Below are 244,367 nucleotides of genomic sequence, written 5' to 3'. Positions count from 1 at the left end.
CATTGGAAGACTGTGAGCTGTGAGAGGGCAACTGTTAAGGCATATGATATTCAAGTGAGGGAAAGCAACTACGAAGAGTAACGAATTAAATGCAGTTAGAAAAAGTTATTATGTTAAAAAAAATTGCATTTTAAAAATATACATATATGTATATATGCAAAATTGTATTTAAGCTTTATTTTTTTAAGAACAACAAAAACGAATTTTTTCAAAAAGAGAAAAAAAAAAATAAAATAATTTAAAATAAAACCATGTTTATATATTTCAAAGGCACTATCTTGCATATGCGTCACTCCCAGCTCAAAACACATGTTTTATAGTACACTCTACAGCTGCTAGTGTACTGCTAGTACTGCACCTGCTAGTGGCGCATGCGCCCGCCTAAACATATATTGACATTCTTCGTGAACAACACCCATAATTCAGCACACGCACAAAGAGCGCAGCGCTATGCTGAAAACAACAGCCATGCTCTTAAGATAAGCCATGAAGAGAAAGCATTCATAGATGAGCGTCAAAGCGGCACAAGAGAGTACGAAATGCCTAATTGATAGTGCGGCTATAGGCGCAGACAAGACTTGTATTGCCCTGCTGTGCTCGTACTTGCGTTGACTGCCTCAAAGCAGTGCCAGCAAGCGCAACTAAAGGCATACACTGCGTGACTGCCAAATGTTGTACCGCATATTTTTATAGCGCACTTTTAGGCGTTTTCACTAGCATCGCAGCATTTACGACATATCTGCCGCTCTCACAGCCTAATTATGTCATAGACCATAGCGCTGTAATTGCTCTTAGCACACAATTTGTCGAAAACACGCATGAGCTGGCAACGCTTCCAACAACTGCGCTCGCTCTCATTATAGCTGGTTCGCGCTGAAATTTCTCCGATTTGTAGGCTAATACATATTAACAGCCGTGTGTATATGCAAATGTTTATATGGGTATTTGCGAAAATGACTCTCTTCAGCCGTCGTCGCATTAGCAATAACAACAAAATAAAGCTAGGCATTGAGCAAGGATATCAAACAATCACAACAAAATCTGCAATTACAACAAAGTTTGCCAGCAAACTCTTCGTCGCCTGCGCTCGGCTGATTTTTTATGTTAGCGTGCTGTGACTTTTTCCTTGCTGTGCCGTATTGTTCCCGCTACGCGTGTGCAGGTTCGTGTGTGTGTATGAGTGTGTGTGAATTTTTCCAGGCCTCCGTCGTAGTCTTCGGCGTGTTGACGGAGTTGGTTAACGCTTTACAGCAGCAGCAGCAGATACCAGTCGCATTACCAATGTCGTCGCCGTTCGTACATGTTGTGCCCGCGTCCGTATTCGTGTCTGTGCTGTGAGCGCGTAGCCACCGTGTTCGTCATAAACGCTGTTTACACACGTTTTTGCCCATCGTAGCTGACGTAGCTGTAGTCACGGCACATGTCGCGTTGTGCCGCACATTTTTGCGTGAATAATTTATTACAACACAAAGGAAATATTAACACACGTGTGACGGAAGTGCCACGAGTTTAGTGCAAGCGCCTGGGCGCCTATGTGACAGAAAGTGCCCGCGCACCGTTAACTAATTAGCCAACGCCGTCAATCGTCGCAGACATTTCGTGGTGCGTTGAAGCGTGTGTCTATTGTTTGAGCGGAAAATAGGAATATTGAAGAAAGTTGGCGCCGGTGGTCATTTGCTATTTGGCGTGCGTAATCAGTCTGACAAACACCTCTGTGACGCACAAACACATACTCACGTGCATATATGTATATGTGTGAAATTCTTAAAGCATTTCAGTGCTGGCGCTCAGTCAGTCAGCAGTGAAACAGTGTTACTGTGCTGTGGTGAGCTGAGGCATGTCACAACATTGAGACAACCGACATATACGCTTATACACACACACACACACATACATACATACGTTGAGTGAAGCAGTGGAGCGTGCATGTGCTTTACGGTCGAAGTGATTTAATTGATTCCATGCCATTCAATTCGGTGCCATACAATGCTACAAGATAATTCGTTTGCAATTCAATTTATTTCTGTCTGTGGTGAAAATTGTTGTTGCGCTGCGGATGAGCAATAAATTGACAAAAAGCGAAAGTTGAAATTGTCTGCATACAAAGCACACATACAAACACAGTGGTGTGCAAAACGCCAAAGAGTGATATGTGTTTCAAGCATGTAAGTGTGTGCTCCAGCGTTGTGGTACATATGGAATATAAATAATATACAAACATACATACTGTGTGTGTGCAATGGACAGTGCTGGTGTTTGGCTTAGTTTGGAGCATAAAATCTGAAGCATATTTAAGCGCCACAAGCCGATCCATTTCATTTATCCATATGCATTTAATTGGTACTGTCTACAGTTTGGCTATCAAAGGGTTGCGAGCTGCTAAAATGCGACGCCCAAGCGCTGCCTGAGTGGATTCTGCGAAATTGTACAACGATTTAAAATAAAAAAAACTTTGCTGGCAACGCAAAGTGTTTAAAAAGCGCAAGGATAACTAAAAAAACATAGTGATGTTTAGTGAAAAAGCTTAAGTTAAAAAAAGGAAACGAATAAAGCAACTCTTGGTGTGCTGCACAGATTTCTTAGTATCGACTTATGCTGTTTTGAAATTGAAGCAGGTAATTGAGTAATAAAAGCTTTGCTTTCTCGATTTTTAGTTGAAATAAAGTTTTTTTTTATCCAACATTTGGTGGATAATGCCGTTGAATATAGCAGCCTTGTCTCATGGCAATGATATTTTTGCGCATTTAAGCATCGCTTAGTTGCAAAGTAGATTCTTATTCAGTATTTACGTCTTTTTTGAACTAAACAATTTTTAATTAAATTTTCAATTTGTTCAAAAAACATGCGTTTTGAAATCGTATACTTTCAGATTGCATTTCTTTCCTTCTTTGATACCCGTGAGAGGAATGCCATGAAACTTGCAATATCCGAAACACTTTGGTGAAGTAATACTCAAAGATTTTATATAGTAAATATATAAAAGATCAGTCGAACTGAGTTGATTTAACCTTGCTCGTCTATATTCGCGATTTTCCAAGATATCTTCTTGAAAGTTGGCCTGAATTATTGATCAAGGTAACACTACGAGCTGCAAACAAAGTGTTTAGATCAGAAGCATACATGTAGTTACCATACAATCGGATCGATCAAAATCAAGTTTTTGAGATGAAATCCGGATGAATGTCTGTCTGTCCATCCGTCTATCCGTGCAAGCTGTAACTTGAATAAAAATTAAACTATCTTGATGAAACTTTGGTGGGCATGTCCTTGGCACCGTAGGAAGTTCAGTTTAGTTTTGTGTAGGGCGTAATCGAACCATGCCCATAAAACGGCATCAATATAAAACGTATAACTAAGCCGCAAAATTAAGGTATAAGACTATAATTTGGCACAACGAATCACAATAAAGAAGAGCACCAATAAAGCTATATCACCCGAATTTGCACGAGACACATTTTTTAAACCTATGCTATACGATATCGGATGATAGCCGAAATTCCATCTGATTCTTTTGCATCCGGATACAAATGACGAAGGTATTAATATAGCGGGATAAACTTTACGCGAATATTGCCTTTGAGGTGTGTCACCTTATGGGGAAAAATTGTCCAAATCGATTCGAAACCATTCAAACCCCCAAATAGCGGAAATGTGGACCTGTTGTTGTTGCTGTTGTAGCGGCAGAATTCTGTAGCGGCCGGATAAAAATCCGGGTCCGTTCCGATTACGTAGACCCGAGTGTCGTGGGAACGGGAAATGTGGACCCTCACAGCCTATGGTTGACTTTTTGTCGAAAATATCGGCCAATGTGTGAGACATACTTATATAATTGAGATTTGGAGAGTATCTTTTCCTCATAATTATTATTATGTATGAATGCCTAAAATTGGTTGTATTGGGTCAATACTTTCGTGAGCCCCTAGATACCTGATATAAATATTTACGAACTTCCTGGTGGCTCTATGCTGCATATATCGGCAAATATGTGAGTTACCTCAATGAAAATGAGACATTTTTTTCTACTAATAAAAGGTTACCTTTGAGAACTGATCAAATCGACGGCTTGATCTTGCCGCTATATAACTAATATTACTATTTTCGAACATTGGGTTGACTTTGCTTTGTATAGATTGGTGATGGTTTGTGAGGTACCTGAACGAAACTCAGAGAGTATTGCGTATTGAGTTAGAATGTGGCATGTTAATGGTATGTGCTGTTGGCTAAAATGTGTTGAGCATGATTTAAGGCTAGAGAAACAATGAGACGTCGTCGCTGCCCTCAGAATGACAAATGTCTATCGATGGGAGCACTGTAGGAATAGTGAAATTACATATACTATATATTATTATTGTGTCCCTAGTATCAACCGAAAATACTGAATTGAGATATTTGTTGTTGTAATAACACTCTTTTTTATCAACAACAGCTTGAAGCTATGAATAAGCACTGCAGTCAGAAGCCCATTTTTTGATAAGCATTCGTGGATTAATGTAATGCCACATAAATAAATTAAGCTTTGAATTTTTGAATTTTATCAGAATCTGAGGATTTATAGCTTCTGAAGCGTCAAAATATATTACTGTCATCTGCAAGTTTCGCTTTGAAGTTTAACATTATTTTATTTCATGTTGAGATGTATTTTCAGGCTTTTTATGGCAAAATGAGGATTTTCGCACTTTCACTAGAAATTAAAATTAAAAGTGTTTCGCAGAATAGGAATTGGGTTTTTTGAATTTTCTGTTGCCTTATACCCTTAGAATTAATGTAGCAACCCACTTTACCATTGGAAGGTTTCGAAAAAGGCTCAAAAATCATAATACCGCTCGACATGCGGAGAGCTCCGAGTGCACCCCTCAAACTTTAAACGCGGACATGATTCCGGTCGAACTACTCAACCGATTTGCTTAAGTTTTAAATGTTCACAAAACGCCAGGCTATCGTCCCCACTAGATTCAAAATTTTTAATTTCGTATTGACAATGTTATGACAAAGTTTATGTAAAAAACATGTGGAAAAATTAAAAAAAAGCGTTACTTACTTTTATTTATTAACATTTTTTCATGATTCTAGTAGGGACGATAACCATTCACGGCTTTTTAAGCATAAATTAGGTTCTTGTATTTCAGATGATCCAAGCATGGGAAATCGTGTCCGCCAGTGAAAAAACGCATCTCATTCACCCAGTCATTTCTCTCGAGGGATGTCATCACATCAAAAAATTCCGAAAAAATTTGTTTCTACATTCCACGATATACCTCATCTATGTGAAAAAAGTTCTGTTAGAATAAAAATTTCTATGAAAAAAAAATGTCAAAAAGCAGGCCAGATTACCCTACTGACCCCTTAAGCAGTTTCAGTGTTTCACACATGAATCCTGACAGAAAATCAAAATAATAATTAAATTTAGTAAATACACACACTCAAAAACATTGTTGTAATTCGTTTACATATGTATATTTATCTCTAATGCAAAATGTTGCGTATACGACATGTCGCACAGTAATTGCTAAGCAGGTTGCGAATTTAAAAGCACTAATTAATGAAAACATATAATTTCAGCGGCAATAACGTGTATTTTAGAAACCAATAAATATTTTATTAAAGAAATATTGTTATATTTTGCATTTCGAGCAAATTTTGGTTTGACTTTTGCGAACTTTTTTCGACTTGGTGTAACATGTTAGTGTGTGTTAGTAAACTAATTGCTAAAGCTCACAAAACAATATTTGACTGACCAAATTGTTTATTTTTGTCAAATGTGCATTTTTAACTTTTTGTTGGTGTACGTGTGTGTGCTATGTCATATGCGGTATGCGACAGAATATGACATTAGCAAATGCATCAGCAAATATTGTTGCATATTTAATGGCCAACATTTTAGTCATAAATATGGCGGCTTAATTAAATTGATGAGCACTTTTCAAATAAATGCGTATTAGTAATTTGTCAGCGATGTAAGTGCTCGATTTGTGAATAATTGATGTTTCAGTTGCTAAAAGGGCATATATATTCGTATACATATATATTTACTTATATCGTATACATACATATATATTTATAAGCATGTATTATGTTTACGAGTTTATTATGAATGGCATTTGCTGTACAAATATTTGCACTAATTAATCGTGTTTGGCTTTGAGACGCTGTGCATAAAAAGGTTATGCCACGTGCTTAGAAATTCACATATGCAACTAACTGTTGTTTGCGGATTTGTTAACTTGCAAATAATCATATATTTATGCTTGCGTGTGTATGCGCATTTTACATTAGCTTTAATTTCCTAATGACTAACAAATTTGCCTTCAAGAAATTACATATTGCTGGTGCTGCCAGTTAGCAGTTGAAATAACTGCTCTGGCCATGAAATTGAAACAAACACACAAAAATTGCGGTAATAAATTGTAGCAATTGTTTTCATTCACCTGAAAACAGTAGTTAAATACATATTTTTCTACTGGAAAAAATGTATATTATTTTATAGCAAAATTTACTAGCCAAAATTAACTAATATTTCTATGACTGAAGTGACTAATAAATATAATGTACATATGTATGTATGAAAAACCGCAAATATGAAGCTGTTTAAATTATATTAAAAAAAAAAAATTCTCAAGTAACTCAATACAGTGCGATCGAACAGTTGACATCTGTGTCGTCACCCTATTCAACGCGATGTGGGTCGCCTTCTTTCGCTTCACGCCGCGTAATATGAGCGTCACTCGGTAACTATTTTGCTTGACACAGTCTTACACACACACACACCCGACATGACTGCAAGAGTCATGAGGGCGCATCACTTCAAACGGTTATTTATTCATAAGCGTGCATATGGAAATGCATGTGTACTCGTATTTATGCGCGCACAGCGACCTTGTGTGCAGCTGCGTGGGTGTCTGTGTGTGTGGGTGCGCGCAAATTGACTTCAATTAAAATCAAACGAAGTCAAGAACTTTAACCGTCAAAGTCAATGAAGTGCGAATGTGAGTGAATTATGTAGGAAACGGCGGTGAATTATGATTGTCGAGTGACATTTGATAAATGCTATTTACAGATTATGCACCGTTGCTGTGAATATGAATTGTGAAATATGTAAGTTGTGGCGTGATAAATGCCATATATGCGCTTGCAACATGTTGCATAAGATCGAGCTGTAATTTCAAGTTTTAAAAGTTGGAGTTTTGTGAAAACCAATTTTGAAACACTTGTCTCCAGAAAAAGAAATCAATATTAAAGAGATTTCAAATATTTTATCTATAGGATTGTGTACTTGGATATTAGCAAGAAGCGAATGATTTTTCTTTTCATCTTGTTCTCTGAAAAATTGGTTGCTGGACAGCTCTAGAAAGACTGTCCAAGTATGAGTTCTTATTTGTAACGGTTTTCTATTCTTTTTGTAATTATAAGATAGAAAAAATCAACTAAATGAAAATTATGAGTAACAGAAATCTCGATTTGGCAGCTTACAGGCTTTAGGTATTTATTGCTTATTAATTTATATGCAATGCAAATTTGACAGCATTGAGTCAGCATATTTTCAAGCGAATTTTTGAACGAAGGGTATCAAAAATGTTTAATAAAGGTATGTAATTAAGTTAGTTGACAAAATTACGAGGATACCTTGTAGAGGTTGTATTCGTTACAGTAGAAATGATTCGTTGCATAATAGAAGCAATATTAGAAAAAATATTATATTTTGTTGCACAGTGTAAAACTGAATTTTGTTTGAATTTTTGTATTTAATACAGTACAAATGATTTGTTGCATAATAGTAAGCAATATTCGAAAAATTATTATAATTTATTGCACAGTGTAAAACTGAATTTTGTTTGAATTTTTGTATTTAATTCAGTACAAATGATTTGTTGCATAATAGAAGCAATATTCGAAAAAATATTATATTTTGTTGCACAGTGTAAAACTGAATTTTGTTTGAATTTTTGTATTTAATACAGTACAAATGATTTGTTGCATAATAGTAAGCAATATTCGAAAAATTATTATAATTTATTGCACAGTGTAAAACTGAATTTTGTTTGAATTTTTGTATTTAATTCAGTACAAATGATTTGTTGCATAATAGAAGCAATATTCGAAAAAATATTATATTTTGTTGCACAGTGTAAAACTGAATTTTGTTTGAATTTTTGTATTTAATACAGTACAAATGATTTGTTGCATAATAGAAAGCAATATTCGAGAAATTATAATATTTTGTTGCACGGTGTAAAACTGAATTTTGTTTGATTTTTTGTATTTAATACAGTACAAGTGATTTGTTGCATAATAGAAAGCAATATTCGAAAAATTATTATATTTTGTTGCACAGTGTTAAACTGAATTTTGTTTGAATTTATGAAAGAGGTTATTAAATGAAAAAAGGAATAACTATGAGTGTTTTTTGCATACAGTTTAATTCTGATTGATGTTCAAAACGAAAAAAATATGAATAGTAAAGATTTCTGTTGCACAGTGTAAATCTGAAATCTGTGCTCTGTTTGGGTTTAGAATATTGCTACGGTATATTATTGAACTAAGCAACCTCTAGTCTCAGTTGGCACATACCGCATAAAAATTGGTAAATTTGTGGTGTTTAAACCGAATAAGGAATGATTCTCAGACATAAAATCATCATTAAACTATTGGCCCACAGGCAGACACTGACTGACTCCTTTAAATATAAATTAACCAAAAACAAATTTCTCATCTCTTTAATAGCCCCTTTTGCAATACCACCAATTCTCAAAAAAAGGCCTACATAGGCTTAAAAATACTTGACATTTTTGGCGCTCAATTGAAATTTCCTGCAGTGCGATGCTATAATATGGAATACTTGCCAAATCGTGAAAAAATATGTCACCTCAGCACCTATCAAAATTCTCTATACATTCTTAACCTCGCACAAGCAGAAAAAATACGGCAACGTCGCCGCACAACCACACCTTTTATTGCAAATTTTTGTGAAAATATTTTTTTGGTGCGAAATTTATATGCATTCCCATGTCGATGCGTCCGTATGGGAGGTTGACACACACACGCAAACATATGCATGTATAGAGAGTGCGCGAGTGAGCCAATGAGCCAAATATAAAAAGTGTGGAATTTGAAATTGCCATGCATGTTGGTATTTTCGTATACATATACATATGTATGCACACCAAACCACAACACAATCAATTTTATGCAAACGGCGCGCCTGTCCCACACCAACACATACACACACACAGAGGCACACAAATGTTTGCATTAGCTGCATATTTATTTGCGTGTGCGTACACTTGTTCGCGCGCTCAGTCCATTTGATATTAATAATTTAGTTGTCACGGGTAGTACGGTGGCCCCCAGAGTCAATTGCGGTGCCACCGTCCAAGCGGAGGACAAAACTAATAAAAAAAGTATTATTTATGTTGATACACTACTCGGGCTTTGTGCAGAGTTTTGTGTTAGTTGTGTTGCTGACATTTTTGTTCCGTTGTTGTTGTTGTGGTTGTTGTTGGCTTTTGTCAACCACAGTTATGCAGATCCCGCAAGAGCGACTTACGGGGTTCGCGAGTATTGCGTTATTGCATTTTTATTGTCTGTTTATGGATATTTCATCTGCGGTCAAAAGCTGTGCCACCAGCGAAAAAACGCTGCAAAAAATGGTGACGTATAACAAATATGTGTTGTATTGTAGTTTTTGCTGGAGTTGTTGCGACGGCTTGCGGTTAATGAATAAATGATTGAATAAGCACGCGCGTGTCAGCGAAACTCTTTAACGAAATTATAAAAAAAAAGTGTGAGGTAATCAAGTTAACGAATACACCTGTTGAATACTATATAAATATATGAGAGAAAGTGTTAAAGAGATAACTAAAGTTATTTGTATTAAATTTCATATATCCAGAAGGAAACGTTGGAGATGCTCTAAAATATGTATAATATATGGGTAGTCGAAAAAGTCTTTTCGTATTTTGTCAATAGATGTCGTTGCAGTCGTATATCTCCAGTACACCAGTACATATGTATAGTGTTGGAAAGTTGAGATTTCAAGCTTCATTTAAACAAAAAAAAAAATATTTAATTTAGGGAAGTTGAAAAAAAGTTACAGCTGTTCAAAATTGAGTGAAAATAATTGAGAATTTCGCTAAAATTTTTATATAAAAAAGGAAAGAATGTCACGCTAGCCGCCAATGAAATTTGCGAAGTTTACGGAGATGATGATGTATTAGTTCGTGTGCACAACAATAGTTCGCTCGCTTTCATTCTGGAAATTTCGATTTAAACTGATGGAATAATGTCTTCGCTTGGTACTAAGAAAATCTCTCGAAGTATGAGCTCTTAACTGTAACGAAAAGATAACCTGACTTACAGTTTTCTTTTTTTTTTACTATCAGATAGAAAAATTAAAATCTCGCTTCCAACCACTATCTAATATCTTGTTTCATAGAGTTTGTGGGAAATTGAATGCTCTAGAAACCGATCTGTTATGAGATTTTCGTAAACCCAACCATATAAAAAATCATTTTAAATTGCAAAACTAGTAGTTGTTTTTAGAAAATAATTGCAAACTAGTAGTTGATTTTAGAAAATTTATTTCACCAAAATCGTTCCTTATTTTTTTGTTTTCATTGATATTTAACGATGGATATCTCGTAAAAGCTTAACTTAGTCGAAATGTCGAAATAAATTGCTCAGATCATATCACTGTAGAATTTAGCTGCCATACGTAAGCCACACATAGACTAGTTTTGGTCCTTTGCGGTAACAGGTGGAGTTTAGTTGTTAAGTCCAAGAAGAGTAGGCATCGTTTAGAATGCCTGCGTTTGATGCGAATTTTAACAGACTCTGGGGCCTCACTATCGATACCTTCTTCAGTGTATCATACCGTGGGACCCCAGATACTTTCAGCGTAGTCTTGGCATTTCACTGGTGCTTTGCGCCAGCTGTCATACAAACTGACCGAACACATTTTATCAGCAGCTTCTAATTAAAGTAGTTATGATTCACAAAAAGGTAAATGTGAAAAATGCATAAAGTAAAGACATTCTCAGATCGGCACTAGTTTCGGTGACAATAAAAAGCCAAATATGTTTTACATGAAAGAAAAAAAATTGAGCGAAATGTAATTACTCTGACCTATATACTCAGAATCTTGCTCCAAAAATATAGCATTCAAAATTTGCTATAAGTTGTGTAAATGGGTTAGTATTTACTCTACTAGTATAATTCAGAGAGAGTTTACTTCAGAGTTCGATTATAAAATACACAGTGGAACCGCTGGTAACTGCAAAGTCGATGAGCTAGCCAGAGAAGGCACGAGTTAGATATTTATTGGCATATTGCGTTATAGCACTGAATCAATTGAAATGTTATTTTGGACTAGAGTTGACTGCAGGGGATCCACTAAACTACTTGCTTTTAGAAAAATGCCGCAATCGTAGCAGTTCTTTCTAAACATTATCTGAAAAACAGTAAGGCTAAAAGGTTTGTCGGCAGCTAGTTGCCAAAATTGTATGGCGAATGGCAACTTCACCAAACTTTTCGAAACTGATTTTGAAACATTTCGGCAGTCTTACCCTCGGCGAAGCAGGAGAATTAGCTGAACCTGTCATTAGCCGTCTCAACAAATTAGTGTTAAGCTCAAAAGGCTTTGTCGATTTGTAAAGGTCTTGTGATGAATTATATTGGAGTTTAAGGTACGACAACGGACGGCGCTCTTAGCTGTCCAAATGAGATCCCTGTTACGCTCGACCTCTCACTTAACCTAACCTTGAGTAGAAAACAGAAGAGAGCAGAGAAATATCTGAATAGCAACTGCCTATTTAAGAAATAGAGCTTTATAATGAGTCGCGACTTTATGTCGCTCTATGTCACATCTCAGATATGAAGAGAAGTGATAGTATATCGATTCTCTAAATGTATTTGGGTTATATTTGGAATATCTGTACTTGAAAGATATTGTGCGAAAAATGTCTTAAATATTTGGTCTCTGTTCCACTATTATACGTACTCTGATCGAAGGTAGGAATCCACTTAGTACAGATTAGAGATTTAAAATAACTCACGAGGGAAAACGCTTTATCTATGCAAACAAACATATAGCAATTTATAATTATTAAAACTTTACAGAGAATGGCACGAGCTGACTAAAACAAACCTCACTTTTATATGCACAACAAATATCGCATTTCCTAATACAACCGATTGTCATTGTATAAGTGAACGCAAATGGCAAAGTGCACAGCTTTCGGTTACGGCATTGATAACTTGTGTAAATAATGGAAAATTATTTGTGTATAAACAATTATTTACAAAAATATTGCATAAAATTGCATTAAATGCGCACAAAACATGCGTAGCCTTGAGCGCTGTATACACACACACGCACATACACGTATTGTTGACTTAAATGTGCGTGTGTTCGTAACAAATGGGGATGATAACAACGGCGGCAAAACAATAAAGGATAACAACAGGCACAATAACACTGTGTAGGTAAACAAATTACCATATTAAACATACAAAACGCAAACCGAGCGCTTTCATACAAATGCAAATAAGAGTATAATGGAGAGAAAAAAATGCATAAATATGAAATAAGAGTTTACAAAAATTGCAAATAGCTAGGTGTATAAGTATATGTGGTTGCGTTATTGTTGTGTATGTGCGCCGGCATGCCTTGTAGGAAAAGTAGAAAAGTAGTAGTGTTGATGAATTTGGTTTTTGCTGAATTTAACTTTTAATTTTTTATTTTATTTGAGAAAATGTGATTACATAAAAGTTGTTATGGGGTCTGATTTATTATTCATAATGAAAATAAACATTTTGAATAATGAAAAAAATTAACAATTTTAGTTTTGCTTTATAAAACTCGCAATTCATATTCAAAAACTTTTATTAAAAAAAGTTAAAAATTCATATTTACTTTGATTAAGCTTATTATATTGACAATTTAAAGTTTTTTTAAACCACATGGCGCGAAGTATATTTCGTAGGGGGTATATAGCTACCGATGCACATAAATACTGCACTTAAAATGGTCAATGTTGAGTGGATTTGGCGAAAACAATGAGACTTTATGGTTTTGATGGCGAAGTTGTGTAGTATTGTGACTATTTGTTGTTGTTTTTTTGCTGGTTTTGCTTATTTTTTGAAAGTCGTACAAAGCATTTTAAATGAAATTGCGCTTTTGTGCCATAAAGTTAAACTACAAAGTTGTCTAAATAAAATATACATTGAGAGATATTGATAAAAATATTCGAAATACTTTACCGTTTAAAAAAATTGCTAGTATTTGCCATACAGTGAGCAAAAGTATTATATTCTATAACAGATGTCGCTGTTATTGTTTTGTAAGCGAAAAAAAATATATTTTTCCGATTTTTTTATAGTCAAGGCATTTGCTATAATTTTTGGTAAAAAAACTGTAGTGAATAAAAGCTGCTAGATATAAGACAGAGTATTAAATTCTGGTTAACAGTTAGTTTATGTATTTTTTTGTTTTTAGTCTTTCTGCGCAGCCGCTGCCTTCAATGCAAGCATCAAAGTGGAAAGAAATTTTATTTTTAAAAACTATTAAATAATTTTTATAACCATATATTATATATATTTCCTACTAGTTTGGCACAAAAACCAAGACATCCACCAACATTTGTGTATTTACATTAATAATATAATACGCTTTCACGATTTTCTAGTATTTTTATGTAGAACATTGTATTGTCCATGAGTTAAGGTGAAAAAAATAAAAGTTTTGCAACCCAAAAGTTGCTACTTCGGTCTATGTTTCATTTAATACTAACCTTAAGCGTCATATGAAAATCGGTGAATGTTTGATGGGCCAATCCACCAGCAGAAAAAGCAAACTAAGTTTAGAAATAACCCTTAGAAACCCCTAAACAAACCAGTAGTGGTAGTTTACAGCTTCGCCAACAGCTGTGTAAATAGTAACGTCGCGATTGTACATCAACCTATGTAAACACACACACACACACATATGTATATTATACAAGTATGGGTCGCCACCTGGCGATGTACGTGAGTGACTAAGCCGACATTAACACACACATGCACGCGAAAATGTGCGGTTTTTCGTGTTTGCTTAGTGTTTATTTTGTATTTGTATTTTGTTTGCACTTTTACTCAGCGATTACATTAGTAATGTAAATTAATTGAATTTGGTTTGTTTTCACTTATTTGCTTAAAATAATCATAGCAAGACGCTGCGGTTGCAAATATGTACTTATGCGCTTGTGTATATTGAAAATTTTAAAAATATAATTGCGGTGTTTAGAGAAATTATATGTGTCTGAATATGATAATACTCCAAAAGGTGGAAGCCGTTAATTTTAAATGTCGCTAAACTTAGTGAACCTATTACGAGCTTAAATTATTATTTTGTCACAATTTATAAAGTATTACATTATTAATAAATAGCTTAAAAATTGAGAGTGTTATAATTAAAACCTACGAAATAATGAATTTAAATATGTGAGAATTTAATGGATGCACGCTACAATAAATTGGTGGGAGTTTTCCAATTGTTCCCGAATCTGTGTACATTAAATTATCTGCCGAAAAAATCAATAAATATGTAAGGAACTTAAAAATATAATTTCCTATATCATTTCGACATAAAATGCAAAAAAGTCTAAATGCATTAAGCGCATAAATTGATTTCACTTGACTGCCGTGCACCAGTGCGTATACGTTACATATGCTGTAAATGATTCTTTATATCATCAAAGTAGTTTTTACTTGATTTTGTGTCTGAAATTAACTTATACTCACCATTTTGATCCGAAATGAGCTCATGTTCACCATAAAACTAGGTTTTGATCTACGTTGTCAAAATATATGGTAGATGGAAGTAAGTGTGGTTGAACAGAAGCCAACAGAATGAGAAAAACTTAATTTCATCTTACAGCAGCTTAAAACTGGCTGGTAGTAAGGAAGAGTCTTACCGCATATAACCTAGAAACCAAAATCTTATTTCGCCTTAGTATTGATATATCAGCCTTAGATTCGAAATTAATTATACCCTGAACAGGGTATATTAAGTTTGACACGAAGTTTGTAACACCCAGAAGGAAGCGTCGGAGACCCTATAAAGTATATATAAAAGATCATTATGTTGAGCTGAGTCGATTTAGCCATGTCCGTCTGTCTGCCTGTGCGTCCGTCTGTCCGCCTGTCTATATATATACGAACTAGTTCCTCATTTTTTAAGATATCGTTATGAAATTTTGTAAACATCATTTTCTTTTCAAAAAGCTGCTCATTTGTCGGAACTGACGATATCGGACCACTATAACATATAGCTGCCATACAAACTGAACTATCGGAATCAAGGGCTTGTATGGAAAACATTCACATTTGACAATGTATCTTCACAAAAGTTGGCACAGGTTATTTTCTAAGATAATAACGTAATATACGAAGAAATTCTTCAGATCGGCTTACTATAGGAAATAGCTTCCATACAAACTGTACACATAGTTACTAAAAGAATGCACCTGTGAATGGTATATTAGCTTCGGTGCAGCCGAAGTTAACGTTTTTTCTTGTTTTTAAATAATTTTATTACTATCCGATGAAGCAACATAGGCTTCCTGAAACAATGATCCGAAAGGCGATGCAGCTGACTGCAGCTACTGAAATTTAATATATTTCTATACCAGTTGTGTGAGAGTTTATATTAAATTAAGCGCAAGAAAAATGTATGCCATTTTATACCAGTTGTATGAGAGTTTTATACCAGTTCTAAAACACAATTATCTTATACAATTCACAAAGTTCTTGTATAAAAAAATATTTTGAAAATACCAGTAATGGTGGGCGAAAGTCAACAGAACGGCCAGCTATTGCAGTTTGGAAAAAACTTGGGCCCTGCAAATATAGGAAAGAAAGGTCGACCAAATAGTAATAGAGTATGGTATGAGGTATTTTCGAAACATTACGGGAATTTTGAAATTTTTTTCTATTATATTGATATACATGCTCCTGCAATACTATAAAATTTACAGCTGTATTCATAATCCGTGGTGTTATGAGCTTGGTGATTTCCATTTATTAAAAGCAATGAATAAAATAGTGATGACTGAGCTTTAGTTTCGACGTCATATGCTTAAATCCGTGTTTCATCATCTATTATAACATGTTTCAGTAATTTTCCGTTATTTAATGATTGATAAGCAAATTCTATTCACCACTGTTTTTGTTAAAAATTCAGCAATTTCGGAACGAGTTTTGCGGCCACGCGCTTCATAATCAAGACTCACGTTTGGCATGAGCCAAACGCTATGTCAACATCATCAGGGACTTCTCTGATTGTGATTTGGTGTTTATTCATAGTCACTGCTTTCACTTCTTCCAAGTTCTCATCGGTTGTTTATGCGCTGTGGCATCCGAGGCGCTCCTCATCCTAAACGTCTTCACAGTCATCGTAGAAAAGCATTGTATAGCACTCATAAACTCTTATTTTTCTCATAGCAGACATACCATTTCACACACTTTGTTACACTTATTTCCTTTTCTAAGCAAAATTTGACACAAATGCTTTGATCCACCGCCTCTTATGACTATAGGGTACAAATGGAGAGGGAGAGAGAGAGAAAAGGAGATATAGTGGTTAACCATGGCGCGCATATTTCCAAATAATTGAGACTAATTAAGTTTAAATTAAGTGCAAAAATTTGAACTATGTTTTTTGCAACTGTGTTACATTTAGTTTGCAAAACACATCTAAGCTTGAAAGCACGATATGATTTGAGTATACATACATATACTCGTACATAGTACTACATAATGGACCAGCTATATATTTTTATAACAAATACCAAGCTTGCCAGTGTTGTGTATTTACTTTAAAAAACCGTTAACATGACACTTACATGCATTCAACGTCCAACATGTTGCTGAGCGGCTTAAAATTGTTGTAACTGCCATTAATTAAGCTTGGTATAAGTAGGCATACATGCGATTATTTACTTCTATAATACATACATAAATATATACATACTACTGTGGGCAGAAAATAGTAAAACCTTTTAATTTAAATTTTGAGCGAATTATATTTTTTTTGTAGGTTGTTATGACTGCCAGTAACTTCTGTGCCAAATGTCACATCAAAATAATCATTAGTGTTTAGTATATACTTACTTGCGTTTCTGAAGAACATAAGCAGCATGCAACCAAAAATTTCATTAAATTTTGTGTGTGGAATCAAATCTCTGATACCGAAACATTCAGAATGTTGGAAAGGTTTATAAAATTTTATGATTCCTCGCTGTTAATTTGTTGTCGCGAGCAAGTGTTTTTGATTGGTACAAATTATTCAAAGAAGGTCGCTTTGATGACGAACCACGTCCAGGACAGTCATCAACATCTACTGATGATCAATACGTCAATGAAATAAAATAATTGGTGTCTCAGAATCGACGATTAATAGTCAGAGATCTTACTAGCATCGTTGCAATATCGGAGGGATCTGTGTAAACCATTTTGAAATATCTCTTGGGCCTAAGAAAAGTGAAAGCACGATTAGTTCCAAAATCATTTACATGTGTGGCCATGTATACATGGGTACCCACAATTTAGGTAAAAATGAGGACGGACAATGAAGCAATTGAAATCACTCCAATTTTACATATTTTTGTAAACAAATGTGAGCGCATTTACATATATTGCAGTATGTGTAACAGTATGAACTGGTGTCATTTAAAAATGTCAAATAATTATCTTACATTTTCGTCCTTCGACCGCAGACAAAACACTGCGAACTTGGCTTTGGCTCGGTCGGTTTGTTGGTTAGCGCGGTCTACTTGAACATTTGTAGAAATTTAAATTAAGTATCTAAGTGCATTACTTAGCTTGTATTTGTGTGTATTGCTGAAAAGCTCTCATGCAAATAAACCGAATTGAGATTTTTCAACTGCCTGACTCACACCGAAACTGCCGCAAATGATGGATGGCAGCCGAGGCAAGCGACCTTGTTGAGGTCACACAGCAAAGCAAAGGCTAAGCGCTCTTAATGGCATTAAGCTAACAGACTGGTAAAGTAGCGCGAAAAGTCGTGAGGTTTGTGGGGGAAAAAAACTAGAATGGTGCTGATAGTCAACATTTCCGTTACATCTTACTTTCAATTTCACTGCTTTAAGGGCATACCAAACTTTCGTTTTCCCTCACTCGCCGCGCTTTTGAAGGTGAAGTGCGTCACGTTGGAGGTAAACAAATAAATGGGAGCTCGGGTGTAGTTGTACATATGTGTCAAGTGCAACCGTGGCAGTAGATGTGGAAGGAAGTATTGAAAAGGTAGAGAAAATAGTTGAGTTGTGTAGGATGAGGTTGAAAACGAAGCAAGCGCTGTAAATTAAGAAGTGTATGTGCGGCTGACAGAATTTTACTCGTCGTTAAAAGCACATATGTGCCTATATGGATTTGCATATTTGTAAATGTGTCAAGTCCAGCTTAACGGTTTTGGTGGTAGAGTGAAATGTGGAGAAACGAATTCAAAGAAATCACTTATTAACAAACTGTGTTCTCTTGAAGATGCCAAACGTGGACATATGAAAAGACAAAACGAGTTGTTAACAGAAATTTGTGGAACTTTAGTTACTTCCACAAAGATGAATTGCGGTTTCGAAAATTGTACCCTGAAGAGGGAGACGCAAAATTAATTTACGCCTTTGGATAAGTCACGTATTGCGTTCTCAGATATAAATAAGGTCAGATATATAAGATTATAGTTGAAAAATAGTTTTTATACCAATTTATACCAAATTTTAATTCATTTATACCAGTTTAATATACGTATTTTTCAAGTTTTTGACCAGCTCCACATAATCTATTAGATATAATCTTATGGAAGTAACGGCGAACGCGATTATTGATCTTAGCAGGAATCGCCTGAAGAGTGAACAAAACGTCTGGTACCGCTGCGTATGTAAACAAGGTCTTAAATTCAAACCTTTAATTGTTTCTCCTTTATTATTAGATAGCTGAATTATATAGTTGAATTAGATAGCTGAAAGCTTACTGCCAAAGGCTATTAGAAATATTTTCTCACTAATTGCGCAAAAAAAGCAAAGGTGCTAATCTCTCTTTGGTGATTTGCCGAATTTGGTTTATAAAAAAGCATAGGCTACATGTATATTAATAGGAAATATTGATTATCGAGAAAAATTGCTATTGAGCCTTAACAAACGCAAACTAGGGCAAGGTGTAGATGAAGTCATTACTCACAACACTAAGATTGTCAAAATGAAAATCGCCCAAAAACCAAACAAAAGCACTAAATTACGTCATAGCGTGTTCAGGCGCTCAGTTATAACTAAATGTAGTACATAAAACGCGACTGAAAAGATGGCAGACAATGGCCACCACAATTGTTCTGTCCTCGTACACAACCATTTCATCATATTTTATGCCCAAAGAGACGCAACAAAAGGCTTAGTAAACAAAGGCGCAAAAAGACAACAACAACAACAGCAATAATTATGAGGCTGAAATTACACAGACAATTCGCAAACGTAAAAAGGATAACGACAAGGACTAACATTCGAAAACAATGGCATGAAATGCAAATAAAATAGGGGACAAAACGTGTGCGAAGCAAAAAAGCGAGCAAAGCAGAACAAACAAAAGTAGTTATCTTAAAGAAAAATAAAAATTAGTGAAGGAAGCGGGCATTGCTCAATGAAGTTTCTGCAGTTAGCAAATAAAGCACCCTTTTAAATTGTTATGATTTTTTCATTTTTTTGAAAGTTCTGTGTTTGGTATTGTTGTATGGAAACCTTCTTTTTATCTTGAAATCATAAAATTCGCTAAGCTTTTGTGTTTAAATTCTTTATGCGCTTATGGAGTTTAAGCGAGTTTTTTTATTTATTAGTTGAAATCACTTTAGCTTATGTTTTTGTTGTACTCGTTATGCAATTATATAATTGCTTAGTGTTTGCGCGAAAAATTAATCTTGAAATAAAACATTTAAAAACAATTTTGAAGGAACATTTTTCTTACTGGACGCCAGCTGCAGAAGCTGTATGGAAGAAGACGATTTGGAAAGATCTCACCACAGCCTTTTTCATTGACCCACGCCGTGCAATTTTGTATTGGCCACTAAGCGCTTTGCTAATGTAAGATCGAACGTAGAGATTCAACGCAGTCCTAATACGATCTCTGGATCAGCCATCTAACATAATACGTCAATAGATGTCATTGCAGTTGTACCAGTCAATTTGTGTCATACCGTATATGTACATAGTGTTGGAAGAGTGAGATTCATTTAATTTCATTTGAGCTGCATTTAACCAAAATTAATTAAATTAGGGGAAGTTGGAAAAAAGTTACAGCTGTTTAAGGGGGTACTCCCTTTACCACTTTTTAGGAAGATTTTTTTTTATGCGACAACAAAATTCAATTATTTTAATTTTTTAATATATTTTTATTTGTATTTTGAAATGTACAAAAAAAAAATTTTTCGTTTTTTACATTTTTAATATATTTTTTTTAAATCAAAGTAGTCACCAACAAAAAAATATAGTTCACTGGTCATGGTGATAGCGGCTGTTCATGTTGTCTGAAATAAAAAAATCGAATGGGTTATTTTTCATTAGTTCTGCGGCTATCGTCCCTACCAAATATAATCAATTTCATTAAAACAAGAAAATGTCGAATTTCAAAAAAAAATTACGTAAATCTTGTTTTTCCGTTAAAAATCGTTTTAAAAAAATATGAAAATATTTTCGAAAATAAACAATTCTGGTAGGGACGATAACTATAAACGAGTAAAAGAACATATGTAAATTTTAAAGCAATCGGTTGAATACTTTTTTTAGGACCATGACAATTTCAGAAACTTGTCAGACTTGTAATGGCGCCTGCTAGAAAGTCGCTTACGACTCGTCGGTGACTATGAGCTGTAACTTATTAAATACTATGAATTTCGGTCTGCATTTTTCACAGAATGTTTTCAATAGGTTTTACTGTCAAAAGTAAAAACCGATTTTTCGAAGTTTTTACATGAGAATACCCCCTTAAAAATGTGTGAAAATAATGAGGAAATTCGCTATATTTTCAAATTTTTGTATAAAATTGCAACGCAAGTCACCAATAATATTTGTGAAGTGACGGAAGTTGGTTCGCTCGCTTCCGTTCTGGAAATTTCGATTTACACTGATGAAATAATATCTCTAGCCCAAAAACGGCAAAAATGGTGTCCCAAAATGATACATATTTGTTTATCTACTTATTATTATAAATATAAAAAATAAATTAAAATTTGATTAGAAATACGAAAAGATTTTTTAAACTACCCAATACATTCTTTGTCGCTTGTTTATCAAAAGGAAGTGAGTTTCGATATTATATAACTCGAAATTGAATGGAAATCCCTCACGTCATTCCATTTGAACTCGATGACTTAAATGAAATTTAAATAACAAATGTGTATTTTAAAACAAGGAATTTATTAAACGCCATGCCATCATGGCACAAAATTCATTTCACATTCGCAGACAAGTGTCAACCGTGGTTTGGCATTAGACACACGCTCCTTGTTGTATGAATATTTCATTATTTTAAATTATCTGTGTGCTGTCGGCAAAAAACGAAAACAGAAAACCACAGCTGTGTGCCTATATACTAGCACAAATTTGACCTTTTCATCACGCAGTGTTTATTTTTATTTTTATAATTTATTTTCATTTACTTTTTTTTTTGATTTTTGCTTTGTGCCTTAACACATTGTCGTATTTGGTTTTATTTTTCGTACTTTTGAGGCCAAAAGCTAGACAAAATGCGTTTGTCATTTTGTTGTGTCGGCAATTTCACTTTGCTTGAATGATAGAAACGAAATCGAAGCTGGTGACATTTACAAAGCAGCAACTTTACATTTTGTCATTCGCACGAACAAAGGTCAAAGATACATCATAGTGTGTGTGCGTGTGTGTGTGTAATAACAAAAGTACTGTGAGTTGGAGGTGGAGGCGAATTGGGCCGTGCTGCTTGAGTTTACTTTTTATGTATATGTATATGTATATATATAGATGTATGTGTATACGTATGTTCAATATATGTGCAGGAGTGATTGCATGTGTGTGTGTGTGTATTTATTTATGTTTATCTGTTTATAAGTTTCGCCACTCAATGCCTTAGTTTGTTGTTATTGATGTGCTTTGTGCATGTGACAGCTGCCATTTCCACTGATTATATTGACCTCTAAAATTGCGTCTTTGACCCTTGTCGGGAAACTTTTCAATATAAATATACAAATATACACCCTCATAAACAGTACTTAATTATCAGGAGACTAGCAAATGAAATTACTTCGATGAGCTTGAATGCTGTTAATTACTCGGTTGCCTTCATTGCTTATATTATGGTGAATATAGACAAATATATTTAGTATATATGTATATATATGTGTATATAATTTATTTGGTACTATTTTTGAACTTTTTATAGACACTGTTAGACATTTATAGATATTCTTATGTATGCATATATACAAATTTTTATAAGTGAAACATTTTTTTTCAGACAAAATGCTCTTATTGTTTTCATACAATTTATACTACACATTTACACCTAATGTAACCTTCACTCACTCATACTTGATTACTTGTCTTACAAGCACTGCACTAGCATCGCAGCCACTTTTCCGAGGCATGTATGTAAGTATATAAAACACCCGGCCTGCAAGTGAATTCTGATCTCGCTCTTAAATCAATGCTTTCTACACTTTTTATTTACTTTATTTAAGACTGGATGAAATTCAGAATTCAATTTAGATAAAAATATCATGTGCGTATTTAAGTGAATTAGGGTGGCCTTTAAAGCATTGAATTCTGGATTGAATTTTTGAAAAAATATAATTTGCGTATTTGTGTGCATTAGGGAGGTCTTTGAATTCTCAAGTGGTGTCATAACAGCGATAACAATATTGTCCATGTCAAATTTCGTGAATATACCACGTCAAATGCGAAAGCTATATGCTATAGTGAGCCGATCTGAACAATTTCTTCGGAGATTACAATGTTGCTTTAGAAAATAACCTGTGCCAACTTTCGTGAATATATCTTGTCAAATGAGGAAGTTTCCCATGCAAGCCCTTGACTCTGATCGTTCGGTTTGTATGGAAGCTATATGCTATAGTGAGCCGATCTGAACAATTTCTTCGGAGATTACATTGTTGCTTTAGAAAATAATCTGTGCCAACTTTTGTGAAGATACATTATCAAATGTGAAAGTTTTCCATAAAAGAACTTGATTCCGTTCGTTCAGTTTGTATGGCAGCTATATGTTATAGTGGTCCGATATCGGCAGTTCCGACAAATGAGCAGCTTCTTCCAGGGAAAATGATGTTTGCAAAACTTCATCTTAATATCTTAATCTATCTTAAAAACTGAGGAACTAGTTCGTATATATACAGACAGACGGATAGACAGACGGGTAGACAGACAGACGGACATGACTAAATTGACTCAGTTCAACATACTCATAATTTACGTGTATACTTTATAGGGTCTCCTACGCTTCCTTCTGGGTGTTACAAACTTCGTGACAAACTTAATATACCTTCTTCTTCTTCTTAATTGGCGTAGACACCGCTTACGCGATTATAGCCTAGTTAACAACAGCGCGCAAGTCGTTTCTTCTTTTCGCTACTTGGCGCCAATTGGATATTCCAAGCGAAGCCAGGTCCTTCTCCACTTGGTCCTTCCAACGGAGTGGAAGTCTTCCCCTTCCTCTGCTTCCCCCGGCGGGTACTGCGTCGAATACTTTCAGAGCTGGAGTGTTTTCATCCATCCGGACAACATGACCTAGCCAGCGTAGCCGCTGTCTTTTAATTCGCTGAACTATGTCAATGTCGTCGTATATTTCGTACAGCTCATCGTTTCATCGAATGCGATATTCGCCGTGGCCAATACGCAAAGGACCATAAGTCTTTCGCAGAATTTTTCTCTCGAAAACTCGTAATATACCTTGTTCAGGGTATAATTATGCTATATGAAAAGTAGACGTGGTGGTTGTCCAATTTCTTCCATTTTCACACTGTGACGTAGAACCGTGACAAAAATATCATGTATCATTTGATTGAAATCGGTGATAGGCGATTTTACATAAAAGTCTGCGGTGCCACGCCCATCGTCCAATTTTTATACCGTCTTTCACAAAGCTTTCTCATATCATCTCGGGTATAGGTGTATTTGTCGCATTTTATTATTGATTTATATCAATAGTTTTCAACAGTACCGTTATTTGTGAAGTTGACGGTATTATCTCTCAATTTCAACCTATAGTGTCGGCAGAGATGCTTAACGGCTTTATCCTGAATGAATTTGGTTATTGTGGCTTTAGTGCTCTAAGAGAAATGTTCATTAAATTTACTAGAGGGCGGAGTCATGCGCGTTTTTTTTAATTTTTAGCTCTTAGAGGCCCTTAGCTACTGCGATACTTTGTGCCAAATTGGAGTTGTATGTCTTATTATAGTTCTTAGTTATGGAACTTTATACGTTTTTAGTAAATAAGGTTTTGTGGCCGTGGCAATGGTCCAATTACGCCTATTAACGAACTCCGCCTTACTTCTTGCCCAGGCACATGTGTACCAAGTTTTATCAAGATATCTCGAATTTTACTCAAGTTACAGCTTGCACGGACGGACAGACAGACAGTCACTCGGATTTCAACTTTTCTGGTCATTCTGATCATTTATATATATATATCCCTATATCTAAGTGATACATACAAGAGTATAATGAAACATTCTCTTTCAACACATATTTTATGGGCCATATAAATTTAGTCACTGCCAGGAAAAGTGTTCAAGGTGCGTTCCAAAGTAAGCAGGACTTTTTGAATCTGGCGGCCCCTGGTGGCGACCGGTGCGTTAGGCTGCTATCTATTTATCGATTGTCCAGTGAGAATTTCATGACATTTCATTGATTGGAAGTGAAGTTATTGCGAAAACCAAAAAATCGCGCATGGAGAAGTCAAAAGTGAAGACAATGCTGATTTGTGTTTATGATTCGAAGGGAAGTGATTTGTCTACAAAGAATTTGTTCCACCCGGCCAAAACGTTAATGCGGTATTCTACCTTGGAGTTTTGAAGCGTTTGGTGTGCCGTATTCGACGTGTTCGGCGCGAATATCGCGAACATGAAAGGACCATATTTTGCTTCCGAAAACAACAGATATTATTTTACGAATTACTTATATAGTATAGCATCCACATATAAATTTTGATTATTATAATAAACTAAAATATATACCTGAGTGTATTTTTTTTGCAAATAAATAATATTTTTCAATTATCATAACATTAGCATTTAAAGCGCAACAAAAATTCACATCGGTATGAAATCGTATGAAGCAATTTCAGGCAACTAAAATATTTTTTAAGGAAAGTGTAAAATTACAGAGATTATTTTGAAATTTTTGAGAGAAAGTTGAAAAGAAAAAGTAAATTTTTGGCAAAAATATTTGCACATGTGTAAAATATATGCCAACTTTATGATTTTTAAATGTAGTTATGAACATCTCTTATGTAAATTTATTAAGAAAAAAATTATCTTCAAAAATAACATACTTTAAAATTTCAATCGATATACAATATATAAAGTTTTTGAGTTACAAATTTGAAAAATATAGCCACTATGGTCAAGAAGCTACATTAGCTTATCTTTTTTTTCAAATTTGCTGCGGTGATTACTCGGAGATAAATAATAAAATCTCTTTATTTTTCTGCATGTTCTGCAGATAGTCTTCTATGCAATGGCTTATCAGTTTTTTGGTCTGATCAAAAATCGAATTTTTGCAGACCAAAAACGACAAAATTGTTTTATTTTTTTAAAATGCAACATTTTTTTAAATTTTTACATAAATTTGTTTTTCAACCATAAATGATTATACAGAAAATATGTTCTAGTCAGAATTTGAAACTAGTTTACATTCACGGCGAATACCGAAATCACTGCAGCAGTGGGAGATACTTTCAAAGCGCCCCGTGAGATCGCGTGTACCTCGTATAAAATTTTTTTTGAAAATTTGCAAAAAAAAAAAATATTAAAAAAATTTAGAAAAGTAAATTATTTGATTCAATATGTGCTTTTTTAATTCCCAAAAATCGCCGTTTTTTGGTTGTCGTACTAGGTGCCTCCCATAGAACTACACTTCTTTAAATGTAGGCCACAGACATTAAACCATCTAAGTTATTCGTCAGAAAGACAATGGCTATTAGCATCTGCCCATCTACGCTTACAAAAAGTAACCCTGGGAATTCCTGCCATTCCACAGCTATTCTGACTCGTCGCCTCACCACGATGATTGTTTGAAGTCATAATTGTAAAATAGTTATGTCCACAATAATGTAAAATTATCTCAATAGTGGCTAATTAACAATATTCTCAATACTAAATTCCTACAAGCTAGATTCGTAAAATTCTTAAAAATAATAAAATTTTATTTAGTTTAAGTGCGATAAAATGAATTTGAGTTTCAAAGACATTTTTAATGCCGAAAACAAGTTTGTGCAAAATACTTCAATTAATTAACTTGTCATGAGTCGTCGATCCGATAATGCAGGCACAGCTTTACGAACGAACAGCAATTTCATACTTATTTATAAAAGCTTAAGCACTACCAATAACACTATACATATAATAGCAATAGCAACAGCGGTGCTATGTCAGCGCCAAAGCTAGCCGTATTCCCAATTTTTACGCGTTCGTTGTTTCTACGGGTGTCGGTGTGTGCGTGTGCATGCTTGTGTTGGTGCAAGCGCGCACATTGACACAGATAAATACAGACGCTAATACTGGTGTACTTAAAAAGCAGCAGCGGGAATAACAGACAAAGCGAATTCCAATTTGTGAAAAAATTCAATTCCAGCACACGCTCGCACAAACAAGCGAACAGCGAAACGGCGGAGCACTATGCCAAATAAGGAGGATACAAAAAAGCATATACATACATATCTACTTATATAAACATGTATACGATTACATATATTTATATACATACATATATTAAATATGGTATGATCCAAAGTGAACTTAACTTTCGTGCTCGTTTTCCGGGGCGCGTCTATTTATGTGTAAACACAGCGCTACAACTCATTGTTTTTCAGCCAGGCTTGACTTTGCTGGAGCCAATGTGTGCGTGCGCCAATGTGTACGTTTCATTTATTATTTTTTGCAGAAATATTTTGCAGAAATATTTTGCGTCAAAAATTTACGTTCAGCGAATGTTTTGTTTGTGTTTTGTTTAGAAGTAAATATATGTTGGTTATATTAATTTTTGTTTCAGAATTTTTATAAACGCGGCGTCTGTGCTTATTCTATATAATGGGAAATGTGCTATATACGTACATGTTATGTACTTACATATATATACATATGTATGAGCGTGTAATGTGTAACTTACGTACATATATATGTAACACGGCCGACTTTTTAACTAAAAGTTAGAAAATTAATTTTATCTACTAGACAGTGTTAGACTGAAAAATTAAAAGAAGAAGACAAGAGGCCTTACATACATATATGTATACTTAGCTATGTAATTATTCATAGATGAGTAGATATACTCTCTGAAGAAAATGACATTTTTGTCTGCCTCCTTATTGACCTAGAAGATGTAGCTTTGACCTTCATCTAGATTTTCCAAATGTGCGCGGTATGATGAATGAATAGAATATTGCTACGGTTCATCACCTCCAGTTTTGCGTTTGCCCACAGGTTCGGAAGCATTCTGACAGCTTCCAACAACCATGTCGGCGATGGATCAGCCTTGTGCATATAAGAATTTTGACTCTGCTAAGCCATCCTGCTCCATCAAATAACGGAATAAGTGCTTTTGACTGGGAGTCCATCTTCGAGAAGAGGGCTTTCAATAGCTTCATCTCCACTATTTTCCATCGCTCCTGTGATATCTGTATCAGCGGAATAGTGCGGTCTTTGAGTGTCACGAAAAAATTTTGTTTAGCAAACTCATTGGCTGCCGCCGTTACCTTTAATGTTGTCGACTCGTCATCCTCGTGCTTGACGTGGTATGCTCGGTTCGCTCTCCACCGAACGCTGCCTCTTCTCAGCGATTCACTCATCCATGCTATTCTCAAACGCGGGATCCAAGGTGCTGCATCACGTGCGTGTGGCAAAATGAGTCTGGCCATTTTTTACCGCCTCTCGCGATCAATCCAACCGTTTCCCCTCCCCTTCCTTTAGTTTGGATTTGCCCTAGAGTCGGCCACATACCCCAATCACCTTGTATCACGCTTTTGCTTTCCGCTCCTATTTGCTTGACTTTTTTCGGGGCCCTTTCTTTTTGCTCCAGTTGAAGCCCTCGGTAACTTACTCAGGAGAGCGCAGAAACTCCACTTATTTTTCTTTATTAAAGCTTACAGCTTTTTCTTGATCCGAATTTTCAAGGACTGTGACACTTATGCATCGTAGAGCTGGCTCGGCGGTAGTACTACAATCACCGCAATTTTTTCCCGTTGCAATGGAGATGTGGTCACTGGTGATACAGCTTGCTGACTCGACGAGCTTACTCAGTGGTCATTTTTCAACGACGTTCGGACCGATATACCAGCCAGCTTCACCTGGTTGGTTTCCAAACTAAAAGATGAATTCGGCGGTCTCTATTTCTGGATTTTTAAACCTATCGCCAGGCACCTCGTTACCAGTAGATATGGTGTTAACCCATTAACTCCCGTCTGTGGTTGCTTATAAAGTAGTCCACCATTGAGGGTGAATTGGGAAATACACCAGTGTGACGCCTTTCTGTAATGTCATGACTCAGCCAATTCAGTGGAAGCCTGAAACCACGACATTGCAAGCAACGAAATCCATTTCCCAGTCGACAACCGCGTGGAGGATACAGCTAAAAGGAGTTACCGACCATGATGGTTAAATGTGGATAGTTCTGAGGACGGGCGAACAATTCCTGAATATTTTATGTAATTTTTTGTCCAAGCTGTGTACTCTGGAAATATGCTCTGGAATTTCAGCCAGAAAGATGTGTAAAATACAAAAGAATCATTCCTGGCGCTCAGAGAACTTTCTCACTTGCGTGGATGCATTTTTGAATTTTTTATGCGTTTGTTGTATCTTGGGCGGCACCAAGCTCATTCTATAAAAGTTTAACCTAGAAATTTTTTTAGGAACTATCTGGTTTTTCTGATTTTTACATACATCGAAAGTTACACCGTTGCTAAACTTCAAACAAATCTCATTACATTAATACTAAGTTGCAGTTATAACAAATTCTTTAACCAACCTTCCAGTTTCTCATCATTTTGCTTATTTCAAAAATATGTGCTGCTCAAGACTTTTCAGCATAAAGACATTGTCTGCACTGCTTTTGCATAGCTTTCAAACCATTTCTGTCATTTCTGTTATGCAATCTGCATTATTGCCCTGACTTGTAATCATAAATATATTGGATTTTATTTGCATTGCTATTGTTGCGGCAGTCGTTAGAAAGATTACATCACAGGCGCTAAAAATCTGTCAAAGAAAAAAGAAAAAAAAATGAAAGGCCAAGAAAAGCATGCGAAGATGAATTCAAGAAACATACAAAAAATATATAAAGAAAACACTGGACTTTGCATTATACGCAAACATAGAAATTGCGTTCCGTGTTTGTTGCTCGTCGCCAATACATATTTATATAAATAGACTTTTGTTGTATTTACGCTCGGTTGTGGCATTGTTACTTTCGTAGTGCAATAAAAATAAGAAAAGCAAATGAGTATTACGAACGCGGTCGTTGTTACAGTTTCGGTACAGCTTTCAGCTTCATTTGTGGTGGCACAGAAAATGCTTTCAGCAACATTCGCCTGCTCCCCACGCTCCTGTACGAGACGCTCACTATATGTATAGGCCTACATATGTACATAGAAGGTTGCTGTATTCGGGTGGCGCGTGTCGGTGTAGTTTTATTGATGGTTGTGTTTGTGTTTGTGGTAGAACAGCGAAATGACATCATCATTATCACAATTATTATTACTCTTATTACAGTTATCGTCAGTTTCAGCATCATTGACACCATTTTTCGCCTGTTTTCTGCGTGCGGAAGGGCGAAAATGTAAAAAGATTTCAACCAAATATGTAAATGCATGAAAAAGGAAATATCAAAAACACGCACAATGCAAAGTGGTATTTAAATATATACAGAAATACAATTTTAAGTACAGTTGTATGCTTATAAAAAAGTAAGTAAATGAGAAAACGAAAATACTTAGACTTTGGAGGCATACTTTAAGGCGAAACACAGCTTATTTCTACTTGGAGCAACAAATGCGAGCATATAATGTAAGTATAAGCAAATATGTGTGCCACGGCTATTTATAGCGGTATGTCTGCAACTCACTTTCACTTTGCACACAGTGCTACCATTTTTCGACCCACAGCCAGCACTTGTGTGCTACCTCACCTCCGCCAAGTAGTCTCATTTGCGCTACCTTTTACGGTTTCGTACCAACTTTGACTTCTTTGCTTTGCCACACACCGTAATTATTATCGCTGTTATCTTTGTTGTTGTTTCCATTGTCGCTTGGCGGTGGTGGTGGTAGTGTTTGAAAATGTGCGCTCAAGCACACTTAAGCGGCTTCACCTACATTACCATATTCTCTTAACTTGGCCAAGTCTTGAAACTGATTTCCTTACTTACATTTTTGCCGTAACAATGACTTTAATGCTTTCGTCATTTTACGTATATGAGTGATATAAATATGGGTTATGTATATGCTAGGGTGAACCAATTTGTTGTCAGTAAAACATGATGCATGTGTTTAGGTTCTAAACGGAGCTATTTTTTTTAAAGAAATATACAAAAAAAATATGAAATATACGATTTATACGGAGCAAAAAAATTGAAAAATACGAGAAATGCTTCTTGGATTATAGTTATATATGTATACATACTATAATCCGTGAAGTATTTCTCGTATTTTTCCATTTTTTTGACTCCGTGTAAATCGACCCGCTCTAACGCATATTTGCATATACCTGTAGAACCATTTCAACGTTTGACGCCACATTCACTTCCCTAACTGTTTCGAGCAGTTCTAAGTGCCACCGTTTCTCACGTACTGCCCCATTGCGCATATGTGTGCGTTGTGTTTATATCTGCAAGCAATTTTCGCGGCCCTATCTCACATGTTTCTCGCTCACGCTGCGTGCGTAAGTCGGTGCAAATTATGTTGAATAATTTTCGCATTTTCCCTAAAACGATGTCTGCATATATACATATATACATATACATATAGTATATATATAGTATATATATATATATATATATATATATATATATATATATATATGCGAGTGTAACACAACTGGTTCGAAATACCACAAAATTCTACGAATACGACCCACCAAAACAAAAATGTTAGCAAAGTTCGAACCAACAAATACTTGTAAATGAGCACACTTTCACTGCGGGAATTCCACAAATCGATGAGGTAAATGCTTTGCTCAGACGCGCGCTCCACAGCCACAGCGAACCGGGTTGCCATTTATAAGTAAACACAAACAGTGTGGGTTTAAATTTGATAGACAAGCGTGTAATTCGCTGCTGACTAGTATTTGCAGAAAATGGCAAAAAATGGCAGGAGAGTGGGCAGGTTTAACAGCATAAAAAATTATTAAGGTCTTGAGACATTCTTTTTCATTGTGTGGGTGTTGCAGTAGCGTAAAGCCTTATGATGATTTTTTAAGACCACTACGTTTATTTAAAATAAAAAATAAAAATTTTCCGCCGAAAAATATTTTTAAATCCACAGTAATAGTAACTACAGTATCAGTCCAGCTTAGCTCAGCAAAATCAGCCGCAGATGTCAGCTGAAATCACAAGTACTGTCTATTATTTATACGTAACTAAAACACTGTTAAACTCCCTTTAAATTACTTAGTTCCTATTTCATAATTTTTTTTGTAATTTTACTGTTATATACGCTAGCTTGGTTAGTCGAAAAAGACTTTTCGTATTTTGTCAATAGATGTCGTTGCAGTCGTATATCTCCAGTGCCACCAATCACATTGTGTCACATCGTATAATGTAGAAAATATGAGATTTTAAGCTTCATTTAACCAAAAAAAAAATAAATAAATAAGACTTTTTCGACTACCATCTATCGTCACTTAAAATGGCGTAACATCACTTATCATAAGTTTACAGGCGAAGGAAAAACGACATAATAGAAAACACTCATATTGGAACAAAACTTTGAGTTTTGGTTATAAAATGGTTATTTCTCACAGCGGCAGCTGAAAATTTTATGCCACATAAATACGTGTAATATGATGTAGTGAATCGTAAGCAATAAAAAACTCAATTTCGATTTTTTAAAGATACGTTATTTTGCATTTTAGGTGATGATATATTTACAGGTATGCATGTTCAACCAGGCTCATCTGAGTATTTGTTAGCAACAAAATAATGCCAAGTCTAATGGAAATGGCATTTGTCTGTCTGTAGCCATGCCATGATTTATTTGCTATTTCACTATTAATTTTTTAGATTTCGAAACCCTCGCAAATTATTGAATATTTCTATGAATGCGTAACCACGTCCTAACCGCAGGAGGGTACCTAGAAACTAACACAAATATATACATATATGAGCATACCAACATTCCGCACTGATCAAGCAGTACGAGTATTATGCATAGCTTTGAGTAGAGGACCTTTTGGGGTATGCATAAATGGATATGCCAATATTTATATGCATATATGTGGTAGGAATAATTTTGCCAGCGTTATTTATTTTTTGTTGTGCCACATTTGTGTTGCGATCTCTTTTAACGAAAGTTGAAAGCAAAGAAAAAGTTAAGAAATAAATTCAATAGACATGAAGGGTGTACAATAAAACTTAATTAAAACAAAAATATTATACTCTCCAGTGTAGCAACGTGTTGTAAGAGTGTAATGACTAAATCCCTACATTTTCATAGCTAAGTAATTATGCCAGTCTATTTACACCAGTCGTTTGTTCGTTTCGGCACTCTCCAAAGTTTGTCGAATCGAGAACAGCTAGCCAGGTTTGCGGAACTCTATTGAAGTTGTCCGATTCGGTACTCTCCAAGATTGACAGCTAGTGTTTGTTGAACCCTATTGATGACATAGACTTTTTTTTTTTAATTTTTTGTTTTATATTTTTATAGGGTTTTTGTGTTTATTTATGCCAGTTGTTCGTTCTATTCGCTAATTTTCGAAGTCAAAGAGAGTAAGAGTTTAAAGAAACCCTTTTGAAGTGGTGTAACTTCTTATCTTCCCTCAGAAACATGCCAGTTGTTTGTTCGATTCAACACTCAAATTTATACTACAATAATATGGAACCACAAGAAAGCAGTGAACAATTGAAAATTAAATTGATATTTTCGCTAAAAAAATACAAAAAAATTAAGTTAGTAATATCTCTTAAAGCAATGGAGTCATACTACGTTCTAGGCGTTTGCTTTCCTACTGGCTATGTATACATTATTCAAAGCCGTCCATGAAATGCTATGAATTATCAATAAAACGGATGTACAACATGCAAACTGAAAAATAAAAGCGCAGAAAAATACTCGCAAAATAATGTTGGTCGCACAAAAACGTTGCTCCATTAAGTTAACGGAATTTCAGGAATTCCGTAATTGCTGGTTTAAAACTATGGGTCAGCAGTGGGGTTGTGAACAGCACTACTAAGTACGCAGTGTAGGCGATATGTTGGGCATCACGCCAGTTGGTTTGAATACGAGCTGTAACGGATAAACTACCGTTATTTTGCAGTGAGTACATGCATACTGGCACAGACATACATATATACCATATACATACATATATGCATGTATGTATGTATGTACATACCATACATATATGGTATACCATATTTGCTTGTGTCGCTTTCACTATGAACCAGTATTTATGTTTTAATATGTGAAGGCAGCAAAGTGCCATGTCAAGCACGGCATGTGAAGGCCAACTGACCAATATAATATGAACTAATGCTACGTTGAACCCACACACATACACGCACACGCACACTCATGCATTTTGCGGCAACACAAACAAGCGGCAAATGTGTAAATAGTGAAGTGCTTGGCAAAATGAACGCAAGAATGTTTGACATTTGCATAAAAATGGCGCAGCCACGAATGGACGCTGCAAATTTATGCTTTAACGGTAATATGACCGTTAGTGGATATGCGTATCACTGCATTTACATGTGTGTATACCTGTGTGTGTAGTAGTAATGATGCAGATAACGTGCGCCAAATTGGCTGGATTAACTAAATTGAAAGCGAATAGCGAAAATATGCAGCGCGCGCTTCAAATTCATACAATTATATACATGTATGTATGTTACTATATGTATACAAATATATATAAAAGCAAGTGCGTTTGCGCGTAAGCTATGCGCCATTCAACAACTGCCAGCCACTAAAATGACTAAGTCAATGACTCACTAATGATTGAAAGGCTTAAGGGGGCGACTGAAGTAGTGTGGGCGTAAATGCCACACTCACTGCGGTGAACTGTGAAAATATACTCGTATAACGGAAGCGCGGAAATTATTATTTGTGCAAGAACTGTGCAAAAATGTCGAAAGCGCGGCTCGTGCATTCAAATACACACATGCAAGTATGGCACAATTATTAAAAATAAACATTAGAAACGCCGGTGGCAACGGCAAATAAACAATGCTGCAAAAATGTAGCGCAACAACTGAATAAGCGCCATTAAATAAATAAATATACACACACACACACCCACCTGCAAGTTTGTGTGCATGTATGCGTGCCCTTGCGGTGGCGGAAGAGGACGCGCGCCTATTAAGCTTTGCGTTGCTGCTGAAATTATTCACTGCCGCATGCAAATTGGCAATTAAGAATTCAACCGTTCGTCGTTTCGTTTAGTGCGCTTTTTGTCTGTGTCTGTGGCGGCGTGAAATGCCCTGCGCCCACTGGAAATTAGGTTGTTTTTGCACATTCGAGCCTAGTTGTATTTATTTTCGGCATTCGCCTGCTATGCGCGCGCTTTAGTTTATCCGCTGCATCTACATTTCTATTTACAAGTCTATTTATTTGCATGCATGTAGGTGTGTGTGTGTGCCTGTGTGTGTGACTGCGCGAATATTTGGCATATTTTGATTATTTTGTTGGGTTGCGCGCTTGAGTGGTGCGAGTGGTCATAATTTTTGCTATGGCAATTAAAATGCTAGTTGTACAGTTATTTTTATCTCAAGTGCTGGTGAACCTTTAATTACAATCCACTGTTATGAGCTCTTTGCTATGCGGCTGTGCAGTGCATGTAAAACAGTTGTTTACAATATTTTGCGAGTAATTTTAAGAAAATTATAGGCATGCATGGCTTTGTGTGCATGGTGAGAGTGGCACTATATCGCAGTTCAAAATTTTTTTCCAAATCCACAGTGTTCTTTTGGGGAAAAATGCTGAACTTTAGAGTCAATTTCAGAAAATAAGAAGAAATCGAATTATTCATCATACCCACCCATTGGGAACGCCTATATCCACGCTTTATTCCAAAATTTTCTCCACAACTTGTTGTTTTTATTATTACTGTTTTTGAAATGTAATTTCGTTGCCTTCGATTAAAATTATCATGGTGTTTACATTCTACGCTATACAATACTATAAATAGAGTCGGTTAGATATGGCGTAGTCGAAAAAGTCTTTTCGTAATTTTAATCAAAATTCTGCTAGTGACATTATTCCATCAGTGTGAAACTTTTCTCCTTTATCGGCAAAAAACTGCGACCAGTACTTTTCACAGGGCTCTCTTGAAGCAAACTACACTCCATTAAGGGAGTTTTGCGTTTACCGAAGCAAATAGTAGTCCGATGGGGCAAGGTCAGGACTATATGGTGCTCTTAGTGGATGATTCCTTTCCAATCCCACCAAACACTCAGCATAACCTTTCGAGGCGTCAATCCTGGCCTTGCGACCATTTGTTGAGCTTTACCACACTTCGATCATGATCTGCTTTCGCACATTATTGACGTATTTGATCCACTTTTCGTTTACTGTTTCCGTTCGTTTCAGAAATGGTTCGATTTCATTTCGTTTCAGCAAAGAATCGCAGACTTTTTCGACTATCCAATATTCAGCGGAAGCTTGCAGAAAAATATTGAATCTAAGGAAGCTGCTAATATTTTACAGAAGACCTGGTTTCGAAATTTAAAGTCGAATTCTTCGATTATGGAGGCTAAGTTCGAAAATAAGAGAAAACACTTTTTCACTTAGAAATTAAACTATCGAAAAAACTTGATTAAGTCCAATACCCAAAAAAACCTTTTTCCGCATTTTGCACTTACAGTAAATATTGCATAACAGTGTTAAGATTCTTCACACACGAGTGTCTCCATATGCAGATATTTCTCAAATATCAATTTCTCTTTAAGACATTCACGAGTAAAATGTAGATCGAGCATGAGCTCCGCCAAATTCGAATCTTCGGCATACAGAGTTAATCATAAAACAGCGAACTGCTAATAAAGCAGCTTGCATAAAAATCGCAATCAAAAGATGCTTGCAGAATTTCCATCATCAAAGAATTGAACTCTGTACTTGTATCATTACACGGACAACGTCGAACTATGTTCATCATAAAATACCACAAAGTAATTCGAATAAATCCAAACAGCACTACGAAATCCACAAACAGCAGTCGTAAGTACTATAATAGTAAGAAAGTTAGATGGAAATAAAAAAACATGAAGAAAGAATAAAGAAATGAATGAAATTGTTGCCTGTAAGCCAAGGCGGATGCCGCTAATAGAAAAAGGAAGCAGTAAACGGCTTGCGATAAAAGGACTAAGAGGACTACTAAGAGAGAGATTTGACTGGAAGTGGAGGCAAAGCGGAGATGCGAGAGCGGATTTAGCGCGCAACGGACAAGCTAAAAGGCGACGAAAAGGGGTAAATTTGATGAACATGTCTGATGCATATAAAAAATTGGTTGGCGACCTAAATAACAGCGACGCACATACGAAGGCGGCGCAATAACAAAATGTGCGCACAGACACGCAGAATGGACGCAGACGAACGGAAGGATGGAAACTAGCTTAGCTAAGTACATTTCGTTGTCTGATTGACATTTACTGACTGCGGATTGAACCGAACTGAATTAACTTTATTTTTATTTCACCGCAGCAGTACATTTTATGATCCCTTTCGGAGCATAACAGCAAACAACGAGCATTTAGTCGAGTTAAACAATGGAGCAAAACAAAGAAACGAAACGAGAATAAGCATTATAACAACAACGTTGCTGTAAGGGGATGCGAAATGTTAGATCAAATGTCCGTGGCCACGTTTAAAAGGATAACTGAAGCCAATCTTCATGCAACAACGACGGAAGGAATCAAGCCGAGCGACAGAGTGGCGGAGAAAAGCTGATGTGTTGGATAAAATTGAACTTGGCAAACAGACATGCACGCACACATAAATATATACATATATACCTATACATTGACGTGGGAGCGGTCAATATGTAGCGGATAAGTAGCGTCGAGATTGTACAACCTTTTTTCCGCTTCGTTGGATTTATCCCGTGGAAAAGCAGAATAATGTAACTGGTGGGTAGTGAAATGTGCCAGATGAAAGGGAGTTGTATTTGAGAGGCTGCAGCTATAATCAAATTTCAAAGCGCCGTCAAACCGGTTGACTTGCCACGAAGACTGTGGCATTGGCAGTATACAACACCATATATACAAACGCCAGTATGTATGTTAAATAAAGCTCCAATGCATTGCCAACACTTCGGTTTATGAGCAACAAGTTATGGATGCATTGAGCAAAAATTAAAAATCACAAATAAACAAGGTAACAAAAACGTAACGACACCGAGCAGCCTTGTGGACAGCAGGGCGCCTCAATGAAATCAATACTTTTTAAAGGGCACTCACTCAAGCGGCAAAGTGTATATGAAGCGTCGAAGCGGCAGCAGTCAAGGAGAAAGTGGCTAACAGAAAAAGAGAAGTGAAAAATATAGAGGCTGTTACAAAAGTGGCACACAAACGACTTGCACGGCAGCTGCAGCAGCAAACTGTTGCCGGATATTGTTGGCCAATTGCCTGCCTGCTTGCCTGTCAAGGCACCGTTTGTCAACCTTTTAACGCTGCTTGGCAACTTGAGCCTTTGTTTCGTTTACATAAACTTTTTGTTCAATTTTATTTAATTTTTCCACCGTTTTCGTACTCATATATTCTACCTGCTGCACACTTCTTCTGCATCGATTCGTGGGGCACACGCCTGTGATACATCATGCGAGGAAAGCAGCTCTCCCTTTGCCTCACACTTTCTGGTTTTTCTGTTTGCTCTCGTTCAGATGTATATATTTTCACCTGTAAGTGAAAGTCAAGCAAATCCCAGTGAAATGAAATCCTACGCATGACTTGAGCTTTCTTCTTATGTACACGTACATGGCAAGGACTCCTACGTTTTTACATATCGTCTGTGTCCTTCGCCATAGCTATTAACAAATGTTATTGTTGGTAGGTATATTGTATACGCTTGTGTTTACATACAATTTACTCTTACCCGTTCGATTTTTTTCTAATGCATTGCCTCTGACAAAGCCACCTGGAGCTTTTACGGAGCTTTGACAGTGATTGTCTACTTGATCTACTACTAACGCACTGCTCTTGAGCCCTCTCATAGTGTGAGTAGCTACTCACTAGACAATCTGACACTTACATTGTGACTGTTGAAGTTTTTAGAGGCTTTTATTGGGCCAATCAGATTATATCACGTGTGACGGGTGAAGTTTTTCTTATGTATTGAGAGATACTAAATTCAGTTCGGTAAATGCATTCTATAACAGTAATTATACTTTATTTTGCCAAGCTCCTGGCTTAAAAATTCATATCTGTGTCTGTATATTTATCTTTATCTTTCTTTTTATCTTTGTCTTTATCTTTACCTTTATCTTTATCTTTAATTTTATCTTTATCTTTGTTTTTGTCTTTATCTTTATCTTTATTTTAATATTCACCTTAATTTTAATTGTCTTGATTATTTATATATATGTACATATGTACATATGTTTCTCTAGCTCAATCTCCGTTCGATATCGTCTAAACGGTTTCGGGTAGCCTTTAATGTTTTTAACTAATATAAAAAGTTTATGAAGTTTTTCTTTTGTATTTTATTGGGTAGCCGATACTTCTCTCATATGCCCCGAAAAGTATACAAAAATTCCACAATAAAATGGCTCAACTTAATTTATATGACGGCGTGTACGCCATTTATTTTTCACAAAGGTCTTAATTCCCTTTTGAACAGTTAATAATTAACTCCGCTAAATTAGCGCTGTAACAGTCCTGCCTATCAGCAGAAGCTCTATGCACTTGCTACTTTAAACATTTCATGGCGCAGCGAAAATATTAACTGTGCATATTATTTTCAGCTTAATTTTCGCAAAAAGTTGTGGTTGTAATTTAATTAATTTCAATTACCGTTGCAATTGCGCTTTTTGCTCTCGTTTTTTACTCTTGCATAATTACACCACTTTTGCGCTGATGAACAGCGGCTGGCATTATGAAGCGCACAACCGACTGGCCAACCAGTAAACCAGTAAAGTAGAAAAGGCGAAAACAATGCTACCAACTATTACAACAATAACAACTAACCGAATGTTACAAAGTCATTAACATGGCAATTATTTGCATTAGCAGACATGCAAAACGGCAGGTAAATACAGTTAAATACATGGCTGATTCGTTTGTTATGTGTGGGTGTGAGTGTGTGTGTGGGAGGGAAGTGGAAAATGCGCATGAAGAGAATGCGTTGAAAGAGCAAATTAATTGTACTTCATTTGTGGGCAGCATGTCCTGGTACAGCGAGTATTTAGCGCATGCAAGCGTCGAGATCACAAAGTAAGAAAAGCCAGATTAAACAACATGACCATTACATGCTAATACATACACATTTACCAATACAATTGCATTGCATGTGTGCGATGACTGCATTATACACAGAAAGCGCTTACAAAGGTATGCGGAATACGGAATTAAATGGAAATGTCATTGGGAATGCGCCACCAATATTAAGCTGTTAATGAAATGTTTAGTGGTGTTGTTGTTTGGAGGTGTTACGCATTTAGTGTTAATGACGCGCACTAGTTTTGACTTTTAATGAGTCTAGATACTTATATGGAAACCATCAGTAGCTAATAATATATAGCGGGTATTAGTGAGTTGATAGAAGCAGAAGTGCCATTAATTGGCTACACACATGCATACATATAAAGAGTGGAGTTAGTACCATATATAACGGTATATGTACTTCTTAGTATTTGCTTATAAAACTTTGGCTTGTGTTGCATGGAAAATTCAACCAGTTTTCATTCTAAATTTATTCAGATCTTCAGCTAGAGCTTTTTTGGCAAGTAATATCAATCTAAATTGTTAACAAAGGAACATGGTAGACTGGGCTATAATCGTTTTTATATTCAACCGTTGATTGTCAATTAAGTCATCAATATTTCTAACACCAATTGGTACTTGTCTCTACAAAAACAACAAACAAAAAGCCATTCAACTGCCTCTTTTATAGACATATTGATCATTGTCTCGATAAATCTAATAAATCTTGAAGCAACAGCAGAGCGATGAATCGGACCTTGTTTATTGTTTTTCAAGTTTGATTTGATGAGCAAAATAGTTTAATTTTTGTAAAAAGAATTGGCCGTAGTGTAAAATGTGTTTGGAACAAGAAAAAACGTAAACTTGGGCTGCACCGAAGCTAATCTACTCTTCAAAGGTGCATTTCTTTTAGTAACTATGTGTTCAGTTTGTATGGAAGCTATATGCTATAGTAATCCGATCTAAACAAATTCTTCTGATATTAGATTATTTCTATAAACAACTCATACCAAATTTCGTGAAGATATATCGTCAGATGAGGAAGTTTCTCAGCAAGCATTTGATTCCGATCATTCAGTTTGTATGGCAGCTATAGCTATATTGAGCCGATCTGAACAATTCCTCGTATATTACATTATTATTTTAGAAAATAACTTGTGCCAACTTTCGTGAATAGATATTGTCAAATGCGAAAGTTTTCCATACACGAACTTGATTCCGATTGTTCAGTTTGTATGGCAGCTATATGTTATAGTGATCCAATATGCTCAGTTCCGACAAATGAGCAGCTTCTTGAGGAGAGAATGACGTTTGCCAAATTTCAAAACGATATCTTAAAAACTGAGGGACTAGCTCGTACATGGCTGAATTGACTCAGCTCAACATACTGATCATTTAAATATATACTTTATAGGGTCTCCGACGCTTTCTTCTGGGTGTTACAAACCTCATAGCAAACTTATTATACCCTGTTCAGGGTATAAAAAGGGTTATATTGGTGTCGAATAAGTTTTTTCGTATTCCCAATAAAATTTTATTGGTTTTTTTTTTTTATTTATAATAATAAAAAATATAACAAATTCCTGCATTATTTTCACTCATTTTTGAAAAGCTGTAACTATTTATTCAGCTTCCCCCAATTTATTTATTTTTTGGTTAAATGAAGCTTAAAGTCTCATCTTTACATTATACGATATGATACAATGTGATTGGTAGCACCGGAAATATACGACTGCAACGACATTTATTGACAAAATACGAAAAGACTTTTTCGACTACCCAATAATACCATAAACAGCAAAGAGATGAGTTTAAGAACTTTAACTGTAAATGCCAAATATCTAAAAGTTTTCGATAAACACGAGTTTTTTAGTCAAAATTTAGGGTTAACATATAGAAAATATGTTATAGAGCACTGATATTGGTGGGAGCGCGGCGTAATGTCCGCGAAATTGAGTACAGAAATATTTATCTTCATAGTATGTTGTGGGATCGACAAGTTTTAGTAAAAATAGTTATTTATCATAACTCGTTACCAGTTGAAAGACATATTTGAACTTGTGGAAAACATCGCTTCTATTAAAGCACCTAAAAGGCGGCTTTAAAAACCACATTTTGCTTATGATTTGTCACTTTTGCAGATTTTAATTTCTCTTTCCCTTTAAATGTATACATACAATTTATATATAAATAAAAAATAAGAAATAATAAAAATAGTTTACTCATTGGGAAATAAGTCAATACTTCTATATTTGAGACGCTTTCACATTTTAAATACCTTCCATTGTAATAGATTTGGCTGCACAAAGTCCGAACTAAATATTTCTTCTAACATTTCTACTAAAAACTGGAAAAATACTAACAGCAATTCTAGCACTCAGCAACAAAGAGGCAATTAAAAACTTCAACTCATTTTCTAGTACGACTTAAGAGTCTGCTTTCAAGAGACTAATTCCTCTCTCACGACCTCTCACAAACGTCGTAACGTAGGCAAGCATTTGTAGTGAAAAGTAAACATCCGGTAATTAAATGCGAATAGCGGAAACTGAAACTCGGCACGTCGCCGGTATTCGCTATAAAGTGTGCTGTAATTAAGCTGAAGGCTAAAGTCAAGCAATTCCAGAGTATTATACATCATACTCATGTAACATGTACGCCTGTACGTCTGTATGCCTGTGCAATTGTGGCCATATGAAAATTGCTTACATTAGGATTAGTGCGTTCTCAGGCGAGTATAAGGTAGGTTCGTCAGGAAAAAAGGGGTTTGGAGGAAAATTTTAAATAAAATGTTTAAAATTTAGTGTTTTCCTCAAAGAAATATTTTTTAAATCAGCTTATTAACCATTTGAATAAATTTATTCATATGGAATATGATTCTTCATCAAAATAGCTTCACCCTAATGTGTCCATTCACACCCATCGCAGTTAGTTACCAGTTTCTGAATAAAAAAATAAATGCAAAACTATTTATAAAAGTCCAAAATAGTCATGAATTATGAGCACAACCAAGCAAAAGGCAAAACAAATGCGACAACTTAATTTCGTGCTAACTACAATGTTGCAATCAAAGGACATAAGCGTATAAAAATGTAGCAGAACAACTTTAGCACATAACAACTTTTTGCGCTTTGCCCCATCGACGCGTAGAAAGAGCGAAAAATTGGACAAGTTGAAAAAACTCAAAGTAATAATATGTGAAACGTGATGCATTTAGTTGTTTGCCACAAAATTTCGCACACACACACACACGCATTTGCGCTTATACATGCGTCAACACAGACGTTTTTTACTGTGTGTGTGCATTTGAACCGCAACGGCCTACAATACCACGAAGATCACGTACTTTTGACATAAAGTCAACGGATTTGATATGGGCCGATATGGAATTGGGGTTGAGCAGTCACTCGGGCGATAACGACCTTAACCTTTTCTGTGTGCGCGCGCGCACGAACGCCTGCATTGATACGTCACGTTGGCTTGTCAGTGCATAAATATGTATGTATGTAGTCGCTTTGATCATATATATTGATATATAAGTAGCTCGATTCAGTGTGTACTAAACTACATTATAAGTACTTTGCTTGAACATTCACTTTCCCAAACATATTTACGGGTGAGCTGTGCGGTTGGGCTTGCCACACAGTTGACTTAATAATTTAGCCGCGCTTTGGCTGCCTAACTAATACACTTTGCTCATTTTCATCTACATTATCGTCAGCGGCATCATTGTTTGTTGATGCTTTTGTCCAGCAACGCTATTCATTTCTTGTTGTTATTACTGTGGTAGTTGGTTGCCATCGTGCTTTGTTGTTATTGTGCGACTTTCGCCGATTTCACGCGTGTTTTTATGTGCATGTCTTGCCACCCACTTTGCGGTGTGCGAAGCGCTCGCTGCTTTGCTGTCACCAGCGACGTCATTTCGCAATTTGTTCGTCCCGTTTTTTGCTCATCTTCGTTATTGCTTTTTGTTTTTCCATTAGATTTTTACACTTGAGTTGTCTTTCCATTTAAGATAAACATCATGTGCAGCTATTAGATTGTTTTCGATTGACGTGACATGATAATGAATGAGCGTAGGGGCCAGTGCAAGCGTCGTGCTGAAAGCACCGCTATATAAAGCGCCATCTTGCTTTTCTTTCCGTTTCCTTTCACTTTCATCTCCACCACATCGCCGTCGCATTCATGTTCCTTTTGTTTGCGCTTCTGTTGACTTTTGATTCATTTCCATTGTTTACCTTTCAAATTGCACATTTATGTGGCCTACATGGCGTATGAGTGATATCATATCGGCCCACTTAATAACAACAATCATGACACACAAAGGAGCGAGAAATCTGATTAACAAAATTAAAAACAGCAATTTATTCGGCACTACCCAGCGCGCACACGCACTTCTTATTTTATATTATTGTTATTATTTTCTTCTGTTCTTGCTAATTTCAGCGCCAGCATTATTACGTAGATGCATGTGTAAGCGTGATTTATTTGGATGGTGTATTGGCCTTTGCTGCTGCTCCATCATAAGTACAAAAACTGTAATTAACGCGCTCGCCTAATTGAAATATACACGCAACGGCCTTGCAGGTGGCATTCAAATGTGTGTGTGTGTGTGAATATGAATTGTAAGCGTGGCTAAAAAGAAAATAAGTTGACTCAAGCAGCATTTAGTGCTCTTGAATTTCATTTCTTAATGCTATTTTTTAGGCTTACGCTTTTATTTTCGCGTTATGTTTTGTGTAATTAGGTTTACGGTATAATTAACTTGCTAATGTAATTGAAAACGTTTGCAGCGTGTTGTTTGTATTTAGTGGATTTTGAGTGGCTCTTTGAGGTCTCAATTAAAGGTCAGCTCAGCTAGAAGTGCTTTCTGAAAAATTCATTAAATAAAAGCTAATGAATCATTTATATGAGGGTAGAATTATAGGGTTTCCGATTTGTGTGCAGACGTAATTCAAAAAACTTTATTAAAAATATATTTTTGAAATCAGTAATGCTCCAGCTGAACCATTATGGGGGGGACTTTTTCAAAGTCCGTATTCACTGTCATTTCAAAACCACTTGGTCGATTCATTTCAAGCTTTGACATTTTTAACGTATAAAATACAGCCCCCAACGATTATTACATCATTTTTTTTTCATTAAGGGTGTTTTCCTCCCACAAAATGGCGGAATTTTTAGTGGAAAATAACAGTTTACACTTTAGGTGGCCGCCAAAAATTTTTGAATGCACAATAAATGATGAGAAAACTTTGGGGGGAAGATTTAATTATAGTTTAACTAATTTTTCTTTAGTTTTTATTTTCGGATGATTTTCAGCCGAGTTATGGTGAACACCGCAAAGTCTTTTTTTCTCAAGTCGTTATAGGAGAAGCTTTGTTACCGGCTTATGCTTCAATATTTCTACATGAAAAAATTACCCTAGATTGTCCAAAGTGTGCTTTAAAATGTACAAAAGGTCTGAATAAAATTACTCAATCCAGATTTAAGAGATAAATTCACAAACAAAAGTATTTTTTTTACCTTAAAAACCCTACCCCCCTTATTGAATATGTGGGAGAATTTTTCGTTGAATGCAGAGGTAACCGCAGAAACTGAGGCCTATTTTGAAACAAATGACAAATCGTAATATAAAAATGATATCGACAAATGAGAGAGTCATGTTGAATAAAAAAAAAACAATTTTTTCAAACACTTGTGTTTTACTATAGTATACTGGGGTTTGTTTAACTGACCTTTTGCGAGTAATTTTTTTTATTATTTTAGCGTTCCAGTACAGCTTAATCTAAAAGCTTAGAATATTTTAAGCAAACACCAAATGGATTCCCCTCTATCAGTCACAACAAAGTTTGACCTTTCAGCTGCATTTTCATCCTTACATCGTTGAGTCAATCGAAGATATCGGTTTCAATATTGGCCTTAAGCTGGTCAAAGCTCTTCAAACTGAAAATGTTCTTAAAAATCTATGTTGATTGTGGGGATGAACTGCAAGTGAACCTCCTAAGCTTCACACAAGAATTTTGGAAAAAAATGTAAATATTGGGTAGTCGAAAAAGTGTTTTCGTATTTTGTCAATAGATGTCGTTGCAGTCGTATATCTCTGGTGCTACCAATCACAATGTTTCATACCATATAGCGTTGGAAAAATGAGATTTTAGGCTTCATTTAAACAAAACGAAAAATAAAAAAAAATAATAAATTCGAGGAAGTTGAAAACCAGTTACAGCTATTCAAAAATGAGTGAAAATAATGAAGAAATTCGCTATATTTTGAAATTTTTGTGTAAAAAAGGGAAAAATGCGCAAGCCACAAATGAAATTTGTTAAGATGACGATTCTGTATCAGTTCGTGTAGAACAACAATGGTTCGCTCGTTTCCGTTCTGGAAACTTCGATGAAAAATTCGATGGAAAAGATTGACCAGGACCGTCACATAAGCAGCCATCAAACGGTCTTGGACTATTTAAAAAAACTGGCTACAAAAAGAAGCTCGATGTTTGGGTACCACATGAATTGTCTGTGAAAAATTTAATGGACTGAATTAACATCTGCGATTCTTTACTGACACGAAGTGAAATCGAACCATTTCTGAAGAGAAAAATGGATCAAATACGACAATAATGTGCGAAAAAGGTCATGGTCCAAGCGTGATGAAGCTCAAAATATGGTCGCAAAGCCAGCATTGACGCTTCGAAAGGTAGCGCTAAGTGTTTTGTGGGATTGGAAAGGAATCATCTACTATGAGCTGCTCCAACCTGGTCGACCAACTGACTCTAAATTTAACTGTCAACAACTGATGAGCAATCGAAAAAAAACGGCCAGAACTGATCAACAAAAAGGGCTCCGCCCGTCAGGACAACGCTAGACAACACACATCTTTGCTGACTCGGCAAAAACTGGGAGGGCTTGGATTGGAAGTTTTGATGCATCGGCCATATAGCCCTGACTTTGCCCCATCGGACTACTATTTGCTTCGGTAAACGCAGAACTCCCTTAATGGAGTGGAGTTGACTTCAAGAGAAGCCTGTGAAAAGTACTTGTCGCGAGAAAAGTTTTATACTGATGGAATAATGTCTCTAGCAGAAAAATGGCAAAAAGTAGTCGACCAAAATAGTATATAATTATTTGGTTGATTAAAGTTCATTATAAATATAAAATAAATAATATTAAAATAAGTTGAAATTTGATTGGAAATACGAAATTCTATTTGTATTTAAATTTTTTACTTCAAAGTTACCTTATAATCTCATGAAGGATTAAATTAACGACTGGTATCCATCTAAGAAATTTTAAATCTTTGAAATAAACTCTTCTTTTATGAAATTGTTATGGTGGAAGCTGTAATGCCTTTCACAAATGCAAAAGACTCCTTACAAAAACTGTGATTGGCCAGTTTGTTTGTCAGCAGTATTGATCCGATCTAAATAATTTCGTCGCAGACTGCAGCATTATCTTCGACAATAATCCGGCTACCTTGCTTGAAGATATCTGTTCTTATGAAAAAGTTTTCCATTCAAGCACTTTATTCCGATCATTCAGTTTGTATGCTGCTTCTTGGGGAGCAAAATACGTGTGCAAATTTTCAAAACTTAGGAACTAGTTCGTGTATATGCAGACAGACAGCTGGACTTAACTAAATTGACTCAGCTTCTCATACTGATCATATACATATATTGATATATATTTCACAAGGTTCTCCAACGATTCTTTCTGGGTGCTACAAAGTTTGGAGCAAACTTAAGGGGTTATACCAGTGTGACGCATGAAAAATTAAGCGATTTTCGTGAATATTTTTAAAAGAAAGTAATAGATTGAATATTTCGACGTTCTATGGACGTAATACAATATATTTTTAGCTATATGAAAAAATTTTTTGTTAAAAAAATATTGAAAAATAACGGAGTTATGTGCTGTCTGCGGAAGTGCCGAAAAAAAAGTGCCTCAACTGCTGGCATGATTCCGGTCGAATGAGTAGCTGAATCAAAAAAATTCAAAATGTTTATTAAACTTAAATATATTTTCTATACAATGAACTACGATCTTTGAAAAATATCAAAAATTAAGAAAATGGCGTAATTTTGAAAAAAAAAATCGTTTTTTTACGAAAAAAATGGTGGTTTTTTTAATACCAAATTGACAATTTTCAACCAATCAAAAATATCGTAGTCTATTGTATAGCAAAAGTATTCAACTATATCCAGTTTTAATTTGAAGTCGATCGGTCAATTTTTCGTTGAGGTACAATGTCAGCAATTTTGAAAACTGTCGTTTCGAGAAAAACGCGTTTAAAGTTTCACTTATACATATATGTTTGCACCTTTGAGCGGTCGCTATTTAGAACGCTGCCTTTCAAAAACTATTAAAGATACGACCTCGCCGATTTGACAGGATATTTTTGAATATATAAACTATCGAAAAGAAAAAGTAAAATTTTTTGAAAGTGTCACACTGGTATAGCCCCTTAATATAAACTGTTCTGGGTATAAATATGTGAGTAGACTTGGTTCAGTCAGATATTAGTAGTCAAAAAATAGAATTAAAAATTATTCCGTGAGTTTTAAAAAATTATAATTATTTATTATTATAATTATTGCTCGACTATCCGATATAACCCAACTTACGCTTGATTTTTTTCTGATTCCTTTCAGGTACATACCACTACATGAGTTCATTGCTAAATTATGCAAACATATCTACGTAAGTAACAAAAATAATATGTACACATGTAAACCGAGCATGTCTGTCTGACAGTTTAATGTCAGAAGCCAACAGCTGCAAGGCTTCGGCGTTGCGTGCGAAGAGTGAATGAAATCAATACCAACTTTTCCAAAAGTAGTTAAATCAGATTGCATATCAAATACACAAATACACTAATTACGAAAAAAACAGCAACACAACAACATGCTCGTACAACAAAAAGGAAAAACATGATATCGGAATAAAAGCTTATAGACATGCATGCAAGGAGGCAAAGAAATGCTATATAATCATACACTGGCTTTACAGTGGCATGTGGCAACTCTAATCAACACACGCCAACGTATGGAATGTGAAGAAATGTGGGTGTAAAGTGCTAATTAACGAAATGGCATGTTACAGGTACAGCCAGCATAAAAGTGGCCTATGAAAGAAGTGTTGAGAAAGGATAACAGAAATGTAAGGAGAGGCGGTAAAAGTAGTTACAAACCTCTACACTTTAATATTTGTATATGCTTCTAATGCGACTAGCGGCAGCAATAAGCCGAGATACAAATTTTTGAAACATAAAAACTGGAATTTTCGCCAGTGCGAGAGTTGTACGAAGCAACTAAATCGAGTTAACGAAGCAGCGGCTAAGCCATTCAAGCAGCCAATCAATACAAAGGTCCATAGTTTGGCCATACGAGCCAAGTACTACAAATTCCGAGTCATAACTACATGCAACAATGAAACATATACGTGTTCGTGTTGCTGATACCACGGCTGATAGCGCACAAGCGGCAAATTATCATTGTGGTTATAGTTCTTCTAAATATAGCCTTTGTGTTGGTTGTTTTGTGTTGGACAAAGTTCCAGTGTTTTCGGCTTGCAACATATACATATACATTGATTGCTTCGGATTTTTGGCTGCTCGCTGCAGCAAGTTTGTTGTTGTTTACGGTTACTCTTAACAACACACGTACGCGCAATAGAAGAGTACAATAGTAGAAGTAGTTCTAGCTACAATAATGGCGAACAGGAGCGGACGGAATGGGGGAACAGGGGGTTTGACGAGAGGCTGAATGCTAAAGTTGACTTTCTTTTTAATTTATTTCATTTTAGTTTACTTTTATTTGTTTTTTTTTATTTTAGTTTTTTTATTTTATTTTAGTTTTTTTATTTTATTTTAATTTATTTTACTTAGAGAGCTACCTACCGCTATATTGGAAAAGGATAATTTTTTATGCTGTTCCTCTTCTTGATATTAAACTTCCACTGCCACATGTACGTTGTAGTTGTCCTTTAGATCACATCGAATGTGTGAAGCTCCTTGCTTCTATGATCTACCCATGATTCTCAAAGGAGCTTTTTGGAGCATCATCTTAACTGTATTCACTTAACTACATTCATGTTGTCATAGAACTCACACAATTCGTGGTTCCTTCATTTCGATACTCATCGCTGACCCGGATGGTTACAAACACTTTGCGGAGAACACTTTTCCCGAGTGCTCAAAGCGCTTTCTAGCAACTCTGTTCGTCAACTTACATTCTTAATAAGACGGGATTGATAATAGATTTATAAAACGTAATTTTTGTTTTCTGAGAGAGAGCTGCTTCTCAAATGTCTACCAAGATCAAAGTGGCACCAGTTGACAAGAGTTATTCTGCACTTGATCTTCGGGTTCGGCTTATGTGTGATATTTATGCTACCTCAGAGGTAGACAAATTTCTTCACTTTTTGAAATTTATAGCTGCCATTAGTAACGTATTTCCCAAGATGCGAGGAATCTTTGTGTGTGGCATCGTGGCTACTTTGTCTTGTACTCGTCCACCACGAGATGTCTTTTGCCACTTTTTCTGCGCCGGGGAAGACTGTGTGTTCTGTTGTTAAGGCTTATGATGTTAAAGTTATTTTGCTAATCCAAGTAGCATTCTCATTTTAGAGTAGTTGGTATCAATAAACTATTTTTGTCGATTCGGCACACCTATTCTGGAAGCCTTTAATTGTATGTTAAAAGACATTTGTTAATTACTGAATTTGAAATAAAAGTAAAATTTAATTTTCCATGAAATTCTGTCACTTACTTATTGAGTAAATTTTGAAAGTATATACATACATACATACACATACATATGTCACATTTACTGTTCAACAACTCATGCTGACAAGGGTTAACTGCAAATTCGACTACGCCAGTGCTTCAAGAAACACAAACTCATACTTATCTATATACTTTAGTTTGTGGCATTAACTCGACTTTTCACATTACACGAAAGCCAATGAATTTTTATATCCCACAAAGCAGCGTTGAGCTGAGCTGAGTTGAGTTCAGGTCTCGAAAGTACGTAACGAGCACGTAAAACCTCAGTAATGCGGAGGATGATTATAAGCCGGCCAAAGTGCAGGAAGCACCGAGGTAATAATAGTAAGGTAATACAGGTAGTAGTTATATGGACGCCAACAGCAGTGTGGCACGAATATGCTCTCACATATGTATACTTATAAACTTATCTCCAGCCAAGTGGAGTGAAATTAGCGTGCAGCTACTTCAAGTATTGGTACGTCGGAATAAGCGGAACACTGCAAGCAAATCGCAATGCTTGCACTTGATACTCTGCCACCAATAGCACAAATGCATGTCCGCAACAACAACAAAGGCAACGACTTAGTCAAAGCTAAGACTCGCCGAAGCCAAGTAGAGCTCATAAGGTTTCGAAGTAATGCTGCTGACAGGCGGCCACTATCCTTTCGTTGCCCCTGCCCTGCAGTTGTGTTGAGTGCGGCCAATAACTAACTACGCCGCGCCCACAATACAGATCACATCCACTGGACTTTCATGGCCTGCAGCGTCTTAACGAGCACTACTATCTTAATAGCAGTTGTTATGGCTTGCCAACGTTGCGAAATGGCTGGACGACACGTGGAACATTTAATAAGATTCAGCCGCATTTAGTTGCGTCCTTTGCCGTGTTCGCTGCCGCAGCGGTCATCCATTCAAGTGATGATAATTTAATGACACCACGTGCTTTTGTCACGCGTGATCTGCGCACTACCTCTCGCTCTCCCCAACTTATTCCTCTCCGCTCTCTTCTTCCTTACGTTTATCTGTATTGATTGCTTTGCTCTACCGCCCCCCTCTGCTGAGGACACTTTGGCCATGCTCTATTATCATATAATTGCTTATAATTTTTACTGTTCGCTTACACACACACATTCAGAAATAGACACACACTTCCATATACGCTCTAATAGCGCTAAATAAATTTCAGCAAACACACACACATTTATTTACGTGCATGTTTGCGCCATTCGGAATCTTATTACTTTTGCATTGTGTGACTTCGTAGTTTTTGTTGTCAACAACAACACATTCATTATGCCATTCGTTTAATGTGTTAATGCGTAAAGGATATTAAAGTTCTTGGTTGTCCTTGGGAATTTTGCTGTCGCACGTGGACTCACCAAATGAGTTGACATTAAAATTATATATTTATATCTGCTTATAATGGCAGCACTCATGGACGTTAGCTCCGCACGAATATTATGTTTTGTGGCACAATTTTATTATGTTTGTTCGAGTTTGAGTTTTAGAGCGCCTACTAGTTTTAGCACTTCCCTTAATGCGCAAAACTTAAACAATCTCGCAGGTTTCTTTGGTCTAATTTCATTTACTTCATAGCAAGTCTTCCAATGAGTAGCTTTACAACTCTTTAATTAAGTGAGAGATTTCATGATTAGATCGTAAACGACGCGTTTACAACCCTTACAGCTTTGGGACCATTGAATCATATGTAAGTGACGAACTTATACTTACAAAAAAGTACCCGGAAATTCCCATTTTTCGGTGAACAGCAAAGGCGCACACCACAAATAGTTAGCTGTGACACGCACCTAGAAATTATTTAAAGAAAAATTCAACGCGGCAAGGATCTACATCCAATAGTTACGTCGTTAGTATTAAAAGTATGAACTAAATATCTCAAAATAAAATATAGATTGTTGATACTACATTACAATGAGGTCGACGGTGTTAGTTGACAATATGAAAATCTCAAAGGAACGTGTTTAACATATCATAAGTATTTGGGTATACGAAAACTCTGTGAAACTTGGAGGCCTCGCCATCTATGTTATATTATAAAATGGAAGAAAGAATATGGGATTGTAGTACACACATGCCTGTTCTTGATTGTGGTGCGTGCTTTCATGTTCTCCCGCGGTTTTTGTAATTTTTTTTAAGTCCAGTAATAGGCTCGGCTGTGAAGTTTGCTGAAAGAGGTTCCCGAAGTGTTCAATTAGATTATTTGTAACACCAGGAAACTCTTAGATGAAGAGGATAGACCGAAAAGTTATTAAAATATATATTTCTGCATCGCATTGAAATAAAAATACATAGTCTAATCACAGTACGAACATATTTATGTAGAAAGTCTTCTTTAAAGGACTCGCCTTTCTTGCAGGAAAGCCATCAAAAGATTACTCTACTCAACAAATCTGAAGAAAAAATTTGCGACTGATATGCTAAGAGTTTATAGAGTATTTGAGGAGTCCTGCTTACGAATTTGAGTTAAGCAAGTAAGGAAGGTCTAAATTCGGGTGCAACCCAACATTTTATACTCTCGCAACTTGCAAGAATCAAAGCCAGGGAAATACAGTAAAGTGCAAAACGTCATTCAGAAAATCGAAATCCAAGTAATTATATATATATATTTACATATAACTCATACGGTGACCGAAATATTTGACATAAAGTTTGTTATGTAGCCTTTGGGTATTGGGGAAGGATTGATCCAGGTTTATCTATTTTTCCCAACACTACATACCACTAACATGCAACATACTAATAAACTGTTCCTTGAGATTCATTAAGGCGTCTCACATAACATCAATAATTAGATGGTGTAAAGTCACCCGGAGGCTAGGTCAAGTCTTCGCACAATTTTATCCATTTTAGACACAAAGGTACAGTAAAACACGCTTTCTAATTTTCATTGAGATAACTCACTTGTTGGCCAATATTAGCAGTATAAAGACAGCCGGAAGTTCGAAAATCTTTACATATGGGGCTCAGGAAGTATTAAGCTGATTCAACCCATTTTTGATACACAAAGTTATTATTTTTAGGAAAGGCTTTGCTCTGAATTTCTATTAATATATCACATATTGACCGATATTTTCAATTAAAAGTCACATATTCGATACCTGGAGGCTTCAACAGTTTTGTTGGATTTGAACAATTTTTGGTCACAAAATGGCATACATGCAAGGTTTATCCAGTTATATTAATTGCTTCTTAGTTTGTGCACTGGAAAGTAAATAGTCAGATGGAATTTAGAATTTGTGCTATGTGGAAATAGGCGTGGTTGCAGCCCAATTGTCGCACTGTTTCATAGAAATGTGAGAATAATGTCACACACCAAATTTTGTTGAAATCGGTCAGGCGACTCCTGAGATATGTGATTTCACCTAAAAGTGAGCTGTACCACGCCTATAGTCCAAATTTTACCATCATATTAAGCCTTCTTATACCATCTCGAGTGTGAAATTTAATATCTCTGGCGTATTTAGTTATTGATTCATTGCGGTTTTAGTATTTCTAATCAGTACTATTATGTAGGGAGTGAATGATTTTCCGATTTCATTCATTTTCACACTGTCGGTAGAAGTCCTTATAATATTTAATCCTAAGAGGCTTGGGAGATATCAACAATTAACCAATAGGAAGCTCCACGCCCACTTTTTTAAATTTCTAGCCCGCATATGTGCCTTGTTATTACGAGCCTATCTACCAAATTACAGTTCTATATCTAAATCAGTGCTTAGTTATGGCTTTTTATACATTTCCTGATAATGGCGTTTGTGGGCGTGGCAGTGTCCAATTATGTCCATCCGCAATTCCAGCATGCCGAGAATCATCTGTACCAAGCTTCATTAAGATGTGTAAATTTTTACTACTCAGCGTACAGCTTGCCCAGCTAAACGGGTATTCATTGCGGAGTAATTGATATACGAAATTTCATTATAGTGAGTTTAAAAACCAGTCAATTACATCAGATCTTCCAACAGCTAACAATGTATTAACTTCAACTTTTGCTGTTGAGACAGCTTTAGCAAGCCTTAAACACTGCCACACTTTAGCATCAAGAATATTAGCGGAACATTTAAGTTCTGTCGAAGAGTGGCTAGCGAACTGGCGTATAACTGTGAATGAACGGAAGTGTAAGCATGTTACTTTTTCGCTAAGACCAAAAATGTGGCCGGCAGTAAAAATAAACAATATTTTAGTACCCCAAGCGAACGAAGTAACATATCTTGGTATTCACCTAGATAGAAGACTTACGTGGAGAAAACATATATCTCGTAAAATAACTTGCATGAAGATTAGAGCCGCAAATTTAAATTGGCTATTAAATAAAAACTCCAAACTTAGCCTAGACAACAAAGTGCTTTTATATAATGCAGTCATTAAGCCGATTTGGATGTATGGCATTCAACTGTGGGGTACGACCTGTGCAACTAATTTTGATATAATACAAAGGTTCCAATCGAAAATGCTTAGAACAATTACGTGTTCATCGTGGTACATGCGTAACGAAAATATCCATAAAGACCTTGGTGTTCCTATGGTAAAGAAATAAGTAGAAGATAGCAGAATTAAATATATATCTAAACTCCGAGATCACACAAACCCTTTGGCTAATGCTTTGGTACATTCCTGCGATTAAATACGCCTGAAAAGAAGAGATATGCCCGCGTACTAAGGAGCAACGTATCACCAAAACAGCTCAATCACTTGCTTGACTTGTCTAGTTTTTAAATAGATTTAAAATTTTAAAACTTATTGTTAGGCTTTTCAAACAAAAAACAGATCCAATAAATAAAATAATATTGAACAAAAGAAAATTACATATCTTGAAGTATCAAATTCGTCTGTTATGCGCGCTGTTGAGCAAATCTCTCTCTTTGAGTAAATTGCTAGTCTAAATATCAGATGTAAGTTTTTGGATACCCTGATGGAAATTAGTTTAGTTAGCAAATGTGATGCGCACATTACTCTAGTTATCCATAACAAACACTGCTCTAGGCTAAGAAATATACACCATCGTTCAAAAGCTTACTTTTACTAAACACCTCTTGTTAAACACACTTATAAACAAGCATAAATATTATAGCAAGATACCTTCATGTTGCTACAAGCAACTTTTGTGGGCGTTTCATTGTACAACTTCTGATATAAAAATTTGTTAAATTTTCTATGAAACAAGTTGGCAACAGATACTAATACTTTTCACCATAAATCGCCAGCACACAAGACATAAACTGGTCAGTTGAGTGTTTAATAGGCCATTAAAAAATGCTGCGGCAATTTATATGTGTGCACTGTGGCGAAAGTTGCTCATACGCCGCGTGTAAGCGTCGAAAATTTTTAAGAATGTTTAAAGTTTTTAATTTCTTTAGAATTCGTTTTTACAGCGCGGCCTTTCACTTCGGCTTATGCTTTCATAATGCTGTATTAACAGCGCAACGCATTCATAAAAACGCCGAGAACACGATTTCGCTATTGTTGTTGTACGCTGTGTTGCTGTTTGTTCATTAAATTCTTTATGAAACACCTTACTCAACCTTTTTACGGCCACACAAGATGTTGTTAACACAAAGTGCACAACAATAACAATAGCAAAAGCTAAAAGGTGAATCATAATTTTGCGGTAGGCGGAAAAGGGGTGTGGCGCTTGGTTAAATATGAGCGCGCATACTTGCGTTAAAAATTAAGTATATATTACTTTTTGTTGTTGCTGCCCGTTTTTCGATAAGTCAAAGCAGTGTTATTATTGCTGTTGCTGGCAACACGTTTATTATTACCGCTACGTTTAATACGCGTTTACCTTTTATGTTACATTTACGCAAGGGCGCGCCAGCCGCGAAGCAACGGAGCGTCAACGTTCTGTTAATATCAATACCACTTAAAAAACCATTAAATGCGCGCTTCTTTGCGCTCTGCGCGCTCACCTGCCCGCTGACGCGCTTTCCACACATTTCGCTGCTACGCTTTTGCGCATTTACACTTTCGCACGCGTTTTTATTTCAATTTTAATTTTTTATTTACTTTCTCGTCTTTCTTTTGCCTGCGCTTTGCTTCGTGCGCGGCGGCAAACGGAAGTGCAGCGGCAACTGCAAGTGACTTACAGACCAGCAGCGCGCGATCAGAAGGAAGTAAATTGTGAGCGCTGGTTGTTAGCATTGTTGGTTTTCCAACGCTTTTCAGCAAAAATACACACAAAAACACTATTACTCACAAGCCAGCCTTAACGACTTGGAGCATTTTGAATTTAATACAAAAAAAGCAAACACGCAGCGGAAAGAAGGTAAGTTGAAAAGCAGCAAATAATAAAAAGTGGTTTGTGTAAATTGCGAAAAATTAAAAACGGTCATGTAAGCCGCTTTGTTGTGTGCTGTATGGGCGCGGAAAGTGAAAACGCCGCGTTGGCGCAGCGGCAGGCGTCGGCTGTGTGAGTTTTAGCGGAGTCTCAGAAAATATTGAATTAAAATAGCGCGTGATAAATGATATTTTGTGCGGCGCACACATTCTCACCACAAATACCTAAGAAGGTCTTTTCAATTTCATTTCCAACCCCTCTGACCTCGCAATTTTCTGTTTCCCAAATGCGCTAGCACGTGGAAAAACAAAAAAGATTATGTTAGAAGGAAAAGTTTTCATTTTTACGTTTTTTATTTAAATTCTTTTTTCAAGAAGCATTTAAGTAAATGTTGCCAGGTCGAGGAAGAATTGTAAATTGTAAATGTGCGCGTGTGTTTTTCTGCAGCTTGCGGTTGAACGCAAAAGTAATTAAGACTGTGTGCACTTAGGCGCTGGATGTGAAGGCGGACGACTGTGCGCTGTTGTGGAGTGGAGGCGCTCTTGCGCGAATTGTTATTGTTGTATTGCGATTTTTCATTTTTATGCCGCATTAAACGGCTGCAAGTAAACATCAGCCATAAAGATTTATATTCTCATGTAAGTTGCTTTATTGTGTTCGTAAATATACATAAATTTGTAAAATCGTTAAATTTTTTTCAAAATTCGTTATAAATTACACTTTTTAGTTGTTGAAATAATAACAAGTTAAGATGGTTGTTGGCAAAATTTCTTATCGAAAAAATTGAAAAAAAAAAACATATAAAGTGTATTACATTTGTATCAGACAAACTATAGGCATTCAAAGGTTTGTGGGCGATTTCAACAAAGCCTAGTCCTTTGCAAATAAATAATAAGAGAAAATGAAACAAAAAAAATATTTGTTAAACGTTTGGCCCAAGCAAAATATGTATCTGCTATCATCACGGTTGGGTAAGCGAGGAAGAAGCAGCATATAAGTAACAAGCTGCGCAATCAGTCAGCTGTTGACTTTGACTTTCATAAGCCTGTATGAGTTGGTTGATGATACAAGGTAAAGAAATTAAAAAAATGTCAGCTTGTCTGACGCGATTCGTTGACTAGTTGCCAAGTCAAGTTACATTCTACTAAGTAAGGGTTGGAGTAGAATTTTAAATTAATAAAGGATGATCCATTTCGAGTTTCCCTACTTTTTTTTTAAATCACAGAAAATTCAAATTTAATTAGAAATATTTATTAGCATTCGAAAGAACATACTTTAGAATTTATTCTTTGAATATGAACTATTCCAAATATTATCCGCGGCTAGGCCACTGATGGTTCAACCGTTGAGTCCAATTTTCAATTACTTTTTTGAGCATTTCGATTGGTAGCTGGCGAATGATAAGCATGATGTTTTTCTTCAAGACTGAATGAAAGCGGAATTGTCCTCATAGATCTAAGATTTTACATATCCCCATAGGTAAAGGTCTAACGGTATGAGATCACACAATCTTAATGGCCAATCGATCGGCCCAAAACGTAAAATTTTCTGCGCACCTAAGTGTTCTCTCAATCGATTGATTGATGCGATGTGTGGCAAGTGGCGCCGTCTTGTTGAAACCAAATGTCACCAAGATCACGAGCTTCAATTTCAGGCAAACAATAGTCGGTTATCATGGTGCGATAACGATCGCCATTGACGTTTTCACCGGTATAATTTTTGTAGAAATATGGACCGATGATTTCCCCGACCCACAAATCACACCAAACCGTGTTTTTTTCTGTATTAAATGGCAGTTCTTGAGCCTCTTCAGGTTGCTCTTCGTTTTCAATGCGTAAATTTCGATTTTTTACATACCCATTGAGCCAGAAATGGGCCTCATCGCTGAACAAAATTTGAACGAAAATGTCTGATCGTCTTGGAACTTTTCAAAAGCACACAGAGCGAAGCGACCTCGCTTTAGAAGATCAAGCGGCTTCAGTTCTTGCTAAAGCTGTATATGTAAATGAATAAGCAAACGTAATAAACGCATACCCATATACAACAAAAATATTTGTCAACTTGGTTTATGCGTCCAGTTTATATGGAGCAGTCCGGGTCAAATGTGATCTTGGGTTTAAATTGAAAAAGTCCTCCTTTTATAAATAATTCCATAACTCGCTTGCCAGAAAATACCCAGTACACTAAAATTAATGTATAACGTCTAAAAAATTTTTGAGAACGAGTAGGGAAAGTAGACACTCAAAGAAAACTGGCGAAGCTTAAAAAAAAAACTAAAAATTAAAAAAATATTTCACGAAGCTGGTCGCCAGCAATATATTTCTGTTCTGCTTCTGTTCTCTTCTGTTTCTGTCTCTTCTGTTTCTGTTCTATTCTAAGATCTGCAGAGAATTTTTGATGGATAAAAACTGACGGGACTTAGGCTCCTTGCAAAGCAAAAGACAATCGTGCTTCAAAATTTGTCTCGAAAAGTTACTGAGAATGTTTTACTTGCTATATAACGGCAGTTGGCATATTTGGCCAACACAAAAAATAATTTTCTAAGCCTTTCAGTTTGACTAGTAAGCTATCAAAACGCTTTAGGCATAACCGTATTGGCATGACGCTGCAATGCTTACATAAATTGCTAGAGTACATCACATAATTCCTGTTTCCTCTCTTAAATATTTATCTATCAAATCTACGGAGAAATAAGAAATACGCTTGTTTTATTTACTTTGCTGCTGGCAAAACTTTGCCTCGTTTATTTGTGCGCGAGTTTATAAGATTAATAAGCTAATAAAATGCACACACATATCACTCTACTGTCAAGACACATATGGAAACTTGTGGCAAACATGCAACTGCGCACAGAACCCACCACAGACACCGGCCTCTACAGAAACTTTGTGAACACCACACACCCTCCTCTTGCACCACAACAGAACGCCGTGTTATTCCCTTGTGATCGCGTGCTAAGCCAATAATAATTAAAACCAATGCAGAGTACGCTTCGCAACTTCGCCAAGTTTGTAGCCGTGCATATACATTGGTGATTGTGTGTGTGTGTGGGCGAACTTGTAATTTGAGCATTATTTTTATTGTAGTCGGCGGTTGGCGGTCGGCAAATCTGCGTTGTGGGCGCGCTAAAATTGAAATGAATTAGAAACACTTCTGGCGAACGTTTGCCACCAAAGCTCTTGTCAGCAATCGTCCGCGCGCACCAAAAAGTAAATTGCCAGCAATCAAGCGCAATCATCGTCATCGCCATTATCATCACCAGCAATCGCAGCGACCGGCCGCCACCAGTGCGGTCTGCACAATTGCAATCATCATCATTATCATCACCATCAGCTACAGTAACAACAGCAACAACAGCAATAACAAGAGCAATGTACAATAACACTATTATGAACTGCAGCAACAACAAGAGCGACAGCACCATCAACACTCCAGCTGGTTTTTGTGAGTTATTGAAGGCGATGGAGTGCCGGGTCACTTGTTCGAACAAAATCTAACTTCAACGCGCTCCCCTCATACACGTAGTGGTGTGTGTATGTGTGTGTGTAGAGTGAAAAATGTTAGTGCATGGCAGTAAACTTTGGTGCGAAAGTAAATTTCGTGATATTTTTGCAGAAATTTTTTTCGATGCGCTGTCATTGTTCTTGTTCGTGTTGTATTTTTTTTGTGACTCGCCGGACGTGATATTTACTCAGCGAACAATTTCATACAGCGCCGAGAAAGTTTGTGCTGCAAGTCGAGCCACATGTGGCTCAAATGCCTTCAGATCTGGGGTTTTGAAAGGTTGTTTTTGCTTTTACGTAAAAATGTGCAAGTCTCGTTAGTGCAGAATGATGAAGTAGCAGGGTGTAGGTTTAGTCGTGACGAATAGATACGGAAAGGCGAGCGGGATAATTAGATATTGCTTTGCGATAATTAGGCAGATAATAGAGTTAAAGGTATTTGTGTATTTATGTACATATATTCGTTGAATTTTTTTTAGATTTATTAAATTTATAAGCAAGAATTTTTGATAACAGTTTGCGTTCTTAAACTTCCAGCTAAACTTTTTTACTTTTTTGCACTCCCTGGATATTAAAATTATCTGGTTTTGCCATTAGTTTACATTGCATTGCCGGTAGCATCAAAACCTTCTCTATTCCTGCCGTTATATTCGTGTTTCTCTCTTATATAGGCTGTGTCTTTTAGAGTGATATCGCTTTTTTTGTAATATATAAGGTGTTTTTTAAGAGTGCTACAATTTTTATTTCGAACAAGTCACAAAAAACTAAATTTATTATTAAGTTTTTTATACAGGGTTTGTTTTTAGAGGTAGCAATTAAAAAAAAAACAACAAATTAGAAATTAGTTCTCACCTACTTTGGCTTTATTAGTGTTTAAATTTTTCACACTTTTGAATAGAACTTTCAACAAAAGGCAAACGTGGTTGCGAAAATAATTTTGCTCCTGCATTTTTCTGCCAGCTTAACTGTACTATTTGCAAATAATAAGAGACACTATATTAATCATATATGTGGCTTGAGAGATACACCTTTAGGAATTTTTACTCCTCTAAACAAAATATGCTATATGAGGACAGCGAGGTAAAGAGATTTATGAAATTTCCCCTCATCCAAAAGGCTCATAATTTCATTGTTCTCATAATGCTCCCACTAGCTCATTAAAACCTTAACACTTCCTCAGAGTTCTTCGGTCTGAGCGAGCTACCATTATTATAGTCTTATTTGCGTGCAGCCCGAAAGTATGCAATGAAATCACATCAAAGTTTGACGTGTCCTTTAACGTATAATGATTATCAACGGCATTTAATTATTTTGATATACAAAGCATCAGAACACAACTAAGCACACTAGAAAAAATAATTGTAAGAACCAAGCCATCAGTATAATATTAGCAAAGCCATTGCGCCTAAATGTAAACTAATCTGCTTAAGAACTAAGATTGATACTAAACTCAAAAAAAAAAAAAAAAACAAAATGGAACAGGGATGCATTTCAAGAATTTTACGTCTTCGGAATTTTTCGGAATTTTTCCAAAGAGAGAACTGGTGATATATGAAAAATATATAATTTTTTTTTAGAATAAATTCACTTTAACAGCCTTTCATATCATATACAAATTCCTCATTTATTAAAATTAATTTAATCTATATATAATAACTGTTCTTGTGACGCATATGTATAGTTGTGCCTTGTCATACGTGAATGTATATAGTAATTCATACAAATGCCTGCCCTGTCACGAAAGTGCACGTAATTCCCAAAGCAGGCAAATTGATTAATGAAAGCGGATTTCCACCAACGCTTTGTAGATATTCGCAAATACATTTTTATTTGTACATTCAGGCAGTGTTATGTATATTTATAGCTTTCCTAATGAATGTGGATGAGTGCGCAAGTTGTAATGACAAAAGCGGTGTGCCACTAGCTGACAAAGCGCCCAGCTTCAACGCCACATTTAGAGCCAAAAACGCTTGATACAAGTGAGCTGTTTGTTAGCTTTGATAGCTCACGCTTTTATAGGCGACCGAGGCACGCGAAATTGCCGCTGTTTGTTCATGTGCACTGCTTTACGAATGCCTGCGGAGGCGTGCGCTAAGCTGCCTATGCATAAATCCATATTATCGTTACTGCCCGGAGTTGTTTTGCTCGTGGCACGAAAGCGACAACACAATTCATTCACCTTTAAAACTTAATTACGGCTTCTGCTCAAAGCTTTTGGTATGCAAACAGCAACATATTTATTTAAAATATCACCTGCCAGACGGCAGTCTGCTCATCTGCTTTGAGTATTTCTTTTTTAAATAAAATTTATGTGCAAATGCCCGCCGGAAAAGGCCACAATAAATAAAATATAAGCCGAGGCATAGACAAAAGCAAGACTACTGTTCATAACTCTATATCTGTATAAATAAATATATAACTGTATGCGTTGTATGTATATATAAGAGTACATATATACTGAGTCGAATAAGAAACCGTGGACGACAAAGCTGTCTTACTTTTGGCCCAAGGTGCGATTGCAAAAGTGCCGGTCTGACTGAAGCTTTCGCCATAGACACAATGACAACACGTGGGATAGGGAGCTAAGAGTAGGCAAAGACTATTATGCTTATTAGGGTGGCACTTATATCTGTGAGCTTTTCGCTAAGATTTTTTAAATCTCAATACCCACCTCGATACTACCCAAGAAGAAAAAGTTAATAAAAAATTTTGGTCTGCATTAGGTGCTTAAATGGTTATGAAACCTGAAAAAGAACTACTATAAAAGAACATATACTAAGTGTTCTCAGAAAATAACAAGACTTTTAGAACTCAAAATTTCGCGGGTTTGAAGGGTCCAATTGCGCATTTTTTATTACTTTAGCAAACATATCAATGAAGTACGATCTGTTCTTTATTCTATACATTATACTTTGTTTGTAGCACCCGGTAAGGTCAGAGTTTCCATGAGCTTGGCGATTTTCGTCACACTCACACTTCGTTGCTTCTTCGTGAGTTCTTGGTAAAAAAAAATGCGGTAACAATGTTCCAGCCCCCATATTCACCAGACATGGCGCCGTGTGAATAGTTCCTATTCCATAGATCACATTAAAAGCGACTGAAAAAGTTAAAGGTTATCCAGTTGAAAGAAACATGGAGAAAATTACATAATATCGAATTGGTGTCCGTTGTGAAGGCGAATGCGTAAATATTGTTTTCAAAAACCGAAAATTCTCGTTATTTTTCGAGCACGCCTCATATAGACAAATATCCGTCTAGGTTGGGTATACTCGGCAACAGTGGGTAAAAAAGTGAGCGATTAGCTTGACCGTCATTTTATAGATCGAAAGATCGCGTGAGTTCAGTAAAATGCGTCACTTTAATTTTATGGATCACCCTAATAAATTTACATAAATGCATGCATATGCATGTCTGTACTTCGAGTCGAGCGGCCTATTTCACCGCTATCTTGAGTATGCGAGTGGGAGGAGTACTAAAAAACCCTAAGTTGTAAATTATAAATGTCCAGCTGTAAGCGCGCACGCCGCCAAAAGCACTCAACGGCCAAAACACTAGAAATACTTTCAGTTAGTTTGAGTCACATGATACAAAGAAACCTCTGCTTCGGCTTTGACAGCACTGGCTTAGTATATGTCACACCGACGGCATGGTGGTTGAGCATCTAAGGATACTCTTGGGATGTTTCGCTCTCTCTTTCTTCGCTGCTTCTATCAATGCTACTTTCACTTTGGTTTCGGTGAAACCGAAGCCAGTCAACGATGTCATTCATAATGGGTCACCTGTGCAAACTGAAGCATTTGGTGGTTGGGGGAAAAGTTGCCTCAAGCATTGGTTTTGTGGTCACATTTATTATTATTATTATTGTTATTGTTGTTGTGCTAAGACAGCTTTTTATGTTGCAATGTAACACGTGTAGAAACAGATCTAAAGTATTTCGTACCTTTTTCAGTTGTTGTTTGTTATTAAATAACTTTTTGTGGTTAGCGGTTTCGTTGAATTCATTTAACAAAACGAGCTTATTGTTTTAAACTCAGTAATGCGGTTTTGGTCATGAGAGCGCTCATATTGTGGAGCCATGCTTTTAGTATGCTGAACTTAGATTGGCTTGAGTACACGTCCTTTTCAGTTTAGGATTAATATGTCGTTGACCGCACATGTTTGCTGGTGGCTTTTCGGTTATTACTCTCACCACGGAAATGGCATCTTTTAGTCCGTCCGAATACAGCTTTTGGAATAATTCGTAAGGAAGCTCGACGAAAATGTGCCTGATTTGAGGATAGCTGTGACATCCTGGAGCTCTTGCTTACCAGAGATCGGGAGTAATATAATTAAACGTGTAGTCGTTAGAAGTTATGGTAGATAGTGTAAAAGTATCTAGAAGTATAATTCTCCAAAACGAATCTAACTGTGAGCGGTCTTTAAGATATGTGAAGAAGTATTCACCGTTTTATAGTATATAGTGTTTTTCACTTGGCAACTCTAGCATATTATTATGGTATTGCCATTTCGAGCTATTACCTCTGTTTAGCTGTTTTTAGCGGACTATAAGTCTGAGTTTAGACGTGAACATTTTTGTTACTCATTATTGGCAACTTCTCCTTCGTTTTCATTCATTGCATTTGCACTCGCAGAGGAGTTTGGAGAGTTTTTATTATTTATGTTACATCGTTCTTTCCTGATCTTTGTGATTTCAGCATTTATTCAGCTTCATAAAAGCGCTGAATGCCAAACCTTACCAAATAACCGAAAAAGTCTAATTTTATTTGGCGAACACTTTACCAGTGTTTTATAAGCTCTCCCTAACACTTTAAAAGCTTTATACTACGGATGGCTTATTTTTGTTGCCTAAAGTTAGAAACGAATTTTTGCGAGCTTTTCGAATTTAACACTTATTCAGCTTGATAAAATGATAGCTGAATAAAGCGCTGAATACCAAACCTTACAAAAAGCTCCTCACGACTCTAGTTCAACTTGGTAAAATAAAAGCAGCTCTTTATTTTAACTAGTATTAAAAAATGTAAATTGTCTCTAATGCAAATATTATACTTAACGCCCTATACCTGATGCTGAAACTCCAAATCAAGCTTTTCTTACATTATTCAGCTTGACAAAATGATAGCTGAATAATGCGCTGAATTCCTAATCTTACAAAAGCACTAGAAAAACTTTGTTGGGCTGAAGAAAATAACTGCTGAATAATAGTTGGAGTTACAGTTTATGTTTCCATCACTCAAAATTATTTTTGTAGGTATTTTATCGATGTTTTTTAACCTGAAGCTTGTTGTGAGTATCATCTAGCAAAGTGCGTCAAAACTTGTTCTGATAAAATTTTGTTTTCTTCAATACAAGTATAGCTTGCTTGTTTTCAGTGGTCTTAAAAAAACTAACATACGATTTTTTCCTTTAGAATTTTTTATACGGACGGACATACAACATTTTTTTACAACGCTTAAACTCAATGAGTTTTTTTATTTCTTGAAAATATTGTTTAAGGGATTTAGATATTCTTTATTGTAACTTTAATAAGAAAATTTAGCAGCTTTGTGGCATTTTTTCTTTTTTTCGTGTTTCTTCTTTCTATCTTCTATTTTCTTCTTTAACATTTCTTAATTCTTAAAATTTATTTTTAATGAATCTGAGCTGTTACAATTAATATTTGGATAATGAAAATATGATAAATAATACTAAGCTCTTTTTGCCTCGAATTATCTACCTTATTTCAGTACATAAAACGATTAATTCATTACATACGTATTACTTAGTTTTTGTTTTTGGTTTTTATTGTTACTTAAATTTATGTTTTTCGGTGCTTGTTTCTTATCTATCATCAAAGGCTTGGTAAAAAATGTTATGCACAAATTACTTATGTACATTTTTCTGATTCGTTTTCAAGTCCTCGTTTTAGTCCTCATCGGTATAACTAACAGTGCTTTCATATACAATCTGGACGCTATCAATTCCTGTCTAATGTCTTCATATGCTTTCTGTCCCATAAATATTAAACGGTATACAAATATATCCTTTATTAGTATGCTGTTATTTCTAATTCTTCTCGCAGACATACTACATATTCTTTCCAACCGTGCAATTTCTCTCTTCGATTTTCGGCGTGTTTTCTTTGATATATTCTCAGCGGCCCTCATGCTAAACTATTCACAAGTGAGTACTAATACTAATTAGGTACAATTAGATGCCGCAAAATAAAGGTAAACATAAAATTATTAAAATTTTCGATGAGAAGTAGACAAGCACTCAACGTTTATGTTAAAACTTCAAAAGATTTTTTCGTTAATTTTGTTATTTGCGTTTATTTATAACATATAATATTTATACTAACATTTTTATTTTAAGCCAATATACTTATTTGTATATCGGTGCTGAATTTTTTTTAAATAGAAATCGTTAATTCCTAAATATATTCCCTACTATATATAATGTCAATGGATATGCTTATAATAAGTAATCAAACATAACATGAAATGAATTCTTTTTAATAAAATTTAATAATTTTTTCACAAAAAAATAACTTGTTTTACAATATTAAATGAATTTTAAGTTAAATTTTTTTATAATGTTTTTAATAAAAATTTATTAAAATTGTTTAATTATTTTAAGACATTTCGAACAAGTTATAAAATAAATTTTATATTATTTATTTTAACAATTTTTGAAAATTTCATTTAGTCTAAGTCTTTGCTCTTTTTAGACAAATTATTGCGAATTACTTTTTACATTTACGTAAAATAACTTAAATACAAGATTTATTTAGTGCTTAAAGTGTGTATATTATTTTCGATTCTTAACTCCAATCCTCGTGTCTGTATTTAAGGCAGAATTTTTGCTGTTGCGAATGCACCGCGGGCAAAACCAGCTTAAGACCTGCAGTGGCGGCAACTAAAGCGAGAAAGCTAATGTGCACGGTATTTATATGCTTGGAGCGGCACCAAAGCACCAAACTTACGTACATACATATGTGCATGATTTTACAGTTATGTCATACTTCTCTTTGTGAATTTAAATTTTTTTTTATTATTAAAGTGTTTTTTGAATTTTATATTTTATATGTTGGTATTTTGTTATTGCTTTTATGTTCTTTAGAAGGAAAGTTCTGAACCCATATTTCTACTGACATATATAGTGGAAGGTCTAGGTTCCAAAGTACTTACCGAAATCCAGATTTATATCTCTTCTAAGAGGCGCACTTACACTTAGAAATCTTTCTAGCTAGTTAAATCTGACTAGAACATCGACTTTTAACTATAAAAAAACTATATCCCCAGTGTTTTAGGGACTTATGTTAGCTCCATAAACGAAAACGTCGAGAATTTCTCATAGAAAAAACAAACTAAGACGTACACAAGACCAACCAGTAAATGGAGTCCTATCATATTCTTTATTAGCGTAGATACCGCCGGTTATAGACGAATTGTAAAAGCGAACCAGTCGTTCTTTTTTTCACTGTTTTGACGTCAATTGGAGATTCGAAATGTAGCCAGGTCTTTCTCCACAAGGTCTTTTCAACTGAGTGGAGATCTTCCTCTTCCTCTATTTCTCCCGGCGGGTACTACGTCGAATACTCTCAGAGCTGAAGTGTTCTCATCCGAAACGCCGACTTATCAGATGATGTCATCGTCCTGACTCTCAACCATTTATCAGGACGGGGATGATGAGTAAATTGTAGAATTTGCTATTTATTCGTCGAGAGAATCCTTTACTTCTCAATTGCCTAATCAGTCCGAAGTACCACATATTGGCAAGAGTTATTCTGCGTTGGATTTCGAGGCTGATATTGTATATGGTATGAATGCTTATTCCAAAATAGATGAAACTATCTTTGGTGGCGCCATGTAGCCATAATTATTATTATTATATTATAACAGTTATTCCGCTCTTTAGATAGCTGCCAGAAACTGAGTGATGAGATATTTTCGTCTCTCCCAAAGACTTCAGAAATTAGTGTTTTTCTACATGAATATTCTTCAGTTCTGAGAAACAAAATAAAAAACACTAAAACCTTTTTCAATCTGTTAACAGAAAAAAATACTATAGCCTTAGCGATTCATTGATTTCGTGAAGAGTCCACACAACAAGAACGGAAAATTGGAAATCTGAAATGTGGAATATAAGTTTCGTGCATTTTGATAGTTCTAAGTATCTTCATTATAAAGACAAATAAAGAGCGATAAAAATGTTTGGTATTCTAAGTGAAGGAACTCGAAGAAAGTCCATATTTCCAGGCAAGGGCATCTATACTTGTATAAAAACCCGAAGAATCTTTCGAGTCGTACAAAATAGGGTCTCATCCTTGGCACAAAAACAAAATATTCATATCAAAATAGCACAAAAATTTCTAGAAGTCTGTTAAAAATTTTTCAAGAAATAGAAGTCAACAATACTCAGCGAAAAACAAAATAAAAAAAAAAATATGAAAAATTAAAAAATTATAAATAAAATATCAATCATTCTAAAACTATGCCATATTTTTCATTGTGAAAAATATAATAAAATAAAAACAAATTATAAAAAATATGAAAATATTAAAAAATTATAATTAAAATATCAATCATCGTGTAAGTATGCCATATTAACTTTAATGCGGTAAAAATATGCAAGCTTTTTTAAATCGAAAAAGTAGAAAAATTAAAACTTAAAGGAAAATAAAATTATATCGTCGCAGCACCATTAATTGTTTAAATTTTCTTTAAGCTTGTGCTGTTGCTAATGAATTATATTTTATTATTTATTTTACAATTTATGAGTAGCAGCTCAAAAAAGATCCAAAGATTGCTTCTGAAGAAGGAGAATGCAGTATTCCAACCCTTACTTCAAGTTTTAATGCCTATTGCATAATTTTAGGCGATTATTTTAAATTTTATATTTGAAAAGCATACCTTTAGGCGAACCGATAATTTTTTCATCTAAGTTTTAACGATTGCATATACTTTTTAAATAATTATAGTTAAAATTTTAGAAATATAATTCCAAGTAAAACCTAGGAACTATTTTGATTATGGAAAACCCGGACTCAGCCATTCGGGTTCAGTCTGGTACCCATATTTCACAACAATAATTTAAGCAAGGGAAACATTATTATTATGCAACAGCTTTACTCGTTTTATTTAAATTAAAACCTGTACATGCACAGTTATTTCCAGTTGCAAATATGTACGAATGTATCTATGAACCCCCACTCGCTGGTACACATTTAATCTCTGACCAAAAACTGTGATTCATTCATTGTAGTACAACAACAATTTTTTTGTGTGATATGTAGCAATTTGATACGAAGAAATAGTGCTTACCAACACTCAAGTAAATGCAAAGGAGGCTTGACTGTGCAAACACGAACACACAGGCCAAGGCGCGTGTGTTGTGCCTTATGTGTGTGCTTAAGGTTTGTGGGCTGCTTCAGTGTGGTTTTGTCATTAAGTAGTTTTCGTTGAATAGTTTAATGGTTTCGAAAGCGCTCAAAGTGTTCTACGCTCTGTTTGCGTTGCAACGCCCAGCAAACAAACGTTCGCCTGTCAGTAAGTGTGTGTATGTGCGGGTGCATGTGTGGGTGTGCCTACTTTGCGGCCACATGTTTGCTTTCAACACTTTTGCTGTTAGTGTAATTATTTTCTTAGCTACTGTTGCTGTTGTTGTTGTTGTACTGGCGCTTGTTTTCCGAAAATTGAATAACATTTGTGGTAAACAAGTTTGCCTTGTTTACGTGCTGAAGATGGTGGCGGCGGCGGCGCTTGACGCACTTCAGCTCTTTCTATGAGACATATGTACACGGCATAGCTGTATTATATATACATGTACATACGCACATATGTTGCCAATTTGGACGCCTGAACGAATTGTTTGCATACATTAGTTCGTATCGACAATTTGGGGCGCCTAAAAGCATGCGTCTATTTATAAATTTATTTATTTTTGCAGGCAACGATGTAGGTGTATTTCTGTATGCTTATATATTTGTATCGCTTTGCGGTCGCTACGCTTGTGTGCTGCAGGGTTAGTGTGTCTATTAATTTATGAAATTGAATTTAATTTGAAACTTTTAAATGTAAATCTTTTAAAGGGTTGCTGAATTCGTAGGCGTTTAAAGGATGTCCTTTGAATTTTGGACAGTTGTTGGCAATGCGTTAGTGCCACTGATTGTTGGTTGAGTTTTGGGTTCTTAGGTATGTGCTATTTTCAACCGACTATTTATTTACAATGCAATTACTTAAAAGTTTTGACATAATTGTAATTGATTGAAATCGTTTAACTTTGTATATAAAACGTAGATAAAAGGCCTTAAATACCTAATTGGAGTGGTGTTAATTAATGGATGACATGAGTTTAGATATCATGCGTCGAAGGTCACTAACTTCGTACCTTAATTTTGTGTTTGGAATTATTTTTCACAGTGTCATCAATCAATATGTAATATACCCTTCACAGATGCATTTCTTTTAGTAACTATGTGTTCAGTTTGTATGGAAGCTATATGCTATAGTTAACCGATCTGAATATATCTTGCCAAATGTGAAAATTTTCCATACAAGAACTTGATTCCGATCGTTCAGTTTGTATGGCAGCTATATGTTATAGTGGACCGATATCGACAGTTCCATCAAATGAGCACCTTCTTGAAGAGAAAATGACGTTTGTAAAATTTCAAAACAATATCTTAAAAACTGAAGGACTAGTTCGTATATATACAGACAGACAGACGGACGGACAGACAGACGGACATGGCTAAATCGACTCAGCTCAACATACTGATCATTTATATATATACTTTATAGGGTCTCCGATCCTTCTTGCTGGGTGTTACAAACTTCGTGACTAACTTAATGTACATTGTTCAGGGTATAAAAATGGAGTGCAATAGAAACTGAGAAATTGTGGTATCATTGATAAAAACAGTTTCGAGAAATATGCGTTTAAATTTTTAGTTCCGGCCAAACCAGTTTGGATGCGGGGTCGGCAAAAACATATATCCTATAATTCGAGTTTTGAAAAAGTTTGATCTAGGCATATTTTTGAATAGTTAAACTTTGAAAGTATAAAAAATGGATTTTTATTTATTTTATAGACAAGAAAAAAGCTAGAAAAAAGATCGCTTCACTTTTTATTTCTAGACTAGAATATCTGTTTTATGTATTGAATTATAAGGCTCTCAACTGGATTAAAGACCAGGTAACTGAAAGAATTCCAAGAGGTTATTTAATAAGAAGATACAGACTGCTCTTCTACAGTAATAGTTCTCAAACATAAAAATTCCTTACAATAACTATGAATGGAAAGTTTATATAGCAGACGTATGCTGTAGAGATCCGATTCAAGCAATTTATTTGGAGATTTCACTGTTGACTTGGACAATAACCAATGTCAAAGTTGATGCAGTCAGCTTGTCAAACGACAAAGTTTTCTATAAAAGCACTTTATTCCGATCGTTCAGTATAGCTATTTGCTATGCATAGTAGTCCAATATCTGCTGTTCCAACAAATGAGCAACTTTTTGGTGAACAAAAATATCTGCTCAATTTCAGGATAAAAATATTCAACAAAGAATTAGTCTTAAATGTTGTATTTCTAACCAAATTCGTTTGCAGAATTGTTGCGAATATTGAAAAAGACCTACGAGTACAAAGCCTTCAAAGAAGATCAAGAGATCATTGAAGATATGCCTCGTTCGAGACGACCTCTGACATCTTCAGCTGATAAAAATATTAAAGAAGTGAAGGCTTGAAAATCTTGAGGCACGTGTTCCCTCATAATGAAAGAGAGCTGGACATCTCTCGCGAGTCCGTTCGAATGATTTTGAGGGATATTTTTGGTATGAAACGCGTTCTTGCGCGACTCGTCCCGATAAAGCTGAATTTTCTTCAAAAAAAGTACCATAAATCGGTCTCTGGATATGCTTGATCGTGTGAATTCTGATCCCACAGTCATGGCGAACATAATAACTGCCGATGAGACATAGTTTTATGAGTTTTAAATGCAAACAAGTCAACAAACATCGGAATGGAGGGGAAAAACGAGCCGAAACCCAAAAAACTACGCCGAAACCGCTTAAAAATTAATATGACGATTATTGTTTTGTTTGATATTCGCCGTTTGGTGCATCATGAATTTGTTCCCGATGGGCAGACAGTCAACGAGGAGCTCTATTTGGCCATATTGAGGCGTTTGAGTGCGAATACTCGTCGAAAAAAGCTGGAATTATGGTAGAACACTTCAAGAATTTTACACGATAATAATGCACCACCGCATCGAGTCACGCTTGTTACCGACTTAAAAGCCAACACGCAATGAATACTATCGATCAACCATCGTATTTACTAGATTTTTCTCCGTATGATTTTTTTTTGTTCACCAAACTGAAATTGTTGCTCCATTTTCAGTCGATTGAGGAAATAAAACAAAATTCGCTGAATGAGCTGAAGAAAATCCCAAGAAGTGCTTATGAAAAGTGTTTTGAGGACTGGAAAAGCTGTTGTCATAAGTGTGTTACATACTTTTGGTGGGGATTATTTCTCATGATGTGCTATATATACACTTTAAAGGGTCTCTAACGTTTCTTTTTGGGTGATACAAACATCTTGGCAAACTTAATGTACTCTCTTTTTGGCATAATAATCGAGGATTTATTTAGTTAGTATTTAATTATAACGCTATTCGTAGCCCTCGAAAAAGTCTTTTCGTATTTATAATCAAACTTTAACTTATTTTAAATAAATAAACAAATACGTGCCATTGTGCTCGGCCCCTATTTGTCATGTTTCCGCTAGAGACATTATTCCATCTGTGTAAATCAAAATTTCGACATTCCAGAACGGAAGCGAGCGAACCATTCTTGTGCTACACGAATTGATACAGCATTGTCTACGTAAACTTCACAAATTTCATTGGTGGCTTGCGTGGAATTCTTCCCTTTTTATACAAAACTATCAAAATATAGCAAATTTCTTCATTATTTTCATTGATTTTCGAATAGCTGTAACTTTTTTTTCAACTTCCCGAATATAATTTTTATTGGTCAAATGAAGCTTAAAATCTCACCTTTCCAACAATATATGGTATGATACAATGTGATTGGTAGCACTGGAAATATACGAAAAGACTTTTCCGACTACCCAATATTTATTCCTGAACACAAAATGTGTATAGGATAAGCTAAAAAATATTATTTTCTATTTCGGAATTATTCATCTTCTATAAAAGCGGATGATTGCTTTTCTTATGATACAAAAGTCTAACTATGTTTTCTTCATGACTAGTGCATTGCTATACGCAAAGTTGTGAATTTGTGATATTCGAAAAAGATTTTACATATTTGTATACACGTATATAGATATTGTCCTACACTTGCATACATAAAGGAATATTGGACTTTTCTGTTAATTCTATAAATCCTATTGCCATCTGCTTTGTTATTCAATCTTCGTTAAAAATTTTATGTTTGCATTGAAATTTCAATACATAATCCACTTTATCTAACATGAGTCTTACAAAATGTAGTTTCAAATGCATTTCTGAGTATTTACTAATAGTAAAATAAAATTTGTAAATACTGTCGAAGGTCAAAATTTGTGTTTTCTGCAATATTTAGTTACATGTCTAGCTTTTGAATAACGAAAAGAGCTTTGAGAATTTGTTCAACTGCAAGGACGCAAATTAATATTGTTGCTTTACTTTTTCGTTTGATTATTAATTGTTATTTTTAGTGTCAATTTATTGCGATCTCAATTTAAATGCCATTTTCATTAATTTTAGAAAATTCCACTCCATTTTTGTTTTTGTGTCATCAATACACTTCAGTTTACTTAAAGGCAGACTGTTTGAATTCGAATAGCGGCGGAGCTGCCTTAAATATCACCAACAGTTTACACTTAGCTTACGCTTTAACCTACAAGCAAAAAATATAGAAATATACCCTTTTCGAACCTCCCACATACACAAAATTTGCATAATCTCCAAGGTTGCGGCACAAGTTTGAAGGCTGCCACGTTGTGAGCGGTCATGCACTGAAGTGAAGGAGCAATGTGTATGGAAACCCCTAAATTGGAAGCCTCACTGCAAGACTGGACATTGCCACCGGTGCGGTGGTGCGTGCATAATTTTACGGCCGATAAAAAATTTACATCTTTCTACTTTTTTACGCTTGTCTCAGAACGCTCTATTGGCCGCATCAAAAGCTTTGCTTGCATAAACTGAAGAGTTTAGTTGAAATCCCGCATGTGCGCTCACATACTTTCTCGACATCTGCCAGCTTTGCTTTGGGTTCATAATCGATGCGGCGAGCGCTATGAAAAACGCATGAAGTGTGACGCAACTACAAGGAAAGCCAACACTGAAAAAAGGCACAGATAGACAGTGCGCAGATATTCACTCGCAAGCTTCAGTTTATAAAGTGCCAAGTCAGTCAGTCAGTCGGTTGAATCGGTAAAACGAGTAAAAAACAACCTGCCACATTCTTGTGTGTATAAAAGTTTAACGCAGACACACACACATGTATATGTACACATACACATAACAGAAACTAAGCAAATTAAAATGCACCTAAGTTCACGCATAAGCACACGATTGCGTTTCCTGTCAGAGAGTGTACGGGCAACAACAAAAACTATGCACTTGCTCACATAAGAGCACAAACAAAGCTTGTGTTGGTATGTATGGCTTAGTAGCCTTCCATGCACAGAAATAAATATGTTTCTGGGCATACTCGGGTTTTTTTCAATTCTGTTTTGTATTCTAGGTATTCTGTTTTGATCACTACTTTCCGTAGCTCATCTCATAGCTCATGAAGAGTTTAGTTCAGCTATTTATTCCTTAACTTTTGAGCATAGAGCTTTGTTGTAGTTTTATTTTTTCGGTAAGCCATCCTTAAAATTCTTTCACAGTTTTTAATTACCATTCTGTTGTATAACATATGCTCGCTTGAAGCACAAGTTTATATTTTAAGAATGGACGAACATTCCTAATTGAAAGAAAAATACCAATGATAGAGTATTCCATGATATATTGAAGTTATGTAGAACCATTTTTGGCTTACAATTGCTTTACAATATTTTTAGTGACGTCAACATTTAGTCAGATTTTAAGTCACACTCGCCTTTCAATTTCATAAACTTTCTGGTAATATTTATATATATGTATATATATTTTTTTTCATAAAGGATTTCAACTGACTTCAGTAAAGCTCTTTTATACAATTTTTTCATATTAATGGCGTTCAGGTTTTCTGTGAGGCATCTCAAAACCTTCGAATCTATAAGCAGAGAAGCAATCCATAAAAATTCACCTTGGGGGGGAGCTCAACACTTCTTTGAATAAAAGTTTGTACTTTTCACAGACATTCTTCTTCTTCTTAATTGGCGTAGACATCGCTTACGCGATTTTAGCCGAGTTAACAACAGCGTGCCAGTCGTTTATTGTTAACTCAAATATTAACTATTGGTAACTGTAAATATTACATTGCTTCAATTACAGTTGATGTTTTCCTGCCCCTAATGCAACTCTTTTTCAATGTTTGCTTTTGAAAGTGTGGGTTTGATTACAAACCCTTGAGCACCCCTTACGACACTGTAAAAATATTATATGCAACTGAAACTTTTCGAGCTCCTAAGTACCGAAGATTTTGACCCCAGTACTTATAGTTGACTTTTTACCGAAAATATCGGTCACTGTATGGGATACACAATTGAAACTCAGGGAAAATCTTTTCCTGTTGATAGAGTCTCTTTGTGTCAAAAATTGGATGAATGTAGTTAATAACTTCCCCTTACCTAACATAAAGAATCGCAAACTTCCGTGTGATTTTATACTGGATATATCGGCTAATATGTGAGTTTTCTAAATGAAAATGAGATAGCGTACTTTTTTCTAAATGGATACAGTCATGTGAAAACTTGACCTAACATCAGGATTTTCGAACATCCAGCTGACTTTACTCCATATGATTGGTGATGATATGGGAGGAGCCTTGGTGAATCTGGGGGAATATTTTCTTAGTATACTTCATTTTATTGATAGGTGGCAGCGACAAAAATAGATTAAATCGGGTCAATACTACCCCCCATAACTGACCAAATATTCATTAAATGCCAAATCTTGGAAAAAACCCGTGGAAAGAGAGTTTACACATACCACCACTTCGTCGATTTCAAAGCTTTTTTTGACAGCACGAAAAGAAGCTGCCTCAATGTCGCTTGGTCTGAATTTGGTATAACCGAAAACGAAAACGGCTGTATAAACTGACGTGGAGCAATACCTAAAGATCCCTCAGAGTCGGGCCGTTCGACACCAAACAAGGTTTAAGACAAGGTGACTCCCTTTCGTGTGAGTTCTTGAAGGAAATTATTAGAGCTGCAGAACTAAAAAGAGGGAGTACCATATTATACAAAAGTGTTAAACTCCTAACGTACGCCGATGATATTGATATCATTGACATCAACAACCGCGCCGTTAGTCCTATCTTCTTCTGACTTTATAAGGAAGCGAAGCAATTGAGTTTTTGTAGTGACGAGGGCAAGACGAAATGTCTCCTGTCAACAAACAAACAGTCGTTACACTAGCGACTTGGCTCCCAAATCACTGTTGACAGTCCTAACTTCGAAGTCGTAGATAATTTCGTCTATCTTGGAACCAGCATTAACACCAACAAACACGTCAGCCTCGAAATCCAAAGCAGGATAACTCTTGCCAACAGGCGCTATTTGGATTGAGTGGGAAAAGGAGAAGTAAAGTCCTCTCTCGTCGAACAGAAAATAAATTCAAATCACTCATAATACCCGTCGTGCTGGTGCAGAGCCATGGACGATGACAACATCTGATTAGTTGTCGTTACGATATTGAATAGTTCCTTGATTAGTTCAGCGACTCAAGACACAGTGCCTGCGTTGGCTAGGTTATGTTGATCGGATGGGGAACACTGCAGCTTTGAAGGTTTTCGATTCAGTAACCGCCGATTGAAGCAGATGAAGAGAAAGACCTTCACTCCCTTTGAGTTTCTTATTTTGTTGCGAAAAAAATACCACGAATTGTTCGCGCAATAGAAAAACGTTTGTTCCAACACACTGCAAGTTAAATTCTTAAAATAAAAAAAAATAAATTTAAACAGCTGATCAAGTCTATATTTGCTGCTACAAAGCAATGCTGCACTCAACCAGCGGAAAATATTTATGCTTTCTGAGTGATAACTCGAAATCCTTTGTGGTCTTCAAACGAAAAATGCAAACTTGTTTGCGAAAGCAAAACAAATTTCAAAACAAAAAATATATTTGAAAGTTCATGCATAAAAGTAAAAATTGTTTTATGTCCCACACACGCCAGCTTGATTCCTCACATGCATTATTCATTTTCACACTTTCGCACGTATCAAGTTTATTAATGGTGTTGTGTGTATGCGTCTGTGTGTATATATGGGCACTTTTGAGAATGTGGCCACACTGGCTTATAGAAAACCATGTTACCGTTTTGAACTCTGCTTGCGTTCGACATGACGACACACGCGCAAAAACACATATATGCACTGGTGCGTGTGTTTGTGTGTGTCGCTGGGTTCATATTTGTTTTCACTCATGCAAAGTGTTGAAAACTTTTCGCTTTCGGGCGCAACGCGCACGGAAACATTTGACATCGAAAAAAAACCGAATCACATATCACTCATGCTGGGCGCATATGTTTACAGGCGTTGTGCATGTATGAGCATGCCAACCTGCGCATATTTGTATATGTGTGAGTATGTGTTTGTCTTACGCGGTGGCGCATGTATGTAAATGTGTGCAGCGGAAAGTACGGCGAAAGTACGTGTGGGAAAGGAAAATTCTAAAGTGAAATGCCGTGAAACTTTCGTCGTCGTCGTCGTTGTCGTCAGCTGAAATAGGCAATTCGGGTATTTGTGCGCACTTTGTCAGCGCCGCAGCCGGAAGGATGCTACAACGGAAAGTTGCACTTTGACGAGCAGTTGTTGGCTAAATGCGCTCTCGAAATGAATTCGAAAATGCTCACTTCTGCGGCGGGTTATTTCAAAGTTTTCACTTCGTTGTTTATGTTTTCGTACGCTCAAAGCACAAAACTTGTGCAATTTCCAGCATTCTCGCGCAAAATCGCAATTGCCAACAGCCAAGCTAATCTTGACTCGAATGTTGTATACATTTTTGCGACTTGCCATTTCATGGCGTTTTGTTTGCATGCAAGTTGTTTAGTTTTTTTGTTGTTGTTATACCATTGAAAACACTGTGCAGTGTTGCTTGAAAGACTGAAAACACAATTAGTCAGGCTCGAACGCACTAACGAAGACGTTCAAAGCGAAAGGTGCAAATTTCGGCTGTAAAGAAGCGAGCAATTTAGCTGCTCGGCGTTAAGTAACAGAAGTGAAACTTTATGAATCTAAAATGCAGTTGTAACTGTGCTGAGAGTGTGTAAGATAGACGACATAAATTAAGTTTTTATTGTCAGTACAAATAAGAGATTAGACTCCGCTGAAGCAACACGTCTGCAATGCAGTTGAAGGAAGCTGTTTATTAAGAATAATAGCTGATTTATTTTGATACGAGATACATACATACTATGTTGAGATTAATATTTTTTTAATTCCTTATTGTATTTAAATATTAAAATTTTGAAAACAGTCAAGCCATTGGGAGAGAAGGAAGAGGAAGGAGCTGCGCGCCTCTACCAAAAATCGAAGAATTGCGGTGAAAGGAAATAATTGTTCCACACCGACACCTATGTCATATTTTGCGATCAGAAAACGCACTCACAAGTCAAGCCACGTCACTGAGTGAACCATATGTAGCTGTTTTGGGTATTAAAACCAATCTTTGTTCCACATTGTTTAAAATAAAGAGACAAAGTTGACAAATAGTCTGGGTATGATACTCAACTAAACATTCTTATCACCACTTATTTCACCTACAAAGCATATTATATAACTGTTAGTTGCGGCATTAGTGCAAAGTTTTTTTAATCAAATAGTGCAGAAAGAATCATTAGTTCATATTTCTACAAAAATTACAAACAATGGAGCACTCTATACAGCCATGATGAATGGACCTGTTCGTGCCTAAATTGTAGAATGTTGATGTGGACGAACTGTGCTTCAAAGAATATGACATTACTTGCCACACAGTCAACGTAATAATCAATTAATTTATTGGAGAAAACATTTGATGAGCGCATTAACTCGCGTCGTGGGCCTCCAATTTTACCCCTCCGTTATAACACCCCTCCACTACTTTTGACTGGGGCTATGTGAAGTCGTTTGTCTTTGCAGATAAGCGAGAGACGATTAACGCATTGTAAACGGATATTCAGCGCATTAACACCGACATATTGCAACCTCCGCACTAATTGCTATAAAAGTGGTAAAAAACTGGAATTTAATAGAGTCAATTGCGGCGATTACTTGTGCGAAATCATTATGGCAAGGCAATTAACTTTATAATAAAGCAAAGCAGCTAATTATATGCGTTTTATTTCTTCTTCGAAGCCACATCTCTAAAAAATACTCTTTATTTTCACTTCGAAACCACATGAACAAAAAACCACCCTTTATACTTGTAGTATGATACGTACAAGCAAAGTAAACTGAGATACTCAGATATTGATATAATTTGGTTTTTATAATTCGAAATTGTTTGGTTTCATTTTCGGAACTTAGAAGTTGTTATTGTAAGTAAACAACTGTGAGGTTGGGCATCGAGAATTGTTCGCTAAGGAAGATCGTGTTATTATTGCGCATTATTATCTACTTACATATATGTGTAAGCCTCAACTTGTACAACAATCATGGCAGTTATATGAAATCTTTTTGTATTGCTTGTTTTAACCACAGACGCATATACATTGCAAAATTAATTAAGAACCCCAGCAAGTTTGTTGCTAATGTCGAAACGAAGGAAGAATCCAAAAAGGAGGAGTCGAAGTCCGAGGAACACGACGATATGGGGTTCGGTCTCTTCGACGAAACAGCTCAACACTAAAGCGCATACTACTACTTTGAGCAAATAATAGTAAGACTTTCTAATTTAAATTTCGCGCCAAAAACCCATTCGCTGAAATTTTTTTTTTCAAGTTTGGCATGACTGTCAGTGAAATCTGTGCCAAATGCAACATCAAAATAATCATTGGTCTTGGTCATGAAGAACATAAAGTTCATTACGATTTTTACGATGAGTCAAATTATTCAAAAAAGAAGTTCCATTAAATTTTGTGTGTGGAATCAAATTTCTGGTGCTGAAACGTTCAGAATGTTGGAAAAGGCCTTCGGTGATAAAATTTAAACAAGTGCAATTGTCCTGATTGGTATAAATTATTCAAAGAGGGTCGATAATGCGTTGACGACGAACCACATATAAACCGCCATCAACATCAACTGATGATCAACACGTCACTAAAATGATAGAATTTCTGTTGAGAATCGATGATTAATAGTCAGAGGACTTACTTGCGTCGTTGGAGTAGCGGAAGAATCTGTGAAAATCATTTGAAAAATCATGCTGGCTTAAGAAAAGTGGAAATACGATTGGTTCCAAATTAACTAAATTTTTCCGAAAAAGGTATCACGTTTATGTCTGCGAAACAAAGCTTTCCGACTACCTGTATGTCATGAAAGGTTGGCGACGCGTCTTAGATCTAGGCTTACGACTCAGAAATAGACTATCAATCGGTCGAATATCGTGGAAAAGGTGAGCGGAAGCCCAAAAAGCCACGTCAAAGCAGATCAAAAATCAAAGTTACACATTTGTTCACAGTTTTCTTCGATTTTCGTGGTGTGGTGCATTCTGAATGCCTTCCGACGGACCAAACTGCCAACAAGGAATTAGACTAACTCTTTGAGTGTTATGTGTCATTTGCGTGAAGCTATTTGTAAATTGAGGCCGACAACTCTTGGATTTTGCACCAAGACAATACATGGCCGCATACTGCATTGATTATTCGTCAGTTTATCGCCAAATTTTCAACCAATATCATGCCGCAACCACCGTATTCGCCTGATTTAGCTCCGTGTAATTTCAGACTACTCAGCAAACTCAAACAACTGCTCCGAGGATACCATTTTAAGTCAATTAGAGACATTAAACGTGAATCGCTGCACGCATTGAATGATATTTTGGAAATTGACTTTAACTACTGTTTCGAGGATTGGAAAAAACGTTGGCACAAGTTTATTAAGACCAAGAGACATTACTTTTGTGACATAGATTTTGAAGAATGACTTAGAAATTTTAAAACAAAGTCTTGCTATTTTTTGCTCATAGTAGTATAATGCATATGAAGTTGGTAACCAAAGAGACACCTGCAGCTGCTCAAGGCTTATGGCAGACGCACGACTAACGGTAAATGGCACCAGCGCACCGCAAGAGGCAGCAAAGCAAGGGAAGGACTCTTTAAAGCATGCCAGCCAATTAGACAGCATTAAAGTGCCGAATGCAGCAAAGGCGAACGAGGTGCTGCTGGGTTGGTATGTGTCGTGGGGCTAGTAAGAGCTGGTATAGCTCCAGCTATGCGCTTGTATGCACAATAGAAATATAACACACTGCCAGCAAAAACAAAAAAATCGAATTACTACAACACCACTAAAGCAGCTTCCTGATGACAGTACCGTTAGTGGTTGTAGTACAACTTGTTGTTGCGGGCTTGTGCATGTTGCTCGCTTTTGTGCTTTTTTTTTGGTTAGTTGCGTTTGTGTGTTTTGTATTTCGGCCAAGGAGCCCGACAGTGTAGTAGCGATAATTGCTATTGGATACTCACATCTACTTCACAACAGGCATGTGTACTGCTGGGAATGAACAATGACTGTCACGCCTGAAAGTGTCCGAGAATTTGCTATTGCCTCCTGCATACCCGCTTTACACAGCCACACACCTTCACTTGCACTTGAAATGAGGTTGGCGTGCTGAGTGCGTGTCTCTTGTGGAATATGCAAGCGTTCTTGCTGTTGGCATATATGAAGAAGCTAATTGGATGCTCTTTTCGAAACTCGCTTCCGCACTCAGGCAATAATCTATGCGGAAATGTAAAACTTGCACCGGTCCTTGCTGCTTATTGGCATTTGGCTTACTCACCGAAGAGGTTTTCAGTTTTTAGAAGTGCCCAATCCTTCTTCTGCACTGCAGCCAGTTGTGAGGGCTGCCATGCTGCTTATGCGTTTAATTGCTTCAGGGAATTTCATTGTGATATTTCAATTTATGAGTACTTTACTTCAACTCAACTCTCCCTTTCTACTACCCTTTCGCCATATTAACGCTATTAAAGATTAGAATCGTGTGTCGGTCGTTTAAGAAGATTTGCTTGTATGTTGGTATGAGAATAAAGAAAAATTAAAACTCACAGCGCCAAGGAATGTCAAAAATTGTGTATGTAAAATTGAAGGATCCCACGAAAATTTTAAAGTTTTTAAGCACTATAGTCTGGGCAAATCGGGAAATAGAGCCTTCTTTTAGTCAGGCATACATAATTGATATTCCGAAAAACGTGTTTAACTATAGAAAGAAAAAAATAAATATCAAATTTTTTCAAATGTTAAAAATGTTCATCGTGAAAGTGGCACTGCTCACTTTACACTGAAAATGTATAACTCCAAAATCGACTTAAGAATTTTCAATGAGCGTATGTCGCTAATCAGGGAGTGAAAGTAGAGACCATGTATATGTACTTCATAAATAAAATCATTTTGAATTTAAGCAGTTCGTAAGGGAGAAGTCTAGCATTAAGAATGCTAAAAAATATTGGTTATAACTTTTCGCCAAATTAATGTGGTGCTTAAAGATATTAATTGAGAAACCAGTTGTTGCATTTGGCAACTTTCGATCAACCATAGGCTCGTTTAACGATCAGCTGTTATACTGGCTTGTTTTCATTACTTTCTAGTTTTTTCAATGATTAAAATTCATCAGCTGATTGCCATTTTAGCGATGGACACAATCAAATTTATAGTCTGGACACCAACCGGCAGAGTTAAACTCAGCTATATTTACAGTGCAGACAACAACCCACAGGGTTGAATTCCAGTTTCAATTGACTCCTTTACGAAAAGGCTTTACTGAATTTCCTTAATATTTGGAAAGTTTCAGCACCGGTTCTCATAAATTCTTGTATATACCCTCAGCTGACGAATACGCCGCCTCAAGTTCGAACTGGTTAACTTTTCAAATGGCTCTGACTCAGGAAGCGACTTTTTCACTTGAGCGCCAAAATATATGCAATGATTTTATGCAGTAGCTTCTTTTTTGTAACGAATATTCTATACGTGCCTATTTCGTACAATTTATAATGGGTTTTTCGAATACTCGGTGGGCAATACTTATAGCAGTTAATATTGTGTAATATAAAGACATATTTATTTTAAATGAAAAACGAGAATTTTGATAATTCTCCATATATCGACTATAACAATTTATGTAAAAGTATTTAATATATGGTTTCAACTGAACGTATACTTGAGATTGAGGCTTTTAATAACCCTACAATCGGTCTATCGCCAATGAGATCAAACATTTTTCAAAGATATAGTTTTGCTAAATCGATACCAAATCGTCCAATACAAACTTTATACTATATCGATTATTTAATTACATTTGCCGATGGTTTTCTTATGTTCTTAGATATAGCTCAGATTCAAGCTAAATGAGTTTGCCATGCAGAAGGCACTGCAGGCATACGCTCAACACAAGATTTCTCAAAGAAAATGAAGCAAAGCCATAGATGCCGAAATAAAAAGCTTTCGTGCTATTTAATTAGTATCTTCATGTTTCATTAATAAAACTATCGAGTGTCTATGCAATTTTAATGAGCAGAATACGCCTTTAATAGCCTCACAATTAAGCAACCCAGTTTCTCATAGACAATAAATTGCTTCATGCCTAAATAGAGAGAGTAATTGGATTCGAATGGCCCAAAGTGTGAGCAAGGAGAAAAAGCTCCGCAATTATAATAGAAAAAATAGGAGAAACAAAATGGAAGACAATAAACGCACAAGCTTACGCACAAGCTTACGCACACATGTGTGAGCATGTAAGAACTTAGCAACGTAACTCAATTATTTTCTACTTTCCCCTGTAAGCACTAAAGCTTAACTGACTCACACACACTCACACATTGTGTGACTTTAAATTGCTTAAAAGCTGAAGCAAAGCAAAATCTGCTTAATTGAAATGATAAACGGGCACACTAGTAACGGCACATGCAAACACATGCATATTTGCTAGAAAGTAACCATATTGGGGGTGAAAGTGGAAGGAGAGGGATTTTGCAAGACAGCACTGTCTCTTCCCGTTGCTGAACTCAATATGAAGTGAATTTAAATATTTTTAACTTATTTAAAGCAAGCAGTGCCAGTGAAAGTAATTTTTATAATACGCACTTCGTTTTCATCTATGCGTTCACCTTCACTTGCGCATAAGCTCTGGCATTTACATTCACCAATATGCACAGAGGAGCACGAGCGCGAGTATAAATGTGTGTATATGTGCCGTTGCTTTGACGTTGTACATTTTGTGCGATTTTTTTTATTTTATGCTCGCTAATTTTCCACCGCTACGCTTTTCATTTCGCGTATTTTTCAATCACATCTTCGGTGTACAGTGGCATAAACAGCGTAAAATATTGCTTAAATAATTTCTAAACTGAAAACTCTTTACTTTTGCACTGGAGAAGCATTTGAAACTCGTATTTGAATCCGGTATTCTCTCTAAATAAAAATAAAAATTTTATTTGAAAATTTTCAAATTGAAATAAGGTTTCGTACTTCATATTTTAAATAAAAAAAATCGATATATTTGGAACTATGAAGGCATATGAAGTTTTCACCAAATTTTGTGAAAGAAAAAAAGTTTTGGATAGTTTTGTATAAATAGTAAAAAACCCAAAAACTTATTTATTTGAATTTTTGATAAAAACTTGTGGGTTATGCGAAAAACATGAAAAAGATTTATAAAAAAGAGTTCTACATTTTGCCTACCTACAATAATGCCATACAACTTTTTATGTAAGACTTGTAGTTTTGCCTACAATCGAGACAAACTGTTTGTAACCATTAAAAATTCAACCACGCTCGTCCCCCTAATTTTCCCGATTGGAAATTAGTCGTAAATAACTTTTCCCATAATTTTTGCTATTTATTTTATTTCCAATGGGTTTCATCCTATCATAATTTTTTTTTTGTTTTTGGTTTTCACAAATTTTTTACCTTAATATATTATACTGGAAATGCAGCTTTAATTCTTTCACTGTTCTAGTCAAATACGCATTGAGAATGTTTTTATTTTTAAACTCAACCACTGCGTAGGATTTGCATTGCTTGTTGTTGTTGTTGTAAAAACAGGAAACATTTCGAAAATAGTTTTGTGAAGTATTCTCGCGCTTACTGCGGTCGCATGGTCTAGCAGTGCTCTCCATTTTGACATTTGGAGTACGTGGAAACCCAAGAAGCTTAGGCGCACTCTTTTATAAGACTAAAAATAAAAAGAAAAAATTTTAAATTTGTTTTGGATAAATAATTTATTTTATAGTTTAACAAGGAATAGTGCTAAAATAATTTTGAGATTATCTTCCGCGCTTACAGTGTTCGTTGGGTTATCAACTGGGCCCCTTGCTGTAATATAAAACGACTTTTTTGCGACTCAATACTACAGTGGTATTTTTTTGGTTGTATATTATGTTGAAAATCATTTTTATAAGAATATTGGCTTAATGTTAAACTAAAGTCATTTGCCCTTTATTACTAGTGGACACCTATATATCCCAATTAAAACTCCAATAAAGTGGCTGACTGAACATTTTTAAAAGGAAGCCATATTTTTCGTCTTCCCAGCTTTCCCCTCGCAGAAAATAATTTTTTGGTTTCCAAATTCAGTGATTCGTGGTAACTCAAAACTGTTATTCGAAAACAAAATTTCATGGCATATCTTATATACTCATATACATATGACCAATTACTGTATTTATAAATAAAATGTTCCGAATATATGTTTACACATATGTATCTTATAAATGCTCTCAGATTTTTAAATTTCACATTACCCCTTCTTTTTATATGAATAATGAATATGAGGCAAATGTTACTCATACGCCCCAACACACAGTACGCTAACTTTCACATTTTAGCATCACATGAAAATGTTAAATTTACATATCTTTTCCAGCACTTGCAGTTTGAAGAAAATTGCAATGCGAATTTTACCCAACTCCGGCCACTGTCGCCCGGTGTCGCCTTTGTCATCACTTCTACTGTTGCGCATTTCATAAATTTTGCATATGCTTGCATTATCTTGACAGCGGTGAATGTCAACTGCATAAATTCAGGCGCATTAATGTCACCGCCACTGAAACCAGTGGCCTAGTTTCCAGCCGCACCGCCAACGTGCTGGAGCGTAGAAGCCATTTAGGCGAGCTAGTGAAAGCGAGGCAACTGTTTTGCATACACTATGCCCCGTACGCCATATCAATATGCTGCCACCAAGTAATGTAGCGATGAATACATATATATACTATATGAGTGTGGGTGAGCGAACCAGCTTTTATAGAAATATCTTCGTGAGTATGTGTGTTCGGGCAACTTATTTGCCGTACCGTGACATTTCTGCCAACATCACAGCGCAGCATAGAAGATATAGCTGCCATTGCCCTGATTTCAGCGCTGAGCGCAAACGTAAATATGAACGCAAACACACAAGCAGACTGAGGAATTATTTAATATGTATGTGTGTGTGTGCATGTATGTGCGCGCTTAGAGGAAGAGCAACGCGTCCAAATCACATTAAATATGAATCTGTTCGCAGAGCTGCTAGCATGAGATTGCTGCGCTGCCGCTGTGGCAAATGCATTGTTGGCGCTTCACTTTTTCATTCGTTCGCTCAATCACAGCTCAACTAACTAACTGTCTGTCTGCCCGGCTGCCTTTTGGCGCTGGATGTCGACTGCTGTGACTGTTGCAACAACCAAGCGACCGTTGCTCAGAAATCAAAGAATATAGAACCTTTGTTGTTGTTCCCGTTATTTTCACGCTTGTTATGGCGGAGATGGCACCACCAGCTCGTGATGCATAAGGTGGAGCTTTAAATTGGCGCTTCGCCTCTGCTCAAATGTAATCAAGCGTATATTGTTATTCTGACCCACAAATTTTGAATGAGTAATTCTCTGCTGAATAAATAATAAAGTCATTGTGTGCCGCTATACATATATGTATGTATATATAAGTCAAAATATGTAGGTGTGTATATGTATGTGCACGTTTGTTGTGATGCGAGACTAAATCTTGTTAAGCGTATATTCAAAATTTCCGCTTATATATGCTAATGTTAACTAAATGTCGCATATATTTGCTTATTTTACACTGGCGGGTGGTTTGCACTAAAATTAGCTTTTGAACCTGTTTATGCATATTTAAATGCAAATTAATTCGTTTGACATTTCAGCGTTTGTCTGCATAAGTTTGCTTAGTTAAAGCAGGAAAATCATAATTTAAGCACTAATGTGATGTTAAAAAAAGATTTTCTCCATAGGAAGAAGTTCAGCAGAATTTCACCTGGTAGTTTCTATATTTTGTAGTTTCTGCTTTGTTTTACGTTTAAAAATATTTCGTAATTTGTGGTTAAGAACAAACATTCCGACGATCTCAGTTAGCTGTAGCACTAAATTTAACTTGTTTTTATTAATAATTGAACAATTATTATAATTCTTGTTGCTTCAGCCGAAATCTTCGCAAGTGCGAGTATGTTTACATGCTCATATTGTTCCTTACTTAAGTAATTCAGCGTTTTATAAATTCAATCAAAAACTTTTTCTCCATAAATTATACCAATTCGGGCTGTAATTTTCAAAAATATGCTTCGAATCCTAAAGATATGCTTAGGCATACATTATAATCACTTTCAGGCTTTTCAGTTTCAAATTATTCCTTCTTTTTGTATGTATAATTAATTGGAGCCAAATGTTACTCATACGCTCCGGCACACTGTTGGGTAGCTTACATATTCTGGTATCACAACGTGCACGTTGGCATCTTATATCGCTACATTATTGCATAAATGAACAAAACTTTTAAAGTTAAATTTTTTTACCAGTATTCTGTATCAGTTTGGACTCAAACAAAACCAAAAGAATTTTTTTCGCCACAAAATGCAAGTCTTGGCAAACCGAAATAATCGTAAATAATATTTTATATGATACTAGAGTATATTGAAACCCTCCACATATAATACAGACATATGTATATATACATACATATATATTTCTGTTCAACCAAAATGTCCTACAATGCGTATGAGTAACATGTTATAGTTATAATAAAGATTATATTAACGTCAAATCTAGGCTATAGCAGTACATTTGGGAATGTAATTTCATTAAAAAATTGAAAGTTAGAAATTAGAATAAGAAATTATTTAACTATAGAGGAAGAAAATAACACCAATACATATGAGCAGCTGACGCTTTCTGCATAGACATAGATTTTGACGAACAAACTAAAAATTTTAAATAATGCACTAAGTCTTAATATTTTTTGCTCATAGTAGTACAATAATTAAAGTTTCACATTTCAATGATATCCTTTCATTTTTATTTTTAAAGCAGTTTTAGGCTTCGACGAGCATGAGCAAACAAAGCAGTTAACTGTTCTATAAATAAACTAAAAGGCACATAAAATATTTACTTAAAAAGTAAAAAAGTACTTAAAAATGCGCCAAGAACCCACAACCGCAGACCATTGAACACGTTACCATGAAAATGTTGCCCTCCTGCCAAACTTCCGTTTACGCTACTGCCAACTTCCGTGGTTGTGTTATGTTCTAGAAGAATTTTAACACAGCTATTTGTGTTTCAACGCTTTGACACTTCCGCCTTGAAGCACATGCATACACATACAGTAACATAATTTAGAAAGCAAATATAATATTTGCGAAGCCACATGAGCCGAAGAAATTGGTAGATAGATTCCGAGTCAACTAGGGTTTAGTTAACCAGATTATAGGGAACTCATTTGGACAGCTGTGCTAGCCAGTTATGTTACCTGTAACTCTTACATAATAGATCGTAAAACCTTTCTAAGTCGACATTAGCGCTTTGAAGTATCTTAGATTAGTTTAGACGACTAAAGACAATTTCGGCAATGTCCACTGGTTCACCGTGGATGTTTCAAGAAAGTGCTTGCATGTTTCCTTCACTCCCTATTCAATACAACTGTGATAATTTGCGTCCGATAAGAGTTTTTGCCTTGAACTGATAGACATTTATGCCGTCTATTGAACAGTGACCAGTCAGGATCACTACGATTGCAACAAGGTGAACCCTGCTAAAGGTAAATAGTTCAGAAGACTTCCTATGTTCTCCTCTAGGCCAAAGGGAGCTTGCAATCAGCCAGAAGCGCATCTGCGGTCCATTGGTCAAATTCGAGAACGCTAGATGCCAATGGAGATCCAACTCGGTGGCATTCGAATGTCAGTGAACCTTACTCCAAAAACCCAAACTTAAAATAATATTGCGCAGCTTGACTTTGACCCTGAACAGGGTATATTAAGTTTGCCACGAAGCTTGTAACACCCAGAAAGATGCGTCGGAGACCCTATAAGGTATATATATAAATGATCGGTATGTTGAGCTGTGTCGATTTAGTCATATCCGTCTATCTGCCTGTCCGTCTGTCTGTATATATACGAGCTAGTCCCTCAGTTTTTAAGATATCGTTTTGAAATTTTGCAAACGTCATTTTCTTCTACAAGAAGCTGTCCGGAATCAAGTTCTTGTATGAATAACTTTCACATTTGATAATGTATCTTCACAAAAGTTGGCACAGGTTATTTTCTAAAGCAACAATGCAATCTCCGAAGAAATTATTCAGATCGGCTTACTATAGCATATAGCTGCCATATAAACCAAACGATCGGAATCAAGGGCTTGTATAGAAAACTTTCGCATTTGACGTGGTATCTTCACGAAATTTTACATGGATTACTGCTTAAGGTAATAATATAATCCCCGAAAAAATTATTCAGATCGGATTACTGTAGCATATAGCTTCCATACAAACTGAACACATAGTTACTAAAAGAAATGCACCTGTGAAGGGTATATTAGCTTCGCTGCAGCCGATTTTTAACAAAATCGCATTTAACTGAAATAGCTTTAGCCTATCTTACCCGCGCTACTGGCTCACTGGGTACGTATGAAACTACTAATTTACTTCAAAATTCAAGCTTCAAAATTCTAACCTTCACTTTTCTCTACACGCCCGCGTTACTCTTCCAAGCCATTTGAATTTTTACAGTTATTTAATTAAAACATTCGAAAACACACATAAATTCAAGTGACATCCGTACGTGTGCAAGCGTTTATGCGAGACTTTTGGCAAAGTATCTGCACAACAATGTTAAATATGAAGTACCGCCACACACACACACCCACAAATACACAGGCTGAAAACTTTCATTTTACTACACACTTCACTATACACAAAATATAAATATTTTCATGGCGTGCGCGCGTGTGTGTGTGTGAGCTAAAAAGCGATAAAATTGCCTGTGCTTGTTTTCGATTATCACTAGCTTTCGGTCTGAGTGATACTTATTTACACTCACGCCATCCCCTGATACCTACCAGCGGCACATCGCTGCGTATACCCAGAGCGTAAAGTGTTGACATCCTTTTGTCGTCTTACACTGCCGCTGTTGTTGCTGTAGTTTATGTTTGCGAAGCCTACGCTCGGTAAATATACACATTGGAGCCTATGGAGTTAGGGACGAATGCTTTTGAAATCCCACATTTTCCCTAGAGCAATATGTGTACACGTTTATATGTGTATGTGTGCAGTATATTCGGCCGCTCGCACCGCTGCCTTGCTTTGTTCGTCGACTTCCCCGGGGAAATTTATCTTAATGTTATTTCAAAACTTTCACTTGTAGAATTATTTCGTCTTTACTTAAACGAAAGTTGACACAACTAAAGACATTACACAACAGATTACGTGTCCGTATGAATAAGCGCAATTTCCAACTCACACATCTGTGTGTGCTGAGTTGCTATGTTTGCGTGTGTGCCGCGTGCATCGTCTGTCGGCAAACGTGGCCTCCGGTTGCGAAAATTTGTTTTAGTACAAAGTAAAGCAAATTGTTATTACGTAGTTCATGTTTGTTTTGATTCTTGTTGTTTTTGTGATATTTCGATTTCGGTTTTTTTGCTGGAAAATGCACTAGAAAATGGGATAGGAGAGTATATCTTGCAACATGCACGGATTCAAGCCAGGGAGGTACCATCAGGAACAAAAGAACTGTTAGTTAAATCAAGTCTAGGGAGAGTTTTCAACACAGTTTATTCATTCTAAGCACATATATGCACCAGTATAGGAAAAATATATTCTCTCAATTTTATTAGGATAATTCATATTATATGCTTTTTATACGCTAGGCGAACTTCGTTTTTCTCTAGCTTTAGTGGTCAAGGAGATATGTATATTAAACATATTAGAGGGCGGGTCCTGAAAATTGTTCGTCAAGGAACGCGCATACTAAGTTGCATCAAGATATCTCTACTTTACTCAAGTTACAGCAGGATGGACAAACAGTTACCCAGATTTCAACACGTCTCGTCATCTTGATCATTTTATAACTCTATATCTAGGTCGATTAGTTTTAGGCGATACATAGGTTAACAAAACTATTATACTAGGTTGCTCAATAAGTTTTGTCGTTCGATAAGAGAGGAGCTTGCTACTAGCCCAATTTTTTTTTGTTTTGTTGGTACACTCATCAACTTATGTGAAGTTTCATTTCAATTTGTCAATTTATTCATTGTTTACAAGTCATTTAGTGGCGCCGTGTCACAGTATTTTTTTACAATGGAAAAGATTGGATATCGTGCAGTGATAAAATTCCCATTTTTGGAAGGTGTAGCACCAAAAGAAGTTTGCGAACGATTGTCAAAAGTGTATAATGATTGTTCACCTACAATTAGAACATTAGAAAAATGGGTTGTTGAATTTAAACGTGGCTATACAAGCCTTGAAGACGTTACACGTGAAGGACGTCCAAAAAGCGCATCAACACCAGAAGTCATAGCCAAAATACCGGATACGGTTTTGAAAGATCGTCGTTTGACTGCGAGAGATTTAGTAGAGGCTCTACACATTTCATTCGGCAGTGTGAGTCATATTTCAAGTGAAATTTTGGGTTTTAGCTGTGTGTATAATGGGTGCAGCAGTCGCTAACAATGGAAAAAAAAACACATACGAATGCGACTTTCACAGCAACATTTGGAGCATTTTAAAAAAGATAAATTGAATTTTGTGCGTTGATTGTTCACTATCGATAAGACTTGGGTATATTATCATGCTACCGAATGCAAACAAGAGAGTAAAGAGTGGTGTGAACCTGGTTGTTCGTTGTCCGGAAATCGGCCAAGCAGGTTATGGCATCAGTTTTTTCAGATCAAAACTGGTAAAACAATTAATTCTGAATATTATTGCAACTTTTTGGAACAGTTGAAGGACAAAATCGTGAAAAAAGACCCGGTTTGTAGAAGAAAAAAATACTTTTTCATCAGGACAATGCACTGTGTCACAAGTGCATTTCGACAATGGCTAAAATCCATGAATTAAAGTTCGAATTGTTGGAGCATCGTGGCGCACATCATGGTTTACAGATTTGTCAGTTTCTTCAAGTAGGTTTGTCATTTTATTCATGTTTCAGTGTGGTAAAACCTTTGGAAATTGTAGAAGAATATTAAGCAAATTCACGAACTTCGAAAAATTCACAAATTTATCCAAAAGTAATATAGCCGGAAGTTTAGCCGAAATGCGACACCGAATCAGCAAAGATTGGGGTATATATAGTATATATATTTATATGGATCCAAGGGCCTTATACATGTGTCTACAGATTGTTGCGCAATCTAGAATCAGATGTTCTGTAGTTCTCGATGCCGCGTCGCACTATCGGCAGCTTACACATGAAGCTGCAGCGCACAGTGTGAATTGATATTGAGAATATCTTAGGGAAATATTAATTATTACCAATAATACAACTATCTTATAGTTTTACAGTTTACTTCATCGCTAAGTTAGCTAAATATTTGTTCTCAATCAATTGGTGGGCAGAATTTTTGCAAAAAGCCACGCATATGTGTGTTGCAAGTTTCCTTCGGCCTTCCATTTCCTAATTTTTCGCACTTTCCATTTGACAAAATTATTGAAAGAAGAATCTCCGCACAGAAACCATGTAATATTTTAATGATACCCTTAGCGAGTGAATGCGAAGAGTAAATAATTCATGCAGATTTATTGCCAAGCACTTTAATATTTTAAATATGTCCCAGTAGAGCAAATATTTGCACAACGAAAATTCTCCCAACCAGCTGCATTTTGTACGCTTAATATGATCCAAATACTTACCACTTGAATAGCTTTAACAATAAATCACAAAAAATAGAGACAAAAAAGCATAAACAAACAATATTCATGATTTACATAGATCGGCAAAGCCAGGGCTTAATCAATCATAGGAATCCTTAAGGACCGCCAAGTAAATAGGCAAGGAAATCCGGTTTGCTTAGCGCAACAAAAGCACAACCATTTATTATTAAACAAACACTTATTGTTTATTCTTACCTTTCCGCCGAACTGAAGCTAACATTTCGTTTTTTTTCCTTTCTTTTCACGCTCACAATTTCTTTGCAGATAAACTCGGCGGGCAAATAAGCAAATGAACCATAACAATAAATCGCAAGTCCTTTGAGAGAATGCTAACACGATAAAACGGCAGCATAGTGCCATTGTAGTGGTGCGAAAGCGAACGGGAAGAGTGGACAGCGGAGGCAGCTGCGCAAATACAAATAAGAGACGCAAACGTAACGGTAATGCAGCCAAGCGGCAAAAAAGGCGCAGGCAGTGTTGGATGACCAAACAATTCAAAAGTAGAAAAGTGGTGTGGCCGTGTGAAGTGCACAAATATATAAATAAATTGTGAAGTGAGTACACACAGACACACGAACATATACATAAATACATATACATGTGTAAGCATGCAGCGACAGGCTAATCCGCCAGGACCAAGAAAAATTTATCGATAATCGCGGCAAGAACTCCTACATTAGCTACGCAAATGAACTGAAAAGGCCAAAGTGTGCAATGAAAATACCGAAAAACAATAAGTAACAACTACAATAACAACAACGAAAACATGAACTGAACTAAGAACTAAAACAAAAGTAAAACGGAGTGCGCAAGAAAAGCGGACCATCGAATAAAAGTAGTGCAAATACAGCAAGCGACCAGCAACAAAGTATAAACACACAGCAACAACACTTGAACGCACCAACGAACACGAAGGCCATAAAAGTGCCGAAGTGGCAAAGTGGCAGTCAAACTATGAGCAGTGCGCAATAAAACTTGAAGTCAGTTTATTTGTGCGCCTATCGGCGCAATCGACAACGGCGCGGGGGTGTGTGTAGAAGTTGAAGTGACGCTTGCAAGCTGTCGCACACACACACACGAACATTGCTCAAAAGCAAAGTGAGTCAAGCGCACTGAAGTGCCACTGAAAATTCGTAAAACATAAAACAATCGCAAAGCAGGCCGTCTACAAGCGGCGCGCAGGTCTTACGGCCCATTCATTCGGTTCAATAAAACTGTGCAATATAATTTTATACAAATATCTTGTTATTGTTTCAGTTTTTATGGCATATTATTTATGTTCTGTAGATTTGGCATTTTCAAAAAGGAAGTGACACAAATAGACTGTGCAGAAAGAAAATGAACTAAAACAAAATAAAATACATACACACGCACACACATTCAAATAAGTAAAACACAACAAAACGGCATTGTGCCGACGTGAAAAATATTGAAACTGACAGTGGCAGCATGATAGTCATAAGAAAGGCTGACGGCTCTCACAATAATTACTTTCACACCAGCAACAATAACAATAATAATAATAACAGCGACAACAACAGCAATAGTAGCAGTAGCAAAAGTAACTACAACAACTGTAATTTTAATAAGAATCACAACAACAAATCGCTGTTAACCCCACTGCCGGCAGTGCTTGGAATTTGCGGCAGCTATTGTTGCAACAGCAGCCTGGTCTGGCAGTTGGTGGCACACAGTTGGTGAGCAGCAGCGCAGTGCAATGAACTGAGGTGCGGGGGAATTGACGCCGTTTCCGTGTGAATAGACAAGAATTTAGTGCATAAATCCGCAATGCGAATACAGTCAGTCCCACCAACAACAACAACAACGACAACTATGTCCATTACACAAACACAACTGAGTGAGTGCAATAGTGGCGTCAAGTAGAAAGACGAAGTAAGCCAAAAGAGACACATACACATACCAATACATATATACAAGTTATTCAAAGGTGCCAAGCAACGTCATAGCAGAGCGTTAGCTGCGCGGCAGCGTCCATTATAAAAAAAAAAGTTTGTGAAATTGTGAATCCCGTGAATCGCGTTTATTCCTAGGCGCCACAGCAGCGTCAATATCAGCAGCAGCAACCACCGCACTTACTAACATACATACATACACAAGCACCGGTAGAGCGACAGACAGCATGCATTCGCGGCAGCCAGACGTGCGCGCGCCAATGTGGCAACAGCTGCTACCAGCTGTCATTTTCTCGCTGCTTAGCATAGGTAAGTGAAAAGTGCATGTTGAATACATTAATAAATACATAATTTGCAGAACTAAGGCGGAATGAAATAAACTTTTAGCGCCAGCGCAACTTGAATGACATTTAAATTACTTGCAGCCTCAAACACCCAACCACACACACGCACACAAGTGTGGCAAATTGCCAACGTTGTTGCTGAAATGATGACGGCGAACTGCGCCTGCTATTTATCTTCTGTTGTAGAAGTGAAAAAAGTCCATAAATTAGCGCATACTTTCGTAGCGCTCATATATATTTATGTGTGTGCAATGAAGCTGTCAGTTTAGCTAGCTGAAAGAGCACCTGATTTTTTAGACAACTGCTCTTGGTATTGCAACAAACTCACGCGCTGTTCACATTGTATTGTGAACTATGCGCAGCGCCTGTCATTGGCTGGCGAATTAATTAAAATCTGACTGCAAGGGATATCTAAAAATATCTCTTAAAAATGTTATTATAATATGGGTAAACAAAAATTTCAAGGCAAATAAGTTTGTTCAACATATATTCCAATAAGCCAACTACTTGAAAGGTTTTAAAAATTAGTTTTGATATTGACAGCGAGTACCGAAGCGCAATTCACAGCAAGCAGTCGCTTGAATGACTAGTATCAGCTGTACTTCGGAGTAAGCTGATGCAGTCACATTTCATTGATAGTCACATACAGTTATAGATGGAAAATTTCAGCTTAAATACAATTAACGCGATCTAAGTACTGTTCAGAGTTATTAATTAACATTGCGAAGCGCTTTAGCAGTCACAAATATTTATGAACGACACACCTCTCATATTCCTTTGATATTCTTAAAATATCAGCAATAACAGTCAATCACATTTCACGGTCATCCAAATCATTGTTGAATTTTTTCTTGCTTTCGCCCGTGACGGCTTCATTTGAACGTACATTGGGTTCGTCACCATTGGTGCTCATACAGCTTCTACGCAAATTTGCAAAATATTTACGAAGACACTGAATTACGATAACTGCACAAAATCCGGACAAGCTCTTCATGCTTATGTGTGGTATGTAGAGCAATCCAGCTAAGTTAAAAGAACAAAAGGTTAAGTGAAGGCTGAAGTTCGCATAAACACTTATTAAATAGTTATATTTTATATTTCTTCCAGTTTAAGTATTCATAGAGATGCCCGAAACTAGAAATCAATAAAGAGCAAATATTCCAAATGAAAGGGTGAACACTTCGGTGACTTTTCTTCCAAAGCCTAATTAGTGGTGCTAAGGATCACTTTGGGCTGACAAAATCAAATTAGTTGCTGTTAATCATAGACGTAATATACTTTATTTGTAGCACATTTAATTTCCCATAAGAACTATGAAACAAAATATTAGGTTGTCAAATATCTCCCTTCCGCCTTTTTGTCTTTTGACATATTTGAAAGATCTTGACATTACCTACAAAACGACGCTATGCGTGATTAGTTTGGATAATGCGTTCAACAGTTATAGACGTGTAAGCACTAATGCCGAAATTCGCGCTATTTAAAAGTTTTCCTTTCTTAAAGGCAAATCCGCTAGAGAAAGGTTTCGTGAGATTAACGGTGTTTTGGGGGATGGTACTCTATCACTTCGAGTTGCGTTGGAATGGTTTCGACGATTCACAAACAACACCATGGATAAGCTAGCTGGTGGAAAACCTGTGACGACGAATATCGATCAAATCATGGAAAAAATCGAGTTAGACCGGCATGTGACATCTCGTGACATCGCCCAGAAGATGAGAGTTAGTCACCAAACCATTTTAAACCATATTTATAAGGCCGGATACACAAAAAAGTTTGATGTTTGGGTGCCGCATGATTTCACGCAAAATAACCTTCTGGAACGAATGAACGCTTGCGACATGCTGCTGAAACGGAACGAACTCGATCCATTTTCGTATTGGATGTTGACTGGCGACGAAATGGATCACATATGACAATATTAATTGAAAACGTCGTGGTTGAAGGCCGGTGAATCGTCCCAAACACTGGCCAAGCCGGGATTAACGGCCAGGAAGGTTCTGCTGTGTATTTGGTGGGTTTGGAAGGGAGTCATACACTATAAGCTGTTCCCATATGGCCAGACGCTTAATTTTACCATCTACTGCGAACAACTGGACCGCTTGAAGCATGCGATCGACCAGAAGCGTCCAGAATTGGCCAACAGGAAGGGTGTAGTGTTCCAGCAGGACAACGTCAGACCTCCGAGACCGAGTTCCTCGCAAATAAAGAGGGGGCTTCTACGAAGGGGGTATTATAAAGTTGTCGACTAGATGGAAACAGATTATCGAACGAAACGGCGCATATTTGAACTAAATCCGATCACTGTAACACTTTTTATAAAGCATTGAATAAAGAGCAAAAAAAGCGGAAGGGAGATATTTTACAATCTTTTGTGATTTCAAGCAGCGCAAAGCCAGATTTGAATTGTTCCGTTTGAGTTAAGACAAAAATAGAAGACTTTATGGTGGTGCACCTTTGCGTTATTCATAATTGGAGATACTTTCTCAGAGGTGTCGAAAAACCTACTACATTTTTCGGAATACTAGGCGAACAAAAAATTTACGTGTTTTCGGACCCACCCTAATAATATACATACATATATATTTTCTATTGAAATCTGAGAGCTAGCACTGATATTTTTCTAACACAAATTCTAAATATTTTTAAAACTTTTAATCTGTATTTATATAGTACATATTTTAAGCAGACGCAGCATATTTGAAGAAAGAAATTACTTTTCAAAATTGCACTCTATCGAAAAAAAGGGTTTCCACTGCTTTCTCCGTGGATAAAACCTAAAACTATCTTTATGAAAAGATATTGTTCGGACAATTACATGTGATCGAAAAGCAAATTAATAATGGACAAAACGACGGCGTTGAAATTTAAACAAATTTTTGGCATGTAGTAGTCTGATTTTCGATAAACTCAAAAAGTTGGAGGGATTGGTGGACTTTATAAAAAATATACAGAAATAATAGTGAACGAATCCGAATACATATATTATATATGATCAGGTGACATATACATATATATATGTTCCAGAAAACTATTATAGCTGATTGAGCTGAGTGGGTACCACTTAGAAAGCTCAATCTCAAAACTTATTTTTTTCATAGGCAAATGCATTTTTCCGAAAAGGAAGAAGTCGCACGGTACCAGGACAAAACCCTTGGAATCATAAAAAAAAATCAGCATTGTCTTCACTTTTGACTCCTACATGCGCGATATTTTGGGTTTCGGCTAGTCCGCCTATTCCATTCAACACTCTGGCGTTTCGATTCGGGATCATATTGGAAACACCACGTTTCATCACCAGTCAAAATATTGTAAAGGAAGTTTTCGTTTTTTTTTACCTCTTTAATGATGTCCTTCGAATGTTGGATTCTGAGCAATTTTGGGTCGTCAGTCAATTTGTGCGGAACAAACCGTGCACACACCTTTCGCAAGCCCTAATGTTCAGTCAAAATGCGATAAATCGATGTTTTGGAGATATTCAACTCCATTTCCATGAATTTAAATTATGATTTCGGCTAATTTTTGATGAATTCAACCACAGTTTCGATGGAATTTCCGGTGATCACGGATTTTGATTAGCCTACATGTTGGTCGTCATTTATGTCCTCACGAACACTTTGAAAACGTCGAACCATCTCCACTGCACTCTGCTACGGGATAGGCAATCATCGCCATAAGCTTGTTTCATCAATTGAAACGTTTCAGTGAAAGTTTTACCAATTTTAAAACAAAACTTAATGTTGGCTCTTTGTTCGAAGCTCATTTTCGCACCGATAACACAAACATACTGACACGTAAAACGCAATGACTTCACTTCCAATCAATCAAAGTCATGAAATTCTCACTGAACAATCGATAAAGATAGCAAATGCTAACGCATCAGTCGACATATAGATTGAAAAAGTCCTGTTTACTTTAGAAAACTCCTTGTATTTAAGTTTACAAATTTTAAATCAGACACTTTCTTTATTTTTCGTCAAGTTTAAAATGCCTGAGCTCAAAACAAATAAATAAAAGAATTCAAAATCTGTGAAAAATTAGTTATTGAATTTATTATGCATTTATAGCCTGCCGGTTTGAAAGAAAAACAAAAGTATTTCATTGTTAAGAAAAATGAGTGCAGTTTGTGTGCCCTTTATGGCAATTTAAGCCACTTGTAGCAATAAAATAAATTTTCACTGACTAATATTAACTTTAAACGACTATTTATAACTGCAATAAATATTGATTTAGTGCGTAAGAAAATGAAGGGATGTCTGAAGTAAAATTTGTTTTATTAGCGCAACAAAGCATATTAAAATGCATAAATTACGGCAGCGTAAGCCCGGCGTGCATTTGTAGCTACAAATTGGGCAAATATCAAATGTGCACCCAAATGTCTATTTATGATAATTGCCGCAAATAGCAGCGAACGCCGCTTTCAGCTCTACGAACTTCACTTCATCTGCATGTGAGTGTGTGCTGGTATGTGTTGGTAACAATGGCTACACTTCAATTGACTCCAATTTATGCATACCGGAACCGATGTGTGTACACATTGCCAACAATACTGTTACATTTTGCCATGAATGTAGACTCAAATAGACGTATGCGCACATATATGCAGAAATTATTGCTGTCTCCGCTAGGCGCTGGAACAAAAAACACCTAATAGCGCACGGTAATGGACTGTGTGGCACTAATTGCGTTGCTTCGATGGCCTAAACGTTTGCACACACACACAAACACATACAAATGCATGCAAGCAACATAACGCATAGTGGAAAGTGTATGCCCAAATGCTTGTTTTACAACAAGTGACGCATTGTGAAATGCTAAATTGTGCACATTGTCGAGATTTATTGCGCCGGACAAGCGAAAGCCGAGCTGAGCTAAGCGGAGGGCAGGCGCGTGCTGAGTGCGGTGCATGCAAGTGCTGCTAGCGTCAACAACAAAGACCGGAAATGCTGTGCACACATAACCTTTGACATGCCAACGTTTTTCACAATACATAGCGTTTTCTTTTCAAACTGTTTTATGGCCTGTGAAGTGTCGCAAACGTGAGTTGGGCGCGTGGGGCGTCAGTGGTAGGGGGGGCGGCGGGTTGGATGGCGAAAAACGGAATGTGACATAAAACTTTTATGAATGTTGTTGCTAAGCCGACCGTTGCAACGCCGTGAACGGTATATTAGAAGTCAGTTTTACTTTTCACATTCATTTAAAAGTCACTCATACGCCCCGTTGGGCCAATATTTCATTTTATTAAAGTGCTGTGCATTTGGCGGCGTGTTTGGCCTAAGTTAGCGGTGAAATTTATTGAAGAAGTTGGAGCACATAAATTTTTTTTTATTTCTTTTAACTAATACTATTAAAATTCATATTTATAGCTAATTACATATTTATAATACCAGCAAGATTTGCTTAAATTTGAAGAAATGTGATTTTCGGCATGTTTTTCAAACGAAACACTGTTTACTTTTCAAGTAGAAATAATTGACAATAAAATTTTGGTTTTCGTAATCTCACTTTATATTTGCTTTATATATTACAAAGTAAAAATTGCCGGCACTAAAGGCTTTTGCATAAGTTTCCAGCTGGAAAAAAGCCTTAGATAAGAATGAAGTCTTCAAAGATGCTTAGTTAAAGTTCCAGGCATAGCAGCTGCACACCGCAAGTGACTACAATAAAGGTCAAAAGCGACTTTGTATTAGTATATCTGAAATTAATTACACGAATTTGTTATGGAAATACATTAAAGAACTTACAACTAAAAATGTTAAAGCAGACAGAGCATATGTCTGCATCTAAAAATAAACACAAATATGCTCAGGATATACAGTAAGAAATCCAGCCAAATTTTGCCTTCAACTGAAATATATCACTCACAATAAGCTTGAAGATGTAAGCAGCTTTTTATAATGGGTGAATGCTTGGAAACGTAAAATTGCAAGTAAGCTCAGGCTCAAGTTTAATGCTGCCACTTTTCCACTGAATTTTTTTTTTTTTTTAATATATGGCATAGCAAAATTATGAAATACTAATAAAACAATGAAATCTATAATATATTAATCGAAAATATATCAAAAACTCCTTTTAAAAAGGCCCTTTATGAATATAATAGGTCCTTCTGTACAAAACACATGAGTTTCTCTTCCAGAAACATGATTTTCAAAGTAAAATCGTACGCCATGGCATAGCCTCGGAATGGTTTCTGATCGCAACGACAGCAACATATGTATATTGATGGCACAATAGCCCTTATATCGCTGTGCAATCCTCATCTATTTATCTTAACATATATTGATACAACTTTACATAAGCATGCATGAATGTTCAAGTATCCAATTTATTGGGTACCGCCAGCAGCCTGCTGCCTGTGTTGTGTTTTTGAAATATGCTTTATACTTTCTGTTGTATTGAGTATTGACTCACCATTATCTGGCTTTTCGGGCTGGCTTTCGAAATTGCATGCAAAATTGATTTATTTGTGTAAACTCGTTTGCTTTTCTACTTCAATTTCATATTCGACTTGCTTTCTTCCGCACTTCCTTTCGTTCTCATTTTTACCAAGCTGCAATAGCTTTGCGAGTTTATATGCGAGCTTTTGCGCCATTTTATGTGCTGCAAGTAATATTTTAAACGGTAAGCGCTTGCAGAAGTACCAGCTTCAAATACAGTTCACCGGTTTGCTTAATTGAAATAAATTGCAACTAATTGTACGAGCTTAAGCTGAATCGCTGATTTATGTGGCTAAAGCTGTCAACATTGGGATTGAAGTGAAACAATTTGCAATATTTCGTTATTTTATTTGTTGGCTGAGGTGTTTTGGTGGTTTAAACTCATAACATTTTGAATTCTTGCACTTTTATATAATTACTTTTCTATATTGAAGGAAACTAAGTGTAAAATTGTTGAATATTTGCCAATCTTTTAACATTTTTTCAGAAAGAGATTCGCAATATTGGTAATAAGTTTCGCTTAGCAAATTACTTTTTATTTTCAAGGCTAAGGGCTTAAGTGGAATTTGAAATTTAATATAATTTTTTTTATATATTTTTTAATTCATGATATGTTTGGTATATTTTCACGAAGTTTCAAAGCAATCGCTATGAAAGTGTAAGCGATGGAACCTTTGGGAGAGCCCCTGTCTTCAATCTTTGATCGTGTTTTTCTCGAAACATCGTTCTCAAAGTCGTCGGTCACGATTTTCCAGAAACTAGTGAAGCGATCTCATTGAACTTTTTTTACAGTTATTCTAAGTAAAATGACCTCATAAGTCATGAAGTTATATTTTTTTCTCTTACAATTACTTTTTTAAAGACAATTAGCGGTAAAAATTTTAACTCAAATTGTGTCAAAATTTATTTTTTGTTTGAAATCTTTCGATTCGTGACAACCTATATTCATCTACTAACCGATGAACTAAGATTTTTGGATTTTAAATAAATCCATCGCCTGTTAAGCCGGCCACTGCGGATAATCTTGGGTGGTGCTTTCGGAAACCAGCTGCCTGTGGCTGAATTTCCAAAATTTAAAGAAAAAAGATGCACTATATATTATTCAAACATTGCCCAAAAATTGTAATAAATTTATTTTTTTATTTTTTTATGTACAAAAAAAAAATATTTCAATCACTTACATGTATGCTTTTAAATATCTTAACCGGCAAGTTCTAAGTGAATTTTTGAATATTTTTCTACGTTTACATCTCAAATTATATTATGTCAGTAGCGTACTTTTTTTGCATAGTGGAATAGAGCCTACCTTGCATTAAATAAATATTGACCAATATTGTGAATTGCTTAAAAATGATTTCTCTTCTCCTATTTAAGACTTCCGTTTTAGATGTTTTGAGGTCAGATTTTGATGACAATGGGGATGAGAAATAAATTAAAAATTAAATTATTTAGTTTTCATTTTATACACTTTTGAAAGCATTTTAAGGTTAAATTTGGTTTTGTATATGTACTAACGCGCCAGTAAAGAAGAAGAAGAAAAATATGTACATTAAAGTGGTATGAATGATTGCATGTGTTTTTATGATTTTGTATATGTTTGTGAACTAGCATGCGAACATCGATACATTTGGTGGCGAAAATGCATATTGAAAAATGTTACTCATACGCACGGTACCCATATATCGTTTCTGAAGGAAAACTCAACTGAACTGAGAAAACAAAAATACGGTGGGAGTTATGCCATTGCAGTAAAGCGCATTTATAATTTAATAGTGGATTTTAATAGAAAATTTAGAAATAATCCTTTATACATACAGTAAAGTCATATATTAGGTTGTCAAAAAAGTCTTGCGGTATTTTCACTAGTTGGCGCTGAAAGCGCGTAGTTCTAGTTTTATTCGTCCATACCTTTTTGGAAAGCTCATTTCACGCGCTAACACGTGTTTGATTGATTGTCGTTTCTTTTAAGTCGTTCGGACTTATAGCGTCGCAAACGTGGAGCAAAATAAAGAGAAAATACGGCATATTTTGCAGTACTATTACGATAAAGGCAAAAATGCATCTCAAGCCCCCAATAAAATTTGGGCAGTTTATGAACCCGATACAGTTTCCATTTCCACCGCACAACGATGGTTTCAACGTTTTCCTTCTGGTGTAGAGGTGGTCGAAGATGCGCCACGCTCCGGAAGGCCTGTCGTCGAAAATTGCGATAAAATCGCTGAATTGGTCGAAAGAGACCGGCAAAGTAGCAGCCGTAGCATCGGTCAAGAGCTGGGCATGAGTCATCAAAAATTCATTTCAATTTCAATAAAAAAAATGCAATAAAAATACCGCAAGACTTTTTTGACAACCCATTATGTGACCTGCTCTACGAAAAGGGAGCTAACGTGCGAAAACTAGTTTTCTGGGAAAAGCTGTCAAAAATAATCGTCAGTTTCTCGTTATCTCATTAATTGTTCTCCTTTTTTTTGACACCAAAGCCCCCTTTCCGTAGACCAGGTCACATATAGTATAAATAGCTTGAAAAATGTTTCGTTTGAGTTTATTGGAAAAATTATGTATTATGCTACCAATGGCTTCTAGGGAGTAATTACCTTTGAAAACTCTTTTAGAATCATGTAGTCTTTTAGAACCATTTTACGAAAAAATTTTTAAATTGTTAGGTTCATCTCCACTAGTCGACTAACTCCTACCAAACTATATCGAATGCATAAAAATCTGCCCAAGAGCTCATGCCACAAATAAGTTTTACAGAATTAAGATACTTTCGTATGTTATCACACGTTCATGCTTGGAAGCATCATAAAGCACTTCTATTTGCTAAGTGATTACGTTAATACATTATAACAGAATACATACAATGAACGCAGAATACCAGCAGGAGATGCTGAAACTCCCTAGAAATGTATATGGCAGAACTCGCCGATAGAAAAACAAAACAAAACAAAAAACGATGAAATGGAGACAAAATCAGCGAATTTATTTTCATACAAAATATTACCATTTTTATACACATAATGAATGCGCATTCATAAAGTGCCACAAAACGTAAACAAGCAGCAGTTGGGGCAGCAGCAAGCGCAAGTTAGCGCTACTTACTTTTGGATGTACATTGTATATTTATTTATCTGTGTGTATTTTTGGAAAAAGAGTGTACAATAAACGTGAAACGATGGAAAAAAGCAAACAAGCGCAAAATAACAATGACAGCAAATGTATATTTATCCAGTCAATGGAAAGCAAACAACAACAATTTGATATATAACACAAAAAGCATAATGTCCAATAGCTAACTAGCAGGAAAACAATACAAATGTTGAAAATCTACGAAAAATATCGAGAATTTGTTGATACGAAGGCAGCATGTGTGTGCGCATGTATATGTGTGTAAAGTCTTGCAGATACACAGAGTTGTAAAAATTGAATGGAGAAAGTCTGTATAAAATGGTGATTCTGTTTTTATTACCATAATTTATACGCGCTGCCAAAGTAGTATGTACACAAAAATAAAATACAATATAAAGCAGTAACAACAACAACAACATCCAGCTAGTATGGCAACCAAATAGCTGCTGCCATTGCAATTGTGGCATCACTGTGCACACAATGGCGCGCACATTACGGTTTTCAGGCGCGGTATGGGCGACTCGGGCGGCGTAACCCATAATGTGCACTTTAAGAGCACTTATGTGCAAGCAACTGTGGAGATTTCGCTTTTACGGCCAGCTTGTGTATGCGCGCGCGGTTCCTAAGGATGCCACTAAAATTTGTTGAGTGAAAAATTATTTGAGCGATTTAAAGTCGATCTTTTATTTACTTTTATTAGGTAATAATTGTGTTGGTTGGAAATTCAAAAGACTTTTGTGCGCGTGATAATGGCAAATTCAAACTTTAGTTTTTAAAAATGTATTAAATACATTTTATGCATTTTTTTAGCCTTATTGCTAAAAAATAACTGCATCATTTGCTTTTAAGATATATGTGTATGCAGATGTAGAGAGATGGTGTTGTGAGTAGGTGTCGGGACGTATATACACGTCTGCATAGGATAAATATACCCAAACGGATTAACATAATCGAAACATTGTAGAACACCTACTAAAAGAGAGTTTCACAATTGAAATAAATTTTTTTTTCATTTAGTTATAAAATGAATAGAAAGAAATAAGCTTTGATATATAGGGTAGTCGAAAAAGTCTTTTCGTATTTCTAATTACACTTCAACATATAGTTTTTATATTTATAATAACCAAATATATATATATCTGGTTTCTCGGCGAACAACTGCAACAAGTAATTTTCACAGGCTTATCTTGAAGCCTACTTTAGTCCATTAAGGGAGTTCTGCATTGACAGAAACAAACGGTAGTACGATGGTGCAAAATCAGGGTTATATTTGGAATGTAGCAAAACTTCCCAGCCAAGTTCGCTCAGTTCTTGCCGATTCATCAAAGATATGTGTGGTCTGGCGTTGACCTTATAGGACATGAAGTCCTTTCTGTTGATCAGTTCTGGCCATTGTTTTCGATTGCTCGCTTCACTCTCATAAGTTGTTGACAGTAAAATGTAGAATCAATCGTTTGACCACGCTGGAAAAGCTCATAGTGGCTGATTCCTTTCCAATACCACCAAACACTCAGCGTAACCTTTCGAGGCGTCAATCCTGGCTTGTCGTATTTGATCCACTTTTCGTCTCCTGTTACCATTCGCTTCAGAAATGGCTCGATTTCACTTTGTATCAGCAGAGAATCGCAGTTCTTAATACGATCCATTAAATTTTTCACAGACAATTCATATGGTAACCAAACATTGAGCTTCCTTTTGTAGCCAGTCTTTTTTAAACGGTTCACAACCATTTGATGATGAATGTTAAGTTCCTTAGCGATATCATGACTGCTTCTGTGACGGTGCTGATCAATATTTTCCATAATTTCATCGACTTTTTCAACGATAGGTCGACCAGAGCGCGATGCATTTTAGTACGAAATTTCCAGAACGGAAACGAGCGAACCACTATTGCGCTACACGAACTGATACAGCATCGTCTCCATAAACTTCACAAATTTCATTAGTGGCTTGCGTGGAATTCTTCCCTTTTTTATACAAAAATTTCAAAATATAGCAAATTTCTTCATTATTTTCACTTATTTTTGAACAGCTGTAACTTTTTTTCAACTTTCACGAATTTAATTTTTGATTAAACGGGCTAACTGAAGCTCAAAATCTCACCATTCCAACAGTATATGGTATGATACAATGTAATCGGAAGCACTGGAGATATACGAATTTAACGAAATATAAAAGGACTACAAATATGTGAGAATGCTAAGCGGAAAAAACCAAAAAAGTAAAATTCAGTTGTAAAGAAGCCATAAACATCACAAAAACTGGAGATTCTTTTCAAGAATTTGATTATGTTCATTTGTATTGCAGCTGTATGCCATAGTAATCCAATATTACTGGTTCAGAAAAATTTGCCGCTACTTGAGAACAAAAGGACATTTGCAAAATTTCAGTTCGATATCTCAAAACTTAGATGCTAACTCACGTAAATACGGAAATACGGACAGACAAACGCACATAGTTAAATCGATTCAGCTCCTCTGATCATTTATATGCATATGTATATGTGTATATGTATGTAGGCAATATACATATTTTACTTCATTTTCCAATAGCTACCAACTATTTGAACAGATAAACACTTCTACAATAACTTAGAGCATACAGTCTATAAAGTGACCCCAGCATGAATTTTCAGTATCAGCGAGCATTTAAAAATTTGTAAAATAATGAAAAATTTGTAGTTGGCAAAATTTGTACGCTCAGGTAAGCGCGCCAGATTGAGTGCAAAAGTGACGCAAAAAAATTGCTCACCCATTGCAGAAAGTGAAAAACTGTGGTTTGGACAAAGAGCGCGTTTTGCACGCTAATGCCCCACACGAGAAGCCGCAGTTCGCGCGCTGGCTGTGAATAATAGCGTCTGACAGTTTTTATGCGCGGCAGCAAACCAGCATAGAAATAATAAAACACGAATAATGCAAATTTGGCTAAAGAAATATTACAAACGCGGTGCGCTAACCAAAAAAAGAAAAAACAAAAGGAAAAAAGAAACAAAAAAAAATTTAAAAAAACCGCAGCAAAAGTAAAATTTTTCAAGCGGAAGTTGTGCGCAATGGATTTGGTATTTCAGCGCGCTTCCAAGGCAAATAAGCAGCCATAACAGTAAGATCGGTGATTTGTATGCATATGCAACAAAATAGTGTGGCGCAAAAGCGACGAAGAATAAAATAAAAATTCGCACAGAAATGCATTTGCAGCGCCATAATATATAGCCTCTGACTGTGCAACCAACAGCGGGGCAAGACAAAAGTGAATATTTGTCGCTTCTCCACCACCCAGCCGCACAAGCGCGATAAGCATGCATTTACAAACGATATGAGGTTGACAGCTCTTATCCTATCCTATATGGTGGTACATCAACGCCACGCCATCATCCATCGCTTTGTGTGTATGAGTGCGCCATCGTGCAGGTGTACATATTTACAAACAAGCGTTCCAGCGATTTCGCATCCGCTACCCACTTTGTGCATTGCGATCGATCATTTGTTGAATAGTTGTACTTTTGACTTATCGCACTATTGGTTGATGCCACGTCGCGCTGAGTGCCACATCGTTTATTGAATTGAAATGTCATTTGCAGCAATGCACCGTTATACATGCCCCACTCACAATCGCTGCAATTGAAATGTCCGAAAAATCCATTTAAATTCCCTTTTGCTCTCATTTCACCATTTCGCACATAGCACTTCAACTTGGCTGGAAAGCCATTTACTGCTTGTGAAAGAAATTTCAATTTTCACTTTCTCGCCAAGCACACAATTGCAGCGCACAATAAACACTTGAAGCAAACAAATATTTTTTAACCAAACACTTGTTCAATGTACTTGAGCGGCGGTGGTGTTTGCCTGCACAAAGTTGTGTTTTCTATGAAAAACACACACATACACAGGTACATACATATAAGCCGTATGAGCGTCGAAATATCAGTGAAGGGCTTGTGGTTATACTTGAGGTTGTGTCAAGTGAGCGGCTCCGAATTGTATTCCTTTTCAGAATTTTGATTTTGATGACTATAGCCTTATATCGCCTTGTCATAGCATAAAATTCATCAGTAGCAGGTCTCGCAAAAGAACAACAATCACAGCACCTTAAGTAACAGAGTCTACTAATCTAATACTTCAACAATTTAGGTATTTATGGTTTATCTGCAGAAAAGAAACTAATAATGCTTTTTTCCGTAAAAAATATTGTTAGTCTGGAAAGTGAAAGTTTCAGTTGCCACAATCTTATTGTACTCCTTAAGGAGTTTCAATTAGATAGAGTATCATTGAAATAATTGTTGTCCCTACTACCTATCCAATTAGGTTTAAATGGCAACATTAAGAGCCGCAGAAGGTATTTCTCCTGAACCGCCTAAAGACTAAGCATACGTAGTTGTGACTCTCCGCTTCATGTTTCAACAACCCTGCACTCTGCCGATTTCACCTTCCTATGTCGTTGTCGGTGAGGTTTCAGTAGTTAGTGTCCTGAGATAGTTGCTACCATAATACAATTTTGTGATTTGCACTGGATTCGTAGTATTGCTCTCTATCCATTGCTGGATCTGAACAACCGTAGTAATCAAAATACTGCTGCCGTTTAGGCAAGTGTTGCTGATTGTTTTAAGACACTTTTATCTGAGTGACGCGGTAAATATTATATATAAAACTCTCGATTCGGATGGGAAGAAAATCCAAAAATTATTCATGAGCAACCATTACATTCACCTAAATTGAAAGTTTGTCGTGGTATTTAGTCTGGTGGAATCAACGGTCGGTACTTCTTTCGAAATGAAGCTGGTGACACATTTACTGTCAATGGACAGCTTTGTAAATCGATTTTAACCAGCTTTTTATGGTCGCAATTGGAAGATCTGGTTCGAACAAGACGGGGCTACGTGCCACACAGCATGTGCTACAAACGAATCATTGCAAGAAAAGTTCGGATATTCCATTTTTTAAATAAATTGTGACATTGAATAGAATCCAAAAAGTTGTGATTTGACACAATTAGACTACTTATATGGATATTTGAAGTCATTGGTCTTCAGCAGTAAACCAGACTCTCCTCAAGTTTTAGAAGTCAATATAACGCATGCTGTTCATGAATTCATAACATACGACTTGACTTAGTGGAAAGAGTACACGATTCTTTTTTTATAGTAGGGGGAAGCATCGAAAGCCGGAGTGCAGAGCTTTAATCCGCTAAACCTAGCCCACTCCCAATTCAAGACTCTCCCACGGGACCAACGATTAAGTATTACTTCATGGGAGGGACAGGACATTTAAGTCTCCTCTATTGTGCGGAGTGACAGAAGCCTAATTTGTTCAAAAAGTCTCAGTTTTGTCACTACGGATCCTGACGCTTTGTGGACAGCTCTCCAATTATCAGTCGAATGACACATGAGTGTCGTTAAATTATCGACCGAAAACTACCACCGATTGTGGGTTTTATTTTTTCCCTTGTATTAGAAAATCGAGGGCAATAAAATAATACATGTTCAGAGTCTTCTATATGCTCTGTACATGTCGGACAGTTCGGACTAATGTCATTGTGGAATCTGAAAAAGTAGCTTCTAAAGCACCCATGTCCTCTAAGTATTTGGGTCAGATGAAAGTCTAGGTCCCCATGTCGTCTGTCTATCCACGTGTGGATGCCCGGTATAAGTCGGTGGGTCCAACGCCCTTTGGATGAGGAATTCCACCGCTCCTGCCACATTTTAATGCTCTTGTTCCTCTCCTCTGTCTTTGCCGATACTGTTTTAGGCGCTGAGAGGTGATATAAACGCTCGAGTTCATCTCACTGGATGTCAATGGGCGGCATGCTGGCTAATACCTCAGCAGCGTCGGTTGATGTAGTCCGGAAAGCACTTATTACTCGAATTGCAGAAAGCCTATGCACCGCACTTATTTCTTTAGCATACGCTTTTATATTCATTGCCTGTATCCATACTGGTGCTGCGTACAGTATTACGGAACACAATGCTTTCGCTATTAAGAATCGCCGGCTGGAAAGCACACAGCCTGTATTGGTCATCATTCTCGATAGAGCATTGTAAATTTTGTTTGCTTTACTGAAAGAATACTCCCGGTGTTCTTTAAATTTTAATTTACAATCTAATATTACTCCCAGATACTTCAGCTGCGGCTGCGAAGTAATCTCGCACTCCCCTACGGTGAGCTCTATTTGTTCTTACACCTTCCTGGTGCTTATGAGCAAAACTTCAGTTTTTTGTCCCGCCAGTTCCAGACTCACAGAAGAGAACCAATGGCGTAGATCATTTAAGCACTCGTTGCATTTGTTTCTTAGGTCGGCTAATTGTTTGGCCACTGCTACTACCATGAGATCGTCCGCATATGCTATTAGTTTCACGTCTGTTGGTTGCTGTCTTTTTGGCACCCCGTCATACATGAGGTTCCATAATAGTGGGCCTAACACTGACCCTTGTGGTAATCCACTAGAGATAGAGTAGCTCTTGGTATGTACCTTCGTCTGTATCAAAAAAAAAGCCTAATGTTTTTAAACTAGCTCAATATAATGTTTATGAGGTATTCAGGGGCGCGTATTTCATACAGGGCTTTGATTATGTGTGCCCATTTTGCCGTGTTGAAGGCATTCTTGACATCCAGGGTAATTAGCGCGCAGTAGTTTTTTGTGCCATCTTTCCACGAAAATTTTATCCATCGAATTCGTTCATGCAAAAGAAGTCGTTCAGGCCATTTTTATGATGTTGTATTCAGAACTTAATTGTATTGATTGTATTTCACAAAAAAAAAAAACATTTGAATTTCCCTAACAATTAGTTTTTTATTAAAAAAAAAGCTTGCCACTCTTATTAGAAAACGCTATAAATACTGCACCAATCTTGACCTAACCTTTTAATGCCACCTTACAGACCTTTATTCCACAAAGATGCTTTTGACGTAATTCCACAGATTAATGAACGTTTCGAGTGCACCGCTTACGTACCGTATCAATTCACTTACATAAAAAGAAAAGTGTTTTTGTGCAGTTTATCCATCTTAAAACTCTTTCTGAATATGACAATTATTCTTTTCTTGCTGGCTATCAGTTACTCGTCTACTGTTAAACGCTTTTGTTGTGCTGATTGTCTACGCTGCATTCACAAACTGTCATTTATTACAACTAGAACTTTTTGACATTTACACTGAATGAACCGCACACAGGTCGCCATGGTTTAAGCGCTTCAACGCTGTCCGCCTTTCATCTTCGCCAGCGTTTGCGTCAGATGAGCGTTGCCATATCCACGCCATACAGCTTTGCGTGCACTCTAAATGATGGTACACAGCTTTATGGCACCTGTCCGCACTAAGTCATATTTTACATAAAAAATACACACGTAGACATCTGTATATGTATATTGTATACCGCTTATGCAATATTTCACTTTTATGTATATCTAATTCTCTATTTATTAAGTAGTGATAATACCAAACAAACGTTCTTAGACTACTCAGTGTGATAAATGGTTCTTTGTATGGTTTTTTTGTTGTCTTGTCAATGTATTTGTTGTCAATAGCTACGTTTTTCTATCAATTCAAATCGATTCCCTCAACTAAAAGAACTCAGTTTAGTGGTTGCGTGTACGTGCAACATAGGCAACCGTTATCTGCGAGGCAATATACATACATATAGCCAGTTATTTATTACATTGATAGGTGTGACAGGTGTTTTGCGTGTATTTGTGTGTCTTTGAAGAGCAGCATCACAGCATTGGAAACAAGTTCATCTATAACGATACTTCATGGTGTGTCGAAGAAATATGCCAGATAAGCATATGATTTTGAGTTATTGCTTCAGAATATGGCATTTCTATGTGACTTTTCATATACCATCTCATTCACAACTATATTTCATATGATAAATGAGCGATTATTAGTTAGTTCTGAAAATATGTTGCTTGATATTCAACTAGTCGATGATTGCACAACAATTTTTAGAGACACTTGTGATGTTATCAAATAATTAACAAAGCTTGCACTAAGTAATATATTAATATTTACTATTAGAAATAACAACCCAAAGGAAAAAAAAATATTTAGCATCTTTAATATACACTTTAGTATCCTTAAATTTATTAATAAAGTATGTTGAACGTTAGAAGATCTCTGCTAATCGACGATGGACTTAAGTAAAACAAGAAGAAACGTTAACTTCGGCTGCACCGAAGCAAATATACCCTTCACAGGTGCATTTCTTCTAGTAACTATAGCTATATGCTATAGTAATCCGATCTGAACAATTTTTTCGGAGATTGCATTGTTGCCTTAGAAAATAACCTTGGCCAACTTTTGTGAAGATACATTGTCAAATATGAAAGTTTGCCATACAAGAGCTTGATTCCGATCGTTCAGTTTGTATGGCAGCTATATGTTATAGTGGTCCAATTTCAGCAGTTCCGACAAATGAGAAGGTTATTCAAGAGAAAATGACGTTTGCAAAATTTCAAAACGATATCTTAAAAACTGAGGGACTAGTTCGTATATATACAGGCGGACCGATAGACAGACAGACATGGCTAAATCGACTCAGCTCAACAGAATGATCATTTATATATATACTTTATAGTGTCTCCGACGCTTCCTTCTGGGTGTTACAAACTTTGTGGCAAACTTAATATACCCTGTTTAGGGTATACATATGCACTGTGTCTTAAATATTAGCATTCTATTGGAACACAGTTTAGGGTTAAAATCAAATATGGGCAAAGAAACAAATATAAACAGTTGGAACACATAGTTAAGAAATGAAATATGGACATGTGGAACAAAGCTCCACAGAATTAATGGTGCTATTAAGTTTGGTACTTCTCAAGAGTATAATCAAGTAATCTGTCGTAACTTGATTTCAATCATCATATTTATAACCTAGGGAATATAGTCGAAAAAGTCTTTTCGTATTTTGTCAGTAGATTTTTGTATAAAAAGGGAAGAATGTCACGCAAGCCACTAATGAAATTTGTGACGTCTACGGAGACGATGCTGTATTAGTACGTGAAGCACAACAATGGCTCGCTCGCATCCGTTCTGGAAATTTCGATGTGAAAGATGCACCTCGCTCTGGTCGACCTATCGTTAAAAAAGTCGATGAAATTATGGAAAATATTGACACAGATCGTTACATATGCAGTCATGACATGGCTAAGGAAATTAACATTCACCATCAGATGATTTTGAACCATTTAAGAGAGGCTGGCTGTGAAAAATTTAATGGACGGAATTAACATCTACGCTTCTTTGCTGGAATGAAGTGAAATCGAACCATTTCGGATGCGAATGGTAACAGGAGACGAAAAATGGATCAAATACGACAATAATGTGCGAAAAATATCATAGTTCAAGCGTGGTGAAACTCAAAAAATGTTCGCGAAGCCAGGATTGACGCCTCGAAAGCTTATGCTGAGTGTTTGGTGGGATTGGAAAGCAATCATCCACTATGGGTAGCTCCAGCGTGATCGTCTACATTTTACTGTCAACAACTGATGAGAGTTAAGCAAGTAATCGAAAAAACGGCTAGAACTTATCACTCATCAGGACAACACCAACCTCACATATCTTTGATGAATCAGCAAGAACTGAGAAAACTTGGCTGGGAAGTTTGGCTACATCCCCCATATAATCCTGATCTTGTGCCATCGGATTACTATTTGTTTCGGTCAATGTAGAACTCTCTTAATAGAGTAAAGTTGGCTTCAAGAGAAGCCTGTGAAAAGTACTTCTTGCAGTTTTTCGCTCAGAAATCAGAAAAGTTTTACACTGATGGAGTAATGTCTGTAGGGAAAAAACTCAGTTCATTAAAGCTTATTATAAATATAAAAAGAAATAAGTTGTTTGGTTAGAAATACGAACAGACTTTTTCGCCAACCCATTTTTTATTTCATTACGTTGAAAATTTTTTCATAAAATATTATTCATTTTTATTTGCTAAGGTTGGAAAACTTAGCGGTGATTTACCTTTGTCCCTCTCCTATTTTAAATTTTTAAGAACTAATCAATATTGATTTTAGCGCTCTATAATTCCAGTTAGTACCAATTTTTCTGTTTTTCTGCCGCTTTTAGTTTCCCACGTGAAATTTTTGCCTGAAAATATAACTATTTTGTAGTTTTTTTTTTAATTTTGTCGCAGACTATCTCCGAAAAACGTGCGCCCTTTCGTTAATTTCATTTGCGCCCTTCGTTAGCATTTCACATTTCACATTCAGAATTCATTTTTCATTTCAAATTATTACAACTCTTCAACGAAATTTCGGCAACTGGAACAACGGCACACACATGCAAACAACCAATTTGACAACAACAAAAAAAAGTTGACAACCGGGCAACCGCACGTACATACATAGCTATGTATGCGTGTTCATGTGTGTAAAGCATGTAATGTTTCCAAAATTTCAAAACTGGTATTTTCCCCCTCCCATCAACACTAAACAAAATTCTACTTCTCATCTTTTTCAGCAATTTGACACATATTTTTTGCACAAAATGCTAATGTAATTCCACAGCTTCAACGATTGGTCGCTATTTTCCACAGCAAAGCGGCCACAATCCCTTCCAACAGTTGACAGATTTATTTTTTATTGTTGCTGCTAAATGTGAGTGTCAAACAATGGACCGACGCGTTCATCACAAATCCACATATCGTCCGCATTTCCCAGCGGTTTGTTAATGCCGACTGCTGGTTTTTGGTTGTCAGTTTTCGGTTTCGTTGTTTTTTTTATACCAGCATACGATTGTGTGGGGCACTTTGAGAGCGTGAAATTTTCAGTGCAAATCTATAAAAGTAGAGAATATTAAACATTACAAAAGTCATCAAATACGTAAACATATCGCAGACTAAGTACATATATTGGCTTTCAAAACCATAGCGTTAGTAATCTATTCAAGCCAAGGCCTATAAAACGACATTTTTGTAGAAAAAATATTTATACACAAAATTCAAAAAAGCAGAAAATATTTTTCAAGATTTCAGATGTTAATACATTATATATAGTGACTTTTGGAAGAAAATTCTTTATTAGTAAAAACACCGCCTACTAGGCTATAGTAGAGTTTACAAAAGCACGTCAACCGTTCTTTTTTTTCGCTGTTTTGCGCCACTTCGAGATTCTAAGTGTAGTCAGGTCTTTCTCTTCCTCTGCTTCCTCTGCTTCCCCGGCGTGTACTGCGAGCGTTTTCATCCGTTCGGTCGGACGACTTGACCTAGCCAACGTATCCATTGTCTCTTCCCTCGCTGAACTCTGTCAATGTCATCGTATATGTCGTACACCTCAGCGTTCCATCGACTGTGGTATTCGTCGTTGCCAATGCGCAAAGGACCATAAATCTTCCGCAGAACTTTCTCTCACGAAAACTCGTAACCTCGACTCAACGTTCATGACTATGCACCATGTAGTAGGACGGCGATGATGAGTAACTTGAAGAATTGGGTTTTTGTTCTTCGAAAGAATACTTTTCAAAAAGGGGAGTATTTCATCAGAGGCTATTGTATCGTTTTATGTGGGGCTGATTTTTATCTGGCTGTGCCAAACTCAGCGCACAACCCTGAGGAGGAATGGTTCGCCTTCTCACTTCAGCTTGCCCTCAAACGGATGATTTTTGGCTAACCAGAGGATACTTGATCTAAGACCAGAAGTCATGAGCTGCTTGAATTTAAAAGAATCGTTTCTGTTCGTTCCCAAGTGAATGGCGCACAGAGAATTTTCCTCGCTTGCATGAACTTCTACACATGACTTCATTCTCCATAGAAAAAATCAAATCCTATAACATTTTAATAGTAAAATTTAATACAAAGCCTAACCTGCAATATAAAAATGTGACACAGCTTAAACATTGAAAACACTAGAATTTCAATTTGATGCCACATTTGAAGCCACGCAGAGCATATTACTTTTACTATTATATGACTTTCCATTGCATCCGAAATCATCGCTCGCTTACTTGTCAGTTCCGGGTCAGTTGGCAACGCATGTATAGCAAGTGCTTACGCTCACTCCGCATGTGTGTTGCTTTGTTAGGTAATAGCCCCTGACATGCTGGTTAGCGCCAATGGTGAGAAACGCCGAACTACATAATGCCACAAATGATCGCATGTGACAAGTTTCCACTTATGTTTGTATGTATGTGACATATACATAATTCGTGTGAGAGGGTCGCTATAATACTTGGTTTTGGTCGGTTTTCATTGCTTTGCATATTCGGCACATCACTCGCGAACACTGCGGTGGCAGAATTATGAATGCTGACAGGGTTGCATTGTTGCCAGGTTTCGACTGCAGATTATCCACGGACTGTTGGTGCAAATCCAATTAGCAGCTGACAGTGGTTGAGCTGCTGAACGCGCTGTGAAGCCTTGACGTCATCAATTTGCGAATATTATGAATTGTGATTTTTATATAATGTGGACTTATGCAAGCACTTTGTACTGCATTAATGCAAATAAATAAAGAACTATTTGAAATAAAATGAATTTTAAAAGTTTTTAATTCCATATTTTGAAAACGAGGCTTGCTACATAGAACAGTGGAAACAGTTTTGAAAACAAAAACGTCATAGTAGGATGAAGGCCATAGAAAATGAAAGATAAAATAACAAAACTTGAGGAAAAATAATTTACCGGCAATCTGAGTTCGGGGAAAGATTTGAAGTTTTAAAGGTTAATAATAGCTTATCTCGACTTTCGGCAAGACTACGAGTCCGTTAGAAGGAAATTATGTGGTAATGTTGTAGGTAATGAAAAGGACTATAACTTTGGTATACGAGTTTTCTCTCATAAATTTTTTACTTTATAATTTTTGATATTTCGGCAGTGAGCAACCAGATGCCGTTCTGATATTTTCCAGCGCGCACATGAGTTGCTTCTGTTAGCTTCAAGAAATACATTTTTGAGTTACGCCATTAATTAAATAGGCACACTTTCAGCACAAATGCTGCATTTATGTAAACTAAAATTTTTTCCAAATTTTTACCAACTCTGACTTCATTTTATAAAATCTTATGCAAATTGAAAGTATGAATATTTATAGCATATATTTCTTTACTGAGACCATTGACAATGTGTCACAAAACATCGCCAACTGTCCATAAATACGCAAGCAAATAAATACCACTTCACATCCGTCTGCGAAGTGGTGATTGAGAAAATCGTTAAAGCGCTTCATTGAGTGACATTTTACACTACCACATACAAATGTACTAGCACACTATATACAGCACTTACACAGCGACTCATGACTCCGCATAATAGCGCACAATGAAGCCGGTGCCTAACGACGTGCGTCAGCGTGCGCTTAACAACAATAATAATAGCACTATAACAATAGTCATGAAGACATCAGCGCCATCAATGATTTTAAATACGTAATACACAATGTATTACGTATACCAACAATGACTTAATGGCAGCGTCAGATGGTCATTAAGAAGCCACGTAGTTTCATATTGCATGAGAAGAGAAAAAGAATTGAAAGCTTTAATGGGAATAATGGTGGAACAGTTTATGCTTTTATGTAGGTATTCATGTATTAGGGTATGCCCTAAGCCTGAAATAAATTTTTTGCCATACGTTCATTAATCATTATTTTGTTTATGTGGAGTAAAGGGAGCATATGGATTGATTGTTAAATTTTAACAACTGTCTATGTGATGCTTGAAACCACATATTCACTTAATGTTAATGTTTTATAAATAGATCGATGGAATTCACAGTAGAACAGAAAAAATAATGTTAATACCTAATAAATTAAGTCTATGGACGTTACACCACGGTCGGAGACGATGTCTTAAATTTTTGACGCTATAGCACAGTACGTTCCAGAAAACATGTATCTTTAATATTATACACATTTTGACCAATCTACACGATATGAAGTCAATTCACAAGATCGAATGTCGGTAAGCATGTATTGTAACAAGGAGCATCATGGATATAATTTTATCGACTTTTCGTACCAAGCCAAATTATTATCAGAAATACATATGTATATGTACACTTAACTTCGAGTAGAAATCTCATAGAGTGACTGAGATTTAGGGATTAAGCCTTCTTTAAATTCAATATATGATGTTAGAAAACGTTTCTGCTGAATCCGATTATTTTTGTATAATACTTGGTACATATCAGGGTCACTAGATTTTTAATTTATTTTTGAAATATTCAACTATCCATTGCAAGGTAAAAAACTTTAAAATCAGTGTTAATATTGTGATATTCTGATCCATTTGCCACTGAAGTATGATAAAAAGATATAAGGAGAACGCAAAGATTCGTCGGTTTACAAGCATAGATGGCATTAGTATCGGATCGCTGAAAGTGCTGAAGGCCAGGTGAAAACTTAATGAGTACAAATAAATAAATATTTTCTTTAAAACCAAACTTCCCTTTATTTTTCAAAGACACTTCGTATATCGATTAGTTGTGGACAAAATACGAAAATACTTTTTTGGCAACCCAATATTATTCACTCAAACCGCTTAGCATTTTACCGTTTTGTATATACATACTTTCTTTTCACTTTAATATGCTTGCGGTAAGCCACAAAACCAAAGTGTGCTGGTACTTGCAACTCGAGCATACTCACTGTACCATAAACAGACAACTTGACTTACACAAAACCAAGAATGTGATGATGTGAAAAATTCATTCATTCATACGCAATTAAATGTTGTTTTCCATTGCAATTAAGTGCGAGAGAAAAGAGAGATTATGACGTTTCCATTTAAATCACTTTGCTTCAATTAGTTCTCTATACCGTTGCAAATGCTTAAAGACTTGACGGCAAGCGCTTAGAGCAATGTGAGTGCGCGCAACTTGCCAACTATGCCGCTATGTGAGCAGCGTGAGGCAACGGCGCTGCAATGCAACGCAGCCGCAACGTTGAGGTCAGCACGCAGGTCACTTATAAGAACACAGGAGCCGAGTTTTGGCAGCAACAAATTGAAACTTTCACAACCAAAACAAAGCAAATATGGAACGCAGCGAAGAACTAGCTAAACCAAAAGAGTAGTAAAAGAAGCGGCAGCGCTACATAGAAGTCGCAGCGATTGTGGCAGTGGCGGAAGGTGCAACTGAAGCTGAAGCTAAAGCAAAATTGTGCAGAAAAGTTGCGGCAAACTTTTATGTAAACAAACGCAGCAGCGTTGTAAATTGTAATTTAGGTCAGTTTTGGCAACCGAAAAGTACAATATATATAGATATCAATGTATGATATATTAGAGCGGGTCGACTTTTTCCTTTAAAATCGCGTATGCGAGAAATGTGCTGCGGATTAATCTGAACAATTTTGCATAGAAGATTATAGATCTAAAACAACTTTCGAGCCAGCGATTTTTAAGACGAAAAATTAATTAAAAATTAAAATTAGAAAATCAAAGTAATAAAATTGGTGGCTCGAAACAGGTTTCAGACGCATATTAGCTTGAGCAAAGTTGTTCAGAAGGATCCTTAGAATATTTTCCGCATTAGAAATTTTTCCGTTTTTTGGCGCCCTGCAAATCGACCAGCTCTAATTATACCATATATGTATACACCAAATATTCTCTAAAAGCCATGCAGCACTTATATTATAATACAACGGAAGCAAAACAAAGCACGCCGCCAGGCAGTTAGCTACAAAAACAAAACAATACCTAAGTAAAGTGAAGCAAAAGAGGCTAAACAGAAAGGGAAAGGAGGAGAGCGAGCGAAAAAGAGCGTTGCCACATTGTCAGTTTGGTGAAAAATATGACAAAGCGGCAGTATGAATTTTATAATACGTAAAAAATAACGAGGCTTCCAACCCATAACTCTAACCACTCTTTGGCGGTGCTTTTGCCTGACGGTAGAGCGTTGGGTTAGCTTGCCATTGCAGTTTGCTATAAATAAGCGCAAAAAGTTAAAAATTTCTTTAACATAATTTATTTATGACACTGTCATCGGCACCAACAGCCACGCTCAATGGCAGATTGAGAGACTGCTGGCAAAAGTTCAGATCATAGAAGTAATGCTATTCAAAATATTTTCATTTTCTTTTTGTGAATGAGAACTTCTGCTGCCGGTAGGCTTGCCTACTGTTAACTGGTGAAGTTAAAAAGAATGCAGTGAACTCAAGAAGTTATAACAAACAAGTAAAGGCAACTATGCTTTTAAGCTTAGAGCAACGCAGCTGGTGATTTAGCAATGCAAAGCAGATTTCATTTGCGCGTGAGTAAATCAAATGATGGAGCTTTAGGATATTTAAGTTGTTATTTAGGTTTATGAAAAAATTTTCATACGTTTTAAGACATTTCTGCATGTCTGTTTAGATTATATGAAAAGCTTTTTATTATATGTGAAAGTTTGTGTTTAATTGAAAATTTCAAACGAATGGCAGCGAAACGCAGCAAATTATAGCTTAGGCTTGTTTTATTGTAGATAATTCTCGAGTGATTTAAAATTAACTCCAATGATTTAAACAAGATTATACTCTCGTGAAGCTTTCGATAAAGCTCTGGCAAAGTTATAGATAAAGCTTTGGAATATGAAAGCTCCACATTGATCGTTCGAAATAATATACATTCTCGGTAAAGCTTTAGCTAAAGCTTTGTAATATGGAAGCTCTATTCATCATTCGAAATAATCCACATTATCGGTGAAGCTTTGGGTCATCAAAGTTCGAATGGTCGTTCGAAATAATCTTTACTTTTGTCAAAGCTTTGAATTATGAAAGCTGCATCCACTGTTCGAAATAATCTACATTCTTATTTAAGCTTTAGATAAAGCTTTGTAATATGAAAGCTTCATTCATCGGAAAAGCTTTGGATTATGAAAGGTGCCTCCACCGTTCGAAATAATATACATACTCGGTAAAGCTTTAGATAAACCTTTGTAATATGAAAGCTATATCTATCAATCTAAATAATATATGGCTTAAACTTTAAAAAGCTAGCTGTATGTTGCCAAAGTTAACAGCCGAACTGCGAAAGCTTCGTGGAAGATTTTTCTAATTGGTCTCCCTTCCATGCATGTTTATCTTTACATAACAAAAAGATGTAAAAGAAAGGAAAAAAAAATCATTAAAAAGCTTTTTAACAGTTTAGAGGAGGATAAATTAAACAAAATCCCACAAAACACTTTTTCAGAGAAAACAAAGCTTGCTTTACGAATAACTGACGGTAAGTCAGATTGTGCTGCGCTGAAATACTTGTATCTAGTTAGATACATTTGCAACCAAGTTATACAAGTATATGAATTCCGATGTATTTTTTACTTCGTTTCCAGCATGCCACCAGTTTTTACTTTCATTCTTGCAACTTCGTTTGCGCTTTCAACTGCACGTCACTTTTGCCAGCCACTTCATTCGTTTGCGGTCAGTTGCTTTGCGGCGCCACATTGCATCTGTTCCGTCCAACTCAAAGTCAAGTCAGAGCTTGCTCCAACTCATTTTTAGTTGTCTGTCAAATGACGTTGTAAATTTATGGTCTGCCTGCACATGGAAGACTGATGTGCTGTGCTGCGGCGGAAAAGTGTTGCAAAAATATTGTGTGCTTTCTAGTTAGTGTTTTAATAATTTATTGGTTCTCCGTTTCTCGTAGTTTTAGTTTGTTCAGATTTTTTTCCCCCAGTTAACTAACCACATGTTGAAAGCACTTTAGAAATAAGCACTCATAGAGGCTCTCGAAGGAAGTGTTGGTATTAAAATATAGGCAAGCTACGTTTAAAAAAATAATGTATTTTTTGTAGTACAATTATTGTATAGTCGGCAATTATTTAGCTACACAAATATATTTTTAAACTATTCTATTGTATATATGTAAATAGTTGAATAAGGGAATATTATTAACAGATAGGTAGCTGACATAGATAACTCCTCGGAAGTTGATAGTGTAAGGTATAAGACTTCCTCCCATGCTGGAAATATATGCAAACTTGGGAATATAAAAGCTGATTTTGTTGTCATCCTTCGATAGAGTCAGTATTGATGGACACTACTTAGGGTCGGTGTGCTTGCTTTATTTGACTTCTCCTCCTTAATAAGCTGCCACTCGTCTATTTCGAGAACAAACTTGCTTAGCAGCTTTATACGCCAGGTGAGTTTTTTGCTTGGCTCCTTTAAGGGGCAACCAAAATCGAGTATGGTCTCTTTGTCATCTTAGGGATGTTTTCAGCGAATATGCGCTTCAGTTTGATGTCTTCAAAGGCGTCTCTAATTTTACCGACGCTACGCGTCACGAAGTTAGAAGAAGTTTGGTTCGCGTATTTGAAGATTGGGGGCGCGTACGGAGCCGCCGTATTATCAAGAACGTAGCTTGAAACTAGACTCGACAATATGACGTCGGTCTTCCGCCACATCTCCTGAGTAGTGTTTGGTGATGCGGAAGATTCGTTTGTGATTGACATTTCGAGTATGTCCCTGGTCACATCGCTGATCATTTATATATGTACTATATATACTTTATAGGATCTCTGACGTTTCATTATGGCTATTACAAACTTCGTGTAAAACTTAGTGCACACTGTTCAGGGTATGAAAAAGATAACAAATAAAACAACTTTTTTGCTGTAAATATCTTGAGTATATTTGAGACGTCAAAAACTTTCTCTTTCGGAAAAATTTGTTATAGAAATTACTAAACTCGGAAAAAAGGTGTTAAAATTCTCGAAATCATGATAAAAAAAGATAATAATTACAATCTCTGGTGTTGTTATAAGTAAGCGGATCTTTAATGGATTTATTATTAACAGTAATTTCACTGTCTTTACTAACATACACCCTCAAGCTCAACTTCAAAGAACTTCGATTTTTTTTAATACAATAACAAATACTTCACATACTTTGTAGGCATGTAAGTATGTAAGTATTTAAAGTCTGCTGAACTCACTCTTGATACATAATGTGTAAAGAAGTACATAAATAAGCCCTCATAAATATGTATATATGTATGTAAATGCCACCTGCTGACAAGAGGCATATACTTTATACACAAAGCGCCTACATAGTGTACTGTTATGCCAGCGCTGCCTGCGGTTGTATGCAAATAACGAAGGGAAAAAAGTTGGAAACATTATAACAAGTAATTTTTTCATGTGCATCATTAAATCCTTTCTAACAACCATAAAATCCACAAAACACAATTTTACATGCTACTAACAAATTGTGCCACTTGCAGCACACACCGCAGCAACATACCCCAAACGTCGCGATTGTGACACGCGCAACAACAGCAAAGGCAGTCGCAACATGCTTGTAGCACCAACAAAAAATGGAAAATAAAAAATAAACCAACAACAACAACAAATGTGGGTGGCACGCTGTATGACAACAAATAAGACAGCATTTGTCGCTGACAACCTGGTGGCAACAAACCACGTGAGTGGCACAATTTAGCAGCCACTGCAAAGGCGCACAACAACAAGCACATGCGCGCACATGAAGGGTGGCTGTTTATGTATGTGTGTGTGTGTTCGGTAATTGGTGGGTGTGAACGCTAGGGAGTGTACGCTATGGAATTTTTATTTCTTTGTTGGAATTTATGAGCGCCCGTTGAAGGCAACCACGTACATGTCGGATGTACGTGTATGCGGCATGACATTTCAGTTTGGACAACTCAAAAATTAGACAATAATGCGGGCTTCGTGTTTACATTTGCATAGGGAGGAATGAAAAGTTGACTACCAGGTGATAAAATGAGCATAATATTAGGCCAAGCTGTAGTCGTGGCAATGGATATATATCTATCTTAAATTGGAAGCAGGCTGGAGTGCACAGTATGCTTTGCGGAACACTTTTTTTTAAGTTGTTGTGGTAACTAGTAGCTACTTTTCTAATATTCGCTGGAAAGTATCATAAAGAAGTGTTGCTGTTGTTGTTATTGTTGTTGTAGCGGCAGTATTATGCCAAGTTGACAGTCCGTGGCCGAAAGAAAACCCGGATCTGTTCCGGTTACGTAGACCCGACTCTTGTGGGAACGGATCGTAAGCCAGTCTGAATCTAGATAGGTAAACATATCGCTGCTTACTGCAGATAAACTTGTCACACAAACAGTCATGCCAATAAAATAGTATACAAAGATATTAAGAGATGGATATTCAAGAGGTTTCAAATACTCGATAGTCAAGGTAAATGTTTTTCTATCTAAAAATCTCTTGACTATATGATCTATAAAACAAAAATAAGTGCATATTTTGCTCGCTCTATTGCCAACTATGCCACTAAGAAATATTATTAAAACAAATTTATTGGTCATTTTACAACTGCTGACTAATTTATGAGGTGTTTTGGGGTCTAGCTGCGATAGTTATAAACAAAATTTTTAATAGTCCCTTCGACTGAAAACTAAGCTTATCACTTCGTAAATTCACAATTGTACACTTTTGCGATAGAAAGTGTTAAAAATACAAGAAGTTTAGTAATATTTTTAAGAAATGTATTCGAATTCAATCCGTATAGAAGAATACATCCAAGCAAACAGCATATGTGCAGCTAAAACTTCCGGAAAATATATGTACAAGCATGCACGTCGTACACAGCGTATACGTAACATTACAATCGTGTGCTTTACACGCTGCAGGAAATTGAACGCAAGTTTTTCATTGTATTATATTCAATTTAAACAAGGAAAAACGTTAATCTCGGCTTTCCCGAAGCTATAAAAGCCTACACAAATACAAAATATTCCATTCAAAAACTTGATTTTCAGATTGATCAGAGATTTTGTATGGCAGCTACATGCTCTAGTTAGCCGATCTGAACAATTTTTACGGAGATTGCACTGTTGTCTGGGAAAATATGCTATACCAAATTTCATGAATATAACTAGCCAAATGAAGAACTTTCACATACAAGCATTTGATTTCGATCCTTAGTTTGTATGACAGCTATATGCTCCAATCTCGGCAATTTCTTCGAAGATTCCACTGTTACTTTAGATAATAATCCATTTCGAATTTCTTGAAGTTATCTCGTCAACTAAAGCAGTTTTCAATGCAATCGCTTTACTCTGAACGTTCAGTTTGTATAGCACTCATTTCAGACCGATATCGCAAACACTGAGCAACTAATTCGCGCACATGCAGACAGAACGAACAGACAGACAAACGGCTATATTGATTCAAGTCATCATTGATCAGCATTTATTTTTATACTTTGTAGGGGGTCCAAAATTTCCTTCTAGGTGCTACAAACGTCGTGGCAAACTGAATATACCCTACGCAGGGCATAAAAACGAAACTTGTAACTCGGCCATTTCTTCGCCTTACCGTTAAAAATTGTTTTTAATTTTGAAATGCGTGATTCTTGTACACTTTTTAATAAAAAACTTCAAAATAAATGAAAAAAATTAAGATTTTCGAAGATCAGTGCTAAAATGTCAGGAAAATATTTAAAAATATCAGTCTAAACATCTTACCTACACACTTCTGTGTGTTTTCAAAATAAAGTTGATACAAATTCTGTGATATTTGGCAAAAACCAAATACCAAACCAAATACCAAAACATCGGTCACAGTCATCAAAATTTCTACAAATTTCTGTGAAACTTACTTCATGCCATGATACCGTAATGTATGCAAAACAGAAGAGTGGATGCTTAAAAGCGTGCTCTAACTTCAATTAAAATATATCTCTAACAAACTGACTTTTTCCACTTTAATGAAACTTCAAAGAGTTAGAAAAAATAAAAAAAAAGCTAAATAATATGTCTTCAGATTAATTTGTAAGTTGATTTTTATTATTCAAACGCACAATCACCATACTTTATTAGCCACATTAGAAAAAAGCACTTTCAAAGCCAGAAGCTGCAAGTCAATGACTTGCAACCGCAATTTATTTTCACGCATAGTTTTGGTTTGCAAAAAATTAACGCACATCAATGGACGCCCACTGCGCTGGATTCACGTGATTGGCATTGCAATAGTTTGTCTTTTACATATTTTTAATTGTGTTATTTTATTTTTTTGTTTTTGTGGTCGCCGCGGTGCACGCAGCAAATGAGCTGCTAATGTGCGGCGCAGCAACATTTGCACGTTTTTGTGCCACACATTGGCTTACTGCATATGTACACATGTTGCCGCGGTGCACACTGTACATGTTGCGGTGCTGCGCTGTTGCGGTTGCGCCATTTAGCTCTATTTGCGGTTGAAATTGCATTTTTTCGAAATTTGCTATTTACATTAAATTAAATGAGTGCGCAAGTGTTTACACAGTTTTTTAAATGCACAGTTTTTTCCATTTATACGGTTGTAAAATAATTCACCGCAATCGGACCGCAGCGCCGCTGATGTTGTATTTGAGTGATATGCTGCGGCTTTGGTGTAAATTTTAGAAAGTATTTGATGTCAGCGCAAATGTCAGCTACACTTTTGGCGTTTTCGCTTTTTTTTGTTGATTTTGCTATATGAAAATTGAATTCAAAACTTAAAAAACTCGCCGGTTTAGTATAAGTTCACCATTTGAGGGTCATATTGCAGCCTTAAATTGGTTGGTGTTGGTTTTAGAGGCTCTTATTACATTAACTTTTTAATTACCGTTAAGTAGCTTTTATAAATTACTGAAAAATGCTAAATTTTTCATTAGAATTTTTTGATAATAGTTATTTATCTTCATTTTGAAGTGAGTTAATTAAATTTTCGGCAATTTATTGCTTTAATTCAGTAATTACTTTGTGGTGCATTTCTTTTTGCTTTTCAGGTATTATAAAGTTATCGGTAAAATTAAAAAAATATCATAGCTGAAACCGAAATTTTTTAAGCTCATATTCCCCGTGCCTTCTGACGTACCTTTTTTGTTATCAAACTTCTTGAAAGACCGTACACATATTATAATGAAGTTGGCAGATGTATTAATATGAGTTCAGCTGAGGCTAAGGTAACACGACGTGTTAAATTACTTAATGAAATTGAAAATATTTATTGCTCCACATAAATCCATAATATACCTATAACTTCGTACTAAGGAAACGTACTGACTCCCTCTTTCCGGCTTTTCCATACCATTTTTGTACTACAATCGCTTTTTTGGTATAACTTTACTATAAAATAAAGTAAGTCTTGGAGATTACCACATCATAGCAATAAACTTCTCACTCACAGCATTTGTTTCAGTTCAGAAGCTCTGAAAACGGTCTCTGTAGTCAACTATGTAGAAGACGGAAGGATAAGGAAAAGATTCGAACTGCAGACTTGTATTTTTTCCTCGAAATTTAAGAAAGCACTAATGAATGGTGGATTTTCCTGGCGCAAAGCTCAAATACAAGGTCAACCAGATAAGTGTACGATTCTCGCAGAGATGATGCGTTGCCATCAATTCCACTCTACTTTACTCTTGAAGGTACCGTTTAAGTTTAGATGTAATGTGCTCAGTAGTAATTTTCAATTTTATCAAAGGAGTTGGTACAGTTTGGCTGATTATTTGCTCGTTGATACTAGTACGAGACATCACCTTGCTCTTTTCTATATGTTATTTGATTGTAAGGCCAGAAATATAATTATGTAAATGACTGAATTTTCAATTTAGGCTCATCTGCTTTGAAAGGTAGACGTAAGTTTCGTTTATTAAGTATGAGAAGCTTTAAAAATCAGTGATCTTTATAGACACACGAATTGCCAAAAAGCAAAGCTGTTCACTCTCATCTCTGGCTTTTTTCTCCTTTCTTACTACAGATCGCACTAATGCAAATAATGTTAGAACGGACCCTCTTTGTAATCTAAGCGTAATTTGCCTCACTTCACTCAACTTGTAGTACTTAAATTTCGCGAAATTCCTTTTTTCTAGAGTAAATATCTTACATTAAATCTTTATGTGTAAGATTACGGATGTTTAAGACCTCGCTGGCGGGTGGCATAAAACTATCGCTCAAAGTTGAGGCTGTTTATATTTTCCTTAGATTTAGAGAGAAAAGATACATGTATTGTATGCATGTATTAGATTAGATAACAATTTCAACGCTGGCACTACTCAAAGCCTTACCCAACTCTGCCTCGAAACTTACTTTGACCTTCCGAATAAATGCTGTCATGTCTTAAAAGTTCTACTTTCTAGTCTGAAAAATACACATACACTTGTGGCTCAATAAATGTTTTTGACAAAAAAAAAAAACTATATAACTCAATATTGTATTTTTGAATTTGATTGTAATTGCGGATATCATATTTCATACATCTCCTGTCTTTTTAATTTTCTATAGCCTTAAACAACATTGTTTATCTTGCTTCTAACAAGCGCTTCTATTAAACTTCCACCCGATTGGGACCACACCAACACACACATACGCATACACAATGCACATAAAACGAATCAAAGTGATTTGTCAGACATTTTACTTTCTTGTGAAACTTGCTGGCAAACAAAAAGTACGAAACACCAAAATATAATAACGGCAAATCAGTGTACATTGTAAGTTTAAAAGCAAATTTCAAGACACAAAGCATAATCGGATGTTTTTGGGCAAGACTAGGGGTAGGAGAAGACATGATTTTTTGACGCAATCAATTCACGAACAATACACTTCGGTGCCTCTCATTCGAGCCACTGCTTGCCTGTAGACTTACAAATACACTGATACAAGTTCTTTGCAGTATTCTACTTTTATTGATTTCCGTTTCGCATTTTCCCTGCACTCTTTTGTTGGCGTTGGCATGTTTGGGTGTGTGCGTGAGTGTATGCTGCAGCCTGTTCTGCAATAAATTTGTATCAAAATTGAGTCGATGTGACTTGTGATGGCACCCTGTGGGCCTACAGCGAAACTATATGGTGGCAAAGCAGAGATGAGTTGGCAAAATGGCGTGTGTTTACAGACAAGCGTGTATACGTGTGTGTATGTGACTAGAGTTATATTAAAATTCAGAGGGTTTGAGTGGGTTTGATGAGCGTTGTTTACAAAACTCATGTGGTCTTAATGTAATAAAATAAAATTGTTTGAAAATATTTTTTATTTAATAAAATAAAATAATTTTGAAATGTTTTATATGCAGAAAAAACGTATAAAAAACTTGTAGATTTTGCTGTTTTCAGCGCATATATTTCTCAAAAAAAAATACATTAAAGCAAGCTTTTATGTTTCGCCCCCGAAACAGTTTGCCAGACACGCCAGTGTTCAATCATAAACAACATACATACATATGCGTGTATGTATGTAGATAACCATTTCAGCCAGATACCAACGAAATGTTACCCGTCGACACAAACTGACGCTGCTATCTTCTATGCCATTTCTCTTTACTTTTGATGACATTAGAATGGGTTTGGTTGTAATGTGACGTAAATATAACAAAACACTGCCACATCAACACATACACACACAGCAGCTGCTGTACAGGCAAGCGAGCGGTAAGCTTGGCCCCCTATCTACATCGCTTTGTCTTTCTATTGACGCGATATTGATTGCCCAAACACGGCGTTTGTCGGCCCACCCACGCACAGCTGGGTATAGCTATGGCACACACATTGTCAATAGATGTGTGTGCGTGTATGTGCGCATTCAACGGCTCATTGTGGCAACAGGGCTAATGGTGTTCGGCAACACGCCTGATGATATGCAAATTTCCTGTGCGAAACTGTTGGGTAAACAATGTTGTATGGGCGGCACCAACTTGCTAGCGAGCGGATGTCAGCAGGCGGCAGCCGATTGCAGCTGAAATGCTGTTAACGCTGATTTATCGGTGATGGCGCTGTGATTTTTTTCACCCTGCTGTGTTGTTGCTATTATTTGCTTTTTGCGCCGTTGCTTTGTCTTTGCATGCGCTTCATTTAGCAAGCTTCACGGGGCCTCGAGCTTTCGCATGACCGTTTGGCCTTTTGGCAAATTTACAAATTTTCACTTAACCTTATTTCACCTTTTCGCCTTTCACTTTCCTCTATTCGCTTTCAACATAATACCGTTATCGTTTGTGCTTTTTTGCTGATAGCAGGCCGAATGAATCAAACTGTTGGTTGCATAATGAATTCAGAACGATTGCGCCCACATGCATACGCACTACTTGTATAGTTGTATTGAATCGCATATAATATAATTTGGATATATAATATACAAAATATATATCCATCTCTTTATATATTCATATTGTGTGCGTGTGTTGTGCCGTTCATGCTAATCAAAAGCAATTAGCGATCGCTTTGAAATCTTGCCGTTTCGACCTGCGGCATTTTCATTATTAGTGAAATTCAGTTTTCATTGACGTTGATTGCCTCCGCGGAAATTTGTTATTACTTTAATTACTTGGCATATTTTTAAATTCGAGTGGAGTGGCGTGACTTTCTATTAGAGGAAATTTCCTCCTAAATTACTCCATGTATATGTATGCGTACGAGTATGGGTCGACATACAATTCAAAAGGAAAAAGTTTCTGAAGGAAAATCATTTGCTTTCGGACTGTTTTCATTGATAACTACAATATTTCCGAAGGTTTCAAATTTGCTTTTGTAATAATGCTTTTTAATTACTGTAGTACTTTTGATAAAACCTTAATATGAAACGTTTATATGTGGACAAGTGCAAAATTTCTCAATTTACAAGCCTGCAAGTGCGTGGGTACACACTAGAGCGGGTCGTTTTACAGGAAGCCAAAAAAAAAAAAACGGTAAAAGTCATATGCGAGAAATGTTCTATTTTGATATTAGATTGATTATTCGTCGGAATCGGTCAGATCAGACAACTATATTACATACCTTCAATACAACTGATTATTCAGATTTCTAAACATCGTCTTAAAATTTGCTGGTTCGAAACCAGTTTACGACCCATTATCCCTTAGTTAAAGTTGTTCAGAAAGATCCGTAGGACATTTCCAGCATTCGTGATTTTATAGAAAATAAAAATCGACCCGCTCTAGTAAACACTCAAGTTCAATGTAATTTTGTCTAAGGCTTCTTTGTTATAATTATCGGGATGATTTGCTTAGCTTCGTTACACATTTTTATGGTGATATTTAAAATCTCGCACTTTAAGAATTTCTTATGTAACGCCATCAAGAAAATTTGCAAATCGTACAAATGTATTATCAAAAAAACGGTTCGCCCAGCAGAGTCGGTAGTTCGAACAAAAAGCATGGATTGGTTATCGGATTGGTAAATAATGCGCATACTCAGAAATATGCCGTACAGTATACATCGGGTATTGAAAGAGACCCGAATGAGTCCATCTGCCAACAAATGTAACAACTGGAGCTGAACCCATCCACTTTATGAAAGATTTGCGGAAGGATATTGGTTTAACAAAATGCTACTCGTGCAAGAATTGAAAGCGAACGACCATCAAGCGGTCGGTGAATGAGCACAAACGAGATGACCAGTGAAGACGATTTTCATAAGAAAACTTTATTCAGCGATGAAGCTCACTTTTGGTTGAATGCGTACGTTAACAAACAAAATTATCGCTTTGGGAATGATGATAATCCATCCATAAGCCATTATTGAGGCGTCGTTACATGGTCAAAAAGTTGTACGTACCATTTTGTGAATTCTATGGACCGAGGGAATCATTGCGCCATATTCCTTCAAAAACAAGGTCGGCCATGTTCTTGTACTTAATGGAGAACCCTATGTAGGCAATATTAATGATTTTTCGTGCTTGAGTTCAAGAATGTTTATGTGGACGACCTTTGGTTCTACATATCGTAGAGACAACGACCAGTCAATCAATCATTCTACCGTTGCCTTGGGCATTAAGAAATGCCAAATTTGGTAAAGATACCTTGCTAAATAAAAACCACCTGTTTCATATCGTTCAGTTTATATGGCCGCGGGATGCTCTAGTGGTTCGATATCTTTTGGGTGTTACAAATATTGAGGCAAATTTTATATACTCTGCTTAGGGCTATTATTTCAGTGCAATGTTAAAAATATATTAACTTAAAGCTTTGAAAAACGTCAACTCATTAAAATTTCTTTATATTTTGTAAATTTTCCCGACAAAAGACGAGCGAACCTGTATATTAAGTGTGGCACGAAGTTTGTAACACCCACAAGAAAGTATCGGAGGCCCTATAAAGTATATATACAAATGATCAGTATGTTGAGCTGAGTCGATTTAGCCATGTCCGTCTGTCTATCTGTCCGTCTGTCTATCTATCCGTCCGTCTGTCTGTATATATACAAACTAGTCCCTCAGTTTTTAAGATATCGTTTTGAAATTTTGCAAACGTAATTTTCTCTTCAAGAAGCCGCTCATTTGTCGGAAATGCCGATATCGGACCACTATAACATATAGTTGCTATATAAGCTGAATGATCGGAATCAAGTTCTTGTATGGAAAACTTTCACTTTTGACGATATATCTTCACGAAATTTGGTATAGATTATTTTCTAAAGCAACAATGTAATCTCCGAAGAAATTGTTCAGATCGGATTACTATAGCATGTAGCTTCCATACAAATTGAATGATCAGAATCGAATCGTATGGGAAACTTCCTCATTTGACGGCATATCTTCATGAAATTTGGTATGAATTATTGTTCATAGAAACAATGTTATATCGGAAGAAAATGTTCAGATCGGCTTACTATAGCATATAGCTGCCATACAAACCGAACGATCGGAATCAAGTTCTTGTATGGAAAACTTTTGCATTTGACAAGATCTATTCACGAAATTTGGTATAGATTATTTGTTTCATTCAATGAACATATATTGTAGTTATTACTCCTACCGTCTTTGCTCTTTTCCTCACCATATTAAGTAGTTGATGTGTATCACCCTTCTGTGGGAGAGGACAATATGACTATTGGTGCACTTAAAATCCTATAATCGCTTGATGCCCGCCACATTTTGTTTAACAGTCTCTGCAGTTAATATAAAAACAACGAATTTACTGCTACCGTACAAGAAGAATGAGTTACGGATTAAACAAGATTAATGTTAAGATTCCGCTTCGCATAGAAAAATTCTTTAGACAGGCGCAACTGCTTCAGAAAAATGTACGCTCCAAGTAAATGGAGAATATTATTCTCCTAGCAAAATTTTCTGCTCGAAAATTCTCCTTTCTCATATTGATTTAATTATGTGCCTTTTGGCTTTCTCGAAACAAAACAAAAAATAATTAAATAAGCTTTTACAAATTTAACATAGATCACATGTGTGTAGCTGAACGCCTATGTACGCGTCTTGCCAGCACCTTAATATTGTTATATAACTTCACTTTTAACACACCGTCAGCAGGAATTTGTCTCAGGCCTGTATTCAGCACATTCTTATGCCAACTTTGTTGAACTTTTTTATTTATGTCTTTAACCTTAACTCCAGCTGTGACAGCGATTACGTAATCTCCACTTTCATAACATGCTTTCATGTGCCTCTTTGCTGAATTCACGGAAGCAGGGAAAAGAAAAGTAAAATAAAATATGTTGTGAATTTAAAACGCACAAATGCTTTACAAATTTGGTTTTGACATATGTGCACACATTTATTTTTTGCATTGCCAACCCTCTTTGTTGTAAGCAAACGTGTAGATGGATTATATGCGTGTGTTGTTGAGTTAAGTTCATTAAAAATTGACAAATAGGCTCAACAGGAGGGCTAAGTGCACCAACTGATGGAGCGTAAAGAGTCAACTTGCCTACCGCCATACATTTAGCCTTATGGCAATAACATACCCGGCCTGATTTATGTATGTCTTATGCTTGGCTTTCTGAGAATATACCCAACAGTAAAAAGCCGGAAATTAGTTAATATAATTGGCGCTTAGACATTTGTTTAACACGTGACCAAGTCTTAATGTTCATTCAGAGTTGTTTGTGCTTGCTAGCCATAGCTTTGCAGTTACAGCATTTTTTGAAAATCTTTTGCCTGGTCTGAAGAGTTTTTTTTACGGTTATAGGTTCTGTTGAGACCGAGCTTTAATCTCACTTCCATTAACTTAAATACTTTAAAATATTTTATCAAACATACCGATTTGAGAAAGAAGTCACACCCATTATATCCAACAAAAGCAGGCAATTTCAGTTCCATAAGCGGCATAAGATATACATATATACAAGCTGATCTTTGTTATCACATATGGTTTCTGTCATGATTATTGGCTAAAAGCTCACAAATATTTGGTTTTAAAGAGCTTCCGATGGCTAAAAGCTTTTTAGAGCTTATTTAAGTTTTCAAATTTAAGTTTAATCACAAAGCTTTCATCAATTTGAGGTAAAAACTATTGCTGCTTTCAAAGCTCCACCAAAGTAGCAAGTCATACTTTTTGTAAGTGAAAGCTCTTCCTTTAGCGAGAATCTGGGAAGACTTCACAGAGATATATTAACTGGGCAGACAATCATCCTTACTATACATACACTGTAATTGATTCTAAAGTGCAAATATTTATCAAATTTCATTAGCAATAAACTCTAATTGTGCAGAAGCAAAAAGCTGTAGTTTTAGAGAAAGACTTCTAACGTTCTTAAAATGGAAAATAAACGGAAAATAAGATAATAAAGTGACTTTAATCTTTTTCGTAAATAGAAGAAATTTCTATATATTTACATAGCAATGAGGGAGACATGTTTGCCATCACTCATTGGAAAAACTATCTATACTCTCTATATTCTTCATCGAGGGATAATTAAAGCTCTGCAAATACCATGATATATGTTGTTGTTGTCTAACAGGAGAAATAACCAAAATTATATACATTTTGCAGCTCTGCCTGCTATCGAATTTCTACTTTAATTACTATTCAGTTCGATAATCTGTATGCGAAGCCTGCCTTCCTGCATCATATGCATTTATATTTATTTATAAAATCCACCATTATGAAATCAGCTGCCAACAGCTCTTACTCGGTAATAAATGTTATGACTTTACGGGCTGATGTTGATGCTTAAATTTAATTAATTCGCAACGCAATGTGGCTTACCTTGACATATTCAATATAAATTCAAATTTTCCATATTAATCTGCATTTATGCTCATAAATAAATCGTGCACGTGTATGGGCATGTGTATGTGTCTCTGTGAATGTGGATAATAACGAGAGGTGATCAGAGAAGCTGGAAGCTTAATGAGAAAATGTTACGAAATTAAATAGTAAATAACTGTTTTTGAAACACGACATTTTAGTCAAAGCTCTAAAGCATTCTAAAAGCCCCAGAAAGCTTTCTGATGAAAGCTTTAAAGAATTCTTAAAACTCCGAAAATCTTACTGTTTATTATTTCAGCGTTTAAAAGCAATATTTCTATTATTTATCATTAATTTGTGTAGAATCGGTAGATATGATATGTTGATTTTCATACTAAAAAATTATGAAAAAGATTTCTCTAACACTCGGGTCATAATGTTTTGTCATTTGGTTAATATCAAAAATCAAACATAAAAATTTTTGTCCTCCCCACACATAAATATGATATTTAATGACAAAGAATGAAACTGTTGAAATACACCGAGTCTTCGGTGCGCCGACAGTGCCGCGGTAATTATAACTCCGACATTGAAATTGATTAATTTCGACAACAAATGGCTGGTTAAAAACATTTACGAAATCAATGGCACTGCATCAGCATATTCATTGTGTTTATGCCTTTTGTGCAATCAAGCTTTTTATGGTGAAATATTTTTAATTTTTGCCTCATTTTTGTCTGAGTGGACACTGTGCACGTGAGTGTGTGCATATAAATGTGTCAGTGTGTGTTAATTTTGTATGTCGGTGCGCATTAACTGTCAGCTGCAGCCATCTTTTCGAATAGCCATTAAACGCGTTTCTGCCGCCAAACCATGGCTCCCTCTCCCGTTGAGTGCTGCTAGCTTCCCTTTCACAAAAACTTGCTGTGCTTTTTCCGAACTATCAGAGTTTTTTTTTCTGCTGACACATCGCAGCCTAAGAGAGCCTTGGTGTTTTTGTGCGTCTACGTATTTTGTTTGTATGTGTGCGTGTGTGATGATTGCTATGAACCAATTTATGCTGCCGCGTTTTAGGCGTTCCAAATCTTGTGGACACTAAAAGGGTACGACTAAAAGCATTGCTCTGAGGGAAAATCGTTAAAACATTTAAACGGCTTACCTTCACCAAAATAACCATAAATTAAGTTTCGACTCTCCTGTTTTAATATAAAACCATGCCAGTCGAAATCTCGCTATTCAACTTTTTAAAACCTTTATTACTTTGAATATCAATGGCAACCCGGCTGCGGTAATATTTAATAAAAACCAGAGCAGCAGTTAAGCGAGCTATTTCGTATGCTTACTTTAAACGTTATATGTACGAGTGCTCTCAATATCGTACGCCGTATACACGCACACACATATACCGTCACATATTTCTGCAAATATCTGGTAAAAAGTGTCACCTATAGGTTGTCCAATTAAAATGACGTTTGTAACGTTGAAAATTCAAATGACTTTACGCGACACTCAACGTTTTAATTGGACTTTTTGTGAGCAGCTCTCAGTCGGATTGCTCTTTGCGCTCGCATTGACTACGTATACATATGTATGTATACTTTGCTTTTTCTACTCTAAAGGCATACATGAAGTGTTTAATTTATTTGGCTTATCGAAGCTCGAATAAAATTGCTATTTCCTCAACATGTTGTTTTTATAATGGTGAGTGGAGTTTTAAAATGCCAAGAAATTCAGAAAAAACGTGAAATTCGGTTACACCAAAGCCATAATTGTTCTTCCAAATAAAATAGTTTCCATACAAAGACTTCATTTTGATCGTTTGTTAATATGCTATAGTGGTTCAATCTGCAAAATCTCTTCGAAGGCTGCGTCATTAAGCCAATGAGCAAGAACAAACGCCAACCGATAAGATATCTCGGCAAATAAAAAAGGTTCTCCCACAAAGATATGATTTTTAGCGCTCAATTTATATCGCAGCTATATGCTATTGTGACCCGATATCGGCGGTTCCACAAATAACAGCTTTTTGGAAAGAAAATAATGTGTATGTACAATTTATGGAGTTTTGCCAATATTTTTACTGACATGTGACAGGGTATATTATCTTGGTGAGACAGCAGTATCTATTTCTTCATAAGCGTCCGTTTTTTGGCGATTTTGTCCTTCAAACGGTCCAATAACGCTGTATGTTTAATAATCGCTGTTGATGGTCCTTCCTTTTCCGAGGTAGCCAATAAAAATCATACCACTCACATTTAAAAATACAGACATCATCCTTGCCAGTCGACTGTTGCGTTTTTCCAACGCTTTGGAGCGGTTTCATCGTGTGCAGTCCACTCAGATGTCTGTCGACTGTACTACAGGATGAAATTATGTAGCCACATGTCATCCATTGTCACATATCGACCCAAAAATTCGGATTTATTACTGCTCCGAAACATGAAACCGTTGTTGTTTTTCGTTAATGGTGGGCTCGCGTGGCACCCACTTTGCACAGAGCTTTCTGATACCCAAATATTCGTGAGTGTTACGATGTACACATTCAGTTGATATACTTATAGTACCTGATATCTCGAACAACTTAACTTTACGATCATCCAAAATTATTTTGTGGACCTTTTGGACATTTTCGTCGATAACAACATCTTTTGGGGGTCCACAGCGTTCAGCGTCTTCGGTGTTCATTTCACGAAGTCTATGTAGAATGAAACTAGCTCTCAAAATTAACACCTTATATCTTTACCAACGCGATGCATCGAGAAAACCACTGTGGCATGCCCCTTTGGAATACGACAAACCATTTTGCATGAAACAGTTTTCATAGCATAATCTGAAGTTCACAAATTTATTTGCATTCAGTTGGTGAAAGTACCAATCATTTGATTTAAGCTTATGTGGCTTAAGGCCTACAAGAAACATACTTAATTCGCAGATATCAAAAATTGGCTACGAATTTTCTGTAAAATAATTTTTTTTTTAAGTATTAACTAAAAGTTCGTGGCTTCAATTAGCTCTGCATATTTAAGTGCCGGTGTTTAATAGCAAAGCGAATTTGTAAAGCTGCCTTTGAAGTCGCTTATTTTACGCCAAATATGCAAGCTATTCCTTGCCGCACATTATCCATTGATTAGGCGCTTAATTTAATTACAACACATTGTTAGTTGAAGTCCACGCTTTATTGTAATATGAAATTTATATGAGTTCACAGATACTCATGGCAATTATATCATGAAGCCTTATTATTACTGCGCAGTATATTGTAATTAGAGAGTTATGTCAGTCATGTACGCATGCATGTATATGTGCAATTATATGTGTATTGGTGACTTCCTAATTATGGTCTCAACTACTAAATATTCGGCTAATTAAGGTTATTCATAAATATAATTAGCATACGGATACCCAGCAGTGTAATATTGTAGAGAAATATTGCGCAGTAAATATTTAAAGTGATATTGAAATTGTTTTAAAATTTTTCAGTCAGTTAACAACTTTAATTTATTTTTGTCGAGGCAGTTGGCAAATTTTATAGTTGAGTAGAATCCCACTCCACCAATGACTCTTCAAATTTCCAATTAGCATGCAATTTCTAACGATGATTTCGTAGAATTTTATAACAATGGATTTTAATGCGTCATTTTAGTAGTATAGACCTTCAATCGCTATGAACGAGGCGGAGGGTTCGCCGAAAAATTACGCATTTTGATTAAGCTTTTGTTACTATTTATAACTTGTTTTTGTTAACATGAGAATTTGTACAGTTTTTTGCTATTTTTTTGCATATTTTGCTTTTGAAGACAGAGATCAAATGCTGCCGTTCAAAATTCACAGTAGGAGGTGAATTTCAGTTGAAAGTAGGTGGCTGAATGTAGGTATAAGATTAGTACAGCGTTATTTTAATATGTTTTTAATCAGCAGTGCTCAAGCTGAGGTTAAAGATTTTAAACATGAGTAAATATTTTCAAAATATACGAGGGGGGAATAAACGGTAGCTGCCGTCCTATAAGAGTTTTTACCTGTTGGCCCGACATGCATCTATTTTCGGCCGTAAGTCATATTGTTAATAGAAAAAGATGTACATAAGGGTTTCATTAAGTTATCTAGCTTACTATCACCAATATATAAGGTTTATAGTATATTAAGTATTTGAAGGTTAAGGGAAATACTGATTCTGTTCAACTCAATTTTGACGTACATATAAGCGCAATATAATCAGGAAATGGACTCTTTCCGAATTTCAATAATGTATTTCATAGAACGACCGACATTTTCGACAAAAAGTTAGCAATTAGAACCAAGGCCACATATTCAGTAGTGCTGTTACACGAGAGCTTGAATTTTTGTGTTAACTAATGACAATTAAACTGTGATTCATCACCTCAAACTCGCCTAAAGAAATCGTAACTCTCATTTCCGGGAACAGATCCATAAAATTGTTTTTTCTTCTCAAAATCGGGGCTTTTAAAGGCTGCTTCAATACCATAATTAGAAAAGAATTTGCCAGATGATTAATATTATGAGATGAAAAATTTTTAATAAAAGTAGTCTTAATTTTTTTCTTAGTTAAATAATTTTGCGTCCTCAACTAAGAAACAACTCAATGCTATAAGCTAATTGCCAAGCCATTACAAAACCGACACATTGAGGCATGAGGCATCATAAAACTGGAAACTGCTTCCGCGTGTATGCTCGGAAGAATTTTCAAAGTGCCATTCTACCGTTACTTTTGATGTCATAAATTAATAAACTGAAACTTTTCTGAAAGTGTGCGCGTTTGCCGTTAGTCATGCACCTATGGAGTTTTGAAATTGCGCTTTTGCCGTTATTAGTGGAGCACAAGTGGGTGAGGGTACATATTTGAACGCTCTTGTTTCAAAATTCCACGGCAAAGTGTTATTTGCGCGTAGACATGGAATCGACAGCGACTTGCGGCTGCCAGTTTGATGGATGGTTGCAATTTTCGGTTTTGTGTAACACAATTAAAAAGTCGCAAATTTGTTGGAGGCGTTATTACAGCAACACACACACATTTATACATACATATATACCTAAGTCTTATTTAAATCGAAATTTTCAACTGAAACTCTTACATTTTGAACCTACAATTTTTCATTGGGCTGTTATTTTCCCATTTCAGTACCCCTTCATGCCGAAGTTGTCGATTTGACGCCACAATACAGCGTCTCACCCGCCGTCTTAACCAGCAGCAGCAGCAGCGTCACAGTGGGTGTCACATCCGCGGCGACAGTGCCAGCCTTCGTGGAACCCTACTTGGAGGGCTATGCCTCAACAAACGTAACCGCACAGATCGGCACGCACGCGTATTTGCCATGTCGGGTAAGTGTGTTGGAAAAAAAAAAGACAAGCTAATTAGAATCAATAGCGTTTATTCTCAAATTGCTCATACGCCCGCGCGAACCAGCGCGGCACATTCCGCGGCCTTTCCTTGCAGACGAATAAAAAATTCCTTATTATGCATCATTGTATTTGTATCATACATATATATTATCTTTAGTTTTTGTTTTTGATTTTTTGTCTTGCTTATGCCTTTGTCTAGTTATTTATAATTTCGTTTGTATTTCATGTTGGAAAACAGCTGAAGCGTGTGACTGGCCCAAATAGCGGCTTAGCAAATATATTTTGATGCGCTTTCACGTCTGCAGGTGTTTGACAAATATCAAATTTCTGACGCTAACTTCAAACAAAGCCGCTTGATTGACAGCAAAGTAAAATATTTGGATTTATTATCGTTACATATTATTAGACAAAAGCAGATATTTTTGGAAAATTTTATGGAAAACAAAACAAAAACCGAGCAATTTCTACGGAGAGTGGATTATTGCCTTAGAGAACAACTCAAGTCAAATTTCGTGTAGATATCTGCTCAAATGAAAAAGTTTTCCATACAAGCACTTCGTTCCGATCCTTCAGTGTGTATGCCATTTATGCGCTATAATGGTCCGATATGGACAAATGAACGGCTTCTTGATGAGAAAATAGCAGATGCAAGGTTTCAGATCAATATCTCAAAAAGTGAGAGACTAGTTCCTATATACACAGAAAAACGGACGGAATTAACTCTATGGACTCAGCTTCTCACGCTGATCATTTTTATACACATTTTATAGGGTCTCTGACAATTTCTTTTGGGTGTTAAAAAATCGTAGCATACTTATTATACCCTATTCAAGGTATAAAAACTGAACATTTTCTAAAATTTTATGAAAAAAATATATTAGTATTCGAGTACTGGTTGGTCACTATTTGGAAAAAATATTTCACTTTGTCCGCATTTCCTAATATACATATATTTTCATTTTCACAAAGAAGAACTTACCGTAAAAGCTATAGCAGATTAATGCATGTTTGTTTAAAACTATTTTAGAAGCTAAGCTCCAGCTGAAACAAGGCACAAAACCCTATTAAAGTCTTTAGTGTAGCAAAAATATTCTCTCTTAATTTTAACACTTTACATATCCCTCTTCATTATTGGCTTACGCGTTTACAGCCGAGTTAACTCATCATTTCTCGATTCTTCTCTTCACTATTTGGCACCAATTCGAGATACCAAGTACAGCCAAGTCCTGCTCCACCTGATCTCTCCAACAGAGTGTGGAGATCTTACTCTTCCTCTGCTTCCACCGGCGGATAATGAATCGCATACCTTCAAAGCTGGAGTTTCTCATCGAAATGGACAACATGACCGAGCCAGCGTAGGCGCTGTCTCTTGATTCACTGAACTATAGTATGTCAATGACGCTGAATATTTCGCACAGCTCAACATTGTCTATGCGCAACGGAACATAAATCTACCACAAAATCTACCTCTCGAACGCTCCTAAAGCCGACTCATCAGATGAAATCTTATCCTTAGTCAAATCAAATATTTTAAAGAAATATTCGAGCCACAAATAAATAAAGGGTAACAAAAATGAACCTGCAACGCGAAACTGGAGAGCAATAAATATAGATGACGGTAGCAATATAATATAACGTCAGACCCAAGCATCGGCCATTTGTGAGCGGATACTTGTCCTTTTAATGTTTATTAACTTGTTTTACATTAACAATTCAAATTACAAGAACAAAATAAAAAGTGCTCATGCTTAAAAGCAAAGCTTAAATGCAATGTCAAGGTGATTATGATATCATTTCGCTCTCAGGTGGTAAATTTAGCGAATGCTGATGAGAACCACTTGCAGGCGGTTAAACGGCTACAAAGATTACAGTGATTGCATGCAATGAAGCTAGTTGTACCCAAGGAATGTATTCGATAACAACGAGTTTGAAATAAAAGTAAATAAAATATGTGTTTCTAAATTTAAAGAAAATGCAAAGAAGCAACAGAGTAAATACTACAAGGTGTGTTCCAAAGTAAACATGACTTTTTGAATCTAGCGCCCCCTGGAGGCGCCATATATATGTCGACTGGTGCGTTAGAATTTGCTATTCTTATCGATTGTCCAGTGAGAATTTCATGACATTTCATTGATTGCAAGTGAAGTTATTGCGTTTTAAGTGTCAGTATGTTTGTCTCATCGGTGCGAAAATGAGCTTCGAACAAAGAGCCAACATTAAATCTTCTTCTAAAACTGGTAAAACCTTTACCGAAACGTTTCAATTGATTTAACAAGTTTATGACGATGATTGCTTATCCCATAGCAGAGTGCACATTGTCAAAGCGGTCGTGAGGACATAAATGACGATCAACATGTGGGCCAATCAAAATCCGTGATCACTGGATATTCCATCGAAACTGTGCGTGAACTTATCAAAAATCAGCCGAAATCATCATTGAAATTCATGGAAATGGAATTGAACAAAACATCGACTCATCGCATTTTGACTGAACATTTGGGCTTACGAAAGGTGTGTGCACGGTTTGTTCCGCACAAATTGACTGACGACCAAAAATTGCTCAGAATCCAACATTCGAAGGACGATTATTTGACCAAAAGTCACATTTTAACCATTAACCACTCCCCGTATTCACCTGATATGCACCGGGCGATATCTTCCTTTTCGGAAAATAGCATTTGCCCATGAAAAGAAAGTGCCATGGAGACGTAGAGGCTATTCAAAAGGCTTGCACCGGCATGCTGACGGCCATACCGGCCAACGAGCTAAAACACACGTTCGACATGCTTTTGGATCGTGCAAAAAGCTGTACTGAAGCAGAAGGAGACTATTTTGAATAAAATAAATTGATTTTGCTGAAAAAACCATTTGTTATATTTTTTTAAGTCTTATTTACTTTGAAACGCACCTAGTATTTTATTTCTATAACTAAAAAAGAAACTTGAACTATTCGAACACTCATATTACCAGCTGCTGTCAGAAGAAAATTGTCGAATAGTCAGACATACTTCATCATTCTGCGCTAGTATGACGTCACCAAGGCAACGAGTCACTCTGTTCTCTATTATGCTGTTGTGCTTTAATTTATTTTAGTCGCCCAAAACGCCGGTCAAATTCATTATAAATACATGCCGTGGGTATAAAAATTATTTACAGTTAAAAAAAAAACCGAACGTAAAAATCAGGAAAATGAAAGCTTAAGTGTCATTAGGTTGCTGTTAAAAAATAATGAAATACCCAACTAAGGTTAGCGAAACTGTAGAGGAGATAAAACAAAAAACAATATTTTTGCGGCTAACGAGATTGCTACAAGGCACAAGCAGATGAAAGTAACGGTAAAACGAGAGCTGAAAGCGAAAAATTGGTTTATCAGCAGGTGATGTAATGTTGCCGTGGCATCGTAGACAAGTCAAACAAATTTAATTAGGCAGAAGTGGCCTTCACGGTAGCTATGAGGATGCCAAAGCGTATGCCATTGAGATTGAAACTGAGAGCGCTTGTTGTTGCAGCGTACAAAATTAATAAGACCACGTTTAAGCGCTCGGATTACCTGATGATGGGTTTCATAATTACAAAAGATTATTGCCGGGTGTTAGCAGCACAAAGTCAACAGCGCTGCTCGCAAATGCTTAGCACCTTATATATTTAGATATTATATAATATAATAATATACTAGTTGTATATATATAGCATAGTGCAATGAACGAAATACAATTTGTATGAAATGCTAATCTCGCATTGCCGCACACAAAGCAAATATTTACAAGGAAATGTGTTGCAGGCTTTGCGTGCCTTCAACAGAAGCGATGAATAACTAAGCTTTTATAGTGGCAAAAGGTGAACTCCAGCAGATAATTGAATTACGAAAAGTATTTATTTATTTATTTAAATCAAATTTCTGTTGACAAGTTTTTGCCACAAGGTCGCGTTGGAATTTTAATGAATTAATTTCACGATAGTTGATAATTAGCGGTGAAAGCATTGGGACTTCAAAGCATTGGGAGAAGCTTTCAAACCTATTCAGCACTATAAGAGGCGGTATTTTTCCAAAGAGTCTTTGAGAACTATGCGTTTTCGTATTACTGCCACCAAATCTTAAGTTTCAAAACGGCATACATTTTGGCTAACTGTCTGCCTTCTATGCATTTCACTTCGCCCATTGAAAGCGAGTCCTTTGTGTTCAAAAACTCATTTACATTTAACGCCAAATTTGGTTGTGCCTTGCGCCAGCTGCTGCTGCTTGAACCCACAGCGTTGTTAATTTTCGGTGAATGGTTATTGTGTGAGTAACTGTGCAGATTTGTGTGTGTGCCTGTTGTCTGTCGCACGGAGACGTCGACTTAATTAATGAAATTTGTAGCTGCTAACGGCTGCTGCCTCCAGTTGCTAACAGCATTTCCCATTCACTACTGTCATTCGTACAAAGTTCAGCGTAGCAGGTGATTTGCATATCCTTTTGTTCGCGTAATTGGAGTGTCGCATTGCCGCAACTACAACGACTACGACAACAACAACAATTACAACTACTGCAGACTCTCACCCTCCTATTCAAATATGTATGTATAGGTATCTGTGCGCGCAAACAACCTGGGGATTTGTTCTAATGACGACATCCTTTCTTTTTGGGGGGCATTAATGAAATCGATTCGATTTTCGAAAAGTTCTTAATTAAAAACATGCGTTCCAATTTGTCGAAATTTCAATTTATTTAAATTTATCTGACAAGCGGCAGCAGTTATTATCACAACGCTGTGTTTACAGTGAGGTCAAGCAGGAAGTGCAAATACCATTCACTTTTGCATAGCCAAATCTAAGCGTGAATAAGTGTGACAGGGTGTTTGTGCAGGAGTAATTTAATATATTATAATGGTGAAAAGCAAATGATTTCGTTGATTGGATTCTATTCATGCATATTTGAATGAGTGAGGTAATACAAGAAAATAATTTTCTGTATTTAATGGCACAAAATATTTCCTATAACAAAGTTATAGTAGAAATATGTGAAGATTTGTACGTACAAAGTAGACAAGTGCAGAGGCTTTTGAAAATGAAATGCGTAGTAGTGCATGAAACTTATCGGAAACGAAAGAAGAAATAACAACTACTAAGTAAAAACCAGTCCGATCTGAGTTCAGGAAAAGGAAGCAGCATGGCTGAAATTTTTAAGGGTTAAAGTTGCTTTTACTCGATTTTCGGTAAAACCACTAGTTTTGTAGAAAAATTTATATGACAATGTTGTAGGTAATGAAAATATCTACAACTCTTGCATACAGACTTTTTTCACATAACCTCAAATTTGATGTGATGAATACACATAACCCAGTTTTCGGGTTTCCTATTTTTATCTTCAGCAAAATTTTTTTGCTTTCACGAAATTTTGCGTAAACTTATCTTATTGTGTACAAGTATGTTCTGGAACTCAAAGTACGACGAACAGTCAACGTAATAAGCTTCCCCGTTGTACTTTTGTCAGTCAACCACATCATCGTAGGCTAGGTCAGGTTACGCTGGCAGGCTCGTGAGCCACGCAGAGACCAGTATGATCCTTAGCGATGACAGACGCAGTGCTGTTTCGTTAGTCAAGAGAAGTAATCATCATTCATGATGCCAGCGCTCGAAGCGAATTTCAATAGGTTCTACGAAGTCACCATCATTACCTCTTCCAGTGTCTGTCTGTCTGTCCAGATTCGCACGATATGGGCTCCCAAATGTTTTAAACATTGCATCTTGATCTTTTAGCCCCATAATGCAGACATGTGCTGCCACCAGACTGTGACCAGAGTTTGTTGCAATTATATTTCTACAGTTTCTTTTTTCAGGAGTGAGTGGGAACCTTGCATATTTTAGACCTACCGCAGTGTAAAACACTTTCGTAGTTTTGCATCCTGATAGACCATACCATCGAATTTTCACAATCCTTGCCATGACCTTGTTCAGGTAGTCGTAAAGACAATAATTGGGTTTATCAATGTCAGTCACATTATTACATGACAGCCGTACATCACTCTGGCAATCTTCTCCGCTATATCATTGTCATCGATGTCTTTTTGACCTGGCACCCATTACAAGTGAAATAGGTTGTTCCTGGCAAAGCTCTTCACTGTTGCCCTGCTTCCCAAGACACTTCTAGCCGATATGCGTTGCGGGGTTAACGGCTTGATTGTTGCTTGGCTGCCTACGTAGATATTAACTGTGGCGTTGTGTGCTGATGCATTACAGATTCGCTCCGCGGCTTTCGCAATAGCTAAGACCTCTGCTTATGATATACTGCGTGAGGACATGTGATCAGTGCTTGTCAAATCGCCATTACCCTTTGATCCTTCTCCGAAGGTTCTGTATGTAAATTCTCTTATAGCACAAGCTCAAGAGCTGCCATTGGATTGGTTCTTAGCGCTCCTTTAATGCACAGCGCAGCGAGCCTTTGAACCCTTTCCATTGGCTTTCGATAGGTGGATTTCCAAACGCCTGTCCACCAAACTACTGCGTCGTAGAGCAGACTCGGTCTTACAATAGTTGTGACAGCAAGCGTGTATCCAGGTTGTGCCGAGCATCTGACATTGTCAATTTGTGTTATCAACAAAAACCATGATCTCCCAAGCAACCAATTAACTTTCTTTTTATACTTCTATAACACAGTTATCGAACTGTCCAAGTAACTTTAAAACAAAAGCCAATCGAAATATCATTTAATTCTGCCAATGCAACTGTTAAATTGCCTCTGCTCCGCAATATAACAAAGAATATGCCTAAATAATTTTGTGCTCCACATTTCCAATTTAAAGGCCATCATTTGCGCTAGAATTCGAATCGAATGAGACCAAATGAGACCACTTCTACGCATACAAATCCACTTCAATTAAGCCAATTTTCAAATGCGGTTCTGTTTGCCGTAACTGTGTTAGTAGCGGTTGTTGGTACAAGCCATGCCGCCCACACCGCCACTGAGCGGGCCTATCAAGCTGGCATTGAATATTCATTCGTTCACGCTAGAATAGGCTAATTTCGATTAGTATTATCCAAATTAACAATTTTAGCCACTTTTGCAGCCGCTAATTAGACGAAGTGATTACAATGGCAAGTGATTCGCTGGAAGCGGAGCAGGCAGATAGCACTCGCTCTCTTACGAGTAAGCACATATGCGCATTTGTGTACACACGTGTATGTGTGAGTGTGTTATGCAGTTGCAACAACAATTAGGCATATTTAATTTAAGGCTTACCATGAATAGGAAGGAGCAGGCAGCAAACTACAAACGGTTTATGTGGCGTGGCGTGGCTGAGGGGTTTGAGTGATTTAATTGCATGGTGAGTTGGGAAAATGCATACATCTCTTGCTCGGAACTAAAAATTTGTGGGCTATTGCAAGCGCTTATTTCCGAGTTGCGCCCCACTATGCGTTACTGGTTGGAATTTCAATGCAATCAGCAAAGAGAAAGTGAAAAGAGTATCCTATATGGATCATTCAAATACCACTTTGGTACAATTTGGAATAGGAGAACTGGTTTTCACAAATGTACAACTTCAAAATATAATATTATTATATTACAGGATATATCTTCATCTTTATTGGCGTAGACACCGCTTACGCAGTTATAGCCACTCATTTGAGGTCGTTTTATTCTTTTCATTCGAAGTGTGCTTTTACGTGGCGGATTCCAAGCCCAACGCACAACCCTGGGGAGGGATGTTTCGTCTTCTCACTTTAGTTCGCCTTCAAATGGATGTTTTTGGATACCCAGAGGATACTTGTTCTGAGACCGGAAGTCGTGAAGAATCGTTTCTTGCCACTCCCACGTGAATGGCGAACTCTTTGACAAACTAGCGCTAATTGTGTTGTTTACAGTGACTTTAAATGTTCATCTTGGCGAAAAACTGGAACAAAAATCGCGAAAATTATTTTTTACAACTGGTGCAAAATCAACTACCATTGTTTATCGATGTTATGGTGAGTACAATCGAGGTCATAGATTACCCCACAGGGAATTTCGTGAAGGTCTTCCAAAATCAGTGTGATTCCGCAAACTATGGAGGCGAGTGGTCTACAACCATTTGTTTGCCAGTTGTATTTCTAGAAATCAGGAAAACCAACCGCCGAAGACGGATCACTCTTCACTACGACAATGCAAGCGCTCACATAGTACATCGACTGAAACATTTACATTTTCGAGTGAGTTGAAACCATGATTAAAATATTTCGGGAGACACACCTTTGTTCTAGATTGTGCTGCATACGTTCATAAAAGCTCTCATGCCAATTTTTCTGCGATTCCTGCTTGTGTCGCCTTTACTTATGCCCATGTGATATGAAGAGATAGTGTTCTGTCAAGAGTCGAACAGCCGTCCGGTAGTACTTTCGAAAGCACGTAAGTAAACAACATGCGAGTTTTTCTAATGTGTACTTAAAACATTCCATCTCGCCCTGATCCACCTGTCAGCTCATTCAGAAATTTCGTTTTATACTATTTTAGTGACTTCCATATTTCCTGTATTTGTTTAATTGCAGGCGGATGGCATTTTTGGCAATCTCATTTTTTTACCCGGAATTCCTTTGTGACTTGGAACTTGGTATATATGCGGCCGCTTTTCGACAGACGCTACATCGAATGCCTCCCCCTTCTAAGGACGTATTGCGATGTGTGATTACTGTCATAATTGCCGCTTGGTTATCGACGAATATATTTATCCTTTTTATTGTTAGCTATTTCGGATGCTTTGCTGACTGCAATGACTTCCGCTTGAAAGATACTGCAGTATTCAGGAAACTTTAATGGTCATCTGAGATCCAGCTCCGACTAATATATTTTTGATCCAGCTGTATAAATGTTTTAAGTTCCGCTACCTTCTTTGATGAGATTTAATTCTTCCACAAGCCTTCTGTTTCATCATAAAAAATCCTTCGCCTATATACTACTGTGATCAAATTGAAAGGTGAATTTTTAGTTTATACTTCGCGTGTTTTTCGAATTGGTGAATTTTTTTTTTGGTTGTAAGTTGGTAGTACTGTTTTAATGACATCTATGCTAAAATTCAAATTATTATCAAAATATTCATTAGTATTTGAGATACGCGTCGGTTTTGTAAGGCTCCAAAAGTGAATTCTCCGATTTTTACTATGTCTGAATTTATTGAAGAAGTGCGACAATGCATCATCTCATACTGCATTGGTTATTCGTCATCATTTCGCCACATTTTCAACTAATATCGTGCCGCAACCACCGCATTCGCCTGATTTACCTTCGTGTAACTTCTGGCTACTCAGCAATTTCACATGACCACTACAAGGACACCATTTTGACTCAATTGAGGATATAAACGCTGAATCGAAGAAGGCTCTGATGGCCATCACGACGGAGGATTTTTTCAAGTGCTAAGATGACTGGAAAATTCGTTGGCATAAGTGTATTGCAGCGGGTGGGGATTACTTTGAAGGAAATGAAATGGACAAAATTCACCTTTCAATCTGATCACAGTAGTTTGTCTAGTTCTGAATCCAAAACACTCGAACTCTTATCTTGAGGCACATTCCGTCCCCAAATCTACTTCTGATCCATGCAAATGACACCCATGCCTATTTGGACTGCCTCGTAATGATAAATATTTAGTTTTCTAGCAATTGTCCAAATGCAGATTTTCGCTTCTAATAGGCAGTTTTCATTGGTCTGCAGTAACCGGTTTAACAGTTTTGGTCAAAAGCAGGTTCTGGCTCTTTAGAGGTGGATGATGACACATTATTTTCTTTCATTGCCAGCGCTGGTTATAAAGCAACCTAAAAACTGACTGTTTGAAAAAAAAATGACATGAAAGTAAAAGAAATTTATAATATTTCATAGGCTTGCCCATACACTTCTTCCTACAGGGTCTTCTAGAATGCGTTGTTTGCGCGATGCAGCCGCACTCGGTAGCGCGTTTAACGCAATTTAAGTTTTTAATTGCATTTTCATGTTGGTTTACCTTCCCCTACTCCAACGTTTGTTCTATGCATTTCAAAGCGCGTTGCAGGCATTTAGATTTAAACGAGCGCAAATGCTTAAAAGCGAATGGCGAAATTAAAACTGTGTTTTGCGTAACGTTCTAAGGCCACAATGCCGTTAAATAGCACGCCACTTGTATTTGTTGTTCACTCGATGCTGACGTTTGTATAAGTAAATATGCAAGATATTAATGACTATTGCTGCCTTTAAGTGGAAGTAAGAGTTTAAACGTGAAGTAATACATGTAATGAGCGTTGCCATATCTCTGTGAACACTAATTACAATAAACAACAAACAATTACTTTTGTATTTACGGCTATTTCAGCTCATTAATGCACATTTGATAGGTGCGATTGTGGCGTAAAACACTTATATAATTATATATCATATATGTAATGTACCGACGAAGGGCTCTCATGAAAAGCTCAAAATAAAAGGTGCGACCTATCAATGTTGGTCATTTCATTTCGGCCTTGGGCTGGCTGTATACGGATAGCAGTAAATCAGTGTTACGCTCGTTGACAAATTATGCAAAATCCGAAACCAGTAATTTACTCCGACGTCAAATGTACAAAATAGGGATCAAAGTTGAGTTAAGCCAAAGGAGATTAACTGCAATGCGCGTATATATAGTGTGTATTGTCTACTATATTGTATATATGTATGTGTATAAGTAATATGTGTCGTTTGCCCAACTTGAACAACAACATGACGTGGCGGAGCGCTGTTGTAAATTATGGGTTCGCTAGCAGCAAATAATGAATCGATATGTATAAGGAGCAGTCCACCTAGGCAGGGTAAATGCATGGGATATTGCTGCCATTATAATTGCTATTGTTTTTGTTGCTGTTGTGTGTGTGTGAATTATAGCATATGCAACAGCACCTGCAATAATTTACAAATAACACGCAATAACATAGAACTACACAAGCGTGGACACCCACACATACATACATGTATATAATTATGCTTCTACAATAAGTGAGCAGGTGTGGCTTGCTCACTGCTTGACACGCACACATACAGAGTATATGGTTTCAGTCAACAGCCGGTTAATTGAGTGTCCAGTAAAGTCTCGTGAAACCAACAGTCCATTAAAAGCAACGCTGTCTATACATACATTAAGCACATAGTTTGTAAATGTATGTATGTTTATGTAGAGTGGGCGTGGTTATTGAGAGCACGAAAATTATTTCTGAATTACTGCTTTGTTAGTATGAAAGTGTTGAGCATAAAACAAAGCCTGCATTTAAATCTAATGCATATACATATATAGGTAATCATATATACTAGTATAAAAGGAATATATAAAGTATATAATGCAGGAGTGATGAGCATAATTTAGTAAGATATTTCGTTTGGAATTAGAAAGCGCTTAAGTTGATATTAGTAAAATTAAATGCTACGACATCAAGCTGACTTTTAGTTGATAAGACAAATAGTAAACAGTTAGGTAAGGTTTGATGGCTGATTCAGAGGTCGCACTTGGACTGTGCGGTCCTTTGTGAACCCTTAGAAGCCCAGGATTCCAATAATTTTGAACTTTTAAGTCAGCAAAACGAATTGTGACCAATAAAAACTTTGCGCAAGCGTTTAATTTCTATTTCCACTATGTAATATTTGAAAGTGTGAGCTCCCAAGTCTTTGAGTCTTAATTTCGCAAAAGTGGAACAATAAAGAAGGAAGCGCTGAAATCCACTTCGCCTTCCTCCATACAGCTGGTATCCGATAATATTCGCAAAATTACAGTTTGAACGCCGAAAGGGCAACGGCTAGCTCCAACAAGTATGGAGTGGTTAGCCTTACAGAGGGAAGAGAGCACACTGGATATCTTGCGATCAATTTGGGGAAAAACTCACTGACGAAAGCGCATGATTCGATTTTAGCCCAGCGCTGGTCAAGTTCACGCGAAGCTCACCCATCGACTAATAGAACACACGAGGACTGAAGTGCATCGATCCGTTCCTATTCTACTAATAACAAAGCTAGAGTACACTCCCTTCTCAGCTCAGCGGTTTTATAGAGGCCTAAAATTCCGTTGTGTTCAGAAAACCAGCCTTAGTCTTATAACATAGTCAGTCGATGCTATTGATAACGAGGTTAGGGATGCCTTATAGATTCCTGAACACACTGTTAAAGACCTCCAAACTAGTATCCCCGTCCTGCTATCAGAGTAGACAGTCAATTCTCTAAAAGAGGCTGCATTCTGGAGCAGTAAATCTACTGCTAGTTTAATTTGAGGGAACGCGGCAATAGTCAGGTAGTCTGAAACTGAAGTTGATACTAAATTCATGACAATATAACTCTTCACTAGTCTTTTCCTCAAGCTTTGACTTATCCATAAAAAAGCTCAAATAGATTCTTTCTTTTCACTGGGGTATTTTTTTCGCGGCGGCTTTCAAACCCAGCGCACAACCCTGGGGAGGATGATTCGTCTTCTCACTTTAGCTCGCCTACAAGCGAATGTTCTTTGGGTACCTTCTTTGGTCTAAGACCGGAAGTCGTGAGCTGCTTGAGCCATAAATAAAAGAATCGTTTCTGACCACTCCCAAGTGTATGGCGCTGAGTGAACTTTCCTAACTTGTGCGATCTTCTACACATCGCTCCATCCTCCAAATGTATTTAATATCTAACAAAAATATATATTTATTTATTACAAAAAGATAACTTAAATGGTTCTTCTCTGGATTTTTTAACAAAAAATTTTTGCTTCCAATGAAAGCAATTCTTAACCAAGTTTTTTAGTATTCAACTTTTTACAAATCAAAAATTCAACATTCAAACTTAAGCGTTTCTAACTGATATTTAATATTTTCTCACAACACAAACTGGCAGTCAAATGAAATAACATGTTTTCCAATTTTCTTTCTTTCTCATTGCATTGTGTTAAGGTGAAGCAGCTCGGCAACAAATCAGTGTCCTGGGTGCGCGTGCGTGATGGTCATATACTCACCGTTGACAGGTAATTAAAAACGTAACAATGCACCAGGCTAGTGATAAATCTAAGTATACCAATACTTGTTATTATATATACATATATAAATTGAAAATATATGAGGCATGCTTATATATACTTACATATATGGATATAGTGAAAACGAAAGCCTTTAAGCAGCCTTACTTGAAGCCTATTCTGAAAGCTACAAAATGTGTTGATCTCATATTAAACTATTTGAAATACCCAACGCATTAAATCTAAGTCAAATACATACACAGAATCGTGCATTTTCATCTGGTTTGATTTTCGAGCATTTAGTGGATTAATTGTAAACTATTAGCCAAGCAAACACTTAATTACCACAATGCATGTGGCTTAAGTGAAGTAATTTGCTTGGTGTTGGAGTGCAAATTTACATGATTTCATACAACATTTTGACATTCATGGCACATAGGCAGTCGACGGCATTTAAATTGGTGACTCATATGTTAAATGCCAGCAGTCGTATTGATTCTGAGGTTTAGCGATAGAGTTAGGGTTTCAATAATATCTACCTTAAAATTTTCTTATAATACATAGTGTTTTTATTAATAACACGAAAAAAGTTAAAGTTAGTTGATGTCGATATCGCGATGTCGATACATTTACGATATAATCTTATATTTATGCATACATTCATTTATTTAAATCTAATACCATCTTAGTTATAATGTAGATTTACACTCGGGGCCACGCAAACCTTACCACTATACTTTCTTAAACTTTTTTTCAAACTTTTTCGTTCGTTTGGGATTTACTTCAATTTTGTTTTTTTTTTTTTAGGTTTTTAGTAAGCATAAGTAAACTAAATTATATTATCTAATTATAATTATAGTTGTTAATTTATTGCATTTAATGAGAAAAACACAAATTAGCTTTTCTCTGCTTATGCAAAAGCGGCCGATTTTATTGTTTTCAAAGTGATACACCTACTCAACTTCGTGTTTTAATTAAAAAAAAATAAAATAAAATATTACTTTCAAATATAGTGTAAATGATATTAAAAAAATAAAAATAAAGAAATAAAATCTTGTATTTCGAGCTCATTTTGTAAAGCTCACTATCTTTCAATTGATTTATCCATAGCTGAATGCGTTTTATTTTTAATATTTTTGTTTACTAACATGTCAATAACTTATTTCTAAACAAAAAATTTCTATGCTATAAAATGTGGTCAATGTGTCAATGTGTGCACAATACTTGAAAATTTTGAGTGGTAAGGTTTGCGTGGCCACGAGTCTATATCGTTCATACAGTTTTAATGAGAATAGCATTTAATTCATTCTCATTGAAATTATTGTCTGGAAAATTTTAGCCAAGCATTATATCTGCATATATAAATTTCAATAATGCGGAAATGTACTTATATATACAAGTATAAGTTGTATGCTATGTATACATGTGTACAATATATACATACTTACACTTATAAAATATTATATTATGCACTAATAAGTAAACAATATGCCCACTAATTGCTTATTGCTTCCAGGAATTTACTTACAACACTACTCAAAGGCAATACAATATACATAAATCGTGTGCCACTTATATACTAAATTAAATATAATCATATTAATGTTAGCAGACATTTTCCAAAATTCAAATTATCAGCCATTTTGGCACGCCTGTTGTTAGCTGCTAGCTGTACATACATACATTTGTATTTGAGTAAAATTTTCGCTCTGCGATTCCATATACGCTTATCATTTTTGCCATATTTAATTTAAATTTTGTGCAATTTCTCGGCTTAGTTACACAACTGAAGCACCCGCTTGCCACATAAATAAACACACATACAGGCTTACGTGTTTATAAGCCTTTATTACATTAGTGTTGAATATGTTTTCGAAATTCTGCACGTACATGCAGCAACAATATTGTAGAATCCAGTGTCAGTTAGCATATAATTTTCACAATAACAATTGTGTTGTTGATGCAACCAAATGAGTTCTGGATGCCTCGCATGTCGGGGCATTTGGAGTACGCATCCAATGATGTAATAAAGTGTATGATATATTGTCACGCCTTTATTGATGTAAGTATGAATTATATGTGTTAGGTTATTAGATCTTTTCAAGGAATTAATTTGACTAACTGGTAATTGTGTATAAGTATATAAGTGGTACATATGTACATATGTACATATGTTACTGGAGAATAATTGATTCGAAAAGCAACTACTGGCATACCGACTGAGGTACGCTCACTTAATTATTGCAGATATCTGCTTAAAAACTAAATTAAATTCATCACATTTGTGTGATCACAATTTTTTTCAAGTTTAAATTGATTTTATGAAGAGTGATATAATACTTATTTCAAATATATTACGTAGGTGGCTATATATATTTCTGTCCTAATAATGTAAATAGGCATATTTATCAACGAAAATGTTTTTTTTTTTTTTTGTTTTTTTATTGTATTTTTTTTTTGTCGATTGCTGTTTTGTTTCGGGCTCATACGCATAGATCCATGATTCGTCACCTGTGACGATCTTATAAACATCTTTTGAAGCACTGCGATCGTATTTTTTCAGCATTTCTTTACACCAATCCACACGAGCCTTTTCGATTGTCAAATTGTGCGGGATCCAAAGAGAACAAACCTTTTTTACGGCCAGGTGTTCATGCAATATCGAATGTATGCTGGTGGGAGAAATGCATAGGCATGCCTCTATCTGAAGGTATGTTACATGACGGTCTTGCATTATCAGTTCACGTACGGCATCGATGTTTTCTGGCACAACGCCTGTTTTTGGACGACCTTCACAGAATTCGTCTTTGAGCGAGCCTCGGCCACAATTGAATTCGTTGTACCAGTTTTTCACAGTGCTATAGGATGGTGCTTCATAGCCAGACAAAGATTTTAGTTCATCGATGCACTCTTGTCGTTGCTGATTATCTAACTGAGCTTCTCCTTTTAAATTGTTCTTGGTATTGTCAAATCAAAGGGCTGGTTCATTTCTTATTTTGTAGAGTTTTATGCGCTCGTACTTCAATAATAACCCACGCTGTGATACATGAAACCTAGCTATATTTCAATTGTTGAAGTTGTTTTGGAAGCAGACGAGTTAGGAACATCTCAATACTCCTTTCTTAGGTTTAGAGGGACTAAGGATGCCACAATTTGGTTTTCATATCCGCCATCTCATACTAGCAGGACTCAAAATTAATCTCCAAAGCGGATTTGTCATAAGTTCGAGTGGCTTTCTTAATACTTCAGTGTTTATTTTCAGCTTCTGGAGCTTTTAGCAACACAAAGGTCTTTTCTTTAAACTTCCAGGTATATTCCAGGGCTCTGACGTCTGAGGTTTTCTAATACTGTTTTGTAATAGACCTGTACATTATTTTATATTAATGTGGTAATAAGTAAAGCCTTTATTTATCTTGTCTGTAGTGATCCGTTCTGTACAATATATTCATAACTTGTAGCTTTGTTTTCGACAATAATCCGTGCGAAATCTCGTGTAGATAGCCTGTCAAATAAATAAGTTTTCATACAAGAATTTTGATCGTTCAGTTTCTATGGTAGCTATATCGAATAGTATTCCAACTTCTGCAGTTCCGAAAAATAAGCAATTTCTGTTGGAGAAAGTAACCTGTGAGGGACTAATTCGCATATATACAAATAACCGGGTATGGCAACATTGACTCAGCTCGACATTGATGATAATTTTGAATCTGATTCGAAATATATTCGGCCGACTGATCATCTGTTTCCAGGTCGCAGGCATAGATTCAAGACTCATCGCCAGGAACAAAATGTTTCATGACATCCTGATAGTCAGAAAGCATTGTTTCACAGACTTTAAGGCCACGCTGTTTTTTGAAAAAATTTAGTGATTTTGGAACCAATAGTGCTTTCACTTTTCTTAGACCCAAATCATCTTTGAAAATGGTTTTCTATGATCCTTCTGATATGGCCAACGATGCCAGTGAGATGTCTGACTATTAGTCGTCGATTTTCAAGCATCAATTCCTCTATTTTATTGACGTGTTGAGCATCAGTTAATGTTGATGGTCTCGTGCGTGGTTCGTCGTGAACGCGTTCCCAACCCTCTTGGAATAATTTTTATCAATACACTTGCCTGCAAAAAATTAACACCGAAGGCCTTTTATAACATTCTGAACGTTTCAACACCAGAAATTTGATTCCACACACAAAATTCAATGGAACTTATTTTTTGAATAATTTCACTCATCGTAAAAAGCGCCGAATGCACTTTATGTACTTCAGAAAGACAAGCGTATACTAAACACTAATTATTATTTTACTATTACAGATGTCACTGACAGTGAAATCAACCTAGAAAAAAAATATTTTGAGGAAAGGGTTTTCGCGCAAAATTTATATTAAAAAGTCTTACTATTTTCTGCACACAGTAGACGTCCTTAAAATACTTTGGCTAAGCAACTCATAATAATAAGGAATATTTACTTGTTGAAACTGTCATAATGTATTTATATGTATGTATGTATATAATTCTGAGTGCTTTTGCGCAACTTTATGTGTTTACTGTTATGTATTTTGCGAACGCAAGTAATCTCTATTAAACAAACCATTATATGATCACATTAATAATGTCGAAGTAAGCATACATGGGAGTAGCACCACATACCAGGAAATGGCACTAGGAACGGCATTCAAATGTATTTACAAACACAAATACATAAATATACCTAGGAATTGAGGATGTGTCGCAGCATGCACTCGAAAAGGAAGCAAAAATGGCACGCGATTTCAGAGCAAACTAAGGGAAACACAGACCACCCTAATGTATATATAAATCTCTGGAGGTACGTATGTGTGTGGGTGTGCACTCTTATGTTAGCAGCCAAGAAAACAATTTAGTAAGACTTATACGACTATGTGATAAGAAATCCAGCACAGCAACAAAATCTGAACAATAAGACGGGCAAGGACTCGCAACACACACCCGAGTCCATATTTATTTGCGCAGAGTTGCCGCGCTGAATGCACAAACTGACAGCTGGAAGGGACAAACATACATTGTATGTTGACAAACAGAGCAAGAAAAGCACAATATAGCGGCGAAGGAAAGGACAGATGTGCAGCTAGCAGACAATGCGAGCTAAACTTGAGACAATCAACTGACAGCGGAAGTAAATTGCAGCCTTGAAGTTGCAACATGCTGTTACACATACGGCGAGGCGAAGGCAATAAGTGTCAGTGTGTGGCTGTAAATGCTCGTGTGTGTGTGTGTGTGTGTGGGAGCAAGCAAAGATAATGTGCTCTAGAAGGCCAGACTGTGTTATATAAATATAATATACCAGAAGGGTTTACAAACACTGTTGCAAGTGTATGTTTATATATGTATATGTGTATCTAGCCAAGTATATACGTGGTGAAGAATGTTATCGGTCAACAATTCAGCTGTTGCCCTTATCTTTTTCTACTGTTTGCAGTGCTCACATTTTTCGCCCATTGTTGCTGATTGTTTGCCATGTCACTGATGGTGTGCACACATGTGTGTATGTATGTATGTATGTATGTGTTGCATTTCATTTGTATTGGGCAGATGTCAGCAAGCAACGAGCAAACAATCGCACATGCTGAAACACACACATACATACATACATAAAAAACAAAACGAAAAGCGCATGCATGCTGCGCACTTTACTCACATTTGCTCGGTTAACTGTTCATAATGTGGCAGGTTCATTGGTTCCTCTTGCACTTCGATACACACTGGCGACAACGCTCCCTCCATCTCCGACAATTGTAAGCATATTACGGCGTAATGCAAGTAGTTGAAAAATGAAATAGTGGAAAGTGAGAACTGAAAAAATTGGCAAGATGACCTGAAATAGATACCAGCAATTGTGCTAATGTGGGAGAGTGCTTGTCTGTGCGTTCAAACACATGGGATTGCGTAAGCTTTCGTGTAGGTAGCGATTAAAGTAAATGCTATTGAGAAGATTGAGAATCGTAGAGCAAATTTGGAATAGAAATTTCCAAATGTTTTCCAAATACGCTGCTGAGATAAAGAGTAGAGAATGAGATTACTAATGAGCAGCATCAGAAAGAAAACATTAATATGAAAGAGCTTGAGTTCTTAGGGCTGATTCACATAGAACTTTTGCTTCGCTTTGCTTTAGACGTTTGTTTTGACAGATAAGTTCGATGTATGTTTTTCGTGCTCACATACTATATTTCCTCGGGCAAAAAACAGTCTTTTTTCTAAAATTTTTTTTATTGTCACAAAACATACTTTATTAACAAAAAAATACTGAAATTTTTGGAAAAAAATATTTTAAACACGGCCTTTGCGACGCCATTTCCGGTGACCCCTAGTGAAAAAATACTTGTTTTAGTTAAAACCTTAACTCAGAACTTGGACGAAGGAATAAAAACTGAAAATTGTATATTTGGCAGACATTTTTCCGAACAAAAAAATTAAAATTTCACGACATTTTTTTTCAAATAGTTGTAATCGAAAAAAAACCTTCGACCAAATCTTTAAGAACTATGTCTCAAAGTTTTTGTGTAAAATTTCATGAAGATCGATTGAGTAGTTCTCGAGAAATCGTGTCAACCGACTTCAAAAAGACAGTTTCGAGAAAAACGCGTTTAAAGACGGCGCACTTAACTTAGCTAGCCTCGAGCGCACAAGTTCTCAAAGCTTTAGAACAATATTCTAGAGGTCTTGTAGAATTATATATGTATATAGTCTAAAAAATTCGATTTTTTGAAACCCGTGAATCCATGTAATCCCGTAACTAAGGAGCAACACTGAAAGCAAAGTATTCATTCTGGCATACCCTTTGGTTGCTCCGCTTCATTGTAAAAATATGAAATCTCAAGCAAAGCGAGGAAAGTTGTATGTGAATGCGCCATTAGAGGCTAAAGAATCTCAACTGAAGTATATAAACAAATATTATGTAACGATAAAATAAAAAGCCAACAGGGCGCAGAGAATTGTCAACAAACACCGGAACTTCACCGCTTGAAGTTAGCGAATTTATAGTGAATTTAATTTTGATTTTAAAATAATATTATTGATAAAAGTCACTTTTTTATTCGCAGTCTCAGCTCAATGTGTCGAACTTTTATCTGCTTCTAATTAGATTTTCTGTTTTCTGCGACATTTCTCGTTATCTTTAACTTTCTTTTCTATGCCAGGCAAGGTCATCAAGCTACAAAGCAAAAGTAAAAGTGATTTTTTCTTTAAAATTGTTTTCTCTAAATTTACTAGCTTAAGGGGGCATTCGTGTCTAGGATTTTGCAAAAATCGATTTTTTTTTGCATATCTTGAAAGTTTAGACTTTCAAAAATATGACCTTGGAAGGATTTTTCAAAATTCGACTTATTTTCGGAGATACCGCCGATTTTGTGACGTGTCGTCCGTGTTCACTAGAATTGTCTCCTAAACTTTAAACGCGTTTTTCTCAAAACTGACTTTTTCGGAACGATACCCATGATTTCTCAGGTTCTACTAGACCGATTTACTTGAAATTTTTATAGAGTCTTCTTCATAGGCTTGTCTATGGTTGGAACTAGCCCCAAATTTTTGTTTTTATTATTTATAAAAAATTCGAAATAGAAGGAAAAAGTGATGCAAAAAAACTTTTTTTCAGGCAGTCGCCATTTTGTGAAAAAAAAAATTCCCACTTTTCCGTAGTTCCGGCCATTCCGACATTATTATAGATTAATAATCTTTTTAATAAAAATATTAATTGCCTTTTTATACCCTGAACAGGGTATATATCATATAGCTGCCATACAAACTGAGCGATCGGGATCAAGTTCTTGTGTGGAAAACTTTCACATTTGACAATGTATCTGCACCCAATTTGGTATAGATTATTTTCTAAGACAACAATGTAATCTCCGAAAAAATTGTTCCAATAGGATTACTATAGCATATAGCTTCCATGCAAACTGAACACATAGTTACTAAAAGAAATGCATACCTGAAATTCATGCTTCAAGACAATTATTACAAAAATTCCAATATGTGAAAAACTTCGAAATGCATCCTATTTCAAAAAAAAAAAAATAAAAAATTACTAAGCTTCAGCCCATTTATAGATTTTCTAACGCAAACATCTACTATTTTTTTTAATTTTGTATATCGTAGTTAACTTTTCCTTAAACTTCTGGACTTACGTATGTACATATGTGTGTATTTTTAGGCACTCACTCTTTTACTAACACTTCTTGGCAACCGCTGCGAGTGCCAAACTCTTTTAACTCACTCCTAGTATGTGTTGGTTTGTGTCTGCAAGAAGTTTTCTCAACTATTCAGTGATATCAGCTATCAATGACACATCGTCTGTCAGTTGGAAGTGAGCCGCTGCAAACAGAAGAAATAAAAGCCGGACAAAGTATTTTACGTCAAATAGTTTTTAAAAGTGTTGAAATTGATTTTCCTTGCTTGTTCGTGCGAAATCAATCTAGCAAGAGAGAAAGAGAGAGAGAGAGAGAGAAGGAGAAGATTTTCATACATTCTAAGATAGAAATAATTAGGTAGACTTTGGTGAATGAAAGTATATGCGTATAATGTATATAACATATAAATTAAAAAGTCTCCGGCCTACCATTGTAATGCTAATTTTTTTCGGCAAAATTCCTTTTATTTTCAAGGTAGTGCCCTTCAAGATGCAGGGTACACTAATTATAGCGATACCATTTTTGTAATAAGATTTGTCATCGGCTATAAAATAGGCCCCAGTTTCGCTGATCATCGACGAAAATATCTTACCAGCAAACATTCTAGTCTCTGGGGGTCAGAACAGGTGAATACAATGGATTCGAAGCTCAATTCATTGATTTTGGATATCGTTTTCGCCGACTGGTGACAGGATGCATTTTCTTGGTAAACAGCACTTTTTTTCAAATGCGGCCGTTTTTAGGCGATTTTGTCCTTCAAACGGTCTAATGAGGCTATATAATAGTTGTTGTTGATGATCCTTTCTTTTTCGTGGTAGTCATTAAAAATTTTTCTATGTGCATTCCAGAATGCAGACGCCATAACCTTACCAGGCGACAGTGGCATTTTTCCATGCAGTCCATTCAGATGAACGTGAATTGGACTTCGGAGTGAAATTATGAAGATATGTGTTATACATTGTAACACATCGATGTAAAAACTCGGATTTATTATGCTTGAACATCTCCAAACTCTGTTCCGAATTATCAACTCGTCGTTGCTTTTGGTCAAAAGCGAGCTATCGCAGCACCCACTTTGCAAAGAGTGAATGATATGATGCAGTTGATCTCTCTGGTGTGCTTGGTATCTTGAAAAATTTCACTCATCGGTCATGCAAAATTATTTTGTGGACTTTTGTGACGTTTTCGTCTGTAACAACCTCTTTTCGGTGTTCTTTACGTTCTACGTCTTCGGTGCTCATATCCCCACTTCTAAAATAAGCATACAATTGTTTGTTGATCGATTTCTGCTGAGGTAGTGCCCGGAAACTCATCAAGCCAAATTTTTACTTCAACCGTATTTTTTCCTTTCAAAACTAATATCTTGCCAACACGCTTAACTCCTTTTTATCCATTTTTTCACAACAAAAGTTGCTTCACTCAAAATGATATAATTCACAAACCAATGGTCCGGCAGCTATTAGATATATAATGACGTCTTCTGAGTGTTAAGGCTAACTAAAAGTCTTATCAATTTGTGGTAATTCTAGTAGTGCAAGCGATGTGTCAGGCTGGAGACTTTCCAATTGACCTATTCTTTACATAAATTTTGTATGGTAAATATTAGAGAATATTGAATCGTTCAAGAAGATGATAAACTGACTATTAAGCTTAAATACAAGGTGTGATCCAAAGCACAACATAGCATATGGTTTTTCGGCAAAATCAATTTATTTTATTCAAAATAGTCTCCTGCTGCTTCAATACAGCTTTTTGCTCGGTCCAAAAGCGAAAGAGTGTTTCAGCTCGTTGGCCCCGTTTAATAGCCTCTACGTCTGCATAACGCTTTCCTTTCGTGAGCAAATGCATTTTTCCGAAAATAAAGAAGGCGCACGGAGCCATATCAGGTGAATACGGAGAGTGGTTGATGGTTAAAATGTATTTTTTGGCCAAATAATCGTCCTTCGAATGTTGGATTCCGAGCACCTTTCGTAAGCCCAAATGTTTGGTCAAAATGCGATAAATCGATGTTTTGGAGATGTTCAATTCCATTTCAATGATGACTTCGGCTTATTTTTTAATGAATTTACGCACAGTTTCGATGGAATTTCCGGAGCATCACGGATTTTGATTGGCCCACATGTTGATCGTCATTTATGTCCTCACGACCACTTTGAAAGCGTTGAAACCACTCGTGCACTCTGCTACGGGATAGGCAATCATTGCCATAAACCTGTTTTATCAATTGAAACATTTCGGTAAACGTTTTACTAATTTTAGAAGAAAATTTAATGCTGGCTCTTTGTTCGAAGCTCATTTTCGCACCGATAAGACAAACATACTGACACTTAAAACGCAATAGCTTCACTTCCAATCTATGAAATGTCATGAAATTCTCACTGAAAAATCGACAAAAATACATATTCTGACACACCAGTCGGCATATGGATGGCGACACTAGGGAGCGCTAGATTCGAAACTGTTTACTTCGGAATGCACCTTGTAATTTTAAAGCTTAAGGAACAATTCAATGAGCTATTTTTTATGTCACTTAATACTCAAATATCAAATAACTTCTTGTAGCACATATAGTAGAGAAACTTAGGGATTTCGTGGAGAGAAAATGTAAAATGTCGTTGGTGGGAAAATGCCAATCAAAACAGTAAAACTAGTCTAAAATCTGTAAAACAAAACTTGATCGCACAAAAGGTAACAGTTGATTAATAGACATTTTCAAGGCCAAACATGTATACAACAACACCTTTTCATACCATATGCCTAAACCAGGGAAGGTGGCAGCAGGCCGTTCGACCATGACATTCCCTACACAAGCATTCTATGTTGCAAGCTGAACAGAAGTAAAAGGAAACACTTTCACACTCTACAACACATGCAGCTGCATATACCTGCTATGGTAATGAAAATCTTTTGGTGCGTGGATTTTCCCTTTGGCCAGCATTTTATTAAAATTTTCAGCTGGCTTCCAGAAACAGCCACGAAACCACACAAGTTTAAAGGTCACAGCGGCGTGTATGTAAGCAAGCTTTCAGACACGTTGCCACATAAATACACGACTACAAACATATTTATGCACGGCAACAAACACGATTGCTTATCTGCGTATGTACAGTTCGCTAACAGTTGTTTGTGGCATTGCAAAGGAAAATAACACGATTCCGAATTCTCACTGAAAACAGAACAAATCTTATATACTTTCCAAGTTGTCCGAAATGTAATGCCACAGAGAAATCTCTGCTAGCCAGACAATCACCGATTCGGTTGGTTGCCACACACACTGTTGCGGTGCAAGGTGCACAAGTCGAGAAGCGGAGCTTGTAAAGCTTCGGGCCACAATCTGCATATGAAACAGCAACGTGATAATGGAAATGCAGCAAACGAAGTTGTGCTGTCCTTGCCGCCTTTACCCTGTGCTATTTCATTATGTTGATCGTTTGGAGAAGGGGACAACACAACACGTATAATAACAACTCGGCATAGGAGTACATGTGTTACAACACCAAAAAGCAAGTTGCATCAACTTTTGTCCAAAGGCTATGCTACATGCACCAAATACACCAGCTTTATCAGATTCATACTTTGCATTGCATATGAAAATATTTCTGCGCGTACACCGGTTCTAATCCGACCTAGTATTTACTGATATACATATGTATAATATATGTACAGCCAAGCCATATGCGCAATATGTACCAAGTTGGCAACAATTCATATTGATTCGTTTTACGTTCGCGTTCAAAAAAATAGCAGTGTTTGTTTAAGGATATTGATAAACTCAAATGCAATCAAGAGTTTTCCATTTTGATTTTTTCACCGTTGCTGAATACGCTGAATGTGTCTTTTCCTGCTCAAATAAACCGTCTTCAAATTTCACTTGAGGTAAAAATTCTTCTGCAAATAACGGGGTTTTCAATAAAAGTGCTACAAAGGTGAATGAAATTTTTTATTCTTGTGAAAGTGCATTCTATGCGATTATGTATGGAGCTCAATTTCGTTTGCATGGCCACCACGGGCATGCTTTCAGAAATCCAGACGCTGAATCCAACTTTCGATGTGGTTTTCAAGCATAAATCGGCCGATACTGCTGCAATTTCATGCTCGATTTCGTATGAAGTTCATCAATCGTCGCTGGCCTGTTTTCGTAGACCATAGACTTGGCGTAGCCCCTCAGGAAGTAGTCTAACGGCGTCAAATCGCACGACCGAGGCGGCCAATTGACTTGGCCATTTCGTGAAATAAGACATACACCAAACTTGGCTTTCAAAAAATCGATTGTAAGATTCGCTGAGTGGCTTGTGGCGCCGTCTTGTTGGAACCAGATATTGTCCAAGTCCATATTATCCAGTTCGGGAAAAAAGTATTAAATTTACATCGAGCAGAACGATTCTCATTCACAGCAACCTGCCGGTCTTGATCATCACGGAAGAAGTATGGCCCAATGACGCCGCCGACCCGTAAAACGCACCAAACCGCAATATTTTCGGGATGCAATGGTGACTCATGGACTCATATTCTGCTTATTGACGAAGTCATTTGTCCAGAAATGGGCCCTATCGCTGAAGCTGATTTTTCGATGAAAACCCGGATCATTTTCAAGTTGTTGCCCAATTCGCGAATATAAACCGATTCTGGTGATCAAGCGGCTTCATTTTGTGGTGTGCCTGTGAATTCAAATTTTTCCATTAGACGCTCAATTGTTGATCTGACAGGACGATTAACACGACCATAAATTGGACGTAGCGCACTTAAAGTTGAGGCCACTGACTACGAATTTCGGTAGAAAATTTTAAAAATTTCGGCTCTTTGTTGAATCGTATATCTTTCCATGATAAAATAGCAAGACTTACTGAAGAGAAATGTCAAAAGAGCGGGAAAAAATATGACGTCGTTTGCTGCCCCTATCGGTCTACTTTTGTAGTGTCGTTTTGAAAAAAAAACGTTAGCGTATTACTTCTAATTACTTCCAAAGTAGGACTCATTTTTTCAGAAAACTCCTTAATTTTGTCAATAAGGGTTCCAAGTTCCTTGTACTCAATTTTGATTATCGATCACTCTCTCTTGCTGTCTTCTAGTTCATTTAACAAAGTCCTTTGACCCGGTCTAAAAACTCTCTCTATCTTTCTCTCTCTTTCCCACAACAAATCTAGCAAGCATTACTTTAGTGCATGTCGTATGATTCTATGTTTACGGCGTTCTCCAACGTACTTTGAGAGCGCGGAGATATTATATTCTTAACTTGTTGTTTGATTCATACTTTCATTATATTGCTCAGCACTGTTGTACACATATATGCTATGTGTTGTTAATATAAACTGCATACTATATACATATGTAATATATATTCACTTTTGCTGGTTAAAAATTTTTTCAGTATATTTTAGAATATCATTCTGGTTTTGTGTGTCATGTTCGCATTTATTCTTTTTACTTATGGACAAGGAGGTTTTACTTTACAAAGCTTTCTGAATTTGTATCAAATGAATCTGTTTTTAATTGCTTTGCGGCTTTTAGTTAAGCAGAAAAGAATTATTTGTGGGCCAAGGTGAAAAGTTGACAAATTTAGGATGCATAAACTAATTCTCTAAACTTGTCTATTATACTCACCAGTTCTTGCAAAAGTATTTTATTTATATTAGATATTATATAGCATTTGCTAATCATCTAACTGATCTGTCTCTCAATGAGGGCCTTCGGGAATCATCTACGAAAATTTTCCATACTAGCTTCTTTCGAAAGTTTCTAGAGAAATCGCAAGTCCTCTGCGATGCTTTAGAATCCCTGCTTTACCAGTTTAGTTGAGAAGAAATTTCACATATTTATGGGAGCGCGAACCTTAAATAAGAGTACATAAATAATCAGGAATATATGGATCCAGAAACCAAGTAAATATTTTCAACTTTATATGAAGCTATGTCTTTCATTTGTAGCCCATGAAGTTGTTACTGCCGGTTTGGGTCGATCACCCGAGTTATCTTGGAGCCAGATGGTTTGTGAGATCAATTTCTTTTACCACAACCTGGATTCTCGGCCAGCGTGTATTTACAGGGACTTCGTCAGCACATAAGTGCCTATAAAAGCATCTAGGTAAATTTTCAGCTTGAGCTAGAAAGCAACCAAGATCACGCATTTAGCTCTGGTTCACCTATTGGTTTCCGATTGAAGCGCGCGTGAGATGCTCAGATAAATACACACACACATGCTTATACATGCGGCACACATGCACATATTGATTTTGTATGCAAAAGAGTAATCCGGTCATGTTTACAAAACACCAACAAACAATAGCGGCGGATAAGTGCTGAGAGTCCTAACGGAATTTCTTTTATTGCTTGTACACGCGATTTCAAAGCTATTTATTTCGAACTTTTATACCGGCAATTGTTGTTGTGAATTTATGCGATTTTTACTGTTTGCGCTTAAGTGTGGAAAATCGCTTACATATGCCTGAATGTAATTTCGCTTAAGCCGCTTGTTTGCGTTGCAACATTTCCGCTAAATTGCGCGCCCACACACACACACTCACAGACACTGCTGCTCACACATACAATTGCATATTGACAGACGCTGTAGGAGGTTTTATGCATTTGCTTGTAGCACTTTTAAGTTTTATATGGAAGTCAAACATATTTATGCCGAGCACGAATTGTATTGCAGAGCCGTGGCTGGTGTAGTCTCGCTCACTTCGTGACCTCCGTTTTGCATGTATGCAAAGATTTACAAGGAAGTGCCTTTTATGACCTGAAGTGATTTCCAATTCTTGATTAAGACTTGGCAATTGTTGTAAATACGTTTACGTTTATTGGTATTTAAAGCGCTTTCCTGATTTTATTTTAGTGTGTTAATTGTTGCTGTAGTTGGCATACTTTTAAAATTTTTAGTGAAGAATTAGAGAATTCCGTTAGCGGGAATAGATGTTACCGAGAGGTGGGTAAAGTAAATAACTTGGTATATATTTTCTTGGATTATAATTTAAAAATGGTTTCTGTCACAAAAAAAGTTATAGCGAAAGCTTTTGCTCGAGGATCTTTATATGAAAATTGTTAGATATCTAAAAAAACTGAGAGATTTGTTCCGGTATAATTACAAGGTGCTTTCCAATGTAAAAAAGACTTTTTGAATCTAGCGCCCCCTAGTAGCGCCATCTATATGTTGACTGATGCGTTAGAATCTACTATCTTTATCGATTGTCCAGTGAGAATTTCAATTGATTTAACAATTGAAACGTGAAAACAAGTTATGGCGATGATTGCCTAACCCGTAGCAGAGTGTACGAGTGGTTTTAACGTTCTCAAAGTGGTCGTGAAGACATAAATGACTATCAACATGTGGGCCAATCAAAATACGTGTTCACCGGAAATTCCATCGAAACTGTCCGTGAATTCACCAAAAATCAGAGGAAGTCATTATTGAAATTCATGGAAATGAAATTGAACATCTCCAAAACATCGATTCATCGCATTTTGACCGAACATTTGGGCTTACGCAAGGTGAGTGCACGGTTTGTTCCACACAAATTGACTGACGAGCAAAAATTGCTCAGAATCCAACATTCGTAGGACGATTATTTGACTAAAAATCACATTTTAACCATTAACCACTCCCCGTATTCACCTGATATGACACCGTGCGACTTCTTCCATTTCGGAAAAATGCATCTGTCCATGACAGGAAAGCGTTATGCAGACGTAGAGGCTATTCAAAAGGCTGGCAATGGCATACTGACGGCCATACCGGCCAACGAGCTAAAACACTCGTTCGACGTGCTCTTGGACCGTGTATTGAAGCAGAAGGAGACTATTTTGAATAAAATAAATTGATTTTGCCGAAAAAACTATTTGTGCTGTTTTTTTAAGTCCTGTTTACTTTGGAACGCCTCTTGTATATACGGTATGTTACAAACGGACATGACTTAATCGACTCCATTAGCTGATGACACTGATCATTTACATAAATGCTTTATGGGATCATCATTGTTTCCTGCTCGCTGTTCCAAACTTCGTAGCAATAAATTGTACTTATTCAGGGCATAAAAATAAGCTTTTGAATGTTTTTTGATTAGACTAATCTTACCCCTTGCAATAAAAATTTTCAAAATTTCTGGGAAAAAAGGTTTATTCGAATTTTAGACCATTCTTCCAATATTTTCAAGGTGTCTTTCCTTACAACTGCTTCCAGAAATGCACGGATATATGCTAGTTGAAGTTGCTGAAAGCAATGAATATTGATATTGGCTCAATTTCCAATTAATCCAATGGCCAACTGGACATCTGGGTTTGTTAAATTGTTTCCAGAAACTATGACGGTTGAAAAATCTTTTCCATTTTAATTGGGTAAATCGCTACATCCATAAGTGTTGGCTTCCGGCACGCATACACGCACATTCACCCCTTTCAATCGTAAATTTGAGCACTTTGCCAATATTTATGCAAATAATTCCCACATACGCAGTTTTTGTCCCTTCTACACAATTAGGTAAGCAACGCGCTTGTTTGCTGTGAACCCTTAAATTCTAGCGGAAGAGGTTCATGGGGTCCCAACAAGTTTAACGCCTGCTGAGATTAGACCTTTTGCGCTCATAAAACTTGTGATTTTATGACTTTTGCCATTTCCTGCTTACAAGTTGTTCGCCACGACACAACAATACAAAACGACCACATAACCACATACACACACACATACATGCAAGTGCATGCAATAGCAAATACAGCAAATGGCAGCAGCATAAATGTCGCGTCAACCAAACAAGAGCAACAACAACAATGATGGCAAAATATTCGCCTGCTGGCTTTTGCTGCTCTAGTTGACTTGCAATTTCATTTCGGTGCTTCTTGAAATGTTTTTTCTCTCTTTGGTTCTTTTTTTGCTGCAATTTCTTATCTAGATTCATGCTGCCACAACAAAGCGAAACAAGATCCGACCGAAAGTTGCATCAAAAAACATATTTCACATGTTCGCCCTCAACCACTGCGGCGGCTGCTTTGCCCATGGCATTCAAGCACGAGAGCATTCAAGCATTCATACTCGTTGTACTCGTTGTACTTGTGTGTGTTGTACTTGTGCAGTCTCATTTTGTTTTTTTTTTTATTCCACTTTTGTTGTACAACTTTTTACATATACTTTGGTGTATTCTGCTTCTGCTCGCTGCTTTTTTCGTATTCCCTCAACAATTTTTATAGTAATTTCTAAACTTTTTCATCGTCAAAATGAGAGAATTGTGTAAGCACAAGAATATTGCCAGATTCTTCACATAAGTTTTGTCGAGCTGTTTCTTTATTCTATCGTATTTTTTATGCATTTTTCATATACTATATTTGTACGCCGCCACACACCTGCCCCACTGCCGCAGCTTTTGTGTTATAACCGATAAACTTTGAAAATTGGTGGCAAAAAATTGAGCAAATTTCTTACTTGTCTGCTTCTTGCTTTTTAATAAGCATAAAAAAGTTTGACTTCGCCCAAAACTCGAATGTGCAGGCAATTTATAATCTCTCCCCACTTAGTCGCTTGCATTTCAATGTTCACGCCTTCAAGCATTAGCAAAAGTAGTTGGAAAAGTTTTATTACACATGTGAATATCACGCAAACATCCATTGGATTTTACAAGCAGTTTAGTTTGAAATCAGAGCAGGTGCTTTAATCACCGGAAAACTTTTATAACTACTAGTAAATTATGTTGTGCTACTAACAAAAAGATGAAATGATATATTTTATAAAGACACTTTAAAGCTTAAGTCCATAAATTTCAATTGCATGCTTCGTTATAAAAAGGATTTCTGATGAAAGGCGTCCATAAAACGCATTTGCCATTTTTCGGTGAACAGCAAAGACGCACACCGCCAATAGTTAGCTGTGACGCGCACCTGAAAATTATTTAAAGAAAATTTCAACGCGTCTCTTTATATCTAATACTTACGTCGTTAGTACGATAAGTATAGACTAAATATCTGCTTAAATGTGTACTAGATACTAGTGACATGTTTGCTAAAAAGGCAAATCTTAAGAAGGAAGATACTTTCTGATATCAAAAAATAATCACTTCGCGCCTAGCTTTCTTATAAAAAGTCAGAAATTAGTTCAATTATGTCCATGACTTTATATAAAAATTCTTGCGAGGCAAATTTGCTCTACGCTGAATTCAATAAGACGCTTTCCAAAATTTCTTTAAGATTTATTGAATTAAAGTTTCTTTTCCAGCAAGTAATATCAAAATATAATTTCAGTATACAATTTATATGTCACTCAATATGGCAGTAGTTTCAAGAGACGTCTAAACATTCTTGTTTCTTTCCTTACTGTCATAGACACTGTTCACGTGGTTATAACCGAGTTAGCAACCAGTCGCTACTTCTTTTCGCTATTTGGCGCCAATTAGAAGTACCAAGTGCAGCCAGGCCCTGCTATACCTGATCTCTCCAAAGGTGCGGAGGTCTTCCTTTTCTTCTGCTTCCACCGGCGAATACTGAGTCAAAAGTCTTTGAGTGGCGTATTCTCTTCCATCCGAACAACATGAGCTAGCCAGCGCTACCGCTGTTTCTTGATTCTCGTACAGCTCATTATCGTATGAATCGTATAGCTAGCCAGATTATAGAATAACTTAACCCAATTTGGTAGACTGAAAATTACTGAAATTATGTCTTATTATCTGTTGGAGTATACAAACTTGAATTATTCTTAAAGCTTTAGGTAAGCTCTTAGTATAAAACTATATATTTTGATTTGAGAAATAGAACATATTCCCATTATTTTTTATCTCCCATTGAAGTGGTCAGTGCAGCCTAAAATAATAATATTCTCTCCCTTATATATTATTCTGAACAGTGTCTTAATAAAATATTTGACATAACATCTTGTAAACACATATATCTTTGAATAAATAAAAAATGAACTAGAACTCATTCTATTTTGACTTTTCTTCGTATTTGCAGAGCCGTCTTCATTGCAGACCAAAGATTTCTGGCGCTAAAGCAACCGGACAAATTCTGGACGCTGCAAATAAAATACGTACAAGCAAGAGATGCGGGCGCCTACGAGTGTCAAGTGTCAACGGAGCCAAAAGTTAGCGCCCGAGTGCACTTGCAAGTGGTTGGTAAGTTGCAAACAACTTTCATTTTATTGCAGCAGCGGCGAGGGCGGCGCTGGCAGCGGTGGCAGCGGTGGCAGCGGTGGCAGCGGCAGCCAAAACTTATGCAATTAAGTGAAGGAAAGCAAAAAGAAAATTCTGCTTTCAGCTTGCGGCTTTAACCATTGAGTCTAAGTCGATTCTAAGCAAACGAGGCGTTCTAGGAAAGGTTAAGTGTGGTCTCAGTACACAAACACATGTTCACCTGTGAACTATGTGTTGTTGTTATCACTTTTGTTTTGTCACAAGCGATTTGTTTCTATGTTACTGTAATACTTTCTCACACATAAATGCACTTTAATATTTATCAGAAATTGAGTTCACATATTTCCAGAGTTAATCGCATAAGTTAGCAACCAGCGCGGAACTGAGTGTCCAGGGAGGGCAGAACTGATTTCGGTTATGGGCAGCTAGTTTTATTTAGTTTTAGTTTTCTCGAGTAATGGAGGTATTTAACTAGTAGCTCAGGTATGTTCTCTACGCCTCATAGGACGTCAGATCTAGAGTAACGTCTTCAGGCCTTTGACTGAAATCAAACTCAGAAATTAATAACTGTGACACATCTGACTTGAAGTAATGAGTTCCAGCTTCCAAATTTGGACTTAAGTTTGTACCATAACTCTTTCGATGACTAGACATAATCTAGTTCCTCAGTTTTCAGATATCGATCTGAAATACAGATATAGAAACTTAGCATATAACTGCCATAGAAACTGAACAGTCGGAATCAAGTGGTTGCATGGAAAACCTTCTCATTTGACGAGATATTTTCAATAAATTTGGCAGAGTTATTACCAAAGGCAGTATTGTAATCTCCAAAGAAATCGCATCGATTCACTGTAACATAAAGCTGTTATACAAACTTACCGAACAAAGTTCTTGTAAGGGACCTTTTATAATTTAAGGGTATTCTGACTTTGGTTTTTTATCATATTTCATTAAAATTGCAGTCCTCTCTTGTTGCCAAACTTCTACGCCACATACGTATGCGTGAACCCGCAACGCCAAACTCACACACATGTCACCACAACCATTCATTCACTAGCTCAAATGCGCCGGCATTGCGGTGCCATGCATTTAAATTTACTTGGAAAATTTAATTTTAATTGTGGCTGGAATGTATTGAAAAGTCAGAGTCCAACTGCCTAACGGTCATGACAAAAGAAACTTTTGCATAGCCAAAAGCTTTTAACAAGAAAACTTTTCGCCGCCCCTAACGGTTAGGAATTTAATGGCACATACAAGAATGTCTTATTTAGTTCAGCTTCGGTTGAAGTCGCTGCTTGGGTGCGACGTACATATACATATGTTGGCGTCTGTATCTGGGTGTGTGTGGCTTTCAGTAATAACACACCAGCACACGTATGTCTTCAGCATCTTCGCCTGATGCTGTGGACTCAGCTGCGGAGTTACATAATAACAATATAACAAAAGTAAGCGCCAACATATACAAATAAATAAAAAAGGGAAAAATAAATGAAAGTTCAACTTCCAACTAATATTTGGTCATGTGTGAAAAGTGCAAGTGTTGAACGCTTCAAAAGTTTCCTAAATATTTCTTCGGGCTATGCTCGAAGTGGGTGTGTCGCTGTCAGTAGTTGTTCCGATAATTGACTTTTAGTGGTTTTTCGTAGAATTTCAAAATTACTGTTATTTTGGTAAATATTTGTGTGTGTTCACCAAAAAGTTCTGAAAGTTATTCTATGGTAAATATTAAAACGCAAGCGTGTGTGGTCAATGTGCCAGCAGCTGGCACTTAACTCATATTCTCCTGAGGATATGTGGCTTCACAGTTAACCTTTACTCAGTGAAATAATAATAATAATTCTTCAAAAAGATATGTAAATCCAAACCCACTAATTTTACTATTTTTCTTTGCTGCCACAAGATTTCACCCCTAATAAGTTTAATGTACATTTACCCCTAACTAAGCCTTTACTTGCTTGCTCCAGCGGCAACATATTTTTTTAACTTTATTAAATTTTTGTTTTCAAATTAAGTAAATTTAAAATTATTTTTTTTATCATTACTTATAATTTTATTCCCCTTTATTCGTTGCACTTTAATAATATTATATTTCTGGTCACGTAATATTCTTCCCCAATACATACAATTATGCCAATACATGCTTGAAATAAATCCACAAGGGCTTCAGACACCTCTATGTGTGACCGAAACAAATGAGCCGAGGAAAATATGCTGTAAATGACAGAAACACAAATACTTAGGTAATTTGCTCGTAAATGCGGCAGGGAAAGCACGTAAGCCGGCCGAAGATCAACCCTGCCGAAAACACACACACTGAAAATAAAACAAACATACGCAAAAGAAATCGAGCGGAAATACCAGATTTAACATTGGTTTCTCAATAACAACAACAAATGATCGAATACAGAAAACCGTACGCGTGAAACTGGCGAAACACACAAAAGGAGGGTCCCAATGACAAAACGAAGGCTATAAATGCAAATTGCTTTCCACCTATTCGTGGAATGGGGAAAGTCGATGGGAGTGAGTATAAATATAGGAGGAGTTCATATTTGTATTGGTTCGTGTTTTTTTTTTTGTTTCATGGCAATATTTGAGGAAGAGAGGGACTACTTCAACGCTTCTATGTAGTATATCAAACCACCATTTAATTAGTACAAATAAATGCTCGAAACCGATATAAATGTAGCTGAAACTGAATTTTTCAAAACCCTTTAAAGTGCGATTGGAAAGAGAAGAAAAGGCAAGGGCACAGTTGCACATTTCTTCTTCTCTTTTGGCGTAGACACCGCTTACGCGGCTATAGCCGAGTTAACAAAAGCGCGCCAATCTTACTTCCTTTCCGCTGTTTGGCGCCAATTGGAGATTCCAAGTGTAGCCAGGTCCTCCTTCACCTGGTCTTTCCAACGCAGGGAAGATGTACCTCTTCCTCTGCTTCCACCGACGGGTATTGAATCGAAAACCACCAAAGCTGGAGTGCTCTCTTCCATTCGGACAACATGAGCTAGCTAACGCAGCCGCTGTCTCGTAACGCCGACTCATCATACATTGTCATCGCCCATGACACTGCACCATATAGCACGAGGATATGATAAGTGCATTGTAGAGTTTGGTCTTTGTCCGTCGAGAGAGGATTTTACTCCTCATTTGCCTTCTCACTCCGAAATAGCAATCTAATATGCAAAATTCTTAGTTAGAGGCTTGAATATAAAGCAATGCCTTATGTTCTTTCGACATTAGTAGAGGTTCTTCTCGGACATTTTCCAATAGCCATTCATGCGATAAGTCTAAAATCTTGACGGACGCAAGTTATCAAAGTTATATGGAGGGGGATGAGGTGGAAACATACATACACTTACTCTTCCTTTGCAAAACTTAAAAAAAATATCGCGGAAGTCTTATCTGCGGTGTCTTCTTCATAGCCGAAACTGACATTGGCCGTCTCAATAAATTTTTCAAAGGTTTTGTCGAAGTATAAGGGTCTTACGATAAATTACATTGTGACAAAAAGCTACCAGAAAATTGTAAATGAAATGCAAAATATTTAATTATTCATCAAGATTTATTTTGTAGCCCTCAAAGTAATCCTCACTATATATATGTAATACATTTATACGAACGATTTTTTCACTTCTCGAAACACTTTTCATAAATACTTTTTAGAATGGCCCTCAGTTCCTTCAGCGAATTTTTTTTTATCTCTTCTATCCACTGAAAACGGGTTCCACGGAGCGGCAATTTCTGTTTAGAGAACAAGAAAAAATCACATGGAGCTAAATCTGGTAAATACTGTGGTTGATCGATGGTGTTCATTACGTTTTTGGATTTAAATTCAGTCGTAATCTTTTTGACAAAAAAAGCAGCTTTTACGGGACGAGTCGAGCAAGAACGCGTTTCTTACCCAAAATATCCACCAAAATCATTCGAACGGACTCGCGAGATCTCTCTTGCCACCTATTTCACATGTGCATTTTTAAGCACATCCTTGTGTGTATCCCTCGTAGGCTTGTTTTTTTGCTAAAATTGAAGCACTGTAAGCCTTTTTCAACATTCGCAATGATTTCGCACACGAATTGGGTTAGAAATACAAAATTTGAGACAAATTATTTGTTCAATTTTTTTATACACTATAAAAATGGCAACGCAGTACTGGGGTTTGCCGACTTATGCAGCTGCTGTAAACAAACTGGTTGACAGATCACGCTCATACTTGATATAATAATTAAGAACAGTCCTACCACCTTAGCGGATTACAATTTTTTGAAATAACATTTACCCGGGGAATTAATATACAATTCCTGGATGTTTTTTCGGCAGTTGCAACGGAACGCCGTTCTAAGCTGTCAAATCGAAAATTAAAAATAACTTTTTCCTGTAGGGTACTTTGTATGTTTTCTCTCATCTGCTTGTTCTGGTGAATACCACAGCCATTCTGGACTCACACAGACTATTGCTGTAGATAATGCGAGAACAAAGCAGTGCTTATCAACACATGCATAGCTATGCACATACTACTTAAATTATTATATACATAGGTAAGTATACTCGTATAGGTATAAATAGTTGAAAAACAAACAGCGTGTGGTCGTTGCGACAAGCTCTTTGTCGTTGTAAATGGCAGCGAGCGGCTCAATGGATATTAAAGTGTATTTTTTCTGCGCACAACATGTGCGGTGCTCCGGAGAAAGTGTCGCAAAAAATGCAAATATGATAATGACAACGGGCTATGCGGCGCTGAATAGCAATGCTGCCATGAATGGCGAAAAAAGGACAAAGCGGAAATTCAATTTGTATGTCGGAAATGTGAAGTGATTATGCGGATTAAGCTGCGTGACGCAACTTTTTTCACGACCACGTGATTATAGGTGTTAAATAAAAAATAAATTATTGAAACCATTTGTTGTTTTTCTACTTTTTAAAGAAGAAAAAGGGAATTGTATATGAAATATTTGTTGATTAAATATACAAATAATTTTAAGTAGCCGCAAAAGCCGCTTTGCATCGTTATGTAGAGCTGAGCTGACCGTCAGTCTGTATATACGCGAATTGAAACCTCAGTGTTTGAGATATCGGTTTAAAATTTTGCATACGCCCTTTTCTCACCAAGAATCTGCTCAATTGTTGAAACCGCGCATATCGGACAAATATAGCATATAGCTGCCAGACAAACTGGACAATTGAAAGCAAGCGCTTGTATAAGAAATCATTGATGAAATATTTTTAGGAAATTCGGCACTTTCTGAGACAGTGGTACAATCTGCGAAGAAATTGTTCAGATCGGCTCACTATAGCATACAAACGATCGGAGTTAAATTCTTGTGAGTAATCTTTTGAATTTTTTAAGGGTTAATAGCTTCGGTTGAAAATTGATTTTATCGCCCACTTCAACATTGGCTTGAACAAATTTGAACTTAAGAACAGGATATTCTCACTTTTATTTCCTAAAAGGTATTAAATTTCACTTCTGTGGTAGTCAATTAGCAGCGTCAGTAGGGAAAATAATACAACTCAACCATTGCACTAAGGGGTATTTGATGCAAAAAACCGGTCATAATTATTTAGGGACCTATATTATCTTTAACTATAATAAAAAACAATATTGAATCAATATATAGCATTTATTAATAAAAATACATGATTAGAATAGAAAAAATAACTGAAAATGAAATAATATAATTAAAAAAAATTAATCGGTTTCAGGATAATCTACTTTGCTGATTACATCAGAATCCTCTTCCTCGACAGTATTCTCGTCTGACCTATTGAGATTAGGTGTTGCTGCAGTTAAAATTGGTTTTGCTTCCTCGGAAAATGGCACGAGTTTCTTCTTATTCTTTGGACGATTGCAGCTGATAAGTGGATCGGATGTTAAAAGCAGTCTGTTCGAAATATCTCTGTTACAATCGATCCTCGAAAACTTTCGGGCAAAATCTACCCGATATTTTCTGATATGTTTATTTCGGGCCTCAGCAGCCTCCTCGGATAATTGTCCAATTGGAAGAATTGCCTCTTGCAGCTCCTGCGCTCCGTGTATCAGGCTTTTGTGGACAGTTGGCGACATTGGATACCAACCGTACATTTCCACATACAATTTTGCCATGTCTTGGGCATAATCATCGAATTTTTGAGAATCAAGCTCATAACCACTTGATATTATTTCAAGAATAACTTTAAATCTTTTGATTACTTCGATGTTGATGCCGGTGATGCGAGAAGAGCATTCTGCATTTTCGAAAAATCTCCTAGATGTATTCCCGTCATTCCTGTTTCCAAAACCAGGTTTAATAACATCAACCAGTAGACCCATTTCATCTTTAAAACATTTTTGTATTGTCTCTTTTGTTTCCTTAATAATCTTTTTGTCTTCTGCTATACGGGCTTGCCAATTCTTTATGGGTTCTTTATATGTTAAGTGCAACAACAACTCAAAAAACCGTATTCGGGGGTGGAGTACTGAGAGGCCAAACTTTAAAGCCTCTTGATTTATGACACCTTTTTTTAATTTATTAAAATCTTTTGAAGTCTGACCGCATACATAACATCGCATAGTAGAGGTTGTATCCGTTGCATCGTTACAAACTTTCCCGTCTACCATTGTCAGTAATATTTTATGAATGATGTGCGCTGATGTTTCACTGTCTCTTGTATCTTCCAGATCTCTGGCTTGATTTTCGATGTATTCTATTTCTTGTTTAGTTACATCTTTTGTTTCGTGAGTAAATTGAGCTCCATTTTTGTTTAAAATCTGTCTTGAAATGCCTCAAAGAACGAGACAAAACGTTTCTATCCTCTGTTGGGCATGACGTCAACTGAGCAATTCTATCTTCCAGAAAGGTGAATTTTTCGTCCATTTTTTTCCTTTGTACTCCATTATAATATCGTATAATTCCATTCGGGTGATATTTTTCACCATTGCTGCAGAATCTATGAAAAAAAAGCAAAACCTTATAACATCCTATTTTGTATAGAATTACACCGTGCACTTTAAAAAAAATACCTATAAAAATGGGGTGGGTTGGGGGACAATTTTACTTCTGTTTCGGATAGAAGAAGGTCCAAATTACATTTCCATACCAGAATTCTGGCGCGACAAATCCCGACAAATAATCAAAAACAATAATATTATACCTTTTTTTGTAAAAATACTACATTCTTGCAAAGGCAACTAACAACATCAGTTTAAATGCTTAAATTTAAGAATAAATTGACTGTTATACGTCTTAATCATAAGTACATACCTTTTACTTCCATATTCAATAAAGAATTTCCAAGTAAATCTCCACACGCAGCCGTATCAACCAAGGGAAAATATGTAAATAATCGAGAACGCCGAGAACAGAGACACGCGTTACACTCAATGATTGGGTTCCGACTGGATCCGTGGCGATAGCGGGGTAAAAAGCGGGCGGGGGAGGGGTGCGCTGGTTGGAGCGGTTATTGTAAATAGTAAAACATGCGGCGTAAATACCATTTGGCGAAGTTTAGTAAAACCACTTATGACCGGTTTTTTGCATCAAATACCCCTTAGTGCATTGGTAGGAAAGATACCACTTATCGATATAGAGCTGTGGGATATGCAGCGGCATCTTAGTAAGATCCAAGGGCTAAACTCATGGACCAAAAAAGTTGTATGGTGAACTTAGCGTTGCCCGTTAAGCGAAATCTTGATTCTAGTAGCGTTTTATACAGACTATGACTTCAGCAAACTGACAACCTTCGAACTTCTCGATAATCACACCACCATTTTCAAACACTGCTTCCTTTGAGCTTCGTAAAAAATTTTACAATAAATTCTAATGTTGCACCATAGAGCTTTGCTAGACACCATCTGTCGAGACTTCCAGCAGAAGAGCACTATCATTGTTAAGATAAAAGATCGAAAGAAAAATCACCACCTGGCACACCCTGTATATATACATACTTACTAACACTCGTGCTTGTGGCACCAGTGTGCTCAAGCAGATTGATATAAACTACAACCAATGCAAGGCTAGGTATTCTAGATAGCGAAACGCACATGCAAACTCCTATACATATATACATATATACAAGTATATGAAACGATTTGTTGTTGCGCACGTCAGCAAGGCAAATTTTGCATTCACGCTTCCTTCTCCGTTTTGCGAGTACGTGTTAATGCCACAGCTGCTATTCTCCGAAAAAGATTTCACTTGCGCATTCGTAACAGCTGCGCTCGCTACCGTAACGTAATGCCAACTGATTGCTACAGCCACATTGCAAATGTGAAATCCTCGAAATCTTCATCCGTTTTTATTTCTCGCAATTGAGTTACTACACACCCACACACACACATGTAATATATTTATTTATTCGACAAGTGTGTGGTGGCAGAAAAGTTTTAGAAATGCACATGTAACACCTCATCGAACATGCGGCCTTGCGCGTGCGTGTGTGTACATGTGTGCTTTGGTGTGGTCGTGGTACGTGTCCTACGTGCCAGGCAGCTGTTAATTTAGTTTATTGCTTCACATTCAATTGTTATAAGTGTGACAAGCTGCCGTTGCTGCCACTGCTCACCTGTATTTTTCTCGAAATTATTCTCCTCAGCATTTCTATCATTGCAAATAAATATTTCGCACTCATATTTACAATTTTTTTGTGCCTTTCTAATTCTAGTGCCACGCACCGAAATTGTCGGCGGACCAGAACGCTTAGTGAAGGCTGGCAGCACTGTCGTGTTGCGCTGTATCGTACGCGGTGCCCTGGAGCCGCCCACCTTCATCATGTGGTATCATAGTACGGAGCAAATCACCAGTGATTCAACACGTTATCGCACACAAGTTGACCGAAATATACCCGAAATCGAAGGCGATGCCCATAGTACGGTAAGTGAAGTAGCAGCGCTACCTTATACAAATTTGTTTAGAAATTTAGTTAGAACGTCAAAGAAGGTATTTTGTAAATTTCTAAATGCGTTGGTAAAAATATATTTACTTCCAAATTTGTTAGCAAGCACGAGCGCAATACGAAATATTTCATAAACTAGTAAGCGCATTACAGCTGACACAAATAAGAAATAGAAATATATTTGTAGCTGATTTTCTTCAGCTGAGACCCAACAACACTTCCAAACACTATATCAGTTTTATATACTGACATTCGCTTTGAGTAGGAAATTTTTTTGGAAATCTTTGCATTTTTCAACCTATAATTCAGCAATCCATATTTACCTCTTATTTAGTATTGGGTAGTCGAAAAAAACTTTTCGTATTTTGACAATAGATGTCGTTGAAGTCGTATATCTCCCGTGCTACCAATCACATTGTGTTTTACCATATGGTGTTGGAAAAAAATTGGTGAAAATAATAAAGAAATTCGCTATATTTTGAAATTTTTGAAAAATTGAATGGACCTAGTTTACATCTGCGATTCTTTGCTGAAACGAAATGAAATCGAACCATTTCCGAAGCGAATGGAAACAAGAGACCAAAAGTGGTTCAAATACGACAATAATGTGCGAAAAATATCATGGTCCAAGCGTGGTGATGCTCAAAAAATGTTCGCAAAGCCAGGATTGGCGCCTCGAAAGGTTATGCTGATTGCTTGGTCAGATTGGAAAGGAATCATCCACTATGAGCTGCTCCAGCGTGGTCGAATGATTGGGTCTACATTTTACTGTCAACAACTGATGAGAGTGAAGTAAGTAATCGAAAAAATACGGCCATAACTTATCAACAAAGAAGTCTTCGTCTTCCATCAGGACAATGCTAGACCACACACATACTTGTTGACTTGGCAAAAACTGGGAGAGCTTGGCTGGGAGGTTTTGATGCATCCACCATATAGCCCTGATCTTACACCATCGGATTAACATTTTTTTTCGATCAATGCAGAACTTCCTTAAGAGAGTAAAGTTGGCTTTAAGAGAAGCGTGTAAAAGTTACTTGTCGCAGTTTTTCGCCGAGAAACCAGAAAAGTTTTACACTGTTGAAATACAAGGAGCGTTGCAAAGTAAACAGGGCTTTAAAAAAAAACGGAACAAATAGTTTTTTCGGCAAAATCAATTTATTTTATTCAAAATAGTCTTCTTCTGCTTCAGTACAAACGAATGTTTTAGCTCGTTGACTGTTGTAACTGTTTTAATGATGATTTCGGCTGACTTTTGATGAATTCACACACAGTTTCGATGGAATTTCCGGTGATCACGGATTTTGATTGGCCCACATGTTGATCGTCATTTATGTCCTTACGACCACTTTTAAGACGTTGAAAACACCGGTGCACTCTACTACGGGATAGGCAATCATCGCCATAAACTTGTTTCATCAATCAAAACGTTTCGGTAAAGGGCTTACCAATTCTAAAATTAAATTTAATGCCAATGCAAATTAAAATAAATTTAATTTTCATGTATACAATGTAGGTATACACTCCTTAACTCAAACAGTTTATCTTTCGATACATATCTTAAGAAATTAAGATAATATTTATAAATTTCGGCGCACGAACTCAAATTTTTCTGAAATTTATTTAAATATATGCAAAATAAGATATTATCGCTGTCAGCTGCATGATACACTCACATAAGTATATGTGAGTACATATACATATGTACTTCAAAGCCTCTCCATGAATGCTTAAGGAAATGTCTACAAGGCAATCAAATAAGCTCGCAATCTCGTTAAAGCATTACCCATATTATCATAAACGTTCAGCAATAAATCTTTGTATTATGCAACATATACTTGTATAGTATATACATACATATTTAACATTAATTTATATGCTTACCCAAATACACAAATACAATCGTACATTCGTGTTGCTTTAGATTGCTCTCATTTATGGCCAAACATTTTTGTTTGATCATCGGCTTAGTGCAAATGCCAAGTCACCTGTTCCTTTGTCGCATTTTAGCCGCATTTAATCCATATTTATTATTAACCGACAGCAGCACGACTGTCAGCCTCAGCAATGACAGCCAATTAGGGTATATCGAATGACTGCTGAGCAGGAATAAGCAATCAAGTTAAGCTAAATCCAAATGTAAACACAAATAAAGCAACTTTTTTTACGTTTGTTTATTAAATTTTGCATTTGAAGACTTTAGAATACCGCTTTGGGGGGATGAAAACAATTTGAATGCGTGCAAAGCTTTGATTTCATTCCATTACAAGTTACTGCAACTTAGCACTTGAATTCAGCACTACAGCAATAATCGTAATGCCTGAAGTGTTAGGAAGTGGAAAGTGGACGTTCTTTAATTGAATTCAGCTTTTGATGTTTGCGAGAGGAATGATGTACATACATATATTTGCATTAGCATAATTGAAAACTTGGCGTTAGATTTTTGATCTCCATTTGAAATATTGTTTCTTATCTGCATCTTGCACTAACTTGTATTTAGCACCGGCGCGCTGCTACTTGCCCAATTTCTCGTCTAGTGAATCAATATTATATTGTTGCTCGCAATAGTGACATAGCACACTTTCTTGGTATCTCTATTTTTCATTTTTTTAGCTCTCATTCTCATTCGTAGCTGAAACATGTAAGACACTGAATTTTACAAAACTTAGTTGTAGTTCCTTAATACTACTGTTACGATTATATACTGACTATGGGTATACATTTTGGACTCATCCCGGCTTGATAGCTCTGATTATCGCTTGACAGTTTTTGCATACAATACATCACACTGATTGTGAGAATTTTCATTGGAAAATCTGCAACACTCAATACGAAAAAACCGACAATAAATAAAACGGGCAGTAAAACAAAACTCGGTACTATTTTCCTAGCACGTCACAGAGAAAAACTTCCACTCTCTTTTAGCACCGAGATCACGCACTAGTGAACAGAGAATGCGTACATGCAAACACGAATATTCTTCGACACATCAATCTTTGCATTTTCGATTGTATCGTTTTTTCCATGTTTATGACTCAAAGCTCTTGAAAATGCGAGTAGTGATTATTTCTAAAGAAGAAGGTTGAAAAAAGATACAACCCATGGACATCTATTTAACAGAATAACACATTTCTAAACAACAAATCTTATTTCATAATAATTTATTTTCTCTTTCACATGCACAACAACAACAAATGGCTTAACAATAACAAAAACGTTTGGCGGATAATACGTGTGCTGTCATTGACATTCACGCGCGCTTCACTGGTTTTCTTCATCGATGCTGGTGGATTTGTCACGTTGCCTTTGTTTTTCAATGACGCCGCCACCCACTCCGCCGCCTCCTGCGCCACCGACACTGACACCGGCACCGACGCTGACACTTTGCATCGTTGATATTCAACTGGCAAATACAGACCGGCTCATTAATCATTGAATCAGCGAAAAAACGTGATAATGGCAATTACACATGTAGCCCGTCAAATAGTCCCAGTGTGACTGTGATGCTCAACGTTATAAATGGTGAGTACGTGGGGTTGGTTGGTTAAATGTAAAAGCGAATCAGCAAAAGTTAAACAAACCAAGTGTAAGTGAATACTTTCTCTCTTTTACTTACAAATATATATATTTTATGTTATTCGCGTACTTGATTGCTCATCCTTCAACGTTGGTGAAGCAAATCTTGTCGTTGCAAGCAGTTTGTCGCTGATATTTGCAGTTCTTAATCTCGACTCTGTTTAGCAGATAACATTTTAGTGTCTAAGCATCATTCAATCACTTGTGTGTGAAATTGCCGATACTGTATACGTAATTTAGAGTGATTTTTAGACTGATTCAAAACTGGCACACCTTCGAAGCAAGAGTGAGAGTGTATTTAACCGTTATTAGATATTCAAGATCTGTCAGTATTATTATATATAGCAGGAGATTCAGAATTTAGTGGAATTATTGCTAGTTTTTATTTGCAAATTCGCGCTTAGATCTTTAATAAAGGCTTGCCTAACTCTTTCATTCGATTTCGGTTCATTGTAACACGCGTGAAAAGACATCTAACCGCTGTCTCTCTCTCTCTTCAATATGCATTCGAGTGGCTTGTCTCTTTGTTTTAGAATAACTCTAGACAATTAGGGCATGTCTTTTGTTTTCCTTTTCCGAGTAAAGTGATTATTTGATCCCCTCCAATTGCGCAGATAGTTTTTAGTTTGTTCAGACACCCCCAGAATGTTTTCCAATATTTATGAGACATACCCAAAGGTTGCTCGTAGCAGTCTTTTCTCAACGAGCACATGATCTCGGCCAATCTGCAACAGTTTGAATCAATCTGGCGCCCATAGAAAACTCTATTTGCGCAAATTAAGCTCCGATTTTCAGATATCAGAATTGATACTATGAAAATTACCATAATGGGCTACCTCTCAGAGAGCATAGTCGGAGAGAAAATGTTACGAAAAGGCCCTTATTTTTGGCTCCACAAGCTAAAGCTGGCTTGTTATGCATACCAACGAACTGAGTTGTGGATTTGATTTCCCGAACAAATATGAAAGGTGTTCGACTCTTCTTAGATTTATGAACACATGACCCTCTATTTAATAACGAGAGACTACAATCATTGGAAATCAAATGAATTTGTACAAGGTAGCTGCTTCGATAAAAGTATGTAATTTAAAGCTGATCCATACCAATGTTCCAAAAGCTAACCCACAGCAAAGATATCGTCATGAATGTAGTGCTATTTAATGTGATAGGTTTCATACGTCTTAAGCCGGCTATATTTTGACATATTTCGAATAGAGAACAGCGGATTTGTGAGCTGTAGCAAGATCGAACTCATACAGTTTTGATACTAAGTACTAACGCAGCCTATAGATTATACAGTAATGCATCTTTTGTGTTTCGAATTATACTTTTTTTATACTCTCTGCCTCTCTTTAATGCCTCTCTTTGCGATTTTGATTTGCTATGACTTCCTGTTTACAATTTCACTCAGCAAATCAGGCAATTACTTTAATAGAATGCCTCATCAAGCCAGATAAATAACGCATCCGCTTGTCGCATTTGCATTTGCTGTGTTATTCCTTTATGCTTTGTGTGTTTATTTTTATTATCTGCATGCCTGCTCTCTTAATTCTGTGATAATATTCGCGCAATTTATTTCCACACTTGCGTTGCGCTCATCTGCAGCGCTCTCGGGGGCACTGTAGTCACCAAGTCTTACAGCCAGAAGTGGCAAAAAATCAACATCACAGAAATGGTAATTTGACGCGTGTGCCACGAGCGCGTTGAAGGATATGACAACAAGTCCTGAGGTTATGTTTACCAGCAAAGCCTACCGCTCCCACTGACACGAGCCTGAGCACCGTTGCGCCGAGTATACGTATATGTCTGAATAGTGATGCCAGCAAATCAGTAAAGATTTAGCTGATAAATCCCGTCCCTCATCAAGTATGTGTGTATGCGTGTATGATTGTTGTTGGTAGTGCGCGCTATCTGCATGATGGCTGTCTAGAATGCACAAACATTTACGCTTAAATTAGGAATTTGTTTGCTTGGCGAACATTAATGATTAATTCTTTGCATTCATTACGGCATGGCGGCAGTACATAGCAGAGGTGCTAGGAGTGGCAATAGCTTCTAGCAAACCGGCATTCATATTCACAAATTCACAACATACAGTTTATTATAGACCTACATAAGCCATAAAAATAGTGTGCTGAAGGAATAATCACAATTTGCTCTATGCTAACACTGCTCTTAGTTGTCTGTTCTGGGCAGCGGTTGATGTGTGCGCCCCGAGCTACGAGCTGTTACGATCTGGGGAAATGTTTACGTGCCTGATATGAAAGCGTACTAACATAAAAGACAGATTAAGCATATTAAACGGAATGAAAAGCAACCGAACATTAAACCTACCGAGTGTGTTAAATATATCCCAGTGTATATAAACATACTTGTATGTATGAATATAATATGTATATAATACATAAACGGAGGCAGAAATAAATACATATTTTAAATGATAGATAAAAGTAGAAGGCTATGAAGCCGCATACAAAAAGCTTGGCTCTGTAAGTTTTTCTGCAAGAATCAGTTGCACTACTTTCAATAAACAAAGTCATCATATAAGTTTTGGTTTTCATAAAAAATATTTGAGTTTATCAAAGCTCCCTTTGAAACTTACTTTAATTGTTACTTAAAGAAACTCCAACATTGAATCTCAAATAGTTTCGTCAGAAAAACTAGAATCCTTCAATTTAAGCAACTTCAAGATATTAGCTTTGGCTTGTAAACAAAACAGTGGACAAATTGAACAGTCTATACTTGTTTGGTTGATAAAAGTCCGCTGTTGGTAGAACTAAATATTTTGCCTAGATGACCTGGAACTGAATCTTTGTATCGGCAATGTATCAAAAAACAATCGAGATTCGGTTATGACTCTGAGGTAAAAAATTATATACATACTTTTTAAGTTCTCAGACTTTTTCTCTTGGGTGTTACAAACATCATGAGAAACTGCTGAGTTTCCTGAAAGACCTTTCATATGTGAACACCGCATTGATATATCAGATTCCATAAACGGTTACTGTGCGTTATAGCATTTAGCGATAATCAGAAATATCTCCAGCATTACGCAGCCGCTTGTTGAGGTAGTGGCATTCTAATCTTGAAAAAAGTTTAAATTTGTATTTTTATTTTAAAAACTTTTTGCAAAAATTGGTTTGCTTTCTGTGTTGCTGGGACATTCAAAAATGTAGAAATCGTCAATCAAAGCGCCACAATCAAATTCTCTGCCAACGAAGCCACATGCCGGCATTTACATATATACACATTTATTTCCTTATATGCACACACATATACTCATATGTTTGTATAAATGACAAGCAACATGCTCGGAAAAGTTGCAAATTCATTGTTTGACAACTGAAAGCGCAGAATGTCGAAAGCCAACTGTCAGCACTCACGAACATACCAGTTGTTAGTTGAAATGTAGGAATTTTGCTGCTTTCAAATATTTTTGCCTGCTCAATAATATACAAATGGTTTTTAAAGTGTATGCGTTCACATGTGTGGGTGGTGCAAATAAATTGACAATAGTACAAAATTTAATTTGATTTCCTTTCCACAAAAAGCTGTAATGAAAAAATGTTCATTGTACCGTTTTCAATTGATCTATTCTCGAAATTGTCCTATTTCCCTTACTGTCTGCTGCTGTGCTGGCTTGCTTACCTACTACTTCGTATATGTACATATATACAAAAACATACACATATATAATATACAAATTCATGCTTCTGCATTGAAGAATTACATGCTACCATTTTTATTGCTAACGGTTTGCATATAAATTAGTTGCTTGCTTAGAATGTTGCATACAACATTCATCGTGTTGAGAAGCGCTCTTAATTTCTCCAACTTTTTGTTTTAATTCGATTGTTTGCTGGAAGTAATGCTTATCACCGCAATTTCGCAAATTTGTTTACCACATTCATTTGTAAATCTCTCCGGTTTAACAGTTTTCTAATTCTCTCATTCCTTTTTGTAATGTTGCCATTTTTGCTGTACATTTTCGATTCACATTTCACAGATTTTATTTAGAAATGTCAATAGAAATTGGTTAGTTCGAAATGAAATTTGGAACTCCACAGAAATTTCATTACATTTCAGGTCGCATCGTTGAGTTAGTGCAGGATTTTAATTAATTTATGTGAAAATTTATTTTTTGCATTCATCTTTTTTTCAATTCTTTGGGGTGCAAAAGAACTCAAAAAATATTGTTTTTAATTGCATTTTCAGTATTTGATATTTTCTTTGTGAATTGTGTAGAAATCCAAATTAATTTCATTGATATTTTGTACTAAACCTAATTCAAGTATGCAAGATGTTTTCATGAGCGGTAGTGTGTACATGAAGGTTGTGCGTGGAGCGTTTGTCGTGATACAATAACTGTATGGTAACTTTATGAATTTCAGTATGGTTTGGCAACGAAATCCAGATCGTTGAACAGTTCTTAAACTCGTTAGAACACTTTAACAACTTAACCTAACTAAATTAGTTAACCTATCTTAATTTAACTTAAATTAACATAGCTTAACTTAACTTAACTTAACTTAACTTAACTTAACTTAACTTAACTTAACTTAACTTAACTTAACTTAACTTAACTTAACTTAACTTAACTTAACTTGACTTGACGTGACTTGACTTAACTTAACTCAATTGAACTTCACATAATCATAAGTAACAAGTAAGGAAGGGCTAAGTTCGGGTGTCACCGAACTTTTTATACTCTCGCACGATAAAGTGATAATCGAGATTTCATTATCCGTCATTTACATATTTTTCAAATACCGTATTTGTGTAAAGTTTTATTCCGCTATCATCATTGGTTCCTAATATATATATATTATACAGAGAAGGCATCAGATGGAATTCAAAATAGCGTTATATTGGAAGAAGGCGTGGTTGTGAACCGATTTCACCCACATTTTGTACATGTCATCAGGGTGTGAAGTATATAGCATATACCGAATTTGATTGAAATCGGTAGAGTAGTTCCCGAGATATGGTTTTTGGTCCATAAGTGGGCGACGCCACGCCCATTTTCAATTTTTAAAAAAAGCCTGGGTGCAGCTTTCTTCTGGCATTTCTTCGGTAAAATTTAGTGTTTCTGACGTTTTTTGTTAGTCGGTTAACGCACTTTTAGTGATTTTCAACATAACCATTGTATGGGAGGTGGGCGAGGTTATTATCCGATTTCTTCCATTTTTGAACTGTATATGGAAATGCCTGAAGGAAACGACTCTGTAGAATTTGGTTGACATAGCTATAGTAGTTTCCGAGATATGTACAAAAAACTTAGTAGGGGGCGGGGCCACGCCCACTTTTCCAAAAAAATTGCGTCCCTCCCTAATGCGATCCTTTATGCCAAATTTCACTTTAATATCTTTATTTATGGCTTAGTTATGATACTTTATAGGTTTTCGGTTTCCGCCATTTTGTGGGCGTGGCAGTGGGCCGATTTTGCCCATCTTCGAACTTAACCTTCTTATGGAGCCAAGGAATACGTGAGTTTCATCAGGATATCTCAATTTTAACTCAAGTTACAGCTTGCACGGACCGACGACGGACAGACAGACTTCCGGATTTCAACTCTACTCGTCACCCTGATCACTTTGGTATATATAACCCGATATTTGACTCTTTTAGTTTTAGGACTTACAAACAACCGTTATGTGAACAAAACTATAATACTCTCCTTAGCATCTTTGTTGCGAGAGTATAAAAATACTTTACTTTAATTTAACATAACTTAACTTAACTTAGCGTAACTTTTCTTAATTTAACTTCGCTTAACGTATATAACTTAACTTAATTGAACTTAACATAATTTTCTTACTTTACTTTACTTTACTTTACTTTACTTTGCTTTACTTTACTTTACTTTACTTTACTTTACTTTACTTTACTTTACTTTACTTTACTTTACTTTTCTTATGCACTGTAAATTATCTCAAGAACGCTTGTCATATTTCAAAGGCACTTTCTGGAGTTACAGCACAATTGAAGGAAATGAAGAGAAATTTATAATTTAAAACTTTAAATGCTTTCAAAATAGTAACCGTTACTTTTTGGCGAAAAGCTTCCAAAAGCTCAACTGAAACTAAATTTTCAGTATTTGCAAATTTCAAAAAAAAAGTTACCAAACACACTTAATATTTCACGACGTATTTACATATTTGCGTAGAATTGATGCCACTCGAAATGTCAAATCGTACTATTTGCTAGGACAGTCACTGCAATCCAACTTAAATGAAGATAGTTACAAATTGGGCAATTGCCCTGAACTGCAAGAGTTCATAGAACCGGCTGGTAGCTAGCGCACAAAGAACTTCGCTGCTACCAAGTCGAATGGCTGTCGCTGCTATGTGCAGATACAGATATAAAAATAAATATGTATGTATGTATGCAAACCATCTATAAAGGATATTATAAGCGTTTTAAAAGCAGATATATAACTACATATATATAGGTACATTTATTCGCCGAATCGCTTGTAATGCTATTCACCTGTGAAAACTCTGAATACAACTGCAAGTGCTGAGATAATTGCACTAAGAAGCGAATGAGTGAATGAGCGAATGAATGAAAGCACTTAATGGCACAGAGTGGAATTTAGTACGGGAAATTGCCACAGCCATAGACTAGCTGCTCAGCTCGGAAAATGCTTGTTTGTAGAACACAAAAAAAGCACCATTTACTAAACAAATGAATAAACGGCGAAAATAAATGTCGAAAAGAGATGTGTAAAAATCACAACTAATTAACCAGCAAGTACTAGCATATTTATGCAATCAAGCCAAGCTAACGACGACTGTCGCTCAATTTGTGCTAAATGTTTGCACAAGCACAGCTAAATGCAGCCACTTATTAACAGTGCATGTGTACATATATTTGCTTATATAGGTAAGTACACATGTAAGCCGACTCTCAACATGCGCCATTCAGCGTGGATTTCTTTCAAATGCAATTGAGAAGAAAAATTGCGACTACTTTACCTCAATTAATAAATTGTGCATAATATATATTTTAATTTGTTTGCCTATTCGTAAACGTCGCAAACACCGCTTACGGCAACGTTGAATGCACTGTTGAGTGTGCTACATTACCACCCCCGCCTGCAGTCGCCCGCGCACAGACCCACACGTGCGAATACGTTTTGCCTGCCAATTGAAATGCCGGCAGCGAAGTTGCTCATACGACACGGTGCGCCAGTAGGCAAATGTCAGCGCTAAAACCTTACAAGCTTCAAATGCCGGTTGGGTGTGCATGTATTTGTGTATATCGCCGCACACCTGTGGCGAAATCGTTTGCAAATCACTGGCTGCCAGATGCTGTACGAGCTGCCAATTGAGCCGATCGCTGTATGTAGACGTTAACTGTCAGACCTGGTTGCGGTTGCGCTGTACACACTTGTCTGTATGCTTGCACTAATGCAGGTAGAAGTGGTGCATTTATTTGAAAATGCTATTATTATATGTGTGTATATTTGTGGACGTAATTAGTTTTTTTTCAGACTTCAGCTAATCCTTACTTGGAAGGCAATTCATTTAGGCAATCACAATAGAAATAGTTTCTCTAAATATTTCAATGGAAAGCAAAGTTTCTCTAATTAAAGTGCAAGAATGTGGCACAACATGTTCCGCTTCAGGAATCCACTAAATATATGCAGTGCGTTTTAAAGTGGGTCAGCTGCAGTTACTCGTAAAAGTAACTTAAGTTTTGTGGAGAAAATGTCATGAATCTTACCATGCGAAAATCGTGGCGCTTTTTAGCAACTAAATGCAAATGAGTTTAGGCAATTAGTTAAGAAATAATAATATGCGCTACTTACAATTCAATACGTCGATTTAACGGTTTTATAAGCACTTGATTGCCTTCACTATTCAATTCTGGCAGGCGAGTTTTCTGCTCGCTTAGCATATGAATTAATTGGAATGCGTAAAAATTATGTAAATATATAGGTACCACAACAACAGTTAATAAACAGTTAATAAAGTAGCTTCTGGGATTTTCTGCAGGAAAATAAATGTAAACCCGAAAGAAATTGCGGCTATATTAAGAGTTAACTTGTATGTATATAATATACCAGCACCACTAATTTTTAAGTTTTTTTCCGATTTTCCTTGAAATTTTACACAAAATGGCGACTGTGAGTGTTTGCTTCAAATTTTGATAATTTTCCAAATATTTATATCTCTTTTGATCGGGCCCCATTTCTGGCAGTATCGATATAAAGTTTTATCGAGCGTATTGTCTGAATTAAAGTCCACCATCAATAAACTAATTGGATTTTATCAGTGTGGCTTTAGACCTGGAGAATCAACACCCGACCAGATATTCACCATACGCCAAATCTTAGAAATTATCCGTGAAAAGAGAATCGTGTGGTGGTGGTGTGTGCACCTTTACGTCGATTTTAAAGGCGCTTTTGACAGCATGAAAAGGAGCTGCCTTTATGCCGCGATGTCTGAATTGGTTATCCGCGAAAAAATAATACGGCTGTGCAAACTGACGCCGAGCAACACCAAAAGCTCCGTCGGGAAAAAAGAGGTTTCAGACGAGGCGACTCCCTACCTTCCTACAGCGTATCAGCGAATTACCAGATAATAGTTAGGAGAACTGCGTTAGAAATGTTATCACGGCTACCAATAAAAGCCGCTCAAAGTCCCGTAGTACGCGCTTATAAGAAGCTGAAGTCTAATAAGAGTTACGGTGCACTCTTAATTACTAAGCATAATTCAGTTTTCGCACTTAGTGCATGCCATTTCGTGTACTGTTCCAGTTTACAAACCCAAATCTGAAATCTAAGTTACACCAATCGTCCCTGGAGCGATGTTTCGCCAATGCTCAAATTACTTTCGTGCGCTGCAGTCCAACTTACATACAGTCTGCGCAAAAAGTAGGTCAACAACCACGATCTGCGGCTGTGGTGGAAGTAATTGTAATAAAAAAAGTCCATTGAAGTTGGCCTTTCACCGCTTTTTATGGTTAGCCAATTTTCCAATTTTCCTCTCGATTTCCCGAAAACGCATACAAACATTTCCATATGTCTGAGTCTGTGTTTGCAATGTTTTGTGATACTGAGAGAAAATGAAATTGCCAACAATTACAGTTAATTAGCGACGAATTGAGCTGATAATGAACGTAGCAAACATTTGTGTTCCGTTTTTTCAGCTTCGTTATTACAGTTATCTGTCGTTTTGTTTCGTTCGGTTGCTCAATTCTTGTTTTCTATTTTTTTCGCTTCCAGCTTTCGCTGCAACTTGCTATTTTAAAGAGCATACTAGTCAACGAAGCACGTTTAATTTTCTGCAATTTCGCCGAAATTGTTCTTGGTTTTCTGTAATCTTTTGTTTGGGTGGAAAAGTTCCGTTCGAAAAATGCCTTCAGTTGCTATTGTAACGGTTCTACCTTTTGCGCGGCGACAAAGTACTCATTATCTCTACTATGAAATTGAAATGTAATTAATTTTAATGTCAACCCAGTTTTGCGCTCGAGTCTCTACAATTGAATTCACCGCATTCAATTAGCAAATCAGCGTTTTTGCACTTTTATGCATATTTTAGAATTGTTGCAATGGGTTAACCAATGCATAAATTATTTATTTAATTTCTTCTGCCATTTGCATATGTTTAGTTGCACATGCAAACACTTGCAACATGCAATTTGCTACCACACACATCATTATGTATATGTTTGTATACTAATGCACTTATGTATTGGCATTCATTTAGTTCTGCATGAATTTATCGTAATTTATTTGAAAATTCACGAGCGCTTTTTTTGCGTCGACTGGGGCTAACCATGTCGTTAACTGTCAATTCCACTGTTAAATGTGGTCGCCGTCAATATTTGTTCATTGAAATCTCATAGCGCATTGCCACATTTCATTATATTTTCAATTAATCCGAAATTGCACGTTTTATCGCTGAAATTGTCAATTATTATTGGGCCTTTGAGTACGCGGCGGTTGCAAACTTAAAAATTAAATGGAAAATGTTTCATAAATTTCAATGAAATCATAATCAATATAGTGACAGCAGAGTTAATAGTTTGTGAAATGCTTTATAGCTAACAAATGGGTATTTTAGTTACCGTTTGGCGACTAAAAATATTACGTTTTTATTAATTTCACAATTTAAAATTAAAATATTTATTTAGATAAATTTGGAATTTTTTCGTTCAAAGCTGATTTTCAAATCCCAATAACTTTAGCAGTGTAAAATAGTACTTGTATATATAGAATAGTTTTGGTTTGAAGAACATAGGAACCAATTTATAGTTTCTAAAGAGGAACGAAAGAAAAGCGTAGGACATATGCTTCCTTGTAAGGCTAAGTTTAGGTTCCACATTACGAATTTCAAAAAATCAATTTTGGTTTTGTATATACTGGGAAGTCAAAAAAGTCTTTCCGTATTTCTAATCAAACTTCAACTTATTTTTTTTCTATATTTATACTAATAAAAAAAACTAACTAATATGTATCATTTTGGTTGGCCACTTTTTGCTGTTTTTCCGCTAGAGACATTATTCCATCAGTGTAAGTCGAACGGAAGCGAGCAAACCATTTTCGAGCTACACGAACTGATACGGCAACGTCTCCGTAAACTTCATAAATTTCATTGGTGGCTTGCGTGGCATTTTTTTACAAAAATTTCAAAAAAGAGCGAATTTCGTCATTATTTTCACTCATTTTTCAACAGCTGTAACTTTTCTTCAACTTCGCAAAATATGACCTTTCAAATAATATATGGTATATTGTTGGAATGGTGATATTTGGGCTTTATTTACACAATTTGATTGGTAGCACTGGAGATATACGACTGCAACAACATCTATTGTGCAAAATACGAAACGACTTTTTCAACTACCCAATATAACGAATTCAAATCTAATTAAGAACATTCTACGGAAACTTGAAGTTAAGTCAACAAACACACGATCTTGGCGATCTTGCATACCCTTGAGTCATGTCACCTAACCTAAATATGTCTGATAGCGCTTTCGGACATTTGTGTATCGTTTTAATGACTTGCGTATTTCCTGAATTGGTTCGTTAGTAAAGCGGATGACACTCTTGAAAATTTCATCAGCTCTTTCTTTTCCCGGAACGCCTTTATAGTCTGGATCTACGCAGCGCTTTCCGGTTGCCACTATATCTACTGTCTCCCAGCTTCTAAGGACATTTTTTGACGCATAGCGATCTGAGATTATTGCTTTGATTGTCGCTTCACTATCGATGTTGATATTATTTATGTTCGCATCCAGAGTAAATACAGTTTTTGTTTAGAGGCAAAAAAATACCAAACGATTATTTCGAAATCCTCTCGGGACCACAGTTCTTGGCTATGTATAAAACTGCTTTACCGTGCTTAGGGAGGATACTGACTATAACTGCAATTATATCTATCGCTTAGATATACCACTTGTAGTCCCCACACAGCTGTTTACATAGCTAGCTATGTGATGATAGTGAGTTGCTTAAAGAAATCGCGTAAATATATAATTTAATAATGTATATGAACATTTACAGCAAACCTTTAAGCTTTCTATTTGCGCCCATTTCATTTATTCTAACGCTTTCTTTCACTATACTCTTTCTCTCCTTTTCACAGGTGAATCATCCGCATCAGCTGTCACTTCATCCGCTCCAGTACGAAAAGCGTACACAGCCTGCATACTGGCCATGCTCTTCAGTATCGTTATAATTGGTGGACACAACACATGACATGTTAATTTGCAAAAGCAACAAAAACAGCAACAACACGAAGTTGAAGATGAGAAACAAAAGCGCATAGAGGAAAATAAATCAATACAGATTGTACGCATGCAAAACAAGATGACAATGAAAAATTGCACAAAGAGCACTTTGTGTGCGCAACAACACTTGACTAAAATAAAAGAAAGATTGCTGCAACAACAACAACTGTGCGGTTCAGTACATTAATGCGTCAGAGAAAAAACTAAAACGATTTCTTCTTTAACTTGTAAGTTTATATAGGCAACCGTATCCATAGATATTAGATGCAAAAACAAAAAGAACAACACATAGACTTATGTGTGTACAACAAACGGCGGCTAAGCAAACAACAACAATAAAACAAACAAAAACACACAACTAGCAGTAAAAGAAATAAACAACCGAGTAGGCTAGGGACTAAGCTGCATTTGTTGTAGCAGTTGTTGTTGTTGTAGCCGAGTGAAAAAACCCACAAAGCAGCAAAGAAGGCACACAAGAAACAGCAGAAAAAACATGCCAACAACGAGATGTAGGCGGAAACATACGTACGCTTAAGCAACAACAATACACATATACACAAATATACCAACATACACACACACATACACACGTGCAGCCAAAAAAACACACATACAGTGTCATAAACAAATGTAGTGGCAATTGAAACGTAAGAGCTGCACACATACACACCCGCACTGCTACATTTGTTTGCGTGCTGCACGGCCTGAGAATTAGTGTTACTCATACGACGCGTACGTCCCCGGCAGCAAACACCTGCTGACACGTGCGTGCGGCGTGTTATCTTACAAGCGTGCGCCTGGCATTTGCCGTTAAGCGCTTACGGCCCACAACAACAAGCCGCAGTGACAAACACAAACAAACATTGGAAATCTCACACACACACTTAGCCAACACAAAAGGAAAACAAGCCAACAGTTAGAAAAAAATCCAAAAGCTCTAAGCATAACATTAGCAAAAGTTAACTAAGCTAGGTAAATGTAAGTATACCGTTAAGTACGTGCAAATGTATTCACAACAGTAAAAAACAAACTCACAAGTTCATGTGTGCATGTATGTGTTCAGCATTGTAAGAACTAACTGGGTTTTTTCGGGAGTTGCGACAAATTTTGCTAGATTTCGCACAGAGGTCTTCATTACAGCAGCTGCCGATTTTTTGTATATGATTGTGTTGTATTGCATTTAACTTTAATTACAAATACATATGTAAATTTAGTTTTATAGATTTTCTATGCAAAAATCACTGTGCTAAATTTGAAATATGGTATCAGCAAAAACAAGTCAAATAGTAATAATAAAAAAAACAAAACAATAAAGTGTAATTAAGCAACTTCTATTTCAGACTTAGGTAAGTTTACAAAAACAAAAACAACAAAAAATACCATGCAATTTACTATAAAACATGGAAACGTTATTTAAATGAGAAACGCTGCTAAGAGAAAAAAGAGAATAAACCAACACTTCACTCAAATATAAAATTAAATATGCATACAGATATGAAAAAATGGAAAATGTGTTAGTAAATAAGCGAAAATATAAACAAAAGCTACTTGAATGTAGCGTTAACTTATGAGTGCATAGAATAATTTTACTTAACATATGAAAAATCTCGCATTTGTGTAAATAAGCGTAATTTTAGTGAAATAAATAAGTGAAATTAAAAAGGAAAATAAATCGAATTAGATGACAACAACATAAGCTGCAAGTAAATAGTTGTATCTGCAATTTACACTCTACCTTAATGAATTGTTCTAGGCGGTATAGTCTGCTCTCCCTAACTCTTTCACCTACACATACAAAACCACCTGCGAAATCTAATATTTGCATGCAGTACAGTAAACTATGAGAAAATAAACACCTACAAATAATTTATAGAAATATGTATACAAAAAAAATTCTTTGCAAGTTTGTGCAACATAATTTATATGTCATGATATAAAATTTTAACTTTTTGCTAAAAAAAATTCTTTTCATTTACAATAAAATTTGAAAAAAAAACTGAATTATTTTTTATAAGCACCACTGAAATAATAATTATCTCATGATATAATAGATAACTTATGACACAAACTACACAACTATTGTTGACACTTATATTCTTTTAATTTAGAAAACTATAAAATACGTTTTTGTGCAAACCACTGATATAATAAATATCGCATGACATAAAATTAGCAAATTTTGCCAACAATATTTTCTTCACATTTTAAAGTTGATTTAGAAGGCATCACAGATAAAACATATATCGCATGACATAAAATGTACAATTTTGCTAACAATTTTTTCTTTTCAGCTATAATTAATTTAGATAAACACTAAGTTATTTTTTGTATGAACTAAAATATATTAATTATCTCATGATTTCTCAAAATTTTCAACTTTTGTTAACAATCTTTTATTAAGCTATAATTAATCCTAAAAAAAACATAGCGATTTCTTACAGTGTCTATTAATAATATAATTATCTCATGGCCGAACATTTTCAATTTTTGCCAACATCTCTTTTCATTTAAAAGTTAAAAACAAAGAATAATTTTTTTAGGCAATGCTGATACAATTTTTATTTCATGATATAATTTTTTTTATTTTTACGAAAAAAATATAACAGAAACAAATTAAGAAAAATACACAAAATTTTTCTTCACAAATTAACGCATGACTTAAAATTTATAAATTTTATCGCCTAATATATTTTCAATTGTTTATAATGTTTTTAGAATAGCTTACATCTCAAGTTATATGATTTTGAATTTTGTATATACACCGCAAACAGATTACTCGCAAGTCCTACTCAATCTCGCCCACAAATAAAGTTCCAGTTCGCATCGATAAAAATGTCTCACCTTCTTGGAGGTTATACTAATACACTTCAGTAGATTTTACAATTTTCCCAGTATTATCACACATCTTTAATCGAACAGCATCGAACTAGATATGCAGCGCTTTTTTTAGTAATTCTATTATTATTAAAAAATAATGCGCTTTTCTATGCAATATTTTGTTTTGCAGGAACGAATCCGCTGTTTCAAGCTTATTACCTGTCTTATTGCTTCAAACCACTACAGTATGTATAGCCAAAGAACTCACCATTCGACGAAAAGTAACGAATATATGCTAGTAATTTAGTCCATTATAACGCGGACTCATGAAGAGGTTAAAGCACTGATTTTTTTTTTTTGTAATGGATAGATTTTCTCACTCCCTACAAAACTTTCTTTTCGGTTTTCGTTCACGGAGAAGTTGTGTAAATAAATCTCAGAGTTTAATCTTGTGACCTTAAAACGAACCACCAACTTTATTCTGATTTGATTAACTCATCCACTAAGTGAACGTTTATGCCATGAAATTATAACGTTTTCTCTTTCCTGCCTTCATCTCTCGCCGTGTAAAAAGTAATAATTTAAAGCAGAGTCACATCATATTTCTGCTTTAGTCGAGAGATGGCGTACGCAGGAAGTTAAGCGAGGAAAATAAAAAATTTCTAAGTCTTCTATATCCTCTCCTATTGCATTTTATATAAACAGCCTCTTATTATATTTCATTTTGTCTCAATACCAAAAGCTTGCAAAAAATCGCCTGCATTTAACTTAGCATTTATTTATTTTATTCTTATGTCTTATATTTTATTCTTAGCTCTGAAACAAGTGGAATAAATTTAAAGTCGATTGCAGTTTTAATTTAATGATATTTGCTGTCATAGATGTATTCATACAGTGTGCGGTTACACAACACAAACAAGACAAATTAACCGCAATTACTTAACCAATTCAGCAAAATTGTGTTTGTTTGTTTGTTGCCGTATGATCACATGTATATATATGTATGTATGTATGTATACTTATATACCATATTGAATGTATGCAAAGTTAGCTATACATATATATACATATATATACCCTGAACTAGCCGACTCTTTGTGCGAAAGCGACTTTTATATACACACATACATCAAAAAATTCACGCAGCCATACCAAGCAAATACCTGACATTTGACAAATGACACAAATTTTGTGGTTTCTGATAATTTGCATTTTAAACTATCGAGAGCTAGGAAGCTACACGAAGTTTTGCGCCATTGAATCTCACCCTCTTTCATCACTTATTTTTGCAATTCGCAAATAAGTTTTCAACAGCAACAATTTTACTTAAAAGACCCACAAACAACCAAACGAATTGATATACAAATCAAAACCATCAAAAAACTTATTTGTGTACATAGAAATTTTCTCGTAACAGTAAATTCTCCAAAAACATATATTGCCACCAACAAAACCAGAAGGAAAGTCCGCATTGTCTCTCAATAGAAAAATACTGAGAAAAGTCATAGCAATGAAGAAAAATTTATTCCATAAACATATTTACCGTAAATAAGTAGAGCTAAATTAAATAATAATAATTGTAACTAGAGTATTTGAAAATAAATTTTGTAAAATAATTTTAGAACTTCTAATCCATTCAATATACTTAAGTATTTAGCTGGTAAGACTTTTCTTGGGGAATGAGGTACGATGTGAGTGAGTTTTTCACGGTGTTTTGAAACAAGTTTTGTAGAAAGTCAAACAAGATATGCCAAAGTGAAATTGCAGCAGCAATGTTTACATATTTACATAACATTAAATAATTTTAAACTTGAGTTCCACCATTACTTTTTTAAATATTTTTTTTTTTTTAATTTTTGTTTTTTTCTTTCGTAAAATGAGTTTACTTTTAACGCATAAATATACTCATTTTATAGAAGAATGTGTCAAACTCTGCGAAATATTCTCACTTTAAGCTTATAGCATTAATGAGAGCGCTGAAGACCACTTCATTTTCCTCCTAAAATAAAATAAACTTATTTGCTCGAAATTGCAGTGCAACTTGGCAGTGGCTTTGAAAAAACTCCGTGAATGCATTAAAAAATTATTTTAAGTTCTTAAATATTATATTTAACAATGAGATCAGACGTTTCACCTACTTATTGTGAATGACTGAGCCATTTATACAATACTAGAAACACTTGATGAAAATGTTACTCATACACCATGGCATGTAAAGCGGGTTTTTAACATTTTTATTGTTATTCATACGCCTTGGCATGCAAATGAGTTTCGAAGATTTTTACTATAGTTAAAATATGTGCGAGAAAATATTTTTAGTTCTACAGGGCATGCTGCAGGCAGTAAAACTTGATAAAGTATATACTCAACTTTCTGCCTCTTTTTGGCGTAGACATACCGGCCGGCTATAACCAAGCTCAACTTTGGCTAACTAAAATATTTCCCCTTAAGGTTGAAAGAGCTCGACTTTGCATCCGGCAAATATTCAACATTTAAAAATAAATACTTTTTTATTCACATAAAAAATTTGATCAGAAAATGTAGAATATTGGAGCTCTTTCTCTGCTAAGTGGCTAATGCAGCACAATTATTGTAAATAAAGGCGGTACACTTACTTTTCTCGCAGCACTTGTTCAAGGCAATATAATTTCTGTAATTTCTTCCTTGACTCGAACTTTTTCTTCTAAATGTATTTTCCTATAATAATCATAATTTCTCAATTTTTCGCTTTATTTTCGAAAAAGTTGCGATGATTTTCCGAATACTTGACGACATGTGAAAGCATCATATATTACCTCATATTCCAAGCAAAAACCCAAATTGAGCATTAACTGTAAAAATCGTGAATTTTTAGATCTAAGTTGCGCAGGAATATAAAATCAAAATATTACACATATATAATATATATAATAAAAGCAGTTTAAAAAATCTCCTGATAGTGTTGAAGACTGAGCTGCTTGCGAAAATTCGACTTGGTCAAAACCAATAACGCTGCTACAAATCAGAGACGGGGGCAATGCTTCAGTGAAATGAAAGCGAAGCGCCACGTAAGCGAAATGAGTAGAAGGCGAAAATGTTAACTAAGTATATATGCATGTATGTATTTCTCCATTTATTTTATACTGCTGTGTTATCTGCGTATGTTAGTACAGTTACGGTAAATAGCCAAGCACAAGTCTTTAACATATTCACGAAATATTCATATAATTTTACAATAAAAGCATACGTATGTACCACTGCATATACTATTTACATATAACATATATTACTAATAATGGAGATACTTTAAAATATTGTATATATTAAACTAAATGAAAACAATAGCATCAACAACAAAAAAGAACTATTCCATAAGGACTGTGTGGCTAAATTTCATGGTCGAGTAAATTATAATCAAATAAAATAATGAATAATAAATAATAAATAAAGAATACATAAGTGTATGGTATGTATGTACAATTCCAATAAAACATTCAATAAATGATGCAATTAAATTGAATCAATATAAAAAAAAATTATTGTGTGTACTTTTTCATTGCGAAAAATATGGTAAATATATTCGGCTATTTGGCTGGCATTTCTAATAAACAATTTCTCTACATATTTGTGCAGGTCATTGTCTGCAACTTATAATAAAATGTGCAGCTGAGTATGCAGCACTGGTTATATCCAGCTACTGATACTTTAGATGTTGGCGTATCAGTTATAAGACTTTTTAGAATATGTCGAAAACTAGAAATGAAAGTTTTGGATTAGATTGACCTATTGGACAATGTGGACTTTAGTCATATATACTGTAATAACTAAAGTGTTGGTTATTTTCTATATTAATTTATTTTTATTTGCAATCAATACTTAAGTTTCAGTTTTGGCCCTGTAAAAAGGATCCCACGTACGCAAGCTCTATATTCTCAGTTTTCAAAGCTGTCTGAAATATTTTTCGTTTCCCATGTATAGTAGAAGGAAGTATCATTATTTTACAGGCAAAACTTAAACTTATAGCCATAAAATATTATACTCATTTACAAAATTTTCTGCTCTCCAAACAAAGGTGTTTTTTTTTTATTATTTTACGCAATTAAGGGATTATTTGCAATTAGAATTTTCAAAAAATCGATTTTTTTACTTTATTTTCATAATTTGCATATATTTAAGAATACACAAAGAAAATTTCAAATGGTTTCGGTGAATCCTTTCAAAGTTACACGCAAATTTGCGCTTGAAAATGCATTTCAATTAAAACTATACATCAAGCGACTAGATGACGCTATATGAAAAGAGTTAGAGGACACAATAGACCAATGATAGCAATACTCTCACATCTGTCTAACTCTCCATAGAGCGCAATGAACATTCAAAAACTGTACTGAGCTATGCATACAGCAATCGTACACCATGGCGTATGAGCAACACCAAATTTATAAGGCAGCTGTATGGATGCTCAGTACACTTGAAGCATAAATTTAACTGCATATAACTTTTAAGCGAATGGTTTTATGGAAAAAACAAACAGAACGTTTTTGTAGAGCAGAAATTTTTTCGAATACAATTTTTTTAAGTTGTACATTTATTTGCTTTGCAGATAAAATATTTAATACAAAAGGCCAAAGGATTCCGTGGAAAATATATGTGACAAGTAAAATGATTTAGCCACGGTATAAATTTAAAATAAAGAACAACAAAAAAACAAACAAATATACTTGGGAAATAACAGCCACGCTAATGAATACAAATCTTCTACCTTTGATAAAAAAAACAGTAAATACAGCACCTTTAAAATATTTATCTACAGGGTGGGCCAAAAGAAACCAAGGGGTGTAAAAGTTTAATAACTTTTTCGTTTATTATTATTATTTTTTTTTTTTTTTCTTTCAGATTATATAGACAACACTTGGAGAATTTATAATGGAGAGGTACACAACTGAATAGACAACCAGAACAAAAGAATTTTATTATTTAAACCAGAAATTATTTTAACGCAAAGAGCATATCGTCGACATTTTAACGTCAGAATTTCGCCCTCTGAAGTAATGGTTCGTTGCTTAGTTGATCGTCATCACCAACATGGCAGCGTAACAGATTTGCTTCGAACCGGTAGACCACATTTAAGTCGCACTGCGGAAAATATTGAACGAGTACAGCAAAGTGTTAACGAAGCACCAGAAACATCTGCCAGAAAGCGTTCTGCTCAGCTAGGAATGTCTCGTACGTCACTACGGCGCATTTTAAAAGAAGATTTACAGTTATACCCATATAAGGTGCAAATGGTGCAAGAACTAAAACCCGCAGGTCATCGGCAACGTCTAAATTTTGCAGTTAAATTTCAAGAGTTGGCCAGAAATGAAATCAACTTTATTAAAAATTTGATTATAGTGATGAAGCTCATTTTCAATTGAATGGCTTTGTTAATAAGCAGAACTGTAGGTTCTGGGGTTCTCAAAATCCAAGAGCCATTCATCGACGCCAATTACACCCCATCAGGTGTACAGTATGGTGTGGGATCACATCTGAAAATGTCATTGGGCCTTACTTCTTCGAGAATGAAGATAGAAGTGCTGTAACCGTAAATGGAGAGCGGTATCGGTATATGATAGAAATTTTTTTACGTCCTACTCTTGAAAACAGACCTGGTATGTGGTTTCAGCAGGACGGAGCTACTGCCCGTACTGCCTGAGACACAATGGCACTTTTAAGTCAAATTTTTGGAGGGCAAATAATTTTCAGAAATTCGGAAATTATTTGGCCAGCGCGATCGCCATATTTGACAGCACCCGACTATTTTCTTTGGGGTTATTTGAAGGAGCGAGTGTATGTGAACAAGCCAGAGACAATCCTTGAACTCAAGGCAAACATTTGTGCAGAAATTCGAACGCTACAGCCACAAGTTTTGAAAGATGTCATGGAAAATGCTCTAACAAGGGCCCATCAGTGCGAAGCTGAAAACGGCGGTTATTTAAGAGACTTCATTTTTCATACTTAGTATAAAAAATTTCCCTTTTGTATATTATATAATCTGAAAGAAAAAATAAAAAAAAATTAATAAACGAAAAAGTTATTAAACTTTTACACCCCTTGGTTTCTTTTGGCCACCCTGTAGCTAGCCAAATGTTTATGACACCTGGCATATCCACAATCATGCATCGCACAACCATCAGTCGCAAGGGCTGCAGCTTTTGAACATTTTCATACCAAACCAATTTACAGTAAAATTTTTAATCAAAAGCCGATTTATGAAAAAACGCAGGTGAAGCCCGAGAGTAAAATGGTAATTACATGTCATAACTTTATTGAACTGTTTTTCATTATCTGTCCATTACGAACGTCGTTAAAGGTAAAAAAAAGAATTGAAATAATGCTTATGGCGCAAAAAACCACTCACTTTGGCTTGAACTCATACATAAAGGCACGCATATGCACATATCAAGTGTAATCATATGTAAATTATTTGTAATATATAATGGAGCTTTTATTGACTTACGGGGTTACATGGGTTTCCCCGGGCAAAAAACGGTCTTTATTCAATAATTTTTTTACATATAAAAAATTAAATATTTTAATGAATTTTTTTTTTTATTTAAAAGGCTCATATTTAATAAACATTTTGTAAAATTTTCAAAAAAAAATATCAAAATGTCAGTCATTACGACGCCATTTCCGGCAGTCCCTCAGAAAAAAGGTGCATCCGCGTTGTCAGCAGAACTTCTTTCAGGATCATCTGAAATAAAAATAAACAATACGTGTTTTAGTAAAGACAATAAACTAGGTATTGGACGAAGGGAAAAAAATGAAAATTGGATTTTTGGCAGACGTTTTTATAAAAAAATGCAAATTTCGATGAAAATTTCTCGACATTTTTTTTAAATAGTTGTAATTAAAAAAAAAACTTCTTCGTTCAAGACCTTGTAAATGATATCTCGAATACCTGTGTAAAATTTCATCAAGATCGGTTCAGTAGTTTGCGAGAAATCTTGACAACCAACTTTGAAAACATAGTTTTGAGAAAAACGCGTTTAAAGACGGCGCACTTAGCCTATCTAACCTCGAACGCACAAGTTCTCAAGGCTGTATCTCCGAAACTATTAGTCGGATCAACTTGAAAATTTAGGACAATATTCTAGAGATGTTATAGAAGTTAAAAAGACAAAAAAATATTTTCGATTTTTTGAAACTGCGAAACCCATGTAACCCCTTACGCGAGGAAATGGTTACAAATATAATCATTTTAAGAGATACATAGCCTTTAATATTTTTTCATAAGAGTTCTTACATAAACATCCACAAACCAATTTAGTTGTCTCTCTGTATGAGACGTTTATTCAAAGTATAGTGTTCACACTCTGCAGTTATGATAAAACAAATTGCTGATAAAAAAGTGTAGAAGCTTGAACTATGATTAACTGTGTGAGCTTCTTATGGTATCAATTGTTTTATACTCGGTTCAAGTTTTCATAGTAACGGCGTCGGTCAACTGAGAGTTATTCTCCTATAAAAGCATTTTTTGAATTTGAGAACCATCAGATAACAGGCTCGAAGACTGGACAAAATATCTCAAAAGGCTCACATACTCCACACAACAAGCAGACGCGAAACATCCAGAAGGATGTCAGAGCAAACTGAGTTACTGATCCACTATTTTGCTTATAATTTTAGTTTCAAAGGCTATAGCTGTCATACAAGCAGAACCATTAAAATCAAGTCTTTTATGGAAAACTATTTGATTTGACAAGAATTATTGTCTAAGGCTATTGCATGCGAACGAAATTTGCCCATTTTTCCGTTTTGCGGTTTGGGTGGTCGAAGGCGCTGCCTTTTCGCTACCTCGGCTGACGCTCGGGGGTGCATTAAGCGGGCAACGAATCCGAGCTCCGCTACCTCGTGTATCAGTGATCGCGGATTTGACACCTTTGCGCTTCTTCGATGCTGGTGAAACACTACTGCCTCTAACCCTATTTTGCGCTGAGAGAAGCTTTGGTAGTGCCCGCTGCAGACGCAGAGGCCGCAGTTAATTTCGCCTGCTGAGCGCCGCTACATGAGGACATGTCGTCGTCGTCATCCTTGTCATACTTCTCAAACAGCGCTTGCTCTTCTGATGAAAGGGCATCCAAGAAGCTTAAATTCCTTTTAACCCCTGCGCACCTCTTACTTGCAGCGGTGCTGACGTTGTTGTCATTATCGTTGCTCTAAACCGATACTCATGTCTATTGTCTTGTTGTGGTAATCGTTGTGGGTTTAGTTTTGTTGTTATTGCTGCGCTCAGTCACCTTTTTCGTACTAACCTTGGCTCGACGCGGTGAGCAGAGTCTAGTCTTAGCTGGTTTAAAGGAATGAGAAAGTTCGCCTAAGCGATTTTGGGCAGGCCCCGTTAGAATACAGCCGAATTGGCTGCAAATCATCCAACGGACACTGGAGTCGCATAATAGCTTGGATTAAGAGATGGCAGCTCTACGTTGTCGCACGCATACAGGGTCTGACAACCCGCAGGAGTGATGCCATACAGCAGCGCTCATGCCGATTGGGAGATTCCGCGTACGCGCTGCGGCTTAAGCCCCTGAACCACGAGGGAGGTGTCTGTCATACACAAGGATTTTGAGGCCTACATTATTAGATAAAAGTCCCTCTACATAGTTTATACCAGTCTTCGTGGCAGTTTGTGGCATTAAATTTAAAATATTTATATCGCTTAATGGCCATCATGTTGGCGAAGTATCTCAAAAGCAGCAGCGGGTCACATTTGCTGCGAGTGCCCATGCAGCACTTTCCAAAACTAACAACATTAAGTGCCTTAACTGGCACCGGCAACGGAAATAACAACAAAAGTACTAGAAATGGCAAAAGAGGAATTATCAAAAGCTACTTCATCAGCAGACGCTTTACCACGTGTGCACTCGCGTCATAATCATCACTCAAGGAAACTGCACGTAATCGCTACAAATCGCAGTCGAACACGGCCAAAAGCCGCCGACCAGCACACACGCACACACACACAAACGCACCGCAGCCGCAGCATTCAAGTGGCAACCAAAAGGCGTCTAACCGACGACACCCGAAAGTTGAATGCAGCACCAAAACGCAGACACACACATGCACTTAGCCCAATCGCTTGGCACTACATGTGCAGCACGGCTGATGGGTAGCGGCAATGCAAGAAGATCATCAGCGTCACTAATGCTGATGCCGATGTCGAGGCTGATTACGGCGATGCGTGCTGCGGATGCGCTCGGGCGGAGGATGGCCGATAATGATGCTGACGAGCGCATGCCACTCTGCAGCACCACACATATAGTACGTGTATAATGCTTTTGGTGCGGCGTTTGTGGCATGCATCATGCTGTCGGTTGTTGTTATTTCTGTTGCAGCATTCGCTGATTGTGCTCGAAATATTGCGGAAGTTGCAAATGCGTACGTGTGCGCCGCTGTGTGCGCTAGCTGCAGTCGCAGCGAGTAACTGTGCGCTGTTGTTGCAGGCTATTTGCTCGCAACAGCTTTTGCATCGGGCTTTTGTATTTACTTTTTATGCCGTTGCTGTTTGCAGTGACTGCGGCCGCTGCTGTGCTGTCGTGCAAGAAAATCTTGCCGCAGGTGATTACATTGCACTCGGAAGTTGCTGTTGCGGTTATTTTCCATCGTCACATTTATTTACTTTTTTACATTTTGGTGAACGGTTCTGGTTGAGGCTTACCATGTTCAAGCTTTGGTCGATTATTTCCTGGCCATTTTTTTGTGTTTTTGTTGACTTTGCCCTTCCATTTATTTTCATTTATATTCATAGTCGGTGCATCTGTTTCTTCCTTCTGGCGTTGCTCATGTATTTCCTTGTCTTGTTGTATTGTGGCTTGTAGTTTGCTCCTGCAAAATCTGGCATCTTCTCTTGTCTCCTGCTCTTATCAACTTACTTACCGTTATACAATATTACACCTTGTGAAAAATGTGTCCATTGAATAGCGGCCTGACATTACCCTTCAATACATACATATGTGTATTTTCACCATCATTGTACCCTTCATTTACCTTCGTAGGTCCTTCCAGTTTGTTTTTGCTTTTGTTGTTTTTCCTTGTAAGCCATTACGTGTTGCATGCAAGTCACTTGCAGTACCCACACCCTTTTATAAGCATTATGGTTTATAGCTTAAGGGGGTACTCTCTTGTGAACACATACATTTTACCACTTTTTAGGAAAATTTTTTTTATGCGACAACAAAATTTAATCATTTTAATTTTTTAACATATTTTTATTTGTATTTTAAAATGTACAAAAAAGAATTTTCGTTTTTGTTTTTTACATTTTTAATATATGTAATCAAAGTAGTTCCAAACAAAAAAAATTAGTTCACTGGTCATGGTGATAGCGGCTGTTCATGTTGTCTGAAATAAAAAAATCGAATGGATTATTATTCAGTAGCTCTGCGGCTATCGTCACTACCAAATATAATCAATTTCATTAAAAAAAAATGTCGAACTTCAAAAAAAAGTCACGAAAATCATGTTTTTTTCGTTAAAAAAAGTGAAAATATTTTCGAAAATAAACAATTTTGGTAGGGACGATAAGCAATGGGTTGAATACCTTTTTTTTTGGACCATGATAGTTTCAGAAAATGATGATTCGAGAAAAATGCTCTGACTTGTCGTGGCGCCTGGTAGACAGTCGATTACGACACGTCCGCCACTATGAGCTGTTACTTATCAAATACTATGAATTTCGGTGTGAATTTTTCACAGCATGTTTCCAATAGGTTTTACTGTCAAAACATAAAAAAAAACTTTTTATATTCACTTTTTCGAAGTGATTACATTCGAATACCTTAATATACTTAATAAAGGCTGCTCCTTTTTGCAGTCATCTTAAGTGCGCACCAAATAATATTTGGTTAGTGTGTTCTTAAATTTTTTCTTGGAACTTCTACCTTGCAACTTTGGAGTGTTGAACACCATATAATACTAATTAAGTCGAGATCTTAAATTGAAAGCGTACAAAATACAGCTTGTGCAAGAACTGAAGCCGCTCGATCTTCCCAAGCGACATCACTTCGCTATGTGGGCTCTTGAAAAGTTCCAAAAAGATCAGAAGTTTTCTAGCCAAATTTTGTTCAGCGATTAATAGCATTTTTGGCTCAATTCGTATGTAAACAAGCAAATTTCCCGCATTTGGAACGAAGAGCAACTTGAAGAGGTTCAAAGGATGCAATTTCATCCAGAAAAACAACAGCTTGCTGTCCGGTGGAATCACAGGTCCATACTTTTTCAAAAATGTTGCCGGTGAGAACGTAACCGTCAATGGCGACCGTTATCGCGCCATGTTAACCGACTATTTAATGCCCGAAATTGAAGCTTGTGTTCTCGGCGACATTTGGTTTTAACAAGACGGCGCCGCTTTCCACACATTGCAACAATCAATGAATTTATTGAGAGAACACTTCTTTGAGCAGATAATTTCATGTTTTGGTGCAGTCGTTTGGCCACCAACATCGTGTGATATCATACCGTTAGACTTTTTCCTGGACAATCCAGCTTCGATTCAGGCCTTGGAGCAAAAGAGCACGCATGTCATTCGCCAGTTACCAGTCGAAAGGCTCGAAGAAGTCATCAAAAATTGAACTCAACGGATGAGCAATCTGAGACGTAGCCGCGGCCAACATTTGAAAGAGATAATTGCCAAAAAAACAAATGCCAAAACTGTTTTTTCGTGTTGTTTCGAATACTATTTGTAAAGCCAATTTACGTTCCACATTTATTTTAAACTGATTTCGGAGTAGTATTCAATAAGAAGAACAATACATATAATAATAAAAAAATTCAGTTAAAAGCAAAGCCCAGGAGTGAGTTGTAGTTAAAGGCATTTTTGTAGAAAGCTTACCTTTCACAGCTGATCACATGAGGGTTAAAGAGAATAATTGCTGAATTTGTTATTCAAATTAGTGTGCTTCTCAATTTCCAGTTTATCAAACTGAATCAAACTTGGAGCACTCATCGCCGGCAGCACCGGTTGAGGTTGACAGAATTATACTTCATATTATCGCATAGAAATTGCTTTGAACTTTTCCCTGACTATGCAAATATCAACTAATAATTCTGTATTTTATTATGTATAATCTGAATTTTGAAATAATGAATAGAGCCAGCATTTCGTAGAATCTTTGACAGTTCGAAAGTTTGGTAAGCCTATTAGGAGCACACAAAGTTCGAAAGTTTATAACTGTAAGTGGTGCAATCTTATGAGGGCGGAAGCACTACACGACAGTTGGCAAGCATTGTATTCGTTCTCAGCTTTCAGAAACACACGCACATACATATACAGACACATGCGAGCACTGAGCAATTGACAACATTTTGCATAGTTTCCTGAATGAAAGGTGAACACCACAGCAAGCACAACAATCGTGCAGGATAAATGCACAAAGCAGAGTTGCATGCGCAAATAGGGGGGCCCACAAGGACAGCGCTGACTACATGCAGGTGGGGCACGCTGCTTATGAAAGCCGCCCAAGAATGGCAGGCCGGAATGTTTATGCTTATGGATGAGCCAGGGCACACACACAAACACATATGCATATGTGAATACGCCTGCATGTCAGTGTTGTATTCAGATGCGGTGGAGAGACCACAGAAAACTTGGTTTTGAACTTGTAACGAAGCACACAAAACGCACAGCACGCAGCAGGCAGCAGGCAAAAAGGTTGGTGAAAGCCACAAAGCATCTTGCTGCCGATAGAAGTGGGGTGGGGCAACTCACACATCTGCAACTGGCATCGGCTAAAAGTGAAGATATACTCTTGTATACACCATGCGTGCAACATGAGAAACTTTTGCAATGCGTATGCGAATGCACACCGGGTTCCGGGCTCCGGCCACCACAACGTGCAATACTTTACCCCGTGCAACACTTTACCCCGTGCAACATACGATCAGCACAGCAATGCGTTGGCACTACACTTTCTCTCTAATTTCAATTGTCATAATGTATGCCACAGCAGCGGCCATGCCATGTTGCAGGTGAATTGTATACCACAGTAACTGGGCTCATATGACTCACCTGTGCGTTGGCATTGCGTTGCATGGAGGTGAACGATACAAGATGACAAAAACAACAGCAACCGCACGCAACCAATGTCAACGCTACGTTTCGTTTCGTTTCGCATCGCTCCGGTTTCTCGACTGTCATTAGGTGGGTAAAGTTGTTGCTGCTGCGGCTACGGTTGGGGCTTTGCCTTTCACTTTTCGCTGTCGTTGCATATTGAGGTTAACACTACAATAGCCGTTGAACGCAGTTAACAACAACAACAACAACAACATTGCAATGATCTGCTATCTTTGTACTGTAAGTGCAGCAGCAAGCTCCCAACGCCTGCCTCGCACGTTCGAAAGTTGGCGTCGCCACTTCCGCACAGCCCCTCAAATAGTTTTTTTCAAAACACGTAGACATCCAAACGCGAACTAAATATTTTGTCTTTACCCCCACCGCACACCTAATCGTGACCCTGGCAGTGTGCGCCATACAAGCAAATGCCATTTGCCGCTGTCGCGTAAAGCATGTTGGCGACGCCCGCGCTGTTGTTAACATTTTTGTTATCGTTGGTGTTGTTTTTTCTGTAGTAACAAAGAACTACACCGTGGTTGCACGCTTGTTACTGCTGCTGCGCTGTTTTCTAATTTTCGGGGTTAATGCGAGAGCGGCTTGAAAATTAGTGCAATTTCTCAGTCGCATTTGACCCGAAGTTGGCAGCAGCGCACTTGCACTTGCACGAACTACATTCGAACAAAAACGCATTAACACATACGCATTTAAACAAACAAGCACACTTACATTACTGTGTATGTAAATCAGCGCGCTCCTGCAGTGCGCTGTTTTAGTCCACCCTATACTCCCATTCACTTATACTTAGTATGTACTTTGGAGCCGATCGATTTTTCCGTATGCGGAACATGTTTGACTGACTTTGCCGAAGAGACAATGGGTCTAAAACCGGTTTCGATACTGCGAACATACTTTTAAGGGTATGTAAGATATGTGATATCGTTGTCCTATCTGGCCAATTTCGACAAAATATTCGGATGTCTCCAAAACTGACCAAGAAATTTTTAAGAAATCTAAACACCATCCCCTTTTCATTGGGGGCGTTTTTTGGCGTTACGGTCACACACCCAGTGCACAACCATGCTCGCCTTCAAACGGATGTTCTTTGGCTACTCAGAGGACACTTGGTCCAAGACCAGATGTATATGAATCGTGTCTGGGCACTAACAAGTGAACCTTCCTCACTTGCGTGAACTTCTCCACATGACTTCATCCTCCACCTGGACCTGGCTGCACTTTGTATCTCGAATTGGCGTCAATTGTCAAAAGAAGAAATGACTTGCGCTTTTTTTAAGTCGGCTATAACCGCGTAAGCTGTGTCTACGTCAGTAAAGAAAATGAAAGAAACACCTTTCTAGTTTAGTTTAACCTTAGAACCGTGACATAGCTGTAGAACTTAATCTCGTGACTTGGGCACTCAGTGCCCAGTAATGTATTTTGTATGGAAATTTAGATTTTTAAGACGTTTTTTTTATAGAAAAGCCAATATTTCTCATCTTTATGTAAATAATTTAATAAAACTTGGGATTATTGCTAGAAACCAATGTATTTTTTTTGGAAAAATATGAAAATCAAATAAAGTTTTAATTTTAAACTGCTTAAATGGGTGAAATTCTTCTCTGTCTTTTTGATATATTTTGATTGGGTGTAGACGTGGTTGGAGTATTGTCCACATATTCGTCATTGTCTGAGTCCGTGTCAGCTTCGGCATTGTATTTTGTAAAATAGCACTTTTCACACGTCCTTATATAGTGTTTGGTGCATGTCGGAATAAAGCAATGGTCACAAACTGCTGTTGTTTTATTATCGATCTTAATAGTTTTGCAGGTTTCACACCGCGGTTCCAAAGTTTTGACCTGTGTCAAGAAAGAAAATAGTGAATAAATTTGAAACTGAACTAATTTTGAAATAAAATAAACTTACCTTTATTGATGGACGCGAGCTCACCACTGCAGGAAACCGTTTGAAATTGATCAAGTCCATTGCAATTTTTGTTGTAGAATTAATTTTTGTTTTGCATCGGTTTTGTATTTGCTTCTGCGCTAGCTCCATAGATAGTTCTTTCAGAAATATTTTACGCTTTTCAGACTTATTGGTGTTCCACATAGGGTGACTAACATCAAACAGCCTGAACGCTGCAAGCCCAACAATATCCAGCATATTATAAAATAATGCTATGGGCCAGCGGTTTGTTTTTCTTTTGCCGGAAAATCCACGTAGCATTTTGTCAAAAGTATCAACACCACATTTTTCTTCGAATGTGTTGTAAAGCTTACTTATAATTGCATTGATTTTGAAAAACAAAACACAGATTCAAATACACCTCTTTTTTTTGCCTCTTCAGAGGATGTAAATAGTTTGGCATAATTGCTCAAATCGATGCAGTGACATCACTGCTCTATAAAAGGGCATGTTCGTTTTGTGAAAAAGATCCTTAGCATGAACTAAGTTTGCCTTCTCAGCTCCGTAGTATAAAATTATTGCAATAAAAGCATATAATTCATCCGCACTTGTGTCTTGCCAATATCTTTTTTTTTTTTTTTTTGAACTGTTTGATGCATATTTGCCTGTATTACTCTTTTAGCTTTCCTATTCGTTTCAAGAGCAATACTTTCAACAAAAGACACTGGAAAAACGCGTATGAAGGCATCGATTTTAGATCCAAAACTTTCCGTGCATAGTGAAGTTGATTGTCTACGCATTTCCAATGCCAGTTTGGCTTCGTATTGACCACCATAAAGTTGTACTGTTTCTTCCCTGACCACAATATTTTTCTCCACGTTTACCCTCAATAGCCGTATTTGACTAATTAAGTTTGCTTTCGTCATTGTCTCTATCTACAGCAGCCTCCTCATGGATATATTCTTCGAAGCGTGGATCACTAATGGGCTGAGCATTATCATCTCCGTAGTCCGATTGATCACTGGGTATCGATTCGTGGTCACCACCACATTTAGGTTCTCTTCCACCATCATCATCATCGCTATCATTAGCATTCAAATAATTTGAAATATTCTCCTCTTCTTCTTCCGTCAATTCCCGCCGTAAATTGGCCAAATAAATCACCAATTCTTCACTCATTTCAAAAAATTATATTCATCACAACCAAAAATGAACTGTACACTTGAAAATATTACGCGAAACTAATTAGAAATACACAATAATCACCAAACCGTTAGAAAACTACGCTTCTTCATACAAACTATATGAAGAAATATTATGGGCACTGAGTGACCCAAGTCACGTATAGCGTACACACCATATAAAATGCAGTTACTTTCCTATTATAAGAGCTATATGTATAAAATTCTGTCAACTTATAACTAAAATAACAGTTTATCACTACGCGGAAAATAGATCAAATTGAACTGCCCAAATCCCAGAAATTCAATTTCAAAAATGAGAATGGGCACTAAGTGCCCAACTCACGGTTCTAAGGTTAAGCCGGCTTAATCGATTTTGCTGTAGTCAAAAATATAGATAAATTGCGTATGACAGCTGATATCTGTACAGACTTATCATCTGATCATTCTCCTGTACTTATTTATTTATTCGAACAGCTCATGATATTTGAGCCAAAAGTTTCTCCAACATCACATAAAACTAACTGGTTGAAGTATAGAAAGTATATCAGCAGCCACATCACTATTGATTTCAATATAAATACAGGAAGAGACATTGATGGAAGTATAAAAGAATTTAATGACGTAATAACTAATGCAGCTGAATTGGCAACACCAAAAAGAAACAATAAACCAGTTGGATTTAGAAAGATCACCAGTAATGAAATAGAGAAACTTGTAAATGAGAAAATGTCTATGTAGACGTGAATGGCAGCTAAATCGCTCCCTTTCAACTATTCTTCAACTAAAATCTGCTGTACTAAAGTTAAAAAAACGTGAGGAAGAACGCAACACTAAAAATTATATGAAGAAACTGTGTCCAAATTCTAGCAAGCAAAAGCGCAAAAGCCTTTCAAGCCACCCGTAGAATCCAACAAACCTCTAAAACGGTTCAATGATAATTGGGCACGTAGTGATGAGGATAAGGCAAATTGCTTTGCAAATCACCTAGAAAAAGTATTTCAACCCAATCGCCCAAAGAACAACTTTAAGCTGCCAACCTTGCCCAATACCGCTGACGAGTCGCTTGTGTCTATTAGGACTTCTACTTCTGAAGTTACTAGAACAAAAAAAAAGGAGCTTAACCCAAAAAAATCACCAGGACATTATAATATTACCCCAAAAATGCTAATTGCTTTACCAAATATTGCCGTAGAAGTGCTTTCTTTGCTCTTCAATGCAATTGTTAATCTCGGCTACTATCCTAATTCATGGAAAAAGTCGCAGATTATCTTGCTAGATAAACCTGGGAAAGACTTAACACAGCCGTCATCATACAGACCAATCCGTCTTCTACCCTGTCTTTCTAAAATATTTGAAAAATTTTTACTATCAAAGATGACTCCTTTCCTCCACGAAAATAATATAATACCAACGCACCACTACGGGTTTCGTGAAAAACATAGCACGATAGAGCAAGTAAATAGAATTTCTAACGAAATAAGAAAAGCACACAGACCACAGGGAGTGCTGTTCAGCTATATTTCTAGACGTGGCTCAGGCGTTTGATAAGGTGTGGCTTGAAGGCCTTTATATAAGATTAAAAATATTCTACCTATAGAATTGTATAAAACATTGGAGTCTTATTTAAATAATAGACAATATATGGTAAAGGTGGGAGATAAAATATCTGATGAACGACAGATAAGGGCTGGTGTACCATAGGGCAGTGTTTTATTCCTAACACTATACATCACTATATTTCAAATTTTGCGGAAGACACAGCTGTAGTGAGCCCTAACAACTGCCACACTTTAGCATCAAGAATATTAGCGGAGCATTTAAGTTCTGTCGAAGAATAGCTAGCGAACTGGCGTATAAATGTGAATGAACAGAATTGTAAGCATGTTACATTTTCGCTTAGACCAAAAATGTGGCCGGCAGTAAAAATAAACAGTATTTTAGTGCCCCAAGCGATCGAAGTAATATATCTTGGTATTCACCTAGATAGAAGGCTCACGTGGAGAAAACACATATCTGGAAAAATTACAATTATGAAGATTAGAGCTGCAAATTTAAATTGGCTATTAAATAAAAACTCCAAACTTAGCCTAGACAACAAAGTGCTTTTATATAATGCAGTCATTAAGCCGATTTGGATGTATGGCATTCAACTGTGGGGTACGACCTGTGAACTAATATTGATATAATACAAAGGTTCCAATCGAATCGATGATTAGAACAATCAAGTGTTGACCGTGGTACATGCGTAATGAAATTATGCATAAAGACCTTGGTATTTCTATGGTAAAGAAAGAAGTAGAAGACAGCAGAATTAAATATATATCTAAATAATCAAAACAACAAACAGGCATCTATAGTTGTTCAAGTGAGATTTTATAAGACCTCACGAATATCAGCGTATTTACCTAAGCTAACTTAATCAGCTTTGTAAATTTGGGTCCAGCTTAGTTGATCAACGAGTAAGAAGCCACTTTAGCACTAACTCAGCCAGATAACGAATACCGTTATGTTACTGGTTGCGTAATACAAACAAATTGATGAAAAGTTTGGAAGTTGCGACCAGTATTGTCACAGAATTATGCCTTCAAAAAATAATTCGAAAACCCCAGTGCGACATTGGATGTATTTTTCTCAAAAATCACAGAATTATGCCTTCAAAAAATAATTCGAAAACCACAGTGCGACATTGGATGTATTTTTCTCAACGAATTCATTTCCGAACGGAATTGGATTCAAATATCGTCGTAATCGGAATGAAATCAAAAGTGTATGCACTGAAGGACTGCCACCCTGACAGCAGTACCAACAATCCGCCAAATAAATTCAGAAAAGTTACTGCCGCTTTACCGACCACAACAGGAAATATATGAAACTGCGCAGCCATGAAATGACACTAATTCCATATCTAAAGACGTATTTCCCCTCTTAACTGCAGTTTATGGCAGATTTGTTGAAAAAATCTGTACAATTCCAATTAATCAATAACTCAACAAAGTTTTCTAAGCTAAGCGAGTTCAACAAAGCCAAACCTTTTTCCTACTAAAATTCTTTGCAGCTTCAAATTCTTTATAAATACGAATAGTAAATGAGGGCCAACTGCATTTTGCACTGCAAAAAGCCCCATTGTTTGCTGCAGCAATTCAACGCATTGTTTGCCGAAAGTCTTAGCCAACTTCAGACGCTCCAAATTAAGAGCAAATAGCAATATTTTCGGATCACTTGTGAATTAATTGCCAGTGCAGTGTCCACGCTCAGCCAGAGGAGCGCCAACCCTTCACATGCAAATAACTGCTTGAAAGTGTGTGTGTGTGCGCATACATATACAAATGTATGTATATATAAGTGTGTGTTTGCGTGCAGTGCACAACAAGCCGGCATGTGGGCACCTTAACGTCTACATCTAGTCTTCAATATTTTTGAGAATCTCAACCATTTTATCTCATAAATCGCTAGCAGATTGTGCGCTGTAATCGCTGACTAATCTGCTCGGATTAGTGTCTGTAAACTTAATTGCATTCACGCTGAACTCCAGCATTACTTCCCCACAGAAACCTACGGAGACCAACTAGGCTATGACGCACCGGTTCTGCTAGCAAAATAGCGCATGTATATTGTTAGTGTGTGTGTGTGTGTATGTGCATGCGTCCGTGTTGTTGCTTTCGCTCATTCCGATGGCCAATGCGAACGTAACGGTACGTGACAAAAGACAAATGATCCCATGCAACGTACAACTTACGTTTAGCCAACGCCAGGACAGACCACAGCTTCAAACCAACAAATAAATACATTGTGTGTGCGCGTGCATGTGTGTGTGTGTGTGTGTGAAAGGGTGTGGTAAACTCTTGTTTGTTTGTGTGTGTGCGTGTGTGCGCAGTGTCGGTAATTAAAGTCGATAATGTTTAAGGCCTTAAGGTCTTTTGACAGAGTGGTTGCTGTTGGCGCTGATGTTTTTGTTGTTGTTGTTGTTGTATCATGCTGTTATTCACAATACAATTAATAAGTTTATGATATACTATGTATACAACACGCACATTCATTTGCCGTTATTGTTAATATACGCTGTGAGTTGTTGTCAACTGCCACGCCCCATGCAGCCTACTTTGACACGCACCAGTTTGTTGCATAATAATTCTCCTGTGGCAACAGATTGCAAACATACCTATTTAAGCAACTGCCCACACAGTAGCAACTAAGTATACATCGATACTTGTACATATATATTATGCACGTGTGTGTATGTATGTACGTTACATACAAACAATTACATTTGAGTTCGCTGCCACATAACTTGCGCTTCATCAACTTTGGCAGGCTGCAGCATCAAGCGCATCAGCCAAAGCATCACTACAGGACAAATCGCACACATACACACACTAGTATCAGCACCGCCAAGCCGTTAAGTCTGTCCATCGTCGCATAGGCAGTCGGATGTTGCGCTGTTGCGGTTGTCGACGCTGCATTGTGGCTGCCTGTTAGCCATGCTAGTGCTTTTCCGTCGGCTAAAACTCACACTGACTGCCTCTCCATCCACTGTTGTTGTTGTTGTTGGCGGTGAGCTGTGGCATGCCAGTGATTGTGCATTGTTCCGCAGCTGAATGCACAATTGATGATGACATCCAGTCATGTCGACTTCATTTCTGCAATTCAATCTGTTGTTTTTGCTTGTTGTTGTGATTGTTGATATTATGCCACTACTGCCAATGTCATCTATCATTTTCATATCCATTGCCAATCGGCCGCCATCAGCCCATTCCCACTCCACCCGTCTGCCGCACAGCTTAAAGACACATCTGTTGTTATTATTTAGTGGTTCGTACGGTTGTATTGGTAATGAATTATATTGACTTTTCATAAATCCGTACACATAAATCTTCATAAATTTGCATGCATAAAATATAATATAATACATATATGGTAAGGCCTTTACTTGATGTCTGCCACATTGCCCGTTAGTGATACGCAATTTCGCATTTAAGCAGATAAACTCGTATTAGCAATTGTTATTGGAATTTGGTGGCAGTGTTGAGAGCATATAAACCTGTGAGAAAAGTTATACCCCAGAAGTAGGTCTTTTCGATTCTCCTTTATTGGAGTATCGGTTACTCGGTTAGAGTATCGGTTATACCCATGAAGAAGAAAGGCTAAAGATATAAGAAGAGAAGTTGGCATATATGTATTATACGAGGTCTCAAATTCATTGGGGTTTCTTATTCGAATTTCACCCATTTTACAAATTTCGCGTTGATCCACATTCCAGATTAAAATATCGCTTGCAACGCCCCTGCGAACGCCCTAAGCTTGTGGTAACAGCTAAAAACTTCACTTAAAGAGGTCACAAGCTCGTGATTTATACCAAATAATACATGTTAATATGTCCGCGAACCTAGTTTAGCAAAAATATGCAATTCTCATCGAAATAGTAAGTTCAGGTACCAAAGCTCTCGGGCAAGTCATACTCAAAAGCTTAGATAGAAACCTACCTCGTCATGAGATCTACATATTTGAGCATAGCTCATGGTTTTGGATCGGTTGGCATATACGGCGTCCATTTCGACCTTCTTTCCAACTTTTTTCACAGCGCTTCACCGTTTCTGCTTATATAGTTCACTTTAGTTCTCTTGCCGAAATACTATCCGTAACAGGTTTTTTTTAAACTCGTTAGCTAAGAGGTCTAACAGGTGTAGACCCGCTACTTGGCGTCAGCATCTTCGGATACCACAAGATAGGCAGAGCACATAAACGGTTGCTGCTAGCCTGAATTGAATATATTGACCTCCACAAGGACTTTTACAAAGAAAAATAAATTGAAATCGATCGTGTCGCGGCTAGAAATAATTTCTAGAGGACTTTGTGGACTTCAAGGTTTTAGGTTAATTGGAAGAACCTGTATATCATTCATAGCAGTTACTTCGAAAAGTAAATACTGGCTTTAGAATAAACGCAAAACCTTATTTAATTATCTGGCAGAGATCCAATTTTTATACCCAGAACAAGGCATATGAAGTTTCTCACAGTGTGGCAAGCTGAATCGACTAAGCCATTAAGTTAAGATTAAGATTAAGATTAAGATTAAGTATAAGTATAAGTATAAGTATAAGTATAAGTATAAGTATAAGTATAAGTATAAGTATAAGTATAAGTATAAGTATAAGTATAAGTATAAGTATAAGTATAAGTATAAGTATAAGTATAAGTATAAGTATAAGTATAAATTAAGTATAAGTATAAAGTATAAGTATAAGAGTATAAGTATGAAATATAAGTATAAGTATAAGTATAGAAGTATAAGTATAAGTATAAGTATAAGATAGAAATAAGTATGGTATAAGTATAAGTATACAGTATAAGTATAAGTATAAGTATAAGTATAAGTATAAGTATAAGTATAAGTATAAGTATAAGTATAAGTATAAGTATAAGTATAAGTATAAGTATAAGTATAAGTATAAGTATAAGTATAAGTATAAGTATAAGTATAAGTATAAGTATAAGTATAAGTATAAGTATAAGTATAAGTATAAGTATAAGTATAAGTATAAGTATAAGTATAAGTATAAGTATAAGTATAAGTATAAGTATAAGTATAAGTATAAGTATAAGTATAAGTATAAGTATAAGTATAAGTACAAGTATAAGTATAAGTATAAGTATAAGTATAAGTATAAGTATAAGTATAAGTATAAGTATAAGTATAAGTATAAGTATAAGTATAAGAATAAGTATAAGTATAAGTATGGAAACCGTTTTGAGTTAATTGAAGTCATCAAAACAAATTCGAAAATAAACAGCTGCTTACCTGTCTTCCATATAAGCGGGAGATTTAAATGAAGAATTCCCCATATCTTCTGGACAGAGTGTAGAATTAGAAGTAGAAATAAAAGCATATGTACATATGTATGTAAATATATACAAATGCAACCATTAATCCAGAGTCTCACTGCATATGTAAATACAGCACTGCTTCACCAGCATACCTGTGATAAATCAACAACGTTACTCGCATCGCAAAGCTTTGATTGAGCCAACATCACGACGTAGACTTCGCTCAATTGGTCACTATCTCCATCACACCGAAATTCTCAAACTGTGTAGATATGTGTGGGTTACAGACGAGTATCTGCTCAAATGCTTCAGTATGTCGCCTGTCTCTTGAATGCCACTTTAAAGTGCAGAATGTCAATTGTCCTCACATGCAGGAGTGCGGGTGAGTTCAAGCTTTAATGAAAAGCTGAAGAGCGAAAGCGCAGAGGAAGAATGTTGGTTTAGTTTGCACAAAATTTATCTTAAGCCTGTGTGTAAGCGTATGTGCTGCAAGTCAATTAACAACAAATCCAACAACTTTTACTGCTATGTTTGTTGTGATTTAATTGCTGACCGTTAACATTTTCATTTCAACGATTTTTGAATTTTTTGATTTTTTGGCGTTTACTCTTCCCTGGTTTTGTACAAAAATTGAGCTGACATTTCTTGCGTTTCGTTCTAGCTGTTGTTTTTAGTATTGCTGTCATAATTGCTCGGTTTGTATGAAGGAATTTGGTTGGTCGTACTCTTTTTTGAAACTCGATTATCACTCCAGTATGCCAATTCTAACTTTTCGTCATGATTTTATGTCAATTTTGTTTATTTCAGAACTAAATGGAAATATGATGCGAATATGGTTGAAAAGCGTTTCATTTGCAATACCAAAAAGAAAAGAATAAGAAGCAAGTAAGGAAGAGTTAAGTTCGGGTGTAACCGAACATTTTATACTCTTGTAACTTGCAAGGATTAGAGTTAGGGAATTACCTTCAAGTGCAAACGGCTCTCTCAACTTTACCGATATATATGCAGTATAAAGTCGTCCGGAAGTTCGAAAATCTCTATATTAGATATTTGGGGACCCAATTCAAACCATTTGTAGCACACAAGCAAAATATTATCGGGAAAGGATTCTTTCTGAATTTCTATTATATATCTCCCACATTGACGGTAATTTGCTGCAAAAAGTCAGTTATAAGCACTGGGTTGAAATATTCAGTACCTATGGTCATGAACAGTTTTGGTACGAGTTGCGCAATTTTTATTCATAATTCTATTATCTACGAATTTCAATTAGTTTTAGGTGATAGCTACAACCGTTAGGTGAACAAAACTATTATACTCTGTAGCAACATTTATTTACCACAGCTTCCAGTGAATTTTCCCTCTTTCCAAGCAAATGTTTTGCGGCAAGAAATTTAGCACAAATTTACAATATACGTAAATCAATTATTATTTTTAATTATTTCGAAGAAATACTAAAAGACCAAACACTCACTGGTTTTGCGATTTTATTTTTTAAAACAGTTTAAATGGCGAAAATTTGGATTTACTTTTCTTTGCTCACAAAACCAGATTTAATCGATTTTTGCACTCGAAAACAGGCAAACAAATACAAAAAGTATATACTAGGGTGCCCGCATATATTTTCCGATCAGGTACAACAGGATTACGATGTGGAGAAAATGTTGTTGGCATAAGCTCAGAGTTTTGAAATAAATTTGTTTAATCAATGTATAATAAATTTTATGTAATTCAAGCCATCGTACTTTCTGAATTTGTAATCATTATTTATTTACAAAATTATTTGAGGGTATATTAATGCATTAAAAAAAAAACTGCTTTCTCAAATACTAGATTTCCATTTGCCTTCCTCACGAAACCAAGATTATTGCTGCTCTCATCCTACTTAAATAATTATAATTATTGATATATATCCAAGACAAGTTATTTCGGCCCACCCTAGCGTAGTGACAAAAAGTGGAAGCACCGAAACCGTTCATAGCAACGAGCCACTCAATCGACAATACTTTGGATCCATTTGTGATAGGCACCACTCGACCACTTCCAGTTCGACACTTTAACAACATAGCTTCTGGCTTCTGGCTTTTGGCAATACCAACAAGTTCAGTTTCGGAGCGAGGGATTGTCGGTTTGCTTTCAATTGCATTTCAGTTAAAAGTTAATGATGTCACAGGCGTTTTCCACAAGAAATCACCAGCCACACCAAGCATCGAACGAAAGTTGCAAACGCCTGCCACTTTAGCTCCCCGGCGAGTAAGTAAAACTAGGAACTGTTTGCTGTCAATACACAAGAACTTATCTACACATGAAAACGTGTGTTTGTGCGTTTGCCCAGGGGATGACATCGAAAAAGTCTTATCGCAACAGATCGAATTATATAGCTCTCTGTCTTCCTGCCACACACGCTGGCAAAGCAAAGCAAAACAAAAACAAAAACTGATAAAAGTAAACAAATTTGCCAGGAGCATTGCATTAGAGAGCAGGCATATACTAAAAGGTCAACATGGCGTATAAGTGTCGCACAGCCAGGAAAAGTGACTTTGAACGTATAGTCATTATACTGTTGCTGCTCTTGCATTGCTGAGGTTCGCATTGCCTTGTATTCGTGACTGTGTTTACGTCAGCTCTTTTAAGCTTTCACTTGCAACGAAGCAAGGAAAGTAGTTGCTTTGGCAATTGAATTGCCGCCGAGTTGCCGTAGTGTTGTTGCTGCGGCAGTTTCTCTCTCAATTTACTGCACACAAAGTCAAGTAAGTGACTCAGAAAGCAAACCAATGGAGTGCAATTAGTTGCACAAATTAAAGTGAAAGTGTATGTATATGTTTGTAAGTGCGAGTGCTTATAAGTGTGAGTGGCTGCATGTGGAATCGCCATTGTAAGTGTCAGCTGCTGTGCTGAGAATTAATTCTTATGACGCAAAGAATCCAACGCCTTACATACATATACTTACTTGCCTAGGCTGTCAGTTGGACTGACCAGTATCGACGTCAAAGCCATGAGAAGAATGTTTCATGTATGGCTCAAGTGGTGCTACTGTGTTGTGGGACGCTTAAAGGAAGTTATATATGTATGTATAATAAACAACTGCGTCAGCTTAAAGAAAAATTAAAGCATTAAAACACATTGTTGGTAAGTTAACGTTTTTTTCATTTTTTCTTTTTTACCAACAGTGATAAATTTTGCAGCAAATGCTGACATTCGTTTACATTTTCATTTAAAATAATATCGCTCTACAATTAAGCCTCAAAGGGACAGCCAAAATTTTATTGGCGAACTTTTAATACAAAATTACGAAAACGATCATTAAGTATCGTAAAATTGAGTATTGTTTTTGTAACTCAAAAATATTATTCACAGCCGTCGACTCTCAACAAATATTCTCAAGCCACTCACTTATAACTCAGAACAATTTGGAGCTGGCTCTAAAGTTTTCGGATATAAAGCAAAGTATATATATGTCATATACGAAAATGTGGGTAAAACTTGGCGAAACTGTGCTGAAGTGACGGCTTATTAAAACTTAACTAGCCTTCCAACACATACACTTGTATTCTACAGAAGTTTTCACACACGGATTATCACAGAAGCTTTCATATATAAAATGTAACATAAAATTTTAGTTAGGTTTTCCACAGAAACTTTCACAGAAGCTTTTCTGTAGAAACTTTCACAGAAGATTTTCTACAGAAACTTTCACGAAAGCTTTCATATATGTCTTCACCATAAGCTTTTACTCATAACTTCTATAGAAGATTTTACGTAAACATTCAAAATTTCAAATCGACGTTCACAGAAGCTTTCATATATAAATTTCCCACGAACTTTCAGATAGATTTTCTACAAAAAATTAAGATATATATGAAATCTTCACCATAAGCTCTTACTTAGAACTTCTACAGAAATTCAAAATAAGCTTTAATATAGATTTTCACAGAAGCTTTCACGAACAACTTCACCAAAAAACTTTAAGTAAGATTTTCTACAGAAAATTTCGCTGAAGCTCTCATATATACCTTCACAATAAGTATTTATTTATAACTGCTATAGAAACTTTCCCATGGGCATGCAAAAAAAGCGTTCACATAGATTTTGACAGAAGCTTTCATGCATAACTTGACCATAAGCTTTCAGTTAAAAATTTCACAGAAGCTTTCACGTAAATATTCACCAAGAGCTTTCAGTTAAAAATTTCACAGAAGCTTTCACGTAAATATTCAAAAGAAGCTTTCACGGAAGGTTATATATATTGTATATATATATATATATTGTATATATATCTTCACCATAAGCTTTCCGTTAGATTTTCTACAGAAGCTTTCAGTTAAACACATTCCCTGCTTTTTACTGGCAGTCATAGTACAATTCAATGGTAAACGTAAAAAACTACTAAACTTTTGATATTCTCCACCAATAAACAAAGGTCATACACAATTGTATTCCCAAGTAATTACAGTTCATAGAAATGGCATTGAGACTGAAAGCACATGAAGGTTCTGACTTTTCTAAGGACAAAACGATATTATTGTTTATAACAGAGTTTTAAATCCAGAGATCAAAAGTACGCACCAGCTAAGACTTCAACTAAAAATCGGTCCAGAGTTTGCTTCCTGAAGGTTGTTTACTCTGCGTTCCAAAGTGATAAAAATTCGAACGTAAAAAACAGAATACACATCACATGAAGAAGAATAACATTGTCCAGCCGAACTTTAATTTAAACAGTGAACAATGAAACGGAAACCGCTTTTGAATGTTGCAAATAGTTTCATATATACCGTTATCTATGTGCAAATGCTGTTCAGTTGAAATTCGCTAATGCGTGAACAACAGGCGTCACATTCGCACCAAATTCGACTGGCCTCGGCCACATGCAACGCATCCGGAAGCGGTGACAGTTGGACGCACAGATTTCAACGCAAACCGTTATCTAATTACAAATTCACTCAAGCGCAAAAGGGAAACTCCATCATATGTTGCCGGGGTAATGCGGCACCCTGCTCAGAACACGCAGAACCAAAGAAAAAAGTGGAAACAAAGGAAAGGACTAAAGTTTCAAATGAAATAAAAACATTGTACATAAGTAGTAGTTAAAAAAAAATGAACAAAAAACTGCCAAGAAGTATACGCAAGGCACAATGAAGGCAACTAAATGAGCGCGAAATGCGAGAAAAAAGTGCGCAGAAAGAACGGTTAATGGGACGCAGCCGGTTTCGTTTTCGCTCGCGTATTTGCATTCTGGGTCAACAATTATCCCTGGAAGTAAAGCAAAGGAGCGCAAAACAGAACGCAAAAGCACACAAACACACACACACGCACGCACACATATACTGACAAAGTGACAAAGCCAAAAAACAGTTATACTTGAAATAATTTGTTGGTATTATTTTCACAGTGGTATTTTCGCGTTGCTCGCTCTTTTCGGCGATTATCTAATACCCGTGAGTACACCCCTTTCCACCCCGGCGGCTATTAGGCAAATTTCCGTTTTATAATTAGAATGAAAAGTTTTAACGAGATTTAAGAATTTCATTGGTCATTCTCATTGTTTGCGCGGCAGTTCGTCCGAAACGCCAGGGCACACACACACACATGCAACTACATTGAAACGTGCCCAAACGTATTCACTTACAGCCGTCAAAGCGGGCCTGTTTCGCTGCCTTCAGGGCGGCGTATAAATTCAACGGCTGCAGCTTGGCCACTTTTGCGGTTGCATAAAATAACGATTAGAACACTCACACACACACACACACACACACACACATAATGGAGCAGACTTTCGCCGGACGAACGGAGAAAGTTTCACCGAAAAATAATTAAAGTTCACAAATTTTAAGCAATATTTTTTGTGCCCACTCGGAAAGGAAGCGATAACTCAAGTCCTTACTGGCTGGAGGGCAGTGTTCGAGGGAATTGTACGGAGTACTGAAGCTTGTTTCCTTTTGTGTTATCGCTTGGTTTATTTAAATTTTCTGCTCGACTATTTGTTTTGCTCGCTCAGCCACACTCTGTAATGCTAATTACTCTTTTGTTTATTTACTCATTAATTTGCAGAATCAGTTGATACTAATTAAGTAATTTCCTGATTTCATAGCGATTTATGATGTATGTAAATCAATGCGAATGCGTGGTGCAATAACGGTCAGTGCTGATGACATCCACAATTTAAATAATGCATATAAATGAAATATTGTCGGAGAGCGAAGAGATTTAAACTCGCTTTCATTCTTAAGAATGGATAAGACTAGGTTTTCCACCTTATCTTGCTTGACCTTGGCAACGAGGCTTTTAGATAGGCTCATTTGTTTAGCTTTTTGAGATGGATAATTTTTTTCCTATATTATATGAGGTCAATGAGCCTTTCTTCACATTTAGCTAAGACAAAACCCTTTATATACGTTTAGCTAAGTCAACAACCTTTGTTTTAATTTCTTCACTTTATTGACATTTTATGGAGTCAATGATCCCTTTGTTTATATAATCAATAGCCTTTATGTTAACATTGAGCCAAGTTCACAACCTGCATTTGCACTTAGTGAAGTCAACAACCTTTGTTTACAATAGGTTTCAGTAACTATTTTGTTTACGTTTGATGGAATTTTGACAGCATCCGTCTACAACAATGTATCATACGATGATGACTTACGATAGTAACGATAGTAACGTCATCATGGGTGAGGCCAAATATTTATTTTAGAACTAGCGCAGATTTGAGAGAGTCCTCTCGGACTTGAAAAAAGCTACATGAAAAGCATTTGTATTCAGGCTTGCATTCAATTAGCGAAAGGAAGCATTGTCTGGTGCTCCGAGGAGATCTCGAACAGTTTTGACTGAGTTCATTCAACCGGAATACCAGATTATTCATCAGTAAGTCACACTTTTTAAGGTTTTTCAGACAAAAGTGACATGTCATAAAACTGCAAAATTTAAAGCTATTTTATTTAGCAACAGACATACTTTATTTATTTCGACAACACCAATAACAAAAACAGTTGAATATTTCGGTCGTGGGAAACATTGTTGTAGCAGTCACTTGGGCACATGCAAGTCACCGACGCAGCACGATGACACATACTGTCAACATAGCAACTTTCAACACTGTCATCTTCATGTTTGTGTATGTTTATGTAAAAACATACAGACACACAGACGTACCCACACATGCAAATGTAGCACATCAAAAATTAAAGCCGTCATCGTCAGCTAGCACTTCATGTTAACCAGCAGACTTGCAACGACATCCTCACCACCAATTTTTGGTTGAATTGCCATTAATTCAATGACATAGAAATTGGACGCGGTGTCAGTAACACTCACGTGTGGGTAAAATGACTAAATTGCAGGTGTTGCACACACCCGCACGCGAACCGAACGGCTAAAACGGTGTTGAATATTTAAACCTGTTTTGTTACTGCTGTTGTTGCTTGCCAGTGGTTGCCGCTGTCAGTTGCAAAGCCAACAATGCTTCCTGTTCGTGATTATTCAAACTAATGTTGTCATTGTTAGTGTTATTATTATAATTATATATATATATATGTATGTATATATGATATGCATATGTATATGTATATAGGTTATTTTATATAATTGTATTAGATAAATAATTTTGCGGCTTTTGTGGACATGAGGCTTCTGTAAATTCGGTCCTTTGCTGGGAAATTTCAAAATTTAATTGACACTGGTACAGTAAGGGAAGAGCAGAGAAAAAGAGTGTAGTTCTGAACGTCCAAATAATTGTCAATTCAATAATCACTACTGTTACTGTGTACGAAATGCCAAATATAGCATCGAGGAGAGGTTTACAAAACAAAAATACTAAACCCTGACGAGTTGAACCTAGAGCTTGTGCACAAGTCGTCTTCTGGAATATAAGCCAAGGTGGTGTACCCATGTATATACCTACCAAAATAGCAACAAAAAGTTTATTAAATGGAAAATATGAAACTAAAATCAATAGTATTCAAGCATTAGATGAAGATGGGGAAAAGTAAGAAAAGATCTTAACCAACAACGGTTCTTAAAAAGAAGAAGTCTCCTCCGTAGGGTTGCAAAAGACTGCTGGTTTCCAACTAACTTCTCACGAAACGGAAGTAATTTTGATGAGTAGTCGTAAAAGAGTGAAAACAATTGAGATTTGTATTGATGGGAAAACAATAAAATCAAGCCCACATCTCAAATAACTTGGAGTAATTCTCAATCATAGACTTTCATTCAAGCAGAATCTACTAGCGGCGAGATCTGTGTCGGCAATTTTTAGAATAATGCCCAATATGCGAGGCCCCAGACAACTAGTCATAAAGCTGCTGATAAATGTCAGTAGTTCAACCTTTCTATATGCGGCGCCAGTTTGGATTTATAGGATGATGCAATCAATGTTATATCAAGAAGACTCCCCTTAGACAAAGCAGCAGCGCGTTGCTCAAAAGTCCGAGAAATGAGGGCTAACATATCACATAACCAATATAAAAAGGAAGTGGCAAAAATCGATACCTCCGAAATGGCAGGAAAGATAGAATACCGAAGGGAAGATGGACCCACTCTCTGATACCCTATATTAGAGACTGGGTTACATGGGATCATAGTGATGTAAACGACTTACTTTACACAGTTTTCATCTGGCCCCGGCTGATTCAGAAGCTATTTGTATAAATGCAAGCATCTTGAATCTTCTTTCTGCATGCATTGCGAAAATTGATTCGAAGCGGCAGATCACGTAGTGGTGGAAAGTGTCCGCTACCAAAAGGAAATTCAAATACTTCCTGAAAAACTAGGAAAGCCCCTACCCATACCATTCAAGGGACGTAGGAAATTTCTATCTAGCATGGAATATTGTATGTGGGATAATAGCGCATATTATGCGAAGGGTACGAGAAGAAGAAATCGCTGTAAAATCAAGAGTGCAGTCTCGAGAAGCTGCGAACGTGTGACATCATAAGAATTTAAATATAAAAAAGGTTGTTGAGCAATGCTTCCCGTGGTGGTGAGCTGTAAACAACTAAGTGTTTGTTCGCGTGACATTTGTATCCATTTTTGACAGTTTTCAAAGCCGAGTAAATCTTTGGCACAATCTTTTAAAAATCCTGCTATTGATAGAAAAAAATGTTGCATAAATTCTCATAAATTATTGAATCGTTTTCCAATTTTCCGCCAAAAGCCTGAATGTTATTTGCTCTTACTTATTACAAACTTAACTTGTTTATTGAACTAATTTCTGTTCTTGAGTAAAACAAAAAAAAAAACAAAAACAAGTAAAGCAAAAATTCCTTGAAAAACCGATGAAGCTGTGAGCACTAACTCCGGTGCTCCGGTGATTTCAGCAAGAATTTTTGTGCTTTCAAATGCAAAATAATGTGCACACGCCCGGTGTGAGTGTGTGTGTGTGTGTCCCCGTTGGTTGTGCCACCGCATGCCGGTGTGACATTAAATGGTCATGTCTGTCAGCCGGTTCCTTTATACTTGGAAATTTGTGCACTGAATTGCAAATTTCGTATTCCAGCATCAAAAATTGCAGCTAATACACACACACAAACACACAACAACAACAGAAAGCATGATCACACATACAGCAGAGCTGGCAATTAAAAGCAAATGCACAAACTCGTGCCCATGTATTTTGTATGTAAATATGTGCAATATGCATATGTAATTCCAATGAGATTTCGTACATTCGCATGCAAGCATTACATAACATACACATACAGATGTATAGAAAAATGTGTGTGAGTGCATTTTTGCCATTCTATTGCAATATTTTTAGAGTAACATTGCTTGGAGCACACAAAAATTCGAAAACCTTTCGCATAGTGTCGGAGGCTCGAGAATATTTATGTAATGCAGTCGAGTGATGCATGCTTTTTTGGATATTTCATGACATAAAATCTATTTTACATGTGTACGTTTGCAATCACATTGGAGTGTTGGGCCTATGTAGTACGCACGAAATATGTTCAATTTGTATTTTTTTGTTTTTTTATGAAAAAAGTATTGAACTTTACATACAATGCACCCAACAATTCATTCGCTCATTAGGGCGTACACTTTCTTTATCTCTCTTCTTCAATACTAGTTTAATAAAAAATCATATTTAGTTATAACAAAAGCAGCCATGCCAACGGTACAGTCCGTGAAAATTGCTTTCAACTTTATTGCGAAAATTCACGTTCTGTAAAAAATGTGTTTCCTGCGCTGTGCTCAACTTATGGTCCACAAAATCGGCCTACTGAGCGTACTATTCGCAGCACAATCGCCCCTCTTGAGACCGAGCATTCACAATTGGATACTATTCGGCCGAATAGACCACGTCCTTCACGCAATGAAGAAAATAGCGCAGCCGTAGCTGAGAGTGTACACGAAGCCCGTGGAGAGGCGAACGACGCCGCAGCAACTCGGTCTGACGTATGAAACGACTTGGCGCATTTTACGACGAGATCTTAAATTGAAAGCTTACAAATTACAGCTTATGAAAGAACTGAAGACGCTCGACCTTCCCAAGCGACATCACTTTGCTATGTGGGCTTATGAAAAGTTCCAGGAAGATCCAACGTTTTCGAGCCAAATTTTGTTCGGCGATGAGGCCCATTTTTGGCTCAATGGGCACTTAAACAAAAAAAAGTACCGCATATGGGGCAAAGATCAACCTGAAAAGATTCAACAGCAGCCACTTTATCCAGAAAAAAATGGTTTGGTGTGGTTTGATTGGTGGAATCATCGGTCTATTTTGCTTTAAAAATGATGCCGATGACAACGTTACCGTCAATGCTGACCGTTATCGCGTCAAGGCAACCGACTATTTGATGCCTAAAATTGAAGCTCGTGACCTCGGCAACATTTGGTTTCAACAAGACGGCACCACTTCTCACACATCGCATCAATCAATGGAATTATTTGAGGGAACACTTCAGTGAACAGATAATTTCACATTTTATACCGGTCGTTTGACCACTAAGATCGTATGATATACACCAACTTTCTCCAACTTTCTATGAACATTTTTTGTGAATCCCATCTCAAACTAACAAAAAAGTCGCAAGCAACAGAGAAGTTTAAAAATTAGCAGGAACTCAAATCATAACGCGCAATCCAAACTATTTTGCTTCCATTTGGCCACCGAAAGCAACCGTTACATTTACCAAGTTAAAATGCCAGCAAAACTGATCACCTTAAAATAGCAATATTTTCGAACTTAAATAAATTTCATAATATTTTCTTTTGTTCCACTAGAACCACTTTCGGATTGTATGCGCTTTTGCAGAATTTCCAATAAATTATAACACAAAGTTCTCCAAGTGTGCGTATAAATGGATTGCTTGCATCGGCGGTTGGTTGGTGCGTACTACGTGAGCAAACACTGTTGTTACTTTAGTGGTGGGCGATTTTTCATGAATATCGATGCACCATTTGTGAATACACACACACATGTACATGCATATATTTCTCTTTAAAGTACCATGAAAAAATTTGTTACCACACAAGGAACTTTGATTTGAGCGAAACCGAAATTTTACAGAGTGAAGTCTTGAGATCACTGGTGCTACTCAATATTGTTATAAATTTGGTTGCGAGTTTTTCAAAGTATTAGGAAGTATATTCTGAAAAAAAAAACAGGCGAGCGCAAGTACTTTGTGCTCCTATAGGTGGCGCTGGTGTTAAACTTTAGGTGCTGAAAATGTAAACTCTACATATTTTGGTAGAAATGTTTTTTGAAAAGTTTGTTTTTATTTTTTGTTTGAGTGGTTCGTAAGTTTTAGAATAAACTTCGGATATTTCAGGACTAACTCGGCCTAGTCCTTTCCTGTTGCAGCTCAATTATATTCTTGATAGAGCCACAATCAGACAAAATAGTTTAGGTTGTGGCATATTTTAACCGACCAGTGCACATCTAAATCAAATATTTTAAGAAAACTCGCAATGTCCGCACCCCCGTACGTCTGGACAAGCCAATGTACCCCACACTGAAATATAATAAAACAGCGTAGCACGCAACAAAGTAAAGAGAATAATTTTATCATTTTGTATTGCAAGCACATACAACTTCATGATGGACGGCTAGTGCGATTGTAGCTCATAAACACACGCTTATTTGCATGCTTATAAGCATTATAGCCACCAGGGTAAGCGAGCATAGTTATTACTGCAGGACATAAAATTATGGCCAAAATGGCGCATATGAGTTAGCACTTACATACATGCATCTACATATATGGTGTAGCTAAGTGATTGTCTCTCCTTATAGGCAACACCAACACACACAACGTGAAGTCCATTACTTTTAAATACATACCTACATACCTATATATGTACATATTGTACGGGGGCAGCGCACACTTATAACGAGTAACACAACAGCACTCAATGACCCTCCAAGTCACATTCACCTATCGATGTACAGCCGCCACTCAATGAAAGCGCACACACTCGTCGCGTCCTGTCACCGCACAGCCACACAGTTGCACACATACACCACGCGGCATAGCGCCCAATTCATATGAATAATTACACTACTTCCAGTGTCTGAATTCTGGGTGGCACAGTTGATCACCGCTGCGCTGTAGCGACGCCAAAGAATTACTCGTCATGCTACAGCAACATGCAACATATGGCGCATAGGAGTACTTTGCCGCAAAGTCCGTTGTTCGCTATATTTGTGCATCTGTGTAGTGCCTGGGCACATATCACACTCATACACATGCACATACACATACACATACGTATACATGGATTGTTTTTATTTTAATGAGCGTGAGCTCACGCGCCATTGCGAAACGTGCGGCATTTAAGCGTAGCGCAACGCGTGATCTTCATGCCGGCATGTGCTGTCTGTCGTCCATCAGGCAGTCAGAATTTAATTGTATGTACGAGTGCACTCATATTTTCAATTACGAGTGGAATTAAATGTTGTTGTAGCATAAAAATAAAGCACTAATAAAATAGACTCGGCAAGGTGCTGCACCCATGGCCGCTGTGTGTCTGTGTGTGCGTGGCATTCGAATAAATGAAAAGCATTTCCAACTTTTGACAAACAATTCTGCTGGTTGCCCGGGGGCAATATGACATTCATTATACAAGGTTGGTTATGTAAGACAGTGCGAATTTGAAAATTTATTAAGATTTTAAGAGAAAAAATAATTATTTTTGAAATGGAAATTTTCCTGAAAAACACTATTGGGTCATCTTAATTAATTTATTGTTCTATTGTTATTCAACCAACAAATTGTTAACTATGGTACCGTACCTTGAATAGCTATCTCAAATAAAGCAGTGATAGATATATATATAGTGATCTCAGATATCTTAGCGTTAACAACAGCGCACCAGTCGACTCTTCTTTTGATAAGGTGGCGCCAATTGGAGAATCCAAGTGAAGCCAGATCTTTCTCCAAATGGTTCTTCCAACAGAGTGGTGGTCTTCCTCATCCTCTTTTTCCCCACGTGGGTACTGCGTCCAATACTTTCAGGGCCGGAGTGTTTTCGTCCATTCGGACGACATGACCTAGCCAGCGTTACCGCTGTCTTTTAATTCACTGAACTATGTCAATGTTGTCGTATATCTCATACAGCTCATCGTTCCATCGAATGCGATATTCGCCGTGGCCAACGCGCACCATAAATCTTTCGCAGAACTTTTCTCTCGAAAACTCGCAACGTCGACTCATCAGATCGTCCATGCCTCTGCACCATATAGCAGGACTGGAATAATGAGTGACTTATAGAGTTTTGTTTTTGTTCATCGAGAGAGGACTTTACTTCTTAATTGCCTACTTAGTCCGTTGGATTTCGAGGCTGACGTTGTTGTTGGTGTTAATACTGGTTCCAATTAAAAATTATCTACAACTTCGAAGTTATGACTGTCAACAGTGACGTGGGTGCCTGGTCGCGAGTGCGACGACTGTTTGTTTGATGACAGATGATATTTCGTCTTGCCCTCGAAATATTCGAATAAATTAGCATCCTGAAGATAAGTCGAAAAAAGTGTTTGAAATTTTTTCTAGCGCCCAGAAACCACAGCAAAAGTATGCGCAGGATGACTTACTTATACAACTTATACAAAACAAGTAAGGAAGAGCTAAGTATGATATAACCGAATATTTTATACTCTTGCAAATCGCAAGGGCCAAAGCTGAAGAAATACTTAAACAAAGATGTTGGCAAAACTTTATATTAAATTAACACATCGGCCGATAAATGTGATGTAAAGTCAACCAGAAGCCATTTTTGACATAAGCGTATATAATCATCACAGAAACATTTTCCCCGAACTCCAAAAATATCCATACGCACTGGAGTCCACATGTTCAATATATTACGGTCTTGAACAGTTATAGTCCGTTTTTTGACGGTAACCAATCGACAGTTTAAAAATTGATGAAATCGGATGGGAACCCCATTCACTCCCCATATAACGGTACTGTCAAAAACAACTAACGACGAAATACGTTGGAAACTAAATCCTACCTTCAAGTTGGTATAAGACGGCTTTAGGGGAGCCGGTGTGAAAACTGGACGATAAGCGTAGCACCCTCTACTTTTAGGTGAAATCACATATCTCAAGACCCGCTCGAACGTTTTGATAGGTGACATTCCTCTGATATTCTAATGTTACATTGTGAAAAAGGGTGAAGTCAGACTACATTTACGCCTACTTCCCATATCGCACTTTCACTTTCCAGCACAAAGGTCAAGAATGAATTAATATATCAGGATGGCGATATATCGGGTATCTAGTTAAACATTTTGAAGCCAATCAGAACCTGCCGTTCCCCTTTCGCCTAGCGATTACGTGCCCAATTCGTACAACATGCATAGCCCTCCAGCTTACTGTGCTAAAATATTTTGCGAACTAACCTCCACTATAAGCTACTAATAACATTTGCAGCTGCTTAATATTCAATAACTGTTATACCAGCAACATCAGTTTGCAGATTTTATGTGTCTCTTGTTTTACATTTTTTCTTTATATAGCTTATGGTGCGCGCTCTGATCCGTCCTTCATGGCACAACTTTCGCATTTATAAACTGCACCAAGTTTGCTGTGGTTGTGGTGAGTGCTGGACGTTTTAAACTCATTTCCGGTCAGTTTAACGACATATTTACATCCACTAAGCGACAACGAAAAAAAAAATACCATAAGAGAAGAGAGCACGAAGTGAAATGAAGTATAGTGACGGTTAGAAGGTTGGTAAACACTTAAAAATTGGCAACCATTTAGCAGATTATAACAGAGAGAAGGGAAAAAAACACGCACACACCTACATATGTATAAACATAAGCAAGAACAGTAACATTAGCTTTTTTAACTGATGCGTTGGTAGCCGCAAATGCAGTGAAAAATAACGGCAAGTTTAGGGGCTAAGCTTTACAGCTTGAGGCACATATATACACACATACAAATATATGCACATCCAAAGCCAAGTTTTAGTCCACTCCTGCTGTGTGTGAGTGCGGGGCGTGCGTGTTCGAGTGCTATTACTTTGCCAGTTTTAGTTAACACATTAAAGTTTATAGTAGCTGTATGCTCGAATGTCTGTATGCAAGTGTGTGTGCTTCATGTGTGACAGCTTTTATGTGTCGGTTTTTGTTAGGAACCAAGTGTATTTTATGGATAGACCAAAGCTATTTAGCATTCTCCATAAAATACACGCACTGCAAATATGGTTTATTATGATGATGACGCTTACACAGGCGCACCCACACACGCATGCAATATGTGTATAGACGATCATTTGTCACCCACACCAATGTACTTATGGTGAATGTATATGATGCAGAGAATTATGAAAACTTTTGTTTTCTTTTTCGACAGTTTGGTTTGTGTACTGCAATTTTGCGCTCGCATTTCTGTTTATTTCCAAATTTAATTAAAAGACTAATGGAGCAGAAGTTATTGCTAACAGTTGGAAAATAATGAAGTTTATCTGCTGAGTTTATTATGCGCATGCCAGAGACTCAATTTCGTGTTACACCAAATAATTTAATTGAATATTTTATTCTCATACAACCTGTAGCACATGCGAGGCAAAAATATAATTAAATAATATAGAATGAATATGTAATTAAGTAGCATAGCTGTTGTAATTTACTTTTTAGCCACTTTAAATTACAACAAAAAATACGATATGTTGTAAGGAAGACACATGAGTGATGTAGTGAGTTAATATGTTGGCAAAAAAAGTATACTTTCCTATTTTCTACTCTTGAGTGCTTGCCGTCATTCAACAGTGGTTATACCCTAAGCCTGATTAATTTCTTCATTAACCATGCAATTATCTCAACGCCATGCACCCTGTATATATATATATAAAATTATGATACATACTATATAAATTAAATATTATAACTCTCTTCCTGTCATATAAATCAATAGCCGTACTCGCATGTAATATTAAAATTCATGTCAGTACTTTTACTTGCTGGCATCTGTTAATAAGATTTTAATCGGCCGCGTTGCAATAAGATTGCGGCGCGGAACATCTGAAACAACGACCAATTAACGATTAAGTCGCCACATGCACACGCTCTCAGCGCCGGCCAACTCTATTATCATTAATACTTTAACACATCATGTGAAGTGAAAATGTTGCGTAAGAGCAAGCGCTTATATTAAGGTGTCAAATACTCCTGAAGTTTCAGTTTTTACCCTTAAAAACGAATCCAATATAAACAGGCTCTTAATTTGCAATTAAAACTGTGCTTAAATCATTTTACTTTTCCCATATATTTTATATAACATTTTTAATATGTATGGAATTTTTAAAGATTTTTTATTACATATCATCTATGAAAATTCTATGAAGCCTTACTTAAAAAGCAGAATATCTCGAGAAGTTATAATGATAGCGATTTTGAACCTCGAACCTTTTTTGTAGCAAAAAAAATTTCCTACAAGTTTGCCATGCACATTTTTTCTATAGCTCTTATCATTTACGAGATACATACAAAAAAAGCGAATTTAGTGCAAAAATCAGGTTTAGAGCCCCGTAATACCTCGCTGGTGTAAGTTTCGACTTTGTCGCAATTCAGTTCTGAAGAATATGTGTCTAAAGTCAAACCGATGCCATAAAATGCCTCTGATCTATAAAACTTTAAAGATAAAAAAGCACGATTGCCGTGTATTTTCAATGGAAAATTTTTACATGCCTTGCTCCAGTCCTTAATGTTAGTATTAAGGGCTCAAATCTTCAGAGTTTTTTTAGGACATTTCTAAGTAAATTTCTTGATGGGATTGAAAAAACTAATAGTTCAAAAAAAAAAACACCCTAATATACATATATGATGGCACATTTACATATATAACGGTTTTCATAATGGCAGTAGCATGAGAAGTATACAATAATGCTATTTTTACACTTAAAAAGTTATTGGCATCTATTTTTTTCTTTGCCAGAATAAAGGCTCCAATATTGCAACTCTATCTTTATATCGCTATTTGAAGTAGTTGTAAGATTCATGGAGTTCCGTTAATTTCAGTACTTCATTTTTTTTTGTGATTTATAATAGCGGTACAAGGGAAAAATTAGTATTATTTAAAAGATTTTGACTGAAATGCGAAACTTTTAATTAATGCCATTTGATTCAAGTATAACTGAATATTTTTGGCCATATCAGGCATTTAAGAAGAACGAAAACTTATCAATAAATTGTTGCAGGAATATTTGCTTAGTTGTTCTGCCAAACTAGTTTCAAATGCAAAGAAATGGAGTTAAATCCGAAAAAAAGAGACAAAAGCAGAAAAAAAAACTTTTTGAGAAAAGTTGTGCTTTTGATCCGATGATTTTATTCGGTTCGCGAGAACTTAGGGAGTACTTTCGAAGGCCAGAAAACTCTTGATATCATTCAAGGTATGTATTTTTTTCGGACGGTAAAACATTAAGATGTCAAAACCACAGTGGAGAGTGTTTCTCTTACTATGCTACAGGTTTGTTATATTGGATTAAGGTTTGTTATACCAGAATTGGATTAAAAGGGGAGATATCTCTAGAATTTAAACATTTTTTTTGGCTCTAATCAATTGAAAACTATTCAAAACTATTTAAAACTCTAGTGCCGAAGTTTTTTTGGTATACTCAGAATATTTACGAAGAAATAGACCCCAGAACAACTGCACTTCTTGCAGCGGCTGCATAGGTCCAAAAATTTTGAGGCTTGTTTCCTCGAAACTAACTTTTTTTATTCGGCTGTCAAAATTGCGAGTGAATTACTTAACCGATTTACTTGAACTGAAGCGTATTTTATAGACAATTTTATATTACATAAAGTGCTTGATAGAGCGCTTTTCCGAAAAAATGGCATTTTGACAGTGGTTTAACTATTTTGTATCGAAAAACAAGGGTAAAAATAGCAGTTTTTAGAAAATCCAGGCCCACATCCCCAATTTTTAGAAATTCCAAGTGCATCGTAGAGGGGCTATGCTCTTGATAAAAGCTTCTTGAGTAAACAAAATTTACTTTTTTCATTTCAGATAAGAACCTATTCAGGAAGCTGACGGCCACAAAAAATGTTAATCAATGGAAACGTTGATATTTGCGTATTTTTTTTTTTTTTTGTGACATAAAATAATTTTTAGTTGTAGTTCAATAATATCTCTTACTATATATGCAAAAATTCGGATGCGATCAATTTTTATTCTCCCATAATAAAAGTGGAAAAAACTATCTTTTACTTTCATTATTCAGCATTATTATATTACTAATCACAGCTGAAATTTTTGTTTACATACTTGTCTATTTATATAAAGTAGCACTTCATGTTATTTTTTCAAAAAAACCATATTTATTGCAACTTAGGATATCAACAAATAAAATAAAATAAAATAAATAAACTATAATAAAAATTAAAATAATATTTTTTTCTTCGACTAAATTGCTGGTTATACCACTGCAATTGTTTCTAACACAATTGTACATATTTGAATAAAATAAAACTTTCCGCCTTCAGAAAATTATATCCTTCCATATTTCTGCTTTACAAATTTTTTTGGGCGTGGTAATTTACCGATTCCGATCATGTATATCAGCTTACCTCAAAGTTGCAAGGAATATCTTTATCTCTGTCCAAAAGTTTTAAGGGGGTGTTCTCATGTAATTACTTCGAAAAATCGTTTTTTTTTATTATCTTTTGACAGAAAAACCTATTGAAAACATGCTGTGAAAAATTCTGATCGAAATTCATAGTATTTGATAAGTTACAGCTCATAGTCTCCGACGTGTCGTAAGCGACTGTCTAACAGGCGCCATGACAAGTCTGCAGCTGCTACGTTTCTAAACGCATTTTTCTCGAATCATGATTTTCTGAAACTGTCATGGTCCTAAAAAAAACAAGTATTCAACCGATTGCTTTAAAATTTACATATGTTCTTCTACTCATTTATAGTTATCGTCTCGACCAGAATTGTTTATTTTCGAAAATATTTTGATATTTTTTTAACGATTTTTAACGAAAAAAGCAAGATTTTCGTAACTTTTTTTTGAAGAATATTAAAAATTTAAAAACGAAAAAAAAAAAATTTTTGTACATTTCAAAATACAAATAAAAATATATTAAAAAATTAAAATGATTGAATTTTGTTGTCGCATAAAAGAAATTTTCCTAAAAAGTGGTAAAATGTATGCATTCACATGAGAGTACCCCCTTAATCACATATCCGCTGCATAGAGCGGCTTATAGCGGTTATTCGAAAAGCATTTTGTCTTCGTATTTAAAATTTTTTTTTATAAAGTCTCTATTTACCTTATTACTGTTTGATGCTACAACCTTTGTATAACAACTCGTACACTTTTATGAAAATTGTTGCAAGAAATATTGCGGTGAAACTACTATTTGCTTACGTTTACAGTTAACGGACCACATTTTATGATGAGATAAAATAATGACTCTTTTTGTATGCATCGCGTTGCCAACTATTAATATTTTATATTAACAGGAGTTATATGGTCAAATAAATTATATTACAACTTGGACGCATTTCAGGTAGATTTTTTCATTAAAAACCGCTCATTTGCTGAAAGCACACTACATTGCTACTGTGTACATTACGTAAGCAAATATTTATATGTACTACACAAGAACATTATACTATAATCTGCAATTTAATTACTCTTATTGCCACAAAACAAAATCCGCCCAAAAAGTGCCAAAGAAAGGATAAAAGGTAATTATCGCAAGTAAGTTTGAGTGCCAGCAGACAACCACAAAATACTTACACGAGTGGTATAAATAAATATTTATGCAAATGTGTGTGAATATGTACACATGCGCACACATAATTGTGTTGAAAGATACGAAAGTAAAGTGCTGTACTCAATGCGTACGCGAAATTCAGTAGAATCTTATTTGTTGTGCAAAATAAAGACACAAATTATTTATTTAATATTGGGGAAAAAAATTTTAAAATTAATGAAATAATTTTTTCTTTTAGAAAATTTTTCTTTTTTTCATAACTTTAGGATTCATTTGTACTGTTTAAAAATTTTATTAAACTA

General features: G+C 36.3%; 1 protein-coding gene across 4 annotated transcripts; it reads left to right on the top strand.

Moving 5' to 3' along the window:
* Positions 1–1,295: 1,295 nt before the first annotated feature.
* Positions 1,296–198,554, top strand: LOC120767708 (zwei Ig domain protein zig-8). Of its 4 annotated transcripts, XM_040093914.1 has the most exons (9): positions 1,296–1,614; positions 2,354–2,615; positions 94,063–96,020; positions 141,512–141,711; positions 154,594–154,664; positions 173,738–173,898; positions 182,557–182,765; positions 186,204–186,309; positions 197,961–198,554. In XM_040093914.1, the coding sequence occupies exons 3-9, from the start codon at positions 95,939–95,941 to the stop codon at positions 198,071–198,073; spliced, it is 942 nt and encodes a 313-aa protein (XP_039949848.1). In that variant the 5' UTR covers positions 1,296–1,614; positions 2,354–2,615; positions 94,063–95,938; the 3' UTR covers positions 198,074–198,554. The 4 variants fall into 4 exon arrangements, with proteins under 4 accessions (XP_039949848.1, XP_039949865.1, XP_039949841.1 ...); XM_040093931.1 differs by having other exon boundaries at positions 1,296–2,615; positions 154,603–154,664; XM_040093907.1 differs by having other exon boundaries at positions 1,296–2,615.
* The last annotated feature ends 45,813 nt before the right edge of the window (positions 198,555–244,367 follow it).

Source organism: Bactrocera tryoni, chromosome 1 (assembly GCF_016617805.1).
Source record: "Bactrocera tryoni isolate S06 chromosome 1, CSIRO_BtryS06_freeze2, whole genome shotgun sequence".
Lineage (NCBI taxonomy): Eukaryota > Metazoa > Arthropoda > Insecta > Diptera > Tephritidae > Bactrocera > Bactrocera tryoni.
The sequence above is the reverse complement of the archived record's forward strand: the minus strand, read 5'-3'. Positions and strand labels throughout refer to the sequence as shown.

What these genes read in the sequence shown, in the direction of transcription:
- LOC120767708 (XM_040093914.1), top strand. Translation starts at nt 95,939, where the DNA reads ATGCATTCGCGGCAGCCAGACGTGCGCGCGCCAATGTGGCAACAGCTG. An exon ending in CATATACTCACCGTTGACAG is followed by an intron (nt 154,665 to 173,737) that starts GTAATTAAAAAC and finishes TCGTATTTGCAG; the next exon opens with AGCCGTCTTCATTGCAGACC. An exon ending in AAGGCGATGCCCATAGTACG is followed by an intron (nt 182,766 to 186,203) that starts GTAAGTGAAGTA and finishes TGGCAAATACAG; the next exon opens with ACCGGCTCATTAATCATTGA.